Source organism: Dasypus novemcinctus, chromosome 10 (assembly GCF_030445035.2).
Source record: "Dasypus novemcinctus isolate mDasNov1 chromosome 10, mDasNov1.1.hap2, whole genome shotgun sequence".
NCBI classification, from domain to species: Eukaryota; Metazoa; Chordata; class Mammalia; order Cingulata; family Dasypodidae; genus Dasypus; species Dasypus novemcinctus.
The window spans coordinates 82,127,487-82,415,844 of NC_080682.1; the positions used below are offsets into that span (position 1 = coordinate 82,127,487).

Sequence of the window (288,358 nt, forward strand, 5' to 3'; positions counted from 1 at the left end):
AAAAAAAAAAATCGGTGCAGGAGAGCAGATGTAGCTCTGTGGTTAAGCACCTGCTTCCCATGTATGAGGTCCTAGGTTCAACCTCCAGTATCTCCTGAAAAAAAAAAATCGAGCATAATAGTCACTTACCTAGCCTGAGGGCCACATGTTCTAGATATCTGAGGTCTCCTTTTTTCAGAACTGTTTCCCTCCCTGGGTGGGGAAATGGGGTGACAGATAAGCCCTGACTACTGCCCAGAGACATTCCCAGCCCCAGCTCCTTGGACCGGTACCACCCACCCCACCCATGGCAGGAAGGCTCTTAGCCATTCAGGCAGAGAGAATGGCCTCTTGTGAAGAGAAAATGCCCCCCTCCCCCAAGCCTGGTAAGGGGGGCCACTGGGCCTTGGGCGGTTGGCATTTCTGTTGAGAACAGATCTAAGAAACTATGCTTGGCTACAAGATTATTTTTTCTTTTTGTTTTTTTTCCTTCCAATTTTATTCACAAAATGTTTAAAATATACCAAAATACCACAAACCCACTTAAAACTGTGGTAATTAAGCAGATGTTAATGTTTGTACACTTTTATTTCAGAGCTCCTCTATGCTGGTGCTTTTTCTTTCTTAAAGAAACATGTTATAACTAAAACTAAAGGAGGGAAGCAGATGTGGCTCAAGTGATAGAGCTTCCACCTACCATATGGGAGGACCTGGGTTCAATTCCTGAGGCCTCCTGGTGAAAAAGAAGAAGAGGAAGCATGCCTGCACAGCAAAGCCAGTGCCCACGTGAATGCCAGCACAAATGCCCGCGTGGTGACCCAGTGCCCCATGTGAGTGAAGCATGCAGCAAGATGATGACGCAACAAAAGAGAGACAAGGGGAGAGTAAAGGTGAAGCTCAGCAGAAACCAGAAACTGAGGTGGCACAATTGACAGGGAGCCTCTCTCCCCATCAAGCGGTCTCCAGTATCGAATCCCAGTGGATCCTAAAGGAGAGAAAATGAGAAGACAACACAGACAGCAAAAGCAGCAGGGTGGGAGGAGGAGAAGGGGGGAAAATAAATAAAACAAATCTTTAAAACCAAATAAAACAAAAAACCTAAAGGAGTTCATCTCTCCCCTGCCTCCTACTTTACAGGCAGCCCTGCACATTTCTGTATTTTTTTTACTAGATTTATAGCACTCATAAATGGTATATATATTGTTATCTTGTGTTTTTAAAATATACATAAATAGTATTCTGTATGTATTATTTTCGAAATTGCTTTTCCCATTCCACATTGTCTTTTGAGATTTATCCATGTCAATGCCTATGAAGTGACCATATTTATAAAGTTCACATTTATTCAAGTGTAAGTACTGTACAGTAGTCTGTTTTTTTGTATAAACCCCAGTTTGTACATTCTCCTGCTGAGGAACCCTGAGAAGTGGTTTCCACATTTTTGCTCTTATAAATATTACTCAAATAAATAACATGTCTCCTTAGGCACATAACCATGAGTTTCTCAAGGGTGAACAGCTACACATGGAATTGCTGTGTGGCCACTCACTTTCTAGGCAATTTTTAGCAAATTGCAACATCTCTGTTGCTGCTTCCTCAACCATGAATTGGGATCCCACTTTATAACTCCTTAGTCATAAATGAGAAAATATGAGAACATTTAAAAGTGATAATTCCAGAAAGTGCTCCCAATAAACCTAAAAGAAAAAAGCAAGTGTCCCCAGTGGATGCAGAACTTAAACCAGTGATACAACGGAAACTGTGAAAGTTTAGAATGTCCCTCACTCTAAAGACGATTGATCTGCACAGCTCAGCACACCTCTGCTTTGTGAGCCCCTGGGCCCTCACCTACAACGGCCCTCCAGACTGTGACCCTTTCTCCAAGTCAGGCTGGAAATTTATCAGGCGGGTTGTAGGACAGGAAGAAAGCTGAGGAGGGAGGACATTTAGAGCAGATGTCTGTCGATTTTCTTTCTCTTTCTTTCTTAGTTTCTGTTTTTACGTAACTATTGACACATTCCTACCTCTGGGAGTACAATGCCAAGACTGCTCCGACACCTGCCCGCCACATTACCACGGAGGAGTGTGGCAGTTAAGGGGGAAGGAGCCAGGATGGCTTCAAATCCCAGCTCAACCACTCACTAGCTGTGTGGCCTTGGGAATGTTTCCTCATTTGTAAAATGGAAATAAAAGTAGCAGTGCGAACCTCTGAAGGGTTGTTTGAGAGTTAAATGAGTTAGTAACTGCCTGGCAAACAGTGAATGCTCAGCAGGGAGACCTGTTGGTATAATAATCAGCACATCCATTCCAGGGAACAAGTGTGTACCATGGGTAGGGTCTGGTGACACCAAGGTGAGTCACTCAGTCCTGCCTCCCAGGAGCTCCTGTGCCACCAGTGGACAGGCAGACCGCGGCTAGCCATGGGGACGCACACCGTGCAGGAGGAGCCCCCAGAAGAGATGGAGGACATCAGGAGGGGTCTGAGTCTTGAAAGATGGGGAGAACTTTCCAGGCCAAAGGGTGGAGGGATAACTGTCCAGACAGAAAGAGAAATAAAGAAGAAATAGGAGGTTTGAGAAAATACTTGTTCATTCAAAAAGCGTGTGAGTAGCCCTATTTTAGGCAATGAGGGCACAGCTGTGAATCAAAATTTCTGCTCTCATTGTGACAACGAACACTAGGGCCTGCTGACCAATGCCTGCTCTCTGCCTGCACCGTGCGTGTTAACTACTACTGCAACTTCCATTTTACATGGGGGTTAACCGGGCCACAGTCAAACCCGGTAATTTGACTGTCAGGAAGGAGCAGGACTGGCGTCTAAACCCGTCGTCTGGCTGCAGACGTCTGTTGCTAAGCCCTCTGCCCTGCCGCGCCTTGAGGAGCTTGCTGGCACTCTCACGACCCCCTAGGGAGCCACAAGTGGGTTTTCTTGACTGGATGGAGTACAGACTCAGCCTTGGCTGACAGGTCAAGGCTGTGACGGGCCTTGGATGCCAGGCTGAGGAGTTCCGATTTTATCCTCAGAAAGACCCCCCCACTCCCCGTCCCCGAGGTCAGCGATGACAGCGGCCTGGAACGCCGCGGGGCGGTGGGATGCAGCGAAGGGGACGGCTTCGGCTTCGAGCAGCGCTCACCGCGAAGGCAGAGGCGCAGACCCGGGCGCGAGGGGGCTGTCGCGGCCCCCGGGCCAGCCAATGGCGGCGGCCTGGGCGGCGGCCCCTCCCGCGGGGCGGGGGCCCGGCGGGCGCGCGGGCGGCGCGCGGGGCTGCGGGCTCACTCGGGTACCAGCGCCGCCGCATCCCCGCCGCTCGCAGCTCCCGCCGCCGCGCCGCCCGCCAGGCCCTCGCTCCGGTCCCGCTCCGGCCCCCGCAGCTCGGCGGCAGCTCCCCGCCAGGCGCGCGCAGCTCCAACCCGCAGCGCAGCTCAGTCCAGTCGGGTGGGTGAGGGGCGGCGGCGGGGGCGGGGCGGCTCCGCGCAGTCTAGCCTGGGTGGGTGAGGGGCGGCACGCTGGACTCCGTCCAGACACCGAGGGGAGGGGAGACTGACCTGGGTCTGAGCACCCCGGGTGGCGGCTGGGATGGGGTTGGGGGGGAAGTGGGAGTCGGGACGCTGGAGCTGGGCTCCCTGGTCGGGGACGGGACAGGGCTCGAACCGGGCACGGAGCTGGGGTGCGCGGGGGCTGCTGGCGTAGGGGGGCTGCGCTCTGTGACGGGGCCGGCGTTGGGGGAGGGGAGCCGAGCTCAGCCCGTTCACAAGGATGGGGTGCGGGGCACCGGGACACAGGGCTGGGGCGGGCGGTGGACTGGGTGCTGGAGCTGCATCCGGGAGGTCCGGGGTAGTGCGTGGAGCGCGAGCGCAGGGCCCGCCGGGGCTCGGAGTGAGGGCGGCAGCGGGGCGGGCCGCCAGGGCTGGCCGGGCGGGTGGTCCCGCGCCTCTGATCGCGTTCGGGGACCCACAGGCGGCGGCGGCGGTGGGCGCAGAGCGAGATGCAGCGGCTCGGCGCCACCCTATTGTGCCTGCTGCTGGCGGCGGTGGCACCCACTGCTCCTGCGCCAGCTCCGACGGCCCCGGTTCCCGGCAAGCCCGGCCCGGCCCTCAGCTACCCGCAGGAGGAGGCCACCCTCAACGAGATGTTCCGTGAGGTGGAAGAGCTGATGGAGGACACGCAGCACAAACTGCGCAGCGCGGTGGAGGAGGTGGGTGCGCCCTGAGGGCACTGCGCTCCCGAAGCTCAAGGCTGGAGGGAGGGAACCTGGGGGAGAGAGTGCATGGAGCGCCGCGGGTCTCGGCGCTGGTCAGGGACCTCACGTCCTGCGAAGGGGCTGGGAAGGGCAGGTGCCAGATGAGGAGTGACTGAAGGCAGCGCTGGGTGCTGCCGTCTTCCACCCTCTTCTGCCTTCCTGCCAAAAGGCCTGAATTGGAGCCAGTCTGTGGAAAGGCTCCGTCTGGATCCTCCACAGGCAGGGGGAGTCACCACCTGCCTATAGACTGCCCACCACTACTACCCTGCAATTGTCTCAAACGAGTATGCAGTTGGCCTCCCCCTGTTGCAGTGGATGCTTGCAAGCCCCCCCCCCCCCCCCATCTTACAACTCTGGTTTCTGAGAGAGGCCTAGGAAGCTCCTGGCATTTTCAAGTTCTAGCTTGTGCCCTGGGCTTAGAGCTTATGCTATCATCCCAACATGCAGCTGGAATGATACTTGGAGACAAAGAGACAAAAAGCCCCAAGCTATGCAAGCAGTCTCCTGTCTGGGTGATCTTTCATCCTCCAAACTTCACATGGTGGGTAGAGAAGGAAAATTGAAATCCTAAATTCCAGCAGTGTAATGGGTCTCAGGGGTAGTGGATGAGAGGCGAGCAGCTAATGTCAGAGGCAAGCCCATCCTTCCCTAGGATGATTCGGAGTCAGACCTGGACTTCAGGTCCTTCGCTGACACTCACTAGATGTGTGGCATTGGACACACCCCATAATGTCCTGTACCCCAGTGAGAATTAAATGCCATGATATAAGTGTAGGCACATGGCGTACAATAGGTGTGCAATATACAGCAACTGTTATTATCAGATACCATGTGATTTATTTTCTCAGCTGCTTAAACAAACATGATACAATTGATTGGCTCAACAATAAGAATTCATTGGCTCGCAGTTTCAGAGGCTAACCAGTTTGCTTTCTCCTACAGTTCGCAGTCTTTGTTATGGGTTCCTTAGCTTTTCTGTCACATGGCAGTGCACGTGGAAGCATCTTTCCTTTCTCTTCCAGGTTCATTAACTTCCAGCTTCTTGCTTCTCCTGTGTCTTCCCTCTTTTGGATCTCAGCCATATTGGATGAAGGCCCTCCCTCATTCATTTGGGCACATCTTAACTAATAATGTCTTTAGAGGGCCTGTTTACAAATGGGTCCGTACCCACAGGATCAGGAGGACATGGTTCAGTCCCCAGTACCTTGGCAAAACTTTGCCTGGCTTCCTCCATTACCTCCCCGGTTCGAACAGAACAGAATCCTGTTCTGCCTCTTTGGTGGACACCCAGGCATCGCCAGGGCTGCCTGGGCAGGAGATGCCGCTCGCTTAGCTCTCTGAACCCTGGTGCGGGGAGCTGTGCCTGGTGCGGGTTGGGCTAGGCTCTGGCTGCAGCCTGTCTTTAGAGAGAATCCAGTCATCCCAGTGAAGGAGACCAGATTTCACGGCCTCTCCATGTCAATGTCTCCATTTCCTCCAACTTGGAGCCCAGTTTGGTCGAGAATGCCTTGAGCAAAGGCTTAAATGCTTGGCTTTTGTCTGCTGAGAGCGGTTGCTTTCTCCCGCCCTTCCCTGTGTAGTTTGGGGCTATTCCCCCTGTCTCCCCCTCATACCCACAAGAGTCAACCTGTTGGAGTATGCAGTGAAGCAGTCACTAGATTGGGAGGCAATGACATGAGCAGGACATCCACGGGAAGGCCCAGATTCCAAGACCCATGGGCTTTCTGCTTCCTGTGGTAGCAAAAGAATCATGACTTGGAACACATAAAGGGCAAGGGGTCAGATAGGCCCTCACCGTATCTTAACTCTGTAGCTTCAAATTAAATTGAGCTTGTGATCCCTCTGGTTCTAGGACAGATCATCTGCTTTCCTTGCCTGGGTTCCAGAACTTTCCTTCCTGCGCATGGAATCCCAATAAAATTATCTAGCATACCTTAGTGTTTTCCTTCAGTGCAAAAGTGACCCTCACTGTTCAGGAAACTTGCAGCCTGCTCCTCTGACATTGGCTCCTGATTGAGTGACATGAGGTGGTAGCCAGGGTCTTGGAGTTTGGGGCCAGTGGGACCTTAGAGATGGTGCCTTCCTTATGGGCGTTATGCACGATGGGCTTCACAAGGACCCCAGGTGTGGCTTTCCTTGTTGTGAAGGTCAGCAGGTTCAAGTTTGCTACCCTAGGAGGCCCTGCCTGCCGCATCCACCCCACTCAGGGGCCTTTTCCCAAACCTGTCCTCACTGGCGCAGGGACAGAGTGAGAGAAGGTAAACAGCTGTGAGGCAGGAGAACAGGTCATGGGGGCCAACCTTCCTTCATCCAATTACATTACAGCCCTGCACGTCCTAGCAGCGGGATCCCGATTTGAGAAAATGTCCTCCTCTTAGGGCAAAGGGGGAAATGAAGTGAGAGGATGCCAGGAAAGCAAGTTACCCGACTGTCTAAAGTGGGGCTCAGTCAAATAGGTATGGTACCCCCTCATTATTGGTTCTCAATAAATAATAGTTATCATTATATCAATAGTAGTAGGAATGAAAACTCGTACCTGATACATAGTAAATTCTCAATAGATTGTGGTTATTAATATTAATCTTTTTAGAGATTAACTCTTAGAAAGCCTCTTAAATTTTATGAACCCAGGGTAGTTGCTGTTTACTTGTTGTTCAGGGGACTATAAAGAACCCAAGAGGACCTGGGCCAGATGCATAACTTATTTACATAGTTGCATCATGAGTCTGCTTTCGAGTAACTTCTGAACATTTAAAATATTCCAACTGACTCAGGCTGTTGATTTTTTCTAAGGGGATAAACAAAGTAACTCTACTTGTAGGATCTTTATTGGAAGAAGCATACTTTTAAATGGCTTTAGTTCTTCTGTTACCGAAAAAATTATTTCAAGGATAAAACCACTGTTTCTCCCACCCTCACAGCCACATCTATAACTGGCATATTTCAGGATATTCTTATTGCCTTACCCATCCCTAGGAAGAACCCCACTGCCAAGCCAGGATTCTCTCTCCATTTTCTTTTCCGGTTTGCCCTTTTAACAAACACACAGATTCCACCAACTATAAATGCTATGTTTAATAATATTCACATTCCTCCTCTATAAAACAACTCATATTGCTTCAGGCTTAAGTTTCTCCTGCTAGTGGCAGTAATAGTTGTGGGTGAAATTTCCACTGCAGACTGTACTTTTAGTTTATGATGCCCACTGAAGAACTGTTAGCTCATTTGGTTGAAATAACCACTAGCTGAGAGAGGGGAAAGGTTTTATAAAAAAAACTATCTACTCAGCACAAAGCAAACTCTAGGTTTGGTCACTTGTGAATTATTTCAAAGCCTTACTGGAGGATTCAGATTCCAAGGGGAATTTTAAAAACATGAAAACGTTCCCTTCTCCTTCTGGGCATATCCTCTCTAGCATCTTTAGTCTCTTACTCATTTCCAGTTATATCTTTTCTATCACGAGACATGCCAGGAACTCTTGCCTTTAAAAATAAAAGCTCCCTTTTTTGTATACACCATTCTTGTCCAAGCTGCCATTTCTCTGTCCTGTTTGAAGTGTCTTCTAGACCCCTTTCTGTCCAGATCCTACCTAACCTTCAAGACCATCCCATTCATGCCTTCTCCTCCTGCACGCCTTCCTTCTCTCTTCTTTGAACCCCTCACTTCGGTCTAGAGACCACCGAAAAGGTAGCTTATAATCATCTTCAAAGCTGGTGTGTGTGGGGCTTTCTTAACTCTCCAGTAAAAGCATGAGCTCCTTTGGAAGAGGAGAATCATAAATGAGGAAAGGCATATAATCTGGAGCCAAGCTGACCTGAGTTCTAAGGTAAGCCACTTACTAACAATGTGATGACCTTAGGAAGATTCCCTTATTTTTCAAAGCGTTGTTTACTTCATCTGCAAAATGGGGGCAATAACACCTTCTTCAGAGCGTTACTATAAATGTTCAAGGAAGCACTGAAGGTGTCTGTTGCAATGGCTCAGACATAGCAGATGCTCCAAATGTGGGAGGTGCTATTATTATTATAAAGCCATGGGTCAAGTTTCCAACATCTCAGCAGTTATCTCAAAGTCACACATAGCACTGGGCACACAGTAGTCACTGACCAAGTTCTTGCTTGATCATTTGACTTTGTGCCTGTAACGGAGAGCTCCTGATGGCCAGACTTTTTTCACACTTCTAGTTCACTGCTTTCGTGCTGCATTGAGGCATAGGAATTCTTTTACCATTTCCACCCTGGCTTGGCAAATCTGGTTGGGGGAGGCAGGAAAAAAGGGTATGCATCTAGTATGTAAGGAGATAGAGTACAGATGATTTTTTTTTAAAGTAGGAAAATACTTCTAGGAAGATAAGTTTTAAGGAATAGCAATAGAACAGAGAGTTCCGCACCCATTAAGATAGTGGAGTGAGAAGGCACCGTCTTCCCACAGAAGTTTTGACCAACCAGCAAGAACTGGCAGAAACATCTTTCTCAAAGCTCCAGGAAGCAGTTCAAGGGCTGAAGTAACAGAACTAGGGCCAAATCAAGAAAAAGGCTACTCAAAAATGGTCTGAGCTCTTGGAGCCTTGGCTGGCTGCTCCTCTCATCTCAGCGCAGAGCTAGCTCCTGCTCCTCGTGTGGACCCTACATCCTGGTTCCAGAGGAAGGAGAGTATCCCTCGTGTATGTCCTGGGAGCTTGTATGTCTAGCCTGACCTGTCTGGTGGTGGCCTGAGGGACTTCCTGTCTCGGAACTTGCTCTCCATGTGGAAGGCAGCACACAGGGTTCTCTTACAGAACACTGTGGGTGAGCAGTCAAGCTGTGCTGCCTAGGGTGAGGGATTGCTGGCTGTAGGACATGCAGTGCAGTGCCCAGGACCATGAAGAAATTGTTTCTATGGGAGGAGGGGTCACTTGTATCCACTGAAACAGGGAAACTCTTAGGGCCACATGTGCATGCCCAAGACAAGATTGTGTGCAAAAAGGACCAGAGAGGCCCCTATGCTCTGCCCTGAAGCTGTTCTCTAAACTCATGGTATGTTTAAGCTCTGAAGGAGAGCACTTGCACAGGTCAATCTGCAAAAACTGGGAAAGGCACTTTCTTTTTCTTTTTTCTTTTTGTTAGCACCTGTCATTTAAGGAAAGCTCTGTCGTAATACTAGTGGGATACAAATTTAAAGAAGAGATGCATCAAAGTCTAAATTCCAGTGATATCACATTAAAATATCAAACTGTCCAAGTTTCAACAAAAGATTACAAGAAACAGGAAGTGATGGCTCCGGTAAAGGAGAATATTAAAGCATAAACCATTAATGAGGAGGTTCAGACCTGGGATATTCCAGACAGAAATTTTTTTATTATCAATTTTATTGAAACATATCCATAAACCATACAGTCTATCTAAAGTGTATAACTGTGCACTCATCATTTCAATCACTATTAAAGCATTTTCATTACTCCACAAAGAGAAAGGAAGAAAGAAAACAAAACAAATAAGTAAAAAAAACAAAAACAAACCCTACCCCCAAGTAGTCACCTCAATCTCTCTTTCTCCTGACATATGTAACTGCTGTGGCAGTTTGAGATTATTTTATGAATCCCGAAAAGAGAAATATTATGTTTGTAAACTAATTTATTCCTCTAGATGTGATTCCCTTTGATTGCATTCAATTAAGCCGATGGGCCTTTCATTAGATTATGTGTTAAGATTGCTATAGGGCTTTTTATTGGACTACGGCAGTGAGGCGGGACTCAGGCTGAGTCTGATATAATGGACACTCACTCAGACAGACAGAGGCAAGAACTCTGCCATTTTTTATCCTGCTATGTGATGAGACTCAAACAGCTGAGGCCCCAGGAAGAGATGAGCCATTTGCCCGATAGTTTACAGCTGAAATTTGGAAGAGACCAGACTAGCTGAGGCTGATATAGGAGGTCCAGAAAGAAACAAGCCCTATGCCAACTTGGCGCTGAAATCAGAAAGACAGCAGAGTAGCTGAGCCTGAGAGCGCAAACCCAGAAGGGAAGGCAGAGATAAGCAGAGATCGCCCACCATCTTGTTTCAACACATCGCAGCTGACTTTGGTGAGAAAGCACGTCATATGGTGCCTCAACTTGAGCTTTCCACAGCCTTGGAACTGTAAACTTTTACCCCAAATAAATACCCTTTATAAAGGCCAACAGATTTCTGGTACTTTGCATTGGCAGCCTTTTGGCAAACTAAGACAACTACTGATTTCTTTCCATCTGTATACTTAATTTGTATTTAACTTCGTTTAGATGGAGTAAAAAAATACGTAGTCCTTTCTGTCTACTTTGTTTCACTTAGCATACTTCCTTTTTTCTTTTTTGCCATTAATGGAAGATTATTAATATAGTTAAGTCCCTTTCTTTTTTTATTCCTCCCCATTATTGATCCTTGGCATTGATATAGTACCTTCTTTGCCATTGCTATAAAAATATTACAATATTACTGTTAACTATAGTTTATAATTTACATTATTTATATTTTTACCATGTATATTCATATTCTTAACACCTTGTAATAAAGGAACATCCTTGTATTTGTATTATTAACCACAGTCATTACCCACCCACCCAAATCACTGTTTTACAGTCCCTAGATTATCCTCTAGCTTTCTTTCAATTGACATTACCCTCCCTAGACTATCCCTTTCAGTCACAATCAGGATTATAAATCAGCAGTGTTGATTATACTCACTATAATGTGTTACCATCAACTTTAACCATTTCCCTACATTTACAATTTTACTATTAAACATTTTTACATAGAATCAGTATCAGCTCCCCGTTCTCAACCCACATTCTGTCTCCTAGTAACTTATATTCTATAGTTTAACCCCATGGATTTACTTGTGTTTAATTAATATTAATGAGACCATACAATATTTGTCCTTTTGTGTCCAGGCAGAAACTTTTTTAAAAAGTGGCCAAAGAGTTAAATATGTTCAAAGAGCTAAAGGAAAATATAGACAAAGAACTAAAGGAAATCAGGAAAAGGATAGATGAACAAAAGGGAGTATCAATAGAAAGAGGGAAATGATGAAAAAGAATCAAACAGAACTGAAAACCAGAGTGACAGAAATTGAAAACTCTAGAGGATTCGACAGCAGATGGAAGCTGGCAGAAGAAAGAATCAGTGAACTTGAAGATAAGACAATTGAAATCATGCAAAGGAGTAGTGTTTTAGTTTCTGAGGCTGCTCAAAGCAGATGCTGTGAAATGGGTTGACTTTAAACTACAGGAATTTATTAGCTTACAGTTTTGAAGCCAAGAAAAATATCCAAATCAAGCCATCATGAAAGTGATGCTTTCTTCCCAAAGGCCAACTGCTGGCAATCCTTGGCTCCACTGTTACATGGCAAGGCATATGTCAGTATCTGCTGGTCTCTGTTTCATTGCCTTCAGCTTCTTGCTTTCCATGGTTTTCTTTTTCTTTGTCTGAATTTCATTCCATTTATAAAGTACTCCATCCTTAACTGAAATAGTCTCATCAAAAGGTCCTACTTACAGTGGATTTACATTCACAGGAATGGATTTGATTTAAGAGAATGTTTTTCTGGGGTATATATGGGTTCAAACTACCACAAGCAGAACAAAGAAAGAATGAAGAAAAGGGAACAGCCTGAGGAACCTGTGGAACATCATCAAGTACCAGAAGGAGAAGAAAGGGGAAGCTAGAATATTCAAAGAAATAATGGCTGAAAACTTCCCAAATTTAACGAAAGGCATGAATATTCATATCTAAGACTCTCAATGAATTCCAAACAGGATAAACCCAAATAGACCCATACTGCAGTGTGTTATGATCAGATTGTCGAATGCCAGAGATAAAGAGGGAATTCTGAAAGATGCAAGAGAGAAGCAGCATATCACATACAAAGGAGCCTCACTAAGAGAGAAAGTACCAGTTTCTCATCAGAAACCATGGAGGCAAAAAGGCAGTGGGAGAACATAGTGAAAGTGCTGAAAGCAAAAAACTGCCAGCCAAGAATTCTGTATCTGGAAAAACTGTCTTTCAAAAATGAGGGAGGAATTAAGACCCAGATAAACAGAAGCTGAGGGATCCATCACCCCCAGACCAGCCCTATAAGAGATTCTAAAGTGACTTCTATAGGTTGTAAGGAAAGGACACTAGACAATTGGCTGAAGCTGCATGAAGAAATAAAAGGCTCTGGTAGTGATAATGACATCAGTAATTTCTCAAACTTGATAACTGTACATAAAGTGTTTACATAAGTGAATATGTACATGGAAGTATTATGTGTTCAAGGAGTATGATGTGTGCAACCTGCTCTCAAGTGTTCAGAAAAAATAGGTAGATAGATGGGGAGAGAAGAAGAGAAAGGTGATGGTGATATAGGTAGGTAGGTAGGTAAGCAGAGAGAGAGATAGATAGATGGATAGATAGATAGAGAGATACTACAAAGGTGGCATTTACATACCTAGACTACCATTTTCAGCCACATCTCCATTTATAAATTAGCTGTTACTATGTGTTACCATCCACTCTATACATTTCCACAGTTGTACAGTAAAACTAATTAGAACTGCTACATACATTAAACATCAGTAGTTCATCTCAGTCCTCCTCTTATCTTCTTTAAGAATCCACCACTCACCACCAGGTCTTGAAACTATTTTCCTACAATCTCTTCTAGAAGCTCCATGGTTATTGCTTTTATCCCTAAGTTCCTGATCCATTCTGAGCCAATTCTTGGATAAGGTGTGAGATAGGGGTCCTCCCTCCCTCCCCTGGGATGGATATCCAGTTCTCCCAGCACCACCCATTGAACAGGCCATCCTGCCTGAGCTGTGTGGGTCCAACAGGCTAGTCAAAAATCATTTGACCTTACAGGCAAGGGTCCATTTCTGAAACATCAACTCGGCTTCATTGGTCCATGTGTCCATCTCCATGCCAGCACCTTCACCACTATAGCCAGGCATCATAATCCAAAGTCTAGAGATAAGAGTTTGCTCTTCCTCTTCAAGATGCTTCTAGCTATTGAGGACCAACCACCCTTCCAAATAAACTGTACAACCGTGTCCTCAATTAAAAAAAAAAAAGTGCTGGTGGACCTCCCATTGGGATCTGCACATCAATTTAAGTAGAACTGACATCTTAACAACACCCACTCTTCCAGTCCATGAGCATGGAATGCCCCCCAGTTATTTAGGCCCTCTTCGATTTCTCCCAACACTGAGCTGCAGCCTTCTGAACACAAGTGCCCTACATTTTTGGTTAAGTTTATTCCTATTTGAGTTTTATCTGTCATATTTTATTTTCACCACTCTTTTGACAATTTTAATTACTTTTGATATAATCTTAATTTCTAGACTCTCTTCTAGGCTTCTCCTTTCTTTTCTTTTCAGGCTCTAGTACACCCTTTAAAGTTTCCTGAATATCTGGTCTCTTGATTAGAAATTCTCTTTGTTTCTGTTTATCTGAATATTCTGAACTTCCCATCATTTTTGAAAGACAGTCTTGCTGGATGTAAGATTCTTGGCTGGAAGTTTTTCTCTTGTAGTATCTTAAATATATCACACCACTGTCTTCTGGCCTCCATGGTTTCTGGTGAGAAATCAGCACTTAATCTTGTTGGGTATCCCTAATATGTTATGCATTGCTTTTCTCTTGCTGTTCTCAGAATTCCTTCTTTGTCTTTGGCATTTGGCATTCTGATTAGTATGTGTCTTGGAGTTGGTCTATTCAGATTTTTTCAAACAGGAGTATGTTGTGCTTCTTGGATGTGGATATCTGTGTCCTTCAAAAGGTTGGGAAATTTTCTACCACTATTTCTTCAAATATTCCTTCTGCTCCCTTTCCCTTCTGTTTTCCTTCTGGGACACCTATGACACATATGTTTGCATATCTTTTGCTGTCATTTAATTCCCTGAATTTCAATTTTTTTCAGTTCTTCATCTGTTCTATTGTATGTTCACTTTCAGAGGCCATTTCTTCAGGCTCACCAATCCTTTCTTCTGCCTCTTCAAATCTATTATATGATTCCAATGTTTTTTAAAATTTCATTTATTGTACTTTTCATTCCCATAAGATCTGCTATTTTTCTATGTATGCTTTCAAATTCTTCTTTGTGTTCATCCAGTGTCTCCTTAATATCCTTAATCTCTTTAACCATCTCATTGAATTTATTAAGGAGATTTGTTTGAACATCTGTGATTAGTTGTCTCAAATTCTTTATGTCATCTGGAGGCTCATGTTGTTCCTTTAACTGGGCCGTATCTTCCTATTTCTTGGTGTGGATTGTAATTTTTTGTTGGTATCTTGACATTTGGCTTACTAGAGTGTTTATTCTGGGTGCAGATTTTCTCTTTAGTTTAGGGCTTCCTGCCATTTCTTCCTTGCTGGTTGTGTAGTAGGAACCAAGGATGTAGTTGGTAGTGTAAGCTGTGGAGTCCCAAGCTGCCCTCATTACCCCAGAGATGGATGATGCTTCTCCCAACTTTCTCCTTTGCCAGGATTAGGGACTGAGTCACAGCTGTGCAGAATAATCCAAGTCGTGCAGGCCTAGACTCTAGTTGCCCAGGGAGACTGATGAAGTTTCACATCCCTTTCTCCCCTGCCTGGGGTGGGGATGGAACTGCAGGTGTGAGCAGCAATCTATGCAATAAGGGTCCAAGATGACCGTGGTTGCCCCCATAGACTTCCAATTATTCAGTCTGTGCCAGCCACATATACCTGCAGTTACCTGGATAGGCTGGTGCAGGGCCCATCAGCTGCTTCCCTGACAGAGGTGGGGCTAATGCCTAGACTGGGGTTGCAGGCTGATCTGGGTGAAAGAAACCAATTCCTACCTTCACTGTCATTTTTGGTCAGCCTGGCTTCCCCTCAGGCTGGGGGCAGAGTCAAAATGGCGGTTACCAGCCTCTTTCTGACCTGGACAGGTTCATATTTTAGCTGTTCTTAGGGTTATACTCTAGCCAGCTGAATCTACCTAGTAGCTGAAATTGGTGGCCAAATGTCTCTTCCTCCCCTGTTTTTGGAAAATGTAGCTTCAAATTCCAGCAACAGAATAGCTCCTGGGGCAGCTCATGCTGCTGATGTAGGATAATCACTGGCCTCTGCAGCCTCACCAGTAATTTCCTGGAGAGGCTGGTGCAGGTCCCCCCAGCTTTCTCCCTGCCACAGGTGGTGTTGGGGCTTAGACTGGAGCTGCAATCTGATCTGGATGGAAAGAATCCAGTCCCTGCCAGCACTGTGATTTTCAGTCACCCCACTTCCCCTTGTGCCAGGCGCAGAGTTAAAATGGCGGCTCCTAGCCTTGGCTTGGACAGGTTCAAACTTTAGCTGTTCTCAGGATTATACTTCAGCCTGTTGAATTTAGTCATCAGTAGCTGAAGTTGGTGCTCAACCATCTCTTCCCCATTTTGGGGAAGTGGAGCTTTCAATTCCCACTGCGGAGCAGCTCCTGAGGTGCCTTGTGCCTCCAGTGGAGAATAGGCACCGGCCTTCATGGTGTGGAGCCCTCTACTTATGAGTCTTCTCTGCAGACGGGCAGTCTCCTCCTTCTACTCCTTCAAGGAAGTTGCAGGATGCTCTTCTGGTCTCCTGGAGCCCCCAAACAGGTGCTTCAGCTAGCTCCAGGTAACTCTGGGTATTTTAACTGCCCTGTAGCAGGAGCTGACTCTAGGAGCTCCTTACTCCGCCCCCATCTTGCTGGGTTTTTAGTTTGTATTATTTTTGCTAGTATCCTGCATGTTTGAAGAAAAAAAAAAAATGAAAGAGAGCCAATGATACCAAAGATAGGAGTGATGGAAACTTGCCCACCACCAACCAGAATTTTTTTTTGTGGTTCTCCTTTTAAATTCCCAGAGAGTATCTGATTGGCTAAACTAGTCCATGACGTGGCCTCCCATTGTGTCTGGGCAGCTGTGAACAAGGGTGGGTCATGTTCCCTGCTGCCCAATCCTCAGGGCTGGGAGTGGGGCAAAACATCCGCAAGGTGAAGTTCAGTGGGGCAGGCACATTGATGGACATTTCAGTGCAGATGTCATGGAAGCTCACGAGACCAGAGGACTTGAGGACAGCAGCCTCAGAAACCTGACTTCAGAGAAGGACATGTGCCAGGAGAGCAAGAAGGGGTGTGACCCCGGGAACCAGTCAGCTGAGCCTTTGCAAGGGCCTCTCAGCTGGGTGAAGTTGGGGAGGATGGGTATGTGGCTCTAAGGCAGAGAAATGGGACTTTCTTTGTTTGGCCCACTCGTCTCTGACCAGACACTGAAATAAAGATTTGGTAGCAAATAGTTTATTTGGGAAGTGATCCCAGGAAACATGAGAAGCAAGTTGGGGACGTGAGACAGGGCAGGGAAGTAAAGCAATAAAGAGGGAAATAGTGAGCAGGTGACCACTGTGGGCAAATAGGGCTCAGTCGCACTGAGGCCTCGAGAGGACTGTAGATCCTACATGCCTCAGAAGTGGCCTGCTGGGGCGAGAGGAAGCCCTGGTATTGCCCTCCATAGCCCTCCCTCCTTGGTTGGAGATTGCTCCTACCCAGCATTGGAGGCCTGGGCAGACTAAGCACACTCCTGAGAATACCCTCCAAGAAGCAGAGTTAGCTGTTGGCACGGAAGGGACTTGAAGGCCAGTGGACCTGGATTGGGCTCCACTTGTAAAATGGGGCATTAACACCCACCTCCTTGGGAAGTTTGAGATTTAAGGGTTATAATATTTGTAAAACATTTAGAACAAGGTCGTGTACATAGCCAGCTCTCAATTAACAGGACTTACCCTTATCACCATTATTAGTCACTGCAGAAGAGAAAGAGAAAAGCATTTTGGTTTTTTTTTTTCCTAATGGACTCCGATTTGTAACGAGAGAGCAGTGTTGCTCATTAAACTCATTGATTTAATAGATGAAAGCAGAGGAAGCTGCTGCCAAAACATCAGCAGAACTGAACCTGGCAAACTTACCTCCCACCTACCACAATGAGACCAACACGGAGACCAAGATTGGAAATAGGACCATCCATGTGCACCGAGAAATTCACAAGGTAAGAGCGGTGTGGTCAGCACACCCTCCTTTCTGTAGCATCCGAGCCCATGATCTTGTTTGTATTTTTATACACAAGCCAAAATTACAAATGAGGATGGTAAAATATAGATTAAAAAACCAGAACGAGTGAGAGAGCTGTTTAAAGGGGGGAGATACATACCAGGAACTTAAATTGCTTTTGCATGTAAGCATTAAATTTAATGGTAGGCTTCCTGCCAGTCCAATTGCAAAGGAATATGCAGAGATTTTTTTTTTTAATCTTTTGAAAAAGTGAAGCAAGCAAGTGTCTGGAGAGCTCTTTTCCTAATATTGAGTTTGAAGAATGTATCTCATGGATTTTTTTTTTTTAAGATTTATTTATTGATTTATTTCCCCCCCTCCCCTGCCCTGGTTGTCTGTTTTCTGTGTCTATTTGCTGTATCTTCTTCTTTGTCTGCTTCTGTTGTTGTCAGCAGCACGGGAATCTGTTTCTTTTGGTTGCGTCATCTTGGTGTGTCAGCTCTCCATGTGTGCAGCGCCATTCCTGAGCAGGCTGCACTTTCTTTTGTGCTGGGCGGCTCTCCTTACAGGGCGCACTCCTTGCGCGTGGGGCTCCCCTACACGGGGGACACCCCTACGTGGCAGGGCACTCTTTGCACGCATCAGCACTGCACATGGGCCAGCTCCACACGGGTCAAGGAGGCCCGGGGTTTGAACTGTGGACCTCCCATGTGGTAGGCGGATGCCCTAACCACTGGGCCAAGTCCACTTCCCTCTCATGGATTTTTATAATATGTATGTTTCAACGGGGAATTGAAATAGAGACCACGTTGTGGTGAGTAGATCCTCATGGTCTTCTTAGGAGGGAATGTTCATCACTATGCGGTCTCTACGTGTGATATACCCTGTTTTCAGAGGGGAAGCCTCTACTGCTGCAAGATTAAATGTTGATTTATTTGCTGGTTGTCCATTCAAAATTCTATAGCAAACATAAAATAGAAAAAAGAAAAAAAATTCTACAGCAAATTCTTTTCCAACCTACTGCATGTCTTAGTGTCTTTTGGTCTAATATCTTGCACTAGGAACAGGCAGGTTCATTCCTGATCTGATGTGATAAAGACAACTTTGCAAATCCAGAGGAATATAGCATTAGCCTGCCTATCATGTGACATAAATACTAGGTGACTTTGGCAGGACTTGGAGAACAAATGTGTAAGTCTACTGTGTTCAGGGTCCTTGTTAGAGGCTGTAGAGTTGTTATTCTGTTGGGAATATCAAGGAGCTTGACCTCTAATCTCATCTCAGCTCCTTTATGCAAAGCCATGGGAGCTCTCACAAAAGAGACTTACATGTGTTCAAGTGCCCAGGTAGTTACTTGGTTGAAACAATAGTGTTTCTGTGCCATAGAGCATAGAGGAGTCAATTTATATAGGCCGTTGGCTTGACTATAAAGTAGCCTCTATGTGGCCCTTTTCCCGCTGCACTCTGAGGGACCCACCTGCATGAATCAGCTATAGAGTGAATCCTCCAGCCCTCCAGGTAAATGAATGAGTTCACCTGCTGAACAAAATTCTTTAGCATTGCTCACTTGACAACTGAAGAATGTTTCCAAAAGTGATTATTTCATTTTCATCAAAACCAATCGTATGTCATCTTTTTTCAAATTTTTTTAAAGATTTTATTTTTTAAATTTCTCTCCCCTTCCCTGCCCCCCGGTTGTCTGTTCTCTATTCCATTTGCTGTGTGTTCTTCTTTTTGTCCGCCTCTGTTGTGGTGTTGTCAGCGGAACAGGAATCTGTGCTTTTTTTGTTACATCATCTTGCTGTGTTAGCTCTCTGTGTGTACGTTGCCATTCCTGGGCAGGCTGCATTTTCTTTCATGCTGGGCGGCTCTCTTTACGGGGTGCACTCCTTGCGTGTGGGGCTCCCCTATGTGGGGGACACCCCTATGTGGCACGGCACTCCTTGCGCGCATCAGCACTGCGCATGGGCCAGCTCCACACGGGTCAAGGAGGACCCTGTGTCCTGTGTCCAAGGAGGACTCTGTGGACCTCCCATGTGGTAGATGGACGCCCTAACCACTGGCCCAAGTCCACTTCCCGGAATGTCATCTTTTCTGACAATAAAGTTGCCCCCTGTAGGTGTCAAAAGACCAGAGTTTGTATTCTACCAGTTACAAGTGTGATTTTGACAAAAAAAAATTTAAATTTCCTGATGCTCAAGAACTACAGCTATAAAATAGGAATATCAACATCTATATTCCAGTATTGTGAATATCAAATGACCTAAAGTATGTGAAAGTGCCTTTAAAGTGCTATGCAAAAGCAAATTATTACTACTATTGTTATAATAGTAAAGTTGTATTAGCAGCACAACACAGTAGTTCTCAAATGGGTTCCATAGAGCACCAGGCCTATGCAATTCTCATGAAAAGGGCTCAGTAGTGATGAAACGGATTTGGAAACCACTAAATATTCTCTTCCTGGTGATGTAAAAATTCACATTGGTATAATAAAGGCTCTTGGAAGTCCTCCAACCCATATATAGAGGGTCATATGGTGTTTTTAAAAAAGGTTTAACATCAGCCAAACTATAAAATGTTGGCATAGAGGAAGAAGATGTCCTTTCTTTGCTGGGAAGAGGAATTATTTATATGCAAATTTAAGAGCATGGTGAGAGAGATGTGGCCCTTACCTCTTCAGAACTGGAATTTGATCCACTACTGCAAACCAGGCTAAGAGTTTCCATTTGGCTTCTGGATGCAGACTGCCATGATATTAGAGCTGGCAGACAATTAAAGATAATCTAGGGAAGTGCTCAAGCAGTTGGGCACCTGCCTACCACACGGGAGGTCCTGGGTTCGGTTTCCGGTGCCTCCTAAAGAGGACAAGCAAGCTAGTGAGCTGACATGATGGGCTGGCATGGCAAGCTGGCATAATGAGATGATGCAACGAAGAGACACAATGAGGAAACACAATGACAGACTTAAGCAGGGAGTGGAGGTGGCTCAAGCCATTGGGGGCCCCCTCTTACATGGGAGGTCCCTGGTTTGGTCCCTGATGCCTCCTAAAAAGACAAGCATACAACGAACAGACAGAGAGTAGACAGTGGGTGCAAACAAGAAGGCGGGTGTGAGTGGAAAATAAATAAAAATAAATCTTTAAAAAAATATCTAGAAATGAGAAAAGTGTGAATCAGAGAAGAGAAATGACTTGTTCCAGTTTACATACAAGATGTTTATTAGTGGCTGTGCCAAGGCTCAAAGAATGCTGATCTCCTAACCCTGGGCTAGCGTCTTGTCTGCTCTTTCTCACTAACTCAGTCCTTTGACACAGCCCGGATGGGGCCCGGGTTCCACATCAGGATTCTAAGGCTTAGCTTTGAGATGCCTGCACCTGCTACAGAATCAGAGGCAGGTGAAGATAGAGGGATATTGGGACAAGTCTCCCAATGGACTTGAGCGCTGTCTTGATTAAATGAATCAGTCTCTCATAATGAGTAGTAGAATAGCTGAAACTAAAACCTGCTCGCGTCTCATGAAAGGTGTTTGACTGGACATCCAGACCAGTAGTTGTTGAAAGGAAAGTTGGCATTAAGTTCCAAGGGATGAGCCCTAAGAACGATAAAAATAGCGGGTGTTATTGAGTGTTTGCTAAGCCTCAGGCACTGTGCTGAGTGTTTACATGGGCCCCTCATTTCCTCCTCATAGCATCCCTATGAGGCAGACTCTGTTAATATCTCTTATCGCTGCCCTGAGAGGAAGCTGTTCAGCTGACAGCTGCTGGAGGAATTCAGAAAGGAAGGGGGCAGAGGCTTTCTCTCTACTTTGCCAGATGTCCTTGCTTCAGAAAATGGGGGAGTGGGGACATTATAAAAAACGTGTGGGTGTTTCCCAGAATTCCTTCTATCTCATCTTCACTGTATCTTTCGTGCTATAGATAACCAACAACCAGACTGGAGAAACGGTCTACTCAGAGACAGTTATTACATCCGTGGGAGGTGCAGAAGGCAAAAGGAACCACGTGAGTCGTCCTCTCCCCCACCACACCCCCAGGCATTTGCACTTTGGTTTAGTCTGACAAAGGTGACCCGGGCTTCAGACCTTGGGCAGGAGGGGGCTGCCCTTCAAGCACTGCCCCTGCCTCCTTTCTACCAACGTTTCCCAATTCCTGCGTTTCTGACCACACCACTGCAGGCTGGTACCAGGCTCTGCCTCCACCCACTTCTGCTTCAGAGGCAACAGAGAAATTCAGTTGTCCTTTGCATGGTCCCTTCCCAGCTTTGAAAAGGGAAGAAGGATATGCCAGGAATATTGAATGGGGACCTTGGTAACCAGACCTGGGGAGTCAGGCCGTGAAATCCTGAAAGCCTCTGGTATGGCCCATGCCTTTTGTAACCCAGCTGTGGTCAGGCTGGTTGGGAGCAAAAAAATGTGTAGTGGAACCCACTCTGGTCCCTTGTGTTTGCTCCTGCTACTCAGTTGCCTTAGTCCGAAGGTGGGATGGTTCTATAGAGTTCCAGAATCCTGACATTGGAGAGGGGCCTCATTTCACAGAAGGAACGAACCCCTGGAACCCAATCAGCTACTGCTCTCCTAGCTCCCAGACCAGCGGAGGCTCTTCCCACCTTGATGACTGGCTCCAGTCCTTCTATTGGGCAAGCTGGTGGTGATGCTCACAGGGTCAGCATTAAAAACGTGCCTCCTTTGTGGAGGCTGCGAGGACCCAGCCTGTACCCCCAGTCCTCTCACGTAGGTCGCTTCTGGTTGGTGTTCTTCCCTTGGAGGTGAAGAATGCACCCCTGGCCTTCCGGGGGGGCCAAGGGTTTGTCCTCAGCTCTATCAGCCTTATCCCAGAAAAGAACTAGCATACTGATACTGTTTAGGGAGGCAGTGTTGTCTTGGCTGGTCACTGATGGCTTTTTGTTTGTTTTGTGCCAAGTGCTCAGGCGGGAGCTGGCTAACGTTTTCTGCAGGCTGTGGGTCCAGTTTGCTCTGCGTGGTGGTGGGGACCCCATTCAGGGGGCCTGGGGGATGGCGGGGCGAGCTGTGTGTGAAATGGCAGTGGAGAGGGCCCTGGTAATGCAGGCTGGAAGCACGAGTTTGTCACCTGTCAGCCGGGTCATCTCGCTTTCCCCATCTTAGTGCGTGGTAATGATTTCCAGCCTCCCAGCTCTGAAGTTTCAGAAGCTTATAAAATACAGACAGGTATTAACTAAGGTCAGGGAGGAAGAGAGAGGGGAAAAACCAGCAAGTAGGCCAATGGCCGTGAGGATGCCAATTAAGCAAGAGGGAAAAGCTTTAGACTATTCCTGATCTAAGTGTCTGGGGCGGAAGCCATGGAATGGAAAGGGCAAGGGAAACGGAACTCACAGGGCTGTCAATTAGAGAAAAAGCCTTCGCCCTCAAGCTGTAAACAGTTAGCATATTTTTGTGACACTGTACAGCTCTGCTCCCGGGAGCTCCCTGGAGCCTGGAAGACAGCAGCCCTGGCCCTGCACCCCGGCGTCTGCCTGCCTCCCTAACTGAGGCAACTGGGTCAGGGCTTGAGCGTCTTGTGCTGGGGGGAGTCGAGGCTCTGACCGTGGTGGGCAGGTAAGAGACAGGAACGATCTCAAAGGTGCCGGGAGCCTGGCTGGGTCAGGTGACTGTCGCCCGCCCGTGTGCACTGCGTGCCCGCGTGTGCGGGCTGTGTCCTGAGTGCGCCTGCCTGCGGGGGGCATTCGGCGGCGTCTGACCCCCTGCAGGCCGTGGTCCTGATCAGGCAAGAGGATGACAGGGAGAGACAGAGCCATCGAACCCTGAAGGCAGAGACCCGTCAGCTCCTCCTGATCGCCGCTAGGCCCCTCTGCAAGTTCCTCGCTGAGAATGAATCCCAGGCTATCAGCTGGAAGGGAGACCCCGGGGCCTCTGATGCTTGACGGGCCACACGGGCTTCAGAGCGGGCTGGAGACTTCCAAGCCACCTGTGAATAGGTGGCTGTGGGCAGGGGTCGTGCCGTGTGTGCCTCTACAGACTCAGGTACCATGGGGACAGTTTCTCAAGAGTCAGGGAAGCAAGACCTAGCGTTTTTGTGTTTTAATTAGAGAAATTGCAGGATTTTGGAAAAATCGTGTGGAAAATAGAGTTCCCATCTATCTCCCCTCTTACTAACATGTTACATTAGTGTGGTACCTTTGTTCCAATTGATGGAAGACTATTACTAAAATTGTACTTTTAACTATAGTCCATAGTTTATGTTAGGGTTCGCTCTTTGTGTTGTACAATCCTGTTTTGTTTGGTTTTATTTTATTCTAGTAACATATATACAACATAACGTTTCTCTTTTTATCCACATTCAAATATATAATTCTGGAGTGTTAATTACATTCACAATGCTGTGCTGCCGTCACCACCATCCATTACCAAAACTTTTGCGTCACCCCAAACAGAAATTCTGTACCAATCAAGCATTAACTTCCATTCTCAGCCTCACCCTGGCCCCTGGTAACCTATATTCTAGTTTCTGGCTCTATGATCTGATTTTAAGTACCCACAGAATTCTTCCCTCCTTGGTCTTACCTTTGTCCCAGCACAATTGAGCCAGGACTATCTCTGCAAGATACGTGGAGCTTCTTTTTCAGAACAGGAAGCTAGAAAGCTAAATCACCTGCACAGAAATATGAAGGGTCAAACCTTGTCGTCACTGTCCCCATTCCATAGTTTTGTAATTTAATGATTTTTGCAGTTGAATCTGAAGTGTACTACATGCCACAGAAACTGCCTCTTGCAGGAAAAGGGGAGTTTTCCATTCAAAAAGACGAAATCATATGTTCTTCAAACATTAAAATACTGAAATCAGGGGCTAAGGCATCAGGATTTAAAATTCCCAGATGAATTCAATTAAAAATAATCACCAAGCACCCCATAATTTCCTTTCTTCAAATGCTGGGATATGTATTAACATGTATGGTAACCCGAGAAGGCTCACAGAGACTTACAGACAGTAATATTATAAGCCTGTCTAGAAAATTTAGCACAATGTGTGCAAGGTATTGGTCTGTTTTTACATTCAAACGGGGAAGGGGAAAAGAACACTGGGGCTTGTTATTCCATCTGAGTGCTCTGGCCGGTGGCGATGTGGTCTGACGTCTTTGTGGCCAGGCTTTTGTGCTGTGCACTCGGCCTGCCCCCCTTCACGGGCCAGTGGGCAGGCTGACTGATGGGTTACTTTTGTGTATGAAGAAAGTGGTGAGTTGGCAGTTAGTGAGGGAACAAGCCTTTATGCATGAGGGGAACGCTTTTATTTATAGAACTATGCCTCCAAATATGAGGAGTCTGGCCCAATTAGCCAAGGAAAAATGTTGAAGGGACAGGTCCTCTAATTAAAATACAGCTTGCCACAACAAAGCTTAGCCCATCTTGCATGTCTTGTCTTTCTGTTTTTGTATTGGAATAAGATAGGAAAGAAGGGGTCATTGTGTTTTCCCATCCGAAAATACGTAGTTTGCACCTATAGGCTCAATTACATACAACCAACTCCATGATACTGGTCAAAATTTCTGAGACCTTGGAGCGATGGAAAAGTTTCCGTAGTGGATGGTGGTGATGGTAGCACAATAGCGTGAATGGATTATTTAAACTGAACTGTATACCTGGAAGTGGTTAAAATGGGAAATGTTACATTGTACATAAAAATATTAAATTACTTAAAGAACTTCTGAGACCACAGATAGACAAATTTCACTCAGAGAACTATCCATCTAGGAGAGATTTGAGTAACCCAGTGACTTCTTTGTCCCAGAGAAATGTTCAGTGCGGACAGAGCTTTTTTGACCTGGAGATAGAGGAATTCTTTACAACAAATGGGACACCAAATGTCTTTTTTGTTGCAAGAATACTTTGTTATTTGTGTTGAAGCCTGGGGAAATGGGGTGTTAAACTGTGTCTGAATCTTTTTGTTTGTTTCTCATGAAGCATTAAGCATCTTATCACCTCAAGGCCAGAGAAACTTGAACGAGCAAGTGGGAGGAGAAAGTAGGTTGAATGCCCTCTTTCTCCATTAATCCTCATCCCCAGTGTATTCATTCATCACAGGGTAAAGGGATAAAGACAGGCGATGCCAGCTTTGTTTCCTCCCTCTGATTGCTGATGCTGGAGTCTGTGAATAGGATATATCAGAAAGTACCATGATGACTAAACATTGGGGGATTATTCTAAGGGAAATCCAGCCTGTAAGGTGCAGGCTCCTGGAGAGATCAAAGCACCTGCCTCTGCTGTGCCGAGATTAGCCAGGTGGCGGGGGCCTAGGAACTGCAGCCGTTCCCTTTCAGTCTTGAGACAGAATCAAGAAGTCTGAAAAAAGTGAGAGGCAGACTTGTATTCAAACCCTGCGCTGACTGTTATAAGCTCTGTCCTCTGGGACTCAGTTTCCTCATCTATTAAACAGGGCTAACGACCCCTATTTCTCAAGATTGAGTGAGAATCTAATAAGGCAAGGTGTATAAAAATACTCTGTGTGAGGTTCATTATTATTGAAAAGTAATTAAAGCTCATTCCTAATTGCCCTTTTCCCTCGTGCCCCACAGCCTACTGCAAAAAGAATGGAACTGGGCTGGAAGCTACCTGTAAGGCCTCTGCAGCCCTCTTTACCCTGACGTTTTTGTCGCCTTGGGCTAATTTTGTCTCTAGTGACCTACCTCACCCTGTGAGTAATACCCTTTGCCCGAAGCTCTGTACCCTTAGCCGCGAGGCTGACGCACCCAGCGCTGGTTCCTACCCTTGCGTGTCTTGTGTGTCTGGGTTGGGAGTTAGGGATAGCACAGAAGGAAGGATTGGGCCATAATGAATGACAAGGACAGTGGGTGAGAGTCAGGTGCTGACAGGTTCCAGGCTTCTAGTAAAACAAAAACAAAAAACAGATTCGTGGGTTCTAAGGGTAGAGAGACAGTTTTGTATGATTATACAGATCCTTAGTCCTATATCCAGACAAAAAGTTTGGGTACATTTGTGTTTCTGCATTTTATTTTGAGTTGACTTTGTGGTTTCTGGCTGTTAGACCCTCATGCCTTATTCCAGCAGGAAAAAAAAAAATTACAGGGAAAATTGAAGCACTCTGGATTATTTTTGGAAAGGGGTTAACAATCCTCAAATAAACATGGTTGATTTGGGTGAGCAATTTTAAGGGGAGAGCATTTCCTTTTGAATTATAACCTGACTGTATTATATTGTACTCTCTTTAACCTAAATATCCACCAAAAAGGAATTCATTAAATATAAAGGATACTACATCCAAAGTCAAAATTCTACGAATAAAGAGTTTCACCTTGGTATCATATAAGTTGATATAAAAGGATATCTTTGATAAAATGTTAAGTTGGAAAATTTTGTATAATATAACCTTATTTTTAGGAAAAGAAGTATGCATTTAAAAAGCTTGGCAAAATATTTACCAAATCATTACTAATGGATGTCTTGGGAGAGACTGAAATTTGGAGACTTTTACTTTATATTTGTATTTCTGTTTTCTGAATGTTTTAAAAAAAGGGCTTGTGAATTATTTACAGTTTTGGTATAAATATCTATATTTTTAACAGTTTTGCACATTTTTTCATTGTGTAAATCCAAGAAGTAAAATTGCTAAGCCATAGGGTGTGCATATCTAAAATTTTGGGAAACACTGCCAAATTTTTCTCCAGAAAAGTTGTAGTAATTTACACTCATAGGTGCAATTTCTAAGACTGTATTTCACCAGCCCTTACTAGAGTGGGTGTTACCATGGGTGTTTGTCTAGTTGGCAAGAGAAAAAAGAGATATCTTCTTTTTGTTTAAGTTTCTTTGATTGTTAGTAAGGTCAAGGGGAATGGCTGTTTCAGAACTGCAAGATGTAGCAAATATAGAGTCCTCCTCAAAGTTAGCTCATCCCGTCCTTCCTTTACGGAAGGAGAAAGGTCAATTTCCCGTACCAGGCTGTTCCCAAGAACAAATACCGTCAGCCCAAGCTGATTAGGAAGGTGTGACGTTCCAGCAGGAGCTGTCCTTGGCCACAGTGTGTCTGTGGGAGGCTTGAAGAGCTGTGAGTCATGCAGGGGAGGAGGTGGGGTGGCGTGGCTACTGCCTCACCTCTGTAAATACAAAAGGGACAGGCCCTCCCTCCTTTCCGCCTCCTCCCACCTCCACGAACACCCCAAATGCAGGTCTGGAGGCCTTCTGGTAAGAGAAGCCCTTCAGTGGGGTGCTTGTGGGGCTCAGGCTCAGGCAGATCCAGTTCAAATTGCAGCCCCTTGCTTATTAACTATGCAGCTTTGGGTTCAAACCTCCATTGCTCTAAGCCTTAGTTTCTCTATATGTAAGATTAATAAAATACCTTCCATATAGGGTTCTCATGAGGGTTAAATAAAATGAACCAGGCAAAGAATGCTGTACAGTGTCTAGTAAGTAACAGTAAGCAAGCAATAGATGTTAGCCACTTGTTATTATTTGCTTGCCCACATCTATGGCTATCACAAATCCCAGTATTAATTATTCATTTTCATTTGCATACTCATGGAGCATTTACTATGTGCCAGGTAGGCAAATGTAAAAGCCAGTCCTAACACCAAAGAGCTCCTAGGCTAGTGGTGGATCAAAAATAAATGGTAGATACAATATGGATTCATAATTCCTAAGACAACTATTGGGAACGTCATGCAGGTGCCAAACCAGGTCTCCAGGGAAGGCTTTTCTGAGAGACAGTTCTCCATAGGTCTCTAGTTTCTCTGCACATTTTTTTAAAGCAGAGGTAGGAACTTCCCTTCTGTTCCTATCTTTTCAAGGATGTTGGTCTAGCTAACAGCCGTGGAAGACGCAGATAGTATCTTCACCCTTGGCAGAGAGCAGGTTTGCTTGTAGTTCTCTAAGCTTGAGGCTCTGCAGCTGTGACACAAACCCACTGCACATACAGCATCCACCTGGGCCTCTCCTGCTGGAGAGCCCTGTTGAAGGGTAGGGGCAAGGGGAATGGACACAAAAATGAAGCACCTGCTGCTCCTGTGCTGTGAGTAGTATGCCTTTGACTCAGACCCAGGAGTCTCGTGTCTTCAGCTAGCATCCATGAAACTGTGAAGGCTAACTTGTTAGGGCTTGAAGGTATTTTGAATCATGTCTGGAATTCTCAGTTTGGAGGAGAAAGGGCATTCCTTGTTCAAAGTCAAGAAGGCATGAGGAAATAAGAATATGTTAAAGGAACACTAAATATTTTGGAATTCCAGAGCTGGGGGTGTGTTTGGGGGAACAGCAGATGAAGCTGGGAGAGGAGGAAGTTAGATCAGGGAAGTCTTTGAGTGCTACGCCAGGGAGTTAGGGACACATGCTGAATTAGTCATCTATCCTGCATCTGAACTGTTTCAACATGCCCTGTACTCCATATGTGTTGAAGCTCTGCTCATTCCCCAGGAGAAAGAACCAAGAACACATGGTTGGGACGGTAGAGGCGTTGGTAGGGCCAGGCGTCGGCTAAATCCTGCTCCAGCTTGAGGCCTGGGTCACCTTTGGGCTGCAAAGCCCAGGCCCTGCAAAAAGCCTGCCTTCAGGGCGTGAAATCTGGAAACCTTTACTTAGAAAGGGGACACTCTTTTTGCCTGGTGCCAGTAGCAGGACAGATAAATGACAGTGTTCGAACTTGAAATCTCTTTGAACTGATGGTGTGGGTTGCAGGACAAGCCGATTTCTGTGGTTTCTGAATAGCCTGAGCTTGTCAGGGGCTGCAGAGCAGCTCCGTGCTGTGGCAGGGCACAGCTGTCAGGGCCCCGAGGAGTCTTTCAGACCAGCCTGGACAGTAGTCACCACAGGGCCTTTGCGTCCTGATCGTGGGCTCGGTGCCCTGCCCTTCCTTGCCCTTTTGACATGGTTCTGGAAATGCCGCAAAGCCTGTGAACCCATTTGTTTCATTTGTTAAATAGCCTTAAGGGCCATAACGCATTCCCTGTTTCCTCAGTATGAAATCTGGTGACTGCTCAGACCCACTGGTAGGTTGAAGGGGTTGAGTGCTCAGTGATGATTAATTAGCATAATGACAGTGGGATGGTTAAGATGAGAGCAGGGAACCCTTGCTGTGTGCCTGTCCTGTCCTGGGGACCTGAGCAGCTCCAGCACCCCCGGAATCCACACGGCAACCTTGCAAGGCAAATGCTGTTATTAGCCCCATTCTTCAGATGAAGTAACTGAGGCTCAGAGAAGGTAGACAACAGAGCTAGCAGGTCACTGAGCCAGCCCTACCAGGGAGGAAAAGCATTCAGGCCTTACTGATGCCAAAACCCACGTTCTTAATTTAAAACACCTTTACCTCGGGGTTTTTAGGACGTATGCGCCACGGGACTCAAGGGCCCAATCTGAGTGGAAGGGCTGCCCAGAAATCCCTGGTCTCTGCTGCCCTTGGACAAGCCGTGCCCTCCCTGACACTGGTCCCAGGTGCTGCCTCTGCGATGTGGCAGCCAGAGTCTCTAGGGGCTGTTTTGAGGTGTAGTGACCCTTGTACAGAAGTTCCCGCAGGGCGTCCCGATCTCTAGAATGCGCTGAAAACTCCCTCCAGGCCCGGGTGCTCAGGCTCAGGCAGCATCTCAGAGATGTCGTCTCCAGAATCTAGAGGTGTGATTTTCGTGACGCTGAATCTACGCGCAGTACACACCCTCCTTTGAGAGGCACACACCCACCCACCTACACGTGGTCTCCTAAAAGAACTCCCAGGGGCTTCAGGGGCCCCCCAGGGCTCTGTTGGGGTCCCAGATTCCCGTGTGGCTCAGGTGGGGAGCTCTGGCCTCCCGGGAGAGGGTTTTGTGGCCTGGTGGTTTAGGAGGGCTTCCTCAGGGGTGGGCGGGACGACAGTGCCAGCCGGTGCTGAGTCAGAGGCAGGGGTGGGGAAAGGGTGGGGGTGGGGGTGATTTCCCGAATCAGGCAGGGACCTCTGCTGTTACCGCAGCCCCTGGGAACTGTCGGAGAAGGACGGATGGGAACTGAGTCATCATCTAGGGGTTTGCCCGGGTCTCCTTGTTCTGCTTAGACCGACGGTCAGCTTCATTTTCCACCTCTACCTCCTGAAAGAGAAGGAATGAAGACCTCTTTGGGGTATATTTTGGGGGAGCATAATGCAGTGGAAAGAGCACACAGGTTGGAATCCCTGCTCCTTGGGCATCTTCTCACCACTCTGAGACTGGTTCCTGTTCTCTGAAAGAACGATGTAGAGACTACCCAACGGGCGTTTGAGAAGTTAAGAGGCAATGAGTGTATTGTAGCCAGCACTTGAGAGATGCTCAACGAATGTCAATTCTCCTTTCTGGCCTAATTTCCTAGAACTTTTGGAGGCAGGAGGCAGTAATTTATTGTAAGTGTGATCAACCAGTATATTTTTATTTTGTCGTAAGGTTGCTGTCACTTTAAACTCTGTAGCTGAGAGTTTCTGAACCGCATTGGTGGCTAAGGCACTAGATTAAACAAATGAAAAAGTTGTTGTGTGTGTACACAGGCCTTGGGCCAAAGATAAAGCAATATTTCAGTGAGCCACAGAATTAAAAGTGGCAGAATTCACAGGGTCCTTTGTACTCTTCTTGGCAGGGATGAAAGCAGGTGGCACTTTTCTTGGCATTTCCCCTTTCTGTACCTGTGGCAGGCACTGCTAATCACCTGCAGAATAATTTCCTGATGAGCCCAGGTAAACCTCAAGATTTGAGGCACTACAATGAACGCATCAAGTAGCCACTGACAATCAATTGGAAAAGGACTATCCTTAAAACCCATTCCCCATCCCTGCTCCAGGCCAACCTCTCATTTACAGATGAGAAAACAGAGATTGGATTGGGGGGTGGGAGGAGGCTATACTTTTGTTCCAAATCATACAACTATCAGAGCTGAAACCTCATTTCCAGCTCAGTGTTTAATATACTGTGGACCTGGAGTTTCTTGTTTCAGGGTTAGCTGCTACCTTTTCTATGATATCTCAGAAGATTAGTGACAGAGAAGACGCACTACCAAATACTGTGAAGGTGGTAAAGATGGATGGGGGCGGGGATGTAGCTCCTGCTTCCCATGTATGAGGTTCTGGATTCAATTACTGGTACCTCCTAAAAAAGAAAAAAAGATGGATAGGCAAAGGATCTCCTCAGGCCCAAGGCAAATCAGGGGTTGATGAAGTGGTAGCAGGAGAGGTGTCTAGTAGACTGTGCCTCCACAGGGCAGGGACTTCATCTGTCGTGTTCACCTCTGCATCTCTAGGGCTTAGAATCATGCCTAATGTAAGTATATGCTTAGGAATCAGGTGTGGAATGAATGGATTTAATGGTTGAAAGCTGCATGAGCAAGGAGTAAATTGGCGAATATAGTGAGAAAAGTTCTTGATGATAAAACTCAGAGAGCTACAAGTATATAAATGAGGTTTATTTGCTTGACAAATAATCCTCTCCTTGGTTTTTCCCTTCTTTCGTTCATCTACATTATTGGTCGCCTTCTGTTTGTCAGGCTGTGTCCCAGGTGTTTTTGCATGTTTTCTTTGCTAATCCTTACTGTACCATGCAGTAGATAGTATTTTACAGATGGAGACACAGAAACTAAATTCCCAAAGTCATAAGGCTATTAAATGGTAGAACTAGAATATCAATCCAGATATAAATTTTGCTCATTCAATAAAATGATACATTTCTGATAGAAGAAATCATGAAATTAGGCAGCCACAATTCTGGGTGGTTTGGGAGAGGCCATGTCATACCTCCCACCCCACGGTGACAGCTTCTGTCATTTATATCGAGTTGCTGAGCCCTCCTCCCAAATGCCCCAAATGAAAAACCAAAACCACAAAAGGACAACTTAGTGACAGTAAACATAGCAGAGTCCCTTGGGAGCGCAGGAGAGGTTATCAGAGGAGGGTGTTCAGGGAAGGACGGAATCTCTCACCCACTTTCTTTTGCTCTCGCCATTGATTGGGTGTCAGCTCTGTGGCTGTTGAAGAGGAACATTCTAATTCAGAATGTTTTAAGTGGATGGTATGTACCCATGCCTGAAGGCGGCCCCCAACACATTTTAATGATGTGATATGAAAAATACAACTACAGGGAAAACAGCCTGCAATTTTCCATATTCTTGCCATCTTAAGTCCTCCCAGAAGAGGAAACGGGTACAAACAGCAGAGAGCCCCACTGCCACTGGAGTTGTGGTTAAGATGGCAAAGTACCCTGGGCTTGAAGATGGAGGAGGGCCTGCTCCCAAGGCTAGTGAGTGACCCGGGGGCTCGAGGTGGGCAGAGGCCAGCAGGCTCCATCCTACTCAAGCCCGGGGGCAGCAGGACTTAGGCTCACGCCCCACAGGCACAAGTTTCCTGTCCCAGCAGCCTTTTTGCTTCCTACATTGCTTCCAAGATCCTGATTTTCCTGGTATTTCTACAGGGCCCTCCCTCCCCAGAGAGAACATATATCCTGTAGCAAAAAGGCCAAATCATAGGTCAGTAGCCTCAGGCAGAGCTGCTTCCTCTGAAGCCCCCTGGCAGCTTTGCTGGGCCTTGGAGGGTGACAGAAAGGAAAGAGAACTAGCATTCACTGAGTACCTATTATGTGCCAGGTACTGTGTGACCTTTTCATACAAGCTGTTTTCTTTCATCTTTACCAAACCCTCCAAATTAGGGGGGCACTAGTCCCATTTTAAAGATAAGGAAGTTGAAGCACAGAGAGGGTGACTTGCCGAGATCACACAGCTGGTAAATGGCAGAGTTGGGATTTGGCAACAAGTATGTCTCATTCCAAAGCCTGAACTCCTGCGGTACAACACTACCCTGAAAAACGGTCAAACGATAAGGTCACTAATAGTTGCTGAACACCTGCAGCATGCCACGCTATGTGGACATACTTATCATCTTTGCTCTTCGTAACAACGTAATTGGTTAGGTGTTATTCCCATTTCACAGATGAGGAAAGTGAGGCCGAGCCAGGTTGAATGACTGGCTCAGTCTCTCACAGCAAGGAGAACTGAGGACAGAATCTGCTTTGGGGCGCTCACTGTGGAGGGAGGGGGTGGTCCTCCGTTTTTAGCCCGTGGCCTGAGTCACTGGCTGGGAGAGCTGGGGCAGCCCCTGTGTGGCCGGGCTCCTCTGTGCTGGCACCCACAGGAGTCCACGTGCCTCGGCAGGCAGCCTTGGGGCACCCGGAGGCTCCAGGGTGTCTGCGGCGGGGAACCTGGTGCTCCAGACCACGTCCTCTGCCCATGCCCTCGGAGCGGAAGCTCTCCGAGTTGCCTGCCACCCCACAGCCGCGAAGCAGAGTAAGACACGGCCTCTTGTGAGCAAAATGAAGTCAAAGCATATGTTTTTCCAAGACTGAAATATATCGAGGCTTTTTTCCAAGCTCATTAATGTAAGTGGTTCAACTTGGAAAGTTGAAAAATTCCACAAGCCCCTTTTTCTGTCCTCACTGCGGAAGAATTTTGTGGGTAGCACTGGGGGGAAGGAATAATTGCAAAGGGCGGGAAAGGGGCCAAGACTGAGGGGTCTGGAAGCTCACGAGAGGCCCGGAGTGAAGGCCCGGCTGGTGCCCCTGCCCTGCCCTGGCCGTGGGCTGGGAAAGTGACTTCCTCCTGCATGGGGGAGCACAACTTGGTTTTCATTTAGTGTTTTAAATTTTCTTCATTTTTCCCTCTTTCTTCAACAAGGAAATTCAAGGACTTCTTTGAGATGTGTTTTTAAAAAAGGGTGATAGCTTGGAGGCCGTAAAGCTGCGGCTCTTCACCTCGGATGGACGTTAGAGTCACCTCTCAAACTGGATCACGTTTGGGGCGTTCGTCAACTTCCTGGGGAGAAGAAACGCGTCTTTATTTTCACCAGCCTTTAAATTAAATTGAGCATGTCCTCCCTTCTGGAACAAAGCACAGTGTCACGAGCAGTGCCTTTGTTACCAATCTTCCGATTCTCTTTTTGCAGATATCTCAAAATAGAACGTACGCTCATTACTACTTAGAAATTAAGACCGCTGTCACACCCGCCACTCCGTCTTGCTCCTCAGTGGGGTAAAATGAAATACTCTATCTCACAGTACTTGGATAACTGTGTTTCAGTGCAGTTGTTTTCCTTTGTAATCTCGTGTATTTTACTCTATGCACCTACATGCATTATTCTGAGAAGGGATCCTCAGGTTTTACCTGACTGATAAAGGGGTCCATGGCACAGAAAAAAGATTAAGGCCCTTTGTTTTAAAGAAGGCCCCTGGCCCGTAACCACACTGGGGCTTCTTAGGTCTCTGTATATAGACTCATGGCCACAGGCAGGGGCGGGGTCATAGAAGGGGTTCTCTCTACTAGAGTGAAATCCCCACCACTGAAACAGTCCCTGGAGTGAACCCCCATCTCTGAAGACAGGCCTTAACCCCGGCTTCTGGAACAATTCCAGCTCCATTCAGGTGGTTTGAATCCTAAGATGGTGAAGAACCATTAGCAGGAAATGGAAGTTTGAGAAGATTCTGGCCAGCAGCATTGTGAGGGATCTTGAAAAGCTGGGGCTGGGGTGCCTCTCGCTGTGGGACTGCCCCCACGGTCCTGCGAGCCCGCCAGCTCTGCCGAGGGGCGCCGACGCAGCCCAGATGGGCAGCCCGTGTGGACTCCTGCTGCTCCTCACGCCAGCTTCCTCTGTGGAGAGCGAGGCCTTTGGCTGCAGCGTGGCCGCCTGAGCTACCTGCTGAGGCATCTTCTTGCCCTCCTTCTCCCTCTGAGGCCTGTTTTAACAACAGTTCAGCCTCAGTGGCGGAGTCCGATTTCCAGTTGGAGAGACTGTTGATGTGTCAGGAGGGTTCGTGTGCCACTATCTCTGGAGCCTTGTTCTTCCTCAGAGAAAAAACCTCACCTGCCCTGCTGAAGGCTCCAGCTCCAAGATGTTGGGATGGACAAAGAAGAGAAGAAAGATGATCTGGTCCTCATCATACTGCAGTTTTCTCTTGAGTACAGGTACCTCGGAACCGAGGCTCAGAATTACAATACTTTGGGAATGCAATGTTGTATGGGCACTGTCTCCAAATGCTCGAGTATGTGGTAACAGGACACATTTATTACTTTCTTCCAAAGGCAAAAGAAAAACAATTTTAAGGGATTGGGCTAGGCTGAGTCAGCTCACTGACTCACATGAAATAATAAACAAGAAACCAATTGAGTCAATATGGAGAAACTCCATCCATCCCCAGTGGTGTAGGCAGTGTCCTGCACATAACCCAAATGTAACCGAACAGTAAGCAAACTCTCAGAACCTGTTTGGCTTTCTGTAATTCCTGAAGAAAGATAAGCAGATGCTCTCACCCTTTCCCTGAAACGTACCCTGTTCCCAACCTTCATCTAACCCATTATTCTTTCCCTTGAATGAAGGAAGGAATCATGTAATCAATCATGCGGACAATACCAGGCTTAGCTGGGTGCAGGTAAGTAATGTGACTATGACTAAGTTTAATCCTGTTAATTGCTTTGTTGGAAAGGAAGGTGGTTTCATTAGGGCCTCTAGAAGGAGTTTCCTGAGGGTGGAGAACACAAAGCTGTGGCTGCCCCATGAGGCCCTAGTGGGACCCTGCCCATCGTCATCATGACCTGTGACCTGAGCATGGTCTCTTCCAGTCACAAAATATAAAGGCCCAGGACTCTGCCACCATGGCAACAGCTCTGCTGCCCTCCAGGACCAAGCATCTGAACATTATTTGTCTGAGGCCAATACCAGCACTGATGGGAACTCTGATTCTGGTTACATGTGTTACAAAAAGACACAAAAGGGCAACAGATGTGGCTCTAGCAATTGGAGGTCCAGGGTTTGATGGCCAGGGCGAGCTGGCCCATGTGGCGAGCTGGCCCACGCAGAGTGCTGGCCTGCATGGAGTGCTGCCCCACACAGGAATGCTGGGCCATGCAGAGAGCTGGCACAGCAAGATGATGCAACAAAAAGAGACACAGAGGAGAGACAATAAGAGATGCAACAGACCAGGGAGCTGAGGTGGCACAAGAGAATGATCGCCTCTCTCCCACTCTGGAAAGTCCTAGGATCGGTTCCCAGAGCCACCTAATGAGAATACAAGCAGACACAGAAGAGCACACAGTGAATGGACACAGAGAGCAGACAAGGTGGGGGGGAGACATAAATTAAAAAATCTTAAAAAAAAAAAAAAAGACACCGAAGCCTTGCAGGACTGGAGGCAAGGGGATGCAGAATATGATGATGACATGAACTGGACAGCTATTTCCACCCTGTGGCAGATTGAGTTGTGTACCCCAGTTTGGATGTGTTCTTGGTCTTGGTCTGCATTCTAATGGGCATGGACCCATTGTGAATAAGATCTCTTAGGATGTTACTTCAGCTATGGTTAGGCCTTAATCTGGATTACTGGAGTTCTTTATAAACAGGATGAAATTCAGACGTGGAGAGAGAAAGCCTTTGGAAGAAGCCAGAAGTCAACACAACCTGAGAAGAAAGAAGACAGTCACCATGTACATTGCCATGTGACAGAAAACCAAGGATGAGTGAAGGCCAGCAGTCAGCCTCACAATGCCACAATCTTCAGGGAGAAAGCATCACCTTGCTGATGCCTCGATTTTGGACTTTTAGCCTCAAAACCATGAACTAATAAATTACTCTTGTTTAAACCAGCCTATTGTTTGGTATTTGTTTTAGAAGCTAGGAAACTAAGACAAATCCCTAAACTGGAAAAGGGGGAAAAGGGAGTTGATGGGGATTTTCCTGAGGTGAATGAATTTATTGATAAGAGCCCAGATGAGGTGAAGCAGATGGACCTTCAGACCAAATGAAAGCTAGAGGGAATAAGAACGAAGATCTGTCTTCCCAAAGATTTTCCCATCATGACCTCCTGGATCCATCTCCAAGGAGATCTATCAAGACAGCTCAGATCCTTCTTTCCCTAGGAAGCCTGTCATCTCTCCCCAGGAAGACTTGTAACAATTCCATGGATGATGTTTCCTCCTAGGAGAGCACATCATTCCAGCAGGGCCTGCCCTCATGCATATCACAGCATGCCCTCATGCATATCACAGCATGCCCTCGGCATATCACAGCACAGGAGGGCCCACCATGACTCCCACATGTGGCTCTGATGTCCACCATTCACTGTCCATAATATTTATTTTAAAAGAGTAACAGCATAAAGCCTCACCATGGACTTCCAGCATCATGAGGGTTATGGGTGGGTTTGGGGGGATGGCCTCTTCCTGAAAGACCAACCAGGACCACACAGGGCACCTCTTGCAGCTGACTTTAGGGTCCTTGACATCATCCAGGATTCATATTTTATGAAAAACCACTTGGGTTCACAGGAATGCTTACTCTGCCTGACAGTGGTGGGAGGAGATGCCTGGTTAAGGAAAATAGCATCAGACCATTTTTCTCCTGGAGAGTAGCCAAGGAGGCCGTTGTCTAGCCAAGGGCAGAGAGGGTCAAAGTGGAAATGAAAAAGTTCAGGAAATCAGCTGCCTGAGCCATAAAGTGACCAAGTTGTTTAGTGCACATCTGCTCTCTAAACAACTGCTTGAGATTGCTGGAGGCATCACACCCCACCATGCTTCTTGGCAGCCTACCTGCAGGGGATGCAGCCCCCTGTAGAGGTCCTGGCAAAGCCTGCTGATAGCTGCTGAGCCACAAGACCATTGCCTTCAAGGTGCTGAGCAGGAAGATTGATAAGGTAAAAGGCAAGTTTTGGGTAGACTGTATTCTAGATATCATTACCCCAAAACTTAGTGGTGTAAAACAACCATGTACTGTGCTCATGGACTCTGAGTTAGGAATATGGACATGGTACAGTGGGGATGGTTTGTCTCTCCCTCTCAGTGCTTGGGGCCACAGGCACTAAGCTGGGAGAAGCTCAATATCTAAGGCTGGAATCTCTAAAGGCTCTTTCCATTCACGCTTCTAGCTGTCAACTGAGACTTCAGCTGGTGCAGGTGGCTGAAACACCTGCTCGTGGCCTCTTCATGAAGCTTGGGCTTCCTCACAAAATGATGGCTTGGTTTGAAGGGTGAACATCCCATGAGGAAGAAAGCCAGGTGGATGTTATATTGCCTTTTGTTTTTCTTTCTTTTTTTTCTTCTTTATTTTTATTTATATATTGCCTTTTAAGACCTAGTCTTGAAACTCATGCAGCATAATTTCTCCTATGTGTCATTCATTAGATGTCACTAAAAGCTGAGGGCCCTTCTGGGGTGGGTGTGGTGGTTGGGAGGGGGTGGGAGGGGCTGCTCTTCTAGTCTCCTCCTACTTCCTATTTCCAGAGCCAGTCTCTGGATTGAAAGATGCTGTAACTGTTCTGGGTGGAGAAGAGGCCGGTGATTCGAGGCCAGGTCTCAGGGCTTTAGGGATTGAGCAGGTGAGGGCATGGGAGAACACACTTTGGCTTTGAGGCATTTCCCACCTTGGCTCAGCTAGAAAGAAGCACTAGTAACCAGCCAGCCACGGTCACCACGGTTGATAGCTAGATGAGGTCATCCCTCAGAGAGAAAAGCCAATTGTGGGCACTTGCCACCCTCCCAACCTGAATCTTGGCTTTTCCAGTGTGAGTCTTGGCAAGCCTTGGCAAGCCTTGGCAATGCCTTTGGGTCCTTTGGGCCCAAACTTATTCCTCTCTTCTTTCTGTTTACTGGGGTGGATACCAAGGCCTGGGGCACCAGGAGAGAGGCCCTAGTTGCCCAGTGGGGAGAAAGTCTGGAAAGTTTCCATCGAGGAGGAGACATTGGAGCTGCACCTTAAAAATGAATAAGGGGCTGTGAGCAGACAAGGAAGGTCAGGATATCTGCAAGTAGGGATCAGAATTTGGTCTTGGGGTTCATGGGGAGGGAAGTCAGGAAATCAGGCTGGCAAGCAGGTTGGGAACTGACCCTTAAGGGCTCTGGATGCCACATGGTTTGGGTTCCAGGCCATGGTGGGTGAGGAAGGTAGAAAGAAATTCAGTTGCAGGGTCACACGTCCTCAGCGTGCAGGTCTCACAGAGGCTCATAACTTCGGTGAATTTTCTAGTGTCCAGGACACTGAGGCCCTGCAGATCTAGAAAGTGGACCTTCTTGCTTATTAAATTCAGAGCTCATAAGTGTGCAAGCCAAAGCCGGGGGGTTCATTTACAGGGGCGAGGAGCGTCCCCCTCTCGGCACCCTCATCCAGGACTTGTCCTTCCTGGGGTCAGGGTCCTGCCTGAAGTTTGCTGGGCAGGTGAGAATTAGAACAAAGGGAGGAAGGATTTGTTGAGGGGCATTTAGTGCACATCCAGGGGCTGTCTGGTGCAGCCAGAGCAGAGAGCTCCCCACGACAGCACCCCTGTCCCTGGAGGATGGACCTGCTTTGTTTTATTATGCCGGTATCACAGATGCACTGTGTCTGTTCCCAGGACCTGGAAGACAAACTGTCTCCTCCCATTGTGTTGATTGAATTAGTCCAGCCCCCGGTGTTCCAGAACAGTCAGCCTGCATCTGTGATATCCGCTGGAGCAGCTTTCAGAACAATTGCAATTAGGGGCATGCATAATCAGGTTTGCGTTTTAGGAAAATGGCTTGAGCTGCAGCGAGGAGCCTGGTAGTGAGGGGGAGAGGCTGGAGGCTGCAGGCCTGCCTCCTTGCTACCACACTGTGCACACGACCAGCAGGACCTCGGCAGGGGGCTGATGGCAGCCAGGCCCTCGTAGGCCTGGGAGGAAACCCTGCTCCAACGTCCAACTCTGAGTGTGAGCCCCAGACCACAGGGCTGGGACTAGTGTGATAGGTGTGCCTTCCCCCTCCCTCCCCCAGCTGGAGCTGGGCAGGAATAAATCCCTCCCCAGAGGTTGGGTTTGAAAGGAATGAAGCCAGCTTTGTTTCTTCCTGGCGCTCAGTGTTTTCTCCCGGGATCCGGATGCAGATTCAGTTCCTGGGAACCTGGTGAGAACTTGGCTCTCTGCCTGTTTCCGGAAGCATTTCTTCCCGATCACGTGTGGGCTCAGACCCACTGGGACATCGGCCTTCCGAGCTGCGGGCCAGACTGAACCTTGATGCCGCGGGGTGTTCCAGCCTGGAGCTTGCAGCAGGAGTCCCCCAGCGGGTCCTTAGGCGATACAGCAGCTGGAAAGGTGTTTGTTCCAGGCTCCACCCTCGGGGCATGAGGGGAGGGTGCTGGAGCTCTTTGGGGCTGGGAGAGCGGCAGAGGTGGGTGGAATCCCAGAGCGGATGGGCGAAAACTGGAGCGGCGGGGGCGGGGGGGGGGGGCAGTTTGGGGCTCTGACTTTTGTTCTGCAGGAAATGGAGCCTTTCCCTGCAGGGGAGTCCTGCTCCCCACTTCCTGTGGAGGCTCGTGCCCAGTCGAGAAAGGCTCATTGTCAGAGCCTGGCTGGGAAGGGGAGGCCGTGGCACTCGTAGCCTGGGCAGGCCGCCTGGGTCCTGGGTCCTCATTTCAGCCTAAGATGGGGTGGGGGCCAGCACGTCTGCGGTCACATCCCAGCTCCACTACTTGCTCACCGTGGGACTTTGGGCAGGGTACTTACCTTTCTGTGCCTCAGTTTCCTCATTTGTAAAACAAGGTATACTAATAGTACTTCTCTCAGTGGGTTTTTGGGAGGATTACATGAATACATAGGATATAGGGCAACTCTGGCACATAGGAAGCACGATATAAATATTAGTTTTGATTCCTGATTGCTGCATTATTGTAACCATCATTCTCAAACAGAATCCAGAGACCTTTCCCCACAGAAGCTGTCCCTTCTCACAGAGCCGTGGGTGGCCAGGCCAGAATCTGGGGTGGCAGAGGGGTGGGGTGGCAGTCCTTGGCCTCCTCCTGAGGAAGACGGCGTGGGGGCGTCTCTTCTGCTCCTGGCCAAGGTTCCCAAGGGCAGGCGCCGGCTCCCTGGTGTCCTTGTGGGCTTTTCTTCACGCACGTCTTTGGAGCCACTCCGGTTCCTGTGGCCGCTGGCTGTTCTGGCCCCTCCTCCTCCTCCTGCCCAAGGCCCACTCTTCCTCCAAAAGACACACCTGTAGACTCTCCCCCTATTGGTAGAGTTGCTAGGTCAAATACAGGGCACCCAGTGAAACTTGAACTTCGATGGTACTGTAAACAGTTTTTGGTATAAGTTGGTCTCATGTAATGTTCGGGACATACTATATGCTGGGGATTGAATCAAGCCTGCACAGAAGGCACGATCAGGTCCTAACCCTAGCGCTGTGGGTGCGAGCCATTAGTAAGTGGGACCTCTGAAGATGCTCTTAGTTAAGGTGCCCAAACGGACAGAGGGCGGCCTTAATCCAACGTGGCTGAAGTCCTCATATGCAAAGGAAATTGGACAAGAGAGAGAAGCTACAGGGAGCAGCCAGAGGCTGGAAGTCAACGGAACCCAGAAGAGAAAGAACGCGCTGCCATATACCTTGTGACGGAAAAGCCAAGGAACCCCAAAGATTGCCAGCCAGAAGATACCACAGCTTTCTGGCTCTGAAACCGGGAGCCAATAATCCCCTGTATGTATTTATTGTACAGACATACAGCCAGCCCATTGTATGGTATTTGTTTTAGCAGCCAGGAAATGAAACCACTATACTAAAATTATTTGTTGTTTATCCAAAATTCAGACTTCACTGGACATCCTGTATTTCTGTTTGCTGAATCTGGCAACTCTACTTTGAGGACCCCAAAACTAGGGTGTCACATATAACCGTGAACTAAAGGTGGGGGCAGAGCAGCTGTCCTCACAATGGGAGACCAGGAAGTGCTGCAGGACGTGGCTCTGTACTCTGCCGATGCTTGTGGACCTGGACAGACCCAGGTGAAGCCCAGGCACCCACCCTCATAGTCTGCCTGCGGATTGGGGGCTGGGGCCAGTGCAGACCCAAAGGTGCCAAAAAGTGTGTGGAGGAGGAGGAGAAGGAGAAGGAGAGAGGGCTCTCTCCTCTGCTTCTAACCCAGACTGGGTGACAAGCCCCCAACTGATTGGACACGACTCGGGAACATGGAGAAGAAATGTCCTTTGGAATGAAATCTGGCCTTAATCTCTCCAGAGGAAATGCCGCTCAGGCTAAAAGAATGTGTTGGGAAGTTCCATGACTGTGGGGTGGCTGCCTCGGGGCTGGCAGCAGGGGCTCCTGGAGGAGGGACGCTCTCCCTGGAATACCCCCTCACCATTCCTAAAGCTTGCGCCCTGAAGCGGATCTCCCGGAGAGGCTGCTGCAGAGAGCGGGCTGCAGGTGGCAGGGGGAAGAGGGCAGGAGAGGGCTTGGCACAATTTCCCGAATGATTGGACACTAAAGGGTTGGGGTGGGGGTCCTCCCTGCCTGGTGTGCTGAGCCCAGCTGGGGGATGCACTTTCCTCTTTCAGTGGTGTGCGATTTGGGGAAGAAAGAATTGGCAGCAGCAGCCCCAGGAGACACAAGCTGAGCCGGGCCTCCCTGCTGTGGAAGCAGCCCTTTTGCAGACGTGGGCACTAAAGGATAATAATAGCTGGCCTAGGAACCTGGGCTCCTGGCTCCCCCCTGATTTTTTCCCTAGAGGGGTGTCTGCAGCATGGGTCAGGCTGGAAGCCTTGGTGAGGTCTGGGGTCCCTCCCCTCCTTGAGCTGTGTCCAAGAAAGGCTGGGGTGCCCTGCTGTGATCCAGACAAAAGTACGTTTTACAGGCTCCTGTGATTGGTCCAGTTTATTCAAAGTTCAAAAGAGAACTCTGAGGAATGGGGAGAATCTGACCTGAAAATCCCACAGAATAAAGGGAAGACTGTTCTCCACTCTCAGGGTGCTTCCCTCGCCCTCCAGCCTACCAGGTACCTTGCCTGGGGGCCCAGCTGGTGGACCCTGCCCTCAGGCAGCAGCCCCCACTAGAGCTGCAGGGCCCCCTCCTGCTCACCCTGCGACCTCCCAGTCCCTGCCGTGGCCCCAGCCCAGCCCACTCGCTCCCCAGGGGCTGCCACTTTCCCCACAGAGCACCGAGCGGGGGTCAGGCAGAACTTGCCCTGAGTGCGGTCCCTGCCCCTTCCTGCGTGTGACCTTGGCAGGTGCCTATCTCCCTGCCTCAGTTTCCTGTGTAAAATGGGCTTCTCCTGCTCACCTGGGAAGGCGGTTGTGAGGCTGAAATGAGATCCTGGAGGCCAGGGTGCCTCCCGCTTTTCCTTGCCCCTGTGTGTCCTCTTGTCCTGCTTGGTCAGGAGCCTGTCCCAGGTCCTGCCAGGGTCTGTACAACTGTCCTCCTCCCTCTCTTCTGCTCCACAGCAGAGGGCTCCGGGTCAAGCAGGAACTCGTCTTGTGCTGATGGACTGAGCTCGTTATTCCGGCCTGAGCCTGATAATCGGGGCCTTTTCAGTCCAAGAAGATAATAGTAACAGGAGATCTGTTGGCCCACACTGAAGCTCAGGAGGTTGCTTGAGCCACCCCACATTGTCTTTTGAGCTGCTGCCATGAGCCAAGCACTGTGGATACAGAGAAGCACTTGGGGTTAAGTTTCTGGGTGCAGCCATGGTTCCAAGTGTCATATGCCTACAAACGGAAATCTTTCCAACAGTCTTAAGCGGTATCCCGTTTTACAAATAAGGAAACCAGGGCACAGAGAGGCTAAGTAATCTGCCCAGGTCACACAGCTTGTGAGTGAACCAGTATTGAACCCGGGCATGGGTTCCTGAGCCTGCATCTCATCCCAAAGCAGCATGGGGCACACCCCAAGTCATGCAATTTTCAGGGAGTGGAGGGGAAAAAAAGAGTAGCCAAAAACTGTGGAGGGGTCAGCCCTAGAGCCTCTGGGGGGAGGTGTGGGGGCAGAGTGAGCCAAGTGCGAGCCCTCCCGGCTTGTCCAGGACTTTCCTGGTGTTAGCCTTCAAAGGCCCACGTTGGGAACCCCTCAGCCCTGGACAAGTTGGGGAGGTTGGTCCCTCCAGCCCACAACCCCTTCTACTCTGAAGGACAGTCAGTCGCTTTTCATCCTCTGGACCGTTTCTGCTTAAGCGGGCACCTGGGGCAGAGCTGCCTCCCCTCCCAGCGCGGGCGTCACAGGTTGGGGCGATGTCTGTTTCTGTCATTCATGGTACCATCCCTCATCCTGGGCGCATTCAGGCCTGGCCCCACCGGCCCTCCCACTCGGGGCCAGGAGATGACCGTCCTCAGACGAGCTGCCAGACCCAAGCCTCCAGGAGCCAGAGGGTGGGGCTGGGGCTGCCGGAGCCCAGGTCACCCTTACGGTCCCTGCGGCTCAGCGTCCTTCACAGTGCGCCAGGCCCTCCCTGCCCCCAGCACTGGCCTGTCACCCCCCAGCAAGTAGATGCTGAGGGCTCAGGACCAGGGCCTCCAGCCGAAAGGAGACCTGGCCGCTGGCCTGTTTGGGGAGGGGGCCGGGCTTCCTGAGGAGCGTGGGAAACCAGGGCCCCAGGGAGAGAACCCCCAGAGAAGCCGCGGGAAGCCCCTCGGCCCTCCCTTGGCTTTTCCCTTCTCCCCACTGTTGGCTTCTGCGTGCTTAGAGCCTCTCTCCCCTGATAAACTCTGAACTGGAAAACCAAAGGCTTCCAACGGCTCCTTTGCCGTTTTCCACTCGGTGATGACAGCGGCTCAGCACCAGGGAGGTTTCCAGGCCCCGCCTCCCGCCGGGCCTGCTCTGTGCTCCGCGGCGGCCCCACCTCCTCCCCAGTGTCTGGGCACAAGCCTTGAGAGCAAATCCTGCCGGGTCCTCCCGCCAGAGCTTTCTAAATATAGCTCCCTCCCCGACAACAAAGCCGCGGGCATCTGATCCTCTGAATGGCTTCAGCCCCGACGCCAGCTTCTAGGCCGTTTGTCAGGCGTCGCCGCCAGGACGGGAGGGAAGAGCAGGGCAGACAGGGCGCGGCTGCGAGAGGAGCCAGGCAAGGCCGCGCAGCTGGCGTTGGTCATGGGGCCATGGGTGGCATTTAGGCCCAGACACCCAGGACCGCCGCCCGGACAGGGTCCTGCCTTTTGTCCCTGGGGACACACGGGCTTGGGGCCCTGAGGGAGAGGAGACTGATGGCGCTGAGGGGAGAGGAAAATGATTTCCCTGGAGGACGTGGAGAGGCCTTGACTTCAGAGTCAAACTGCTTGGCAGGTCCTTGGACTTTGGCAGGTCCTTTGCCTTATGTCTCGGCTTCCACGTCTGTGAAGTGGGGCAACTGATACTTTTGTTGAGGAGATTAAAGAGAATTTTTGCAGAGCAGCTGGCCCCGGGGGGCCCCGTGTGCCTCGCTGCGGTCAGGATGCGATGGGTTGCCGACTCAGCCTCTGGGGGGCGAGGTGCGTGGCTGGCTGCCCGTCCCACGGGCTCTGCAGTGCTGAGGCCAGGGCTGCATCCTGCCCCGGGCATGTCGTCAGTCTACCTTGGTGTAGAATGATGACAGGTTTTTTTTTAAAGATTTATTTTTTATTTCTCTCCCCATGCCCACCTCCCCCAGGTGTCTGCTCTCTGTGTCCATTCGCTGTGTGTTCTTCTGCATCCACTTGTATTCTTGTCAGCGGCACTGGGAACCTGTGTCTCTTTTTGTTGCGTCATCTTGCTGCATCAGCTCTGCGTGTGTGCGGTGCCACTCCTGGGCAGGCTGCACTTTTATTGCACAGGGCGGCTCTCCTTACAAGGCGCATTCCTTGTGCGTGGGGCTCCCTACGTGGGGGACACCCCTGCGTGGCAGGGCACTCCTTGCGCGCATCAGCACTGCGCATGGGCCAGCTCCACACGGGTCAGGGAGGCCCAGAGTTTGAACCGCGGACCTCCCATGTGGTAGGTGGATGCTCTGTATCAGTTGAACTAAATCCACTTCCCAATGATGATGACAGTTCTTAGGAGGCATTCCTAAGGACCCTGGGAATGGCAGTTGCAGATTCACAGAGGTAAGCTTGAAGGCTACTGAAACCAATAGATCCCTGAGCCCTGCCTCACACATAGTTGAGGAAATTTAAGCAACAAGCTTTCTCTAGGGGAAGTCATGCTGAATTAACCTACCCGAGCTCTTATAGGTAGCAAAAAACACATCAGCAAAGGAAAACAGTAGATTTAATGTATTTAGACTTTTCAAAAGTTTTGGGCAAGGATCCATGCCAATTTTTTTTTCTCTTACTTGGAGAAAAAAAATTCAGTGCTTCACTGTGCAGGGAGTGCTTTGCCATGTGTAGAACACAATGGAATGGAAGACAATCTTAAAGATAAATTTCTCTCGATGGATAAATGTAAACAGTAGGGTCTCTCAGCCTTTGGTGCTAGAAGGATCTTTGATCATATTTTTAAATTAAATATCTGGAAGAGGAAGTGCATAATGAAAATTCCAAGTCTCCAGGGACTTTTGGGTATTGAAAAGCAAAATTAATGGAATATACATGTTATTTGCTTTGGTTCCTAAATCAGTGCTAATGATCAGCATTTTTCTGGCCTCTTGCCACAGTAACCTCTAAGTGCCAGGTAAGTGTCAGCATGTATCTCTTGCACGTCCACTAAGTGCCAGGGGTGATGAAGGGCATGTACATGTATTAAACATATTGTTATTCTGCTTTACAAAAATGGGACCATAAGGTTTTTGCACTTGCTTGTTTTCTTTAATGATGCATTTTAGAAATCACTATGTAAAGAACCACCCTCAATCTTTTAATGCCTGCATAGCAGCATTTCTCTATGAAATGACTGTTTCCCCCTGTTGTTAGACATTTCAGTTATTTCTGGATGATAAATAATAATATAACAAGGCAGCTTTGAACACCCTGCATTCTTATATTTGTGCACGTGGACAAGTATTATTTCTGAGGAAAGCCACCTGAAAAGATTATTGGGTTAAGGAATATGTACATTTAAACTTTTGATATATGCTGATGAATTGCCCTCACACATTAAAAGAAATCTACTTCTATTTTAATTACCCCCAAAATGTATGGCGTCTATTTCCTCAAACCCCTACCAACATTGAATATTATATTAGTTTCCTGTTGCTGTTTTAACAAATTACCACAAATTTAGTGGCTTAAGACAAGTGTGTTATCTTCTAGTGCTGCAGGTCAGTGTCATGAGGCTGAAAAATCCAGGTGTCAGCAGGGCTGTGTTCCTTTCTGGAGGCTCTAGGAGAAATGGTTTTCCTTGCTTTTCCATCCCCTGTAGTTCACCCACACTCCTTGGCTGGTGGGGTCTTTCTCACATTGCATCCCGCTGACATTGACTCTTCTACTTGGAAGGACCCTGTGATTACACTGGGGCTGCTCAGATAATCGAGGACACACCCATCTTCACATCAGCTGATAGCAACCATAATTCCTTCAGGAGACTTAATTCCCCTGGCTGTGCAAGAGAACACACGCACAGATTCCGGGGAACAGGATGTGTACCTTTTGGGGGGAGGGCATTATTTTGCCCACCACAGATATTACCAACCTTAAAAATGCTTTCCATCTGAAGCCAAAAAATGGTATCCTGCTCTTTAAGCTGTCCTTGATCGCTGATGAGGCTGGAGCTCATTTTCTTTGTGGAAAGGCTACATTTCTGTTTCTGGGAAGTGCCTGTTCATATCCTTTACCTCCTTTTCCATTTGGTTACCTTTCCCTGCCAGTGAATTGTAAGAGTGTGAATTCCCTGAGGTCTCCTGTTCACCTTTGTGTCCCCAGGGCCTCGCATGTGCCCAGGTGCAGGGACGGGGTCGGTGACCTGGTCCCCTGCTCCCTCTCTGATGTCTTCCCTCTTCCCCCCATTCTCTCCCCACTCTGCTGTGGAAGAAACGTCAGAACCTTCTGTCTTTTTTTTTTGAATTTATCTTTATTTTTTTTTTCTTTTTTTTTTTTCTTTTTTTTTTTTATTGACTTTGTAATAATATTACATCAAAAATATATATGTGAGGTCCCATTCAACCCCGCTCCCCCACCCCCCCCTCTCCCCCCCCAACAACACTCGTTCCCATCATCATGACACATCCATTGGATTTGGTAAGTACATCTTTGGGCACCTCTGCACCTCATAGTCAATGGTCCACATCATGGCCCATACTCTCCTCCATTCCATCCAGTGGGCCCTGTGAGGATTTACAATGTCCGGTGATTGCCTCTGAAGCACCATCCAGGGCAGCTCCATGTCCCAAAGACACCTCCACCTCTCATCTCTTCCTGCCTTTCCCCATACCCATCGTCCACCATGTCCACTTTTCTCAATCCAATACCACCTCTTCTATGTGGACATTGGATTGGTTGTGTCCATTGCACCTCTATGTCAAGAGGAGGCTCAAATTCCACATGGATGCTGGATGCAATCCTCCCATTTTCAGTTGTAATCACTCTAGGCTCCATGGTGTGGTGATTGTCCTTCTTCAACTCCATCTTAGCTGAGTGTGGTAAGTCCAATAAATCAGATTGTAGGTGCTGGAGTCTGTTGAGGCTCAGGACCTGGCTATCACATTGTCAGTCCAGAGATTCAAATCCCCTAAATATATATTAAATCCCAACGTTAACTGCACCTCCAGCACATTAGCATGAAAGTCTTATGAAGGGAGATCCCATCTGAGTCCAGATTCATCACACATAAACACCATTTCCAAAGAGGGGCCATCTGCCCTGGTAGTTAACCCCATTGGCCATGACCATAACTCCCATGGGTCTCTTTAGCCTTCAAAGGAACCAATATCTGGGGGTTGTATCTGCTTTATCTGTCTCTCTGACTCTGCTCAGTTGTGCATGAGGGCAATCCTTCTGCCAGCCTCCAGACTCTTTTTTAGAAACTCGTAGCCATATAAACTCATTTCTCCTTTCCAGAACCTTCTGTCTTTAACTCCCTGCTGAGCTGCCTGCATAGTTTCTTGGTAGGAGGGCGTGGCGTGTCTTGAGAATTTCTTACAGCCTTGGAGACTTCATGCCATTTGGGCTCTGGGATCATCGAGACTGGGTGTCAAGTCTGTGGCTCAGCTCCTCATCTCGGACAGTCATTCCAGAGCCTTGGTTTTCTCATCTGTAAAGCAGTGATGGCAGGGCTGCTGAGAAAGGGACGGGAATACTCCTGCTCCGCCGTGAAGATGCCCCTGCAAAGCACAGGGCCTGGCGTATGGTGGTCACTTGTACATGCCAAGAAGCATAAACGCCCCCAAGTTGTTCTCCTCCCTGTCGTCCTTCACATGGTGCTCTGGGCAGACTGGTGCTCAGTGGACAGCTTGCCAACAGGCCTGAGGCGAGCCGGGCTGGGGCCAGAGCTGTTCCCAAAGGCAGGGAGTGGTGTCGGGCCTGGGGGTGCAGCAGCCTGAGCCAGCTGCACCTCCTCTCAGGCCCTGTAGCATCACTGGTCCGGGTCCGGGCGTCTTGGCTCTTTAGGTGCAGGCTACCCAGAGGCCTTTCTAGGCCGAGTGCCTCACCGGCTTTCCAGAGGGTGCATGCCCCTGCTCAGAGGGTGCGGCAGGTGCCTCCCTCCCCCAGGCCCTTCCAGAAGGCTTGCCCTCGATTGCCTCCCTCCAAAGAGCCTTCCTGCTCCACTCGGCTCTCACGGCTGCGGCTGGAGCCCTGAGCCTACTCGGCTCGTGGGCTGGTGGGGGAGTTGCTGTAGCGAACTGGCCGTGGAATCTCAGGGGAATCCCTTTGGTCTCTCTGACCCTCAGTTTAATGTTGGCAATGTAGGGAAGGTAATCCTTCTCTGACCCCTGAGTCGCAGGTGCCAAGTGCAGCCAGTGTCTGGCACCAGGAAGGAGCCTGATGAGTGGTTCTTGCATTGTTTCCCCTCCTCGCCTGTCCTCTTTTCCCTGCCTTCTGGCTGCTGCTTCCCAAGCCTGAGCCTGATAGCAGGTCCCAGGAAGGAAGCAGCTCTGCTCTGCCGGAGGCTCTGCAGGGCCAAAGTAGGTGGTAGGTGGCTTGCCTAGGCTCCTGGGGACTTGGCCTCAGTGGTGGACAGATTCCCTTCTCTCCCCCTCCAGCTCACCACCCGAGCAGAGCTGGCAGCCATGAGGAGAAGATCCCAACCCCACTTGGAGGCTGGCACCTGCCTTTGCCTCGGGCCACGTCCTGTTCCTGGTCTCCGCGGAGGGCTGCGCGGGGCAGGGCTGCAGCTGCGGGGCGCCGGCGGGGGATGGCGCAGCTGTGCGCCTCGTGCTTTCCATCACAGTCAACAGGGCCTCAGGCTGGAACGCATTAGCGCTGTTTATTAACTGCCCCTGCTCAGGGCTGACGACTCGCCCTTGAGCCTCGGTGCTCCCCGCCCTGGTGTGGGTGGGAGGACTGCACACAGATGGGGGATTGTGCGAACTGGGTGTGGGAGCTGTGAGGCTCCGGGGCAGGTTTGAGCGGGAAGGAGCCGGGGCCAGGCTCTGTGGGGGAGGCCCCTCTCAGGCTGGGTGGGAGTGAAGATGGCCAAGAGCAAGAAGTGGCTTTTGAGGCTGGCACCTTGTCAGGGTGCAGTCTGGAGGCCTTTCCTGAGCATCCTGAGCTTTGGGGTCAAGGCTGGGGGATAAAAGTAGGGCTTTGCCCTCCAGGGCACTGTGGGTCTGTCTGCTTGCATTCCACATGCCACCCACAGTCCTTGGGGTTCTGACTCCTGGGGACGGAAGCCAGTGAGACAGGCACAGATGCCGCTCCTCCTGTCCCCTTCAGGAGTGCATCATTGACGAGGACTGCGGGCCAGGCAGGTACTGCCAGTTTGCCAGCTTTGAGTACACCTGCCAGCCGTGCCAGGACCAGCGGACCGTGAGTATGCCCAGCCCCAGGCCCAGAGAAGGGACTTCGGGGCAAGCCTCCTTTGGGGTCCCTCAGGTCCACGCTTGAGAGTGCCTCTCAAGGATGGGGAGGGGGCTTTGTCTGGAGGGGCCCCAGTGGGGCTGACTCCTGGAGGGATGGGGAAGCCAGGCCAGGGTCTGAGATCTCAGGAAGCAACGGCAGACCTGCTGCTGCCCCACCCTGCCTGTGACCCCTCGCCTGCTGCCTGCCCCTCAGTGGCAGAGAAGAGGGGAGAGGAGCCCTACACGTGTCCCTTCCCCTCGGAAAGACACAGCCGGTGATACCTCTGCAGCCTGGGTAGAGTAAGGGGCAGCCCAACTCCTCCCCAGCCCACAGCCCACCCACTCGGAGGCCAGGCCTGGGAGAAAAATGCTTTGTTCCCTTGGGCTTGAGAAATCTAGCGAGGCTGCTGTTAGCCACATTCTCCCAGGGAGCCTCGCCGCACGCAGGCCTGCTCTGTAACACATGCCAGCTGTGTAGAAATGAGTAATAACTGCCTACAGCTGGTGCCGCCTGAGGGTTAGGCTCTGTGCTCTTCCCGGCGCTCACGTTTGCTATGACTGTGACGGAGGTGTTCACCTTAGCTCCACTGTCCAGGCGAGGCTCCTGAGGCTTAGCCTGTGGAACTTGACAAAGACAACTGGGAAGTGTTGGAGCCAGGAGTCACGTTCAGGGAGGCCTGACTCCAAGGTCATGACCTTGACCAGTCCACTGTGCTGCATCTTCCCCTGCCCCCTTTCCTATACATATGTGTGTATGCATATGCAAATACATATAGACATATATGCATATATACACATAGGTATTTGTATACAAGTATGCATTTTGAAGGTGGTAGATGAGGTCCCTTCTAATTCATCTTCAGGTGAATTCTAATGAAACCATCTTCTAATGTATCTTTTTGGGGCCTCAGGGGATCAATAAATAAGGTTCCTTTTCCCCGTCCAAGGAACTGTTGAAATTCGGTCACATGCACCAGGCTGATGGAGCTAAACGTGTCCCTTTTATGACTGACGGAGCTGTTGGAGAATGAGGGTGAGGAGTGTGGCGACAGTGAGTTTCCTAAAACTGCTCCAGCCCAGGCTGTGGTTCTTGCCCACCTCTTGCAGCTCTGCACCCGAGACAGTGAGTGCTGTGGAGACCAGCTGTGTGCCTGGGGTCACTGCACCCAAACGGCCACCAAAGGCAGCAACGGGACCATTTGCGACAACCAGAGGGACTGCCAGCCCGGGCTGTGCTGTGCCTTCCAAAGAGGTGGGTCCAGGGGAAGCCCTGTCCCAGGCTCTGCCATACTGGGCCTGTTGGGGCCACATCCATGCCAGCCTTTTGCTGGGCCCTGGGGTGGGAAGACCAACTTCCTTCCTTTCCCAGCTGATGCCTAGAAAATTCCTCTAGGATGCATGAGCCCAGAGTGGGAGGAACACCCGCTGAGGGGTGACGGGAAACTCCTGGGATTAGGGCAGCTCCTCTCCATCCCACTCCACCTCGTTTCCCAGGCCTCAGATTCAGACCCTTTTGCTCATGAATCATTCCCTTCCATTTCCATCTTCCATCCTCACTGCCCTTCCCAGGTGAGATCTGGTTGGCCTCTCTTTCCTTCCCATCAGAGTTTCTGAATAATTCTTCTTGGCACCTCCCCAGGGTCTGGCTCCCCCATGTCCCCAAGCCACCAGTACCTGCTGGTACAGTAATTTTCCTAAAGGGTGACTTTCTGCTCATTGCTCCCCTGGGGCCTGCAGTGGGTCCTGTTGTCTCTAACTTTAGTCAGACTCCTCAGTCTACCTTATAAGGCACCAAGCAGCTCCAGCTCAGCTGTCCTCTTTTTCCTTCTCATCCTCATCTGTGCAGGAATCTCACTGGTTCCTACTTGTTCTCTGAGCCCGAGCCCCAGGCCTTTGTTGGTACTGTGCTCCTGGCCTGGGTGCCTTTGCTCCACTCTTTAGTTTTTCCAGACTTCTTGGGCCCTCAAGACCCATCACAAGTCCCTTTGCCCCACTTCCAGGCGGTCCTCCCTGCCCTCTCCAGGCCTCCTGGATCATTCCCTCCTGAGCCCTCCTGCCACTCTTGTTTCCTCACATCCCACCTCTTGAGTCCTAACCTAGAGTGGGGGTTAAGGGTGAAAGGTGCTCCCTCCTCTGGGTGCCCGCCCACCTGGGACGGAGCACACAGGGCTGACTTCCAGCTGGTTCCAGGCCTGTTGTTCCCTGTGTGCACTCCTCTGCCTGTGGAGGGGGAGCTTTGTCATGACCCTGCCAGCCGGCTCCTGGACCTCATCACCTGGGAGCTGGAGCCTGACGGAGCGTTGGACCGATGCCCATGTACCAGTGGCCTCCTGTGCCAGCCCCACAGGTGAGCCTACCTGCCATCCCTGCCAGGGTGCTGAGAGGGATCAGGTGCCATCCAGCAGGATGGGGACTGGGGAGCCGAAGCAGGTTTTATCAGGGGGAGGGGTAAATTCAGTTTAGCATAGGTTTAATTTGAGATATCCCTGGGTCCTCCAGATAGAGGGGTCTGGTCAATGTCAGATGTGTAAGTCTGGGGCTCAGGAGAAGTTCTGGCCTAGAGGTACAGATTTGAGACTCATCTAGATGGTGGCTGAAGTGTAAGAGTAAGATGAGTGGATGACCCAGGGAGAGGATGTAGAGGTAGAAGAGCCGAGGACTGAGGATGGAGCCCTGGCCTGTCAACACTGAAGGACCGAGAAGGAGCTGGCAAAGGAGTCTGAGAAGGCACAGCCAGAGGAAGGAGGACATCCCGGAGCAGTGGCCACAGAGGCAGAGGGCATCATCCACAGTGTCCCTGGATAGCATCAAAGCTAGAAGGGTCCAGCCTTTCAGGGCACATTTTAGTGAACTCTCAGTGACCTCTATGCAGTCTTTCCTTCCAGCAGAATCCAGAGAGGCTGGGAAGACAGAAATACCTCTTCCTGCCCCCACAGAGGCCCAGGATTCCCAACATGTGCAGCCCACTGCAGTTGTCAGGGGCTGCCTCCTCCCTATAGGCCCAGATGGGCAGGAGGTCAGTCTTGTGGGGAAACTCTCAGACTCCAGAGTCTTCAGAGGGTTCCCCTGAGCTAGTGAGTTCGAGAGAGTCGATCCCTGGAAAATAGAGGTTGGGGGGAGCTGCTCCTTGAGTGCATTCTCCCAAAACAACCCTTTTGTGAAGGTGAGCTGTTGACAGGAAGTTAAGACTGTTGGAAAGATGTTAGATGAGGCAATGTAAAAGTGAGACTTGAGACTGTGAGGCCCACAGAGGCAATGGAAAAGGGTGGTTTTAGGCCTGAGTCTCACACCCCCAAGTTTAGAGCCTGGCTTTGCCTTGTGAGAAGACATGGCCCTCAGCTGAACCCCAGCCCTCTGTCTCTCCTCAGTCATAACCTGGTATACGTGTGCAAGCCGTCCTTCGGTGGGGGCCTTGAGGAGGACAGAGAGAGCCTGCTATCCAAAGAGGCCCTTGATAAGTACAGGGATGGTGGCTTCATGGAGGAAGTCCGCAAGGAGCTGAAGAGCCTGGAGAGAATCCTGTCTGAGGAGATGATACCCAAGGAGCTGGGCATGGTCTCCAAGCTGCTGGAAGGAGAAGAGATTTAGATCCAGACTTGTTCTGTGGGTAGATGTGCAATAGAAATAGCTAATTTATTTCCCCAGGTGTGTCCTCTAGGTGTGACCAAGCTTTTTCCCATTTTTTCTTCCCAGTAAATTTTCCCTCTGCTTTGAAACTTCTGCCTTGACAAAATGAGGTGCTGTGCATTGGTCCAGCTCCCCCAGACTGCCCACCACACATCACAGTTCTGATGCTTGGGAAAGACAGGAATGTGAAAGGAGGAGGTTCTAGAACAAAGGCAGAACTGGGCTTTGAAACTTGGTCCAATTATTGGCAGCCTTGCCTCTAATGCTTGGCAGATGGCACATTTTCTTCTCCATCACTATGAGAATTGTCTGAGGGAAGAGGATGGAAAGGGACGTGTAGTCTCCCTGTTAGAGGTTCTGGGGAAACCTTGACTCTTACACATGCAGAGAAGACTGCCCTGTTTTGCAAACATAAACCTGGCAGAATTGCAACACATGAACTTTTTGTGTCATTCTTTTCATGGGTAGAAACAAACTGCCCTCAGCTACTGCAGATAAAATGTTATGCTAACACTAACTCTGCTTTATATGCATTCGTCCATTCTGCAGCTTTACTAAACTCCTACCTCTGTGCCAGGGCGGCATTTTCATATCTGTGATCAATTTATGTTCTCACCATGGCTTGGTGAGGGAGGCGTTATTCTTCTCAGTTGTCAGGGATCATAGAGGCTCAGAGAATTCATGTGACTTATTCGAGTCACACAGCCGGTGAAGACCAGAAGCAGTGCTCTTTCCCCTACTCTATGCCAGCCTCCAGGCCACCAAAAGTACCCCCAAATGGAAGGAAGATGGGATTTTTCTTTGTCTTTTTTCCCCCAAGGCACATCTGGGATTAAGATCAAACTAGTTCAGGCATCTCTATATGATTAAACTTCTACTGTTAGAAATAGTGGTGTACTCACCTGTGTGAGGACAGCATCTTTCTAGTGAAGACAGATGGTTTTGACACTGTCCCCAGTGGCAGTTCCATTAGTAACTTTGAAGGTACATGATTGGAGCATAATGTTGACTTGCCAGAAACTGCACTTGGGTATAAAGGGCCAGGGTTATAAATAAAATGTGCAAAATGACTTAGCATTAACTGAAAACCATTATCAACCACTTGGAAAAAATCAAACCAAGCAAGGCTCTATGAAATATGGTTGTAATATCCAAACTGAGAACACTGAACTCTGTGCTGTTCAACAAAAGATATTTTCAGGTGCCATGAACTGTTTCCATCATGTATTCATCCAGAGTTATTAAATTTTAAAGCTGCACATGATTGTATAAGCATGCTTTCTTTAGGTTTTAAATTATGTATAAACACAAATGTTGCATTGAGAAATCAGACATAAATCACTTCAACTACTCTCCTATAATCCTTGGCCTTTTTTTTCCTTTTGACCTTGAATAAACATAAAACCTTTGCAGCTAGAATAAAATAATAGAAATGACCTGTATTGTCAAAAAAGAAAAAAAACCTCAATATAAGCAAGTTTTCCAGATAACTAAAGCACACGTTCTTTAGCACCAAAATATTTTCAAAACCTTAACTTTTGGATGGCAATTAATCTTAAGTATGTAAATGCATCACTATCGTCTAAAAGAGTGGAATATGTATGTCCTTTTCTTGGGAGCCGTCGTGAATGAAATTCAATTCTGGGCTATAACACAAAAAGAACTTCAGCGGCCATACTTATAAAGCTACTACTTATTAAGGGTCAGCTCATTTGGCACTCTACCTATATTAGCTCAATCTGCATTGAATCCCATGAGTATATTCTTCATTTAACAGATGAATCAATGGAGGCGCAAAGATTTAAGCAATAGAGCTAGAAGTCAAAATAAGCATAAGCCTAGGATGTACTGCTTTTAAGATGAAATATGAAACTTCTTCAAAAATTACCTGGACAGCCTTCCTCAACAGGTGTTTACTGATAGACTGCTTGGAACCAGGAGCTATGACAGGCTGTGGTTGTGCACAGCTGACCCTGACACGGTCCCTGCTCAGAGGCACTCATGCTCCAACGGGAGACAGCTAAACCAAGCAGACACAAAAGCAGTCAACCCAAAATGGGAGCTGAGGGCAGTTTGTTTCTACTCAAAGGAACTCTTAGCTTGGGAGAGCTGAAATGTGAACTGGTTCTTGAAAGATAGCAAGAGTTTATCAGGAGGCCAGAAGAAATAGGGAAGGGCATTCTGGGCTATGGGTAGAGACAGGGTGGCAAAAGAGAGCATGCTATCTAAGGGAAACCGCAAGCAATTCATAGTGGCAGGTGGATGAAGGAAATTTGGAAAAGTGTTTGGAGAAGAGGCTGAAAATTATTTCATTCAACAAAAATTTACTGAGCACCTGTTATGTGTCAGGCCTTGTATTAGGTTCCAAGGAGACAGTGGGGAATGACAAGCAGTTTTATTTTCCGGCCTCCATTCTGTCATCATAGCCACAAAAACATAAGACCATGAGAAGGTTTGCAAAATACTTTGCTGAAATCCAGATATACAGTAGCTGGTGTGTCCATTATGCTCATAATTTTAAATGTGTTAAGGGTTAGGTAGTGTTTGGTCCTCAAATCTTACTACTTGCCATTCTCCCACATACAGAGTTCCCTGTCAAGGAAGCCACATAGCAGACACTGTTGATTTCAGCTTTCCAACAGCTATTCCAACCTTTTTCTCTGCCCTTTTCCTACTACCACAGAGGCTGGATAAAAGAGACCCTTGTTTCCCCAGCCTCCCTTGCAGCTAGGGATGGTCACATGACACAGTTCTGGCTGAGAAGTAAGAAAACTGCCAAGGGCTTTCTAAGGACTCTTCCTGCCATATAAAAGGAGAGAGGCATGCAGGAAGAAAGCCCCCGCCCTGCACGCTTTCCCTTGTTTCTACCACTGCGTGTAGGTGTTTTGGGATGTGGTGTTTGGCACTGTGATAGCCCTCTTGTGATCATGTGGCCATAAAAGATGGCAGAATGAAGGTATATTAATTTCCTACTGCTCTCTTAGTTTTCCAGAACTGCTATCACAAATACCACACAAAAGGTTGGCTTAAACAATGGGCATTTTTTGCTTCAAGGTCGTGAGGCTAGGAGAAGTCCAAAAAAATCTAGATATTGTCAAGGCTTACTTTCTCCCTGAAGACTCTAGGGCTCTGGTGCTGGCTGCAGAAAATCCTTGGGGTTCACTGGCCCTTCTGTCACAGTGACATCTTCTCCTTTCTCTTCCAGTTCTGACTTCCTGCTTCTGCTTCTTTATAAGGCCTTCAATAATCTGGATTAAGACCCATCCTCATTCAGTTGGGCTATACTTTAGCTAAACATAATACCTTCAAGAGGTCCTATTTATAATGCGTTCACACCCACAGGAATAGATTAAGAACATGTCTTTTTTGGGGTACATAATTCAACTTACCATATAAGGTGAGGTCATTAACAGGAAGGAGAAGGTGAGCTGGTTAGAAACCTGTTTACCTGAGGCAGATTAAGGCAAGCAGAACAGGCCCAAGTCTGTAAAGTATGTATAGGTACTGAAGAGCAGCTTACTTTTATGAGCCAATGGGTGGGTAGAGTGGGCAGCCGATGGTTTTAACATGTCTAAATTGGAGAACATAACTCAATCTACCATGTTACTGTAACAAATGATCACAAACTTGGTGGCTTAAAAAATACAAATTTATTATAGTTCTTTGACATGGGTCTCACTGGGCTGAAGTGGAAGTGTTGGCAGGTCTGCATTCTGAAGGTTCTAAGGGAGAATGTTTCTTGCCTTTTTTAACTTCTGGAGGTCACTTGCATTCCCTGGCTGGTGGCCTCCTTCATACCTCTTCAAAGCCAGCAACAAAAGGTCACAGCTCAATCACTCTGCATGTAAGGTAAAATATTCATAGGAGTGTAGAGCATGGACATCGTTGGGGGTCATTATTCTGCCTACATAAATGACTGAGAGGGAAACCAATCCTGGTACCAGCTGTGTCTGGATTCCTTTTATTATAAGTAACCAATAATATTGTAGACAAAGCTGTTGATAGCCTTTCTGATTTTTAAGCTAACACACTCCTGTTTATGGAGCCAGTCACACAATGAATAATAGCAAAAGGATGGGGGGAGTGCAGCTTTTTAACTCAACCCACTCACTTTTCCATAACCCAATGCAGAACTTTGGAAATGACAGGATTTGAAAATGAAGAGTTTGGGTGTATGATGCAAGTTCTGAGTCTATTCCCCAGCCACTATGCAGATGAGAATGGCTGGCTGCCAACCCACACAGCCTCAACTGAACAGGAAGAGGAGTGTGATGCAACAAAACTGATTGCTGACCCTTCCCAGTTCCTCTCCTGCCTGTTGTTTCTTCCATTCCTCTCTCCTCAGTCCTGCCTCACTGGACTGGTTCTTTGGACTTTTGACAGAATCAAAAGAAAAGGATTCAGGGCAGAAGGATGACAGTTGAAGAGAGAAGCAAGAGGGGCTGATGTGGAGTAAGAAGAGAGGGTTGGATGAAAAAAAGAGGTAGTATTTCTATGGTTTGTGTATTCCCTTCTAGATAGTCAAGAAACACAACTAAATAATTACTTTTTCCTGTCTAGACCAGTTTTTAAGTTAAGACAGCTAACTGCCATGGAGGTAGGCACCTTCACACTAAGCTTGCTGAGGTGTCACTTCAGCAGCAGTGCTACAATTATCCTATATGAAGATGACGAGAGAAGGGGTGAGAAATCACCTTTAAGGGAGACTGAAATGTTTGGGGAATTGGTTATTTCCCTTCCTCATCTCCCATGAGGGAGGTTCCCTTAGCCGAAACCTACAAGGGGAACATTAACATTCATAAAACGTGTATGAAACTCATTATCTCAAACACGGGGTGGCCGTACACTGACTTGCTATTAATGTACCAAAAAAGAAACACTAGGGTGAGAGCGTTTGTTGGAACAGCCAGGCAGAAAGGGGGACAGAACCACACCTTTGAGTACCCAGAGGTATGACAGGCAAAGGTTGATTCTGATAGTAACCATATACCCAGAGATAGGGGCATGGAAGAAAGATAAAATTAGGGACTGAAAACTTGCTGGGGCCCAGTGCAGCACAGGACAAAGTGGTGCGTATTTCAGAAGAATGTGGTATGATTTTGCAAGAGGTTTAGTCAAGTTTCCTAAGGTACTGCAATGCCTAGGGCAGCTGTTTGGATCTGAGTCCTTTCCTGGCAGGACCAGAGTGTCACCATTGACCATGAGGTACAGCGGTGCTCAGGGATGTATTCACCAAGTGCAATGAATGTCTCATGATGATGGAGGAGGTTGTTGTGGGGGCAGGAGTGGGGTGGGGAGGGTGGGAGGTATAAGGGGACCTCATATTTTTTGAATGTAACATTAAAAAAATAAAGAAAAAAAAAAGTGAAGAGTGATCAAGCAAAAGGTGACGTAGCCTCACCACTACTAACAGGAGGCTGCTTACATAAACTGATGTCTTTTCCATATCTTCTCTCTTCCACTATTGGTTGAGCTGGTCCGGGAAGAGAGCGAGCACTGAGCATACCTTTCTTCCCACACCAAGCTGTGAGCTGCAAATCTAGCTAGGGGAGAGAGGGGAGCTATAAACCAAAGCCTGAATCTTTAACAAACCCAAATTAAAAAATTAATTTCCCTCCACCCCCTTGTTGTTTACGTTTGCTGCGTCTGTGTTATGTGCTGGTGTTTTTTTTAGGAGGCACAGGAAACAGAACCCAGGACTGCCCATATGGGAGGAAGGTACCTAATCACTTGAGCCACCTCTGCTCTCTTTATTGTGTCATTATGTCTTCCTCCTTGTGTCTCTTGTTGCATCATCATCTTGTATCAGCTCACCATGCCTGCTAATGGCATCAGCTCACTGTCTTGCATCAACTTCTTTGCTGTCTAGCTCATCTTTAGGAGGCACTGGAAACTGAACCCAGGGCCTCCCATTTGGTAGGTGGGAGCTCAATCGCTTGAGCCACATCCGCTTCCCCAGATAGTTTTTTTTTTTTTAAAGATTTATTTCTCTCCCTTCACCCTGCCCCCCACCCCGGTTGTCTGTTCTCTGTGTCTATTTGCTGCGTCATCTTCTTTGTCTGCTTCTGTTGTCGTCAGCGGCATGGGAATCTGTGTTTCTTTTTGTTGAGTCATCTTGTTGTGTCAGCTCTCCGTGTGTGCAGCACCATTCCTGGGCAGGCTGCACTTTCTTTCGTACTGGGCGGCTCTCCTTACAGGGTGCACTCCTTGTGCATGGGGCTCCCCTACACGGGGGACACCCCTGCGTGGCAGGGCACTCCTTGCATGCATCAGCACTGCACATGGGCCAGCTCCACACGGGTCAAGGAGGCCTGGGGTTTGAACCGCGGACCTCCCATGTGGTAGACGGACGCCCTAACCACTGGGCCAAGCCCACCACCCCCAGATAGTTTTAATAAAGCAAAGTGACTCAAAAGTTATGGGATTGCATTAAGTGCTTGCAGTGAGCCCACTTCCCTGCAGGAGCTTGGTTTCAGTGGAACAGTTTGTAGTTACTGTAAAAAAAAAATTCCCACTACATATTTAAACATTATAAATGAAGCTGAAAACTAAGTGTGCACTCATTGGGGGTGGTAGATAGGAACAAAGAAAGCAAAAGGAAGGATTAGCTTGGTCCCCACCTTTAAAAGGGCCACTGATCACTCCTGGCCCAGTGAATTCTCAGGTTCTGACCAATCAGACCACTACCTTTTCTTCTGTACAGATCAGCTGGTGAGGGGATGGACAGACAGTGCTGTCATAAGGACGGACCTGTGCATTTTTTCCTCAGTACTTTTTTAACCATCCTACCTTGGCCTCTAGTGATTGCGGCATCCTTTTCTTAAATGGTCATGAATGTTTTAACATGTTCTTGATTGTTTCTGAAAGCCAGACATTGAAAGTTAACACTATATCCAACCAAATAATATCCCCCCTTCCTCACATACTATACTGAGAAGTATCTTCCACTTCCATTTATGCTAAACCTAGGTGTCTACAAGCTTTATTTGGACCACAAACTCCTTTGAAAATCTGATGAAAAAACATTTTGTTAGCTCCCTAGAAAATTATACATACAATTTTGCATTTGGTTCAGGATTTATGGTCTTCTCCCAAGGCTTATGTCTTAGGACAGCTAGTAACCAAAATACTGGTTTGCTTCTCAAAAATTACACAGCATTGTTTAGATGGAATAGTTTTATTTAGCAAACAAAAAACTTGCTAATTCAAATAATATTCTATTCCATGTACTCTAGACTACAATTTGCAAGTAACAAATGCAAAAAAGTTGGTTAGGGCCTTGATGCTGAATAAAGGAACAACATTCAGAGGGAAAACTACAATGTCCAGTTGAAAAGGAGACATTTAAATACTAGCGAATGAACCAGAGAAAAAGATTTTATTGTATTCCATACATTCACAGGTCACTTCCAGGTTCAGTAACAACACTGCAATCCTATGATGCTGTGCACTCCTTTAGCTTAGACACGTAAGTCTGTAGCACTCTCCTCTCCTGGCCTAAAGATGTACCCCAATACCATTCCTAATAGGGAGGCCTGGCAACCAATAGCTATTTCATTTCATTTGAGTATTTTCTGGCTGGGGCATAGGTTCACCCGTTTTCTTACACTTTTAAAGTACTTTGCCAATTACATTACAAAAGATCACCAAACACTCTAGTGCAGGGTGTTCATGAGGTATTTTTCACTATGTTATTTCATCATGACTACTAGTCTCACACATGCTTCCTTAATTTGAGAACTAGTCAAATTTCTGTACTGACTGGCTAGACATGGCATGGTCTTAAAACCATAGCATTTGCTTCTTTGGCCAGTGTGCACCTCAGCCTTAACCAATTGCCTCCAAAAAGGAGGTACTTGGTTTTTAGAGTGTGCACAGTTGATATAAACATATTTGCCCCATAGTCGAAGCTCTTCAAACACTTGCATGATCCGTGGCAGCAGAGCCACAATTTAGTGCATGTTGCCTGCCTTAGCCTCAGCAGACACACAAAACAAGGGTCCCCTGCCCCAGTGCTCCAGGGCACTTGATCCACACACTGTCAGTGCTCTACCTTGTAGGTTAGAGATGCTCACTTGATTCTTTAAATCCCAGACATGCTGATACGCATAATTTCCCTCACATAAATTACTGTTCCCACCTCCACAAATTCACTTTAAAAAGCTCACCACCCTCTTTACGGAAACACATAAAGTGCAACATTGTGTTTTATTTATCAGGCACTGAAAAGGAAGAAGCTTCTAATTTTTCTTTTCTGTAGTGAAATACATTTTTTTGACTCTTGTTATTTTTAATATGCCTGCAGTTAGAAGCAGTGATTAAAAACAAAATGAAACAGGGCAGAAGGCACAGAATAAGCAGGTGTGAGAAGAACTTTACCATTTAGTCACACTAGAACACTAAACAAAATCAAAACAAAAAATCCCAAATTCCGTTTTGTTTATGAGTCTGCCTCCTCTGTTATGGAGTCAATCAGTCCTCAAAAGCAAAACCTCTACTTATTAATCCCTGTATTCCAGATAGGCAGACCTGTTTCAGAACCAAACAGCTGAAAATCCAAGTGATGTAAAAGACAATTCATCACAAATGCTAAGTTTTCTTCTGAGAACACTACCGGTTCCTGCAAATTCAGAACAGTACCTCAATCAAATTTAGCAGACTGCTACATATTTTACATGCAATAAAAAGTAGCCAGAAAAATACTTTAGAAAAGACTGTTTTCCCTACAGATTCCAAGAGGCTTTAAGACATCATGGGATTCTCCACCACTATATTCAAACTGCAAAATCAACATTTACAAATTTATTTTCTAGTTATCTCTTAAATGGAAAAAAAGGTAAAAATTCGACTTTGAAATTATCAACAGGATCCCCCAAAAGTTAAATATATTTTCATCTCTCTATGGAAACTTTACTGTAAATATCCCTTATCATAGAAATGAGATAATTATTTAATATGTTATAAAATGTTATAGTTAAAGAGAACAATCTATTCTTAATCCAGAATCTTTATCCACACAAGTTTAATGACTAAAATAACACAACAGAATGAACAAATTTTTATTGGCATGTTCATTGTTGTAAACAGCATCTGGCATGAAAAAATTTTACCAAAACCTTTTTATTGATTTTTATAAATTAGATGGCATTTCCAAAATTTATATAGAATTGTGTTCATTGAATAGTTTTATTTAGCAAAGCAAAAACTTGCTGATTCTAAAAGACTCTGCAATGAAATCACGTTGACTACATCAGTCTGTACCATGACCTGATCTTACTAGCAAGTTTATTCAGTATGATGTTAAGACGTTTCCCCAAAGTTAAGCTACATGTAACTACAAATCAACTCCAAAAATTAAAGTTGGACTTACAAGCATTCTAGAAGATTCAAACTTGAAGTAAATCTTCAAAAATGACTGTACAAAAAGAAAAAAAAGCCACTGAAAAGAAAAACCTCATTAACAAGGGCAAATACAATCCTACAGGACCCAGCACTGAGAAACCTCACTGCGAATTACACTGACATAGATTGCTATACTTCTCAATACACAAATATATGTAATGAATGATATGTGAAATGAATAACCATGGGCAATAGTTGAACTGCAATTATGATAACTCAATAGGATCAATTTTATTTACATGCTGAATGAACGTGTGAAATGTATTCTCTACATCCATAACTTAAGTACAATCAATTATAATTACAATACTGCAGCAAACTGAGCTGCCGTCTGCTGGGAGTGGTCTAAGGGAAACGTTCTGATGTTCCAGAACAATGTTCTTAATACTCTGAAAAAATGAAACAAAATAAAAATACAACTTCACAATTCTCTACTGGGTTAGGGCTGATTCTGAGAATTTCTTTCTTCAGCTCCTATTTTTGCTGCTTTCCAAAAGTCAACACACGTTGCATTTACTTCCGAATTGTCAATGAGGTAATGTGTGTATCAGTGAAATAAACAGAAAATTCATTCATTCACGGCCTTTGCACAGCTTTTATTATTAAGCTATGAGCATCCTGTTTGAGGCTAGTTTTACTAGCTGCTATGTGCACATTTGTCCGCAATAAAAGAAGTTTACTTATTCCCCTTTCCCCTTTGCTACTAGCAGGTTTTGCTTTTTTGTTTTTAATTTTTTTTTGCACACCCCTTTTCACTTTACAGTACATTTGACTATAGTGCACGACATGATTCCAAGTCAAAACAGTGGCCCACTGGGCACTGAGCTTCTGATTGGTGAAGAGCAGTCCAATCAGTGCTGGTGTCACTGGGTTACCCCTAACCATGTCCGGCCATAATGGCACTACACAGTAGTAGTGAACCATCTAATTAAAACCAAAAATCCCCCAGGGAAAATGCTACACTAGCAGAGTCAGTCTTGAGTCAGATCTTTATTTGGTGCTCCATCCAGATATATTTTTAGTGCTTTCTCTTTACGAGGGGAGTATGTTACACGATGGCCAGTCTTCTGGAGTCGACTGCTTTCTTTTTTCATCAGTTCATTTCTTTGCTCATCTGTCAACTCCATTAGTTCTTCGGTTTTATCCCTACATTAAAAATATTAATTACATATTAGAGCAACAGAGCCATCTGCCTCTATTAATTTGTGTTTGAATGCTAAAATGCTCCTCAAAAAGATGAAATCTGAATGTCACTGTTGAAGTTAAATAGTCTAATACACTAGGATGTCCTAGGTTTCTATTATGTTTATTATACTAACATAACACTGACATCTAAATGTGGAATAAAATAATTTCCCTGTTATTAGTAATAACTATCATTTACTGAACATCCATTGTATGATAGTTATTATACCAGTTATTTTAAATGTATTAGCTCTATCTCATGAAATTCTGCAAGACAGAGGTGAGAGAAATAACAAAGCTACATTTGAACCCATGTCTGACAGAGTCCAATGACTCTTCTTTACCCTCTATATAAACACTAGCCACATGTTGTGATAGAACCCTTGAGATGTGCCTGGTCCAAATTGAGACGCATACTTCGTAAATATAAAATATACAGTATATTTCTGAGACTTACTATAAGAAAAAAAAAAATCTCAATGATTTGTTATATTGATCACAGGCTGCAATGACAATATTTGGGATATACAGTGTTAAATAAAATATATTATTAAAATTAATTTCACCTGTGTCATTTTACTTTTTAAAATGTGGCTACCAGAAAATTCCAAATTACACACGACTCTCATTGTATGTCTATGGTCAGTGTTGCTCTATCTATATCATGTTAACAATAGTAAAGCTATTTATGAAAAACAAGGTATTTTATGCATACCAAAAATATTATATCTCTAGAAGCAACAAAAACATTGTGAATATTACCTATAAAATATGACTGCACCATCATCACAGATATAAAGAGGCCAGACATTCAGGGTAGAAACTTTAGGATTCCAGTCCAAATCCTGATGAATATCAAGGACAGAAATATCACAGGGAAAAGTTCCTCTACCCTAAGAAGAAAAGAATGAATAAGTCATGCCATTTGACATGCCCATCATGCACTAGTATGCAGATACAAACATTCTCAGAGCTTTACCTTGGCAAATTCAATATCTTCCAAAGGAATTCCACTGATTTCGTTAAGCTGTAAAAGAAAATATTATATATGAATTCATTTAAAAATAAAATTTCCTTAGAAAAGTCTTCATTTTCCCACAACCTAGAACAAGCATTTTTTCCTCCCAAAAAGTAACATATGCCTGATATAAAAAAATTGGGGAAAAAAGCAGAAAGTGGAATTCTCTCCTACCTATCCACATTGTAAATACCATGTCCCAGAAATATCAACTTTGTATCTTCTTTCCAGACCTTTCCCTATACATATACAAACTACATACACACATTTCTAAGACACATAATCAATTTAAACAGTTATCAACCTGCTTGTTTCCCCTGAAACTTTTTTAAAATTTAATTTTCTAAATCTTCATCAATTTAAGAGAAGAAAATAATATAACATTATTGTTTTAACTTGTATTTCTTCTTCTATGAAATGCTTTTCATGTTCTTTACCCATTTTAAAATTAGATTGTTCACCTTTTTCTTATTATGTGTAGCTCCTTATAAATTACAGACCTTTTTTTCATATGTTTCAAATACTTCCCCCCAGTTTCTTAACTTTTAATTTTGTTTATAGGTTGTTTTTCAAATACATATTTTTGGCTGTGCAGAAGATTTCAACTTTCATGTGGCCTATCTTTTCCTTTTGGCTTCTGGTGTTGTGAAATGTCTTTTCCTCTCCAGACTTATGAAAATATTTTTGATATTTGTATCTTTAATATTTTTAGTTTTTATATAAATTTAATCCATTTATAATTTATTTTTGTGTTTGGCATGAAAAAAAGAAATATATCTTTTTCCAAAAGAGAAATCAATTCTACTACTATTACTGATTGAATAATTCACTCTTTCCCCCAAATATTTAGAATTCCCACCTTTAAATACAAAATCCTATATTCACAGACCTTTGTCTGTATTCTCCATTCAATTCTATTTTATTGTTTTTTTTAGACATACAGTAATTTACTCTTGTAACTATTAACTCTTCCTAACTGCTTAGCACAAAGTTGATCCAACTAAAAGAAGGTGAGTATCCACTTCTGGATGGCCAGGCGTCAAAATAATTTTTCAAAGCATACCAGCAGTTCTAAGAAAAAACTAGCATGGCAGAGACAAATAAAGGCTGCCACATCAGTGTTTGGCTCTTACTTCCTAGGTTCTTTAATGCAACCCTACCCTAGCTCATTTTTTCTAAAATGAACTTACCTTCTCTCGCAATTCATCAACACTACTGCTTTCCAACACAACTTCCTGGAAGGAATCCAACCTCATTTCTGAAGGCCTCCACCGTCTTGACAAAACTGCAAGCTGTGACATGGACTTCATCTTCTCTACCCCTAAGAATATATAAGATTAGGTCATCATACTGTTTTCTTTGAAGGTTCTTAATTTTAGCTTTTCTGTAGTGCCTGACTAAAAAAGATTTACCTCAAGTATTATTCTTCAAAAGTAGGCAAGGAAGAGAGCAATTATCCCAAGGAGTTTTTGAGAATGAGATATTTATTCTCATTCCTCCAGTCTCAGAAGGTAATCCCAGCTCTTTTGCAGGCTATCCTTCAACTGATTAATTTTGATTCCACTGCCTTCTGACTCCTACTGGACAGTGCATTACACTCTCTTCTCTACATCTCCAGTCTTTGCTTCTCTGCTAGCTACAACCCCCACAGTCTACAAACATAAATCATCACTTTATCCTTTATTCACTCGAACTTATAAAAATTCTTTTTCTTTACCCCCATACTTACTGATTCTTCAAAACCTCACTCCGTGGTAACCCCAGAGCTACTTGTATGGATTCCGTAGTCTTAGTACCTATCACTTTAGAATCACAGGTTTGCAGGTCTGTTTCTTCCATGAGACTGTATGCATTTGGAGGACAATTACTGGTTCTTATTTGTTTTTGTAGCACTAGGGATTAGCCGTGTCTGTCAAATTATAGGTCACTTGACATTTCTTATTCAATTATTTTTGCTGATAAATTTTATACCGACGTAGGCACCCACCATCCAGTAACATTTTCTAGATAATCCATCTCTACTAATACTTACTCAGTCCTTCCTCACAAGTGTGACTAATATGTCTTTCATGATATATTCCTGATCTGATTATTCTTGGAGGGTCCTAGACACTCAGAGAAGAAATCACAATCTGGAGTATTTGCCTACATACTATGGTTGATGATGTTCCAGTTGTTCTTTGCCTGTCCAGTTAACTTGTCAATTAATCGGAATTTCAAGCATTTAAATTTAAACTAAGTTAGACCTGAAATAGCCATGGATAAGGTGTGATATTACTGAACCCTGTGAAAATTATCATCTTACATAAAAATATCCAGAATTTATAATACTTTAATTAATTTCTATAGAGGGAAATAAAGGAAAAACAGGAAACTAAAATCTTCCCAAGCAATAGCAAAGGCACAAAAGAATACAGAATTAGTTGTTTACCCTGATGCCATTTCCCAAAAGCCAACTACCCCCCCCAACCTCCTCCAAAAAGCAGTATTTTAAATGTAGCACTATTAATAATTATAACTGTCAAATGCGACAAATTTAAGTCTTCTTCTAAATCAATGTTCTCAAAATATTTAATAAATTATCAATACAATATCCTCAAAACAAAATAAGCCATAAAGAAAAAAAACAAACAAACATGGTTTAGAAAATATTAGCAGAGTATTAAAAATCCAATTTTTAAAAAATTTATTTTCTCTCCCCTCCCCCCGCCCCCTAGTTGTCTGCTCTCTGTGTCCATTCACTGTGTGTTCATCTGTGACCGCCTCTATCCTTATCGGCGGCACTGGGAATCTGCGTTTCTTTTTTTGTTGTTGTTGTGTCATCTTGTTGTGTCAGCTCTCCGTGTGTAGGGTGCCATTCCTGGGCAGGCTGCATTTTATTTTGCGCTGGGTGGCTCTCCTTACAGGGCGCACTCCTTGTGCGTGGGGCTCCCCTACGCAGGTGACACCCCTGCGTGGCACAGCACTCCTTGTGCGCATCAGCACTGCGCATGGGCCAGCTCCACATGGGTCATGGAGGCCTGGGGTTTGAACTGTGGACCTCCCATGTGGTAGGCGGATGCCCTAGCCATTAGGCCAAGTCTGCTTCCCCGTAAAATCCAATTTTGAAGTTGCAATTTCCAGTTAAGGGGGATTTACTATTCTTAAAATTAGAGAAAAGAAGCAAAAATTTAAAGGAAATAAAAAAAAGGAAAAATAGGAGAAAACTGAAGGACAATAGATGTACTCTAAAAGATAACACTCAGGAAGAGGACAGAGTTAGAAATCATACAATGTTTAAGAATGACTTCTTTAGGCTTAATGAAACCCAAATATACTACATTGTACATTAGATTCTTGGTAATTCATTATTTGATGAAGAACTCTATCCTTCTATTAGTTCTAAAGGATTTTCAACTGAAATTTCCCCATAAAAATATTGATAATACCATCAAGAACTTCAAGGAAAACCTCCCAGTTGCTGGAAATATTAATATCTTCCTCATAAATATGATAATCCAAAAAGACCGTGCCAGGATTCTTCCATGTTTTTTTCCTTAGACGAAACCTACAAACATGATAAGACATTTAAAAATCGTATAATTTGAAATTCTTAATTTGGAAAATTGATATTGATATGACATCAAGAAAAAATGAACTATGTTCAAATACAAGCCAAATAAGTATTCTTTAAAATTTGGAGAAAATGGAATGAAATTCTACCAACAGTTCAAATTTAGTATCCTCAAGAAGAATTTCAAGTACGTTACCTGTCAATACTGAGCTCTAAACCACATTGCTCCCTGAGTTGAGGAATTAATTCCTCTTTTGATTGCCGTACAGTCATTCCTTTGGCAAACACAGCATCTAGCAGAAATTTGCATGGCTAGGAATAGGAACATAATAAATGCTTGAATTACACCTTAAAATAAGAATTAACAAGACATTTTTCTTTGCACATTATGACTGTGAAGGGCCCCAGTTTAGGAGGCTGTCTTCCTAGGTTCAAAACCTGGCTCCACTATTTAATAGCTGTGCTATCTTGGGAAAGTTTTCCTAACATCTCTGTATTTCAGTTTTTTCATCTGTAAACTGGAGACAGTATCTTCCTCATAGGGTTATTGTGAAGATTAAATAATGTGCTCATATTGCCTTTCTTGCAATAAAATAACTACAATTCTGAAAGTAAAGAAGAACCATTTTTATGAACTAAATTGAGAGAAATGTATATTAATTCTCTAAGTTCATTAATTGTCTCGAGAGACTTAGTATCTACAAATGTAAGTAAAATGACTGTAATGGGTGAGATATTATGGGTGACAGATAAAATACTTGTTGAATGAATAAAGGGCATGTAATGAAAATTTAACCCCTTGTCTATTTGGCAATGTTGAGTGTTGCAACAGAGACTATATGGCCCACAAAGTGAAAATATTTCCTAGAAAAAGTATACCTTCCCCTGCTTTAAAGAAATTAAAAACTACTAGTAATAAAATCTCTGCATTGTATGCTTTTGAAAACTACAGACTATAACCTTATATTGCCCTTAAATATATTACTTACCTCTTGTTCATTGACTAAAAGCTGGTACACTTTAACTCTGTATTCTCCTTTTTTAAGTGCTCTCCCCAGTCTAATTGTAATCTATAAATTAAAAACATTTTATTTTTTAGATTTTTAGATGTACTTCCTCACACAATAAACAACCTACTCTCACCCCATTGTTTAGTTTTGTTTACCAAGTTTCTCTATTTTGGGCTCTTTGAGAACAGATATATCTTTTATCCCTAAATCCCCAGTACCTAGAACAGTAATGGACATATAGTCAATATTTAACACATGTTTGTTAGGTGAATAAAGTAAAGCAAAACAAACACAAAACCCCAAAATAGCCACTAAATGTCAAAGGAAAATTATTTTAGGGTATCCATTTCACCTTACTTGAAAATAGTGCAAGATGCTCTCAAATTTATCATTTAAAACAGACTCTAATTTTTCAAAGATTATTTTAATCAACCTTATTGTCATCTGAAAATGATGTAAGTGTCTCATTTAGGCGGACGCTCTCAAACTCTTGATTGCTGGCATAAACTCGAAAGACCTTGAAGTGAGAGGATAAAACTCCAACAAAGGGCTCTAAATGTTGTTTGAAAGCAGCCAGAGTAATTCTTTTATCAACATGTACCATCAACCCTAAGCAAGAAAAAAAACAAAAACAAAAAACAAAATAGAAAGAACAATTAAAAAGAATACTTTTAAAGTATAAATAAAACAGTTCATATACTTTTTATTACTCTACAAACAGGAAAAGGTGCCCCCTTTCAGGTATTTTACTTTTAGTTAGTATACTACATTGAAATGAACAAAAAAACATAGACACTGAGTTTATTAGTAGGTATAATCTGACAGTTTTAAATCTTGAGATATGTAGGTACCTTACAGGAGAACGTACACTGTATATACATTCCTAGTTCTACATGGTAATAGTGTAGGCTCTCGCTGAGTTTAAACCCTGACTTCTCTGCTTACTTACTAGCTATGTGTAAATCAGCAACCTCTGCACCATCATTTCCTCATATGAAAACTGGAGATGATTAACAGTACCTACACCTCAGTGTTGCAGTGTATAGTCAATGAGGTAATATATTTATCATACTTTTAAACACAGTGTTAGACACACAGTAATTGCCTGTGTTTACTGTTAGTAAATCTAGACTGGTACTTCTACGAGGAAAAATGTCCAAGATTGACATATTGTTTGTTTAGTCATGTGGCTGGACAGTACCAGGAATAGCATTTAAATGTATCAACTACTTCCTCCCTTCACATCCCCCATGCTTAAACTGTAATGGTTTTGTCATTGTACAAGGATATTTGATGATTTTTTTCCCTAATGCTTATTATTTTGGGGGGGTAGGTACCGGGGATTGAACCCAGGATTTCATATATGCAAAGCAGGCTTCATATATGCAAAGCTACACCCACTCCACTAATACTTATTATTTTAATATTCTGTCTCTTTATTTTATAGCCCACTCAAGAGGATATTTCTGGAATGTTCTATTTACAGTTCTGGTCTTCATATTCTAACAGAGTAAAAATTTAATTGTCCCTTTCTCTGTAATATGGCAGCACATAATATATAAGAACTACCACTCTGGTGGAACATGGTCCATTTATAGCCCTAAGACTGCCTCTCCAATAGGCCTCTTTTTCAATGTGAAATCTATACCAAAGGTAAAGGATGAAACCCTAAATCATTCCTGATTTACATTTTCAGGCCATCTCTACTCTTGGATAGAAATTTTCTGAGTGGATATTTCAAATAACTTGATGTTGATAGACTGTTCACCTTGTTCACTGTAGAAAATGTGGTAAAAGTGAATGAGCAGAAAATACAAACAAGGTGATTAACTTGGTTTATTATATACCATTTGAGGCAGCATTTCTTTTCAATTTGCTTAAAATATCAATTTCTAAGCTTTAAGGGATGCTCAGTTTTAATAATCCAATTTTTGGCAAGCACAAGCTTCTATGCTATCCAAGCAGGGTACTAAATATCTTAAGATATTTCTTGAGAGACAGTTATAATGGAAAAACTCCTTGGCTAGAAATCAGAAGCCTAGGCTGGACTTCAGTTTTGCCACTTTGATAAATGGCTACAGGTAGGTCATCTAATGTCCGAGTCACAGTTTTCTCATGGAATCAAAACACCAGTCTGAGATTATTACAACAAATATGGTAGATTCTAAAAATGCTTAGCATAGCCATGGCAAAGAGTATTAGTTTAATTTATTGGCTAGAATTATTTTAGTTTTAGAGATTATCACTGTACCACTTCTGCTATCGACCTCTTTAGACTGAAGTCAGTCTGTCTGTGAGGTTTTTCTTTTCCTTTCTTTTCTTTTACACGTTTCCTGAATGAAGTAGTAACCAAAATTGCACAAAGAAATTTCAGTGTAAATGTACTACTGTTTATATTGTATTTCTTTGACCTTTTTGCTTATATTGAAGTGTCTGCAAATTACAGTATTTTCAGAGAAATGTTTACAATTATTCCCTGAAATAATTACTGGACTATAACAGAAGTCTAAGTATCTCCACAGAATTCTTTCTAAGGTTGAGACTATCATCCAACCAAATTACAGAAAATCATTCTAAAATCAGTTAAAAGACATCTCCAACTTTTTCCTGAAGAAGAGCTATTTTAATTTCTCCAATGCCTCTTGAAGGGTTGAGGATGATAAGAAAGCAAAGTTACTGGTTATTTTTGTCTTACTTAGTTGTGGACCCTAATAAAGTAAGCAGCAGTGGTAGCACTATGGGGGTGGTAGAATGTGTATTAGGCTTATAATAAAAATATCTGAGTCTGATCCTAACAGCAGGGCCTACTAGGTGTGGGCCTCAGGCAACACTGAGCCACAGTTTCTTCATCAGTGGATAGTACAACAGTAAATTTACATAGCACTTAAGAGAACTAAATGAGATAATGTAACTTAATGAGCCTTATGAGATGCAAGATCTGTACAAATTTAAAGCATTATAATAGGGTTTCTCTGTTTCCATTCTGGTCCACTAATCCACATTTTTGCACTTGAGTTTCTGTAGTATAAGGTTCTGGTGTTAGCCACACCTAATTAGTTAAAAACACAAATCATTGCATTTTTACTATGAATTTCTTAATTTCTACCACCTAATTTTCTTAATGCCTTTTAAAAGACAGAATTTTGAGACTATAAGTATCATAGCACTTAACTTTTATAGTGGTTGTTTATATGCCTTCTCCCTACCAGATAAACCATAAAGGTGCACCTCTGTCATCTCTACTTTCACTGATTAGACAGGGCCTGGCATCTAGTATGGATTCAGGACATATTAATTGGGTGGGTGGATAAATGGATGAAGAGTGGGGCTCTCTTCTGGAGGTAACAGGAACAAGTACATTCAATTAACAGCCTTAAATCCTAATAATGGTTCCACTGCTAACTGGCTATACAGACACTTTTGGGCAAAGTCATTCATTCAGCTTCTGTTTCAGTCAATATTAATAGCTTCCTTGTTAAAGACTAATGTATTTAGTTGTTCAGTTATTTCCCTTTTATACCTGAGGAAAGATTTTGTATCTTGAACTTGGTTGTCCTGCTAATTATTTGGCTGGGTTTAGTCGGAGGTTTTATAAAAGTTCTTTTATTTTTTAAGTTTCACACTAACGTTTTTTAAAGGAGGTAATGGGGATTAAACCTGGGACCTCATACATGGGAAGCGGCAATCAACCACTAAGCTACATCAGCTCCCCAATGAGTGTCAGAGTTGTTATTTTTTGTTTGTGTGGTTTTTTAGGAGGTACTGGGGATCGAACCTGGGACCACGTATGCGGGAAGCAAGTGCTCACACACTAGAGCTACATCTGCTCCCCTCACAAGATATTGATGAGGGTTTTCTTTGGTGGTGGTGTGGCTTGTTTATTAAGCACAAATGACCTTTAAGATCTCTTCCATGTTTTTGAGATTATGAAATTTGTAATTTCTAGTTTGTATCTTGCCTGGCACTTAGTTCAAAGAATCAAAAAAATTTTTTTTAAAAAAGCTCCTTGCCGTTCTCTGACTTTCCCAGTTAATTATGAACTTTTCTGGGGATGGGAAAGTGAAGTTGATATTTGTATTAGAGAATGGAGGGAAGTAGATGTACAAATAAATTTTCCTGGGAACTGAATGTTAAGATTTCTAAAGGATCCGGGCTTTTTTTGTTGTTTTTGGTATAGTATTTACTTTTCAAACTACCCCCAATTTTTTACTTAGTGCTTTTATATAATTCTTTCCTAATACTGAGTTTTTTGTTTTTTTTTTTTGTAAGTACTGGGTATAGAACCCAGGACCTCATATGTGGGAAACAGGAGCTCAACCAATGAGCTACATCTGCTCCCCAATCAGAGTTGGGTTTTTTCCCTTTGTTTGTTTTTTCAGGAGGTACCAGGACCAAACCCAGGACCTCATACGTGGGAAGAAGGCACGCAACCACTTGAGCTAATACTTTTTTTCCCCTATCTTATTTTGATCTCACCAGAGTTCTGGCATAATACTGTCATAAAGGTCCATACCTGGGTCTAAGGACATTCTCCACTACAACTAAATTGAAAATGAAAGAAGAGGCAATAGAGAAAAATCCTATAATCCAGGAGGTTATAGGTGGTTTCAGAATAAAGTACCTAACTTTTAGCTGACTCTTAGCTAAAAATTTAAATAAACTGAGAGAAAAAACTGATGTCGTTTCAAATAGCCCTTTCCTTTTTAAGTACATACATTTATGTCCTTCCCCAGAACCTTCATCTGCTGCATAGGGTTCTGCTTTGAAATACATGTATTGTATTTCTCCCCTACTCTTGCCACTCTCGTCATATTCACTGTCGGTTCCAGAGTCTTCTTCTGCTGTATCCCATGTCTCTTTTTTCCCTTCATTTGCTTTAGTTCTTCTACTACTTGTGATACTATGAGAATCAAGTCCATTAGCCAAAGGGATCTGAGCATTATCCGCATTGCACAAAGTATCACTGCTATGACTGGAGCTAAGAATATCACTGTCCACTGAACTTGTACTCCTGTCATTATTTACATCTGAGTCTGATCGTTCCTCAGACTGAAAATTTTCTGGATCAGAAGTCTGAATATGCTGTTCAAGCTCTCTATTGTCCACTGATGCTGAAGAGTCCCTTTCATTGAGAGGTGATTCAATGTTTTCAAAGTCACTTGTCTCAGTACTCTTGCTGCTGTCCCCATTATCTCCATCCTGCTGCTGCTGTAATGACAAGCTTTTGAGTTTTTCAGTGCTTTCTTCTAAAATAGCTTCCACAGACTTTAGGCTCCCTACAGGTCCTTTAACTCTTCCACAATCATCATCTCCATTACCAGAATCTCCCCCAGCTTTCTGGTATGCTGTCCTTTTGGAAAAAGATCCTGGGGCTTGTTCAGGTAACAAAACAAATAATCTGATTGTATTTGCATGCCGATCCAGGAGTCTCCATAAATGAGAGTCTGTAAAAGCCATCTGGTAATCCAAAGTCTCAGAACTTTCAACAAATACCTAAATAGTAAGTCAAAGAGTTATATTACACCACTAATTTTAGTGATATTTTCATTCATCATAAGAATACTATCACACAATAGAACACATTACATAGTAAGTTAGTAAGTTTTGGGATAATAAAGAGTAAGCAAGTAAAGTTTCTAAAAAAAATGTACATTTTGGGGGACCTAACATTAGGTTGATATGTCTTTTGTAACTTGCCCATAAAACTGTGCTAAGATAGAGTGGACGTATACATACACCTTCTTTATGGGTTGTCCATTTTCACAAAGATCTTGTATTCAACATCCTGTTCCTCAGGAAATCAAAGTTTAGCATGAATATAGGTAGAAGAACATGTATAAAGACACCTAAGGAATACAATCACCAAAATCCAGATTGTAGAAAAATCTAATAGACAAGAGACCTAGTTTTTCACAAATAAATCGTAAACAAACAAAAAAGACAAAGGGGAATTTATAAATTAAAGTAGACTAACAGATATATAATAAAGATTTTATTTAAATTCTAATTTGGCCCAACAAATCCTACTAGAAAAAATAAATTTTACAAGATAATCAAGGAAATCTGAATACTAACTGGATGATGATTATAATAAGGAACTTTTATTAATTTTTAGTTGTAATGTATTGCTATGTTTTTAAAATGAGATCACATCTTTTAGAGATATACATTGATATTATTTTTACATAAAATGATATGCTGGGGATGTGTTTCAAATAATCTGGGGGGGTAGTGGGTGGATAAATATAGATTAAATAAGAGTTGACAATTGTAGAAGCTGAATAAATGGGTACACGGGGGTTAACTATTCTATTTTTGTATATGCTTTAAAATTTCAATAAAAAAGTATTTTTTTAAACAAGATTCTTATACATTAATTTGGCAATATCAATAGCATATTGAGTTTTGCATGAAGAGATATCCCTATTAATATTCAGTAAATGCTACAAATTGGGACTACTAGCTAACCATTCAGGAAAAAAATAAAGATAGATCCCCACTGCATTCATTGCTCTAATAAAACAGCAGTAAGGTAGATTAGAGATTTAAACTTTATACATACACACACCATAAAAGTATTACAAAAAAATACAGGTAGATAAAAAATACAGATTAGCATTAATAAAACTATATTAAGAAAGGTTAAATGAGCCAAAAGACTAGACCGCATTAAGGTAAATGAGACTGGAAGAGGAAATAAAAGATGCCAAACAAGAAAAAGTTTGGATGTCAATTTATCTAATGACATTAGGAACCACAGACTTATGAAAAATGACAAGCAATGAAACACACAATATCAAGAGATAAAACAAGAAGAACAATATGAATGCTCTCCTCTCCAACAGAGATGAATGAATAATTAAAGGGACCAAAGTTGGATGAAGCCAACATTATTATTTTCTCTATCCTAGGCATGCCTCTGACTTTTACCATCAAGTACTGCCTTATGGGAGAAGCTCAAGAATGACCAAAATTCAGAGGATGTTGTGGTTAGAAATGGCCAGAAGGCTTTACCAAAGGAGTAGGAATAATCTTGGGCTTGAAAAAAAATGCAGGGAGAGGGGGAAGAACACTCTAGGTGGATGATAGCACATGAACAAAGGCAAAGAAGAGGAGAACCAGCAAGACTCACTTAGAGAAAAGAAAACAGACTGATGTGACCTTATTACAATGGAAGATATTTAGAAGATGTGAGAATTTAAATGGTAAGTTGGAGACAGACAGAGGATGACTGTAGAGGCTAAGGCTTTAAAATCTGAACTTAATTTCATTTACTATTACACCAGCACAGAAAATAGTAATTAAAAAACAAAAGACGTACCTTGTTACTTCTAAAAAAACCTTCAGCTTTTAGGGTTTTACTAGGTACACTGAGAAGACGCAAATCATTATAGCAGCGTTCCAGCACTATTCTCATTGTTTCAGCAGGTAATTGGGAGGCCTGTAATGAAGGTAATTAAAAAAAATACTCTTTCAAAAATAATTGTTTGACTTGGGAAAACAAGATATTGCTAAGTTCTCCTTAAAAATAAAACAAAAAATTAACTGAGAAGTAATTTTAGAAGTTTTCCAATTTTTTAAGAATCTAAAGGAAAAAAATATTACTTCCATTAATTATGCAGCAAATCAGGAGAACAAAGTATTGATTATAAATGTATGCTCTGGAACTATTTTAAAGGTAGGGAATTTTCACTAAAAATTCAATTCCTCTCAAACTTGCCAAGTAAATAAGATGATTTAATTAAAAAATCTGAGTGCTGAAGCCAAATCAACAGTTAATTTAACTTCTATGCTTTTCATGAGCTCTTCTATATCCTATGAATAGTTGTTAACACTTTTATTAAATCAATTTTCTTTTGTTTAAAATGAGATTAAATCAATAGGTAAAATTTATTCTAAAGTTTCACAGCCTTAATTTTTTTTGTCACTTTATGATGTTCTCATGAAATGAGTAGATACAAATGATTTGCTTTATTATATTATTACAATTTTTTGAGGTACTGGGGCCAGGGTCGAACCTAGGACCTTGTATATGGGAAGATGGCGCTCAACCACTGAGCCACTTCAACTCCCCTGAGTTGGTTTTTTCATTTGTTTGCTTGTTGTTTGTTTTTTTCTGTTTTTAGGAGGCACTGGAACTGAACCTTTGACCTCCGATGTGGGAAGCAGGCACTCAACCACTTGAGCCACATCCACTCCCCAATTTACATTTAAAAATCATAATTTCTTCTCAATACAACTAATACTATCATATATGAATATCTAATTTTTATGAAGTCTAGTTATACTTTAAAAGTTTGCATTTGTTGACAAAATGCTTTGTAAACGCCTTTATTTTCTATAGACATATTTTTACCCAAGAAAGTTATTTGCTCTTTCAGGGAAGAGACTGTCCTGTGTTTCTTTTGTATTCTACCTTGATTCTTTAAATCTAAATTAAACTGAATTGTTTTTATATTTTTAAAATGAAATGAGGAGCAATTACACTAACGTGGCTTTTATTTATGAGTGATTTAATTACAAAATATGACTTCACAGCATGAGTTATCTCCTGGCTATTATTACTTTGGTAAAAAATATTAGAAGTCATTGCTTTTTTAAATACAATAATGAGAATAACAATAATAACCATGAATTTTTATAGAGTGCTTTTCTTGTTCCACATAAAGAACATTTATGTTTTTCTATTAACAGTCACAACAATACTGTTAAAACAGATAATTAGAAAACTCAGATAAAAGGAGACCAAAGACTAGACTGCTGTCAGTGAATGCGACTGGAAACTGGACTCAACTTCCTGACTTGTACCTACTGAATAAATTTCTACTACACCAAGGATTTTTAACCTGGAGTTCAGGGATCCACGTTTTTGTGGTGAAGTACATTTATAGCATCTACAAGGTTCTACAGAATATACAACTCCTGACAGGATAATAATCATTTCTCTGGAGTAGATTAGTCATATTGTATGAGAAATTCTAACACTTTTCATCATTATATTTTTCCAGCTCAAAAATAACAAATGAGTCTGGTTTTTCTTTGATCACTAAACCAAGTAATAAGGCCAACATTTAATTCATCACCTTCTTAGTCAAATCTCCTTTCCCATCATACTCCTGTATTTCTGTTAATATATCACTACTTTTCTGGCTATCCATGTTTGAAATGCTTCAGGTCACCTGTGCTTTTCTGCTTTACCCTGGCATTTACCAATCACAACTCATACATTCTGTTTGTATAATCTTTCTCACAATCAATGCCTTCTCTTATTTATAGTTATATGCTTTCACCTGAATTGTTTCAAAAGTCTCATCTATTTCCTAACTCCTCCCTGAATCCATTTGGAACACTAATCTTAGATTAAGCATTGCTAAATCTACCATTGTACAGTAGAGTTCTGATCACACCACTGCCATATACTTAAAAACAAAGAAAATGAAAAAAAAAAAACCCCACAAAAAAACAACAAAAAAAACACCCTACCTCCTGATGCCAACACCAAATACAGCCCAAATTTTGTGTTTACTGTTTAAAGCTCCCTATGAAATAAACTGAACTTACATTTCCAGGCTTATATTTTACAAAAGTCCAGCCAAGATAGAGAAGTCATTGTTATGTCCACTGGCCTCACACTTTTCTTACCTCCATACTTTGCTCAATCTGTTTCTTCTGAAGTGTCGTTCTTTCCTAACTAAATACTGGCTTCTTAAGGTAGCATATATCTTATCATAACTAATAGAGTGCCTTACACATAGTAGGCACGAAAAAAAAAAAACTTCAATGACCAATTGCAAAACTTACCTTTGAAATAAGTTGTTTGAATTCTGTAACTGTCTGATTTAAGTAAGCTCGCACAGTTACAGGAGCAGCTACAGACTCTGCCTTTAGATCAACAACATGAACTTTCACCATCACTTCTGTCACATTTGAAGGCATAAAAATAGAATTCGAGGTTATTTTTTAAAATGAATTTCATATAAGTAATGCATTCTTAATGTGTTTCTAATAAGTGGCAAAGAGCACTTTTCTAAATAACAAGAAGGTATATCTATGATATGTTAACAACTTTTGCAATTTTTCAAGATAAACACATAAAAAGAAATGGAAATGAGGGTAATAAAGTCCTAAATTTTTAAAGAAAATGCTAAATAATAATCTTCATTAGGAAGTATTATTTTTTGACCTATACACTATAAATTACTTATAAAAGTCAAAATGAGATTTTAAAAAATAATTTGCTTTGTTTCTTTGTAAAAGGTAACACCACTGTCAGGTTTATCAAGCATATTAAAAAAACATAAATCCAAAGTTTCAAAATACAGACATAAATTATAATACTAAATAAATACAACTATTTATTTAGACTAAAAAACAAATCCTGTAGGAAAAATAGCAGTCATCTCATACCCCACACTTGCCTTTAAACATACTTAAACCATTCAAGATCTTGTTCATAATTAAAAGACTTTTTCTCCTCAAAATAATATTCTCCATATCCCATGGAAAATTATACTACACAAAAACTGTTCTGGATTACATGTTTGTTCTTTCACTTAAATCCTTCATATTACAATTTAATCTCATTTTTTCCTCTTTTGTTTTCAGGAGATCTTGTATAACTAAATTTTTAATCTCCAGAAAAATAATCTTAACATACTACATTTAATAAGGCATTCAGGGAAGCGGACTTGGCCCAGTGGTTAGGGCGTCCGTCTACCACATGGGAGGTCTGCGGTTCAAACTCTGGGCCTCCTTGACTCTTGTGGAGCTGGCCCACGTGCAGTGCTGATGTGCACAAGGAGTGCTGTGCCACGCAGAGGTGTCCCCCGCGTAGGGGAGCCCCATGCGCAAGGAGTGTGCCCCATAAGGAGAGCCGCCCAGTGTGAAAGAAAAGTGCAGCCTGCCCAGGAATGGCACTGCACACACAGAGAGCTGACACAAGATGACGCAACAAAAAGAAACACAGATTCCCATGCCGCTGACGACAACAGTAGCGGACAAAGAAGAACACGCAGCAAATAGACACAGAGAACAGACAACTGGGGTGGGGGGAGGCAGGGAAGGGGAGAGAAATAAATAAATAAGTCTTAAAAAAAAATAAGGCATTCATCTCAAATACAGTTATCCTCTGGCTTAAATGTTTTAACCTTTTGTATGTCTTATATGTCAATCCTCAGTTTTTTCCCCATGTTGCTTATCTAAATCTGACAAAATTCTTTAAGATCGATATTAATGAATAAAGGAGATTATTTTATGTATAAGTCTTCACAACCCATACTCACACTGAGTTCTCTTTAAAAAGTGGTGTGTTAAGTCATGTCCTAATTTAATCATTTTCGTCTCCCCCCCCACATCTAGCTTAAAAACAACCTGCAAGGAAATGACTCTATATAAATACAGCAGAGTTTGACTGAAATGGGCATTACCAAATTTTCGGAAATGTAATTCTCCTACTAAAAATACTATCTTTTCCTACTAAAGACAAGTACTCTTCAAAGAACACTGTACTTAACCTATTTTAGAGAAAAGGGTCTTCACAGAAAAAGAAAGTCTGGTATTTGACAGGGTAGAAGAAAGTTTCATAATATTTATAGTGATCACTTGAAAACCTTGGTCATGAGAAAGCCCATGTACTGTCTTTTAGATACTATGTGGAATGAAATTAGGGGCATGGTGTTTTGTTTTCAATCAATCTCAAGTAAGGAAAAATTCAAAGGTACTGAGTGGATGTGATTTAATGAAGAAAGTAGGAGCTGAAGTCCCTGGAACCTGTAGAAATGGATAGGATGGGAGAAAATGAAAAATATTATCAATGATGGGTCCAAAGAGATCCTGAAAAAAAGACTCTACTTCTTAGACTTTATGGGAACACACCTTTTTAGACCAGTGGTTTCTCTATAAGAGAGAGGGGTGGAGGTGGTTCTATGGGATCAGCTGATAACTTCAGGGAATCACAGCCTTCAAAATGATTCAGTACTGAATAATCCAGTATAGTGTGTTAGTAATTTGCAAGTAATCTAGAACTTAATTTCAAGCCTATTGCTATTTCCCAACCTGCCAAAATTATTCTACACTATAAGAACATATAAAAAATTTACAATGAAATTCACTTCTATAAACAAGTTTAAAAAAAAAAACCTTTCTCATGAACAATTTTAAGTCCAATACAACCCAAAAAATTACGTAAAACTCCTTACCTCCAGGTTTATAAGATTGGAAAACTTGATCAGGTTTTCTTGTCTCCAAAAGCAGATCAAACATATATGTTGACTTGACTCCACCTAGCAGAAGACCCATCGGTGTATCTTCTTCTCCTTCATATGATCGTTCTAGATAATCATGAAACTCATCATATTTAACAAGGCGACAGCAATCCAAGGGAATGATCTCTTCTAAATCCATCATCTAAAAGAAAACAACCCCCCAGCAAAAAACAAAACAAAACAACACATTAGTCTGGTACATAATTCCAACTACCTATAGGTTCTAACAAACAATAAAATCCACATATTTAAATATTTATCTGTTTTTACAGTGGATTGAAAGTTCCATGAGGACAGTAACTATGTCTTATACACTCTTTTATCTCTAATGCCTAATGAAGTAGGCACTCAATAAATATCTGCTAAATGAATGGAAAGAAATAAACAAAGATTGTGTCCCTATTCTAATTCTGGGTTCTAGAAAGTTTAAATGGCTTTTAGAGTGAGAAAGTTCTCAAAAACAATTGAGTATATTCTAAAGGAGAGTTATAAACTATAATCTTTAAGAAATATATTCATTAAATAAGCTATCAAACTTTCTCCAAGTGATTATATTACTATTGACTATAATAATTAGAAAATACATTAATCCTGTTATCAAAGATATCAATAATTAAATGCCAACCATGCAATTAAAACATACCTTATAAGCCATTTCTACTGCTTCCTTTAATGTCTTATCTTTATGAACCTCCAATTTATTTTCCATCATTACTTGTTTTACAGGATGCAAGCAGAACAATTTTATCTGGAAAATGTAAAACATGATCAATTCTGCAGGCCAAGAATTGAAGCTTAATTCTTTTATAGACAGCATTTTAAAAAAATCTCCTTATAAAAAAATATCAGATTATTTTAAAAAGTCATAACTGGAATCATTATCTTCTGTGTATTTTCTCACTTAATAATTTATAGTCCATATTCTCATATAAAAAAGCTAAAAAATCCTGATTTTAACAACTACATGTTTCTTTATAAGCATGTATTATAATTTATGTAATCATTCTCTTACAGTGCACATTCAGGTTGTTTCCAATTTTCCCCTAGTTTGGAAAAAACTTGTGAATATCCTTGTGGTGCAAATTTTTATAGCATAAGTGATTATTTTACTAGTATAATAGCTCCAGAAGAGAAATAACGTAATACATAAAAGAATATGAATTTGTTTAAGGCTCTTGATACATACTACCCAATTTCTACCCAAAAAGGTTTTACCAATTTACTCATCCAGTAGTGGAATATGAGACTGTCCATTTCATTGCACCTCACCAGCACTGATATAATGCATAAAATAAAAAGAAAATCTTTCCTTAGTAATATAGTTGTTATTGTGATTAATGATTATGATGGCATAACCGTCTATAGCATCAACCCAATGAGTTAGTTATAAGAATTACAGTTAAGTACTTCAATAGCAACTTTTTAATAAAAAGCAAAATTAAGGAATACCTTGCATGTATTGCGCTCTATTTCTCGTTGCCTCTTTTCTTGCTCTTCCAGCTCTCTCTCTCTCTGCACCAAATTTTTAATATGTTCTGGGTACTCATCCACTTCCAGAAATTCTAAAAATAAAAACAGAGCAAGACAGTGTGACTAAAAACTGAGTTCCCTTTATTCATTATGGTCTATGTTCCCATAGTATATACTTGTACTACAGTACTTACCAATATATACCTCAATTACATTAATCTTTCAACTTGGAACAACAACTTCTTCCAGGCAAGGGTGAGGAGGTAGATGATAATGAGACCTAGTTAGGTCTGACATTTAAAAAAATTCATATATTTATCTAAAATGGCTCTTAGAGCTCCAGGAAAAAAGCTAACATGAATATTAAAATTTTTAGAATGAAAAGGCCCCTTTAAAATTGGAAAATAAAATCATTTTTATTTCAAACTGCTATCACAATCTAATCAGGTGACCTTGAGACAATTATTTAGCTTCTCTAGACATTTCTTCATCTGAAACAAGCATATTAATAACATCTTCCCCAAAGAATTATTAATTACCTGGGATATAATAAAAGTTCAATAAATGCTGCTGCTGTAACCACTACTATAAATGCTATTTATTTATTTGGTTATTATTTTTCACTATTATTTTTTTATTTTATTTTCTGCTTTTTATTCACTAATATAATCTTTCCTTTGTTCTCAAAGCAGTCTTAGTTTTATATAGTTTATGTAATATCAAGATTCATTTGAATAAAGAAAAAGTGATTATCATTTATGAGGTTACTTTTAAACATCCAGTGAAATCAAAATAACGTATGCAAAAAAAAAATTACTAGACTCACATATATTTCTACTAAAACTTAATGACCATAACTTCATATATAACTCAAAGAATTAAAACTGATAATATAAGATTAAAACTCTGTTTAATAAAGCCAATGATTATTAGATCTGAAATAGGGAAACAATTTATATCAAAAACACCATGCTTCTATAGAAGGTATAATTACTGTGTCTAGAAATAAGCTCTAATTAAAGACTATTCCCTATCATGTCATACAGCGCCCTCTGGTGCTTCATCACAAATTTCCAGTGGAGATAGGAAAACGTATAAAGGAAGGCAGAGTTACTGCACTGTTGGAAATACCTGGAAGGCTGTGTCAAATAGGAAACATGATCTACAGTTTTTACTCTGCCTGTTATGGCCTTGGACAAGTTACTCTTTTAGGGTACACATTTTTTATATGTGAAGAAATAATGATTATTTCTGTTCTGAAATGACTCGTTATAATTTTCATTTAATTTTTCATTAACTCCACAGTAAATTACTGAATTACTATTATTTGCCAGACCCTGGATTATAAATTTGGTGAAAAGATAAAGACTTAATTCTTGCATTAATTGCATTCAGTTTAATGAGTGTTTATGAAATGTAAATAAAAACATTATAATGCTTAAAGTAGATTTATTCATAGAATGGTAATTTCTAAACATAGGAATATGCTGAAAACAAGGGCAGTGATATTATTTTAACACAAATTATGAAAAGACTATGAATAATGTCTCAACCTTTGTAAATATGTACATGTGTACACATATTAATGCATGCACAAACATCCCTACCTACTTGCAATATTGCTTAGGTCAGAGTTTACCAAGAAAAAGGAACTGTAACTTCTTTTAAAGCAATACCAACAAAACAAAACAAAAACAAAGCAAACCCACAAGCTTTGTATAAAGGATTATTTCTGGAATTCTTAAAATTACAATGTAATAAAGAAAGCACATTGGACTCATAAAAGTTTGTTTTTTGAGAAAATAAACAGATATTGAACTCTAGTTCATAAAAAAGTTTCTATTAGAGTGGTAAGTTAGACCAATTCAACTAGTGTTCCCACCCAAAGCATTTAGTTACTAAAACACCAAAAAGTTTGTAGTTAAAATTAAAAAAAGTGATAATAGCTAATTATGAGTTTTTTACCACACGATACCAAATGCTTAAAAGATATCTCGTTTAATTTTTATAATCTATGAAGTAGTAATATTATTCCTATTTTACAGATAAGGACAGGTAAGACTTTAAAAAATTGATTAAAAAGTTAATGAGCTATATGATTGCTTACATGGGTCTGGATTCATCATCACTGCACCAAACTGCATATAATCATACTGCAAATAAAAATCTAGTTTATTTAATGTAGAGTAAATTTTGTTTCTCTCGGTGGATTAAAAACAATAAAGCTTTTTTCCAAATTTTTTTTTTTTACTACTTGACAAGAACTATTCATAAGTTTTTATAATTAGTTATTTCAGGCATCAAAAACTTTAATTGCTCTATCATTAGAAAGTTGTTGAAACATGATAAAGAAATTTGTTTATCATACAGATTATAGTCAAATAACTGGTAACATACTTGCATTTCTTGCTGGATCCTTCAGTCTATATATCAGCATATATGCATTTGTAGAGCTAGCAGAAATATAAAATATAAAATTTTGTTTATAGGAACAATAAGTAGATTGTAAAGTTTCCATTTTCTAGAATCAAATATTTATTTGAACTAGTATTCATCATGCCACTCTTCTCAGACAGGTCTACATTTAAAACATTCTAGACAAAAAGGAAAATTTCTTTTATTTTAATCAGACATTTATAAGAAGATTCCACATCTGTTGGTAATATTAAAGTATTCAACAAACCTCTATCTTTGAATGATTACTACAGTTAAAATTAAGGGTCAATATTATTATTATTTTCTCTGTAGAGGACCAGAGAGTAAGTATCTAAGGCTTTGTGGGCCATTTGGTCTGTCTAAGCTACTCAACTCTGTAGGTAAAGCACATAAGGATCCATAGACAACAAATAAAAATAAGTTCCAATAGAACTTAATTTACAAAAACAGGTGATGGGCCAGAATTGCAGAGCCCTGGTTAAATCTTTAATGGTAAAATCTGTTGCAAAGCTATAATTAATTCTAACTAATAAACTCTAACAATTAGGAAAGTTACTTACCTTGCAAAAGCACTGGAATAATACCCTCTGCTCCCTGAAGATCCACCATGTGTTTTCTTAATGTCCTCTTGTGTTATCTAAAAAATTGTTATATTTTCTTTTTTCAACATCTATAATACCATTACATTAATATTAAAAATGTAACCCAATCTTTTAACCTAGACTTAAATGCTACATAATATCTTCAAGATGGATCTCAACATGGGTATCAAATTATCAAATTTAATCATAATCAGGACTGCTACCTGCCAATGAGTTTTAGTGCTCCTAATCAGATAGCACACAGAAAGGCCCACAATAAGAGGAACCCTGGTAGCTAGTTTCTGGAAACATTTAGTTAGCCTCAAACAAAAGAAAACAAAACAAGACAAATAAACAACAATAAACAAAAGCAAGAAATCTACTGAAAGCAAAAATTAAAGACTGATTTAGTATGGGTCATAAAATGCTTTACTGGACACATATAATTTCTGTTTTTAATGGACCCTGCCATTGGTTATAAACATCTTTACTTGGGGTCACAGCAATCTTAAAAAATCTCTCTTTATTGCGGTTAGTAGTATAAGAATGTTCTTCTTGTACAAAGTGTTAAAAATATGGTGAAGCATAGGAAAATTATAATTAATGTTATTTATGGATATAGTTAACAGTAACACTGTAATATTTTTGCAGCAATGGCAAAGAAGATAAATCAATTCTAAGGGACAAAAATAGGGAGGTATGGGATTTTTCCTTTTGGAGTAATGAAAATGTTCTAAAATTGACTGAAGTGATGACAGCAGAATTCCGTGACGAAAATGAGAGCCACAGAGTGTACACTTTGAATGGACTGTACAAAGCATAAGGCTGTAAAACACAGTGAATTCTGTGGTGGAAAATGGACTGTGGTTAACAGAAGAAATATGAGTAACATTTTGTGTGATCTATGTATCCTTAAAAAAAAAAAGATAAAAAAAGTATCTGGCAAAAAGTAGGCAGTGAATAATTACAATTTAATTTAAAAAATATGAGAACATTCTCTCATGAACTATAATAAATATATAACACTAATACAGGGTGTTGTGAATAGTGTGGATTGGGGGCAAATTACACCAAATATAAGATATGGGCTATAGTTAGGGGTAATATTTCAACAATGCTCTTTCACAGTTTGCAACAATTGTTTCACAACAATGCAAAGTGTTGGTGGTGGGGTTGATGTATGGGACCCTGTATGATGATATGTATGTTTGTTTTGTAAGTTCACAACTTTTATTATACATTTGTTTACATATGTTCATGTATGAAAGATATACTTCAATAAAATTTTTTTAATGAAAAAAAAAATCTTCTTACCCTGCTGACATGTTGATCATTGAAGCTATACCATTGCTCATCACTGAATGACTTTATACAAGCATAATAATGACCACCAGCAGCACTCCCCGAATGAACCATAACAGAGAAGAGCTCATAGATCAAGGAATTCTAAAGGAAAAAAAAGTAACTCAGAGAAGAGGAAAAACATTGTATTGAAACACTTGCTTGTGCACTCCCTATTCTCTATCAACACATAAGGAAGTAACATGATAGTTGTCCTATGTATTACAGGCCAAACCCCCTAAAATAAAGTTAAAATGACAAGTCATCAAATAATGTTAAATACCACAAGCTAAGAGTTTCACAAATTTCATTCAGTGCATTCCATGTTCTAAATATGCAATAACTTTGAGAACTGTGCATATCTATTATTATGAACATATTTTTCGATGTAAAAATTAAATAATTGAAGCAGCTGCAGAATACAAAGCTGTTTGGATATATATAAATAAGACCAAGAAATCCCAAATAACATACAGTTTTTCATTCAAATAAGATTGCTTGTACTTCCTTTACTACAGGGCTGAGGGATATAATTATTTAGAGTATCTTCTAATGTATTCAAGTACTATCTGTACTACACAATGATTTATCGATTAGATATCTCTCACTAACATAAAGAATGCATCCAGAATTATACCTGTAATTAAATTAAAATTATTTAATAGTATCGTGTTCTAAGAAGAATTCTTCAGTTCTTTAGAACTTCAAGTAATTGTGGAAGAAAGTAGGAATAAAGAGGTGATGTATAAAAGAGAGGTGATTTACAAATGATCACTCACAGCTCCTAAGAGTGAGACGTTGGGGATCTCACAGAAATAAAAGAGAAGGTAAGAGAGTTAAAAATGCAGTGCAACATGAGCAAATTCAGTCGTTGGTGAGAAACGAGTTTTCTTTTATTTACTTTTTTCAAGATGAACTAGAGTTTTTCTTCATCCTTTACTAAAAAATCCTGAGAAATGCTACCTAAAACTCTCAAAGACATTCCAGTTTATTTAGGAAATCACTTTAAACTGACAATTACTAATTAAGTAGTGAAATTTCTAGAACAAATTCTGAATACTGATAATGTCACTATTTCTAAAACTACAATAACTACCGAGGTGATGGAGAGCTTTCGGAATTCACCTGCAATACAGAATTTGTGTTTAGGGCATTGACGAACCTATTTTCACAGGGTTAGGTAACTCAATGCTTTTAAATTAAAACGCTTTGAATGTAAAAAGTAAATGGTTGGTTATCATTGGTGTTGACGTATAAAATCTTTAAAACACCTTCTGGAAGTGTGGACATAGACTAAAACATCCTTAAAAGAATTTGGAGACACTGGCCAAAATCTTGTCATGACTGAATGATATGAGCAGTATCTTATGAAATAAGCAGATCCCCCTAATTTAAAAAAGTCCGCCCTTCTACAGCTATACTATTTTTAAAGAATTATCAAAGCCAAAAGGAAACTTTTTTTTTTTCCCTGAAAACTGATGGTAGCGACTTCTAGACCACAGTAATGATGGTAGATTCACAAGACTCAGTCATACCTTGAGGTTTTGGAAATTAGAATTGCATATATCATATTAATAAAAGATAAGACAGCCTATTTAAGAGTAAGGATTCTCAAATATGATAACCTTAGTTTCATATCACAAATAGATTGCTGAGAGGTAGAAAGATAGTAAGAAGAGTGACTTGCTCCAAATCTAAAATGATAGTTTATAAATAAAATCATGTAAAAACATATTCTAACATTCTCTCCTCTTTTAATACTGTTAAAAAACAATGTATTACTCTGAATTAAAACATTTATAAATCTTTAAATGTGAAACTTCCAAATAGAATTACAAGTTTTTAGAGGTGGGTAGAATAAGAGAAAGTTTTATCTTGTCAAATTCCTCTCAAATGCAGCAACTGAAAGACACAGAGATTAAATGATTGGCCCAAATTAATATAGCTTATTAATGGCAAAATCAGAACTAAAACCTAACTCATTTGACCCTCTAATACAGAGGTCTGTAAAAGGACCAGATACCTTGTGGATCAGATGGTCTTTGTCGCAACTATTCAATTCTGCCATTATAGCATGAAACTAGCCATAGACGATATGTAAACAAATGAGAGTAATTATGTGCGATAAAACTTTATTTATAAAAACAGGCAACACGAAACAAACAATCTCAAGAACACCAAGCAGGAAAAACACCCCTCCCCTGCCAAAGAAAAAACGCAAACAAAACATTTAGGTATAACATAGTTAAACTGAACCAGACCAAAGACAAAAAGAAAATCCTGAAAGAAACCAAAGGGCAAAAATACTTCAACCTATTGAGGAACACAGATAAGAATTACAGATTGTTTTCATTAGAAACCATATGAGCAAGAAGAGAGAGTAGTGAACTACTCAAAGTGTTGAAAGAAAAAACCCCCACCAATTTAAAACTCTATATTCAGTGAAACAATCCTTCAAAATGAAGAAGAAATAAAGACTTTCTCAGATAAACAAAAACAGATAATTCATTGTCACCAAATCTGCCCTGCTAGAAATGTTAAAAGAAGTTCTTCAGGAGAAGCAGATGTGGCTCAAGTGATAGGGCTTTCGCCTACCACATGGGAGAGTCTGGGTTCAATCCCTGGGGCCTCCTGGTGAAAAAGAAGAGAAAGTGTGCCTACACGGTGAGCCAGTGCCCATGTGGTAAGCCAGTACCATTGTAGTGAGCTGAGTGCCTGCGCAGCAAGCCAATGCTCACGTGGCAAGGTGAATGCCCACATGGAGAGCCAAGTACCCACTCAGCGAGCCAGGTGCCTGCGCGGTGAACCAGTGTCCACATAAGTGAGTCACACAGCAAGATGATGCAACAAAAGAGAGAAGAAAGGGAGAGTCAAGGTGAAGAACAGCAGAAACCAGGAACTGAAGTGATACAATTAACAGGGAACCTCTTTCCACATCAGAGTCCCCAGGATTGAATCCTGATGAAACCTAGAGGAGAAAAAATGAGAAAAGAAGACCAAAAGAGAAACAGATACAGATGATCGCAAAGCGAATGGACATAGCAAAAACAGCAGGGTGTGGGAAAGGGAGGGGAGGGGGGAAATAAATAATAAAATAAATCTTTAAAAAAAAAAAGTTCTTCAGGCAGAAGGGAAATGATATAGGTCAGAAACCTGGATCTACATAAATAAAGGAAGAGTATCATAGAAGGAATATTGAAGGTAAAATATCTTATTTTTCATTTAAAAGATAGGTTTAAGGCAGAAATAATTGTATTGGGTTGGATTTTAGCACATGAACAGGTAATATGATTGACAGCAAGGTCACAAGCGATAGGGGGAAGGAATTAGAAATATATTATAAGGTACCTACACTAGGTGTGAAACACTACAGTATTGTTTGAAAGTAAACTCTAGGGCAACTGCTAAAACTTTTTAAAAAAGTATAATTGATATGCTGAGAAAGGAGATAAAATATAATAATACAAAATACTCAATTATAAGGCCCAGAAGGCAGAAAGGGGTGGTAGTGGAAAGAAACCAAGAACAAATTCAGTAAATAAAAAAAAAAGTTTCAAATATGATATTAATCAAATTACGTCAATAATCTTTTAAAATGAGGAATGGTCTAAATATACCAATTAAAAGACAGAGACTCAGAGTGGATTAAAAAAACAAGACACTATTATATGTTGTTTACAAGAAATCCACTTCATATACAAATAAATACATTAAAAGTAAAGCATTGAAAAAAAGACATACTTGCATAGACAAAACCACTAATATAGTTAAGAGACTTAGAGAGCCCTCTGTCAGTAACTGATAGATCAGGCAGAAAATCACAACAGCAGAATATACATTTTTCTCAAATTCAAAAGGAACATTTACAAAGATAAATTATATTCTGAGCCATAAAACATACCTTAAAATATTTAAAAGAATGGAAATCGTACAAAGTGTCTTCTGAGATCAAGATGGAACTAAACTAGAAATCAATACCAGAAAGGCAGCTGGCCAATCCCCATATATTTGGAAATTAAACAATGTACTTCTGAATAATCCAAGGGTCAAAGAAGAAATCTCAAGAGAAATTTTAGAATATTCTGAATTAAATGAAAATGAAAATACGATCAGTGGTATTTTGAAGCTGTATGCATCCCAGAAAAACATGTTCTTAAATTTAATTCATTATAAGTAGGTCCTTTTTATGAGGTTACTTCAGTTAAGGTGTGGTGGCCTACCTAGTCCAATCAGGATGGGTTTTATAAATAATTCAATTTTTATTAAAAAAAAAAATACATACATCACAAAAAAATGTTATATTAAAAAATGTAAGAGTTCCCACATACCCCACATCCCACCCCCTGACTCTTTCCATATCAACAACCTCTTTCATCAGTGTGACACTCATTGCATTTGGTGAATACATTTTGGAGCACTACTGCAGCACATGGATTATAGTTTACATTGTAGTTTACACTCTCTCCCAGTACATTCAGTGGGTTATGGCAGGTTATATAATGTCCAGCATCTGTCCCTACAGTATCATTTAGGACAACTCCAAGTCCCCAGAATGTCCCCACATCGTATCTGTTCTTCCATCTCCCTGCCGTCAGCAACTTCCATGGCCATTTTCTCCACATCAATACTACAGTCTCTTCCGTTAGTAAGTCTCAATAAGGTCTATAGTAGAATACCAGTAAATTCACTCTAATCCATATTTTATTCCTCCATCCTGTGGACCCTGGGTTGGTGATGTCCACTCTACATCTACATCGAGAAGGGGCTTAGATCCCACATGGTTGATGGATGCAATTCTCCTACTTGGAGTTGTAGGCACTCTCAGTTCCCTGGTGTGGAGCAAGGTTATGAGCTGGCACCTACATGGGTGAAATCTATGATAAAGTGGAGGTAAATATTTGTACAGGGAAGGGATAAGATGGGGGCATATGGATACCTTTGGGTGGGGCTTTGCAGGCTTCAGAAGGGCTAGGGTTGGGAGGGTGGGTCAGATGACCCAAGGAATTGGGGGGAGGTCTGGAGGGAACAGTTGAACATGGGAGATTGTGGGGTATGTGGTTGAAACTATAATGTTGAGAAAACTCTTTAGAAAATATAATAAGGAAGGATTACCTGTTCAAGGTGCTTAAGGGGGGCATCTGGCATAAGGCAGGCTTCTAGGGAGTGTGTGAGTGCTCATCTTGTCACTGTGTGTTATATCATTCAGTAGAGACCCATACAACAAGTGGGAAGGTGTACCCACATCCTGGGGAGGCCTGATGTTCTAAAACAGAGGGAATTGTGTCTCTTGAGAGAATTGGTGGCTCCCAATGGGGAAGGTCAGTCTAGTATGTCAAGCCCTCAGCATTGTTGCAAGTATTTCTGAATCTGGTCCTTTGAGCAGTGAAGGATGGGTTTTAATCCTATTACTGGATTACTTTATAAGCAGAATGAATTTCGGACATAGAATGAGAAAGCCACAGAGAAGAGCCAGAGCTGAAATTCAACAGAACCTGGAAGAGAAGCGAGAAACCAGGAGATGCCACCATGTGCCTTGCCATTTGATAAGCTAAGGACCAAGCCCCAGAACACTACAATCTTGGGGAAGAAAGCATCATCCTGATGACACTTTGATTTGGACTTTTGTCTCAGCCTAAAACCATGAGTGAAAAAATTCTCATTATGCAAACTGACCCATTTCACGATATTTGCTTAGGCAGCCAAGGAAACTAAACACAACTTCCCAAAATTTGTGGAATGCAGTGAAAACAGTGCTTAGAAAGAAATTTGTAGAATTAAATGCATATATTAGAAAAGAAAGACCAAAAAGTAATAACCTAAGCTCTCATCCTAGAAGAGTAGAGAAAGAAAAACAATTTAAGTCTAAAGCAAGCCAAAGAAAATATACATACAAATTAATGCAGGAAAATCAATGAAATTGAAACCAGGAAACAATAAAGTCAATACCAACACAAAATAGCCCTTTGAAAAGATCAATAAAATGAATAAACCTCTAGTCAGGATAACCAAGGAAAAAAGAGAGAACAAATTGTCAAAACCAGAAATCAAAGAGGGTTCACCACTACTGAACCCATGGACTTTATAAAGACAATAAAGAAATCTTATAACAATTCTATGTCCATCAATTTGGTAATTTATTAAAATGGACCAATTTCTTGAAAGACACATTACCAAAACTTACCCAGGAGAAATAGCCTGAATAGCCTTATATCTATTAAAGAAATTGAATCAATAAATAATAACTTTTGCAAAATGAAGCACCAGGCCAAGAAGGCTTCACCTGTGCATTCTACCAAATGTTAAGGAACAAATAATACCAATTCTCCTAATCTCTTTCAGAGATTACTGGAGTCCGTTATAAGGAGAATGAATTTCAGAGAGAAAGAGAGAAAGCCAAAGGGTACAGTCTCCTCTCATCACTCCTATTCAGCATCATGGTACAAGTCCTAGCTAGTGCAATAAAATAAGAAAAAGAAATAAAAGGTATACAGATTGGAAAGTAAGATATAGAAGTGTCTTTATTCCAAGATGACATGATAGTCTATGTAGAAGAGGCAAGGAGCTGGATTTGGTGAGTCATGATTCACCATCTCCTGCTCTAAATGCAATGTTCCTTATACTAAATTATAATGCCTCTCTTACATTATTTATTAGAGAGCAATTGCCACCCATCTTTCTGCCCTCAAAAAGATAAAAGGTAGTGATGATAATAGTGAGAATAATGGTCTTGTTTAAAAACAATTTTATGCAAATGAAACACTAGTCTTAAATGAACTTAAAAAATTTCTATTTTTAATGTGACAGTAAGACTTGAGCTAGTGATCAGTCTTCAGGTTGGTGATTTGTTTTTCACACCATGTTCAAGATATTTTCTCTCTAATCCTCCCCTCAGTGAGGCAGAATATATGTATAAGAAAATAAGTTTGAGAAAACCTTAAAATCATAGAGACAGAGACAAAATAGGTCCTACCGCAGAGACTACCTAATCTCATGGTTTTCAAACTTTGATCCATTAAACTATATTATTTTTTGAAGTGTCATGGGAAGAGGTGGGAGGCTGAGGGCTTTGGCTTTACCTCAAAAAAGACCAGTTCTTTCATTAAGTGTTTCATGGCCAGAAATTTAAAAATCAACAGATCTAGTCCAATGCTTTCACATTCCTATACGAGAAAACTCCAATGTTTTATAAGATTTAGAGATTTTCTGCAACTTTATAGGCAGAAATAGTACAAATCTTGGTTTCCTTACCAACAGACATCCTTTTCACACCACTATCTGGGATTTGCTAACATAGATTCATTTCAGGTTCCCAGAAATTAATGTCCCTACCTAAAGGGAGGAGTTTTTCCTGAAGTTTAATTATGATCATATACATAAGTAAAAACATGTCTTAAAAAAAAAAGTCTGAACTTTCAAAAATTATGTATCTTAAAAAGAAGTTCATTGTATAAATGATCATAGTTATAGCTACCATACAGCAGTTCAGAGATTAGTTTATTAACTCTGGCAACTAAAAAACACAAATTAAAAAAGGTACCTTTTCAAGTCCTGGTTTTGAAATCTTTTCAGTTCCACTATTGCTTTCCAGGCAAATTCCTTCATCAACACCATCATCATTGGAGAAATCATTGCTCATCTGATCACTATGACAACTGCCTTCATTTTCTGCTCCACTGTCAGTACAACTTTCAGTCTGAGGAGATTTCTTAATAAAACATAATTATGTTAAAATTATGCACTAAATAAAAAGAAAATATATTTGGGAAAACTTTTTATCTACTTTGGTGCTAACTTTTCCCACATCATACTAAGAAATTCTTATTAAAAATATTTAGTTTTCTTTAAGTAAATTTATATTATCTCTTAAAAATGAAACATTCAGTAAAATTTTAAAAAACCACAATGTATTTTAAAAGCATCTGTGTCCTTAAAATTCTAATACAACAAATTAGTGAATCAAAATCTATCAAATCTCATTTATGTTTATAGTTGCAAAGTGACAATATAAACTATTTCTTTCAACAAAACACATAAAAGTAAGCATCTGAGCTACAAAATGAGCTTCTCTGGCCCTCAAATCCCAAATTAATATCATCTACTTTCTTGAACAAAACATTCAATTCAGTCTATCAATGTGCTAGGTATTAAAGACAATTAGAAAACTATAAGACATTTTATCTTTGTCTTAAGAATTTCAAACTCTAGTGTACAGGTGGTAGAAATGTAACACTGAGAAATCATATTTTTTCAATGAGAAGTTGCTGTTATATCACTTCCACACAAATTTAAGTTGGAGAATTCTGCTTCTTAAAAATCCCCAAAAAACCATTTGTTTCCTTTTCTTTAACACTTTATATATATGTACCTAAAACTGTTTTTGCCAAGACAAATGTAAGTCAATGTAGGGTATGTATCAAAGATACAGTCCCCATCCCTCAAGCTTGTGGTTCATGGAAAACTAGAGATAAAAAACAACTTAATAACTCCAGAATAAGTCCAAAGAAATAATTCTTCAAATTTCATCAAGTAAGCCAAAGTATCTTTACCCTTCTCTCAAGAATGGACATAGAATTTCCTAAAAAGATATTGTCATACTTTATTATATCTAGGTTTTCCTCCTGTGGAAAAGATTTCCCTTTATAAAAAATATATTAGAAATATACAGCAGACTGATCCAAGACTTCTCTCTGTTTGATTAGGAATCCTCCAAGGATTAGGTCTCCTTAAGGTAATTTCCAAACTAAGCAGAAGTATATATTATTTTAAATTTAATCATTCAAAATATTATCTGGTCAGAGATACCATTCAATTAACATCTTCATCGAAGGTACTCTTTCTTACAAAAGTTATTAAAAGTATGTAGTATCCTTACTTTATAGACAAGGAAAACTGAGGGGCAGAAAGTTTACATGAATTATCCAAACACATGATGCTAGTACATAGCAAGACAACGAACGAACCCATATACAGTGGGCCCAAAATATGTGTTCTTCAATACCATATCGTTCTTTAATATTTCAGAGTACTAAATAAAACCTGATGAATGTTTCAAATTATTTTTGAGCTCCTGGGTAAAAGGCATTTTAATAACTATAAAATAATCACTTATACTCAGAAAAAATGCTTCAAGATAATTTTGAGAAAAATAAACATTACTCCATAACAAATATGCTAATTGGTTGCAAATATTCCCCATTATGAAATTTAGAAGAGTTTCCAAAAGAACAGAGTGGCACATTATTGATCTTTTATTGGATAGTGCTAGAAAAACCGAGAATTATGAAAGGCCAATGAGTAGAAGAAAGAGAGCATTACTCTGTGTTCTTCAAAGTACTAGTCTCAAAGTATTTTGTTTGTTTGTTTGTTTTTATTTCTCTTCTCTTCCCCTCACCCCCGCCCCAGTTGTCTGTTCTCTGTGTCCATTTGCTGCGTGTTCTTCTTTTGTTCGCTTCTGTTGTCAGCGGCATGGGAATCTGTGTCTCTTTTTGTTGCGTCATCTTGCTGTGTCAGCTCTCCATGTGTGCAGCGCCATTCCTGGGCAGGCTGCACTTTCTTTTGCTTTGGGCGGCACTCCTTACGGGGTGCACTCCTTGCGCGTCGGGCCCCCCTACATGGGGGGCACCCCTGTGTGGTACGGCACTCCTTGTGTGCATCAGCACTGTGCATGGGCCAGCTCCACACAGGTCAAGGAGGCCCAGGGTTTGAACCACGGACCTCCCATGTGGTAGACGGACTCCCTATCCATTAGGCGAAGTCCGCTTCCCTCAAAGCATTTAAAGAAAAAGAAAAAGACAGAAAAATCTTTATCTTCTAGTTTTCCAACCTAACCAATTTAAGAGCTAACACACGTTAAGGGGAAACACCCTAGAGACCTTAATCCTTAAAAAAGAGACTAAGAAAAATACAAGAAATTAAATCCATGTTCTCCAGTTTGTTCTTTTATTCACTTATTCATTTATATTTTTTCTGGGTTTATAATATACCAGAAACACAAGAATAGTCTACCTATATATATAATGGTTAGTTTTGATAATTAAGAAAGTTATGGCACATGAGATTACCATTCAGCTCCAAGAAAGAATTCTTAAAATTGAGATCCTTATTGTTTTTTCTAAGAGTATCATAAGTTACTCTGACCAAAGAAGGTTTAAAATATAATTTATGGTGGTTGGGAATATTTGGACAAAGTTAGATCTTTTTATAGAACTTGACATTACATAATAAGAAGACAAAAGCTTCCATCAAGATGACAACCTAGCAAGAGGTCAAAAAAATCCTGAAAATGAAATAATACAAAGTTAGAAGACTCACACTTCCCGAAACTAAAACTTCCTAAAAAGCTAAAGTAATCAAAACAGTGTGGTACTAGCTTAAGGACAGCTACATGGAGCAAAAGAATAGAATTGAGAGGCTAGAAATAAATGCATGCATGTATGATCAACTGATTTTCAACAAGGGTGCCAAGTTTACTCAAGGGGGAAAGAACAGTCTAACAAATGGTGATGGGATAACTGATTTACATGTGCAAAAAATATGAAGTTGAACTTCTATCCTACAAAATATACAAAAACCTCAAAATCTAAAATATAAGGGCTAGACTCATAAAACTCTTTTGAGAGAAAATAGAGGTAAACCTTCATGACCGTGAATTTGGCAACAGATATTAGATTTTACACGAAAATTACAAAACAATATCAAAAAGATAAACTTCATCAAAATTAAAACTTTTGTGCATAAAAGGACATTATCAAGAAAATAAAAAGACAGACCACAGAATGAGAGAAAATATTTGCCCATTTGGTTAAGCATCTTGTATCTGGACTATAGTATATAAAGAAAGAAGGACAAACTAAAACACAAATAACCCACTTAGAACATGAGCAAAGGTCTTCTCAAAAGAAGATATACAAATGGCCAATAAGCACATAAAAAGATGCTCAACATCTTTTAGTTATTAGGAAAATACAAGTCAAAACTACAATAAGATGACAGTTCATACCCACCAAGCGCACTCTTATCAAAACAACAAAAGCAAAAACAAAAACAAAAACAAAAAATTAGAGCCCTTGCACATCGCTGGTGTGAATGTAAAATGATGCAGGTTCTGTGGAAAAAACAGTTCAGAGTTTCTCAAAAGGTTAAACATAGAAATATTTTATGATCCAGATTTCCAGGAAGATGGTGGACTAGAAAGACATGGGACTCTCTTCTTTCCCAGAAAAATAGCTAGAGGACAGGCAGAAGTGGCCTGAAAAAAATCTTCTATGGTTTACAACACCAGGGGAAGGCGACAATGCCCAGAAGAGAAAGGGGCAAAGGAAACAAATCATGATGGCAAAACTGCGAATTAAAAGCTGTAGCTACAACTGCCAGGATCCTCCCCTACCTTATAGATACTTTTGAATTTTCAGACCTTGGGGCCACCCACCTACACAGGAAAGGGGGAAATGAGGGACACAGTCTAAGGCTGATTCAGCTTTTGACCCACAAATTTGGTCTGCTGTGTTCCACCACAAGCCCTTCCAGGCTGGATGGGGCCACACCATCGTTTGCCTTGGGATTCAGCAAGGGACTAAAGAGAACCGATCCTCTCAATTTCCCTCTCTACTGACTGAGACTGGTTGTTGAAGATGCAAGGAATTACTTCCTACCTGGGAAAAGGGAGACAGGTTGCCAGGAAAGGTTGCAGAACTATATCTGAGAAAGTCTGAATTATAAGGTTTTCAGCCTTCAAGCAGGCTCCTCTATCACACTGATGTGGTCCATACTGTAGCACACACAATCCAACCAGGTTAACAGAGAAGGACGCTAAAGAGCACCATCTGCTGGCTGATCAAGAAAGTGCACGAGGAAATTAAAAGTAAATAAGAGGTTTTGTCCGGTCTTTACATCCTCCTGCCCCAAGGCCCTTGGAAGTGAGTCTGTAAAACGTAACTGGGTAGAGGGTCCAGATTTGCACAACTAACAGGGACAATCCTAAAGACCCAGAACAGGTTGAAACAAGTATCAAAGAACAACAGTAACACACAACCTTCCTCTGCTAAATCCCTACAAAAGGGAGAAATTGAGTACCAGAGTAAGCTCACCATTATAATCAGATTCCTAGACATCAGCAAAAAATTACAAGCAAAGAAAATGGAAGAAATGGCTTGAGAAAAGGAATATACAAAGCCCCATATGAGGCACAGGATTTGAGACAACTAATCAAGATGCATGCAGATTTCCAAAATCAAATTAATGAGTTGAAAGACAATATTAATTAAAAAAAAAATAAAGGAAATCAAGAAGATACTGAATGCGCACAAAGAAGAATTTGAAAATCTGAAAAGAAAAGTAACAGCTCACAGAAATCAAAGACATGATAGGTGAGATTAAGAAAACATTTAGAGGGAAGTGGCTGTGGTTCAAGCAATTGAGCTCCCGTTTACCACATGGAGGACCTGGATTTGATTTTTGGGACCTCCTGGTAAAAAAGAAAAAAAAAAGGCATCCCAAACCTGTGCGGTGTGTAGAGGCGCAGGCCCCCACATGGTGAAGCGACGCACCAACAAAAACGATAATGCAACCAGATAGGAAAAAAGAAAAAAGAAAGTATTAGGGAAGTAGATGTGGCTCAAGCAATTGGGCTCCCATCTACCATATAGGAAGTCCAGGGTTCGATGCCCAGGGCCTCCTGGTGAAGGCAAGCTGGCCCGTGTGGTGAGCTGGCCCACGTGGAGTGCTGGCCCATGCGGAGTACTGCCCCACACAGGAGTCTTCCCCATGTAGGAGTGCTGGCCCATGCAGAGAGCTGGTGCAGCAAGATGAGCAACAAAAAGAGACACAAAGGAGAGATAATAAGAGACATGGCAGATCAGGGAGCTGAGGTGGCGCAAGAGAATGATCACCTCTCTCCCATCCCAGAAGGTCCCAGAATTGGTTCCCAGAGCCACATAATGAGAATATAAGCAGACACAGAAGAACACACAGTGAATGGACACAGAGAGCAGACAATGGGGGGGGGGGGGAATAAATAAATCATCTTAAAAAAAAAAAAAAGAAAAAGAAAACATTGGAGGCATACAACAGCAGACTCAAAATGACAGAAAACAGAATAAGTGATACAGAAGACAGAACAGCCAAAATTTAAAAGAGAAAAGGAGAAAGAGAAAAAGAATGGGAAAAATTGAGCATTTACTCACGGAGTTGAATAATATCATGAAACAGAACAATATATGTGCCATGGGAGTTCCAGAAGAAGAGAAGGGAAAAGGGGCAGAACGAGAAAGAGTATTTGAGGAAATAATGGCAGAAAATTTCCCAACTCTCATGAAAGAAATGAATTTAAACGTCCAAGGAGTACAGCCTACCCCAATCAATAAATGCAAACAGATCTACTCCAAGACATATACTACTCATAAGGTCAAATGTCAAAGATGGAGAGAAAATTCTGAGAGCAGGGAGAAAGAAGCAAACCATTACATATCAGGAAGGCCCAGTAAGACTTAGTGTGGATTTCTCCTCAGAAACCATGAGGGTGAGAAGACAGTAGTTCAATACATTTAGGATACTAAAAGAGAAAACCTGTCAGCTGAGACTTCTTTATCCAGCAAAACAGTCCTTCAAATATGAAGGTGAGTTTAAAATATTCACAAATAAAAAGAAACTAAGAGAGTTCATAAAAAGAATCCACTTTTGCAGGAAATATTAAAGGGAACCTTACAATCTGAAAAAGAAAGGAGAGAGAGGCTTGGAAGACAGTATAGATGACAGGAATAGCAGAAAGGATAACCATAAGAATAAAAAGACAAAAATAAGACATGACATATGAAAACCAAAGAAAATTGTGAAAATAAGTAATGCACTTATAGTAATATCATTGAATGTGAATAGATTAAACTCCCCAATAAAAAGATATAGTCTGATACAATGGATTAAAAAAAAATGAGCCATCCATATCTGCCTGCAAGAGACTCATCCTAGACCCAGGGATATAAACTGGCTAAAAGTGAAAGGTTGGAAAAAGATACTCCACGCAAATAGTAACCAAAAAAGATCAGGGGCAACTATACTAATATAGGATAAAACAGACTTTAAATGCAAAAAAGTTATAAGAGATACAGAAGACCATTATATTAATAAAAGGGACAATCCACCAGGAAGAAGTAACAGTCATAAGTATCTATGTACCTAACCAGGATGCTCCAAAATAAATGAGGCAAACTCTGGCAAAACTTAGGGGAAAAACAGACATCTCTAGAGTAACAGTTGGGAGACTTCAAGTCACCATCCACATCAGATAGAATAACTAGACAGAAGATCAACAAGGAATCAGAGAACATGAGCAATATGATAAATGAACTGGACCTAACGGACATATACAGAATGTTGCACCCAAACTCGGTGGGTTATACATTCTTCTTAAGTGCTCACAAATCGTTCTCTAGGATAGACCGCATGTTAGGCCACAAGGCAGGTCTCAATAAATATAAAAAGACTGGAATTATACAAAGCATCTTCTCAGATCATAATGGAATGAAACTAGAAATCAATAATAAACAGCAAAGAAGTAAAATCACAATGTATGGAGGCTCAAAAACACACTCCTAAATAATCAGTGTGTCGAAGAAGAAATTTTAAGTGAAATCAGTAAATACATTGAGGCAAATGAAAAGGAGAACATGACTTATCAAAACTTATGGGGGAAGTGGACGTGGCTCAGCTGATAGAGCATCTGCCTACCATACGGGAGGGTCCAGGGTTCGATCTCCAGGCCCTCCTGACGCATGTGGTGAGCTGGCGCATGTGCAGAGTTGCCATGCACAAAGAGTGCTGTGCCACGCAGGGGCGCTTCCACGTGGGGGTGCCCCTGACACAAGGAGAGAGCCCTGCAAGGAGAACCGCCCTGTGGGAAAAAAGTGCAGCCTGTCCAGGAGTGGTGCTCACACACGGAGAGCTGATTCAGCAAGATGACGTAACAAAAAAGAGACGTAGTTTCCTGGTGCCACCAAGGGTGCAAGCGGGCCAAAAGAACACACAGTGAGTTGACACAGAAAGCAGACAATGGGGGGTAGGGAGGGGAGAGAAATAAATAGATCTTTAAAAAAAAACAAACCGAAAAAAACTTAAGGGATACAACAAATGCAGTGCTAAGAAGGAAATTTATAGCCTTAAATGCCTATATTAAAAAAAGGAGCTAAAACCAAAGCTCTAACTGAACAACTGGAGAAACCAGAAAATGAACAGCAATCCACTCCCAAAGCAAGGAAAAGGAAAAAAATAATAAAAGATTAGAGAAGAAATAAATGAAACTGAGAACAAAAAAGCAAGAGAGAAAATCAACAAAACCAAAGTGGCTCTCTGAGAAAATTAATAAAATTGACAAACCCTTACCTAAACTAAAGAAGAGAAAAAGATAGAAGATGCAAATAAATGAGAAATAAAAGCAGTGAAGTTATAACTGACCCCAAAGAAATAAAAAGGATCATAAGAGGACATTATGAGAAACTGTATGTCAATAAACTAGACAACCTATTTCTAGGACAAATTCCTAGAAATGCACAATTTATACTGACACTACAAGAAAAAATTTAACAAACAAATCATATATAAAGAAATTGAATCAACTATCAAAAATCTCCCAACAAAGAAAAGTCCACAACCAGATGGCTTCACAGGTGAATTATACCAAGCACTTCAAGAAGAATAAATACCAATCCTGTTTAAATTCTTCCAAAAAATTGAAGAGGAGGGGAAAATTACCGAATACATTTTACGAAGCTAATAACAAATACAGATAAAGATGCTACAAGAAAGAAAAATTACACACCAATCTCTCTAATGAACAAAGATGCAAAAGTTCTAAACAAAACACTGCTGATAGAATCCAAAAGATAGCAAGAATTATACACTACGACGAAGTTGGATTTATTCCTGGTATGCAATATACCACATTAACAAAATGAAAGGGGGAAAAAAACCACAGGTCATCTTGATAATACAGAAAAGGCATTGAACAAAATCCAGCATCCTTTCTTGATAACACTTCAAAAGATAGGAATAGAAGGAAAATTCCTCAATTAAGGGCTTATATGAAAAACCCACAACCAACATTGTACTCAATGAGGAAAGGCTGAAAGGATCCCTTCTAACATTGGCAACAAGACAAGGATACCCACAATCACCATGGTTATTTAACATTGTGCTAGAAGCAATTAGACAAGGGAAAAAAAAAGCCATCCAAATTGGAAAAGAAGAAGTATAACTATTTATAGATGACATGATCTTACATAGAAAATTCAGAAATGTCTACAACAAACCTACTTGAGCTAAAAAATGAGTTCAATAAATTGGCAGGATAAAAAATCAATATGCAAAAATCTTTAATGTTTCCGTACACTAGTAATGAACAATCTGAAGAGGAAATCGGGAAAATTCCATTTACAGTAGCAACAAAAAGACTCAAATACCTAGGAATCAATTTAACCTAATTAGTACTGGACCTATATGCAGAAAGAAATCAAGTAGGACTTAAACAATAGAAAGACATTCTGTGTTCATGAATTAGAAGACTAAATAATGTGAAAACATCAATCTTAGCTAAATTGATTTGTAGATTCAATACAACCGCAATCAAAATTCCAGCTGCCTACTTTACAGAAATAGAAATGGCAATTACCAAAATTCATTTGGAAGGTAAAAGGCACCTGAATAGCCAAAAACATCCTAAAAAAGAAGAATGAGGGAAGCGGATGAGGCTCAGCCAGTTGGGCATCCCCCAACCACATGGGAGGTCCTGGGTTTGGGTCCCAGTGCCTCCTAAAAGAAGACAAGCAGATGCCCACATCCGCCACAGCGAGAGCTAGACACTTGCACCCTTCTGCAACAAGAGCTGAGGCCAACCGCCCTTCCCCAATGAGAGCTAGATGCCACACTATGTCGCAATGACAGCTAGACACCTGCACCCACCGCAACGAGAACTAGATGATGCACTCCATCACAATGGGCAGATGCCTAAATGAGCAGATGGCACAGGCCAGCAGACACCGCAAGCTGCGGAGAGTGGGTATGGCTGAGGCCTTTGGGTACTCACCTCCCATGTGGGAGGTACTGAGTTCAGTTCCAAGTACCTCCTGGAGAAGGCAAGCAAACAATAAGCAGACAAAGAGAACCATCTGAGGAGGGGGGGATAAATTAAAAATAAAATAAAGTAAAAAATAAATAAATCTTTAAGAAAAAAAAAAGTTGAGTAAGGTGGGAAAACTCTCACTGACTGACCTTGAAACATATTACAAAGCTACAGTGGTCAAAACAGCACAGTACTGGCATAAAGACAGACACACTAATCAGTGGAATAGAGCTGAGAGTACAGAAATTAACCCTCACTCTATGGCCAACTGTTTTTTTTTTAAACAAATCAATTTTATTGATATATGTTAATAAACATACAGTTCATCCAAAGTGTAAAATCAATGGCATTTGCTATAATCACAGTTCTGCATTCATCACTTCAATCATTATTAAAGCGTTTTCATTATTTCAATAATAATAATAATAAACAAAAAACACAAATAAGAAAATTCCTCACCTCTTGATCTCTCTATGCTTCCCCCACTTTACACAGCTGCCATTTCTGGCTATTCATTCCAAAGTATATTATCAATTTCTTTTAGTATAACCACAATATTGTACATTCACCATCTCAAAAATTTTAGAACAATTTCATTATTCCAAAAAGAAAGATGCCACAACCCTTGGTATTCCTTCCTCAGATCTACATAACCACTAATCTCCTTTCATTTTTATAAATTGATTTGTATTTACATTTTATACAAATGGAATCAGACAATATGTAGTACTCTGTGTCTCGTCTCCTTCCCTTAGCATAAATTTATTTTTTGTCTGATATTAACATTATGTACTATTAACTTACATTTGTTCAGTTTCAAAGAAAAAAGGTCTTATATATGCAATTCTACTCATATTCGTGTTTCACATAATGTATTTATCTTTCACATAATACATTTCATTCATACTGAGGCAATAATATAGTATTTGTCCTCCATTTATCAAGACTGTGATAAATGCCACTGAATTGTATACTTAAATGTGGTTAAAATGGCAATTTTATATATATATAAACATAATTTTTTAAAAAAAGGCAGCCTACTGACAGTTACGTCAGTAAGTTAAAAGATAGCTTTTAAAAACACGACTGACCAAATAGATGAATGAAAAATATTTTATAACAAGAAATATAATAAATATTTACCTCATCTTCAATATCAATAAATGTACTCATATCGAGCTCCTCCGGAAAGGTCATCCGATCATTCAATTTAATCCTATGCATAGTTGTATAATCAAAATCAAACCTTTTCAACTGTAAGGTCAGCAGATAAGGGAAATGCAAAAACCGAAGGCCCTAAAAAAGGAAAAAAGTACCCTAATGATTACTGAATATTTATCATATAATTAAGTGCTTTTAATTCCTACATGGCATCTACCTTTCGTGCATCACATTTCTTCTTACAACGTTCACAAAAGTACTGATTTGGGCCATCGAGGATCTCTGGCTGAATAAATGCATGCAATGCTTCTTCCTAGGAAAAAAAGTTTAATAATTAACTTAAAAATATGTTAATGACAAAGCCTTGAATATAAAACATTGCAATTACCTAAACACTCATGGTCAGTAGAATGGCTAGAAAATTAGGAACTTAAAAGTCACCAACAATAAAAATTATCAACAGCAAAATAATGTTATCACTACAAAAACTGACCAAAAATATTTTTTCATTCTGCATGACATCTGCGTGTTCTATGTATTATTTTAAAACATGTGATTTTAGTACATTAATGTTAGTTATTGCTACCTTTTTTTATCATATTTGACTTTATACTGGAGAATTTGTATAAATAATATAACAAGACTCTTAAATTACAAATATCTTCAACTTCTGAAGAATTCACACTATTCATACACTTAAAAAATCTAAATATCACCCTTCATTACTAAATTAAAGGTCAGTAGTCTACCACTATGACTAATTTATAAATATTGAAAAACTGTCCAAACTTCTCACTGCGTGACAGATGCTGCCCCATTTAAAAACGTATAAAAAGAGTTATTGGATGGTTTACCTAGCAAAACCGTATGGTTGTTTTCTCTGTGCCTTAAGACAGAAGTAAGAAACTCAGTGTGCATACAGTTGAAGACTCAAGTGGGCATAAAATTCATTTTAATTCTAAATCACTAACTTTTCATAATTTAAAAATTATATATTTTATTAAAAACTAATATGTAGGATTATACATATATTACCATTTTCATCTGATATCATCTCTTTTTTTCATATAGTATTTCTGGTCTAAGCCAGATATTACATATTACTAGTAATATGTAAAGGGAAAGAAATAGCATTAAGACAAAATATCTTCAATATTTTTCTTCTAATAAAGAACAAATTGTGACTCAAAAAATAAAGGGAGCTTTATCTGGCAAATGGACTTCATTACAAAACGGTTGCCAAAGCTTATAAAACTATCCACATATTATTCAATATAGCTCACTTTGGAACAAGATTAAAAAAACATGAAAAGATATTTAACAGATTTCTAAACTCATCCTCTATCCTATATTGTTCTCAGAACTCAATGAAGCATTAAGGGAGAGAGGAGGGGATGAATTAGCTGGATTGTGGTTGTCTTTTACAGGACCAAGCATTTTACTGAAAGGGCACTTTTGGAAAATGATTTTATTTTGTCTAAAGCAAATTTTAAGAATGAAAAAGACAAATTCTGTAAAAACACAAGAAAAGAAAGAAGATTAAAAAAAATCAGACCTATGGCTTAACACAGATGGACTGATATCATTAGGCTTTCCAACAGAAGTCATTTGAAATGGTAAGTACTGAATATAAAAAATGGGGGGAGGGGAGGGGAACAAGGATGGTGGTGAGAAAACTGTGTAATTCAAATTCTACTTTACACCCTAAACTAAGATATGTGTATTAGTCTCTGGCTTATAGTTCACAGCTAGAAATATTTTCTTTTAAAACAGAAAAGTAACAAAAACAGAGTATTCTGATATACCCTTTACTCAGACTCACCAGCTTTAAACATTTGATACCTTTGTATTATTATTCTCTCTCACACACGTGTATTTTTTTTCTGAACCCTTTGAGAGCAGGTTTACACACCACGTTTTACCTTTTAATACTTTAATGTGATTTTTAAAACGATAAGGATATTCTTACAAAAACAATATCAAACTTAAAAAATTTAATCATTTCAAAGTATTTTCGTCAGCCCATATTCTGATTGTCATTTATCCTAATATAATGTCCTTTATAGCATTTCCCCACTTACAGTAGAGTATCTGTTCCAGGATAATAGACTGCATTTAGACACTTTTCTCACTAGAGTCCTTTAACCAAGAACAGTTCCTTAGTCTGTCTGATGACAGTGTCAATTTTTGAAGAATAAAGGGCAGTTATTTTATAGAGTAATCCACAATTTGGGTTTGTTTACTATCCTTCATGATTTGGTTGAGGTTATACTTTTTTGCCTGACTGCTTCTAGCTACTTGCTAGATAAACTTTTAAGGGTATCACAGTTGCAGGTCATTATGTCTATAACCTCTTCATTAGTGATATTAACTTTAATCACTTTGTGTAGGTGATGTCCAGTTTCTTCACTATATAATTTTTCCCCTTGTAATTATATAAGCAATCTGCAAGAAGACACTTGGAAGCCACATAAAATTCTTGAGCTTTATCAAGCTTTCTATCCTAGATTTAGCATCCACTAACAGATTCTTGAATGAACCAAATTTTAATAATGATGTTTGTTTTATGAACCAACTTGAAAATCTCTTTTAAATCAGCAAATTAAGGCCATTTGTATTTATTGATAGAACTGATTATGTTTGGCATGATCTCTCATTATTATAATCACTGTCTGTATTATGCCATCTTTACTGTCTTTCACTACCTGGCATGTGTTCTTTGCTATTTTAAAATTTTTCTTTTGGTATTTAGGAAGATTAACAATTTTGTTCTAGTAGTTAGTTTTGCATTTACACTACTTTTAGAGTCCTTAATCCCCTCTATTCTTACTTAACTTTTTAGTGTATAGGCTGCCAGTTTTAAATGGTATCCTTTGTCTCCACCTATACTACTGTCAGTGTAGTTTAGTTCTTCATTCTCATCCCCTTTTCCTCCCTATTTTAAAAGTTGTATTCATTGAACATTGTCCATCATATAAACTTTCATACTATTCTTCTACCCATGCCCAACCTTGCTTTTATTTAGTTCTTAATTCTATAATTTGATATATTAAATTTCACAGTCCTTTTGCAGAAGCTTCCCTAGCAATCTATTGGTTGGATGAAGCTCATCCACAAACTCTTCAAGCAAGGCTCATGGGTACAATATTCACTGAATCCTTGATATGGTTCGAAATTGCTTTTTGAAGGAAGCTTGGATGGCTATTGAAGAGAAGCCTGACCTGTACTTTCTTTCCTTGAGTTTCTTAAAAAAGTTACTCTAAGGCTGTATTTCACATGTTGCTCTTCAGAAGTGTGATGCCAGCCCAATCTATCTTTAAAATCTACTAGCTTACTAAAGCATGCCTCAGAATTGATGGCTCCAAGCCAATTCTTTCATATGGCAAGTCCTTCAAACGGTAAATTTAATGTTCCCCTTATTTACAGAAAGTGTTCTTAGACTAATAGTTAACTATCAGTTCTCTAATCCATTGTTCTTTACAGACTGCAGTCATGTTGGCTCTCTCCCAGTCTTCCTTTTCAACCATTTTTCTGAGATCCTTCTTACTTCTATATTTATTTGCATTGAATATCCCTCATTAGATTTTCTTTTTTTTTTTTTTTTAAAGATTTATTTATTGATTTAATTTCCCCCCCTCCCTGGTTGTCTGCTCTTGGTGTCTATTTGCTGTGTCTTGTTTCTTTGTCCGATTCTGCTGTCTCAGCGGTAGGGGAAGTGTGGGCGGCGCCATTCCTGGGCAGGCTGCACTTTCTTTTCACGCTAGGCGGCTTTCCTCACGGGCGCACTCTTTGCGCATGGGGCTCTCCCACGCGGGGGACACCCTTGCGTGGCACGGCACTCCTTGAGGGCATCAGCGCTGCGCATGGCCAGCTCCACATGGGTCAAGGAGGCCCCGGGTTTGAACCGCGGACCTCCCATGTGGTAGACGGACGCCCTAACCACTGGGCCAAAGTCCGTTTCCCTAGATTTTCTTTTGATTCTATTCTCTCTTGAGCATTTTCTCAATTATTCTTCCTTGCTGAGATAGTTTTATCTCTTCTTAAATTTCTTCTCTGAGTTTGATCAAGTCTTATTTCATTTCTTCCTAGTTTTTTTCTTCGTTTATTTTCTTAACACATCTCTCCACAAGTTGCTGGATTAGCAAAACCAAGTTTTGTTCGTTTTTTGGCTTTTTAACTTTATGTTGTTTTTTTTCCTCCGTTAAGGAATATAATTCAGTCTAAAGTAGTTTGCTGCGGTATCCTTGTACTTTGTAGCTATTTTCCTATAGCTGTTTTTTTTGAGGGGGGGGGATGCCAGGGGGCCTCATCAGCTGAAATATGCTTTATTTTTTTGTTTTTGTTTAATAGCAGTGCTATGTAAACTGGATTTTCACATTGGTCTCAGTTTGTGCAGAGCATTCGTAGTTTGAGAGCACCTTCTGACAATTTAGTGAAGTGCTCTTTCTAGAGTGGGTAAGGGGAGGGGTGTCTTATTTATTTCATTTTTGCAGGACCCTTAACTATCCTTTTCTACTTCTTGGTTTCCCTTCGCTGATAAGACTCTGAGGGACATCACTCCTTCACTATCTCCTTCATCCCCAGAAGCAAAATTTCTCTACTAATTCTGACGCTACTAATTCTGCTCACTCTAAAGCCTGTTCCCTGTAGGTGGTACTATAAACTACCAAGTCCCAGAATGTGCACATTATTTCTCACTTATTGTTGTACTTTCCCTTTTTGAGGGTGAGTTCTTTGTTTCATTTAAGGCCTTTAATAGCTTCTTCTCTTTTTCATAGAATTTCTTAAGCTCCCCACGCCATCACTCTCCAGATATACAGACTTGCAGTAGAAGCTCTATAATAGGTGATTATTTTGTTACCTACAAGTAATTTGAAGTTCATGGTATTCTATCTCCTAGAAATACAGAAGATATTGGCTAGGTGGGTTTCATTTGCATTCTTTTTTAGACTTATAGTTTTGAAGGGGGATTCAGACAGGCAGTACCATTATGCTCCAGACCCAGAAATCAGTTAAAGCTATCCTAATAGATATTATTGCTTCTTTCTTCTACCTTTTAACAAGTGGTTTACAGGATAATTTTTTAAAGTAGCCAATTATAAAAGTTAGTTTAAATTCATCCATTCAATCAACAAGTTATGTAAATGAGTTAAATCAATTATATACATTTATCTGCACTTAATACAATCTACAAGTAAAAATGACAAGGTATATGTTAGGTATGAAAAATAGGTTGGGAAGCAGATTTGGCTCAACTGATAAAGCATCTGCCTACCATATGGGAAGTCCAGGGTTCAAACCCAGGGCCTCCTGACCCATGCATGTGAGCTGGCCCACGTGCAGTGCTGATGCCATGCTACACAGGGGTGTCCCCTGTGTAGGGGAGTCCACGTGCAAAGAGGGCGCCCCACATGGAGAGCTGCCCTGCACAAAAGAAGCGCAGTCTGACCAGGAGTGGCACTGCACACACAGAGAGCTGACACAGCAAGATGATGCAACAAAAAGAGACACAGATTTTCAGTGCCACTGACAAGAATGCAAGCGGAAACATAGAAGAACACACAGTGAATGGACACAGAAGGCAGACAATGGGGGGTGGGGTGGGGGCAGAAATAAATAATAAAATCTTTAAAAAAAAAGGTTATAAACCATAAAAATGGAACAAAGTATTATAAACTCTGAACTATTATTAAGACAAATAAATGTACTGCGTCCCATGAGTGTCCTTCTAGGGTATGTAAAATTATTCCTGTACCAGGCTTTCAAACTAGCTCTGAGTTGACAATGATAGTTTTGGTCATTCCAAAGTGAGGATAACAGTTTTATTATCTAGAGTTTTGCTCCCCCTCAAAAATTATACAAAATATAATTTTGCACATTTTTTAAACTCTGTAATTTTCAGAATTTAGGACAGAAAATAAATAATTCATATATCATTATTCCTCCAAACAAAAAATACTGATTGGCAGCTCCTCCAAAAGGTAAACATACAATTAATGTATGATCCAGCAATTCTACTCTTAGGTATACACCCAAAAGAACTGAAAACAGGGGCAAAATAAAAAAAATACGTACATACATATGCATGTTCATAATAGCACTATTCAATAGCCAAAAGGAGGACAGCCCACATATCCCGCCAGTAATGAATGGATAAACAGATGGTGGCGTGTATACACACACATACACACACTGGAATATTTTTTAGTCATAAAAAGAAATAAATTCCTGGATCTTGAAAATATTATGCTAAGTGAAAGAAGTCATACACAAAAGATCACATATTGTATTCTTCCATTTATGTGAAATATTCGGAAATGATAAATCCACAGAATGCCCCTGACAGTTGCCAGAGACTGGGATGAGGAGAGAGGAAAGATGATACCTGTTTAATGATTATGGGATTTACTTTTACACGAAGAAAATGTTTTGAAACTAGATAGAGGTGGTGGGTGAACAACACCGTGAATTTACTAAATGCTACAAAACTGTTCACCTTAAAATGATATATTTTATATTATGTGAATTTCAACTCAATTAAAAAAATATTAATAGTTTAATACAACTTTATAGGTAATGCAGATTATCCAGGAAAAGCACAATAAAAAGAAACAGCCAAGGTTTCCAGAAAGATGGCGGATTAGGGAGTTGCAGGGTTCATGCCTCACCCCCCAAAAACAGCCAGTGGACAGACAGAAACTGTACAGAAGAACAACTGTTCTGGAGTTCCAAAGACCAAGGAAGTACTGTGCAGCATCCAGAAAAGAGCAGCAAAAAGAGATGGAAAAAGTGCTGTGCAGACTAAATGGATCCAGCTCTTGGCACCAATTCCCTACTCTCAGGGCAAGTAGCTTCACATCAGGCTGGTCCATGCCCAATGGGTGGTTATGGGCTGCGAGGGTCATGAAAGTCCAGTTCCCTCAAAGCAGGGAGGTACACAGCCCAGTACAACCCAGCTTTTGGCCAGGGGACTTAGACTGCTGGGTCCAATGGTTTCAGCCTGACCAGGTCAGGTGCTGCCATGCCATGATTCCACCTGTGTGAGGAAAGGTAGCAGGCAGAGAACTAAAAATACCCTTTCTGAGGGCTGCTGAGAATTGGACAGGCCAGGAAAGAACAGCCTTGGGGAGCTGAAGTAAACATTTTTTGGTCTTTCCTGACCTTTCCCCCAGGGCCCTCTGGAACTGGTCTGCATCCCCTTCATGGGTCCCTGGCCCTGTTTTGGGTGGGAAATAACAGTGAACCAAATGTCAGAGAAGAGCCTTAACACAAAACTGATCGATAAAAAACATCTTAGACAATAGAGAGAAACCAACCTTCAGAGTAAACTCAACAAGATAATCAGATGCCAAGGCCTCAGCAAAAAATTACAAGTCATACTAAGAAAGAGGAAGATATGGTCCAGTCAAAGCAGCAAATTAAATAGTTAGAGAAGATACAGAACTTGAAACAATTAATCAAAGGTGAAATTCAAAAAAATCTCCTAAATTAATGCAAGGAGATATAGGAAAATATGGCTAAAGAGATAAATGCTACTAAGACACTGGGGAAGCAGATATGGCTCAAGCAACTGGGCTCCTGTCTACCATGAGAGGTTCAGAGTTAATTCCCAGGTCCTCCTGGTGAAGACAAGTTGGCCCATGTAGCAGGCTGGCCTGAGCAGAGAGCTGGCCCAGCCAGATGAGGCAACAAAAAGCGACAGAGAGGAGAGACAGTAAGAGACGCAGCAGACCAGGGAGATGAGGAGGCTCAAGAGAGTGAGCACCTCTCTCACACTGGAAGGTCCCAGGATCAGTTCCTGGTGCCACCCAAAGAGAGGACAAGCAGACACAGAAGAACGCACAGTGAATGGACACAGAGAGCAGACAACCGGGGGGGGGGGTAGATAAATAATAAATATTTATTTTAAAAAGACGATGATGACACTAGGTGACAAAAAAGAAGAATTTGAGAGCATGGAAAAAACAGAACTTATGGGAATGAAAAGTACAATAGTTGAAATTAAAAATACACTAGAGGCATACAACAAATTTGAAGAGGCAGATAGAAAGGATAGGCAACTTGCAATTCAGGACATCCAAAACCTAAATGGCAGAAAAACAGATAGAGAAAAGAATGGAAAAAATTAAGAAGGGTCTAATGGAGCCGAATGACAGCATGGAGCATACAAACATTTGTATCATGGATGTCCCAGAAGGAGAAGAAAAGGGAAGAGGGGCAGAAAAAACATTTGATTAAATAATGGCTGAAAATTCCCAATTCTTATGAAAGACATTAAATACAAGCCCAAGAACTACAATGTACACCAACTCCAAGACACATACTAATCAGAATGTCAAATGCCAAAGATAAAGAGAAAATTATGAAAGCAACAAGAGAAAAGTGTTTCATCACATACAAGAGATACCCAATGAAAATAAGTCCTGATTTCTGATCAGAAACCATGGAGGTGAAAAGGCAGTGATATATATTTAAGAAACTGAAAGGCAAACACTGACAGCCCAAAATTCTTTATTTGGCAAAACTGTCCTTCAAAATGAGGGAAAACTTAAGATATTCATAGATAAACAGAAACTGAGGGAGTCATTAACAAGAGACCTGCCCCTTCAAGAAATATTAAAGTCAACCACCACACCAGGTAGCCAAGAGTGCCTACAACTGAAAGAAGAATAATTCCATCTATCACCCACGTGGAATCTAAGCCCCCTCTCGATATAGATGTAGAGTGGAAATAACCATTCCAGGGTCCACAGGATGGAGGAACAGAGTATGGATTAGAGTGGACTTACTGATATTCTATTCATGAACTATTTTGATTAGTAATCAAAGAAAGTGTGGCATTGATGTGGAGAGAGTGGCCATGGTCGCTTCTGGGGTTAGGGAGTGGGAGATGTGATGTGGGGGCATTTTTAGGACTTGGAGTTGTTCTGGGTGGTACTGCAGGGGCAGTTGCTGGACATTTTGTGTCCTCCCATGGCCCACTGGGTGGACTGGGGGAGAGTGTGGACTATAGTGTGGACCACTGACCATGTGGTGCAGCAGTGCTCAGAGATGTATTCACCGACTGCAATGAATGTCCTATGATGATGTGGGAGGTGGTTGTTGTGGAAGGAGTGAGGTGAGGGGGGTGGGGAGTGTATGGGGACCTCAAATTTTTAAAATTTAACATTAAAAAAAAAGACAAAAAAATATTAAAGGATTTCAACAGGCTAAAAGGAAAAGACAGGACAGAAGGGCTTGAAGGAGATAATAGAAATGAGGACTATCTGTCCTAAAAAGGTAAAAAGAGAGACAAAAATAAGACATGACATATAAAAGCCAAAGGATAAAATGGTTGAAGTAAGTAATGTCTTTATAGCAATAACTCTGAATGTTAACAGATTAAACTCCCCAGTCAAAAGACAGAGATTGGCAGAATGGATTAAAAAAATATATGACCCATCTATATGCTATCTACAAGAGACTCACTTAGACTCAGACACAAACAGGTTAAAAGTAGAAGGCTGGAAAAAGATATACCACATAAATGATAACCAAAAGAAAGCTAGGGAAGCTATACTTGTATCAGACAAAGCAGAATGTAAGTGCAAAGCTGTTATAAGAGACAAAGGAAATTACATATTAATAAAAGGGGCAATCCACCAAGAAGAAACAACAATATTTATGCACCTAACCACAGTACCTCAAAACGCACAAGGCAAACAGTAGCAAAAACAAAACAAAACAAAAAAAAAAACTGAAGGGAGTAATAGAGACCTCTACAATTATAGGTGGAGACTCAATATACTTCTCACATGGATAGGGAGCATATCTAGACAGATGATGAATAAGGAAACAGAGAAATGAATAATTTGATAAATGAACTAGGATGGAACACATATATGGAAGTTAAATTACCTCTATTCAGAGATGACATGATGTTATATCTAGAAAACCCTAAAGTATTCACCAAAAAACTCAGAGGTAAAAGATGAACATGCAAAAACCAGTTGTTTCTACACACTAACAATGAAAAATCAAAAATGAAATTAAGAAAACAATCTCATTTATGACAGCATTAAAAACTGTTATGGATACATTTTAACAAAGGAGGAATAAGACAATGAAAACTACAAAACGCTGTTGTGGAAAACAGTTCAGGATTCCTCAAAAGGTTAAATGCAAAATACCAAATGATCAGGAAGCGGACTTGGTCCAATGGATAGAGCATCCGCCTACCACATGGGAGGTCCGCAGTTCAAACTCCGGGCCTCCTTGACCCGTGTGGAGCTGGCCCATGCACAGTGCTGATGTACACAAGGAGTGCCCTGCCACACAGGGGTGTCCCCCGCATAGGGGAGGCCCCATGCGCAAGGAGTGCGCCCCATAAGGAGAGCTGCCCAGTGCGAAAGAAAAGTGCAGCCTGCCCAAGAATGGCACCACACATACGGAGAGCTGACACAACAAGATAACGCAACAAAAAGAAACACAGATTCCCGGGGCTGCTGGTAAGGATAGAAGCAGTCACAGAAGAACACACAGCGAATGGACACACACAGCAGACAACGGGGGGGGGGGGGGGGGGGGGCGGGGAAGGGGACAGAAATAAAAAAATAAATCTTAAAAAAAAACAAAACACCAAATAACCCAGCAATCCCAATACTAGGTACATGCAAAAAATAATTGAAAACAGGGACTCAAACAGAAACATGTGCACCAATGTTTATCGCAACCTTATTCACAAAGACAGAAGATGGAAAAAACCCAAGTGTCCATTAACAGATGAATGGATAAGCAAAAGGTAGTATACAAACAATGGAATTTTATTCATTTACAAAAAGGGATGAAGTTGATACATTCTATAACATGGATGAACACTGGAAACATTATGCTGAGTGAAAATAGACAGAAAAGGATAAATATAATATCATTCCACTTATGTAAAATATCTAGATTAGTCAAATTCACAGAGACAGAAAGAATAGAGGTTACTAGAAGCTGGAGTCAGAGGGGATTGGGGAGTTACTGCCTAATGGATACAGAATTCCTATTTAGTGTGATGAAAATATTTTAGAAATATATGGTGTGATAGTTACACAACACTGTGAATGCAATTAATTCCACTGAATCATATACATAAAAATGGTAAAAAAATTAGTAACTTTTATGTTATGTGTGTGTGTATATAATAGCACAATGAAATTAGAAATTAGAGATTTTTAATACACTTTATGTTTCTGCCAATGGTAACATTTTGGAAAACTATTGTATAATATCACATTCAGGTGTTAACAATGATACAACCACTGATATCATTCATCACTTAGTGTATTCATTTGTGTATGTATTAAATTCTATACAATTTTATCACGTGTATTGGTTCATGTATCAAGGATGCTCATGTTATCCCTTTATTACCACAACAAACACTTCCCCAGCTCCCTTATCCCACAAATTTATAAGCTCTGACAATGACTAGTCTCTTTCCCATTTCTAAAAGTCTGACATTCCAAAAGTGGAATCAAATAGTAACCTTCTAGGATTGGCTTTCTTCACTCAGCATAATCTCCTGGAGAGTCATCTAAATGGACAGATTCATTTCATTTTATTGCTAAGTAGTATTTCATGGTATGTATATACCAGTTTCTCAAACCATTTGCTTTTTGAAGGGCATGTGGGCTAATTTCAGGTTTTGGATATTACAAATAAAGTTAATTGATAACATTCATGTATAGGCATTTGTGTGAGCATAAGTTTTTACTTTTCTGGGATAAATGACAGAGTGCCACTGACGGGTTACATGTTAATTGCATTTTTAGTTTTATAAGAAACTGCCTGTACCATTTTACAATCCCACCAGCAATGTGCGATATAAGTTTTTCCACATTATCACCAACATTTATTGCAGCCACTATTTATTATTTTAGCCATTCTACTAAATAGAAAACTTCATTGTGGTTTGAATTTGCATTTTTCTAACAGCTAATAATGTTGAACATCTTTTCCTATGTTTACATGACATCAGTACATATTCTTTGATGAAATGCTGTTCCTATCTTTTGTCCATTTTCTAACTGGATTGTTTGGGTTTATTTACTGTTTTTTTTTTTTTTTAGAGTTTTTATATATTCTAGATAGTACTAATTTTGTTAGATAGGGGTTTGCAAATATTTTCTCCCAGTGTGTAGATCATCTTTTCATCATCTTCAAATGGGCTTTCAGAGTAAATATTTTTTATTTTGATGAGCTCCAAATGATTAATTTTCCCTTTTATGGACTGTGCTTTTCATGTTACATCTCAGAACTTTAGTTTTTCATTTTACACTTTGATTCATTTTGAGTTCATTTTTGTATAAGGTTTAAGGTATAAGTTGATGCTCATTTTTGTGCATATCAATGACTAATTGCTCCAGCATCATCTGCTTACTCCACTGAGTTACTTCTGTGTCCCTCAGAAATCAGTTGGGCATATTGTATGAGTCTATTTCTGTGTTCTCTATTTTGTTTCACTGATCTTTGTGTCTAACCATCCACCAACATGACACTGCAAGTATTATGTAGCTATATAATACCTTGAAATCAGGTAGACTGATTCCTCTCATTTTATTCTTCTATTTCAAAATAGCTTTGGCTAATCTAGTACCTTTGTCTCCCTACATAAATTTTAGAATGAGGAATGAGTTTTTGAGTATATCCTCAAAATTGTTGCTGGATCTTGATAGAAATTATGCTAAACCTATGCATAATTTTGGGAAGAAATGGTAACTGTACTATGTTAAATCATATAATCAGTGTGCACAGAATGTCTCTCCATTTATTCCATTTATTTAAATCTTTGTTTCCAGTTATATATGTTTTAGCACATAGATCCAGTACTCTTTTAATTGGATTTACAATGAAGTATTTTTTTTTTGTACAATTGTAAATGGTATTATACTTTTAGCGTCAATTTCTACATGTCCATTAGTAGTAGTATTTAGAAATGCAATTGATTTTAATTAATGTTTTCCTTGGATCCTGCTGCTACTTTGTTGAATTAACTTCTTAGTTTTAGGAGTTTTTTTGCAGATGCCTTGGGATTTTTTACATAGACAATCATGTCATCTAAAATTAGGGACAATTTTATTTTTTCCTCTCCAATTGGTATGCTTTTTACTTCCATTCTTGTCTTACTGTTCTGGCTAGGACTTACAGTACTATGTACGTGGTGAGAGTAGAAATCCTTGTCTTGACAGTCTCGACATCCTCAGTGAAATCAGCCTTGAACCCCTGGAAGCACCCCAGTTGATCATGGTGCATAATCATATTCGGATGTTGTTTAATTTTATCTGTATGTATTTTTTTAAGGATTTTCCCCTCTAGGTCCATATGGGATATTGGTCATAGTGTTCTCTTTTATTCTACTGTCTTTGATTTAGTACCAAGATATAAATAGCTTGGGTTCCCTCCTCTGCTAATAATTTTGGAAGAGATTGTTTAAAAATTGGTGTTAATTCTTTTTATTTTTTAACTTATTTTTAAAGAAGCTTTAGATTACACAAATGTTATATAAAAAATATAGGGGATTCCCATACGCCACCCCCCCCATTCCCTCCCCTCCCACACTTTTCCACATTAACAACAATCTTTCATTAGTGTGGGACATTTGTTACAATTGATGAACACATATTGAATGAAGCATTGCTATTATCCATGGGCTATAGTTTATGGTTTACACTTTGCCCCACACAATTTTATAAGTTATGACAAAATGTTAATGGCCTGTATTTGTTATAGGGGTATTCAAATTATCTAATTCATATTGGGTGAGTTGTAGTAGACTGTGCTTTTCAAGGATTGGTCAATTTCATCTAAGTTGTCAAATTGATGCTTACAGAATCCTTCATTGTATTCTTATTATCCTTTTGATATGTGGAGGTCTGTAATGTGATCCCTTATTTCATTCCTGATATTAGAAATTTGTGTCTTCTTATCTTTGTCAGTATTGCTAAGGTTTTTCAATTTTATTGATCTTTTAAAAGTATCAGCTCTTTCTTTTATTTGATTCTCTCTATTGTACTTGTTTTCAATTTTACTGATTTCTGCTCTTGACTACCTCCTGCTTGCTTTGCATTTATTTTGCTCTTCTTTTTCTAGGTTAGGTGGTAGCTTAGTTTATCAATTTTTAACCTTTCCTTTTCAAAAATATAACCATTCAGTGCTATAAGTTTCCCTCTCAGCACTGCTATCGCTGTATTTCATTAATTTTTATTTTATATTCTCATTTTCAAAGCTTTTTAAAAAATTTTTCTCTTCAGACTTGCTCTTTGACCCATTGATTATTAAGAGGTATATTGTTTAGTTTCCAAGTATTTGGAGATTTTCCTGTAATCTTTCTGTTACTGATTTCTTAACTGTTTCCACTGTGATTAGAGAACATACTCTCTTGTGATTTTAAGTCTTTATATTTGTTGAAGCTTATTTTATAGCCATGATATGGCTGTTTTTGGTATCCATGTGAACCTAAGAAGACCATCTATTCTGTTGTTGTTGGGTAGAGTGCTTTGTAAATGTTGATTAGATCCTGTTGGTTGATGGTGGTGTGTTCTACATCTTGCTGATATTTCTTATACTTGTTCTATCATTTGTTGAGAGAGGCATATTTAAATTTCCAACTATAATTGTGGATATGTCTATTTCTCCTTTCATTTTTATCAGTTTTTGCTTCATATATTTTACACCTGTTATTTGGTGCACACATGTTTAGGACTGCTATGTCTTCTTAGTAGATTGACCCTTTATCATTATATAATGTTCCTCCCTGTGTCTAGTAATACCATTTGTTCTAAAACATACTTGATATTAATATAGCCACTGCTCCTGATTTATTGTGATTCATGTTTGCATGATAAGTTGTCTTGTATCTTTTTACTTTCATCCTACCTATATCAATATACTTGAAGTGAGTTTTTTTGTAGAACAGCATAAAGTTGGGTCGTTTATTTTGTTTCCACTCTACAATACCTGCCATTTTATTTCTGTTTGTTCTCTTGATTTTTTATTTGTTCTCTTTTTCTTGCCTTCCTGTGGTTATTTGAATTCTTTTTAAACATTTATATATAGTGTTTTGCATATACTTCTTTTGTAGTGGTTGGTCCAGGTATTACACAGGTATATACATGTAACATCAGTCTACTGGTATCATCATTTTACCATTTTGAATGAAACGCAGAAATCTTAACCGCTCCCCCATTTACATCATTTTATCCTCCCATTTATAACTGTCTAAAATATTTCCTCTACATATATTTAGAACCACAGACACTGTTATAATTTTGGTTCAAAAATCAATTATTTAGAAACCAGGGAAGAAAATTCTAGGGTAGCCATATTTTTGCTTGCCCAGTGTTCTTCCTTCTTGCTGAACAGAAGCTTGATGCATTTTTAAAATCATTTCCTTTCTGTTTAGAGAATTTCTTTACACCATTTTTTTTGGGGGCTAGGTTTGCTGGTGAAATATTTTCTAAGCATTCCTTCATCTGAGAATGTCTTGATTTTTCCTTCATTCCTGAAGGACATTTTCATTGGATACAGAACTCTGGGTTGACAGTTATTTTTTTCAGCACTTGGAAAAATGTGTCCCAACTCCTCCGGCCTTCATAATTTCTGTTGAGAATTCCATTAATAGTAAATAAAAAGTTTTTCTCCTATATATAAGGTTTTTTTTACTCTTGTTTTCAAGATACTTTCTGTCTTGAGTTTTCAGAAATTTGATTATAATTGGACTTGTAGAATTCTTTGGGCTTTTCCTATCTGGGGTTCACTTTCAGATTTATGAGTTCATGCTTTTTACAAAATTTAGGAAGTTTTCAGCAATTGTTTCTTTGAGTACTTTTTCAGCCCAGCTTCTTTCTCTTCTCCTTTCAGGACTCTGACGACACAACTATTAGATCTTTTATTATATTCCTATAGGTCTCTGACGACCTTTTTTAAAAAAACTATTTTTTTCTCCTGTTTAGATTAATCTATCTATAGAAGATAGAATATTCTATCTTCAAGATCACTGATTCTTTTTGATGTTGCCTTCATTCTGCTACTGAGCATAACCACGGATTTTTTTTTTTTAATTTCAGTTATTATGTTTTTTAGTTCTAATATTTCCATTTGGTTCTTCTTTTTATCTGCTATTTCTTTGCTGAGATTATCGTTTCATTTTTGTAAAATGGTTTTGGATTTACTAAATAAAGTATTTTTATGATTGTTGGTTTAAAATATTTAGCAAATTTTAACATCTGTCATTTTGGTGTTTGTGTCTAATATTTGTCTTTTTTCATTCATATCAGATTTTCCTGGTTCTTAGTATAATAAGTGACTTTTTATTGAAATCTAAACCTTTTGGGTATTATGAGACTCTGGATCCTATGTGTATCTTCTGTTTTAGATGACTTCCTTTGTTACTCCTCAAGCTGGGGAAGGGACTGCTGCTTTGTTACAATCAGGTGGGGATAGAAATCCAGGTTTCTCAACTGACATCTGTTGACATCTGATTGGGGGAAGGCCTCCTGATTTCTGCTGGTTTAGGGTAGGAATTCCAGCCCTTGAATGGGTCTCTGCTGATCCCACCTGGCTGTCAGGAGCAGGAGTGCCTCGTTTCTGCTCCCTTCATGACCTCTACTGATACCAAGAGGGGAGGAGACTCATCATTGCCAGGAAGTGGTTAAAGTCCTCAGTCTCTACTATGCCTTCTTTGACATAACCCCGATGAGAAGGGAAAGAGGCTTCTTGGTTGGAGCATAAGGTCAGGATTTCCATGTGATCTCTACTGACAAAGACCCAGGGGGATAGAAAGATTCATTAGAGCCAATCCTGGATTAAAATCCTGGTTCCTTTCTCAGCTTTCTCTGAAACCACCCCAGTGGAGGGGTTGGAATGCCTTGTTACAACTTCATGAAGGTAGACACCTAAGCTCCCCATTTAGCATTTGCTGGCATGGTTTGGAGTGGGATCACGGTTTTTTCTGTGGTGTTTGGCTGGAGCACAGTGGTTATTGTCTAAAACTTTTGTGACTTGCTAGGCTGCCCCTTTGCTTGGTCTTTGGCAGAGAGTACAGGCTTTTTAAAAAGCGTTTTAGTCTGTGCTTGTTGCTGGTTCCAGACTGCCAGCTTCTTCAGCTCCAGCTTTGGAGTATAATATTCAAAAAGCAAATCCAAGGCACTCATTACCATGCCATCCCTTGGGTCCCAAAGTTCCTAATCTGTACGCCTCCTTCTCTCCACCCTTCAGAATTTTATATTTATTTTATAAAAAATGTTCAGGATTTTCAGTTGTTCTAGTGGAAGGAATAAAGCAATGTACATCTATCCCACCTTCCTGGAATCAGAAATCCCTACTTTTAAACTGATTCCCAATAAGTCCAAACAAAAATTCCTAAAAAATGAGGGTAGAGTCCCTGGAACAGATTTTTCTTAATGTGATGCTTATATATTTGGACAAATCTAGGCCACTCCTCCAATCAAATGAGCTAGATGGCTAAGCCAGTCTAAGCCAGTCATATAAGAATATCCAAATCACCTGTTAAATCAAGGTAAGACTTATATATTAAATTGAGTATATTAAACTCTTTTGATTTCATAAACTCACTAACTTAAGAATTTTCCATTCAAAATGTTAAAATACTCAAACTATGTTTACTTCAGGGAAGTAAGGGCTTGCTATTACATAATCTTCTCTTTCCAAAGGCATTATATGGAAGTATGCAACCAAACCCAATTTCAAACTTTTGAGCAACGCATTTTGTCATAATAAACAGTTTTTAAATGTACTTATCCAGTAAAAGAATTAAAATATCCTGTTAAATAATGACAATAATGGATGGTGGTGATGGTTGTATAACATTGTGAATGTAATAAATGCCACTGAACTGTGCACACAAAATGGTTAAAAGAGCAATTATAAGTTATATATAAGTTATATATATATAACACACATATATATGTATATATGTGTGTTATCACAATAATATCAGAGGGAAAAAAGCCTAGCAGTGTGTGCAACAGAGCAGGCACTTAATAAATATGCTGTGTGACCAAAGATAACCATAAAAATAGTTAACTAAAATTTTACTCAAATAGAAAAGAACTTTAATTTTCCTAGATAATTAAACCTAAGAGACTGTTATTTTTCTTTAATTTATGAAACACTGGCTACATAACCAACATAAAATTTAATTTCCAATTTCTATGTATCACTTGAATGTATTTAGGACTATTCCCTTATACTAGCACATTCTCAAATTTTTTGGCAATAAACAGATTCAAGGTTACTTTAATTCTGACATTCAGAGATAATGGTTTTATATTGATAGGTCTAATCAAGGAATACAGAAAATTATAATTACCTAATAAATCATTAAGAATAAAAATGTTTTAAAGGACTAATACAAGTAATTCTTCTTCAGCTGATATTAATTTTTACCTACAAAATAGGTAAAACAAGAGGAAGTTATAACATGTATTTTAGTATTCTCACTCCCCATCAGTATCCCAAGGACATAACTATTACCTTATCAGAGCAAGATGTTCCCTACATCTCTTTCATCTAATGCAGAGGTTCCCAAAATGTATTTCTCAGATTCCTAGTGTCCCTTGAGATATTAACAGATATTTCATAGAGAAAGACAATTCTAGGTTAAATAGTGTAAAACAGATTTCTCTACAGGAATCATTAGGGCATTTAAAATAAAATATTTACTATGAACTTCCTGAAGAGGATTACAGTTACAGAATTTTCCATATGTATTTAATAAAAGAAGCATCCTCTAGAACATCTATTAAATCTTTTGGGAAACTAGTGTTCAAGAAAACTTAATCTGAGAGACAGAGAATGGCAGAAGAGCCCTTAAATATAGATTCCCTATGTGGCAAGGGAGAATGAAGGCTAGAAACTTGAATAAATATCATACATTAATATCTAAAAACTAATTCAACAAAGATAATATTATGATGAAACCTTTTTTTTTTTTTTAAATTATAGGAGACTCCTGGCACTCATTATAGAAAATAGTTTGCTGTCAATCATGCAGAAATAAGATCCTGAAAATCTTGTTATAGATGTTATAGTGATCAATTAGGTGGGGGATAATTTCATTTATATTTTAATCATAAATATATTACTGTCAAATTGATTTACTTAAGCGTGGAAACAAAACTACAGAACTGGATGAAAAATTTTCAGATGAAGGTTAAAAACAAAACAAAACACACTGATTTTTAACAAAACCTCACACTTAATTGTCTGAAATTAAAACAACAGGTTACTCTTACTGATACATATATCCATAATACTGTGACTCATTGAACAGAACATATAATAAACAGAACATATAACCATCAAAGTTGCATCTGTGTGTTTACGTATTTGTGTTTATGTATGCATATAATCCAGTAAAACAGAAAAACCAGAGTCTACTAATAAAGGTAGGACAATGCACTTAAAGATAGTCTATTTCAAATTAAGACCAATTACATATATATATATGATAAATATATATATTCTGAATGAAATATTTTATAATGCTGCTTTTAACTAGATTTTTACAATCCACATTTATACCAAACTATTTTTAAAACACATTGCATTAACAAAATACACAATGGCAAGCAGTGATATAAGGCTATTGAAGTGCTGTATGATGATTTCTGTGGACCAAGATGTATAAAGTTATAGGTTTCAATTATAAAAATAATGGAAATCACTTACCTCTAACTAAAGTTCTCTAATGGTAGTAAGTATCCTCCTAGAACCACTATCTTGGGTAGTTTTACCTGCTGTAATTTCCCTCAGGAGATCCCAGCAAAGTCTAAGAAGTTTTAGGTTCCCTTTTGCAAGCCCTATTAGCGCATGTGTATTATAAACCTGCTTAAATACTGCTTCATAGTTCTAACTGCCACTTCTCACTGAACCACCACTACCAACACATCTGTGGAAAATGAAGGATACTAACTTTGGAAAATTTCATTTAGAAATATAGCTTTTTGCACTTCTCCAAATCTATCCTCCCTGTCACTCCACTGATGATATGTCCACTATACTCAAGGGAGTGGTGGCAAATCAGCAGATGAATAAACAATGACATTAAGATTTAGGTAAGCAATTTTTTCTGCTCAGTAACAACAGAAATAAAACTAGCTTCCTAAGCATTTAATTAATATGTAAAAAAACTAAATTGAAAGTATATATAAAAAACATCTTTCATAAAAAGTATTGTTTAGTAGACAGAACAATACCTCAAAAAATACTTGGGAACTACCAAAATTTTCCCTAGTATATTTTGCCAAAGAAACGCTATATTTAAAAATTAGTAAGGAAATAAGTCTTTGAAAGACAAATGTTAATAATTTATTCCATGATTTTTTATTTATCATTTCTACCCCACAGAGCAGGAAAAATAAGAAATAAAAAAAAGCAAACAAAAAATTACATTCAAACCAAGGTCAACTTAATATGCCTAGAATGGCAGTTTATAAAAGGTACTATCAAGTATTTAACAAGTTTTTTAAAATATATGCAGAAAGTCCACTGTTTATGAAAAAGGGTGGAGAAAAGGAAGTTTCATCTTTGACTATTTACGGGAGGCCTTTCACTACATGCATGCTTTGAATTCCCACAATCCTATAACTTCTTGCTAAATATTTCTTGATAGTCATAGAAGAACAGGAAAAAAAGCAAATGGAATCAATTGCCCAAGAGGCCAGAAGATTAAACCATACTTTAAGCACCTTTTTTAGAGGATAAAGTATGAAATAGCTTTAAAGACACAGATTTTAGCTAAGAGCCATGATCAGCTCAAAAACAACATAAATAAAACCCAAACAACATGATGAAATTCTACTTCCTTCAGCTGTTTAATTCAGTGCTCTTCTCTTGGCACATAATAGGTTCAAATTAATGTTTCTAAATACTCTAATTTTAAAAATAACCTAATTTTTTCCATGACTCTCCTTCTGTATATGTAAATAGATATATATATGACATATATATATATATAAGCAATAAGAAAATTATCAAAAAGCAATTAAAGGATGGATGATAAGAGGAGGAATGAAGAGTTCTTAGATAATCCCCCAATTATATACTTGGTATATGGATAATTAAGCTCATTATATAAAGTTTTGATTCTTCAAATTACCTGTGCTTTTACAATGTATGATTTTTAAATTATATACTTAGAATTGAGACATCACTTTAAAAAATGTGGATTTTATCATAAAAACAAGAGGCTCTTCTTCCAAATATAAAAGTATAGGGAACAAAACAACCCCCCAAAAATAAAAAATACTTTTCAATTTAAAAAAAACTCACACAAAAAAAGCATATATAAAAAATTTTAAATCATCTAATCACCTATCAGAAAGAATAAAATACTGAACCATGAGGCAGTACATTTGTATTCATTTTTCCTCAGACATGCACTATTAGGACTCACTGAGGGGCCAAAAATCTTCTAGATCTTACTAGTTAAAATGCAGGAATGAAACAACCCAAGAAGGCGTATCTAGGATGATACTTACCTTAAAACAGATTATACCACTGTGCTATTATGTATTCTGTGTATGGTTACACAAGCAGTCAGCTGAAAGGTACACACCACACTAGCAAATGCTTGGCTGGACCCATAAGGTCGGATGACCAATGGAATATCAAGATATGTGTCGATTCTCCAGCCCTCATAACCACATTCCAGACATCTCACGTAGTCCTTCAGTTTGCCTTGATATAGTTCATTTATAAGATCAGCCTAAAAATAAGAATATTTATATTTTTAAAGTGTTTGAAAACATAATTCATGTTTTTTTAGAATGAGTTTCAAAAGAATAATAACATTTACTGTTACAGCTTTAGAATGACTTACTATTAGATTTCTCTAAAACTCTACAGAAAAAAAATGGATGGAACTTATTTTTTTTAAATCCATAAAATTAGACTAATACTAATTTTGGAGTCATTGTGCAAAACTTTACTATTTCAATTGTCACATCACTAAAAAACCTAACTATTAAAATAGGTTTTTACGAAGTCACTTACCAATTTATGGCACTATTATCTCTGTATTCTCATCCTAATCCATTACTTTAGGAATGTTGATTATTATACATCTAAGTAAATGACTTTTATAGCTTTACATATGCATATCACTACTCTCACAATTATATATTTATAAAATCATAACCTTTAGCTCAAGGTGCAACTCAGACTTTTAAATTTAAAATAATACACATAAAACCATTTTAAGAAAAATATACTACAATTTTTAAAATGTAAATTCAAAAAATGTTAAAATCCATCTCCCTCAAAATACCCTCATCTGAAAGAATAGATCTCTCACCTAGTCCCCAAATTTAGCCAAATGGGACTCTTCTAGCTCAAAGAAGGCAGATAATTCCCTAAGTAAGGACCCTCCATGTGAATGTCTTGCCTCAAGATTCTTGTACCAAAACTTGGGAACTCAGTAGGAATGCCCCAGGTGATCTTAATGGAAGTGTCGACCCACAGAGAGGGATGTAACAAGGAGGAAGGGTAACTTCAGACCTATGAAGAAGAAACAGCCCCTAATACCATCTATTTAACATTACTAAAATACAGTCCCAAAAGACTATGTAGAGAAACTAAGATCGCTAGATGAACTTAAAACTTTTTTCCAATTATCTCTTAAGAACAAATATAAGGGAAAGTATACCACAATTTACCTCTTTCAACAGTTTATGTCTCTTTTAATGCTAGGACTTATAAGCCTTCAAACTAGGATCCATTTTCTCTGTCTATTCTAACAAAAGTCTTCTTCCATCACCTACCCCAATCATATATGATTATGTCTTCTGTACCTGGGAGGGCATTTCAAAGTGCTTCAAACCAATGTTTTCCAAACATTTTTGATAGCAACCCATTTATATCACAACCCAGTACATATAACTGTAACAAAAGTTTCATAAAATACTACCCTTACTTATGACATGCTCTCTTATACTTTTTAATTCTATTCCATGTTTTTTAAGTGACCCACTAGTAAATGATTTCGTAATGTATCACGATCTGCAGTTTGAAAATCTGTGGTCCAAGCTATCACAATAGTTCCAATCAGAGAGAAGATCCTCCAAGTTACCTTCTATACTCTTCCTCTTTTATTCCTGTGATTCTCTATCCTCTATCACTACACCCAGTATAAACCCTCCCAGTACTGAGCCCCATCCAATTCAGCCTGAATTTCTCATCCCAATGATTTGTCTAACTTTCTATCCAACCCCCAATTTTTCCTCCTTCCATTAGATAAGAATAGGGCTGTATTAATGAGGATTCTAAATGTGAAAAGCATTTCACTAGATCTCCTTGGTCAGAATGAGGAAAATGAGTGAAGAATATATTTTCTAATGTGTTACAGATTATAAGACATAAAATTAACAGTTTCTGAAAATATTGTCCAAGTAACATCAACAAAAACCCCAAATTTGAATTAGAGTTAAAAGATCTGCTAGAGCACATGGCCCAACTTCCTTATTTTAAAGATAAGGAAACTAGGGTCAACAGTGGTTTACTGAGCATCTTTATGACTTGATTAATGACTAAGCAAGAAACTATCTAGTACTTTATTTCACCAATTCAGTACTCTAACCACTGGGCTCCTGCCCAAGCTTTAAAAGATTCCAATGGAACAAAAGTCAGTTTAAGGTAATGAATGACTTATTAAAAAGCACTTACAGCCCTTGCTTCAGCTTTAGAGATAGGGATTTACCTGTTCTGTTTGCTTCCATTTCTGCTCCAAGGCATCAAACATGACTCTGCACAGTTCTTGTACATCATGTTGCTGCCAAGCTATTTTAAGATAAAATTTAATTGAAATTTAATGTAATGAAATATTTGCTGCTTAAAAGTAAAGTGGCAGAAACAAGGAAAATTCTACACAAAATAATGATCCAAGTTAAAAAAATATACAAAATATATATTAGAACTATGAAAAGCTAACCACAAGGAAAAAAATCAAGAGATCTCAGCATTTTACAAATAGCATATGCTTTATGGTACTACCATATTTATTTCTATTATTTTTCACTGCAGAATTAAACAAAGAAAACAAACTTTTAAATATTTAGTTCAACCACATAAAAATACGGTATAGTCAAACATTTTATAAGAAAATTTTAATTGATGAAAAATTTAAAGTAAATTTTTAAAAGATACTTTTAAACACTAGAAAAAAAGCAATAAAAAGGTCTAAGGTAATGATAATGAAACTGGTTAATATATTTTTTGTGTTTGTAAATTATCTCCCAGAATTCCTTCAAACAGCAGAAACATTTATTACAAGAGAATTAGTACCCTCGCTACTATCCCATCCAAAGCTCCTGGTAACATCTGTGGTTTCAATTGCTCTCTTTTTGCTCGTTTGTAATAAAACAAAAAGCCTTTGAAGTTGGTATGGGATACTTGTCACTGGATCTTCTTCAGATTCTTCAAATTCCCACCTATTAAAATGAAGTGTTTGAAAATTATTAATAAAATATTTTTTATTTTTTAAAGCATAGTTAACATCAAAATCATAATAATGTAAGGTCTAATTCTGGTAGCTATAGAGTTTGAATATGAATTGAAACTATTAGTAATTAATTAAAACAGTCTTTCTCTAATTTATAAATTCAGAAGAAATTTAAAATTTAACAAAAGGCATATGAAGGCAACAATTCTCAAGAATGAAAGGCAAAGCTCATTTAAAGGTAATCACTGAACCCAAATCTGATCAAGATTCTTGTTCTAATTATTAATTGGCAAAAAAAATACAGGGAACAGGAGCACAATATTAAATGACACTATGGACATGCAACCATCAAAACCCAAACTGTGAAAAACTACTGCACAAATCAGTTTGCAACATGTATTTTCAGGGAATAAATTTCAAGGGGGCAAAAGATGGAAAAGGACCAAAAAAAAAAAAAAAAAAAGATGAAACAGATTAAAAGAATCTTATCAACCAACTGCAATCTTGTTTGGATTTTGACTTGAAAAAATTGTTAAATATGACCTTGCTCTTCTTTTTAAATAGTGAGCTCCCTCTGCTTTGCAGATGTCAATGTAAAGCATTGCATTTTTTTCTTTTCAAGGCTTGCTTCCCTATAAACATCTCTACTCATCTGACATCTGCTTTAACCCTCTCCTCTTCCATATTCAATCCTTCCTTTTCTTATTATCCTTTACAGAAGAGATTTATAATCAACACTTACGGGATATAAAATTCTCTTAGTAGCTGTGAGGGAATACTGAAGTTAAAATAGAGTATGCTCAAATTTCTTGCAAAGGAAATTCACCAGTGGGGAGAAATTACTGTAATAGAAAACTGAATTCTCACCTATCTTTCAGTCCTGTGTTTACAAATACCTCAAAAGGTTTTAAATCTTGCTGGTATATGCTGTTCGCCTAAGTTAGAAACTTTGGTGCCATATTTGATTCTTCCTTTTTGTTTATTGATAAATAAAATTTGACACTAAATTCTACCAGCTGTCAAACTTAAGTATAATAACCACTGCAACCATCACTATTCTTATCTATGCCTGATATAATAAGAGATTCTTCCAGGGCTTCCTATCTTTCAAATCAATCCTGCACACTGGACTATATAAGCTATCCTAAAACAATGTATTGAACTGGTTGCTTATCTGCCTCCAAATCTAAAGTGGTGAAATTCTGTCTTGGCTACTAATACAAGTGAAGGAAACAAACAAATAAAATCCTATTTTTTCATGTGAGTACCCACTTCACTTCTTGTCTTCAGGCCAGTAGGTTCCAGCCTTATAAGGAGCCAACCCTTCCTTAGTTCTACATTAAAGAACATCAGTGCTCTCAGGCTTTGTTTCCCATCTGCTACACTTCAGTACAATCTCCAAGGCATGTGGCCTTCCTCTTCGACCTATTACTCCTCTCCTTATTAACTGAGCCCCAGTCACAATGGTTTCTTTTGTTCCTCGAATGATTTTTGCATTTGCTGGTTTTCTCCCCCTTGAATGTTCTTCCCCCAGATCTTCCTTCACAGAGCTGCTTCCTGTGAAATCTATTCACCTGGTATTTCCTGAGAGAGGCCCTCCCTGACCATTTACCTGAATCTGTTACCCCACCCTGCCTCTTGACAGTTTATCTTTCCACATTACCTTGCTTTATTTTCTTCATAGTATACATGACTATATGAAATGAGCCTATTTATTTAAGCTTACCTAAGAAAGTTCTAAGTACGGACCTTGTCTTATTCACTACTGTAAGCCCTAGGCCTAGAAAAGTGCTTGACATATAGTAAGTGTCCAATATATGTTTGTTGAATATATAGCCCTGGCTATGCTCTTGCTCTTCTCCACAGTGCTATAAATTTACAGACCGTTTTCAGGGTATTAGAACCCATGGTTCTTGATATACCCATTCTTATGTAATACTCCCAGAAGCAGGTACATCAACCTGACTATTCAGCTTTGAGGACAGGTTCTAGACTGTGTTACCTAACCATAATTCTCAGTAATCTGATAAAAACTCCATTTATGCTGATATTCTGGAGGTTCCTGTAATATATCATAATTTTTAGCATAAGATAGAGTACAGGTAAAGTACTAGTGGATTCTGGCATCTACTATTAATAGGTGCGCCAATTCTAACAGTGTAGCCTTGTAAAAGTACTTAATGTCTCTAAACCTTCCATTACCTCCTTTGTAAAATGAGGACAACGGTAGTACTTAATTCATCTGGTTACTGTGAGAATTAAATGAGTCAATACATAAAGTACTAGAAACAGCACCTAATACTTACTAAAACATCTAGTAATACTATTATTTGATTTTGTTTTAAAGTCTTCTTGTCTGCAAAGCTTTCTTTTCAACCTGTCCAAATCATACCTAGCTTCATGACCTACACCTTAAGTTCTACTTCCTTCCTTCACTACATCACTTCTCCAAGTTTCATTAATATCCCTTTTATTTAACTCTCATGGCATTTAGCTATGCTTAAATATTATTTAAACTATTTCATGCATACACATATTGCCATTGTGGAAAGATCTGTAAACTACTAAAGAACAAAGACTTTATTTCAAACTCCCTCCCTATCTACCACGTAACTGAAATATAAACACTAGTGGGTAACAAAACAGTAGGGCTGAATGAAAAACATGTCAACTTTTACAAGTAAATTCAAATAATAAACCTGTAGATAAATGTAAAGGTAATACATGTTGTTTGAGCAATATAACCAATAATATTTAAAGTTCCCAAAGCACTTGTAATATGTATTATAGTAATTTCAAGAATTACTTGAAAGCAACACAAAAAAAAGGAAAAATGAGTTTACTCATACTTTATCTTTAAAATATAGGAGTTACATATGTTAAAGAAAGCACTTAACATTTATTTCTTCATAAAGTTGCTAAAGCTATAAATGAGGGAAACAATAATATTTTCACTCTAAATGTAAATCTTTTCAATTTTATCCTTTTGTCATCTATATACTTCTAATTCTCTGCTCAAATTTTTAATAACTGGGTATTTACAAGATCCTGGTTCTCATAAAACACATTCAAGGTGTGTCTGATGAAGAAATTCCCCATACATTACAAAAATGTGCAAGAAGGTAAAATTAAAATTAGTGGAAAAAAAAATTAACATTTTTGAATCAATTTTATTTATAGTTGTTTTGAATACTCACTTATATAATGCATTCCTAAATTCAGGAGTCATAAAAAGTGTTTGCAAAAGGCTATTCAAATAGCAAGTCATTGCTTGATTTACTAATCCCACATATCCTTTGAAAGAAAACACAAATATACATACATCAGTGTTTCGATTGAAAAATAACCAAAAGGAAACCTCAGTAAGATACATAATAACAATTTGGAGGTTAAGGCTACTTTATTAGTAATTATTTCAATTTTTTTCAACAGTACCTAAGACAAACTCTTTTTCTAACATATGCACTAGGTAAACCTTGTTTTTCAGAAATTTTATCTCTTCAAGTCAGGTAAGATATCCTGTTACAGCTATGTCAGAAGTACACATGGATATTATATGGCATTTCATAAAATTTTAAGAATGTTTAAAATAATATAGTTTATAGTATAAAAATAATCTTTCTTCCCTAAGTTGAAAAATTGTAAAACAAAATGAAAAATAAAAACATATTCACTTTAAATATCATATACACCTAAAGTAGGAAGACTGTAATGAATTATTTATCTTTACCATCAAGCCCTAGAGTCATTTTCTACTAAAAAGTTATAACATAAGAAAAATCCATTATATGAAACTCCCCAAAGCCAAGATTCTAAGTAACTCAAAGTAACTTCTTCTATTTTAACAAGCTCCTAACTCTGTAATTCTAAATATCTGCATGCTATGCAATGCATGACTAGGAAGTAAGAAGATAACCTAAGAATAAATGAAGGGAGGATGGGAAGAGGGAAAGAGTGTGAAACTTAAAAACTTAAAATTCAAAACTTAAAATTACTATTAATATTAAGAATAGTTAACTTTTATTCCTCACTGGATGTGACTGCCATTACTAACAACATTTTTGGAATTTCTCTTTTGGAGAAGACTTCAGCTACACTTTATGAGAGACATATAATATAAAAAAATAATCAGTTTCATTTCAATTATACCTTATTATTTAAGCAAAATGTAGTAAACACCATGCTTAATAATTATACTGATTTATTCCCATTTAATATCGAATGACTTTGACCAAGAAAACTTAATTCTCTCAATAGATGCTTCTCATTTGAAACTCATCCAAATATCTTTCCAATTTCCAGGAAATTATCAAAAATGTCTTCAGTAATGATAAGCTCTGTGGATAACTTCACTGCCAAAGGAGGTGCAATAGCCATGGTGAAACATGGTCAGTTGTGGAAAAGGAGAATAGATTCCACACTACCTGCAACTGGACAATTCCAAGAAAAGCCCAATACTTTGCCTCCCTTTCACTTCGGACTAAGTTTCAAGCTTTGATTTCTAATTCTTTTCATCATTTCTTTAGGAATACTGTGTATATGTATTTATGTATTTTATTCTACATTGGTACATATTTAATTATAGATATCAATTACTGACCAATGCCTGATTTGTTGTCATAGCAACTTGTACTTATTCCATATTAGAACCTATATCTCACTGTGTTGTAATTATCTATTTATTTCTTGTCTTCTCTACTGTATTGTGAGGATAAGGACTGAACTAATTTCTCTCTAAATAAATCCTACTACCCAGCAGAGCAGCCGATACACAATGAGGGGAAAGAGTACATGACTTTCAAATAAAATTAATTTGCATGGCATCTGGCCTTATTATAATCCTCCATCCAATTTCTCAATAGAGAGAATCACTTTACCTATAGCTTTAAAAGGTAAATGAATACTACTATTGCCCCTTGGGTACCTAAAGACAAAATTATCATTTATTTTTGTCTCTGTTTCCTTTCCTTGGGCTTAAAAAAAAAGTTTTCGGGGGGAAGTTGTTATAGGAAGAATGGAGAAACAGCAATTAACGTTCCTATCACTTTTTATTTTGCCCCTAACAATAAAAATCACATTGAAAACCTATGTCTTTCATACTTGCTTTAGTACCATACTGAAACAGAAGGGACAGTGTCTTACAAAATATACTACTGAATTAACAGAAATCTTGTCATTATGCAATGATTAAAACAAACAACTTTAAATGACAGCTATTATCAAGTGGGTCCTATATATGAAATATTTGGGGCTCATTGTTTTAAGGATAAGACAGTAAGGGAATAAATATGAGAACATAAGCAATTTTAAAACAAACTGGCCAAGGACAGCAATGAGGGATTTAAATTATAAAACACCCCAGTCTTAGTTTTTAATCATTTTTAAGTCCACATCATTTATAAACACCTTATCCTTTATCTATGCCTTATCCCTCTAAATTCGTTTCTCCATCTCCATTCTCTTATCTTAATGGCTGAGTACTAGAAGTAGTTAGTGGGCAAGGGATACAGGAAAGAGTATGTTAAGTACCCAAACTCACTGCATTATGGAGAAATGTGTTTCTAGACCCTCAAGGAGAAATCATGAAAGCATGTTCCAACGAAAATATTTTGTGCATGGTGTACAATAACTTCTTCAGGAAAATGCAAACCCAATAGTTCCTAACAAAACAATTTTTGAACCTCAAACCCTTTGGAGGCTTACAGACTATTTTAATTTAGCAAGGCCCCCAGAAGACTTGAGAAAAATATATAGGTAGGTAAAGCAGAAGTGTGTGAGGGACAGTAACTGGGAATGAAGATTACAGAAGAAAGGTAAGACAAAACTAAACCAAAACAGTAAAAGTATTGCCTTCTAGCAGTACTGTCAATGATTTTCAGTTTATTTTTCAGGACTACAACGAACATGCATTACATTTTTATACTCAGTGAAACTTTTTTAAAAGAAGGTCGTATACTTCAGGAATTTACAGGCATGAGAAAGTCATAGGAAGTTGAAATTAGCTACAGAAAATCTAGTACACAGCACAAAATGGGAGTTTGTAAATACTTGGTGAATAAAGGGCTGAATTGAGAGTTCATAGTTAATATTTCAAGAATCTTGATTTGTTAAATCTGGAACTTTCTCAAAATATTCCAACTATTTCAGAATAATCTAGGTTGCTTATTTAAAACAAAAATGCAATTTCCTATAGTCTACTTTAGAGTAACTAAATCAGCCTATTGGGGAGGAATGGCTTAGAATCTCCATTTTTAACAAGTACCCCCAAAAGATTTTTAATGAAATAAAAATTTGAGAATCACTAGTTCAGACAGTGTAATGGGAAATAACTTTATTATCTCCTCTTAGCTGAAAACAAGATAATTTTGCATTCTTATTTTCTTGATAGTTTACAGTTAGAAATTCTTTTGATATAAATGATCCTAAATATCAAACAGGACTGGCTTTTACTGTTATTTTTCTAACAAATAAACCATTAAGCCTATACAAATGTTTAGATATGAGGATATTCTAAGTTCTTTTAAAAGATAACATCACATTAAAAGAAAATCTGCAATGTAACTCCATACTTTTCTTTTTAGCCTGGATATATGTAATGTTTAAAGTCCCCTTTGTTGTAAAGTTCTATGAGCAAAGGCTCTTTATCCATACTTAGCAGGAAATACTATTAACTAGTTGTACAATCAAAGGCTTCTCTGAATTCCAGTTTCCACTTCTTTCTACATGAAAGAAGGTTTATTAAAAGATTACATGACATAACATATGTTTAGATTACCTTCATTAGGCTATTACCAATCTTACCTACAAAAGATTAAGCTCCTGAATAAAGACAAGCAATTTCACTAGCTCAATAAATGGAAAAAAATCCAAAAATCTAGGTGGAATCGTATTTAGAAAAACGTTAAAGAATTTATTATGATTGGATTTAACAAAAAGATAACACAATAGGTTCAATAAAATAAACCCAGTCCATCTACTTCAAAATGGAAGTATCCCCATGGTCCTTCTAATCCAAAGAGATAAAAGAGATATCCTTTTTCTAAGGAATGTCAAATTCAAACATTAAGATTATATTCAAAATAGAAAATTATCAAAAAAGAAGAGTCTTCCTTCAAAATACAATATTCAATATTACTTACTTTATTAACTAATTTATTAAGAAATTGTGGCACTAACAAAACCATAAAAACAAACAAAAAAAACAATGGAGTAAGGGAAAGGGAAACCACATTCTTGTTTCAATTCTGCTGTTGCTAGCTTGGCAGAGTGAGGTTGCTTAGGGGTCTCAGTTTTTTTGGCCATAAAATGAGGGGATGATGCCCAAGGAAGCTAAGATCACTTGGGGTCTAAGACACTATGACTCTGTGAAAATACAACAACAACAAATCTTACCAGTTTCTGATTTATTCAAAATAGATGAATAGGAGTAGCTCTGGCTGACATAATCACTGGTAGAGCCCACAGAAACTTCTCTTGGAAGTGGACCAATAAACCTGTCATGAACATTGTCATCCATGGCATTGGAATCCTCCTAAAACATAACAGCCAATATTTACTGAATAGTGAATGTGGCTGAAATAATGGAAAAATAAAGACATTAATTGCTAAGGCAATGAAAGCCATTACTATTACTGTTACTACCAAGGTATTCAAAGGAATGTACACCATCACCATTTCCTGTAGGAAAGTTTGAAAGACGCTGATATAAAACACTTTGGAGAGGTGCTCATGTCTGATTCCAAAGTTCTTACTTTCTCAATTCTCTTCCAAATGTTCTGATTACACAAAAGAAGGAGATATGTAGTTCTAATAAATCCAAAGTACCACTATGAACTCCTTGATGACAAACTCTATCATTCATTTATATACCATCTTTGCCAAGCTGGCTAGACAGGTAGGGGATACACAACAACTGCTGAATGAGATGGATAGTTTCTTACTATCTCTAACCAAGAAACTGCCTATTAAAGAAAAAGAAGAGGAAAAAGACAAAAGATCTGTAAAAGTCATTAATACACCTCACCACATACCAGGGATCCTCAGTACATGAGATTCAAGGGATCATAGTCAATTTCTCAACAGAAACCCTGGAGGCCAGAAGGCAAAGGTATGATATATTTAAAGTACTGAAGGGGAAAAAATCTATATGCTAAGAAAGCTGTATCTAGCAATACTTCTGATTTTACATGAAGGAAAAATAAAGACATTCCCAAATAAACAAATGCTGACAGAATTTGTTCCTAATGACCTGCCCTACAAAAAATGTTAAAGGGAGTTCTTCAAGCTGTAAGGTTCTTAATAGACAGTAACTTGGTCCTGGATAGTGCTTCACGGACAATTACGGGACACTGTAGATCCCCCCAGGGCCCACTGGATGGAACGTGAGAGAGTCTGGGCTATGATGTGGACCATTGACTATGGGGTGCAGTGATGCTCAGAGATGAACTTACCAGGTGCAATGGATGTATCACGATGATGGGAGAGAGTGTTGCTGTGGGGGGAGTGGGGGGCGGGGGCGGTGGGGTTGAATGGGACCTCATATATTTTTTTTAATGTAATTTAAAAAAATAATAATAAATAAATATTTAAAAAAAAAAAAAATAGACAGTAACTTGAAGCCATATAAAGAAACAAAGAACACTGGTAAAGATAACTACATAGGTAAATATAAATGCCAATATTTTGAATTTCGGTTTATAACTCCTCTTTTATTCAAATATAACTTCATGAAATAATAATTATAATTCTATATTAAAGGGCAAACAATGTATAAAGATGTAACCTGTGGGAAGCAGACTTGGCCCAATGGATAGGGCGTCTGCCTACCACATGGGAGGTCTGTAGTTCAAATTCTGGGCCTCCTTGACCCATGTGGAGCTGGCCTATGTGCACTGCTAATGAGCACAGGGAGTGCCGTGCAGCGCAGGGGTGTCCCCCGCGTAGGGGAGCCCCACATACAAGGAGTGCTTCCTGTAAGGAGAGCCGCCCAGCACAAAGGAAGGTGCAGCCTGCCTGGGAATGGCACCACACACACAAAGACCTGACACAGCAAGATGATGTAATAAAAAGAAACACAGATTCCCGGTGTCACTGATAAGGATAGAAATGGTCACAGAAGAACAGACAGCAAATGGACACAGAGAGCAGACAATGGGGGGGAGGCGGTGGGAAGAAATAAATAAAAAAAAATACATATATATATATATATATAAAAAGATGTAACCTGTAACACAAAGAACATAAAGGGGGGTAAGGAGCTATACAGAAGCAGAGTCTTTATATGCTACGGAAGGAAACAAGGTTATCAGTTCAAACTAGATTGTTATGAATTTAGGATAACTGTAATCCCTATGGTAACCATGAAGGAAAGAAAAAATTACACAGAAACGTATAAAGAAGATAAAAATGGTACACTACCAAAAAATCATTTGAACACAAAACAAGGCAGTAATAGAGGGAAGAAGAACAAAAGACAAATAGCAAGAAGTTCTTCCTTATCAGATATTTACTGTAAATGTAAATGGATTAAACTCTTCAATAAAAAGAGAGAAATTGGCAGAATAGATTAAAAAACATGATCTGACAATATGCTGTCCATGAAAGACTCAGGCAAGATCCAAAGACACAAACAGGTTGACAGTAAAAAGACAGAATACTAGATTCCAAGCAAATAATAACTTAAGAGTGACATGGGCAGCTTATCAAACAAATTTAAACTTTAAGTCAAAAACTGTTATAAGAATAAAAAACCCATTATATATTTATGAAAGGATTAATCTACCAAAAAGATATAACAATTATAAACATATACACAACCTAACAATAGAGCCTCAAAATACATGAAGCAAAAATTGACAGAAATGAAGGGAGAAATAAGGTAGTTCTTCAAAAATAGTTTGAGACTTTAATAACCCACTTTAAAAAACAGATGGAACAACAGTTCTAGGAAAATGGCATTGAAGTTGATCAGGCAATACACAGTGCTCTTACAAAACAGGGAGAAAGGGCAAACACTGTCTGAGGGAGCTGTTTTGGTATCTGCAGACCAGAAGAGTAATGCACACATAATCCAGGAGGGTTGTGGACAGAGAGAAAAAGATGTTGAAAGGAAAACAGTGAGTTAACTCGACCCCATGGCTGAAATGGCAACCATTTCCTACCCTCAAAGCAAACAGCCTCAGTGAAACCTACAGCTGATGGCAGACAAATGTGAGGGCAACAGACATATTCCTTCCTGGAAAGAGGGGGGATGAGGAGGGCTGAATGTGGTTTCTCTTCTGCAACTCTTCTGCAACTTTAAACAGAAGGGCCCTTCTTTGAATTCCACCTCCAGCCAGCTCAGAAATTCCAGCCAGAGAAGCTGAAAGATCTATCTCCATGAAAAGGTTGGCTGAAGGGAGCCATCTGCTGGCAGGCCAGGAAAGTGAAGGAAGACAAGGCTTGACCCACTTGTCTCTACTCCCAGGCCCCCATGGATCTGGTTGGTGGACATTAGTGGGTCCCTGACTCTGTTTTAATAACTTGAACAGAGTAATCTTAAAGCTTATAGAACCAACTATATCCTTGGTTTCTACTGCACAACCAGCAAGGGAAAAAGAGCAGGAAGCCCAAAACTAAAGAGGAAAACTGCACCAGAATAAATATTCTAGTAAGCCAGATGCCTGGACATCAACAAAAAATTACAATCCACACTAAGAAACAGGAAGATGTGGTACAGTTAAAAGAATAAGAGAAGCCTCCAGATGACATAAAGGAGTTGAGACAACTAATCACAGATGTTCAAACAAATACCATTAATAAATTCAACGAGATGGCTAAGAGATTAAAGATATTAAGAAGATATTGGATGAGTACAAAGAAGAATTTAAACACACAGAAAAATAGCAGATCTTATGGGAATGAAAGGCGTAATAAGTGAAATTTTAAAAACAGTGGAATCACATGATAGCAGATTTGAGGAGGCAGATGAAAGGATTGGTGAGCTTGAAGAAATGGCCTCTGGAAGTGAACATACAAAAGAACAGATGAAGAAAAGAATGGAAAAAATTGAACAAGATCTCAGGGAACCAAATGACAGCAAAAGACGTGCAAACATACATGTCATGGGTATCCCATAAGGAGAAGAGAAGGGAAAAGGGGCAGAAGGAATATTTGAAGAAATAATGGAAGAAAATTTCCCAACCCTATTGAAGGACACAGATATCCATGCCCAAGAAGCTCAACATACTCCCATCAGAAAAATCTGAATAGACCAACTCCGAGACACATACTAATCAGAATGTCAACTGTCAAAGACAAAGAGAATTATGAGAACAGCAAGAGAAAAGCAATGCATAACATATAAGGGATATCCTAAAAGATTAAGTGCCGATTTCTTACCAGAAATCATGGAAGTAAGAAGACAGTGGTATGATATATTTAAGATACTACAAGACAAAAACTTCCAGGCAAGAATCTTACATCTGGCAAGATTGTCTTTCAAAAGTGAGGGGGAGTTTAGAATATTCACAGATAAACAGAAACTGAGAGAATTTCTAACCAAAAGACTAGATTTTCAGGAACTACTAAAGGGTGTGCTAGAGCCTAAAAAGAAAAGACAGGAGAGAGGGGCCTAGAAGAGAGTCTAGAAATGAAGATTATATCAATAAAAGTAACTGAAAGTGTCAAAAGAGCGGTGAAAATAAAATGACAGATAAAACTCAAATAGTCAAGAACAAACTTAACCAACGATATAAAGTACTAGTATTCAGAAAACTGCAACTCAATGTTAAAATAAATCAAAAAGGCCTGAATAACTCAAAGAACATTCCATGTGCACAGACTAGAAGACTAAATATCATTAAGATGTCAGTTCTACTCAACTTGATATACAGATTCAATGCAATCCCGATAAAAAAGTCCATCAGCATTTTATTTTAATTTGAAAACACAATTATAAAATTTATTTGGAAGGGTAAGGGGTCCTGAATAGCCAGAAATATCTTTAAAAGGAAAAGCAAACTCTCATCTCCAAACTTTAAATCATATTACTGAGCTATATGGTAAAAAAACAGCATGGTACTGGCATAAAGACAGACACATAGGCGGCAGACTTGGCCCAGTGGTTAGGGCGTCCGTCTACCACATGGGAGGTCCATGGTTCAAACCCCAGGCCTCCTTGACCCGTGTGGAGCTGGCCCATGCACAATGCTGATGCGCGCAAGGAGTGTCCTGCCACGCAGGGGTGTCCCCCACATAAGGGAGCCCCACGTGCAAGGAGTGCACCCCGTAAGGAGAGCCACCCAGCGCAAAAGAAAGTGCAGCCTGCCCAGGAATGGCGCCACACACACGGAGAAGTGACACAACAAGATGATGCAACAAAAAGAAACACAGATTCCCATGCCGCTGACAATAACAGAAGTGGACAAAGAAGACACAGCAAATAGACACAGAGAACAGACAACTGGGGTGGGCGGGGAAGGGCGAGAAATAAATAAATAAATCGTAAAAAAAAAAAAAAAAAAGACAGACACATAGACCAATGGAACCAAATTGATGGATCAGAAACAGACCCTCACATCTATGGTCAAGTGACTTTTGACTCACAAGTTAAAACTAAAAATCTCGGGCAGAACAGTCCATTCAACAAATGGTGCTAAGAGAACTGGATATCCATAGCCAAAAGAAGGAAGGAGGACTCCTGTGTCACACCTTATCCAAAAATTAACTCAAAATGGATCAAAACTCTAAATATGAAAGCAAGAACCATAAAGCTTCTAGGAGAAATTATAAGAAAATATCTTTAAGACCTGGTGATAGGTAGTAGATTCTTAAAGGAGATAAAAGGAGGACTAAGATGGACTACTGATGTTTAATGTATGTAGAAGTTTAATAATTAGCTTTATTGTAAAAGTGTGAAAATTATATATAGTGGATGGTAACATATAATGAGTAACAGCTAGTTTATAAATGGGTATGTGGCTGAAAATGGTAGTCTAGGTGTATAAATGCCAATTGACAGAATGCTAGAGAATAATCTAGGAACTGAATAGTACAATAAACCAAGAGGTAGATGAGAATTGTGGTTGACGGTACAGATGCAAGAGTGCCCTTTGTTAGCTAAAGCAAATGTACATCACTATTGCAGGGTGGAGGGAATGTGGAGAAGCATAGGAAAAATACAACTGGAATGACCTATGGACTGTGGTTAACAGTAATAATACAATATTCTTACATCTATGCCAAAGATGTGCTGTGTTAATAATGGGGCAGTATGGAAAATGTGAGCCAAAGTACACTATGGATAAGGTAACAATCAGATGATATTATCTTATCTGTAATAAATGTTTCACCACAGTGTGGTGTGTTGATAGAGGGGTACTGTTTGGGAATTATGCACATGTGCATGATTGTTTTATAAGTTTACAACTTCTGTCATAAAAAATATATTTAAAAATAATAATAATAGGGTGGGTTGGGGGGAAAATCCACCAAATATAAGATAATTTAGTAGTAAGATTTTGACAATACTCTTTCATAATTTGTAACAAACATTTCGTGACAATCAAGGTGTTAGTGGAGGGTTGAGGTATGGGTCCCCTGTATGATGTTATGCATGTTTGCTTTGTAAGGTCACAACTTTTACTATATACTTATTTTTTATGTATGTTCATTTTTTTTTTAAAAAGCGGCAAAAGACTATATATTCAAATAATGGTGCTAAGGCTATCCTATGTAGCTGTTTTAAGACAGGTACTTAAAGCAAACAAAAATAAAATAGAAAAATAATATTCTATTACTTGTTGTAATATTCCATATTACAAAATATACCTCCCTTCTTTCAGAAAACATAAAATTGCATTCACAAGTAGTAAAGTGAGAGTGCAAAAAACTATGATTATATAGGGCTTTTTACGTAGCTCACCAGAAGTATTTGAGGCTGTTCACCATCTTTATCTGTTAAATGCAGAAAGTTCTTCTTTCCTGGCTCAAAATTAGCATCAAGAAGTGACTTGTCACTCGAATGATCCAGTGGAGTCTGTGGGTATAAAACAAAATATTGTGGATTATGAGACACTATTAACTATACAAAAAGAATAAAACAGGTAACATAAATGTTCACATTTCTACACTAATTGGACTCAAACAATGTTTTTTTTTCCAAGCAATAATTCTGTTAAAATTGTATTTATCTAGGCTTACAATTTATCTACTCATGAACTGGGATGGCTAAGCCCCAGTGACAGTGAGTTCACTGGCAGGTAAGCCAGATGCTAACATCTCCCAACATCTAAAGACTGAGGAGAGAAAAGATAAGAGGTAATGTTAAGTACTATACAGGAAAATAATTCATAAATATTTGTATTTCCATGTTCTCTAAAATGTATTTAATATAGTATTTAAGAGATTTTCATGAAAATTAACTGAAGACAATTTTACTTAACTATAAAAAACCTAAGTTTTGATATATGAGTATAAAATGAATTCTCAGATAATCAACACACTCAGGAACTCAACCTAAATAAATGTACAAAATAACAAAATGGGCACCTTCAGAAAAATCCCTTAAGGAAGAGCCTGTCTTAGCAAATACCATTTCAATTCTACTGCCAGGATCCATAGGACTCCAGGGGGATGGAAGTGATCACTATTTTGAAAATTAAACATCTAAGTTTAAATAGCCTTTTTTTTTTTTTAATGTCAACCCTAACTGTTGTTCTGCTATCCTCAAATTGGTAGATGGGAGATGGAGCTCTGTATGTCCCATACCCTACCTACCCACACTCCCAACCATTATTGAGAAAAATAAGGGATTTAGGGGTGAACAACCAATTCTGCTGTTTTAAAGGTATTTTGCTATATTAAGAAAAAACTGTAGTGTTTCAAAGACATAGGGATGTCTCCTTAGAAGGTCTTACTTTATGCAAATGCTTTTATTTCTCAGGCAATTAAAATGATGTATAAAAATGATGATGATGGACAATGCCCATCTCAAAAAACAGAGTATATACAACTGCAAGCAAGACAGTTCCTTCCATCTGCCCAATAAGATCTAAGCCCCCTCTCAATCTGAAGCAGAATGAGCATCACAATCCCAAAGTCATCAAGAATGAGGAATGAATAAACATAATTGTGGCCCAAAGTAGAATTATGATTACTGTAGTAACAGAAGAACTTGCAATATTGAGATAAAGATAGTAGTTACCAGAAGTTCTGATGGGAGAGGGAGGAAAAGAATAGGTGGACCTTTGGACATTTTGGGGACACTGCAATATTTCTGGATAATATTGCAAATGATGGATACAGACCATTATAAATTTTATTAAAACCTATAAAATTTCATGGTGCAAGGTGTAATCCATAATGTAAAACTAGAGACCACAGTAACGATGCTTCAATATTTGTTCATCAATCATAACAAAACCACACCAATATGTTATTAATAGGGGAAAATGTGAGAGGAGGAGGGGGTGGCAAATACAGAAGTCCCCTATATTTCCAATGTAACTTTTCTAAAACTTCCTTAAAAATAAAGTTTTTGAAAAGTGATGTAAAAGTACAGGAAAAAGGTTAAAAAAAATTAACTCTAAAGGATTCTGCCAGTTACAGTCTATGTGATCTGAGGCAACTTCACTTACACATGATTCAGTTTCCTCTCCTGTAAAATAAACTTATAACAGCACTTACCTCAGAGAATAGTTATAAGGATTAAATGAAGTATATTTGTACATTGCTTAGAACAATATCTGGCACACAATAAACTCAAAATAAGTGTTTTTTTAAATAAATAAAATAGCGAACTTATATGCTGTATCTATCTCCTTACTTTGGCTCACATCTATGAATCCATAAGAAAAAGAGGACACAAAAAACCTGAAGTTAAGAGAAGCCTCATGGAGGATAAGGATTTTGGGTTGGATCCTTATAATCTCTGGTATGACATAAAATATCAGGTGATATAGCTAGAATACGTAGGATACTCAATAAATGTGCCTGTGTTTACAAGCTAAATAGGCGTGGTTTTCAGAGGAGCACAAATGCAGCATTGTAGAAGCAGGTGAATCAAGATATACTTTTAGAAATGTACAAAGGTAAATAAAAACAAATGGAATTCAGAAGAAGAGTCAAAGATGAACAGAGAAAGATGTAATCCTGACATAGAGCTACTTGAAGCTATTGTAGACAACAATTTAACAGATGCTTTTTTTAGTGCCTAGGGAATGTCTATGGGAGATATAAAATGAATACCTTAAGATCCCTGCCATTCAAATACCTACCTTCTACCAAATGGAAAGACACAAATAACCATAATAAAAGGTGAATATAACAGCAAAGCAGAACAAAAAGTGCAATAGAAGATGGAGAAGAGGAAGAGATTACTTTTAAAGTGGCAAGAAGAAATACAAGGTAAGGCTTCTTACATGTCAAAGATAAACAGGACTTAGACAGACGGAATAGTACAGAAAGAACTATGCCTTTAAGCTGAAAAAGAGGTAATATCAGAAGTCACATAGTGACTTCAAGGTTTCAGATTAAATACTATGTACCTTTGTATGTCTTACTGAACTATCAATTTTACGGACAGATTTGAGATGGAATAAGTTTAATATAGAGCATTAGTTCTAGATTAAAAACAAAGCACAAATAGGAATAGAAAGGAAAACATCATGAATTGTAGAGGCAAATTAGGTAACATAAAAAACACATGGGGAAGCGTATTTGGCCCAACGGACAGGGCACCCGCTACCACATGGGAGGTCCAAGGTTCAAACTCAGGGCTTCCTGACACATGTGATAAGCTGGCCCACGGGCAATGCTGCCATGTGCAAGGAGTGCCGTGCCACGCAGGGGTATTCCCCGCGTAGGGAAGCGCCACACGCAAGGAGTGCGCCCCATAAGGAGAACCGCCCAGCGCGAAAGAAAGTGCAGCCTGCCCAGGAATGGCACCACACACACGGAGAGCTGACGTAGCAAGATGACTCAACAAAAACGAGGCACAGATTCCAGGCGCCGCTGACAAGAATACAGGCAGACACAGAAGACACACAGCAAATGGACAGAGAGAGCAGACAACTGGGGGGAGGGGTGGGGAAGGGGAGAGAAATAAATAAAAAATAAATCTTTAAAAACAAAAACACATGATTCTTCTATGGAGCCAGTTAAAACTATGCCTTCCAAACAGTATAGGGATACATACCCAATTTCATTTGCTGTTACTGGTGTTAACCTGGAAAATCAGAGCAGCAATGGCATTGAACAGAAAGAGGTATTATAAGCAGAAAGAGATGGAAAAGCATGCAAATCTGTGTGGAGAAAATAAATTAGGCCAATATCTGAGAATTAAAATGACAAAGACTAAGAGGACCAAATGTAGCTTGTCTTGAATGTTAACTTAGGGAATATGACTTTTCATCAGTGGGCACTGAGGAATCACTGAAGTTTCTATATTAGAAGGTGACATGAGTTCTATGATTTAAGATGACAAAGATAATTCTAGCAATACCATTTAGAGTGAATTTGGACTAAGAGATGGGAAGCTAAAGGACCATTTAGGAGAATATTAGTGCAAATGAGATCCAGCTCAACAGTCTCCTTTGCCAATCACCCATCCAAAATTACCAATGCCTTCTCACCCAAATTGGTGAGGCTCAGGGTACTAAGGAGTAAAATAAATAGGGAGAAATGGTCAAAGTACTACAAGTCACGAAAAAGGTAAAGACCAAAACATGGCTGAAGGAAAGGAAAAATGAAATAAAATATAAAGACATTTCTTCTTTATCATTCATGTATTATAGATGAGTGGTTACCAAATTGAGTGGAACTGAGAAGATTTCTCCAGGATACTTCTGGAATCAAGGCTCTTACATTATCTGATAAGCTATTATGAAATCCTATTATGATAGAAATATCATAAAAGCTTATACTTTATTTTTACTAAGAATTTATTTTGTAATTACATCATGGCTTACTACTAGAGGCTAATTATTAGGGATATTCACTATGCAGTCAACACAGGATCCATGGTAGGGGAGGCTTATGAGATCCTAAGAACTTTTAAAATAATTGTTATGTTTATTTCCATAGTACAAAATTAAAATAGGATTGGGGGACATGGTGTCCCAAGCACATATTTATCAATAATCCTTTCCAAAACTCTATGAACTGTCAGAAAATATTTTTTTAAGAAAGAAAAGATCTTACAACAATGTAGAAAAATTAAGAGTTTCCTTGAAAACCAGAAATTTTGAAAAATTTAAAAAACAGAAAGCACACAAAATCAGATCTTTGGAAAAACAAAACTAGAAGAAATCATTGCTCAAATCATCTACAGAAGACTGATATGGAGATTAAAGAGCTGGGGAAAGTGGATGTAGCTCAGAGGTTGAGTGCCTGCTTCCCATGTACAAGGTCCTAGGTTTGATCCCCAATACCTCCTAAAAAAAAACAAACTTAACTAAAAAACCAACTCTCACTGGCAAGCAGATGTAGCTATGTGGTGGCAGCACCTGCTTTCCATGTATGAAGTCCCTGCTTCAATCCCCAGTATCCCCTAAAAAAAAAAAAAAAAAAAAAGAGGTAGGGAGCTCCAGACTAAGGCCAAGGAGTAGAGGTAAGGGAATATTAGGTTAAACAAATGGAAAAAAGCCATTCTGGCAATCTGGCCTCTCCCTTCTTTTCCTACTTGGACTAATAAGCAGCAGACAGCAGTCATATTTTCTACTAGAATAAAGCATGGAAGCTGAGCCAGAGCGAAGAGCAGGTACTGACCACTTCTCACCCCAAAACAGGTCAGAAACTAGGTGACTCCAGGACAAATTATAAACACATCACACCCAGCAGCATGCCCCACCCCTTCCCCACAGCCACCAGAAATTAAATATGATAAGCATAAACAACAGCCACAGAAGTTAATAGGGATTCTCAAATATAAAGAGGATTAGGAAATAGGAATCATAAAATATTTGAGGAAATGCTATACCATGAAAGAGATAAACTAAACACAATAAAGACAGAAGGATAAATAATTAAAGATATAACAGAGCAAAACAAAGACTGTGAAATAAGGAAACATACTCTTGAAGAGATAAGAAGAGATTGCAGCCATTAAAGAATGTTTTTTTGAGCTTGAGAGTTAAAGTCAAATGTAATACAAGTCATTGGGGGGGGGGGTGTTACTTAAATAAAAAGAAATTAGTCACAGAAACACACACACAAAGATACAAAAGTCACCGAGAGATAATAATATCCTTTAACATTGGGGTATATATCCTTCTACTCTTTTCTCTTTCTCTATATATTTTTGTTCTTTTCCAAAACTAGATCACAGAATACATATGATTTTATTTACTACTTTTCCATTGAAAACTGTCAGAGGGACATCATTCCATTCAGTTAATATTGAAAAATTTTCTTTAGTTGGTATACTATATAATTGTCACCTTAAATGAATGATAATGCAACATTTTTAAAACTATAGAATAAGCAAATATTTAATCCAGAATGGAGGAAAAGGGAAGATTTAATTATTGTGTTTCACAAAGGCTCTTACTAGAATTGTTACACTTTTCTTTATGATATTAAAAAAACCTTCCAGAATGCTGAAACATACGTTCAACTTAGTGAGGATGTAGCCTCTGGAGGCACCTGGCCTTTCTCACTCCCATTTGTCATAAATGGCCCTCTTTTAGGGACACTTATCACCATCTTCTTTATCCTTCAGTAGGACCAAATATGTTCAAATTTTAACTAAATTTACTTCTTCCCATAATCAACAACTTCCAGAACAAGATATCAGTCAGGGAGGGATTTCATCCAACTCCAACCATGGTGCTGGACCTGTCTTCCCTCAACCTCAACAGAATAGGCAGAAGGTTTTACACACTGTCAGGCAAAGACTACACTCCTTAACCAGCAGGAAGTACCTACAGAAGAATTACCATCGCATTTCAGCTCCCCCTTAAGAATAAGGATGTAAACTCTCTGAGGGAAGGTGTTGAGGCAGGTTAGTAAAGAGAAGGAGGGAAGACAGCTGGGACCTGGAAGAGAACATGGCTGAGACCCCACCCAGTAATCCCCTGAGGGAAAGCTGCTACTAAGTACAAAGGCAGAAAAACCCTGCAGGAGACCCTGGCCACCAGGTCCCATTTGGGCTTAATGGATCAAAGGGAAGCCCTGGATAACTCCAAAGAGACCTCTCCACTGGTTCCTGATAAATCCAAACAAAAGGCCTCACTGGTCCCCTAAGAGTTAAGAGGTGGAGCAACCAATCAGAACAGGAAGCAGCTGAGTCCCCTCCCCAACATTAGGAAAGGGGAGAAGGAAAGGTCTTAAAAAGGATTATCCTGGGTCCCCACATACACTTTTCACCCTATAGCACAACAAGCATCCATGTCTCAGGTGTATACTTAACTCTTTTCTCATTTCTTAATAAACTCTTTACTCTCTTGCCTACCCTAAAACAAACATACAAAACAAAAAAACCCTCCAGGATTTAATATAAACATAACAACAACAATAATAATGGATTTAATGATATCACTAGCAGCTTAAGAAAAGATACTTAAATGCAGGTTTTTACCATATCAGCAGTATTGATTCCATTTCCCCACACCAAATCAAAGGTTCCATTTATGTAGCCTACTTTGTTGGCCACATCTTCAAAGAGCTTTCTGAGTGGAGTAGAAGCTGGTAAATTTAAAGTGATCCGTTCATTCACTGTCTTTGAATTAGTAGTATCTTGTATTATACATAAGACTCTAGGTTCTTCAGCAGCATTTTCTATCTGAAATTGAAAAAAAGAAAGGAATATTTAAATAACTTCATTTAGTCATAAAATATTATGATTAAATGTAAAAGAACCAACAAAATATTATTTTCTCTTTGCCAATACTACAGTTTTATTATGCATGAAACACATTTGAATGTGTCATATGTATAAAGCATCATACATGTTTGTTTTGGAAAACCTGGGGTGTATTTCAGAATCAACAGCCATTCTTGTGGCTGTGTATTTACTTCAGTTAACAATCAACAAGCCAGGAAGACAGTTTACTTGAGCAATTTCACATTAAAAATAGCAAAATCTGATCCTTAAAACATATCACGAACATGCTGACACAAAGTAAGCATTTGTGGAATTCTTATGTGGAAATGCAGCAAAGATTGTTTAAAGACTGCAAAATCTATAACTAAGGAACACAGGCAACCAGGTCTCCTCACTTTTACTATGCTGTACCCACAGCCCAGATGACCAAAAGCCCTATATATCAATGTGTAGGGAACTGACAAGCTTGTTTAAATATGTCAGTCAGTAGGAGAGTAAGGGAAAAGCAAGGAAAAAGACTTTCTCTTCATCTACAAACCACGAAGGAAGTTAGGGTCATAAATTCTCCTTTCTTCTTTTTACGTAGTAACTATCAAGACCAAAGAAGCTATACCCACCCTCGACCTGTTGAAGGACACAAAGACTGTTTTTCTTTAAAACTTTCCACGAGAGTAGTAGATGGTGTCAGATAATTTAGAAGCAGACTCGCCCTACACTCCTGCTGTAATGCCCAACTCAATGAATGGCACGATCATCTACCCAGCTGCAGAAACCTGAGAGTCGACCATCTTCTTTCATCTCCTCCCTCTTCTTCACTTCACAGGATCTTCACCAAATTCTATCAATTCCACTGTCTGGATATCTCTTGAATTATCCACTTTTTTTTTTTTATCCCTTCTGCAATCAAGATCTTTCATCATATGTATAGCAATATCTTCTTGAGTAGTTTTCCTTCCTCCAATCCTATCTTGCTTCAATTTAACATATTTCTAAAATGCAAATCTGTTTATATATAACAACCTCTTCCTTCCTTCCTTTCCTTTCTCTTCTCTTATTTTCTACTCTGGCTCTCTCTTTCTCTTTTTACAACAGTATCAATCCCAACTTTCTACTGCTTCTATATGATCCATTTTTAAATGAGAATAATTATCATTGAGTAGTACTGAAGTCAGGAGAGATACAAAGATTTTTGTTTGTTTGCTGGGAGTAATACAATTATAATTTGTTTCTGCCATATACAATTTTGGATTTGTAAGACGATTTAAACTAAGGTTAATGCAATTAATTTAAAACAGAAAAAAGTTGCTATAAAAACGTTTAAAACAGATTGACAAGCACTATGCTTCAGACAAATGAAATTTTTAATTACTAACAATAACCCATTTAAAAAAATGAAAATGTAAATACATTTCTGCAAAATAAACTAGATAATGCAAAAAAGGATTAGTTACTAATATATTTCTCAATCAGACAGAAAAAAAGCCTTCGGCTATAAATTTAAGGTGTTACATTTAACATGTAAAATGGATTCTTTTATTCATTTTAATCCCAAACTGACAAATAAAAAGTGCATCTTTGTTTAAAACTCTGATTTACAATAAAAGAGTGGTGAATGACTCAAAATAATGTTCAACTATAAAAGACTCACTTTTAGAGTGTAAAAAGTACCCTTCAGAGGTGAGTTAAGTCTGAATGATTCAAGTTTTCCAAGTATAAAGTAGAATAATTGCCAATTTTTAAAGCTTTGGATAAAGTGGGGTTGATAGCCAAAGGAAGACAATCTTAGCTAAGAATTCAGAAATCGGAAGATACATATGTATATCAGAAAGTATACACATACTGATTATACAGATATAATACTGTAATATAAGTATGGTGATATGACAGCATCATATAACCATACATTAGTACTTCCTGGTTATTTTACTACTGTTTGAAAAAACGTGAACACAAGGTGCATGCACCCAGACTTCTCTTCTTCCACCTAAAAATGTGGGAAATTATCCCCAAATGAAATCTTATCTGAAGATTAAATATACCAAACACAAAATTTAGTTTCATGTGTACCTTTTACTCTTTCTAATGACAACAGCTTTCTTTTCTATACTGTTTGAAAAAACATACATGATGGGTATAAAGGAAAAAAAAAACAGAAATTATCTGTAATCCCAGAGCCCTAGGACAACAGTTAACATTTTGGTGTATATATATATATACCCAAATATTTTTCCTGTGTAGGCACACATACATGTCTGTGCACACACAAATATACAAAACACATGTTCACTTTCCCAAAAACAACATTGGACTACAATATACATGCTGTTTTGCAGGTTCTTTTTTCCCTTCTAAATATATTGGATAATCTTTCCCTGTTATTTTTCTATTTCATCATTTTAACAGCTAAATGTTTTATTGCATGGATTTGTAAGTAATTAATTTATTAATTATATAATTATTTTATCAATTATATAGACTTTATTATACTGGAGACATAATTCTGTTATTTCTTAAAATTCCTATTAGTAGGTTTGCTGGGTCAATCACGTTACGATTTAAACAAACAAACAAAAATGCTTTGCCCTTCTTTAAAGTTCCACGCTAACTACTTACAAACTCAATTAGTTTATCCCCAAGCTCCTGGACCACTCTTTATTCTACCTATAACTTAATCTAATATATGACTATCATTCATGGACCACATTTAAATTTAGGAATCACTATTGTCTTGCCAACACTAACCACAATGAAGTGAAATGTCTTTCTCCCTTTCCCTCCAATTTGTAAACTGATACAATAAAAAAAAAATTCAATTATAAGATTTCATCATTACATAAGATTTGCCAATCACGTTAAAACAACTTTTCAGGGGGAGGGGGAACTCTACCATATTAAATTAAACATGCAGCTTTCCCAAATATTTTGATGTAAAACCGTGTTTCTTAAAATTCAGAAACAGGTTTGTATCTTTTTTCTTAATTTCTTTGGCGCTCTATACAAAGTGATCCTACTTATGCCCGAAGGAAAAAAGCATTATCACTTTGAGGTTGATCAATGATAAAAATTCTTTGCCACTCTATTCCATTTTTTTTTTTTTTTAAATCCCTTCCCTTGAATCTGGTCTGGCTTGTACCAAAAAGAATGTGATAGAATTGATACTGTGTAACTTAAGGCAGGGGCCTTAAGAAATTAGCACTTTATGTTTTTGCTTGTCTTGAACTGCTCTTAGAAGCCACTCACCATGTAAGAAGTACAATTACCCTGAGACCACCATGCTGTGAGGAAGCACTAGCAATACTTAGCACAGCAGTGAAGGGCTTGATAATGTTAGAAAACCCTTCTTGGATATGCCATTCAAATCTAGTCACCAGCTCAATAGAGCCAAACAATGATGCCAAGGGAATAAGAACTGTCCAACTGTATCCTGCTCAAATTCCCATCCTACAAAATTATGAGTAAACAAACAAGTTTTTCTAAGCCACTAAGGTTTGCAGTGGTCTGTTATATCCCAATATATAACCAAAACATATCTCCATACATTTAATAAGCACAAACAAGGTCGAGTTGGGAAGGATGTGGTGATGGTGGTAATGGTAGTGGATAGAGGATATCCATTTAATTACTAACCCAAATTTAAGAAAAGGCTCTGAGAATACATCATAATTTAGGGAAAGGAACAAATTTTACAGTTAAAAGAATTATATAGTGAATTCAAGGTAAAGAAAACAAGTGGAAAGTTTCAGAAAAGTCTAAAGCATGTTCCATTTAGGAAAACATTTACTGTATCTTAGATAAGCTATTAAAGAGTCACAAAGTTTTCCACACAGAAAATCTGGTCAAGTACAAAAAAGTCATAAAGCATAAAATTAAAGCTACTATTTTACAAACTCATAGCAATTTCATTTGTGAAAATAAGAAGTGAACAGTAATTATATTTAACACTGTATGTGCTAATAGTGTTCTGTCTGCATTTGCCTAAGCTCAACGAATAACAAAGATTTCCTAGCAAAGTCAGAAAAAAGTAAAAAAAGAATAAAACTACAGTTTTATTTACAAAAGATATATTAGGATAAGAACATGCAAATATATTTTTCTTCCAAAGACAAAAGTGTCTGCTAGAAACATCTAGGTGGTTGACATAGATAGTTGTTCTGTACAATAAATCTTTGACCCTACTGAAGGCATGCTTGCCTCTTCCCCACACCTCACCTCACCCCTGCCAATGGTTCCCTTGTCTGTTTGCTCACTGTCTGCTCATTGTTTTGTTTTGCTTTGTTTCCTTGTTGCTTGTTGTGTGTTTGTTTCTTCGTTAGGAGGCACCAGGAACCAAACCTGGGACTACCATGTGGGAGGCGGGAGCCCAACTACTTGAGCCACATCTGCTCCCTGCTCATTTTGTTTTGCTCACTGTCTGTTTAATATTTTGTTCATTGTTTTTGTTCGTTGTCTGCTCATTGTTTTTGCTCATTGTATGCTTGCTGTTTGTCTTCTTTAGAAGGCACCAGGAGCCAAACCCAAGACCTCCCATGTGGGAGGTGGGAGCTCACCCACTTAAGCCACATCCATGCCTATATTTGCCTCTTAAACCATTTTCTTTTCTTGGCATTCCTAATAGCTTTACATTCAAATATGAGTTCTCTAAAGTTAACATCATTATTTGTGTTTCATAAAAAAATACTTCATGGGTGTTTTTCATTAAAAAAGCAAAACAAGGTATATATTAAGGTTAAAGTTTTTTATGAGAGAAAAAATTTCAGGTAAAGTATACAAACATTACGAAGGGATGTCTTTATCTCTAATTTTAATGGCCAACCCATTTTCTCTCAAAACTCTCTTCCATAATAAGATTATGGTTACAAACTTAAAAAACAAAACAAAACACAAAACACAAAAAACATATACAAGTCTTTATTATATACTTCTTGGTACAAGAGCTGTCATGGGCTAAGAAAAGAATCCTTAGAGCATTACCCTTCTGGGTATCCACAGTTCACGGTAAATACACTGCCATAGATTTAAAAAGATTATAAAATTTATCAGCTTCAGTTTCAATAATGTTTTTGCTTTAACAAGAGACAAATCCTGGGGTAGAGAAGTGGATCTTGACTTACACGGAAAAAAAAGAAGAGTGTTCATTTTTAAGATCCCACCTAGCTCTGATATTGTACAATTCTTATCTAAGTGGTCTCTTGCCTCAGATCAATTTGGGAAGACAGAATAAACTGAAGAAAATGCTTGGGAGAAAAAACCTGAGAGCTAAAAGGTCTTGAGGAAAATGAGGTATTAAGTAAAGTTTAGAATGGGATACAATGCTACCTCACACAGAAGTATAGGTTTGTATGTACCCAGGCTGACTGTCAGAAAGGTAATAGTTTTGTTTAATTCTACAAACAAGATTTCTGGATTTTGAATCTGTAAATTATTAAAAGATTTAATTTCCAGCACTATTAATATTTCAGAAAATGAATGTATCTGAAAAGTAGCAAAAAAACCCCAGGCAATTATCATATCTCACAGTTAAAACAAAGTGGTCTGAGATTTTTATCAGTTTTCTCCTAACTTGTTAAAATCAAGGGGCTATCAGACATAAATTACTTACGATTTTGTTATTAGTATTAAAATAGGGTAGAAACAAAATAGTCAAAAAGCATTAAACTGAAGACATGCCTTGTTATTAAATAAAAATACTAACATGCTATTACTTGCTCTGCTGATTATCAAACTAAAGCAATTACATCAGCAGTCTACCTGTAAAAATTTCTTCTTCATTTCATCAAAGATATTTTGTCTGCATCTCCAAAACACATCCTATGGTATATAAGAACAAAATGAATTACAAATTATTTCTTTAAAATAAAGAGGGAAAACATAGAAATAAGAATAATTAACTTAAAGACATTTTTGGAATAAAATAAAGTATTAGTGTACCACCTAGGATTTTATTCATAAATTACAGTTGTAATTTTTACATTATGCTTCAGTTACTCTTAGAAAGTTACGGAAAACTCTGCTATAATGATAAAGAATAATTAATATTAACAATGAAAACAGCTACATTTTAATGAAGAGTGGTAGCTTAAGAACTGCGTAAATCAAATGTTCTATGTCAAAATAGTATTTTAAGTCCATTAAAAGAACTATTCAGGAAAACAAAGAAATTCCTAATTTTGCTAGTTTATAAATTTGAATGTTTCATAGGACAGATATTCTTAAAGCAAGGCTGCTTAACATTATTCCTACAATTATCTTCTTTTACTATAAACCCCTTTTTTATTATATGGTGACAAACTTATTTTAACAAAAATTAAGGAAATACAGAAAAAATACAAAAAGAATAAAAACAATCTATAGCCAAGAGATAATCTCTTGAAAAAAATCTTGGTTTTATCATTCCATACTTTTTCTGTACATATTCCCATTCACCCCCAATTTGGCTAGTAAAGACAGACCAACTTATATTGTTTTCAAAGCTTCATGTTATCATTAATAGTAGCTTAAGCACTGGTCTATGGCAATAAAAAGATATATCTTGCTTTTACAAAGAAATACATTTATTTTCATAACTATACATCATCTTTTGAAAAACAATTCTAAAATAATCCCTATACCAATTGTTAACAATTTGATACACATCCTACCAGAGCCTTCTCCACTCTACACATATTATTTATCATGTATAAACTGTCCATTTTAACCAACTAAGATCATTTTATATACCATTATTTGAAATCTGCTTCTTGTCCAATATATATCTTTCCTTGCCAAAGCATTTTGTTTAAAAATTAGTGTTCCATTATATAGACAAAACCATAATTTATTTAAATAACCTATTAATGGGCATTTAGGCACTTTCAAATTTTCATTACAGTTTTGTGTGTTTGTATAATTTTACCCTGAAATAATTTCAAAAAGAATTATTAGATCAAAGGGTATCATTATTAGGATTTTTGATCTATGGTACCAAAAGGCTATCTTCTCTTTTATAAGTAAGTATTGAACTGCAACTATGTAGAAAACATTGTTCTAAATGCTTGGAATGCAGCAGTGAACGCAGCCCTAGCCCTCAAGGAGCTAACATTCTTCAAAGGGAAGTAAGCAATCAAAAAATCTAAACTATCAGACATCCATCAGCCTCAGGATCTTTGCTGTACCTGGAATGCTCTTCCCTTGGATATCCTCACTTTACCACAACTTTTGCTCAGATGTCAACATTGTGGCTTTAAAACATGTCCATAAATTCTCTAACATGTCTCCCTACAGAAGCAGAAGTCTAATTCTAGTCCCCTTTAATATGGACAAGACTCAGTGCTCCCTGTGATATACAACATGACTACCAAGGCTGGATCTCCAGAAATACGGCTTCCTCCTGACTCTCATTCATGCTCAGAATCTGGCCATTATGCTGTGAGGAAGCCAGGCAGCCACATGGAAAGGCCACATGTAGATATTCCAGCCACAGCCCAATGAGATGCTAGCTGACAATTTAGCATCAGTCATCATACATGTGAGGAAGTCATCAGATGAGTAAGTCTATGGGCTGCCCCAGCTCATACCTAGCAGAGCAGAAACAAGCCATCACAGCCTAGCCTTGCCCAAATTACACACCTGTGGCCAAAATTAATGTTTTGTTGTGTAAAGTCACTAAGTTTTGGAATGGACTGTTACAGCAAAAAGAAAATCAGAACAGATTTCTCAATGAAGTCCTTCTCTCACTATCCTATATAAAATTAAAATCCTCCACAAATTCCTTTCAATATTTTCATCCCCCTTTTTGTTTCAGTTTTATGCATAGAACTTAGACCCATCTGCTATATTAGTTTATATTTTACCTGTTTACTATCTCCAAAAAATTTCCACTCTGAATTAAGATGGAGTAGAGGACTGGATTTACTTTTCAACTTAAAGAAACTGGCTAAAATATATGAAACAATGGTTTTCAAACAATGGAAATAGGCAGGGCAGGAAAGTGATTACTATGATAGGGAAACAAACAAGGTGAGTCCCTATGGCTGACCCATTTTACTGCCCAGAGAGACTTTCCAGGCAGCAGTGCAAAGAAGGGGGAATCCCAGATAGAGTCTAACAATCTTCCTGAGTTGAAAGGATTAGGTTGGGAGTTCAAGGGGGCCTGTCTGGCAAGATTTCACAGGGCAAAATACTAGAAAGGAGAGAAGTACACAGAGAGTAAGTCCAAAAATCGGTAGAGGGGTTCCTCTTCAGTCTTCAATTAAGTAGTGATCAGTATATGCATGTGAAGAGGCTAGCTTAGGAAGGAGAAAGAATCATGGGAAAGAATCCATGAAGATCTCTTAGGTTGCCACCAGCCAGAGTGAAAAAAATCTCCTAATACACGGGGCATCGGAAAGGTATTATCTCAATAGTGGGGCCAAATTACTCTAGTTTAAAGGCTACTCTAGTACAACCTTTTCATAAAGCTTAAAAATAAACCCAATAGTACCAAACTACTTACAAGTAAATTAATCACATCCAGGAGCAAAGCTCAAAAATAATTATGGGCATGAAAAATACCCGACAATATAAAATCCACAATGTCTGGAATCCAAAAATAAAAAGGTATGCAAAGAAGTGAGGAAACTATGGGCTAACATGAAGACAGAACTCATTAAATGAAAACAAATTCTGAAATGACATGAAAGAATTAGTAGACAAGGACATTAAAAGAATTTACAACAACAAAAAAGAATTTACAACTGCATTCTATATTTCAAGAAGGTAGAGGAAAATATGTTAAAGGTAAACATGGAAGATTTTTTAGAAAGACCTAAATTGTATAAAAATACAATGTCTGAGATAAAAAAATATGATAGGAGGGAAGAGGCTGTGGCTCAATCAGCTGGGCTCCTGTCTACCATATGGGAGGCCCTGGGTTCACGTTCCAGGGCCTCCTTGTGAAGGCAGGCTCGTCCATATGCTGCGGAGTGCCACCAGCCCACTGCCAGCCCACCACTGGCCCACAAGCTCTGCGGAAAGCTGACTCAGCAAAGTGACACAACCAAAAAAAGGGAGACAAGCAAAAACGCAGAAGAATGCACAGCAAATGGACACAGAGAGCAGAAGAGCACACAAGCCACAAGTGGGGGGATTAAAAAAAAAAAACTACTATAGGATTAACAGAAAAAGAGACTCTCCTGAAGAGAAGATTAGTGAATATGAAGACAGCCAATAGAAACTATAAAAAATGAGAAATGCAGAGAAAAAAGGAAAAGAACAGAGCAACATAAAGTCTACTGCCATCTATCTATACTCTCAGGGATTTTGTCTCTTTTGTTCATCACTGTATCCCCAATATGTAGAAAAGCTCATAGCACTTACTAGATGCTAAATAAATATTTGGTAAAGAATACTGAAATAAATGATACTATGCAACCACACACATAGTGTGAACATGTATGAAAAGTGCTATGAGGAAAAATAAAGCAGGGTGAGAAAGAGAATGATGGAGAGAAAGAACATAAGGTGGGGTTGCTATTTTTAAATATAACTGCCAAGAAAGGCCACTCTAAGGAGCTGACATATCCAAAGAGCCCTGAAGGAAAATGATAGAACTGTAGAGATGTCTGGAAAAGGAACAAAGCCAAATTTTTATTTCAACTGGTAGAGAAACAGTGTCTTTTAGTAAATAAATGTGCAAAGCTGTTGTGAAAATTTCTAAGATTAAAATCCTCACCAACAGGAAAAAATGCTAGCCTACTCAATATTTAACAATGTAATAGATTGTTTTCTAGAAAAGTAACCTTAAAATTGTTAGCAATTAAAATTTTCTTATCCTTTTTTTTTCTTTCTTTTCTTCCCTAAATCCCAACTCCCTCAAAGGCTTCTTATATGATTAGTCTTGGGAAAGTAGCTGTTGTGTGATGTACCACCTCCTCCCCAGGCCAGCCCAATTAAAGTTCAGGGTCTAGTACATTCCCTTACTTGGAGGTTCAACTGACCCTGTGGCTTGACCTAGATTTCTTCTTCCATATTTGGAAACACTTTACCTGTTCTGGGTATACAGTAAAACTCTATGTATCACTTAAGCCTGTGTGTCACGTGGCACCTGGCCAATACCACCAATATATCTGTCCCCATGCAGGGAGGGAAAGGGGTCTCCCCCATTGCAATACAACAGAGGTGGGCACAAGTCATCACCCTGTGTCAGCTGTCAGGAGGTTCCTGCTGGCCTTGGGATACTGAAGTCCACTACTGAAGCTGCTTTTGCTCTGTTTCTTCTCTATGTAGGCAAATAAAGCATTACTCTAACCAGTGCTTGTGTGTGTTGTGTCTTCTTGGCAAGTGTAATACTGAAGTACCATGGAGTGAACAAGTGTTCTGGACTCCTGTTTTTGGTAACCAGCATATATTTGGTGGCCAGCAAATCTCTGCCATTATCCATGTGGTAGTCCTTCTCGCCTTGTGGTAGCAGGAACCATGGCTTGACAAGGCTCCAGCCAAATACAACAGGGGGAAAAATTCAGGCCACACAGCACAGGCTGAGTTAGTAATCCACCTTCAGGAGGTAGTAATGAGGCACCCCAACAGCTCCCCTTGGGTGTGTCAAAAAAAAAAAAAAAAAAAAAAGGCCAACTATGGAGTTAGTTCATCAGTTCATCATTGCTGCTGACAAATTGTCAGCTCCAACTCTGTAGCATCAATGGAGACCACATGGAGGCCTGAATTTCCATACCTAGCAAGCAGTAATGAGGCAGTGATGTCAGAGGAGGCCTAGTCCATGGGAGTGTCAGGACTTTCACCAATGACTAATGATAAAGGGGTCACCCCTCAACCATGGTATTAGTGGCTACCATGTAAGGAGTCAATGAGACAATGGAGGCTAAGTGGCAAATCCAACTTCTGTCTCTACCTGGCAGTAACAAGTTGTACCTGCCACCTAATCAGTGGAGTAGAGCCAAAATAAAAAAGCAGGCCAAAGTATGAAATTGAATTAAAATCCAACATCACAGAATGTAATATAAAAATGTCCAGGTTTCTTTTGAAAACTATATGTCATGAAAAGAATCAGATCTCAAATTGATTAAAAAGATGCCAAACCAAGAAGACAGAGAGGTTAGTATTATTTCAAAAGTTATTTAAAGCATCCATGATAAAAATGCTTAAACAAGCATGAGCATGCATATGGAAAACACAAAAAATCAAAAGAAAAAATTTTAAATGTTAATTTTTGAACTGAAAATACAGTAACTGAAATATAGAACACTGAGGACGAGGTCAACAGCAGGAAGGAGTGGGCAGAGGAAACAATTGTGACTGTGAACTAGAAGCTAGAACAATGAAAAGTATCCAATCTGAACAAAAAAAGCGAAAATAGCAATGAACAACAACAAAAAGAACAGAATCTTAAGAATCTGTGGAACCATAAGAAAGTATCTAAATTCTAAGCCACTGGAGTCCTGATACAAAGGAAAAAGGCAGGGCTGAAAGTTTCCCAAATTTGGCAAAAGACATAAACCTTCAGATTCATAAACCTGAGTGAACTCCAAACAGGATAAACCAAATGAAATCCAAAGCAAGATACATTATAATTAAACTACTGGAAATAAAAGACAGAAAAAAAGTCTTGAAAACAGCCAGAGAAAAAATGACACACTGTCTACAGAGAACTGACAATTCAAACAACATTAGCTATCATATTAGAAATGAGGGGAACCAAAAGGAAGTGGCACAGATACTTGGAGAAAATAGCTCTCAACCAGAATCCTATGCCCAGTAAAATACTCTTCAGGAATAGCTTTAGAAATGAAGGGGAATTCAGAATGAAATCTAAAAGAATTTGTCTCCAGTAAATCAATCAAAACAAATGGCTACAGGAAGATCTCTAAGCAAAAAAGGATAAAAAGAAACTTGAAACATCTCTAAGCAAAAAAGGATAAAAAGAAACTTGAAACACAGTGTGTTCTACAATCACAATAGAATAAAAGAATATCTAAATAAATGGAGAGACATACTATGTTCATACATTAGAAGATTCAAAATAATAAAGATGTCGATTCTTCTCAAATTGATATATATTTGGCTTTAGAGGGTTGGTATATTCTACCAAAGGTTAGAAAGTTGAAGTTGTACTATTTTTAGCCAAATTATTTTGTTTTATAACATCTAGACTATGTAGAATATGTACCTTATTAAAGTTTCAACATTCCTTGAGCTACTTGTGTGTTACACCATGAATCCAGGGATACATGCTACATTGATTGTCCACTCACATAATCCCCAACTCTTTCAAAGGATGCTACTCCTTTCCTGGGCTGTTATTGCTTTTAATTTGAAAGATGCTGTGGATTTGAATCTCATCAAAATGATTAAAAAATAAATAAATGTAAGATAAAATGATGGAAATGCTGTATAAAGAAGCTATCAAATAAAATGAATGGGTTTTATAAACTATTAGACAAATCAGACTTCAGAACAATGACTATGAGAGAAATAGAGGCATATTTCAGTGCAATAATGTGGACAGTATTCAAGAAGACAAAACATTACCAATTGCGTAGTACTCCAAGAATGCAACTTTAAAATACATTATAGGAAAAACTAACAATGTTAAAAAGAGTAAAATCTACAATCAGAATTAGAATTTTTCTTATTAATTAGAGAAAATCAATAGCAAAATAGAAGTCATGAACATTTTCAACAGATGTGTCCTCACTGGCATTGTGGAAATAAAGATAATCAGCAAATGATAACAATCATAGGCCATTTATCATGTCTTGGCACCTGTAGTCAGTCATGATTACTTGTATTTGGTGAGTGTTTTTTCTACTTTGGTTTAGATTTACATTTTTATGGTATCCCTCACATTTATCAAAATGATAAATGCTTGATTAAATACTTAGTTGTTATTTTACTAACTTCTTGTGGATGCTATAAGATTTACTATAATCATATTTAAATAAAATCATTCTACCCTTAAAAAAATTAATATATAGGCTTATTACGAGTCCTATTATCCCAGCATGATTTTTGAAGATATACACAAGATTATTCAAACATTTAAATGGAAAGGAGAATGAATTATAACAGCCAAAACAATCTAAAAAAGAAGAATAAAGTGGGAGGAATCAGTCTACTGGGTTACAAAAAACACACATAAATAAATCCACACAAGGGAGCAGAACTGATTTTTGACAAAGGTGTGAAAGCAAGTCAATGGAGAAAGGAGAGTCTGGAACAAATGGTGTTGAAGCAACGAGACAACCATATGCACAAAAATGAACCTTATACAAATATTAACTGAAAATGAATCATGGACTAAAATGTAAAACAAAAATTTATAAAACTTTTAGAAATAAACATAGAAGAAAATCTTCCAGCTCTAGGGATAGGCAAAGAATTCTTAGACTAACAAACACAAAAAGAAAAAGAAAAATTCATAATTTAAAATGTTTAGTCTGGAAAGACCCAGTTAAGAGGATGAAAGGACAAGGAAAAGTTTGGGTGAAAACATTTGCAAAATCATAGATTCAACAAAGAACTGAAATCTAGATTATATAAAGAACTCTCAAAACTCAACGATTAAAAGCCAAGCAATCCGGGAAGCGGACTTGGCCCGGTGGTTAGGGCGTCCGTCTACCACATGGGAGGTCCGTGGTTCAAACCCTGGGCCTCCTTGACACGTGTGGAGCTGGCCCACGTGCAGTGCTGATGTGTGCAAGGAGTGTCATGCCATGCAGGGGTGTCCCTGCGCAGGGGAGCCCTACGCGCAAGGGGGGAGCCCCACGTGCAAGGGGGGAGCCCCACACGCAAGGAGTGCACCCCGTAAGGAGAGCCGCCCAGAGTGAAAGAAAGTGCAGCCTGCCCAGGAATGGTGCCACCCACATGGAGAGCTGACACAACAAGATGACACAACAAAAAGAGAGACACAGATTCTCGTGCCGCTGACAACAACAGAAGTGGACAAAGAAGAACACACAGCAAAACAGACAACTGAGGTGGGGGTGGGGGAGGAGGGGAGAGAACTAAATTAATCTTTATTAAAAAAAAAAAAAACCAAGCAATCCAATTAAAACATAGGCAAAACAAATGAAGAGGCATTTCACTAAGAGCATAAATAGATGACAAATAAGAACATGTAAATATTTTCAATATTAGAAAAAACAAAAAACCACAAGATATCACCACACACCAATTAGAATGGCTAATATAAGAAGAGTGACAGCACCAAATTCTGGCAAGGTTGCAGGAAAACTTAATCTCTCATACATTGCTGGTAAGAATGTAAAAAGGTACAGTTATCTGGAAAACAGTTTGGGAGTTTCTTTAAAAACACCCAGACTTCCTGGAAGATGGCAGACTAGAAAGACACAGGACTCTCATCTCTCCGAGAGAAATAAAGGACAGGCAGAAATGGCCTCGAAAAAAGTCTTCTAGGGTTAGAACACCAGGGGAAGGCTAGACACTGCCCAGAAGAGAGAGGGGCACAGGAAAAGAATCCCACTGCAAAAACAGTGAGTTAAAAGCTGAAGCTGCAAATGCTGGTAACCTCCTCTAACCAACAGGCACTTTTAAATTCTCAGGACTCAGGGCTGGCAGCTACAGACAAAGAGATACCCAGGGATCTACCTCCCCAGAAAAGGGGAGTGAGAGGCACACAGCCTAAGGTTGACTCAGCTTTTGATCCACAAATTTGGTCTGCTGTGCCCACTAACCCTTCCAGGGTGGGGCCATGTCATGGTTTGCCTTGGGAGCCAGCAAGGGACTAAGAGACCCAATCCCCTCAATCTCCCTCTCTACTGACCAGGACAGGTTGTTGAGAACAAGGAGGAGAGTGGAATTACTTCCTACCGGGAAAAGGCAGGGGGCTGACAGCAAAGGTTGGAGAACTGCATGTGAGAAAGTTTGAATTAAGAGGGTCTTAGCCTCCAAGCAGGATCCTCTGCCACAAAGATTCAGTCCATGTTGAAGCAAACACACTCCAACCAGACTTTGAACTTAGAAGACTGTCAAAGAGTGCCATCTGCTGGCAAAACAAGGAAGTGCATGTGAGGAAATTAAAAGTAGGAGAGGGAAGCGGATTTGGCTCAATGGATAGGGTGTCCGTCTACCACATGGGAGGTCTGCGGTTCAAACCCAGGGTCTCCTGACACGTGTGGAGCTGGCCTATGTGCAGTGCTGATGCGCACAAGGAGTGCCGTGCCATGCAGGGCTGTCCCCTAAGTAGTAGGGGAGCCCCATGCACAAGGAGTGCGCCCCGTAAGGAGAGCCACCCAGCGGGAAATAAAGTGCAGCCTGCCCAGGAATGGTGCTGCACACACGGAGAGCTGACACAGCAAGATGACATAACAAAAAGAAACCCAGATTCCCGTGCTGCTGACAACAACAGAAGCAGACAAATAAGAACACGCAGCAAATGGACACAGAGAACAGAAAAGGGGGGGGGGGTTGGAGGAGGGGGAGGAGAGAGAAATAAATAAATCTTAAAAAAAAAAAAAAAAAAAAGATGACGCAACAAAAAGGAGACACAGATTCCTGGCACTGCTGACAAGAATATAAGCCGACACAGAAGAACACACAGTGAATGGACACAAAGGGCAGACAACTGAGGGGGGGAGGGGGGGAGCGGAGGGACAGGAAGGGGAGAGAAATAAATTTTAAAAAATAAATCTTTTTTTAAAAAAAGTAAGTAAGAGGTTTTTTGTAGCCTTTACAGTCTCCCTCCCTAAGGTACTAGGAAGACTGTCTGCAACGCATTGCTGGGTTCAGGGTCAAAATTTGAGCAACTAATAGGGACAATTCTAAAGACCCAGCTCAACTTGAACCAAGAATCAAACAACAGCAATAACACACAGCCTCCTTCCACTAAAACCCTATGAAAGACAGAGAAATTGAGCATCTGAGTAAACTCACCACCCTAATTATATGCATAGATGTCAGTAAAAATTACAAACCATACTAATAAAATAGAAAAAATGGTCCAAGAAAAGGAATATATCAAAGCCCCAGAACAGATGCAAGATTTGAGACAATCAACGAGATGCACACAAATTTAGCTGAAAGACAATATGGCTAAACAGATAAAGGACATCAAGAAAACACTGAGCAAACACAAAGAATAATTTGAAAACCTGAATAAAAAAATAATGGAACTCATGGGAATGAAAGATACAATAAGTGAGATGAAAAACATTATAGGCATACAATAACAACTCAAAATGATAGAAGAAAAAACAAGTCAGACAGAAAACTGAACAGCTGAAATTGAAGAGAAAAAAGAACAGAAAAAAATTGAGCAGGGGCTCAGGGAGTTCAATGATAACACAAAAACAGAACAAGATACATGTCATGGGAGTTCCAGGAGAAGAGAAGGGAAAACGGACAAAGAGAATATCTGAGGAAATAATGGCTGAAAATTTCCCAACTCTCATGAAAGCAATGACTTTACATGTCCAAGAACCACATATTATTCCAATCAGAATAAATGCAAACAGACCTACTCCAAGATACATACTAGCAATTAGGGAAATGCATGTCAAAACTACAATGAGATATTGCACACCTATCAGAATGGTGACCACAAGTGTTGGAGAGGATGTGGAGAGACAGATACACTTATTCACTGTTGGTGAGAATGGAGAATGGTACAGCCATTGTGGAGGACTGTTGGCAGTTCCTAAAGAAGTTGAATATAGATTTGCTATATGACCCAGCAATACCACTAGTGGGTATATACCCAGAAAAACTGAGATCAATGATACAAACAGACATCTACATACCAATGTTCACTGAGGTATTATTCATGATTGCCAAAAGATGGAAACAACCCAATGAATGGATAAACCAATGAATGGATAAACAAACTGTGGTATATATACATGATAGAATATTATGCAACTGTAACAAGAAATGAAGTTGTAAAGCATATGAAAACAAGGATGACCCTAGAGATCATCATGTAGAGTGAAGCATGCCAGATACAGAAGGACAAATACTGTATGATTGCTCTACTATGAACCAAATATATTGTGTAATCTCATGGAGTACTAACTTGAATATGGGTGACCAGATAATAGAATGAGGTTAGAGAATGGAAAACTGAGGGTTAACATGGGCAGAATTGGTAAAAATGATGTGTGTTAATCTTTGGAAATGAAGAGAAAAGGTGAAAGCACAGCATAATGTTTGTAATTAGCAGTACTATTAAGTGTACGAAAGTGGTTCAAAGGGAAAGTCTAAGGTCATGTATATTACCAAAAGAAAAGCTAAAAAATGTAACATGGAACTGTGTAGCACAGTAAAACCACATGTGAAATATGAATATGGGTAAAATTGCCTATGTAAGACTGTTTTTCTTTGAAGATGAACAAATGAATGTTAATACTATAAAATGTTAAGAGCAGACAAAAAAAACAAAAACAAAAACAAAAAACCCCAAAACATTATGCTAAGTGAAAGAAATCAGACACAAAAGTACTACATATTGTAAATATAAATATAAATTTATAAAATGAATTCAAATTAGTGATTATGTAGGGCTGGGTAAAGAATGCTAGGGATGTGGAGTTTTTCTTTTTGCAGTAATGAAATTGTTCTGAAATTTTCTGTGGTGATAATACACAGCATTTTGATTATACTAAAAGCCACTGATTATAGACTCTGCATAGATCATAGGGCATGTGAATATATCAATAAAACTGCTTAATACATAAATAATTGTGCAAGAATACCCAAAAATAGTAACTATGTACAGCAGGGGAAGAGAGAGAGATTGAGAGGTGAAGAATTTTCTTGCTTGTCTGTTTTTTTGTTTTTTTTATTATTGAAATAATAAAAATGTTCTAATAATGACTGAAGCCGTGAATGCACAACTATGTGATTATATCAAATACGCTGATTGTACACCTTGGATGAATTGTATCCTTTAATATATATATCAATACATGGATTTATTTTTAAAAATGCAACTGCCGTATAATCCAGCAATTACACTTTTTAACATTTATCATAAAGAAATGATGAATTATGATCAAATAAAATGTCTACAGCAGCTTTATTCACAATAGCCAAAACCCAGGTGTCCTTCAACAGCTAAATGGTTAAACTGTGGTACGTTCATCCCATGGAATAATAGCAATAAAAAGAAATGGACTATTTTACAAACAATGAACCTAGATGAATCTCCAGAGAATTATGCTATGTAAAAAGGTACCAACCCCAAAAGGTTTTATGATGTATAATTTCATTTTTATAACACTTTTGAAACAACGAAAATACAGAAATAGAAAACAGATTAATGGCTGCCAGAGATTAAAGAAGGAATAAGAGTAGGAGAGAAGCAATTATGGCTAAAAAGGGCATAATGAGGGATTCTTGTGGTGATGAAAATGTTCTTTACCTTGATTGTATCATTGTCAATATGCTGGTTTTGATACTGTACTATAGTTTTGCAAGATGTTACCATTGGGGGAAACTGGGTAAAAATACACAAGACCTCTCTGCATTGTATGTCACAATTACATATTAAGTTATAGAAAGAAAGCTCAAAATGCCAGTACTTAAATGTAAATATCTGATCCAATTAGACTAAAGACTGCATTTTTAAAAATACACAGAAAGATACTGTTTAATATTAGAGACTAAAAACAAAAGAGATAAAAATACCTAAAGTTAGAGGATGAAAAGAGAATATAAACATGGGGTTGGAGCAAGATGGCCAGTGAGTAAGGAGCTCCAAGAGTCAGTTCATCCTACCAGCTTAGTTAGTAATCTAAACTAAGCTATCCAAAGCACCTATTTGGAAGGCCTAGGAGACCAGAAGGGGGCATCCTGAAACATCCTTGAAAGAAAGGAAGGAGAAGACTGACCATTTGCAGTGAAGATTCATGAGCAGAGCATTCTAGGCTAAGAGGCTGGCGGCACAGGCCGCCTCAGGTGCTATTTTGTGGCTGGAGTGGGAAACTCCATTTCCCAAAAACAGAGGAGGATGAGACACTTGGGCACCTATTTCAACTACTCATTAATAAATTTGGCTGGCTAATGTATAATCCTAAAAACAGTTAAAGTTTGAACCTGTCCAAGTCGGAAAGAGGCCAGTAGCCACCACTCCCCTCTGTCCCTGGCAGAGGGGAAGCAGGGCTGACTGAAAATGATAGTAGGGACTGGCTTCTTTCTTCCCACCCAGATCAGATTGCATCTCTAGCCCAGGCCCCAGCCCCATCTCCTACAGGGAATAAACTGGAGTAGCCTCTGCAGGTGCTTTTGGTCTGCACAGACTGAATTATCGGATACCTGTATCTCCTCTCCACTCCCAAGAAGAATTAGAAGGGCAGCTGTGTTTCCTCAGACTTTCTGGGAAAAGGCAGGCACTTTCAGCCTAGACTGTTGGGTACCAGTGGATCCACCCCCAACACCCAATAGGATATGAGGGGACTGCTGTTTCCTCAACCTTTCCAGGCAAAGGCAGGTACTTTTACCCTGCACAGACTAAATGGTTGGGGGCTGTGGATCCAACCTCACCACCCAATAGGATAAGAAGGGGCTGTTGCTTTCTCAGCCTCTCTGGGAAACAGCTAACACCATAGGCTTACAGGGACTGAACTGCTGGCTGCCTGTAGATCCACCCTCACCCCCTAAAGAGCAGAAGGGACAATACTCCTTCAGCCTATCAGGACAACTGCACGAGCAGTTGGCCCACATGGATTAGATTGTTGGGAACTCTGGAAGGTCCATCCCCACCCCTGGCAGAGGAGAGGTGGGGCAGTGCTAAGTCAGTCTCCCTGGGAAACTGCCATCATTTTGGACCTGCAAGCATGGATTGCTGCCCACACCTGCAGCTCCATCCCCACCCCAAACAGGGGAGGAAGGGGCCGTGAAGCTTCATTAGTGTCTCTGGGTAACTACAGATGGTCTTGGCCTGCAGGACTTGGATTATTATACACAGCTGTGGCTCTGTCCCTACCCCAAGCAGAAGAGAAATGTGGGCAAGCTTCATAAGTTCCTGGGGTGATGTGGGCAGTTTCAGTCTCTACAGCTTACGGTATCAACTACAGCTTTGGCTCCTACTACACAATCAGTAGGGGAGAAAGGACAAGAAAGCCCTAAACTAAAGAGAGAAACTGCAATCAGAATAAATACATCAAATAAGCCAGATGCCAAAAAATAAGGAAGATATGGCCCAGTCAAAGGAATAAGATAAGTCTCCAGATGACATAAAAGAGTTGAGAAAACTAATCCTAGATGTTCAAAGAAATCTCCTTATTAAATTCAATGAGATGGCTAAAGAGACTGATGATATTAAGAAGACACTGGATGAGCACAAGTAACAGTTTAAAAGCATACATACATCTCAGGAAGCAGATGTGGCTCGAACAGCTGGGCACCTGCTGACCACATGGGAAGTCCTGGGTTCAGTTCCCAGTACCTCCTAAAGAAGACAAGCTGATGCAACAACAAGATGACACAGCAAGATGATGCAATGAAGAGATACAGCGAGGAAAACAATGAGAGACATCAGAAGCGGGGAGCAGAGGTAGTTCAAGTGACTGCGTGCCTCCCTGCCACATGAGAGGTACCAGGTTCGGTTCCTGGAGCCTCCTAAAAAGAAGACAACAGAGAGCAGATAGCAAGTGTGAACGAGGGAGAAGGGAGAAATGAATAAACAAAAATATTAAAAATAAATAAATAAATGAAAGCATACATAGAAAAACAGCAGATCTTATGGGAATGAAAGGCACATAAATAAAATAAAAAATACAATGGAAGCATATAAGAGCATACTTGAGGAAACAGAAGAAAAGATCACTGAGCTTGAAGACATGGCCTCCAAAAGTGAATATACAAAAGAACAGATAAAGAATGGGAAAAATTGAACAGGGTCTCAGGGAACTAAATGATGGCAAGAGATGTGCAAACATACATGTCACGGGTGTCTCAGAAGACGAGAAGGGTAAGGGGGCAGAAGGAATATCTGAGGAAATAATGGTAGAAAATTTCCCAACCCTACTGAAGGGCATAGATACCCATATCCAAGATGCACAACCTACTCCCACCCAAATAACTCCAAATAAACCAATTCTGAGGCACATACTAATCAGAATGTCAAATGCTAAAGACAAAGAGAGAATTCTGAGGTCAGCAAGAGAAAAGCAATGCATAACATACAAGGAATACCCAATAAGATTAGGAGTCAAATGCTCATCAGAAAACATGGAGGCAAGAATGCAGTGGCATGATATATTTAAGATACTCCAAGAGAAAAACTGCAAATCAAATCTTATATGCAGCAAGATCATCTTTCAAAAAATGAAGGCAACTTCAGAATATACACAGATAAACAGAAACTGAGAGAGTTTGTAACCAAGAGACTGACTTTTCAGGACATACTAAAGGAAGTGCTATGGCCAGAAAAGAAAAGATAGGAGAGGCTTGGAAGAGAAACTAGAAATGAAGATTTTATCAGTAGGTAATTGAAGTATAAAAAGAGTGGTAAAAATAAAATTTGACAGATAAAACCCAAAAGTCAAAGTGGGTGAAATAAGAATTGCCTCTAAGTAAAAACACTGAATGTTAATGGATTAAATCCCCAATCAAAAGACACAGACTGGAGGAATGGATAAGAAAATACAAGCTATCTGTATACTGTCTACAAGAGACTTACCTTATATACCCAAGGCTACCAACAGATGGAAAGTGAAAGACTGGAAAAAGATATTCTGTGCATGCAGTAACAAAAACAAAAAAATCTGTAGTAGCTATACGTATATCAGACAAAATAGACTTTAAAAGCAAAACTGTTATTAGAAACAAGGAAGAATATTACATATCAATAAGAAGGGCAAATAATCAGGAAGAAATAACTATCATAAATGTAACCAGGATGCCCCAAATTAAATGAGGCAAACACTGGCAAAACTGAAGGGAGAAACAGATGTCTCTATGATAGGGGTTGGAGATTTCAATACACCACTCAGCACTGGATAGAACATCAAGGCAGAAGATCAATAACAGAGAGCTTGAAAAGTGTAATAAATGTGTATATGTCTATTAGATATATACACATTTATAAAAGTGTATATGTCTATTAGATAGACATATACAGAATAGACATATACAGAATACTGCACCCCAAAACAGCTGGATATACATTCTTCTCAAGTGCTCAAGGATCTTTCTCCAAGATAGACTCTATGTTGGGGCATAAAGCATATATCAATAAATTCAACAAGACAGAAATTTTACAAAGCACTTTTCCTGATTATAACGGAATCAAGTTGGACCTCAACAAGAGGCAGAAAAAGGAAAAATTCACAAATACATGGAGATTAAACAACATACTCTTTAATAATCAGTGGGTCAAAGAACAAATTGTGAGATACATCAATAAATACCATGAAATGAACGAAAATGAGAAAACAACACATCAGAAATTATGAGCTGCAGCGAAAGCAGTGCTCAGAGGGCAATTTATAGTCCTCAATGCTTACATTAAAAAAGAGTTAAAATCAATGACCTAACTACACAGATGGAGGAACTAGAAAAAGAAGAGCAAACTATTCCCAAAGCAAGTAGATGGAATGAAATAACAAAGGTCAGAGTTAAACAAATGAAACTGAGAACAACAACAACAAAAAATACAATAGAGAGAATTAATGAAACCAAAAGTTGGCTGTTAAGAGAATTTAAAAACCCTTAGCTAGACTGACAAAGAAAAAAGTAGAGAAGATGCAAATAAATAAAATAAAAAATGAAAACAGGAACATTACTACTGACCCCACAGAAATAAAAGAGATAGGATGATACTATGAACAACTGTACAACAACAAACTAGACAGAGCAGATAAAATGGGAAAAGTCCTAGGAACATACCAACAACCTACACTGACCCTAGAAGAAACAGAAGACCTCAACAAATCAATCACAAGTAGATTGAAACAGTCATCAAACAACTCCCCAAAATGAAAAGTCCAGAACCAGATGGTTTCACAGGTGAATTCTACCAAGGATTCAAAGATTTAATATCAATCTTACTCAAGCTCTTTCAAAAAAGTGAACAAGAAGGAATGCTATCAAATTCATTCTATGAAGCCAATATCACCCTAATACCAAAGCCAGATACAGATATTATGAAAAAAGAAAACGACAGACCCATTTCTCTATTGAATACGAATGCAAAAAATCCTAAACAAAATACCTGCTAATTGAATCCAACAACACATTGAAAGAATTCTTCATCATGATCATGTGGGGTTTATATCAGGCATGCAAGGGTGGTTCAACACAAGGAAATCAATCAGCATGATAAACCACATTAATAAATCAAAGAAAAAAAATAACATGATTCTATTGATGGATGCAGAAAAGGCATTTGACAAAATATAGCATCCTTTCTTGATAAAAAATACTCCAAAAGACAGGAATGGAAGGAAACTTTCTCAACATGATAAAGGGCATATATGAAAAATCCATGGCTAACATTGTACTTAGTGGTGAAAACTGAACGCTTTCCTGTTAAGATCAGGAACAAGACAAGATGCCCACTGTCACCACTTTCGTTCAATATAGTGCTAGAGGTTCTAGCTAGAGCAATCAGGCAAAAAAAAAAAAAAAAAAAAAGAAATAAAAGGCATCCAAATTGGAAAGAAGTAAAACTTTTGCTATTCATAGATGGTATGATCCTGTATCTAGAAGTTCCAAAAAATCTACAACAAAGCTACTTGAGCTAATAAATGATTATGACTCAGATACAAGATCAATACACAAAAATCAGTGTGTTTCTATACAATAACGTGCAATATGAAGAGGAAGTCAAGAAAAAATTCCATTTATAATCGTGACCAAAAGAACCAAATATTTAAGAATAAACCTAATCAAGGATGTAAAGCACTTGTATTCAGAAAACTACAATGCACTGCTAAAAGAAATCAAGAAACACCTAAAAAACTGCAAGAACATTCCATGTTTATGTATTGAAAGACTATCATTAAGATGTCAATTCTAGCCAAAATGATATACAAATTCAATGCAATCCTGAAAAAATTTTCATGCATTTTTAAAAAAAGATTTATTTCTCTCCCCCTTCCCCCCCCCCCCCCCCGTCTGTTCTCTGTGTCTATTTGCTGCATCTTCTTTGTCCACTTCTGTTGTTGTCAGCGGCATGGGAATCTGTGTTTCTTTTTGTTGTGTCATCTTGTGTCAGCTCTCCGTGTGTGCGGCACCACTCCTGGGCAGGCTGCACTTTCTTTCGCGTTGGGTGGCTCTCCTTACGTGTGGGGCTTCCCTATGCGGGGGACACCCCTGGATGGCACAACACTCCTTGCACGCATCAGCACTGTGCATAGGCCAGCTCCACATGGGTCAAGGAGGCCCGGGGTTTGAACCGCGGACCTCCCATGTGGTAGACGGACGCCCTAACCACTGGGCCAACTCTGCCGCCACATGAGCTTTTTTAATCAAAATGAAAAACACAATTACCAAATTTATTTGGAAGGGTAAGGGGCTCCAAATAGCCAGAAACATCTTAAAAAGGAAAAGCAAAGTTGGAGGACTCTCACTTCCAGACTTTAAATCATATTACCTCATTAAAGAGGTAAAAAGAGCATGGTACTGGCATAAAGACAGAAACATAGACCAATGGAACCGAACTGATGGTTCAGAAACAAACCCTCATGTCTATGTTCAAGTAACTTTTGTCAAGGCTGTCAAGCCCACCCAGCTGGGGCAGAACAGTCTATTCAACAACTGGTGATGAGGGAACAGATAGCCATAACCAAAAGAAAGGAGGAGGACCCCTATCTCACAACTTATACAAAAATTAACTCAAAATGGATTAAAGACCTAAATATAAAAGCTAATAACGGAACCATAAAACTCCCAGAAGAAATAAAAGAAGAAAAAAAAACAACTCCTAGAAGAAAATATAGGAAAACTTCTTCAAGACTTGGCAGTAGGTGGTGGAGTCTTAACCTTACACTAAAAGCATGGTCCATGAAAGAAAATGGATAAATGGGACCTCCTCAAACTTAAACACTTTTTTGATTCAAAGGACTTCGTCAAGAAGGTGAAAAGGCAGCCTACTCAATAGGAGAAAATTTTTGGAAACCACATATTCGATTAGGGTTTGATTTCCTTTCTACATAAAGAGATCACACAACTCAACAATAAAAAAGCAAGTAAAATCCAATTTAAAAATGCGCATATGACTTAAATAGCCATTTCTCCAAAGAAAATATACAAATGGCAAAAAAAGCATATGAAAAAATGTTCAATATCACTATTAGGGAAATGCAAATCAAAATGACAATGAGATATCACCTCACACCACATAGAATGGCCATTATTTAAAAAACAGAAAACATTAAGTGCTGGAAGAGTGGAAACAGGAACACTCTTGGAAACATTGAAAAATGGCCTGGCCTCTGTGGAAGACAGTTTGGTAGTTCCTTAGGAAGCTAAATATAGAACTGCCATACCATCCAGCAATTCCTCTATTAGGGATATATCCAGAAGAACTGAAAACTCTGACACAAACAGACATTTGCACACCAATGTTCATAGCAGTGTTACTCATAATCACCAAAAGATGGAAATAACCCAAGTGTTCAGCAACCAATGAACGGATAAATAAAATGTGGTATATGCAAATGATGGAATCTATGCTGCAGTAAGAAGCAATGAAATTGGGACATATATGATAACATGGATGAATCTTGAAGACATTACACTAAGAGAAATAAGCCAGACACAAAAGGACAAATACTGCATGGTCTCACTCATATGAACTAAAGATGAAGAATAAACATACGGAGTTAAAATCTAGAGTACAGGTTATTAGGAGATAAGAGAAGGGCTGCAAAGGAGTACTGATGCTTATAATGAAATGTACAAGTTTTGATTAACTTTACTATAAAAGTGTGGAAATGGATGGAGTTCATGATTATAGTAGTAGTGGCTGGTTTATAAATGAGATTGTGACTGAAAAGGGTAGTCTAAGGATTTAAATGTCAGTTAAAAGAAAGCTAGAGAATAATATAGGGAATGCATAACACAGTGAACCCAGAGATGAATGAGAATTGTGGTTAATAGTACAAATGCAAGAATGTCCTTCTGTGAACTAGAATGTATATACATCACTATTGGAGGGTGTTGGGAATACGGAGAAACATAGGAAAAATACAATTAATGTAACCTATGGACTATAGTTAACAGCAATACTGCAATATCCTTGCATCAATGTCAAAGATGAACTTAATTAATAATAGGGTAGTATGGAAAACAATATGCCAAATACATGCTATGGTCATAATTAGTAGTAGTAGTCTGATGATACTATGTCAGAATCTGTAACAAATGTTCCACAACAATGTGGTGTGTGCTGGTGAAGGGGTGTTGTATGGGAATTCCACACATGTGCATGATTGTTTTCTAAGTTCACACTTTCTGTAATAAAAATATATTTTAAAAAATGAATGAAATGAAATGAAAAGAAAGATGGTATAGCGTCTGGAACAAATTAAAATTGTAATGCAAAAACATACATTAATAGAAAGAGGTTCATAATATAAAGATAAGAGTCAATTTTCCAGAAATATATTAGCAATTTTAAGCCAGTATGTATCAAATAAGACAGCTTCAAAATATGCAAGGCAAAAATGATAGTAAAATGAAATGATACATCCACTATCACATTGTGAGGTTTTAATATGCATCTCTGTTATTATTGATATGGCAGACCAAAAAAATCAATAAAGGTAAAAAAGAAACTTACATAATTAACAAGCTTTATCTAATGGATAGCTAAAAAGACTATTTTTAACAGCTGCAAAATATATATTCTTTTCAAGAACACATGGAACATTTATAAAACTCAACCCTATACTGGCCTAAAACACATTCCAATGTATTTCAAAGGACTAGTATCATACAGAACATTTTCTCACACTATGCTGGAAATGAATTAAATATCAACAGCAAAAAGGTAAGTAGGAAAAAACCATAAGTAATAAGAAGAAACACCCTAAATAAATCATAGGCCAGAGAAGATATCATAAAAGAAATCAGAAATTACTTTGCAAAGAATGATAATGAAAAACCACATAACAAAACTTTCACAGAATAGTAGAGGTAGAGTGGAAGGAGAAGAATATTTCTGTTAGAATAACAAGTCTGTGTGGAACTAGACTGAGGCGAGGTGAGGAGTGACCACTGCAAGAAAGAACACCGAACAACTACAACTGAAAAGAACAGCTGTTCCAAGCTACTAATGGGGCATCGGGCTGTGGTTGATCCCCAAAAGCCAGAAAACCAAATCAAACAACCACCAAATCTGTGCCATATAACTAAAGCAGCACTTAGAGAGAAATTATGGTTTTAAATTCTTACGGTAGACGAGAAGAAAGTCTGAAAATTAATAACATGGCATGAATATTAAGAAATTACATAAAAGAAGAGTAAAATAAACCCAAAGAACAAAGAAGGAAAGTAAAACAAAGGCCTACTGGATTGAATACTGTCCTCCAAAATTCATGTCAACCCAAACTTCAGAATGTGACCTTATTCAGAAATAAAGTCTTTGCAAATGAAATTAGTTAAGAAAAGATAAAGCTATACTGGATTATGGTGGCGAATAACCCACTGACTGGTGTACAACAATTATTATTTTTTAAACTGTACTTGATATATTCACACTCACTGTTTTGTACATATTCTATATTTAACAATGAAAACAAAATAAGAACACAGCATAGATGTGTAAGAGTCATCTTTAAATTCGTAAGCTTATTTTTTTCCTAGTATTGGATCAGCACATCAACAAATATGAAAGACAGAGTAAATTTTTATTTACAAAAGCACATCTGACAAAATCACCCATACCACTTATATACATAAAATGATAAAACTTGTCTAGAAGAACTATTATAACTTTTAGTTGGAATCACAACTAAAAATAGTATGCCAAAAGATTATTTATTCTTAGCCTTATTTAACATTTTAAATAATTATTTAAAGTCATGAAAAAAAGATTACCAAATTTAAAGAACCTAAGGAAAAATTAATAAAATAAAAATTATCAATTTCAAAACTAACTCCGTCACTAGGCCAAAACAAGATTTTAAAAAATAGGAATAAAGCCAATTATTTTTGTTCAAAAAATAAAATGCAGATGGATGATACACTAATTCTATCTTCAAAAATTTATCCAAAGACATTCTCAATGAAATATTCAAATAAGAATGTAAAAGGATATGCAGCAGAATATATGTAATAAAAATATACTGGCAGCTGTTTAATTAGCCAAAGAAAGGAACAATTGATAAGAAAATTATGATAAATGTATGCAGGGGAATAGCAGGCAACCTTTAAAAATAATGCTACAAGGTATTTACTGACAAGGAAAAATATTCAATATATTTTCCTAATAAATAATGCTAGCCTCATAATATGCAATGGATAGCATTTTTTAAACTCTATACTGGAGAGAGAAGACAGAAGAAACATACAGAAAAAAGAACTACAACAAAATGTTATTAGTATTATCCTTTCGAGATAGAATCTGAGGTAACTAAATTTTTCCTTAAGGATTTTCTGGGATTTCCAAATGTTTGGCAATGCACATGTATTTGTTTTTATTGCCTTGTTTACTTTTAAAAATAATGTGACAAAATATAAAAATAATTTAAACCATTATAAGTGGATAATTCTTTGACATTAAGTACATTGACAATAGTGTATAACTTTCACCATTATGTATTTCCTAGACTATTTTCATAACTCATACTCATTAAGTAGGAACTCCCCATTGTCCCCTCCCCAACTCCTGGTAACTACTATTTAGTCCTCTGTGTCTATGAATGTCCTTATTCTAAGTATTTCATATAAGAGAAATCATACAATACTTGTCTTTTTATGTTTGGTTAATTTCACTCAACATGATGTCTTCAAGGTTCATTCATGTGGTAACGTGTACCAGCACTTCACTTTTTTTTTTTTACAGTTGAATATATTCTATCATACAGATAAAACACATTTTGTTTATCCATTCATCTCTTGATGGACACTTGGATTGCTTCCACCCTTTGGCAATTGGAAATAACTCTGAAATGAACATTGGTATGCAAATATATGTCCAAATCTGCTTCTGATTCTTTTAAGTATTCACATAAGAGTAGGACTGCCAGGTCATACAGTAATTCTTTAACTTTCTGAGGACCTATCAAACTGTTTCCAACAGAGGCTGTACCATTTTACACAGCCACAACAAGTATGAGGGTTCCTATTTCTCTGCATCCTCACCAACACTTGTTATTTTCATTTTGTTGTTTTAATAATAGCCATCCTAGTGGGTGTGAAGTAGTATCTCACTGTAGGTTTAAAATGCACTTCTTTAGTGCTTAATGATGTTGAGTATGTTTTCTTATAAATATTAGACACATGAATATCTTCTTTGGCAAAGGGCCTACTCAAATCCTTGGTCCATTGTTTAACTGGATTGTCTTTTTGTTGTTGAATTGCAGGAATTCTTTGTTTTCTGGATATTAAATCTTTATCAGATATATGGTTTCTAAATATTTTCTCCCACTCTGTAGGATGCCTTTTCACTGTCTTGATAATTCTTTGATGCACAAGTTTTAAACTCTGATAAAGTCCATTTGATCTATTTTTTCCTTTTGCACACTTGATGCAAAATATAAAAAATCCACTGCCTACTAAGAGGTCCTAAAGGTATTTCCCCTGTGTTTTCTTGTAAATATTATAGAATTAGTTGACCCATTTTGAATGAACTTTTAAACATGTTAATTTGCATGTGGGTTTCCACTTATATCAGCACCATTTGTTGAACAGACTATTCTTTCCCCATTTAATGGACATGGCATTCTTGATGAAAATCAACTCACTATAGATATGTGGATTTAACTCTGAAACCTGAATTCTATTCCAATGGTCTATAGATCTATCCTTACGTGAGTACCAAATGTTTAAATTACAGTAGTTTTGTAGTAAGTTTTGAAATCAGAAGTTTGAATTCTCCATCCTTGTTCTACTTTTTCAAGATTAAATTTTGGTTATTCAAGGTCAATTTGTAATTTCATATAAATGTGAAGATCCAAGTTTTCCATTTATATAAAAAGGGCATCTGAAATTTTGATCGGGACAGCACTGAATTTGTAGATTGCTTTAGGCAGTACTGATATCTTAACAATAGTAAGTCCTCCAGTCCACAAACACGGGGTGATTCCATTTATTTACACCTTGAATTTTTTCAGCAATGTTTTCTAGTTTTTAGCATACAAGTCTATAGCAGTTTGGCATTATTTATGAATTCCAAAAATAGATAACTGGATTATGTTTGTAAATTGTTGTGTTCTAGTGTATTCAATTGTATTAAATTCAGAAGTTTCACTTTTACTTGATTAAATAATGATGAAGGCTTTAATTGGGCCACAGTGGTAGGATGTTGAGTCCAAGGGGGTGGGGACTCACAGAGAAAACTACACCAAAGAGGAGAGAGTTGGAGTTTTTGATGCTGGAACCCTGGGAAGTAAACACACAGAGAAGCAGATATGTGAGGAAAGAAAGAAGCACCCATTATACATGGCAGAGGCCCCAGGAAGAGAGATGAGCCACTCACCTAATAGTTTACAGCTGGCCTTGTGGAGGAAATGAGCAGCTGAGTAGAGAGAGAGACTTATCCCAGCCTACAGGCGATACTGGAAGATATTGGGACCACAGAGCCTTAAGAGGAAGAGGAAGGCTAAATCCTTGCAGACATGGGCAGTCATCTTGCTCCAACACAGGACAAAAGACTTTGGTGAGGGAAGTAACATATGCTTTACGGCCTTGTGACTGTAAGCTTCTACCCCAAATAAATACCCTTTATAAAAGCCAACAGATTTCTGGTATTTTACATTAGCACCCCTTTGGCCAAATAATACAATGTCTTTTACCTCTTTGATTAAATTTATTGCTAGGTACTTTATTCTTTTAGATGCTATTTTAAATGGAACTGCTTTCTTGCTTTCCTTTTCAGAGTATTCCTTACTGGCATATAGAAATCCAACAGAGTTCTGCATATTTATCTTACGTGTTGCAACTTTACGTAATTTGTTTATTAGTTCTAGCATCTTTCTTGTGAATTCTTTGGGCTTTTCTATATATAGGATCATACCACCAACGAATAGGGATAGTTTGACTTCTTTTCAAACTGGATGCCTTTTATTTCTTTCACTTGTTTGATTACTCTGGCTAGAACCTTTAATACCATGTTGAATGAATAACTGGTGAAAGTGGGTATCCATGACTTGTTCCCAATAATAGGAGGAAAGCTTTCAGTTTTTCACCATTGCATATGACATTTGTTGTGGGTTTTTCATAAATTCCCTTTACCATGCTGAGAAAGTTCCCTCATCCTAGTTTTGAGTGTATTCTATCAAGAAAGGATGTTGGATTTTGTCAAATCGCTTTTCTACATGAATCAAGATGCTCATATGTATTTTTTTCCCCTTTATCTTATGAATGTGGTATATTACATTGATTTGATTTTTATTTTAAACCATCCTAGCATACATCTCATATGGTCATGTTGTGTAATCCATTTAATATACTATTGGATTTAGTTAGCTATTGAGGTATTGAGATATTGCATCTACAATTATAAGGGATGTTGGTCTATAATTTTCACCTCTTATGGTGTCTATCTGGTTTTGGTATCATAGACTGGCTTAGGAAATAATCCCATCTCTTCTTTTTTGGGGACAGTTTGAGAAGGATTGGTGTTAAATCTTTAAACATTTGGTAGAATTCAGCACTGAAACCATTTAGTCCTGGACATTTTTTTTGTTGGGAGGTTTTTAATTACTGCTTCAATCTCTTTACTTGTCATAGGTTGCTGAAATTTTCTATTTCTTCTTGAGTCAAATACAGTAATTTATATGTTTCTAAGAATTTGTTCATTTCATCAGGATTTCTAATTTGTTGTCATTAGAATGCTGGCATTACTAACAGAACCCTCTTATAATCCCTTTTATTTCTATAAGGTTGGTAGTAATGTGCTCACTGTCATTCTTCGTTCTAGTTATTATTGTCCTGTCTCTTTTTTGCCAGTCTTGATTTAGTTTGCTTAGGTGTGAAGTTAGATTATTCATTTGTGATCTTTCTTCGTTTTTTAATGTAGGCAATTAGAGCTATAAATTTCCCTCTGAATATTGCCTTTGCTGTATCCCATAAGTTTTAGTATGTTGTGTTTTCATTTTCATTCATCTCAAGATATTTCCTAATTTCCCCTGTGATTTCTTCTTTGAATCAATCATTGTTTAATAGTGTATTTTTAAATCTCTATATATTTGTAAATTTTCCAGTTTTTCTTCTGTTACTGATTCCCAGCATTATTCCATTGTGGTCTGAGGAGATGACTTGTATGATTTCAATATTTTTTAATTTACAAAGATTTTATCTGTAACCTAACATAGTATCCAACCTGGAAAATGTTCTATGTGCACTTAAGAAGAAAATATACTCTGTTTTGGTTTGCTGGAGTGTTCTGTCTGTTAGGTCTAACTGGTTAATACTGTTGTTCAAGTCCTCTACTTCCTTTATGACCTTCTGTTTAGATGGTCTAACAATTATTGAAAGTGGTGTACTTAAAAGTCTCAAACTATGACTGCAGCACTCTATTTTCTCCTTTCAATTCTGCTGATTTTTACTTCATATATTTTGGGGCTCTGTTGTGAGGTGCATATATGTTTATAATCATTCTATCATCTTGCTGGATTTAACTTTTTATCAATATACAATACCCTTTGTCTCTTGTTATCTTTTTGGACTTAAAGTCCATTTTGTCTGGCAGTAATATACTCACTCTGGCTCTATAGCAGTTTGATATGGTTCATGAATTCCAAATATAGATACTGGATTATGTTTGTAAACTGGTCTGTACCTGGTTGTGATTACATTATGATTAGGGCTTTGGTTGGGGCACTAGTAGGGTGTTGAGCCCCTGCCCCTTGGTGGGTGGGGACTCACAGATAAAATACATGGCAAAGGGTTGGAGTTTTGATGCTGGAGTATTGAGCTGGAGCCCAGGAAGTGAACACACAGGAGAAGAACATAGGGGAATAAGATGGCTCCTTAGACACGGCAGAAGCCCCAGGCAGAGAGACAGAGCTGGTCCCTAGATAGTCTACAGATGGCCTTGTGGAGAAAACAGAGGACCTGAGTCTGTAGAGAAATGAACCCCAGGAAAAGAGGAACCCAAGAAGCCTGAACCCTGGAAGACATCAGCAGCCATCATGTGCTCCAACACATGGCTAAAGACTTTGGAGGCAATAGACTTTGGTGAGGGAAGTAAATTACAGTTTATGGCGTGGTAACTGTAAGCTTCTATCCCAAATAAATATTCTTTATAAAAACCAACCAATTTCTGGTATTTTGCATCAATACCCCTTTGGCTGACTAATACAGGCTCTCTTCTGATTATTGTTTGCATGGGATACCTTTTCCCAATCTTTCACTTTCAACCTCTTTGCCTCTGAACCTAATGAGTCTCTTGTACACAGCATACAGATGGATCATGCTTTTTTATCCAATCTGCCAAATGACTCCTTACAATAGGTGAGTTTAATCTATTAATATTTTCATTTAACATATTAACTGAGAAGAATTTGCTGCTGCCATTTAGCTATTTGTTTTCTATATATATTGCATGGTTTTTGTTTCTCATTATTTTTTTTTGTACTGTACCATTTTTATTCCCTTCTTTTCTTTTCACAATGTTTTTCAGTTATTTTCTTAGTGGTTAACCTTTGTAACTACAATGAACATCTTAAAATGATAACCTAGATCTACTAGTTATCAACCTTGATATTGTTATGGCCTCATATTACATCTTTATACATTGTATGCCTATTAACATAGATTTTAAATGCCATTTGACATAATTACCTGTTAAATTACATAGGCTAGAAAAAATTACAAACCGAAAGTACAACATAGGATTTTATATTTACCTATGCAGTTACTTTTATCAATGTTCTATATTTCTTCTATGACTTTATGTTAATGTTTAGTGTTATTTCAGGCTGAAGGACTTCCTTTAGCATATCTTGTAGCACACTGTCTTCTCGTAATGAATTTTTTCAACTTTTGTTTATCTGTAAATGTCTTAATTTTGCCTTCATTTTTAAAAGACAACTTTGAATGATACAGAATTATTGATTGGTAGTGTTTTTTTAAAAGGAATTTAATTATACCATCCCACTGTCTTCTGGCCTCAGTGGTTTTTGGTGAGAAATATGCTGATAAACATATTGGGGATTCCTTGTATGTGATGAATCACTTCTCTCTTATTGCTTTCAAAATCCTCTTTGTGTTTGGATTTTTAGCAATTTCACTATAATGTATCTTAGTGAAGATCTCCTTGAGTCTATCCTGCTTGGCGTTTGTTGAGATTCCTGGATGTGTACATTCACAACTTTCATCAGGCTGGAGAAGTTATCAGCCATTATTTTTTCAAATCCTTTTTCTGCCCTCTCTCTTGTCCTTCTGAGACTCAGTGATGCTTTATGTTTGGACACTTGATGGTGCCCTACAGGTCCCTCAGGCTCTATTCATTTGCCTTATTTTTTTCATTCTGTTCCTCACACTACATAATTTAAATTATTTTGTCTTCAAGTTTGTTGATCCTTTCTTTGCCTGTTCAAACCTGCTGTTTAATTCACCTAATTTTCTTACTTCAATTACTGTACTTTGCAGCTCCAAAATGGTTCCTTTTTATAATTTCCATCTCTTTATTTTGTTCAGGCAAAATTTTCATAATTTCCTTTAATTTTTTTCTATATGGATTCCTTTAGCTCATTGAGCATATATAAGATGACGGATTAAAATATTTGACTAATAGTTCCTGTGACTGTTTGATGTGGGGTTCTTTTGCGAATCCCAGGAAAGATCATGTTCTTAAACTAATCCATTCCTGTGGGTATGGGGCCCTTTGATTGTATAAGGGAGCTTTTGATTAGATCACTTGATTAGATCCCTTTAGGGCCTTTGATTGGACTATATCAGTGAGACATGACCTAGGCTGGGTCTCTGCCTTCTTGCAATGGTCTTACATAAACTGAGAACTGGAAGCAGAAACAAAGACAGAGAAAGAGAGCCACTATTTTGACCCTACCATGTGAGAGGATCACCTGCACTTGCAAAAAGACAAAGAAGCCCTGAGAGGCTGAGGGAGGTCGCAGAGGCCAGAGAATGTGTTTGCTCTAAGTCAGAAGAGCACAGAGGTATGGAAAGAGGCCCCTGAAAGTTTAGGTCCATGGAGCAGCTTAAAGATGAAGAGACAAGCCCTGTCATGTGATTGATTACCCACAGCAATTTCAAGCACCTGTTGGACTGTAACAAAAGATCCAACAACTGTGTAGTTAAAATCCTAGAAGAAAAGGAAGAAGGTGGGACTGAAGAAGTACTTGAAGAAATGGCTGAAAACTTTCTGAATCTGACAAAAGGCATAGACCTACAATATTCAGAAGCTGAGCAAATCCCAAACAGTTTCGTGAAACCCAAAGAAATACACTTCAAGATACATCATAATCAAACTCCTTCAAATATGAAGACAAAAATTAGGAAAGCAATGAGACAGAAGGACACATTATAAGGGAAAACAATTCACAAGGCAGGAGAATTCTCATCAGAAACCACAGTGGCAGAAAGAAGTGGTACAAGATTCTTCAAGTGCTTAAAGAACTATAAAACCAGAAATCTATATTGAATGAAAATAACCTTCAGGAATAGAGGGGAAATCAAGATAGTCCCAGATAAAGGAAAACCAAGAGATTTTTCCCAGCAAGCCAACCTAAAAGAATGGCTAAAGGAAATTCTCTAAACAGAAAGGAAATGATTAAAAAAAAAAAAAAAAAGGAATCCTGGAACATTAAGAAGGAAGAATACAAGCAAAAATACTTCAGGAGGAGTAGCTGTAGTTCAAGTGGTTGAGCACCTGCTTTCCATGTACAAGGTCCTAGGTTTAATCCCTGGTACTTCCTTTGAAAAAAAAACTTCAGAAAATCATAAAGATATAGTATATACATCAATAAAGATCAAAACAAGAATATAGGCAGAAACATAAGCAGATTCTTACACATGATTATGCTAAACAAAAAACTAAAATGATTATTTGATCATCTTTATACAAATCACAGAGTAATCTAAGTCCTTTAAGGAATTTTCTAAAGAAAACCTATTCATTCAGGATGTGTTACAGCTGATGCTTTTGATACTTAAAAGGTGCTCTTAAAACTTTTACATGAACAAATTTTTTAAAATTCTGAAAGCTGATTTTAACTTTTGGAAGTTTTTTGATGCAATAGGGCTTTTACTATTTAAAGAAAGTTTAACAATAATCACTCACTGCTTTAATCTGCTTTCTAAATTCAAGTCTTCATGTAAAGAATTTTCTAAAGGAAGACTGTGTACCTGTTCCAAAAGCCTAGTTCAAGGTGTGCATGCAAACACATGTGCATATACATACACTGCACTCATTTAATTAAAATTAAAATTTTAAATTTAAAAAAAACTGATAATGGCAGCGAAACTCTGTGATGAAAATGAAAGCTACTGAGCATACACTTTGAATAGACTGTACGAAGCATGGGCTGCATAACACAGGGAACCTAGTAGTGGAAGATGGATTGTGGGTTAACAGTACAAATATGAGAGTGCTGTCTCATGAATGACAGCAATATATAATACTAATACAGGGTGTTAATAATCAGGTGGGGGAAGTGGACTTGGCCCAGTGGTTAGGGCGTTCGTCTACCACATGGGAGGTCCGCGGTTCAAACCCCAGGCCTCCCTGACCCGTATGGAGCTGGTCCATGCACAGTGCTGATGCGCACAAGGAGTGCCCTGCCACGCAGGGGTGTTCCCTGCGTAGGAGAGCCCAATGGCGCAAAGAGTGCGCCCCATAAGGAGAGCTGCCCAGCGCGAAAGAAAGTGCAGCCTGCCTAAGAATGGCACTGCCCACACAGAGAGCTGACACAAGATGATGCAACAAAAAGAAACATAGATTCCCGTGCAGCTGATAACAACAGAAGTGGACAAAGAAGAACACGCAGCAAATAGACACAGAGAACAGACAACTGAGGGGTGGAGGGGAAAGGGAGAGAAATAAATAAAAATAAATCTTTAAAAAAAAAACTGCATGGGCCTTTGGGTATGAGATCAAACTCATTTTATAAATGATGAAAAAGAAATTCAGAAATCAAAGTCACAATTTGCCCAAGGTCCTATCAGAACCTTGGTTTCCTACATAATTCAGGCCTTCTGCGACTTTATAAATAACAATAATGAAATTATTTTTCCTCTCACTTCTATCCTAATGCTTTTCCCACTTTTGCCTGACTACTTTTAATAGTTGTTCTACCATTAGTAGTGGAAAACCCACCAATAATACACTATGGGTTCTAAAGAAACTCTAATCAAACTACTCTCAGGAGGGGAAATCATATGTGTATTAGTCAGCCAAGAGGGTGCTGATGCAAAACACCAGAAATTGGTTGGTTTTTATAAAGGGTATTTATTTGGGGTAGGAGCGTACAGATACCAGGCCATCAAGCATAAGTTACTTCGCTTACCAAAGTCTATTATCACGTGTTGGAGCAAGATGGCTGCCAACAGGTGTGAGGGTTCAGGCTTCTTTTTCCTGGGCTCAGGGTTTCTCTCTGCCTGGGGCTTGCTTCTGTTTCCTCAGTGAGCTTACTCCCCAGAGCTCCAGCTTAAGGCTTCAGCATCAAACTCCAACATCAAAAGCCCTCAACTCTGTCCTTTGCCATGCATTTTATCTGTGAGTCCCCACTCACTAAAACATGGGGACTCAATGCCCTACTGGCATAAGAGGTTTACATAATTACTTAATCAAGTAAATCTATGAATCCAATATAATCTAATATGCCCAGAGGAAAAGATCAGTTTACAAACATAATTCAATATTTCTTTTTGGAATTCATCAATAATATCAAACTGCTACAATATGTAATTTAATATTCCTGTTATCTTTGTTTTTGATTACAGATAAGATTGTGGTTAGGCTGTTGTTGACAAACAGTGACTCAGCTTGTGATATAACTGATTTGTTTATGTCTTGAATTACTACTAAACCAAAGGAGATTGTTTACATTCTCTGTTACCATACACTCTATTTAGAAACATGGGTAATAATTTTAAAGTAAGAAATATTACACTTTATAATACTTTATAAACAATAAATTACACAATTGAAAATTTTTTAAGGTTATTTAAAACTATTTAAAGATGCTTATTTTTGATTGGAGTGACCTATAGTGCAAAGAGCAATGTACTGTAGTCAGGAGACCTAAATTAGAATTCCCAGATTAAGGCAGTCACTTAATTTATCTCTGATTCTCAGGATATAAAAGTGAAGATATTCTCTTCACTGAGTTTTTCTGAAGATCAAAAGAGAGAATTTCTTTAAAATGTTCTATACATAATAAAACACCTGACAAATAAGGTATTTTAGAATTATAACTTATGTTATATTCTTATAACTGACTTAAGAATTATGTAACTCTTATTAATAAAATTTATATTATAATTTACAATAATCAAAATTTCAAAAGAATATCTTTTTGTGGGGTAAGAGGAGTTTCATCAGAAGGGGACATATACAAAGATCTTTTGTTTAATCTCTAAATAGTCATACAAAGTTAAAAAAAAAAAACCTAATGGAGAAAAAGTCTATGCAGATTCATTATTTAGAGAAAAACATTACAAGTGATCTGATCCAATGTTCCTTACTTGACAGATGAAAACAATAACAACAAGAAGGCTGGAATATAAAGTGGTACAGCCACTGCGGAAAGCAGTACCACGGTTCTAAAATGTTAAATCTAGAGTTACTATATGACGCAGCAATTCCACTCCTAGGTATTTAATCAAAGAAATTGAAAGCAGGTGCTCAAAGAGACACTTGTACACCAGAGCAGCATTATTCACAATAGCCGGAAGGTTAAAACACCCCAAACGCCCGCCACAGATGAAAGGACAAACAAAATGTGATACCTATACACAATGGAATATTATTAAGCCCTAAGAAGGAATAAATTTCTAAAACATGCTACAATATGGAAAAACCTTGAAACAGTATACTGAGTGAATAGCCAAAGCACATAAGGACAAATATATACTTTTACTTATACAAAGTATCAATAAAGAGCAAATTCATAAAGATAGTATATTAGAAGTTTTACCAGGAAGGGAAGAAGGGACAAAGAGGAGTTGTTGCTTGGTGGGGATACAGTACTTGTAAATTTTGGGAAAAAAAAAAAAAGAATAACCTCACTTTACTGCTTGGACTCCCTTTCACTTGACTTTCTTTGTTTGGGGTGACTGTGGAGCTCACCAGGAACATAGCAGGCCAGTAACTTAACTGCCATCTTCTTATCTACCTATTGGCAAAGATCAGAAGATACAGTAAAGTGATGTAAATGGAGTTTAAAGTTGATTGGAATTACTTCTCAAATGAAGTAGTAAAAAAGGCAGCAAGTGAGATTTAGATTTTTACTGGAGAAAAACAGTAATAATCATGAGGCAATTGATAAAGGAGGCAGCTAATATTTACTGAGCATTTAATAAAGAGCCTGCTTGAGGGATAGGAAGATGAAAAAGACTAAGTGACTAAGGCACCCATCCCCCACTCTTGTGGCAGGATGGCCTTGGGATTCTGCCTAGCTGCTGCTATAAGAAAAGGACATAACCCTCGCATAGGGGAGCCCCACGTGCAAGGAGTGCGCCCCCTAAGGAGAGCCGTCCAGTGCAAAAGGAAGCGCACCCTGCCCAGGAATGGTGCCGCCCACACGGAGAGCTGACACAACAAGATAACAGCAACAAAAAGAAACACAGATTCCCCTGCCCCTGACCACAACAGAAGCGGACAAAAAAGATGTAGCAAATAGATACAGAGAACAGACAACCAGGGTGGGGGTGGGGGGTAAGGGGAGAGAGATAAATAAATAAATAAATAAACAAACAAACAAACAAATAAATAAATAAATAAATCTTTGGGGGAAAAAAAAAGGACATAAAAATCTTCTTCTTCAAGAACAGGGGTGGACGTGGTTGAGCACTGATCACAGCTTTGGATTAGAGAATTCAGATACCTAGGTCCTGGCTCTGCACTCTATTTTAATCCACCCTGGATGACAGTGGTGATAGCAGTCACTCTTTCACTCTGCCCCCAAGAGGGGCAAGAGAAAGTGGTAATTGAAGGACACAGTGACTCCTTAGGGCTGTGGAGAACAGTCTGCTGAAGAACGACTCTTCCCCAAGAATGGGGGGGGGTGGTGGGGTGGGGAAATGGGCATGGCCGAGCACTGATCATGGATTTTGATTAGTGAACTGAATTGCTGGGTCCCAGCTCTGTGCTACTGTTTCAACCTACCGGAGGAAAAGGGAGAGGCAGCAGCCAGTTTCAACTCTGCCCCCAACAGGAGGGAAGACAATGGAGACTTAGTACAGTGCTTCCCTCAGGGCTATGGGGAACTGTTTGCTGAAAAGCACTTTCTGTTGCACAGGCCAAGAAAGCACAGCTTTGGGGAGCCTTGAAAGGGAGAGTTGGCATACTTTCTGATCCTCTCCCCATGGCACTTTGAAACTAGGTTCCCCACCCCCCTCCTCTTTGTGGGTCTCCGGCCCTGGCTGGACTGGGAAACAATGGCATGGGGAAGTCCTCTCTGGGGAGACTCTCCTGCCAGAATTTGCCCTCCAGGCAAAGCAGACAGAGGCAATGAAAGGAGTGGTGTGTGTAACTACAGAGGCAAAACAAAAACAAACAGAACAGTTCAAGATTCTCAGAGAAAGTACAGAGGAAAGAGAGCTTTCTCCTTGGAGTGAAACAATTGCACAAATAGTGCAATCTTAATAATTTACTGCATACTAAAGACAAGAATCAGATGAAGAAGGACTGAAAAAGTTTGATCAGTTAAAAATGGGCTATTCTAAAGATCTAGAAGAAGTTAAGCTAAGTGTCAAAGAAGAGCCTTAACACAAAGCCAATTACTACAAAACAAGATAGAGAAACTGATATTCAGAATGAACTCATCAAGATAATCAGATGCCTAGACCTCAGCAAGAAATTAGAAGTATACTAAGAAACAGGAAGAAATGGCCCAGTCAATGGAACAAATTAAAACTTCATAGAAGGTGCAAAATTTCAAACTAATCAAAGATGTTTCAAACAAATTTCCCAAGCCAATACAAGGATATAAAGGAAAACAGAGCTAAAGAGGTAAAGGATATTAAGACACTGCATGAGCATAAAGAAGAATTTGAAAGTATAAAGACACAAAACAGAAATTATGGGAATGAAAGGCACAATAATGGAGATTAAAAATGCACTAGAGTCATACAACAGCATATTTGAACAAGCAGAAGAAAGAATATGTGAACTAGAAGATAGAGCAATCAAAATCTTACAGAAAAGAGAAAAGAATGGAAAAAATTGACCAGGTTCTAAGAGATTTCAATGACAGCATGAAGTACACAAACATGTGTCATGGGTGTCATAGAAGGAGAAGAGAAGGGAAAAGGGGAAGAATATATGAGGAAATAATGGCCAAAAATTTCCCAACTCTTATGAAAGACATAATTTATATGTTCAAGAAGCACAATAATTGAAACAGAATAAATCCCAATAGACCTACTCTGAGACACATCATAATCAGAATGTCAAATGCCAAATATAAAGAGAATCCTGAAAGCAACAAGAAAAAAGTGACTCACTACATATAAGGAACTGCAATAAGACTAAGTGCCAATTTCTCATCAGAAACCATGAAGAACAGAAAGCAGTAGTAAATTTAAGATACTGAAAGAGAAAAGCTGCCAGGAAAAATGTTTATCCAGCAAAACTGTCCTTCAAAAAAAGAGGGAGAAGGGAGTGAATGTAGCTCAAGTGGTTGAGCACCTACTTCCCATGTACAAGGTCCCAGGTTCAATCCCCAGTACCTCCTAAAAACAAAACAAAACAAAACAAAAAAACAACTCTCATTGGGGTGCAGTTTTAGTTCAGCAGTTGAGCACCTGCTTCCCATGTATGAGGTCCCAGCTTCAATCCCTGGTACCTCCTAAAAAAAAGTAATAAAAATAAATTTAAAAAGAGGGAGAGTTTAAAATATTCACAGATAAACAGAAACTGAGAGAATTTATCAACCGAATACCTGCTGTATGAGAAACGCTAAAGGGTTTTCTTCAGGCTGAAAAGAAAAGAAAGGCTAGAGAGGTTTGGTGTAGAGTATAGAAATGAAGACAATCAGTAAGGATAACTAAAAGGATAAAAAGAGAGAGAAAAAATACATATAAAAACCAAAGGACAAAATGGCTGAAGAGCCTTTACAATAATAACATTGAATGTTAATAGATTAAACTTTCCAATCAAAGACACAGATTGGCAGAAGGGTAAAGAATATGATCCAACAATATAATGATAACAAGAAACTCATCTTAGACCCAAAGAGAAGATCTGGCAGTAGGCAGTGATTTCTTGAGACTTAACGCACAAAGCACAAACAACAAAAGAAAAAATTGATAAATGGGACCTCCTCAAAATAAAAAAACTTTTGTGCATCAAAGGCCTTTTTTTCCCTGAGGCACCAGGATCAGGGATTGAACCTGGGACCTCATAAGCAGGAAGATGGCGCTCAACCAATGTGCCACATTGGCTCCCCTGAGTTGGTTTTTGTTTGTTTGCTTGTTGTGAGGTTTGTTTTGTTGTTTTTAGGAGGCACGGCACCAGAAGTGAACCTGAGACCTCCACTTGAGCCACATCCACTCCCCGCATCAAAGAACTTTGTCAGTAGAGTGAAAAGACAAACTACTCAATGGGAGATAATATTTGGGAACCACATATCTGATAAGAGTTTAATATCCAGAATATATTAAGAAATTCTACAACTCAACAATGAAGACAAAAAAAAAAAAACAATTAAAAAATGGGCAAAAGACTTGAATAGACATTTCTCCAAAGAGGAAGCACAAATGGCTAAAAAAATCACATGAAAAGATGCTCAGTATCACCTAGTTATTAGGGTAATGCAACTCAAAACCACAGTGAGATATCATTTCATACCTACTAGAATGGCCACTATTTATAAAACAGAATACTAAAATGTTGGAGAGGACGTGGGGAAATAGAAACATTCATTCACTGTTGGTGAGAATGTAAAATAGTACAGCCGCTGTGGAAGACATTTTGACAGTTCCTCAGAAAACTGAGTATAGAATTACCACATGATCTAGTAATTCCGTTACTAGACATATACCTAGAAGAATTGTAAGCAGGGACTCAAACAGATATTTGTACCCTGATGTTCAAAGCATTATTCACAACTGCCAAATGATAGCAGCAAACCAAGGGTCCATCAATCAACGAATGAATAAACAAAAGGTGGTATATAAGTGAGACAGATTATTCAGCTGTAAAAAGCCATCAAGTTCTGATGAATGCGATCTCATGGATGAATCTTGAGACTATTTTGTTCAGTGAAATAAGTCAGATACAAAAGGATAACTATTATATGACTTCACTGCTATGAACGAATTATAATAAGCAAATGCACAGACTTGTAATCAAGAATACGGACTATTAGGAGATAGATCAGGGTTAGAGAATGGGACGTTAATGCTTATCGTGTACAGATTTTCCATTGAGGCTGATGGTAAAGGTTTGGAAATGGATGGTATAGATGGTATCACATTATTTTGAGAGTAATCAACCGCACTGAATTGTATAGTGAATGTGGTTAAAAGAGGTAACTTTAGGATATATATTAATAGAATAAAAATTAAAAGCTAAAACAGGACTGTATAAAACAGTGAACTCTATTGCAGACAATGGACTATAGCCAATAGTACAAGCATAAGAATGTTCTTTCATGAATTATAACAAATGGATGACACTAATACAGGTGGTAATAATAGGGTGGCATATGGGAAAATATATACACCTAATGTAAATAATGGGCGAATCATAGAACTATTTTAATAATCTTTCATCAGTTTTAACAAAGATAACTACTGCTAAAATATACATAGTACCATTATTCTAAAAGTACTATCATCAGTTGTAACAAATGTCCCATACCAATGCAAGGAGTTGATGGTGGGGTGATGTAAGAGAATCCTGTATTTTATGCATGATTGTTTTGTAAAGTCATAACTTTTCTAAATAAATAATGTGGGAAACAGAATCACTATTAGAATACAACAATAATAATTGTTGTAGGCAAGATCTGTGCAGATGAATGCTAAAATTAGTGGGTAGAGTTTAAGCAGAAAGAGAAATAAGATTTGCATGGTCTCAAAGTATTTAATAATTATCAAAGGGAAAACAGTAACTTTACAGTAGAGAAACCAGGTAGACACTACATTACTATGTGATCAAAGATAACATGACCAGTATGATCTATGGATACCATGTACTCCCCGATAGGATGTGATGAGAAAGGCCTATCACCTCTGAGGTATCCTCTTTAATTCCTAACCTCATCATAAGAAAATATCAGAACAATCGAAACTGAGGGTCATTCTACAGAATAACTGACCTGGTACTGTTCAAGTACCAAGGTCTTGACTGAGGAATTAAGATAAGATGAGACTAAGTAGACATGACAACTAGATGTAATGTGGGATTCTAGATTGGCTCCTGGAACCAAAACAGGACATTAGTGAAAAAACTGGTGAAATCAGAATAAATTCTACTGTTAGTTAATGGCATTATGCTAAGATTAATTAATTTCTTAGTTTTGATAACTGGTCTATGGCTTTAATATAAGGAAAGGCTAGGTCAAGGATATAAAGGAATTCTCTGTACACTTTTTGCAACTCTTATGAAAATAAACAAAAAGTTAAAACAAACCAAAAAACTCTAAGAGTGGAGTCCAAGCTAGGAAAACTGATTGAAGTTCCTTGGAGAAGCAGTTAGAACCCCAGAGGTCCTCTTCTACTCATCCCCTTCCTGGCAAAAGACTAAATGATCTCTGAAGAGTATAAAACAGAGTATATCTTTCCCTTTTCCTACTCTACTCCCAAGTTTACTCCCTCCAGGCAAAAGATAGAGTCCTGTCTGGGAAATCAATCCAGTACAAGAGAAAAAACTAGAAGTCTCCAAGTAAATTACCCAGATCACCCTACTAGAATAACCATTAACACCCACTGGCAAAAAGCTTCCATTCAGCTTTTTAAGGCACCTCTCTTAAATACGCATAGTCTACCAAGTATCACCACACAGCTAAGGAAAGCATCTATGAAAGACAAAGCCCAAAGCCAACCAACAAAAAAGGAAATTTGGAGGGAAAAGTATATGCAGAGAAGAAAACTATCAATAATTTCCTAAGAGAGATAAGAGACAATATTGCACCCATAAAACAAAAACAAGACTTTTTTTTTTCCAGGGAAAGAAAAAGAACTACAGAAATAATAAACATGATAGCAGAAATAAAACCTTAACAGAAGGCTTGGGAGATTAACTTGAGAAAAATCTCCCAGAAAGCAGGATAAAAAGTGAAATAAATGAAAAACAGGAGAGAACAGATAAAAAAAATTAGAGAAACCAGTCAAGAAGTCCAACATCTAAGCAAAACAAATGCAAGAAAGAGGAAACAAAAGGAAGGGGAGGAAATCAAATACAATTTTTAAAGAAATTTCTTAGAACTGATAAGATAAAACTCCAGATTTAACAGGTCTACTCTGAACCTAGAGGAATGGATTATAAATAGACCTGTAACAAAATAATCGCAGTAAACTACATGGCTAAGTTATGCTTAGATCATAGCCACAGGGATATAAACTTTTTGAAATATTGACCTAGTTAAACAATTTACAATATGACAATATTGGGAGGATTGTGCAGGAATGAGAAGTGTGTCTGTATGTGGTTGGGGGTTGGGGGAAATTCTCAGTTTCCATAATGGGAAATCAAGAGATAATCCCTTAAACTGAAAAATCAAGGAGGAGGACCATAGGCATGCAATTCTGAGATATGGAGATAAATATCAAAAGAATGAGTTCAAAGTAGATGCCTATGGGGTGTTCAAAATGAAGGGCAGTGTGAGTTTGCAGAGGACTGTTGTTTTCATGAATAGCCCTGCAGAACTATTTAAACTCTTTAAAATAAATACACATATAAAACTTTGAAAATATTAAATTTAAGATCAATTGAGGGAAGAGGATTTGGTTCAACAGATAGAACATCTGCCAACCACATGGGAGGTCCAAGGTTCAAACCCAGGGCCTCCTGACCTGTGTGATGAGCTGGTCACGCGCAGTGCTGATGCGCTCAAGGAGTGCCATGCCACGCAGGGGTGTTCCCCGCTTAGGGAGTGCACCCCGTAAGGAGAGCCGCCCAGTGCAAAAGTGCGGCCTGCGCAGGAGTGGCGGCGTACACACAGAGAGCTGACACAGCAAGACGACGCAACAAGAGAAACAGATTCCCCGTGCCACTGACAAGAATATAAGCGGACACAGAAGAAGACACAGTGAATGGACAAAGAGAGCAGACAACTGGAGGGGGTGGGGGAAAGAAGAAAAAAAAAGAACAACTGAGGCCAGATTATGAAGGATTGAGAATGATGACCATGATTTAGAGTCAAACTTTGACCAAGTTACTTTAACTTCTTTGAGCCTTACTTTCTTCATCTGCAAAATGGATAATGAAAACAGTGGTCTTAAAAGGTTGTTACAGAGTTTAAAGAAGATAATGTATGTAAACTGTTTAGCTTAGCTTCCAGGACATAGTGTTTATAAAAAGTACCTATTATTCAGTGGGTAAATGCAAACTTAAAAGTAGGTAAGTCATAATTCTATCTGTATTAGAAAGTTACTTTGGCACTTGTGAGGAGGATGGCTAGGAAAGGGAAGAACCTGGACCAGGAAGAACATTTAGAAATCATCAGAGAAAAAAAATAATCAGACAGAGGCAGAGCCATGAAAGACAGGTAAGGGTACAAAAGACATTTTCCAAGGAGAGCAACGGGATTTGGTGATGAACTATATGTGAGAAAAAGGAAAAGGGAGGAGTCGAAAAGTGTTCTTACTTAAGCAAATAAAGGGTGGTGTCAGTAAGTGAAACAGAGAAAAAAATTAAGTTGAAAGAGAAGTTAGAAAAGGGAGACAGGGGAAATGAGCTCGATATTACCATATTTAATTTGTGGATCCTATAATACAATTAAGTAGAAATATCCAGTATGCAGTAAAAAATCTAACCTAGAAGAGTGATCAGGGCTGGAGAGATAAACATGTAAATTACAGTCAAATGGTGCAGTCATAGGGATAGATTCAATTACTCAAGGCAAATGTACAGAGCAAAAGGGTGGAGGGGAATGGGGGGGGTGATAAAAATTATGAATAAAAATTATGAATAACTACAATCAGATAATCTCAATTTCTTTGTTAAAAAAAAAGGAAACACTCATTGTGATATATAAAGAAAATCTAAATAGAGTCCAATAATCCAGCTACCCAGAAATAGCAATTGTCAACTTTTCAGTGTATTCCTTTAATCTTTCAATGACTATAACCCTAAATTATTTGTTTATCCTTTGACAAAATTAGATACTCTATATTAGTATTATATACTTATTATAGGTCATGAGAGAACATTTTCATATTTGTTCTATTAATATCTAAGCAGAAGATAATTGGTTAGAATTTTAAGGTTACATATAATCTTGCAACCAAATCAACAAGTATGTACTGAACACCTGCTCCAAGAAGGGCACTGTCATACATCTATGATATAGACAGTAATAAAAACAAAAAGAGGGAACACAAAGATCTCTCCTGTCATATACAGTCAACTGATATTTGACAAAGCCACCAAGCCCTCTCAACTGGGAGAGAATGGCCTCTTCAACAAACTTGGAGAACTGGGCCTAACATCTAGCATATATAAAGAAATCCTACACCTTGAAAATAAAAAGACAAAACAACCCATTTAAAAAATGGGCAAGTGATTTGAATAGACTCTTCTCCAAAGAAGAAATAGAAATGGCTAAAAAGCACATGAAAAGATGCTCAACATCACTAGCTATTAGGGAAATGCAAATCAAAACTACAAATAAGATATCATCTTACACCCATTAGACTAGCAGCTATTAAAAAAACAACTACAAGTGTTGAAGAGGATGTAGAAGAATGAGACCCTTATCCACTACTGGTAGGAATGCAGAATGGTGCAACCATTGTGGAAGACAGTCTGGTGGTTCCTCAGTAAAATAACTATAGAACTGCCTATGATCCAGCAATCCCACTACTGTATATATACCCAGAAGAACTGAAAGCAGGGACATGAACAGATATATGCACACCAATGTTCACAGCGGCATTATTCACTATTTCCAAAAGCTGGAAACAACCCAAATGTACATCAACAGATGAAGAGATAGGCAAACTCTGGTATATACATACAATGGAATGTTACTCAACTGTAAGAAGGAACGCAGTATTAACACATGGCTTAACATGGATGAAGTCTGATGATCTTATGTTGAGAGAAGTGCCTTCGGCCAGGCACTGAAGGACAAATATTACATGACCTCACTGATATGAATTAAGCAAATTAAGCATTCTCACAGAGCTAGAGACTGGAAGATAGGTTTACAAGAGACAGGGAGTATAGGGTTGTAAGCAAATGCCCACATAGGCAAAATCTATAAGGTGGGAGGGTGTGGTTGTGCACTGGATGGGCATGACAGTGATGCAGTTGATGTTACTGGGTTGGGTGGTGATGGTCTGTGATGGGGGTAGGGTGAGGGGTGGGTTGTACTGTCCATGGACCTGGGGGAGGGTCCAGGGAGGGAGCAGATGAACTCTGGGGATTTGTAGATATGTAGCTGAAACTACAACGCTGGGAATGTTCTTTTGGTAAATACAGCAGAGAAGGGTTACTGGTTTAGGGTGTTGGATATGGGGGGCATGCGGGGCAGGGTGCACCTGGGGCAGCCTTCTAGGGAGTATGTGAGTGTTCATCCTGTCATAGTGCATTGTATCAGTGGGTGGAGACCCACACAATAAACAGGAAGGTATTGGACTCCCACCCTGGGGAGTCCTACTATGTTCTCAAAGAGAGGGGCGGGAGTCTCTCGAGAGCATAAGCAGATCCTAATAGGGGAGGACAGGCTAGTATGTCAAGCCCTCAATGTTGTTGCAATCTTGTTCTTCAAGGAGTGAAGTTCGGTGGTTGCCATGGTTCCTGAGGGGGAGGGAGGGAGGGAGGAATAGAATAGATGGAACATGGGGCATTTTGGGGGCTTTGCAATTGTTCTATATGATCTTGTAATGATGGATACAGGCCATGTTAAATTTCACCAAAATTTATAAGTGTATGGTCCAAAATGTAAACCATAATGTAAATCACTGACCATGGTTTAGTAGCAATGCTTCAATGTTTGTGCATCAATTGAAAACAAATGAGCTATCCACGTGTAAAATGTTATTAATAAGGGAAAGGGAAAAGGGGGGAGGATGCTGGGTATATGTGAATCCCCTACATTCAGTACATGACTTTTCTGTAACCTAAAACTTCCTTGAAAATAATTGAAAAATTAAGATAAGATAAGAAAAATAAGACAAATGGAAATGTCACTGTACATACGTCAACAGATCTTACAGTGATGAAGGACATAATGCAAATTTTCTTTAATATAATTTTTTAATATTATTTTGAATTTAAAAAAATTTTCTATTTTATCTGTTATTTTTAAAACTATCATTATTATTTTACCTTCTTATTAATTTTATTCCATTATTTTGTTGGCTTCATTTTTGAAGAAGTTTTGGATCATAAAAGGGTTACAGTTGCAGCAGGGGAGGAACATTGATGCAGGGTGTCAGTGATGGGGGATACATGGGAGGAGGTTCACCTGGGGCATACCTGTAAGGCATTTGAATAAGTTCAAGTTTTCATGGAGCATTGTCACAGTGGGTGGAGATCCACACAATAACCGAAAGAAAATCAAATTCCCATTCTGGGGAGCTCTGCCACATTCTCTAATGAGACAGCAAGAATCTCCAGAGTACAGGGGCAGTGAGTAGTGAAGGAGGATGAACCATGATGGGCTGGGTCTTGATAGTAATAACTGTGCTTACGGACCTTTTCTTTTGAAATTGAAACTTAGACTAGTATTACAGGTTGCCTAAGAGTTTCCTCCTGAGAACATCCTTGTTACTCAAATGTGGCCTTTCTCTAAACCAAGCTCACCATATAAATGCATTACCGTCTCCCCAGCATGGGACATGACTCCCAGGGATGAGCCTCCCTGACACTGAGGCATCACTACCAAGCACCAACTAGCTATGCAACTGGAAAAAGACCTTGACCAAAAGGAGGAACGGATACAGACAAATGAGTTTATATGGCCAAGAAACTTCAAAGTGAGTCGGGAGGTCATTCCAGAAGTTACACTTATGCGTGTCTCAGCAGGATCTCATTGACTGCCACAGTAAATATGGCCGCCCATAGCAGGGCTCCTGAGGGCTCTGGAGATACCCAGACACTACAGGCAGAGTTGACAGCTCAGGAGTTTGGCACCCTGCCAGTGGGCCCTACTTTAGAATATTTCCTCCTCAGTGTGACAGGGTTAGACTCAGCTGCAGTTTTCCTACACATGGTTCCTCTGCCCCTTCTATTTGAACCTATAATTAGTACTAGAACTGATAGGTTTATGTCAAAGAGACTTAAATCTTTGGGCTTTACATGTGCCAGTCGGGCCCTGAATTTCAACAGAGTTGTAACACCTACTCTCCAGTTCATTGGACTCACCCATGACAACTAACAAGGAGATGATGATGGACAAAGACCATCCTAAGGAACAGAGTCTACAAGCAAGCAAGACAGTCCCATCCATCTGCCCATAAGATCTAAGCCCCCTTTCAATTAGAGGCAGAGTGGGCATTACCATCCCAGAATCCTCAGGACTGGGGAACGAATGATGGACTAGAGTATACTTACTGTTACTCTACTATAGAATTATTGTTATTCTAGCAATGAAAGAACTTTTATCATTGATGTGGAGGCAGTGGCCACCGGAGGTTCTGAAGGGAAGAGGAGGGAAAAATAGGTGTAATATGGGGGTATTTTTGGGACATTGGAATTGTCCTGAATGACACTGCAATGACAGATACAGGCCATTATATATCTTGTCATAACTTAAAAAATTGTGCGGGAGAGAGTTTAAACTATAATGAAAATTATAATCCATACTAAGTGGCCATGCTCCAATATGTGTTTATCAATTTTAACAAATGTACCACACTAAGAAGGATGTTATTAATATGGGAAAGAGTGGGAGGAATAGAGAGTTGGGTATATGGGAATACCGTACATTTTTTATGTAACATTTATGTAATGTAAATATCTTTAAAAAATATTTTAAAGTATATTTAAAAAAAAGATCTGTGCTGTCAAGGAATTCATAACAAATAATATATAAAACATATATTATAGTTTGAGACAATAATAGATGTAGCAAAGCACTATTTAATTGTCAAATGAATTCTATTTGTTTATAAAGGCATTCTAGAGAGAGAAATCCCTATAGTTAAAATGATCAGAAAAGACTTTTTAGAATAAAAGAGATATGAGTACTTATGGAAAAAACGGGTAAGAAGGTTCTGAACAGGTTGAAAGAAATAGGAAGAAGAGATAGCACACACAGAAGTATAAAGGAAGTCTAAGAAAAACCTGTTTGGCTACATTAAAAAAACTTGTTTCATAGAAGAAGTGGGAGATAAGCTGGAAGGGCAGAGTGTGGCCAGAATTCATTATAGTGGGTCTTGTATATCAAGCTAAGTAGTAAATAGACCATTTCTGAAAAAGGAATAACATGGTAAAGCAGTATTTCCGGATGATGAACTAGAAGGAGAGGCTACATACAGGTCAGTTCTATACCATGATCAACTAAAGGGGGGAAAAAAAGAGAAAAGCGTATGAGAGAAATGGTGGCAAAAATTTAGAAAACAGAAAGCAAAAAAAAGATAGAGTAGATAAACACAAATATGAAAGGAGAAAGAAAGATCCAGGAGATTCTAAGAGCAAAACAAATTCAACGCTCACAAAACAATAAAAATATCTGAAATGCTAATGAACTGGCTAACCACTATTAATGCTTTTTAAAGAAGGAAGTAAACTAAAATTTATTGAGAAGTCACCAAGTGCAGGATATTTTATTTAATCCTCCTGACTTAAGAGCAAAAATGAGATATATTATTATTTCATGTTTACCAAATAGAATACAGGTATAGAAGTGCAGAGAGGCTGAGGAATTTGTAAGGAATTCATATTGCTAATAAACAGTAAGAGAGATTCAAATGCAGATCTGATTCCAAAGCCTTTGCTTTTTCTACCATATTGCTCTATAATCCTCTATAATATACTGAAGGAAAAAAAGAGAGGAGATAGTATTTATTGTACCAGTCGAAATACCACATTCTTTTTACATATATTCTCCCATTTATTCCTCACAACTCTACCAGTTAGGCATTACTACATTATTTCACAAATGAAGAAACTGAAGCTTAGAGACATTAGGTATCTAGTCAAGGCCAGGCAAAAAAAGCCCAAATAGGAACTCAGGTCAGAAGGGTCTACAAATTTTCTGTAGAGTTAGTAATTATTTTAGGCTTTGTGGACCATACTGGTTTCTATATCAACTACTTAACTCTACAGTTGTAGAAAAGTAATCATAGACAATAGTAAACAAAAGGGCATAGCTGTGTTCCTACAAAAGTTTATTTATGAAAACTGAAATCTGAGTTTCATATAATTTTCATGTATCTCAAAATATTAAAATATTATTTTGATTTTTCCCAACCAAAGTATATTTTTAACAACCAAAAACATATATTCCATATATATTTTTATACATGAAAAAATATATAAAACCATTCTTAGCTCACAGGTCATCTAAAAACAAACAGTAGGCTAGATTTGGCCCACAGGCCACAGTTTTCCAACCCCTGCATTATACTTAATTGCCTTCTTCAGCAGTCTCCTGAGTTTCATTTGTCCTCGTGTTTCAGGAATCAGAATAATACATTATTCACTCAACAATTACACATACACACACATGCACACACATGCACACACTGAACCAAGACCTAAATCTAATAAGGGTTAGAGGTTCCCTATACAAAGGTCCTCCCAAAACTCTAGATTGTTGACAATGTGGCATTAGAACTGGTGCAAGAAACTTTATTTAGAGAGTTACAAACTATTCTCACAGAGCTATTGGTTATGTGGAGGGACCTGTAAAATAGAGTATAATCAAGGAATAGTAGCAGGGATCTGAGTTCTGGGGCTAGGTCTTTTATTTGTTATGTGACCCTGAACAAGTCACTCACAATATTGTGGCCCTAATTTCATCATCTGTAAAGTGAATGGTTTAATTTATTAGATGTTCATTTACACCCTGTCTGAGCATTCTTCAGCACTGTGTGATTTTACTACCACTTAAAAAGTCCAGTCAGGGCATAAAAAAGACCAGTATAAGGTGATTATTTTAAAAGACCAGTAAGGCCATTACTAAATGAGAGGGCAGATAGGACAAACAGATAGGAAAAGACCAGAAAAATGCAGTATTACTAAAATCAAGGCATGATTTTAAAAGCATACGAAGTGCTACAGAAAACTTAAGGAAGAGAGCAGCAAAGGAAAAAAAACAATTCGTTCACTTAAGGTATCACTGTTGACTTATATGAATATAGATTCCAATAATCCAGAAGCAAAAATGATGGGACAAGGCACTTGGGCAATTTCTTTGAGAAGTATGGTCATCAAAAAAGAAGGAAATAATTTGAGGGAAGGACCTTAAGTAACAGTGTTAAGATACAGGAGTACTGTGTTCCAGAAATCATGAAAGGAAGCAGGGAAAAAGAATAGACTAAAGATTAGAGATGAGTCTAAGGAGTAGAAAATAAAGGAATATGGTCCAGAAAAAGAAAAGGAAAAAAAAAAAAGTTGTGATGTGCCTTAGGTAAAGGAGTTGGTGTTAATCTTTAAGCTCCCAAAGCAACAATGCACTATCACTTTTTACACAACAGATATGTTCCTGCAAAGGCATATATAAATCATTAGGGAAATGACTCTAATTTCTTAAAACATAGTTCCACCCATATTATATTTTCTAGTGGTCAAAATATTAAGAAAGGACTAACTGCTTTTTGTACTAATGAAAACAAGCAATAGCACAACTCTAAAAGAAAAGTACCTAACTCCTATTTGGAGCACAGCAAATACTAGCTTTACATTTCCTAGTAGTCTAAAAAGCTCCAGGGGAAGTATTCTAATTCACCTGTTTATCTGCTTTGCACAGTAGGTGATGCTTGAGAAAATAGATAATGATACACGGTAACTCCGTCTTTTTACAAAGCCGTCCTTGCAAACAACTATCACTGTTCATTTGACAAAGATGGAAAAATATTTATATCATAAGCACCTAACTCCAATATTTTTGCACGGTGTCAGAGCTTGCTAAAGTAGTAAAGAACACAAAGCAACTAAAAATTTAAAAATTTAAGAATTTTTAATGGGCATTACTCAAAAATATCAAGAACCTACATAGCTAATTTCAACCTGACACTTGCCTCTATTTAAGGTATATGAGAACAAAAATCCAAAGCATTAGCCTAATGATCAGCCAGTTATAAATACACATTTGAATACGCTGAAGATATTTCTAAAGCCAACAGAGATACTATTAATATATTGAAATTCACGGGCCAGCGCTGGATTCTACAAGTAACCTCCTATTATTCAAGAGAAACTAAGGAGTCAAGATTTCTCATATCACTTGCTTTTAAAATTTTAAGAAGCCACCCACCCATATTGGGATACACAACCCAACTGCTAAAAGTAGTTCAGCTTTCCATATGCTAATGTTCAGAATCTTTTACCTTTACAGGAAAGTCACATTTACTACTTTTCAGCGATTTTCAGTAGGTCCCATTTAAGCTAGCCAATAGTACTACCAAGTAACAGGACTTCAAAAAAGTCCTAACAGTTAACTCTGCCCTCCCACAGATCTCAAGTTGGGTGTAGATTTCACAAGCCCAGAAAGCCAGACAGTGCCACTGTCAAAACCAGAAGAAGCACCGTCACCCTGTCCTGCCCATCAGCAATTGTTCCAGAATTTTTTCTTTAATATTACTTATTTTTGCTCCACATGTTAAATAAATATTTAAAAGGCCACCTTCTCGCCCAAAACAGGACCTAATTCCTTCCAATCCGCTCTTTTATTTGTCCATTCCCACAAATCCAAGGGGTGAGGTTTCCGCTTCTCTGGCTCCGCAGATCCAGTCAGGTCTCCAATTGGTGTAAGCACCCACTAGACACCCCGTTTCCCACCGCCACAGCCGAGCCTGTATACGAGCCGGGCCCGGAGCCCTTCGCTCTGGCCTGTGCCGCCTCGAGCGACTGCAGGCCTCGGGCCTAACCTCCTCCGACGGCACCTCACCTCTTTCGGGACCAGTTGGTTCTCCTCGCCGGGCACCATCGCTCAGACTCCGGCCGCTCCTCTCCGCCCTGCCGGAGGGAGGGTGGAGGGTGGCAGCGGCTCGCTACCTCAGGAGAATATAGCAGCGGCAATCATCCTCTCCGCCGCCAGCTCTCCGACAACCACGGAGGCCTCAGCCTGGGCCTTAGACACCAGCGCGCAGACACCGACCCACGGCTCCAAGGCCGCCGTCGCCTCCGTCGTCAGCCCCTCCCCCAGCCCGCGGCAATCAATGGAAAAATGGCGGCGGCCGCTCTCGCGAGAGTTCGGGCCACTGGGCTCAGAGCCCAGGCTCTGGCGCCCGAGGTGCCGAGGCGGCTGTCGGTTACCTCTAATTACTTCAGCTTTTAGCCCTGGGGTGTATAAACTTGATTTAGTGGCCTTGCAAATTCTTTCGTTAGAGGAAAACTGGACGTTCCATCTCGGGGCTCCCTCTGTCGGCTGGAAAAGGACCAGGCCTCAGCGTCCTCCATATCTTGTCGGACTCCCGGCCCCTCAAGGAAACACCGGAGCCTTCTGCCACTTCTCTGACTCACCAATATACTTGCTACCTCCCCGTTAAAAAAAAAAAAAAAAACCCTCTTCAAATACTTCTGACAGCTTCCTGGAAGAGAAAGCACCTCCGACTACCTCCGGGCCTCCTCCCTCAGGTGGGGCTCTGACATTTGCAGTCAAAAAGGACTGCGTTTTATTGACCCCCTCACTCTTCAGTCTTTCTTTGCCCTCCTCCCCATTTCCGTTCTGACAGCCCCAGCTGGAGGGACCTCTGGGGCGGTCGCATGCAGAGGAGGTCACAATCCATGCCCGGAGAAATAGTGTACCTCCCAATCCCTTTAGAGAGGTGCTTCCCTGCAGACTTGAAGGGAACTTCCTTCCCACCGGGGTCAAATCTGGACTGAGATAGTCTCTGAGAGTAGGAATGCAGTGTGCTTGAACCTATGATCTTTAAAAATATTTTAAACTACTTCAGTTTCCTCTGGCAGCAAGCATTGTTCAATGTTTAGTACTAACTAAATTTTGCAATCATTATTTTTCCAAATCCTATTAATTCCTCGAAACTTCCTTTTTTGAAGCCTCAGTGGAGTGTCTTTCCTATAGACCTTCGTGGATACAGTGATTTTTTTTACAGCAAGATTAGTAATATGATCCTTCCATATTCCTAATACCCACAGCATTAACTACCTGTACCTGAGCTCTCCAAACTTGTATTGATGGTGCTCTCCTATTACCAAAAATTATGTATGCATGTTTCAGTTATATACATGTCCAACTGTTATGGCATTATAAAACATTTTTAAAATGTAAAAAGGACTGACAGCCTACCTCGTCCTGATCTAGATGGCCAGATGAGAGGCTTCAGGGAGCCCTCAACTAAACCCCTACCCTCCAGGCTTTGAACAACCAGTGAGAACTGAAACACCTTTCTCAAAACTGCAAAAAACATTTAAAGGATTGCATAACAGGGCAAGCTCCAAATCAAGAAAAAGGTACTTATAAGTGGTAGGTCCTCCTGGCTCCTTGGCTCGCCCCTCCCTGATCCCATCACCAGCTCAGAGCCAGCCCACGTGCCCAGTGGATCCCTGGTGCCAGCTCTGGAGGGAGCTAAGTAACCCTCCTGCACTTACTGGGAGCATGTATGTCTGACCCAGTCTGTCTGGTGGTTGGCCTGAGGGACTTGCTGCCCCAGAACTTGCCCTGCATGTAGAAGGAGGCTCACTGGGCTCTCCTACAGCACTCTGTGTGAGAGCATCCAAGTCCTGCTGCCTGAGGCAAGGGATTGCTATTTGTAGGACATACAGGACATACAGTGCAATACCTGGACCATGAAAAAACTGTTTCCTAGGGAAAATAAGACATTCAGAACCCTATAAACAGGGGAATTTCTAGGGCCACACACTAATGATCAAGATAAAAGATATGTGCAGAAAGAATCATGGAAACCCCTGTTCTTTGGCCTGGAGTGATTCTCCAAACTCTTTGTATGAACAAGGCATGAAGGAGCGAATTGGCACAGGTCAGTCTGCAAAAAAAGGAAAAAGTGTTTTCTTTTTTCCTTTTTTTTTTGCCCAGGCATTCAAGGAAAGCTCTGTCGTAACATTAGCTGGATACTAGCTTACGGAACAGATGTTTTAGAGTCTAAATTCCAGTGATAACACTAAAATATCAAAATATCCAGGTTTCAACAAAAGATGACAAAACATGTAAAGAAAGGAAGGATGGCCCAGGCAAAGGAAAAGTTTAAAGCATTAGAAACCATCACTGAGGCAGATTGCACACAGGACATCCAGGCAAAGACTTAAAAAAAAAAAAGAGGTCCTAAATAGAGAGCTAACGGAAAACATTGCAAAAAAAAAAAAGTGGTGGGGAGGACTGAGGATCTGGGAAATGATAGATGAACACGAAGAGAATATCAGAGATGAAGGTTATGAAAAAGAACCAAACAGCTGAAGAACACAGTAACAGTTTGGAGCTGTTTCACTGGTAGACTGGAACTGACAGAGGAGATAATTGGTGACCTTGAGGTTCAGACAATTGTAATTGTTCTGTCTGAGGAACAGGGGAAGGAAAGAGTGAAGAGAATTGAATGGGGCCTGGGGAATCTGTGGAACACCATCAAGCGTGCCAATATGCACACTGTGGGAATCCCAGAAGGAGAGGATGGAGATAAAGAGGCTAAGAGAATATTCAAGGAAATAATGGCTGAAAACTTACCAGATTTAACAAGTCATGAATATACACATCCAGGATGCTCAGGAAAACTCCAAACAGGATAAACACAAATGGACCTACACTGTGACATGTTATGATCAGACTGTTGAATGCCGAAGATAAAGAGAGAATTTTGGAGGCTACAGAAGAGAGGCCACATGTCACATACAGGGGAGCCTCACTCAGATTGTCAATTTTCTCATGGGAAGCCTTGGAGGCAGAAGGGTAGTGGAAGGACATGTTCAAAGTGCTGAAAGCAAAAAAAATTGCTATCCAGAGTTTTGTATCTGGCAGGGTTGTCTTTCAGGGGTGAGGAAGGAATTGAGACATTCCCAGATGGACGGGAGCTGAGGGACTTTGTCACTACTAGACTGGCTCTACAAGAAATGCTTAAAGAGAGTTCTGTAGGTTGAAAGGAAGGGATGTTAGACAATTGGCTGAGGTCACATGAAGAAATAATGAACTCTGGCAAAGATAATGACAGGTAAATATAAGTACCAGTTCTATCGTATTTTTTTATTTGAAACTCCACTTTTTACTTCCTACAGGATCTAAAAGGCAAATGCATAAAATGAAATGATAAATCAATGGTCTTGGACTCATAATACAGAAATATGAAATTTGTGACAAGAGCTTCATAAAAGTGGGGGAAAAGAGGGGTATAGGAACATAGTTTAAATATACTATTGAAGTTATATTAAGTTGGTATCAAAGCAGATGAGACTGTTATAGATTTAGGATGTTAAAACTAAAGTATAGGTTACTGGAGGTGGGGAACAGGGGAAATAGGGAATTAACGTAAAATGGGTCAAGGGAAAGTTCTAGTAATGGATAGTGGGGAGGGTACTGCAACATTGTAAATGTCATTCCCTCTGACTATATGCTTGGGAGGGGTTAGAATGTGAAGATTTATGTGGGATATATTTTCCACAATTTAAAAAAAAGAACGAAACTAAAAAGATAATGACAAATTCATGACATATTTGGTTAGGCTAATGTGTCAACTCAGCCAGGTAATTGTGCCCAGTTGTTTGATCAAGCAAGCACTGGGTTGATTGTAATATAAGGATATTTATGTGCTTTAGTCATCAGTGAGTTTACTGCGTAGATGGCTGGTTACATCTACATCAACCAGGAAGATTGCCTTCAGCAATGAATGATGCTTTATTCAATCAGTAGAATACCTTAAGAAGGAAAGTGACTTCAGCATTCAGAGAGCACTTCCCAGCTCATCTTTGGACAGCCAACGTCTCCCAAAAATTCATCAGGGATCTTCGTTGGACTTTCACTGGAGCCCTAGTTTGCAGCTGCTTGTGGAATCTGGACTTGTGCATCCCCAGTCATGTGAGAGACTCCTCTAAAATCTCACAATATTTGCAATTATCTCCTGTTGATTCTGTTTCTCTAGAGAACCCTCTGACTAATACAGCTTGGTACCAGGAGTGCGGTTGACATTTTAGCTCCTTTTTAACTCTGCTACTTGTACAATGAGAGTCTGAGGTTGATTCTCAGATATCTCAAGCCCGTGGCTGGAGAAGACAAGATTTTCTTTCAGAGCACACATAGAAACTTTATCTTTCATGGGGCATTTAAGTTGCAAATTTGAAGCCTTTAGCTCATCTCTTTCTTTTATAACTGTATCCAGAATATCTAGGAGGAATCAGCCAATCTCTTATAACTTGTGACCCACAAAACTCTGTTAAGGTGGTGAAAACACTCACCCAGACCCTTACTTCTTATGAGCATGGAAGTAGAAGAATCCAGTGATGATATTTTGTGAATCTCCATTGCCAACTCATGCCATGGACTGTTAGTGGCCTCTTCATTATTGGAAAGGGAGTCGTTAGTAAACTTGATTCCAATTAGAGTAGAGAACCAATTGCAAAACTCCCAGAACCACCTTAGATATCCCATGTTTAAGATTCTATTCCTCAAGAACTACTCTCAGGACTTGGCTACAGCCACTGCTGAGTGCCCAATCTGCCAGCAGCAGAGACCCACACTCAGTCCCTGATATGGCACCATTCCTTGAGGTGACTAGCCTGCTACCTGGTAGGCAGGTTGACTACATTAGACCATTCCCACCATGGAAGGGGCAGTGATTTGTTTTAACTGGAATAAACATATACTCCAGATATGGGTTTGCATTTTCTGCACACAATGCTTCTTCTAAAACTACCATCTGTGGACTTACCAAATGTCTTATCTACTACCATTGCTTCTGATCAAGGAAGCCATTTTACAGCAAATGATGTGCAGGAATGGGCACATACCTGTGGAATTCACTGGTCTTAACATGTTCTCCATCACCCCAAAGCAGCTGGATTGATAGAACAGTGGAATGGCCTTTTGAAGACTCAATTACAGTGCCAACTAGGTGGCAATACATTGCAGGGCTGGAGCAATGTTCTCCAGGAAGCTGTTTATGCTCTAATCAGTGTCCACTCTATGGTGCTGTTTCTCCCATAAACAGGATTTATGGGTCCAGGAAACAATGGGTGGAAATGGGAATAGCACCACTCACTATTACCCCTAGTGACCCATTAGGAAAATTTTTGCTTCCTGTTCCTGCAAACTTAAGCTCTGCTGGTCTACAGGTTTAAGTCCCAAAAGGAGGAGTGCTGCCACCAGGGAACACAACAATGATTCCATCAAACTGGAAGTTAAGACTTCCACCTGGCCACTTTGGGCTTCTCTTACCTCTGAATCAACAGGCAAAGAAGGGCATTACTGTACCAACTAGGGTGATTGATCCTGACTGTCAAGGGGAAATAGGATTACATCTACATAATGAGGGTAAAGTAAAGTTTGCCTGGAATACAGATATCCTCTAGGGCTTCTCCTAGTACTGCCATGCCCTATGCTTAAAGTCAATGGAGGGAAGCAGATTTGGCTCAATGGATAGAGCATCCACCTACCACATGGAGGGTCCAAGGTTCAAACCCAGGGCCTCCTGACCCGTGCGATAAGCTGGCCCACGTGAAGTGCTGATGCGGGCAAGGAGTGCCCTGCCACAGGGGGTGTCCCTCACATAAGGGAGCCCCACATGCAAGGAGTGCACCCTGTAAGGAGAGCTGGCCAGTGTGAAAAAAGTGCAGCCTGCCCAGGAGTGGCACCACATACACACAGAGCTGACGCAGCAGAATGACACAACAAAAAGAGACACAGATTCCGGGTGCTGCTGACAAGAATACAAACGGACACAGAAGAACACACAATAGTGGACACAGAGAGCAGACGGGGGGTGGGGGGGTGGGGAGGGGGAGTTGGGAAAGGGGAGAGAAAGAAAGAAATAAAATTTTTAAAATAAATAAATAAAGTCAATGGAAAATTGCAACAACACAATCTAATCAGGACTAACAATGGCCCAGAATCTTCAGGAATGAAAGTTTAGGTCACCCCACCAGGCAAAGAACAATGGCCAGCTGAAGTGCTTGCTGAGGGTAATAGGAACATGGAATGGGTAGTGGAAGAAGGTAGTGATAAATATGAACTTCAACCACATGACCAGTTACAGAAATGAGGTCTGTAATGGTCATGAATGTTCCTTCCTTTTTTCATATAAGTATGATTGTATATGTACACAAAACCAATTTCTTTGTTTTCTTCCCCAACCTTTTCTCTTAAATTACAAATTGTATTAGTTTCATGTCATACTATTTAAGGATGTCAAGTTTAAGAATGAATATTACCCAAGGACTTGCACTATTCTGTAGGGAATTAATGAGTTTCCAGTTGTACACAGGAGAGTTGAACATTGTTAGGCTGAAATACATATATATGCATGTTTGTTATTGTTTTTACTTAGAGACTAAGTATGGTTTAAGGTAATGTGTATGGTTGCTGAGTTGACAAGGGGTGGACTGTGATGGTTAGACTAATGTGTCAACTTGGCCAGGTAATTGTGCCCAGTTGTTAGGTCAAGCAAGCAATGGGCTAATTGTTATACAAGGACATTTATGGGCTTTAGTCATCAGTGAGTTTACTGCATAGATGACTGATTACCTCTATATCAACTAGGGAGATTGCCATAAGCAATGAGTGACGCTTTATCCATTCAGCTGAATGCCTTAGAAAGGGAAGAAATTTCAGCATTCAGAGAGAATTTCCCAGCTCATCTTTGTACAGTCAATGTCTCCTGGAAACTCATCAAGTACCTACATTAAACTTGGTTTGCAGCCTGCCTGAGGAACCTGGACTTGTGCATCCCCGTGGTCACGTGAGAGACTTATAAAATCTCATACTATTTACAGATACTTCCTGTTGATTCTGTTTGCCTAGATAATCCTGACTAATACAACTTAATATTGGATGGAATCTAAGAATGGAGGAGAAAAAGCTCAGAAGGACATAGGAAAAAATTAGAATATAGAATGTAAGCTTTATATAAACATTAAATTTCTTGGACTTGATAACTGCACTTAAGGTTATTTCATAAGTGAATATCCTTCTTTGTAAGAAATGTACATGGAAGTACTATGTCTTCAAGAAGTATGATGTGGTGGCCTTGGCCCAGTGGATAGGGCGTCCGTCTACCACGTGGGAGGTCCACGGTTCAAACCCCGGACCTCCTTGACCCATGTGAAGCTGGCCCATGCGCAGTGCTGATGCGCTCAAGGAGTGCCCTGCCACGCAGGGGTGTTCCCCGCGTAGGGGAGCCGCATGCTCAAGGAGTGCACCCTGTAAGGAGAGCCACCCACTGTGAAAGAAAGTGCAGCTTGCCCAGGAATGGCGCTGCGCGCACACACGGAGAGCTGACACAACAAAAAGAAACACAGATTCCCGTGCCGCTGACAACAGAAGCAGACAAAGAAGACGCAGCAAAATGGACACAGAGAACAGAAAACCAGGATGGGGGGTGGGGGGAGAGGAGGGGAGAGAAATAAGTAAATAAATCTTTAAAAAAAAAGTAGTATGATGTATTCAACACCCTCTCAAATGTTCAGAAGACAGATAGATAGATAGATAGATAGATAGATAGATAGATAGATAGATAGATAGATAGATAGATGGATAAAAAGAAAGGGAGAGAGGAAGGAAAAGAAAGGAAGGGAAGGGAAGGGAAGAGAAGGGGAGGGATGGGACGAAAGGAAAGGGAAAAAGAAAGAAACAGCAAAGGTGGGAAAATGTTAAAATTGGTGGATCTGGGAATCTGGAGGTATGGGGATATGCTGGAGTTCTCTATATGGGGCTTGTATTACTCTTGAAACTTTCCTGTAAATTTGAAATTATTTAAAAATAAAAATTTAAAAAAACACGAGGGAGTGGACGTGACTCAAGCAGTTGAGTACCTACCTTCCACATGGGAGGTCCTGGATTTGGTTCCCAGTGCCTCCTGAAAAAAAACAAAAACAAACAAGCAAAACAAATGAAAAAAATCAATTCAGGGAAGCTGATGTGGCTCAGTGTTTGAACATCGGCTTCCCACATTCGAGGTCCTGAGTTCAATCCCTGGCCCCTGTCACCTCAAAAACCATTGGATTGGGAAAAGTGGACATGGTGGCTGATGGGTATGGGGAAAGGCAGGAAGAGATGAGAGGTGGAGGCGTCTTTGGGACATGGAGCTGCCCTGGATGGTGCTTCAGAGGCAATCACTGGACATTGTAAATCCTCACAGGGCCCACTGGATGGAATGGGGGAGAGTATGGGCCATGATGTGGACCATTGACTATGAGGTGCAGAGGTGCCCAAAGATGTACTTACCAAATCCAATGGATGTGTCATGATGATGGGAATGAGTGTTGCTGGGGGGGGGGGGGGGAGAGGTGGGGTGGGGGGGTGGGGTTGAATGGGACCTCACATATATATTTTTAATGTAATATTATTACAAAGTCAATAAAATAAATAAATTTTAAAAAAAACCAAACAAACAAAAAACAAAAAAACCCTACAAATAACAAACAAACAAACAAAAAACCCGAGCAGGATAAGATAAAGATGAAATAAATACTTAAGTAATTTTGAGTTCTTTATATAGTAATGGTATTTTTTTAAAAAGAACCTAAATGTTGAATCAGTCATTTTAGTAACTTTCAAAAAGTTTAAAGATTTTTAAAACTAATGAATCCTAATCAATCATGTTGCTTTCACTATATTTTTTAGTGGGAGTAATAAAAAAAATTTTAATACCAAAGATTTTTAAAGATTATTTCATTTATTTATTTCTCCCCCCACCTCATTGTTTGCACTTGCTGTCTGTTCTCTGTCCATTCGTTGTGTGCTTTTCTTCTTTTTAAAAGACGTCAGGAATCAAACCCAGAACCTCCCATGTGGGAGGAGGTGCCCATTGGTTTGAGCCACCTCTGCTTTCCCATTCAGGTTATTTCTGCACTTGAATTTAATGGTTGTCATAAGCTGAAAAAGGTCACTCACAAAGATGTGGAAGAAGTACCTCTTTGGCTGCCCTTACTAATCCAAGTACCCAGTTGTATCAGTTTTATCCACGTGCCATGCAAAAATTTTAATTGAAATTCAACTAGTAATTTTCCATCTTCCATGATATCAACCAGAAGATGTTGCATTTTTATATTTTAAGCAATTTTATTGAGATATATTCATATACCACACAATTCATCTAAAGTGTACATTCAGTGGCTTTTGGTATAACCAGAGTTGTACATTCATCACTGCAGACAATATTAGAGCATTTTCTATACGTCAAAATGAAGAACTCCCACCCTCTTAGTGATTACTTCCTCCTTCCTCTATCTTTTCCCTGTCATACATATCTGCAAATCTAATTCCATCTCTATAAATTTATTTATACTTACATTTATATAGATAGAGTCAAACAATATGCAATACTCTGTGTCTGGTTTCTGTCACTTAGGATATTTGCCTTTACCTATAGCCAATGAAAATATTAATATATTACTATTCACTGCAGTCCCTAGTTTGCTTTAGATTTATTTTTGGCTAAATATCACCTTATTATTAACATCTTGTAATATGTAATATTAATGTATATTTGTTTCAATTCATGGAAGAACATTCATTTATTTGTACTATTAACCACACTCATCATTTGCAACAGGGTTCACTGTGCTCACTATGTTCACTATATAATCCCCTGTTTCAAACTTTGTCTTTACTTCTACTGACATATATTACCCTAAATTTTTCCCTTTCAACCAGTCATACCCCCCAAATGGTGCTGCTAATTTTGTTCACTCTATGAACTAACATAACCTTTATCCAATTCCAAACTCCTACAATCACCCATATTACAAAATCTGCACAAATTAAGCCTATGCTCCCTATTCACTATCTTCATTCTATTTTCTGGTGGCCCAATGTTCTAGCTACTAATTCCATGACGTTGCTCATTGTATTTACTTAATATTGGTAAGATAATACAATATTTTTCTTTTGTGTCTGGCTTGTTTCACTCGACTTAATGTCTTCCAATTGCATCCATGTTGTCATATGCATCACAACTTCATTTTTTCTTACAGCTGGATAGTATTCCATCACATGCATATACCACATTTAGTTTATCCATTCGTCTGTTAATGGCCACCTGGGTTGTTTCCATCTTTTGGCAATTATGAATAATGCCACTATGAACATTGGTGTGCAAATGTCTATTCGTGTCTCTGCTTTTGTTCTTCTGAGAATATGCCTAGAAGTGAGATTGCCAGATCGTATGGCAGATCTATATATATATATTTTTTTTTTTAAAGATTTATTTATTTATTTATTTAATTCTCCCCCACTCCCCCGGTTGTCTGTTCTCTGTGTCTGTTTGCTGCATCTTGTTTCTTTGTCCGCTTCTGTTGTCGTCAGCAGCACGGGAAGTGTGGGCAGCACCATTCCTGGGCAGGCTGCACTTTCTTTCGCGCTGGGCGGCTCTCCTTACGGGTGCACTCTTTGCGCGTGGGGCTCCCCTACGCGGGGGACACCCCTGCGTGGCAGGGCACTCGTTGCGCGCATCAGCACTGCGCATGGGCCAGCTCCACACGGGTCAAGGAGGCCCAGGGTTTGAACCGCGGACCTCCCATGTGGTAGACGGACGCCCTAACCACTGGGCCAAGTCCGTTTCCCCAGATCTATATTTAACTTCCTGAGGAACCATCAAATAGCCTTCCACAGTGGCTGCACCATTCTACATTCCTTCCAAAAGTGAATAAGCATTCCTATATCTCTATATCTTCTCCAACACTTCTAGTTTTCTGTTTTATTAATAGTGGACATTCTGATAGGGTGAAATGATATCTCCTTATAGTTTTGATTTGCATTTTCCTAATAGCTAGTGACATGAACATCTTTTCAAGTTCTTTTTACCATTTGTATTTCTTTTTTGGAAGAATGTCTATTCAAGTCTTTTGCCCATTTTTTAAAAGTACTTTTATTGAGATATATTCACATACCATACAATCTATCCTAAGCATATAATCAATGGCTTTTAGTATAATCAGAATGTTGTACATTCATCACCATGAAAAATTTTAGAACAATTTCATTACTCAAAAAAGAAAACCTCCCTACCCCTTAGCAGATACCTCTCAATCCCTCTATTCTTTCCTAGCCTTACATAACCAATAAATTAATTTCATCTTTATAAATTGATTTATATCTACATTTTATATAATGGAGTCATAAAACATGTAGTACTTTGTGTCTGATTTCTTTTACTTAGCATGTTTTTATTGTCTCATGTTAACATCTTTAACATTAATATACACTTGTTCAATTTCAAAGAAAGCCTTATATATGCAATATTACCCATATTCATATTTCATATGAAGTTTTACTATGCTGTACAGTCCCATGTTACTTTTTTAAACTTTCCTTTTAGTAATATACTTGACCTTAGATTTTCCCTTTCAACCACTGTCATACCAATATAATAATAGCACTGCTAATTGAAATATGTTGTGCTTTCAATTTTTCTATTCATTTCCAAAAATTAACACATATCTTTTTCCAATTCTGCACAAGTTAGTTCTTGGTTTTCCATTCTCTAACCTCATTTTATTTTCTGGTGACCCATATTCAAGTTATTAACTCCATGAGATCACACAATATATTTAGTCATAATAGCACAATCATACAGTATTTGTCCTTTTGTGCCTGGCTTGCTTCACTCAACATAATGTCCTCCTGTTTCATCCATACTGTTAGATGCTTTATGACTTCATTTCTTGTAACAACTGCATAATATTCCTTCTTGTGTATATACCATAGTTTGCTTATTCATTCATCACTTGATGGCCATCACTTGATGGCTTATTCATTCATCACTTGATGGCTTATTCATTCATCACTTGATGGCCATCACTTGATGGCTTATTCATTCATCACTTGATGGCTTATTCATTCATCACTTGATGCATCCCAACTTCATTTTTCCTTATAGCTGGAAAGTATTCCATTATCTGCATATACCACATTTTGTTTATCCATTCATGCGTTAATGGATACCTGGTTTATGATGAGAAATCTGCACTAAGGGACTGGGCATTCCTTATATGAGATAGTTTGCTTCTCCCTTGCTGCTCTCAGAATTTTCTCTTTATCTTTGATGTTTGACTTTCTGAGAAGTATGTTTCTTAGAGTAAGTCTATTCAGATTTGTTCTGATTGGTGTACACTGTGTTTCTTGGACGTGTAAGTTCATTACTTTCATGATGGTTGGGAAATTTTCAGCCATTATTTCTTTAAATACTCTTTCTATTCCTTTTTCTTTCTCTTTTTCTTCTGAAACTTCCAAGACACATATGTTGCTGTGTTTTGTGTTATCATTCAACTCCGAGTCCCTGCTCAATTTTTTTCATGCTTTCCACTCTCTTTTCTTCTCTTTCTACAATTTCAGCTAATCTGTCTTTTTTACATGTATCGCTTAATCTTTTTCTTCTATCATTTTGGTCTAATGTTGTAAGCCTCTTACATATATATACATATATATTTTAAGGTACCAGGGTTGGGGATTGAACCTGGGACCTCATTTGTGGGAAGCTGGCACTCAACCACTAAGGTACATCAGCTCCCCTCTAATGTGTGTGTGTGGTTTTTAAAAGAGATTTATTTATTTACCTGCCCCCCCCCCCATTGTTTGTTCTCACTGTTTGCTCTCTGTGTCTGCTCGTTGTCTTTTTAGGAGGTGCTGGGAACTGAACCTGGGAACTCCCACATGGGAGGGAGGCACCCAATGCCTTGAGTCACCTCCGCTCCTGCTTTTTGTGTCTCTTTGTTGCGTTGTCTTGTTGCAGCAGCTCACCATGTCAGCTCACTGTCTTGCTGTCTTCTTTAGGAGGCACCGAAAAACAAACCCAATACCTCCCATGTGGTAGGTGGGCACCCAACTGCTTAAGCCACATCCACTTTCCTCTAATGTATGTTTCATCTCTCCTATTGTGTCTTTCATTCCCATAAGCTCTGTTATTTTTTTATTGAGGTTTACAAATTCTTCTTTGTGCTCACTCAGTGTCTTCTTGAGGTCCTTTATCTCTTTCACCATATTGTTTTTCAACTCATTAAATCGATATTGGAAATTTGTGTGAATCTTATTGATTAGTTGTCTCAAATCCTATGTCTCATCTAGGGTTTTGATACATTCCTTTTCTTGGACCATTTCTTCCATTTTATTAGTATGGCTTGTAATTTTTTGCTGATGTCTAGGCATCTGATCATGACAGTGAGTTTACTCTGATGCTCAATTTTTCTGTCTTTCAAAGGGGTTTAGTGGCATTACTACAGTTCTTTTTTATTTTATTCTTTTAAAAGATTTATTTTATTTATTTATCCCCACCCCATTGTCTCATTTGTTTTGCATTCACTGTCTGCTTGTCTTCTCTTTAGGAGGCACTAGGAACCAAACCTGGGACCTCCCATGTGGGAGGAAGGTGCTCAATCGCTTGAGCCACCTCAGCCATCTGGTTTGTTGTGTCTCTTTTTTCAGTCATCTTGTTGCATCAGTTCATTGCGACTGCCTGTCGTGCCAGCTCACCTTCTTCAGGAGATCCCGGGAACTGAACTGGGGACCTCCCACGTGGTAGGCAGGAGCTCAATCACTTGAGCCACATCTGCTTCCCTGATGTTCTTTGATTCTTGGTTCAACCTGTACTGGGTCTTTAGGATTGTCCCTGTTAGTTGCTCAAATCTGGGCCCTGGACCCAGTAATGTGTTTCAGACCCACTTCCAAGGACTTTTCAGAGGAAGGCTGTAGAGGCTGGAAAATGCCTCTTCTGCTTATTTACTTATTTCCTCACATGCACTTCCTTGGTTGGCCAGCAGAGGGTGTGCTTTTCAGCAGCCCTCTCAGTTCAAAGCCTGGTTAGAATGCAGTTTGCTGCAATAGGGACCACATTTATGTGATAGAGGATCCTGCCTGGAAGATATCCTCCAAATAATTGACTTTTCCATTTACAAAACAGGCTGTTAGAATTTTGGTTGGGATGGCATTGAATCTGTAAATCATTTTAGGTAGCATTGGCATGTTAATGGTATTTAGTCTTCCAGTCCATGAACATGGAATGTCCTCCATTTGATTAGGTCATCTTTAATTTCTTTTAACAGTGTTTTGTAATTTTCTGAGTACAAGTCCTTTACATTCTTGGTTAAATTTATTCCTAGATTTCTGATTCTTTTAGTTGCTATTATAAATGGAATTTCTTACCTGATCTCCTCCTCAGATTGTACATTTCTAGTGTAAAGGATCATTGATTCTTTAGAATCAGTATCAGATAGCTTTGGAGCCAGACTGACACTTTTAAGGGTCCAGGCTCTGTCACTTTCTCTGTGTAAGACCTCTCTTAATTTCAGTTTTCTCAGCTAGAATATGGGGATAATACATTTAATATTTATAGTCTGAGCCAATAAAGTTCATAGCATGTAGTACTCTGTAATTGTGCTAGAGAGGAAATATGTATTTCAAACATTAGTTGGTATGACAGAGAACAGGAAACTGTATAGCTAAGTGGTTAAAAATATAAACAGACAATAGTCTACTTGAATTTGAACCTACTTTTTAACTATTAATTTTTTATGTAATGTTTTAACTATTTTTAACTAACTGTATGCCTGTCTTACTTTGCTAAAGGCTGCCAAGCTAATACACCATAAATTGGTTGGCTTTTACATTGGGTATTTATTAACTTATAAGTTTACTCTTCTGAGGCTGTGAAAGTGTTCAAATCAAGACATCACCAGGAGATGTTTCTTCTCAAGCTGCACCTATGGGTGATATCAGGCACCTGGCGGCATCTGCCTGTCTCTCCCCTCTCCTCAAGGCCTTGTTGCTTTTACCTTCTGGTGTCAGTGGCCTCCTCTCAGCTTCTGTGTTTTGTTAATTTCAGCTTCTGGCTCCTGGAGCCTTCTCCTTCAACTTCTAGGAATTTTTCTGTATCTCGGCAGCTTTCTTCCGTATCTGCAGCTTATTATTCCTGTGTTTATAAAGGACTCCAATAAAAGGACTAAGACCCACCCTGGGTTATGCAATCTAATAAAAGACCCTTAACTGAAGTAATTTAATCAAAAGGTCCCACCTATAATAGGTTTAAACATACAGGAATGGATTAGCTCTAAGGACACGATTTTCTGGGGTCCCCAAAAGTCTCAAACCACCACAGTGCCCTTCGTTGGATAGCTCTCTGAAATTCTCTAAACTTTAGTGGGTTTTTTTGTTTTGTTTTTTTTTTTTTGGATTTACATTGTGGTTTATATTTTAGAGTAAACAATTTTCTAAAGCTTTAGTTTTCTTATCTATAAAATGAGCTTAACAATAGCTCCACTCATAATAAAGAAAATAAAAATAATATTCACAAAACTACAACCACTAAGATTGGTTAAAATTAGTTGAATGTTTTTTTTTTATATACCAGACCACCACTGTAAAAACTTGGTCATAATTTGACTAGAAAACATTGTGAGAATTCAAAAGATTACAAACTTTTGGTGTAAAGAAAAGAACAGAAACACAATGGTCAAGAAAACGTAATCCAGAAGAAATTTAGGTATAAGTACAAATATTTTCATAAAGTAATAAAGACATTAATGGGACTCTAGCCTAGTGTGTGGGTGTGTTAATGAATTGTAGTAGTCATTGTTGAAAAAAACAACTATCAAAAATAAACTATATGAAAATATGGAGAGAACAATAGCTCTATTTATTGCATATTCATTTTATAGCAGACATTAAGCTAAGGAATTTTGAGTGAACATCTTATTAAGTTCTTCTAGTGACCTTGCAAGAAGGTGCCATTATTACCCCTTTTATAGGTAAGGGAACTGAGATTAGAGATGTGACACAAGGTCACATAGCTGGGAGGAGGAAGGACCAGGATTTAAACCCAAGGCTTCTCAACTGCATTGTCTAATCCTTCACGCTATGAGCCATGCTTCTATGTGAACTCTCTTTACAAAACACGTGAATCCAAGACTAGAGACTAGCCCTAACCAGGATCTGTTAGTTACAGAGTGAGGGTTTCTTGGCAAATAATCAAAGTCATAAAATCCACTTCCTTCTTGCCAACTAATCCAGGTTGTGGACAAGGGAAAATGTGTAAATCCAAGAAGTACTGACAGAGGACACCTAGCAATGTCCAAAGCCCACCAAACTCTCATTTGGTGCCAATAACCACTTTTGCTACTCTCTCTCTAAAACAGTATTTCTCAGCATGTTATATAATTCTACCATTCTAACCCTGCTTTGAACTCAAAGAAAGATTAATTCAAAGGCCTATAGGAGCATTTTTAAATTGACATAAAATCAAGGTAAAAATTATTGCCACTTGCCTTTCTGAATTGAAGTTCATAAAAGAAAAGGTTCATAGGTCAATGTTCAACAGTTTTTTTTTCCTTTTTAAAAGGACACAACAACAGAAAATTCCTTGGCAAGCATATCCACAAATATCAGAGCTTAAGGTGACTGCATTAATCCACCAAAGGGATCCCAGTGCAAAGTATCAGAAATCTTTTGACTTTTATCATGGGGATTTATTTGAGGTAAACATTCAAGTTCTAAGGCCAAATCAAGGCATCAGCATAGATGCTTTCTTACCAAAGTCACCTACTCTTGATCCCAGTGTGTTGCCATGTGATGAAGCAAGATGGCCTCCAATCTCTGCGAGGTATCATCCTTCCCCTTGGGCTTCCTTTCTCAGGCTCAGCTGCTCTGCTTTCTCCCCAATTTCAGCTGCAAGCTGGCATAGGGCTTTTCTCTTAAGGCTTCCTCTCTCCTGGCATAGGGCATTCTTCTTTCCAGGCCTTCTAAATCTGTCTTGGCCATTCTGCTATCTTCCTAATTTCAGTTGTAAACTGTCAGGCAAAACGGCTCATCTCTCTCTGGGGCCTCAGATGTTTGAGCCACCTTCTTTCTGTCCCATGGCAGGAGCAAAAATGACAGAGCTCTCTCTTCCTATGTGTTTATCTCTGTAAATGTCCGTTTATATCAGGCCCAGCAAGGGGGTGGGGACTCAACCTGAATCATGCCCACTGACCTAGTCAAATAAAAAACCCTAGTCTTTACATGCAATCAAATCAAAGACACCTCAGCTGAATTTAATGTAATCAAAGGGTATTACATCCAGAGGAATAGATTAGTTTGTAAACATAATCTTTCACCTTTTGGGATTCAAAAAAATAATCTCAAACAGCCACAACAACCAACGACAAATTGACCATGACTCATCTTGCCTTTCTCTGGGGTTCTGCAGACACCAGAATTTTAAGGTGGGAGAATGAGGAAGAATCTAATAATTTAAGTTGGTGTTATGATGTTAATCTTTTTGAAAAGATTTAGTAAGATCATCTTTGCAATAGTGTGATGTTTGTAAATATGTGGGATTTGAAGGTGTCCCAAGAAATATTCCTTGAGAATGTCAAAGGTCATATACAGTAATTACTTTATAGAATTGTGAGGATTAGAAATAAGATATACAAAGGTATTTATTTTAAAATAAAACTGTCAACAGATCATAAACAAAACCCAGAAGTATAAAGGTAAAAGTGGCAATTAAAAAATTTTAACTTTTGTGTAGCAAAATATTAATATAAATTAAGTCAAGGGATAACATATCAGCTGGAAAAATATCTGCAACAAATATGACAAATGGTTACTTTCCTTAATATAAAAGAACGCTTATAAATCAATAAGGAAAAGATGAACAGCCCAGTAGAAGAATGCTTAAGGGAGATTAAAGGCAACTTCATTAAAAAAAAAAATAAATTATCATTAAATATATGAAAAGATGCTCAATCTTACTCATCATTACAGAACTACAAATGAGAAAAACAAATTACCATTTTTTTAAACTCTCAGATTAGCAAAGTTTGTGGGGGAAATAACTCTTATTTTAATTTGATGGAATATGAATTAATATAAACTTTTTGAAGGCAATTTGACAATATACATCCAAATTCCAAATGTTCTCTTACTTTGATCCAGGAATTCTATTTCTAAGATTATCTTACAGTAGAAGTATGCGATGATATATATGAGTAATGACATCTATTATACCATTGCTTGTAAGAATTCAAAACTGAAACCCATCTTAATATTTGTCAATAGGACCACATATATTATGTTACATTCATACTTTGTAATAAAATAAAATGAGATGGAAAAATAAAAACTAATATGGACTAAATGCAATGTGGAGTACAGGATTGAAAGAAAAATGTTATCAGTGGGGAAACTGGTGAAATCAGAGTAAAGTCTGGAGTTAGGTAACATTAGTGTACAAATGCTAATTTAATGGTTATGTAAGATGTTAACATGAAACTTTTTTGTAAATCCAAGATTATTAAAAAATGATGTTTATTTGAAAAACTGATCTCAAAAGAAGACCAAGATATAATAAATGTAAAAAAGCAAGTTAGAGAACAGTATGCATAATATTTGTGTACTAAAACATGGGGTTTATATATGTGTATCCTAGTATAGGCATAGAAATCTCCAGCAGGATATGCCTTCCCTTCTCTCCCACAGAAAGTTTATAGGGGTTATTTCCAAGTCATTGGAATGGAGATTGTCAATGTCAAAGGAAGCAGAGGGTTGGCTGGGATCTTTTATTTTTCACTTTCACATTAAATCATGTTGTGCTCCTTTGAATCTTTTACCAGGGAGCATATTTTTCTTACATAATTTAAAAACAGCTAATTTTAAAAAATAAGGTATGAAAGCTGTATATCATGGTGACTGACAAATTATAGTTGCCCAGTATTTGAAAACTTTTATGGTCTTTTACTGCCTGCTTTGGTTCATAAGCTCTTTATTATATCTCTAATAACAATCACAAATGTTTATTATGTACATACTATGGTCCAGGCCTTGTGTTAAATATTTTATACATAGTATCTCATTATTTTCCACAGTAACATTCTGAATTCTGTACAGTTATTATCCTCATTTTATATACAAGGAAACAAGCATAGAGAATTAACTTTGCCAAGGTCACATGGCTAATAAGTTGTAGACCTAAGATTTGAAACCAAGAATTCTAGTTCTAAAGCCTTTCATCATAGGCAAAGACTTGTTTGCTTCTGTGGATACTTTTTTCCTTTTTTTTAACTTCTGGAAGGTTATGTGGGAAGTATAATCTATCATAAGTGGAAAAAAACAATGCCATCACTTTTTTTCTTTAAATGAGTTGGGCAATTCAAAGTTCCTGTACTTTTCTTTAAAAATTTCAGCAAATGGAATCTCTGGACTGACCATGTGATAGCCAGTCCCTGAACCTCAACAGACTTGCAACTCCTACACTCTGGTTTATTGGACTTACCCCACTCAGCTATCGTGGAGGTGAAGAAGGTCAACCACCACACCAGGGAGCCAAGAGTGCCTACAACTGAAAGCAGGAGAATTGCATCCAGCATCCATCTGGAATCTAAGCCCCCTCTTGATATAGATTTGGAGTGGACACAACCATTCCAGGGTCCACAGGAGGGAGAAATAGAATATGGATTAGAGTGGACTTAACTGATATTCTATTCATGAACTATTGTGATTAGTAATCGAAGAAAATGTGGCATTGGTGTGGAGAAAGTGGCCATGGTGGCTGCTGGGGGTAGGGAGTGGGAGGAAGAGATGTGATGTGGGGGCATTTTCGGGACTTGAAGTTGTCCTGGGTGGTGCTGCAGGGACAGTTACCGGACATTGTATGTCCTCCTATGGCCCACTGGGTGGACTGTGGGAGAGTGTGGGCTATGATGTGGACCATTGACCATGAGGTGCAGCGGTGCTCAGAGATGTATTCACCAAGTGCAATGAATGTCTCATGATGATGGAGGAGGTTGTTGTTATGGCGGGAGGAGTGGGGTGAGGGGGTGGGGGTATATGGGGACCTCATATATTTTTAATGTAACATTAAAAAAATAAAGTGAAGGCAAAAAATAAAAAAATAAAAAATTTCAGCAAATGAACTTTACTGCTTGATCCTTTACTTTTTAAATATTCAAACTGGTCTTTCAATCATTTGGTGGTTTTTACTAGATGAAATGGTCCGACTTCTGCATTTTTTAGAGGTTTAGTTGCTCAATCTTTGTAGTTGATCTTTTCTGTAAGATTATCAATCTCTTGGTTCAAGTACCTTAAAACTAAACTTTTTTTTTCAAAGATAAATTCAGGTGTTATCCCTTATCCTTTTCCTCTTCCTTTTTCTTTATTTTATAAAGCTGGCAGTTTTTAAGCACAATACCAGGTATACTTGTTAATCAAGGTTTTTCACAGGCTACTGCATGTCAGTAAAAGACTACCTACTCATTTGTTTACATAAATCCTCTGATATAGAAACTTGAAACTGACACTTAAATATTACCTGTTGACAGAATTTTCTATATGCACAGATAATTAGGTCTTTTTTTAAAAAACTACAAAAAGTGTTTCAGAAACCTGAATTATTATCTGATTTACTTAACTGTAGGCAGGATATAGGGTTTTAACTCTATCATCACCATTTTTGCCAATAATCAACATTTATTGGATTTCTGCTGTGTATAAGGTATGATTGTTTATGAGGAATCATAAAATTTTTAGCCAGAGTCAATGTCTCATTTGATTTAATTAAGAAAACTACAAAATTTATTATGTGTGTGAGCACTGCAATCATACAAGGTTCTTTGGAAAATAAAATACAATAAATAACACTTAAAAAGTAGATCGTGAAAATAGATGAGAAAATGTGATGAAAAGAACAGAAAATTAGCAAGGACCATTTGTCATAATAAAGTAACCTCTATTAAATATTCCTAAAATTGTTTGACATTGTGATATATGCTTAAGCAAGCATAAAATCAGTGTGTTGACTGATTTCCTGCATAATGGAAAAAAGGTTTTAAAGCGATAGAACATGGAAGAGTTTTATGTCTGAAAATGTTCTCTGAAATGCAATTTAACAAATACCTATTGAAAGTATGTTGCCAGGAACTGTGTCAAATAGATGAATAAGAACATTCTCTACTCTGAGGTTGCAAACAATCTAATTAGAACATCAATGTCCGGTGTGTGAATTGGGAAAGGTAACTTGTTGAACCAAGCTTGAACTAGACTTCAGCTTCTATTCACAATTAGCTAGACATTCATGTACATTATATAATTTGCACAACAATTACACATGGTGACACTATCCACAACCTAAAACAAATAGAGTAAAATGATATAATAGAGGGGGGCAGATGTAGCTTAAGTGGTTGAGGGCCTGCTTCCCATGTGCAAGGTCCTGATTTCAATCCTCAGTATCTATTAAAAAAAAAAAAGATATAACAGGAATATATATATACAAAATCCTAGGTTTGGAGGAAACTGGTTCTGTCAGGACATGGCATTTGAGCCTGAGATGATAGGTAGACTGTTTCACAGTGAGATAAAGGGCCCCTTTACTTATGTTTCTCCCAGTCCAGGTCTCATGCCCTACTCAGTGGCTAAAGAATGCTGCGAATGACAACCCCAATAAAATCACAAGTGAAAGAGATTCCTGGCAGGCAAAAATAACAGAGGGGATTGTGAAAGCTTGAAAGTGGATTACAAACAAGATCATACAAGACCTTATATGCCATGCTAAATTTAGGCACATATTAATTTTTAGTAGAGAAACATAGATGTAAATTTTGTTCTTTTAATTGTCCTTATAAAACTCTTGTTATGAATTGAATCGTGTCCCCCCACAAAGACAAGTTCAAGGTCTACCCCCAAATCCAGTGAACTCATTTGCAAACAGGATCTTTGAAGATCCTATTAGTTAAGATAAAGTCAAACTGAATCATGGTGAGCCCTAATCCAATATGACTAGGGTCTTTATAAGCAAAGGAGTTTGGACAGAGTAGGAGTTAGGAGGAGACAGAAGGAGGCAGACGGCCACGTGACAGAGGTAGAGATTGAGAGGCACATTCTCAACAAGCCACAACCATAACATTACAGACTTCAGAGAAAGCATGAGCCTGCTGACAACTTGTCTTTGGATTTCTAGCTTCAAAATTTGAGACAAAAAGATTCCTGTTGCTTAAGGACACTAGTTGGTGGTACTTTGTTATAGCAACCCTGGAAAACTAAGACAATTTTGGGAAATTCTAACAATATTTAAGCATATATGTAAAAAGCAGAAATTTCATTTTAGAACTGTTTCCCACCTACAATCTCCTTCCCCAGAAAGAAACCACAATCAATATTTTGGAATGTCAGTTTCTGGACCCTCATTGAAAGTTGTTTAGCTATCAATTAATATCTAGGGCAGTAATTTACATTTTTTCATATATACCCTTTATCATGTTGAAGAAGTTTCCTCTTATTCCTATTCTCTGCAGTGTTTTTATCAGGGAAGCTTGCTGTATTTTGTTGAATGCTTTATAGTGGGGCTCCTGAGGGCTCTGGAGACATCCAGGTCCTACGGTCATGACGGATAGCTCTGGAGTTTGGCGTCTTGCCAGTGAGCCCTATTTTGGTGCTTATGCTCCCAAGTGTGATAGAATTTGACTCAGATATGACTTTTCTACATGTACCTCTTCTGTCCCTTCTATTTGAACCTATAGTTGGTGCTGGATTTGGTAGGCGTACATCCAAGAGACTTGAATCTCTGGGCTGCCCATTTGCCAACAGAGCCCTGAGCCTCAGAAGAGTTGCAACATCTACTCTCCAGTTCACTGAACTCACCCAGGACAACTAACAAGGAGGTGAAGATAGACAACCACTATACAAAGGAACCAAGAGAATCGACAACTGCAAGCAAGAGAGTTCCATCCAGCAGCCAAATGGTATTGAGGGTAACTCTCAATTAAAGGCAGAGTGAGCATCACCATCTCAGAATCCTCAGAATTAGGGAATAAAATATGGACTAGAGTGGACTTACTGGTATTCTACTATAACTTATTGTGATTCTAGAAATAGAAGAAATTATACCATTGATGTGGAGGCAGTGGCCACTGGAGGTGCTGAAGGTAGGGAGAGGGAAAAGGAGGTGTAATATGGGGGCATTTTCGGGACTTGGAATTGTCCTGAATGATACAAGCCATTATATATCCTGCCATAACCTACAGAATTGAGTTGGAGAGAGTGTAAACTACAATGTAAACTATAATCCATGCTTAGTGGCAATGCTCCAAATGTGTTCATCAATTGCAATATATGTACCACACTAATGAAAGAAGTTAATGTGGGGAAAGTGGGCGGTATGGGGAGTGGGCCATGGGAATCCTTCATATTTTTTTGTGTAATCTATCTTTTTAAAAAATAAAAAATATATTTACAAAAAAAAATGGGAATAAGAACAATACCTTCCTCACAGGGTATTTGTGAGGGTTAAATGATTTAATAGAGATGAAGCACTTTGGACGGTGCTTGGTACATAATAAATGCCACATAAGTATTGTTATTGCTGGCATTATGTTCAAACTGTACTTTCTTTGTAGGAATCCCTTAAAGCCACTTTTCTATTTTGTGAAGACAAATTACATAAAACCAGACAATGTGATCTGTAAATCTACCTCACTGGATCCACTGTGACCCTCCCTTCCCCTTCCCTTCAGGTTACCTGAGTATAGTATGTGTCAAGACACATCTGTCATGCAGGACAAGCAGGATTGCTGATGTCAATGCATACACAAAATGTTATTAAATATTGATTTTTCTTTTCTTGATAAGCAGTAAATATGCATATGTATATATCTCTATATCTCTATATCTATATTTTACCATTTTCTTTCCAAACACTCTGGGAGGCACCGCCCTACTTTGGAGGCCCCTATGCTGGGGGATCCACTGCTCAGAATTAATCCATAGCCTGCCATAGAGGGCTGACAGCTGTGGAAGAAGCACCTAGGTGAGGCTGAGACTTGGAATAGAAGGAATATGCAGAGGCAGGAAAGGGCAGGTAGAATAAAGGAAAACAGGAAAGAGGCCAAGAGTCAAATTTTAGCCTTGGGCATAATTTTCTGTAAAGACTCTTCCAATTCAAGTCATAAAAGCTTTGGGGTTTCAGATAAAACATACTCTCCAACAGTTCAGATTCCTTCATCAAGTATGGACTGAGCACCTACTCTAACCCAAAACTGTGCTAAGGGTACTGGGGATAAGTGGTCACTTATTCAAGGAGCTTATAGTCTGATAGAGATGACTAACACCAACATACAATTTCAGGATGAATTATTTGTTTACATCTTTTAATACATAAATACAGTGTACACTTAAAAATAATTTATGAATAAATTGCATAGCACAAAGTGTTATAAAGATAGAAGCAAAAACCACTTAGCCCTATTAAATCTTCAGAGGAAAGGATTTCTGGAGGAAGGAGTTAGTGCCTAGGAAAAGTCTTGAAAGATCTGTTTCCTTTAATGGATGCTTAAGAACAAAAAAACCAAAAGATCTTTTTTTAAATCTGTTTATTAAAGATGCTATTCCTAATGACCCAGGATTTATACTAGGACATAAACTCCACAAGGATGTTTGTCTGGTTTTGTTCACTGCTGTGTGTCTGATGCCTATAATATGCCAATAGAGCTTGGCACATTAATTCGTTTGGTTGATGAATTAATGAATGATTAGAGAAAATGCACATGCAAAATTTTAGGGAGCATAATGTTCTCTCTTTGAATTCTCAAATGACTGTTGTGTGAACCTCAGAGATAATTTGCTACGAATTCTATAGATGAAAAACCAAAGGTCCAGACAGAGGCCAAGGAAACCACTAAGGCAATCCAGGAAGCTAGGTATAGAACTGGGATTAGAACTCACATTACCTAACTCCTAGCCCAGGACTTTCTTCATGGTCCAATGGTACCTCCCATGAAGTAGCAGATGGCCACACCTCATCTTTCACTATTCAGACCTTGTCAAGAGCCAGGAGTGCCTCTGATTCCAGATGATTGAAGGAAACTAAGGCAGCTGAAGAACTTTCTCTCCAGCTGCTGTATCTGTGTTTGGCTTAGCTAGAAGCCAATGGCTTCAGTTGCTAGGAATGAGGCAGCAGAAACCAAGTAGCATTATATCTGTAGGTACAATTTAAACTATACAACACAAACACATTGTCTAACTACTTCATTATTTTCCAAGCAAAACAACCAGACTAAGTAGCCTAATATGTGTAGCCCTATATTCAACAGAACCTAACCTGAACAGCTCAGAGCTTTTCATTTTTAATGGAATATTTTAACTATGCACATGTATTCATGTTATACATATGAAATTAATATGTAATATATAAAATATTGTGCTCTCTCTGTCTCTCTCTCTATATATATATCACCAATAACAAGAATTTTAGGTTTTAGGCCTAAAATTTTACTCTGCCATATCACCCTTTAATTTCTGCATAAATATCATATCCTCAAAGAAGTTTCTGCCACCCTGTTACCTAAATGGGGACTTCCCTTTAAAATTGTTTTCCTTTTTATTTTTTAACTTAAATTCATATCTTTTTTTATTATTTTGTCTTTTTTAAAAAAGATAAATAGATCACACAAAACGTTACACTAAAAAACATAAGAGGTTCCCATATACCCCACTTCTCACCCACCCCCACCCCTGCTTTTCCCACATCAACATACCCTTTCACAGTAAGGCACGTTCATTGTATTTGGTGAATATACCGTGGAGCACAGCCACCCCACATGGACCATAGTTTATATTGTAATTCATACTCTCCCCCAGTTCATCAAGAGGGTTATGACAGGATATATAATGTCCTGCATCTGCCCCTGCAATATCATTCAGGACAGCTCCAAGTCCCCCAAATGCCCAATATCACACCTTTTCCTCCCTCTCCCTGCCCTCAGCAACTCCCGTGGCCACCATCTCCACATCAACGATACAATCACTTCCATTGCTAGAGTCACAACAGATCTATAGTAGAATACCAGCAAGTCCACGCCAATCCATATTATATTCCTCCATCCTGTGGACTCTGGAATGGTGATGTCCACTCCACCTCTAAACTGAGAGAGGGCTTAGATCCCACATGGCTGATCGATGCAATTCTCCTGCTTGCAGTTGTAGACACTTTCAGTTCCCTAGTGTGGTGGTTGACCATTCTCACCTCCCCATCAGCTGACCTGGGTAAGTCCAACGAACCAGAGAGTAGGTGTTGCAACTCTGCGAGGTTCAGGACCCAGCTGGCATATGGACAGTGCAGAGATTGAAGTCTCCTGAGCATACACAAACCCCAGCACCAATCACAGGTCCAGCAAAAGTGGCAGAAGAGGCATGTATAGAGAGGTCACATCTGAGTCTAACTCCATCACATTCAGTAGCACAAATTCCAAAGTAGGGCCAACTGGCAAGGCACTGAACTCCAGAGCCATCTGTCATGACTGTAGAATCTGTGTGTCTCTATAGCCCTCAGGAGCACCAGTACCTGGGGTTGTATCTACTTTGGCTGTCTCTGGGGTCCTGCTGAGACATGCGTAAGCACGACCCCTCTGATGAACTCCCAACTCATTTTGAAGTCTCTTAGCCATATAAATTCATTTGTCTTTGCCATTTCCCCCCTTTTATTCAAGGTCTTTTTCTAGTTGCATCACCAGCTGGTGATGGTAGTAATCCCTTGGTGCCAGGGAGGAACATCCCCAGGAGTTGTGTCCCATGGTGGGGGAAAGATAATGCATTAACATGCTGAATTTGGCCTAAAGAGTGGCCACACTTGAGCAATATGGAGCTCAGGAGGTAACTCTTAGGCATCCTGCAGTTCTAGGCTTAGTTGAAATTTCAAGCACACAGGCTCATAAGCATAGTAAAGGGCACATCATTGAGCCATCCTTCTTCACTGGTCTTTGTCCTTGCACTTGGGGATTGTTGCTGTTCCATTGGGGAATATGACATAGTTCCCCAGGATGGGAACTCAGCATTCCCTTAGTTGTCATGTGTAACTCTATCCACTATGACAATACTCAACAAACATCTGAACATATCAATATCTATTTACCCTATATGCATGTCCTGGAAAACTCCCTCCCACCCACACATCCTCCGTCAATGACACCCCACACCAGTGCTTATCCCCTGCCATAGTTGATCCAAAACTTCTTAAAAAATGAAGCCTAATATTTTGCCAAATTCAATTAGTAGGGAAATGAAATAGTATTGACAGGTTTAAAGATTAGAAGTAGAATACATAATAATTTAGAAAAACTAAAATAAAGTAAAAAATAAGTTGTGGTATTAAAAAATAAAAAATATCATAAAACTTTGTTTTTAATGGTTTGCCTTTCATCACAGTAATAGGTATTGCCCTGCATGTACAGTAGCAAGGCAATCTCCTCCATTCCTTCCTCAGTGTCTACATCATTTTTTAAAAAATTTTGTCTTCTAAAAAATTATAGATCACAGTAAAGTCACATATACAAATAGGGGACTCCCATATACCCAACAATAAACCCTTTTCCCACTTCCCGAGCAATGATCTTTTTACATGTGGATGTTATATTTGTTACAGCTGATGTACACACACTGAAACATAGCTACCAACCATGGTTCCATTATGGCTTATATTATGGTTTATACTTTAGACTGTACATTTTTCTGAATTTTTGGTTACATTATGGTTTACATTATGGTTTACATTTTAGACTATACACTTTCATAAATTTTTGGTGAAATTTAACATGGCTTATATCCATCATTGCATGATCTTGTAGAACACTTCCATTGCCTCCTAATTATCCCCTCTTCTATCTATTCTATTCCTCTCTTTCCCTCCCCTCAGGGCCCACAGTGACAACCAAGCTTCACTGTTTGAAGGACAAGATTCATAGATACTTACGACAATGCTGATAGCTTGACATTCTAGTCTGCCCTCCCCCTAAATTCATATCTAATAGTTTGAATTTACAGAACTTAAGTTGTTTGTCTCAAATAGATCTCAAGACTGCCCACTTTTGTCCATCTCCACTGTCATAAGCCTAGACATAATTACAATCATCTCTCAGGTCAGACTAATGAAATACCTTCTTAACTCATCTCCTCCAGGTCTTTTCCCACATAACAGAAGATTTTTTTTAAAAAAAGAATCATATGGTTTTTTTTTTAGCTAAAACCTTTTAATACTTTCCATAGCTCATAAGATAAAGAATAGTTTTTAACATGGCCAAAGATGCCCCACATGATCTTGCCTCTACATACCTTGCCAGCTTCCTCTCGGATACAGTCCGCCTTGATCTTTGCATTTCAGTCACATTTTCCCTAAGAGATGTCAGTTTTTCCCTTTCCCAGGGCCTTTGTACATGCTTCAGCTTCCTGGTATGCTCTTTCCTATGCCATTTTCCCCAATTCCACACACTTTCTTTGTGCAGTTATTTTCTACTAAACCCTCAGAGTGCAGCTCAAACAGGATGCTCTCAAGGAGCCTTCCTTGACTCTTTGGATGAAGTCAGGTGATTTCCTATATTCTCTTTTAGCAAACTGTTTTCCATCCTTTTTAGCACTTACCACAACTGTAATTAAATAATTACAGTCAATCCTCATTATTTACAGGTTCCGTGTTTGCAAATTCACCTACTCACTAAAATTCCCTGGTAACTGCAAAAATCAATACTCATGGTCCTTTTGCAGTCACTCTTGGCCATATGCAGAGTGGCGAAAATTTTGAGTTATCTGATGTGTGTGTTCTTCTCTGAGGTGGAACAAGGAAACGATCTCATACTGAAAACAACTGTCATTTTTACAGTATATTTAGTGCCATGTGTTTTGCATTTTTGTGCTTTTTGTTAGTATTATCTAGTTAGTATTATCTAGTGTCCATAAGTGCAAGAAGGCTGTGATGTGTTAGATATGCTTTGTTCAGGCATAAGTTACACTGCCATTGACCATCAATTCAAAGTTAACGAATTGATAACATATATTAATGTGTCTTTAAACACACAAATATCTTTTTAAAAAAGGTTATGTATTGACCAGCTAATGAAATGTTATGACTTGAGGCTTAGAGGAGCCTAACCCTGAATTTCCTCTGGGAACAATGCCTCAGTAATTGCTTATTTAGATTTGCAGCAACTTTAAAGACTATGTCTACCACAAATAACAAGGAAGAACTGTTGTTATTCGTTGTTCAGTGTTTATCTACCCTAAGAAACCTTACATTCTATGACAGCTGTTGTCTTATCATCACTGTCACAGATTGGCAGGGATAGATATCTTTGAGTGAATAAGTAAAAAAATGGATAATTATTTTAAAATCAAAGGTTCTTTGTGACAAAAGGGAAAATTTAATCATGAAAGTGAGTCTTTTAAAAGAATGAACATACTATAAATATGTTCTGAGAAACAGGAGAAGACACTGCCCTAAATTATTTTTTTTCCAAATTCTACTCAATTTATTCATTTTTTTTAAAAGGTATTACATTAAAAAATATGAGGTCCCCATTCACCCCCACCATCCCCACCCCACTACTCTCCCCACAGTAACACTCTCCTCCATCATCATGTCACATCCATTGCATCTGGTGGGTACATCTCGGGGCATTGCTGCACCCCATGTCCCGTGTTCCACACCATAGCCCACACTTTCCCACATTCCATCCAGTGGGCCATGGGAGGACATACAACATCCGGCAATTGTCCCTGGGGCACCACCCAGGACAACTCCAAGTCCCGAGAATGCCTCCACATCTCTTCTCTTCCTCCCATTCCCCGCAACCAGCAGCCACCATGGCCACTTTTTCCACATCAATGCCCCATTTTCTCAATTATTAACCACAATAGTTCATGAATAGAATATCATTAAGTCCACTCTGATCCTTACTGTATTCCTCCTTCCTGTGGACCTTGACTTGGTTGAGTCCATTCGACATCTATGTCAAGAGGGGGTTTAGATTCCACGTGGATATTGGATGCAATCCTCCTGCTTTCAGTTGTAGGCACTCTAGGCTCCATGGTGTGGTGGTTGACATTCTTCAACTCCATGTTAGCTGAGTGGAGTAAGTCCAATAAATCAGAGTGTAGGAGCTGAAGTCTGTTGAGGCTCAGGGCCTGGCTATCATATTGTCAGTCCAGAGATTCAAATCCCCTAGATATATCCTAAGCCCCAGCACCAGCTACAATTCCAGTAAAGTAGCATGAAAGTCTTGTGAAAAGAGATCCCATCTGAGTCCAGCTCCATCATGCAGAAACACCAGCTCCAAATACTTTCAGGGATCATTTCTATAGTTGTTGCCCTAAATTAAAACACACACACTGACATACACATTAACACACACAATCAGTTTCTCTCCAAAAAGTGTAAAGGGACAAAATAGGAATCTTGCTAGGGCAGGGAGGAAGCAGAGATTGCCTTAAATCAATTGACTGGATAGTTGAGGAGCCTGGTTACCAGGAACCCTCATCTTAGCAAGGTACATTGGTGCCCACTTCCTCCGTGGTGTCCTTCATGCTGCCTGGAGGGAGAGAAGAGAGAGAGAGAGAGAGAGAGTGACAATAGACTTGGCTGAAGCAGGAAGAGCAGAGAGGTAGATAAGTCTTCCTGGGACATACCAATTTCTGGGAGGTGGGGACAGGTAGAAAGGCTGAGATTCTTTCTATAACACATATGGTTGAGGAAGGGGTGACTTAAGCAGATGAGTCTCCACAAAAGGCCTAGGATTCTTCCCCAGAGCAGCGTTGTGCCATGCAAGAGGAGGCCATGGCTCCAGGCAAAAGCAAAATATGGGCTTTCTGGTAGATGTCAGTGCCTGGGAGTACTGCAAAGGACTTGTGTGAATAATCCTCCTTCATCAGTTAGTAATTTACCAAGAAGCTGAATGGACCTGAGAGGAACAACATTTTGGCTCAAGCTCCTCTTTGTTTCTTGGTTTTCATAGTGGTACACTAGATGGGTGGCTTTGGAAGCTTGATCTATTTTTATTGAAAACATTTCAATAAGGTTAACTGTTGCTAATTTATACCTGTATTGTAAGCTATCACTATATGTTTATTGATTGTCCATAGGGTTTTAGGGATTATACAATAGAAAAGTGCATGGATCATTATTTATTAGGAACTCTGCATTAAAGGAAAATTCAAACTGTCTTTCATTTTATAGAATTGGAAGTCATTTTTTAAAAACCTGTCATAGAAGTGGGGCCATCTGTGAGCTTTGAAAATTAACTTCAGTTGACAGTGAATACTTTGTGCTAATACCTACACAACTAACCACATACAATGAAAGATTTATTATAGCTAAGATTCTCAACCAAAGACAAATATAGGACTTGAGAATTGTTTGCAAATTAAAAATTAATTAAGGAATGTTCAGGACAGCTGATTTACAGCAGAGCTTGCCATCTTCCCCTGGACCTTCTTATTAGTGTCTTTGAGTAGCAGAGGCTGTGCTTTCCTGGACCATGGTGCTGGTGGAAACTGGAGAGTTCATTCTAATGGCTCAGTGCAGGAAGAAGCAAGGAGAAGAAACAATGAAGGAAAGAATATTAGTTCATGGAGATCATATGAGATGACCTTTGGGGACTTGCAAAATGACTGGGAAGAATCTTGATGGGGCTAGATTTTGGACAGAGTATGTGCAGGAAGAGGGAGAAGGCTAGATCAAGAAATATTTTGCTCTGAACCATCTTCTTTCTTCTCTTCTCTCTCTTTCCTCCAAAAGTGTTCCTTTTTCCAAGAATCTCATTTTCATCTTGAAGCACTGGATACTCTTGCTATTTCTAGCAAGAGGAATATATCTAATCATCACAGCATTCATTTTTAAACAATCTTTTAAAGATATTTGGATAAATTAGAGCATTTAGATCTCAATGAAATTGGAATATTTGGTTGTGCTTTTTAGCCTTTTGTATATTGTCTTTGGAGAAATGTCTTATTCATGTCTTTTGCCCATTTTTAAATTGGGTTGTTTATCTTTTTGTTGTTGACTTGTAGACTTTAAACTCTGGATATTAAACCCTTATCAGCTATGTGGTTTCCAAATATTTTCTCCTATTGTGTAATTTGTCTTTTCACTTTGTGAAAGTGCACAAAAGTCTTTAATTTTTATGAGGTCTCATATCTATTTTTTATTTTGTTGCTTGTGCTTTGGGTATACAGTTTATGAAACCATTGCCTAACTAAAAAACCTGAAGATACTTCCCTACGTTTCCTTTTATGAGTTTTATAGTCCTGGTTCTTACTGTTGAGTTACATAATCTCTTTATATAACATGGAAATCAAGCCCTTATTGAATTTTTGCTTTCCAATTATTTTCTCCCATTGAGGGGGCTCCCTTTTCACCTTCTTGACAAAATCCTTTGAATCACAAAACTGTTTAAGTTTGAGAAGATACTATTTATTTATTTTTTTCGTTGCTTGTGCTTTGGGTGTAAAGTCTAAGAAACGACCTTCTACTATAGTATCTTGAAGATGCTTTCCTACAATTTTTCTTAATAGTTTTATGCTCCTGTCTTTTATATTTAAGTCTTTGATTTATTTTGAGTTAATTTTCATATATGGTGTGAGATTGTAGTCCTCCTTCATTCTTTTGCATATGGATATCCAGTTCTTCCAACACCATTTGTTGAAGAGACTATTCTTCCCCAAATAAGTGGACTTGGCAGCCTCGTTAAAAACCAACTGGCCATAGATGTAAGGGTCTATTTCTAAACTCCCAATTCAATTCCATTGGTCGGTCTGTCTATCTATCTATCTATCTATCTATCTATCTATCTATCTATCTATCTATCTATCTATCTACCTACCTACCTACCTACCTATCTATGCTCTTTGGACCAGTGTAGCTTTGAAGTAAAATCTAAAGTCAGGAAGTATGTGTACTCCAACTTCATTCTTCTTTTTCAAGATGTTTTTGGCTATTTGGAGCCCCTTACCCTTCCAAATAAATTTGATAATTGGCTTTTTTTTTAAAGATTTATTTTATTTATTTATTTCCCCCATCCCCTCCTCATTGTTTGTGCACTCACTATCTGCTCATCTTTATTTTTTTTAGGAGGCACTGGGAGCCGAACCTGGGATCTCTCATGTGGGAAGGAGGCGCCCAATCATCTGAACCATCTCTGCTCCCTACTTGTGTCTCTCATTGTGTTTCCGTGTTGCATTGTTATCTTGTTGCATCATCATCATCTTGTTGTGTTGTCATCTTATCGTATCAGCTTGCTGCGCCAGCTCCTCATGTCAGTTCGCATTCTTCTTCGTCTTCTTTAGGAAGCCAGGGAACCAAATTCGGGACCTCCCATGTGGTAGGCAGATGCCCAAGGGCTTGAGCCACATTCATTTCCCAGATGATTGGCTTTTCCATTTCTGCAAAGAAGGCTGTTGGAATATTAACTGGGATTGCATTTAATCTGTAAATCATTTTGGGTAGAATTGCCATCTTAACAGTATTTAATTTTCCAATCCATGAACTCTGAATCTGCTTCCATTTATTTATATCTTCTTTATTTTATTTTAGCAAAGTTTTTTTTTTTTTTTTTACTTTTCCCTGTAGAAATTCTTTACATACTTGGTTAAATTTATTCCTATGCCTGGGCTCTGTAAAATGCCTTTTCTGAGTGAATTGAGATGATCATGTGTTTCTTTCCCCCTTTATTTATTTATTCATTTTTTAATTTTATTTTTTTATATTGCCCCTGCCTTTGTGGCTTTTTTGCTTGCTGTCTGCTCTCTGTGTCCATTTGCTGTGCATTCTTCTGTGTCTGTATTTATTTATTTATTTTTTATTTATTCCCCCCATCCCCCGCAGCTTGCTTGTTGTCTGCTCTCCATGTCCATTCATTGTGTGCTCTTCTGTTTTTGTTTTTTTTTTCCCTTATCTCCCTTTTTGTTGTGTCACCTTGCTGAGTCGGCTCTCTGCGGTACCTGCGGGCCAGCAGGCACTCCGCAGTGCCTGTGGGTAAGCCTGCCTTCACAAGGAGGCCCTGGGACGCTAACCCAGGGCCACCTATATGGTAGATTGGAGCCCAACTGATTGAGCCACAGCTGCGCTCATCCCCCTTTATTTTGTCGATGTGATTTGATTTATTATATTGATTTTCCTATGTTACACCACCTTTGCATAACTGGAATAAAACTCACTTGATTGTGGTGTATAACTCTTTTGATGTGCTATTGAATTTGATTTGCTACTGTTTTGTTGAGGATTTTTGCATCAATATTCATAAGATAAATTGATCTGTAATTTTCTTTTTCTTGTAGTATCTTTATTTGGCTTTGATATTATAATGATGTTGGCCTCAGAATGAGCTAGATAGTGTTCCCTTCTCTCCAATTTTTTTTTTTTTTTGGAAAAGTTTGAGCAAAATTGATGTTAATTCTTCTTGGAAAGTTGTAAGAATTCATCTGTGAAGCCATCTGTTCCTGGACTTTTATTTGTTGGGAGGTTTTTGATGTCTGATTCAATCTCTTTACATGTAATTTGTCTTTTGAGATCTCGTACAACCTTCTATAGGGTTGGGGACTTTTCTACCATTGTTTCCTCAAATATTCCTTCTGTCCCCTTTCCCATCTCTTCTCCTTCTGGGATACCCATGACATGTATGTTTGCATGTGTCTTGTTGTCATTTAGTTCCTGAGACCCTGTTCATTTTTTTCCATTCTTTTCTTTTATATGTTTGCTTTCAGAGGCCTTATCTTTAAGCTCAGTGATCCTTTCTTCTATTTCTTCAAATCTGCTGTTATATGCCTCCTGCATATTTTTAATTTCATTTATTGTGCCTTTCATTTTCAAAAGATCTGCTGTTTTTCCATGTATGCTTTTATTTATTTATTTTAAAGATTTTAAAAAATTTATTCCCCCCCCCCGCATTGTCTGCTCTCTGTGTCCATTCACTGTGTGTTCTTCTGTGTGTTCTTCTGTGTCCCCTTCATTCTTGTCAGTGGCACCAGGAATCTGTGTCTCTTTTTGTTGCATCATCTTGCTGCATCAGCTCTGTGTGTGTTTGGCACTACTCGTGGGCAGCCTGTACTTTTTTTGCATGGCATAGCTCTCCTGGCAGGGTGCACTCCTTGTGCGTGGGGCTCCCCTATGGGGGGACACCCCTGTGTGGCATGGCATTCCTTGCACGCATCAGCTCTGCACACAGGCCAGCTCACCACATGGATCAGGAGGCCCTGGGTTTGAACCCTGAACCTCCCATGTGGTAGGTGGATGCTCTATCCATTGAGCCAAATTCGCTTCCCCATGTATGCTTTGAAATTGTTCTTTGTGCTCACCTGGTGTCTTCTTAATATCCTTACTCTCTTTAGCCATCTCATTGAATTTATAAAGGAAATTTGTTTGAATATCTATGCTTAGTTGTCTCAACTCCTTTATGTTATCCAGAAGTGAAATTTGTTCCTTTGACTGGGCCATATCTTCCTGTTTCTTGGTATGAATTGTAATTTTTGTTGGTGTCTCAGCATCTGATTTACTAGATGTATTTATTCTGGGCTCAGTTTCTCTCTTTAGTCTAGGGCTTTCTATTTGATTGACTTTGTGTTACAGCCCCTCTTTGATACTTGTTTCAACTTAATTTAGAACTTTATAGTGGCTTATGGTTAGCCAACCTGAAAATTTTCAGGTCTTTTCCATCTGTTTCTTTCCCTTTCTCCCTTGCTGGTTGCAGAGTAGGAGTTGAAGATGCAGTTGGTACTGTAAGCTGTGGAGGCTGAAACTTCCTTCATTGCCCCAGGAACTGTTAAGCTTTCCCACTTTCTCCCTTGCCAGAGGTAGGGACAGAGCCACAGCCATGTGCAGTAATCCAAGACATCCAGGCCAAGACCATCTGTAGTTGCCCAGAGAGACTGAGGAAGCTCCATGCCTCTTCCTCCCCTGCCTGTGGTGGGGATAGAGCCACAACTATGGGCAGCAAACTAAGTTGTGTGGTCCAAAACTGGCCTCAGTTGCCCAGATAAACTGACAAATACTGGCCACCCTCATTCCCTGCCAGAGGCAGGGATGGAACCACAACTATGTGTAATAATCTAGTCTTTGAAGGCTGAAAGCAACAACAGTTTCTTGGAGGCTGAGGGAGCACTGTCCCTCCTCCTCCCTGTCAGGGGCAGGAATGGAGTCAGAGATATGTCCAACAGTCTAGTCAAAGTGGGCTGAAAGTACCTGCAGTTGCCCAGAAAAGCTGAGGAAACCTGCCTCCCCATCCTATTGGGAGGTGCAGATACAGCCACAAATGACCAACAATCTAGTCCGTGGGGGTCAAAAGTTACTACAGTCGCCTGGAAGGGTTGGTACAGATCCTCCCAGTTTCCTCCCTGCTGGAGGGAGAGCTGGTGCCTAGGCTATGGCAGCAATCCAACCTGGGTGGAAAGAAGCCAGTCCCTATGAGCACTTTGATTTTCAATCAGTCCCGCTTCCCCTCATGCTGGAGGTGGAGTTAAAATGGCAGCTACCAGCCTCTTTCTGACTTGGACAGATTCAAACTTTAATTGTTCTTAGGATTAGACTTTAGCTGCCTGAATTTACTAATCAGTAGGTGAAGTTGGTGCCTGGCCATCCCTTCCTCCCATTTTTGGAAATGGAGCTTGCAACCCCAACCAGGGAATAGCTCCCAAAGCTCTTGCCATAAGCATTGGATGGGCACCAGCCTCCATGGCATGGAGTACTGTAGTCATGAATTTTCATTGCAGATGGATACTCTCCTCTTTCTGTTCTTCCAAGGATGATATGCAATGTTTTGTGGTCTCCTGGACCCCCCAGACAGGTGATTTAGATAGTTCTGGATGATTACTAACTGCTCTTTAGGATGAGCTGAGTCTTGGAGGGCTTTATTCTGCCACCATCTTACTCCTCCTCCTCCTCCTTGCTTCCATGGTTCTGATGCACAAATGACACTTAGTCTTATCAAGGATCCCTTATAGGTGACGAATTTTTCTCTTGCTGCTTTCAAAATTCTCTTTATCTTTGGTATTTGACATTCTGATTAGTATGTGTCTAGGACTAGGTCTATTAGGGTTTATTCTGTTTGGACTATTTTGCTTTTATTATACATGTATGTATATTTATGTTATTCATAAGAACTTTTTAAGCTATTATTTCCTCAAATATTCTTTCTGCCTCCTTTCCCTCCTCTTCTCCTTCTGGGGCAGCCATGATGTATATGCTTGCATACTTCATGTTGTCATTCAAGACCCTGAGACACTGCTCAATTTTTTCTTTTCTTTCCTCTATCTGTTCTTCTGACATATGGTTTTGATTGTCCTGTTTTCTAGTTTGCTGGTTCTTTCTTCTGCCTAATCAAATCTGCTCTTATATGCCTCTAGTGTATTTTTAATCTCCATTATTGTGCCTTTCACCCCTAATTTCTGTTTATTTAAACTTTCAAATTCATCTTTATGCTCATACATTGTCTTCTTCTTAATCTTTAGCTCTATATCCACCATTAGTTTACTTTTTCTTTTTTAAATCATTTTTATTGATACATATTCATAAAGCATACAATACATCAAATGGGTACAATCAATGGTATTTGGTATAATCACGTAGTTGTGCATTCATCGTTTCAATAATTATTACAACCTTTTCATTATTCCACTAAATAATAATAATAAAGAATAGGCAAACAAAAAACTCTACAACTTTATAATCACCTCTCAATCCCTCTATCCTTCCACTGCTGTATATGGTTGCTATTATGTTTATGTTACTTTAATTTATTTGTGTTTATATTTTCAATAGATGGAGTAAAATAATATGTAGTACCATTTGTCTAGTTTCTTTCACTTAGTATGTTTATACTACTGTCCATAGTTTGCTTTGGTTGTATTTGGCTGTATTTTTGCCTGATTTTAATATCTTATATCATTAATGTGCATTTGTTCAGTTTCAAAGAAAAGCAGTCTTATAAGTGTAATATTACCCCAACTCATATTTCACATGTTATACCATCGTATGTTTCATGTTTTAGCTTTCTAGTAATATACATTACCTTAGACTTTCCTTTTCAACCACTGTCCTACCCATATATTAGCACTGCTAGTTACAAACAGTATAATGTGCTTTCCCCTTCTGCACAGATTAACCCTCAGCTTTCCATTCTCTAACCTCACTCTATTTTCCGGTGACCTATATTCTAGTTATTAATGTCAGGAGCTTACACAATATATTTAGTTCATAATAGCGCAATCATACTGTATTTGTCCTTTAGTGTCTGATTTGCTTCACTCAACATAATGTCCTCAAGTTTCATCCATGTTGTCATATGCTTCATGACTTCATTTCTTCTCTGTGTAATATCCCATCATGTGTAGAAAGCACCATTTGTTCATCCATTCATTGGTTGATTGTCACCTGGGTTGTTACAATCTTTTTTTTTTGTCTTTATTTATTTTTTTAATGTTACAATCTTTTAACAGTTGTGAATAATGCTGCTATGAACATTGGTGTGCAGATATCTGTTCATGTCACTGTTCACAGTTCTTCTAGGTATATACCCAGTAGGCATATTGCTGGGTCACATGGAAAATCTAAATTCAACTTCCTTAGGTTTGTCAAACAGTGTTCCACAATGGCTGTGCCATTCTATATTCCTACTGACAGTGAATAAGCATTCATATCTCTCCACAACCTTTCCAACATTTGTAGTTTTCTGACTTTTTAGCAGTGGCCATTCTAATAGGTGTGAAATGATATCTCATTGTAGCTTTTACTTGCATTTCCCTAATCACCAGTGATATTGAATATTTTTTTCATGTGTCTTTTCACCATTTGTATCTCTTCTTTGGAAAAATGTCTATTCAAATCACTTAAAAAATCATGCCATTTATCTTTTTATTGTTGTATTGTAGCATCTCTTTATATATCATGGATATTAAATCCTTATCAGATACGTGATTTCCAAATATTTTCTCTCTTTGAGTCAGCTGCTTTCTCACCCTTTTGACAAAGTCTTTGAGGTGCAAAATTATTGAATTTTGAGGAAGTTCCATTTATTTATATTTTTTATTTTGTCACTTGTGTTTTAGGTGGAAGATCCAATAAACCACCATCTACCACAAGATCTTGAAGATGTTTCCATACATTTTCTTCTAGTAGTTTTATGGGCCTCGCTTTTATATTTAGGACCTTGATCCATTTTGAGTTGATTCTTGCATAGGGAGTGAGATGGGGATGGTTGGAGAAAAATGGCACTCATTGGAATGCGAAGACTGATGATTACAAGCAGAAAGTTTATTGGGAAGCTCTCCCAATGGAGAGGGTCTAAAGAATAAACTTCAGCCCACCCCTGGAGGGTCGTGAATATGACTTTATACAGTATACATCAATATGTGGGGAAACTGAATACAGCCTGGGGCCAAATGGCCAGAAGGAAGTGGGATAGGAGGTAGGGTATTCTTGGAATGTGGGAGGGGTTGGTGGTGTCTGGACCCAGAGGGTGTGAAGGCCCTTATCTGCTCCATTTTGTTCATTCTTGGTTGGGGATGGACTGCCTCCTACCTGGAGATTATGGAAGTTATTGCTGGAGGCTGTGTTTCTTCAATTCTATGTCACAGAGGAATTGAGTTATGGTCTTATTACCTGTTAATTATTGCAAATCTTGTAAGGGGGAACCTGTAACAGGAGTCCTCTTTCATTATTTTGGTTATGGCTATCCAGTTTCCTAGCACCATTTGTTTTGTCCTGGTTAATGTGGACTTTCACGTTTCAAAAACCAGTTGGCTATAGAGGTAAAGGTTAATTTCTAGGCTCTCAATTCTATTTCAGTGATAATTGTGTCTATCTTTATGCCAATGCCATGCTACTTTGACCACTGTAGCTCTGTAATATGTTTTAAAGTCAGGCAGTAAGAGTCCTCCCACATCATTCTTTTTTTTTTTTTTTAGGGTGTTTTTGGCTATTGAGATGCACTTACCTTTCCAAATAAATTTGGTAATTGTATTTTGTATTTCTGTAAAGTAGGCTGTTAGAGTTTTGATTGGGATTGCATTGAATCTATAAATCAGTTTGGGTACGATTGACATCTTCAAGATATTTAGTCTTCTGCAATGGTTAGGCTAACATGTCAACTTGGCCAGGTAATGGTTCCAGTTGTTTTGTCAAGCAAGCACTGGGCTAATTGTAATACAAGGGTGTTTTGTGTACTTTAATCATCAGTAAGTTGACTGCATAGAGAACTGGCTATATCTATAATCAACTGAGGAGATTGCCATTAGCAATGAAATGATGTCTCACCCAATCAGTTGAAGGGCTTAAAAGAAGTGATTTCAGCATTGAGAGAGAGAATCTCCATCTCTACTTAAGATAGCCAACATCTCCTGGGGAATTCAACAAGGGCTTTTATCTGAGTCCCTGGCCTGCAGCCTGCCCTACAGAATTTGAACTTTAGCATCCTCATGGTCATGTGAGACAATTTTATAAAATCTTATACTATTTACAGATATCTCTTATTGGTTCTCTTTTTTTAAGATTTATTTATTTTTATTTATTTCTTTCCCCTTACCCCCCATTGTCTGCTCTGTGTCAATTCACTGTGTGTTCTTCTGCATCCGCTTGCATTATCAGGTGGCACTGGGAAACTATGTCTCATTTTGTTGTGTCATCTTGTGTGTAGCGTCACTCCTGGGTGGGCTGCAGTTTTTTTCACATGGGCAGCTCTCCTTGTAGGTCACACTCCTTGCATGTGGGTCACCCCTATGTGGGGGCACCCCTGCATGGCATGGCACTCCTTGTGCAGCAGCACTGCATATGGGCCAGCTTATCACATGGGTTAGGAGGCCCTGGGGATTAAATCCTGGACCCTCCATATAGTAGGTGGATGCTCTATCAGCTGAGCCACATCTGCCTCCCTGTTATTGGTTCTGTTTCCCTAGAGAACCCTGATTAATACAGCTTGGTATCAGGAATGGTTCTTGAAAAAGAGACTATTAAGTGTGGGATTTCTGAATTGTTTCTGAGATTTTGAAATTGGCTCTCTACTCTGATTAGATTGAAGGGCACTCGTGACTCTGTTTCCAATAATCAAAAGGCAATGGTATGAGCTGGTAATAGAGATACACAAAATATCACCACTGGATATGACTACTTACATGCTTATGAGGCAAGAATCTGGGTGAGAGTGTTTTAACACTCAGAATTTTGTGAAGATAAAAGTACAGTGATGTTGGCCGGCTATTCCTAAATATACTGGATACAGTTACAAAAGTAGAGGATGAACTGAAGGCTCCAAATTTGCAAATTACATACCACATATTGATGTTAAAGTTTCTATGTGTGCTCTGAAAGATAATCTTGTTTCATGCAACCACAGACTTGAGATCTCTGAAAACCAGACCAGAGTCTCATTGTACAATCAACAGAATTATAACAGGAACTAAAATCTCAACCTTGCAGGGTGAGGGCATTGACTGGAAAGGGGTGGAATCCTGAAGATTGGGAAGGAGATATATGGGTTGATGATGATGGTAGTGGGGATATTGAAACCCTAAATTCTGCTGAGACTTTGCCAGGGAAACCTGTGATGATCTGTCCTCAGGAGACCACTTAATGGCAAGCTTGCACCACCCAGCGTCTAGCCTGCCAAGGAATCCCTACCTCCTCCCCATCCTGAGGAGTGTACCACCCAACCTTAACCCTACACTACCCCAATCTTCAGCCTGCCCGAATGAGTCTCGACCTCCTCCCTGCCTTGAGGGAACCATCATCCAAACTCCACCCTAAGTAGTCTTCCATCTAACACCTACCTGAAGAGATTAATTCTCTCATCAGCTGAAACTGCAAGGGAATGCCCTGAGGCAATTGGCTTGCAAGACACTTCTAATGCTTCTTCTTCCCCACTCCCACCACCTCTCTTCTCTTCCAGATCTATTACTAGACTAAAGTCACAACAAGCACCCAAAGGTGAATTACAAAGTGTGGCCCATGTGGACGTAGACTATACTCTAAAAGAACTGATTGATTTTACAATATATATAGATAGAAATCAGGGGAATATGTGTGGGAATGGATATTAAGAGTATGGAAAAATGGTGGAAGGAATATAAAATTGGATCAAGCTGAATTTATTGCTATGGAACCACTAAGCAGAGTTTCTGGATCCAGTGTTGTAGCTTGAAGGTTTAGAAAGGGCTCTAACAGTTTGTTTGGGTGGCTGGCTGAAGCATGGACCAAAAGATGGCCTACAATTCCTGAGGTCAAGATGCTTGATTTACCCTGGTGTACTGTAGATAAGGGCATCCAAAGACTTAGAGAGATTGGATACTAGAATGGGTTTACCATTTACCACCCACCCTAGGAATGTCCAGAGGACACAACTTTCACCAGGTCTGTGAGGAATAAATTTGTGAGACTAACTCCATCTTTCTTGAAGAGCTCTGTGTTTGCTCTTCTCTGTATTACTTTGGGAACTGCTGTCACAGAACTAGAATCCTTAAACACTGTGGCGATGACTGGCAGAAACCAAGTATCAGCACTTCATTGCTAAAGACAAGGTTTGAATGGCCACCACAGTGAAAGGCAGACTCAAAGCAGCAATCAAAAGAGTCTGAGTTGCATAGACTTATGGCATTGGCTAATTGATCATGTGTATATAGAAATAAAATAGATGGGCAGTCTACTAAATTCCTACTTGATCTGTATAAGCAGAAGAGTTCTCAGTGGAGTGAACAAAACCCTAACTTGAATTATAGAAATAGAGACTCATGGCCTCTTAATCAATTCCTAGACTTGAGACAGTTTACAGACCCTGAGCCCCTTGAATGAGGGGAAACCCAGGTCCCCTTGGGGAAGGATTCTGTTACATTGCCAAAGATTTATACTGTTAATACTTCCTCCCAGCTTTCCCCAAAGTGACCTATGACATTTTATCAAGGTAACTGTGCACTGGGGAAAAGGAAATGATCAGACATTTGGGGGATTATTAGACATTGGCTCAGAAGTGACATTAATTCCAGGAGACCCAAAATGTCACTTTGGTCCATTAGTCAGAGTAGGGGCTTATGAAGGTGTAGCAGTTTGATATTATTGAGGAATTCCAAAAAGAAATATTGGATTATGTTTGTAAACTGATCTTTTCCTCTGAGCATATTAGATTATATTGGATTCATAGGTTTACTTAATTAATTATGTAGACCTTTTGTGCCAGTAGGGCACCAAAGGGTGGGGACTCACAGAAAAAACATATGGTAAAGGACAGAGTTATGGATTTTTGATGTTGGAGTTTTGAAGTTGGAGTTTGATTCTGAAGCCTTAAGCTGGAGCCCCAGAAAGTAAGCTCACAGAGGAGCAAGCCCCAGGAAGAGAGGAAGCTTGAGCTCAGGAAGATCCAAGCCCTGGAAAGAGAGGAACCCTGAACCCAGAGAGAAGCAAGACCCTGGAAGAGAGGAACCTAGGAAGCCTGAACTCTCACAGCCATCTTGCTCCAACACATGAAAATAGACTTTGGTGAGGGAAGTAATGTATGCTTATGGCCTGCTTTCTGTAAGCTCCTACCCCAAATAAACACCCTTTATAAAACCAACCAATTTCTGGTATTTTGCATCAGCACCCTTTTGGCTGACTAATATAGGAGGGCAGGTGATTGATAGAGTTTTAGTTCAGGTCCATCTCACAGTGGGTCCAGTGGGTCCAGTGGGTCCCTGAACTCATTCTGTGGTTATTTCCCCAGTTCCAGAATGTATAACTGGAATAGACATACTCAGGAATTGGCAGAATTCCCATATTGTATCTCTGACTTTTGGATAGAGGGCTATTATGGTAGGAAAGGCCAAGTGGAAGCCACTAGAACTTTCCTTACCTAGGAAAATATCAAAAGAAAAGTAATACCAGATCCCTTGAGGGACTGCAGAGATCAGCGCCACCATTAAGGATTTGAAGGATGCAGGGGTGGTGATTCCCACAACATCCCTATTCAACTCTCCTATTTGACCTACACAGAAAACAGACGTATCTTGGAGAATGACAGAGGATTATCATAAACTTAACCGGGTAGCGACTCCAATTGCAGCTGCTGTTCCAGATGTAGTATCATGCTTGAGCAAATCAACACATCCCCTGGTACCTAGTATGAAGCTACTCATCTGGCAAATGCTTTTTTTCTCAATTGCCGTTAGTAAGGACCAAAAGAAACAGTTTGTTTTTAGCTGACAAAGCCATCAATATACCTTTACTGTCCCACCTCGGGGGTATATCAACTTTCCAGCCCTATATTATAATATTGTCCACAGAGAACTTGATCATTTCTTCCTCTCACAAGATATCACACTGGTCCACTATATTGATGATTTTATGTTGATTGTATTTAGTGAGCAAGAAATAGCAATTACTCTAGATTTACTGGTAAGACATTTATGTGACAGAGGCTGGAACATAAATCAAACAAAAACACAGGGGCCTTCCACCTCAGTGAAATATCTAGGTGTCCAGTGGTGTGGGGCATGTCAAAACCTCTCTTCTAAAGTGAAAGATAAACTGCTGCATCTGGCCCCTCCTATGACCAAAAATGAAGCACAACACTTAGTTAGCCTCTTCAGATTTTGGAGACAACATATTCCTCATTTAGATGTGCTGCTCTGGCCCATTGACCAAATGACCAGAAAAGCTGCTAGTTTTGAGTGGGGATCAGAGCAAAAGGAGACTCTGTGACAGGTCCAGGCTGCTGGGAAAGCTGCACTGCCACTTGGACCATATGATCCAGCAGATCAAATGGTGCTGGAGATGTCAGTGCCAAATAGAGATGTTGTTTGGAGAGTTTTGCAGGCCTCTATAGGAGAATCACAATGCAGACCCTTAGGATTTTGGTGCAAAGCCCTGCCATCCCCTACAGATAACTACTCTTCTTTTGAGAAACAGTTTTTGACCTGCTAATGGGCTTTAGTAGAGAGTGAACATGAGACCTGAGTTGCCTATCATGAGATGGATATTGTCTGACCCTCCAAACCATAAAGTTGGGCATGGAGAGCAGCACTCCATTGTAAAGTGGAAGTAGTATATACAATATAGGACTTGAGTGGGTCCTCAAGGCACAAGTAGGTTACATGAGGAAGTGGTCCAAATGTCCATTGTCATCACACCTGCCACATTACCTTCTCATTCCCAGCCCACAGCTATGGCCTCTTGGGGTGTTCCTTACAATCAGTTGACTGAGGAAGAGAAAGCAGGCCTGGTGTACAGATGGTTCTGCATGATATGCAGGTACCACCTGAGAGTAGACATCTGTAGAACTGCAGCCCCTTTCTGGGATGTCCCTGAAGGACTGTGGTGTGGGTAAATCCTCCCAGTGAGCAGAAGTTTGAGGAGTGCACCTCATTGTTCATTTTGCTTATTGACAGTTTTGCTGGTTGATCAGTTAGTTGGAAGGAACATGACTGGAAAATTGGTGACAAAGAGGTCTGGGGAAGAAGTATGTGGATAGACCTTTCTGAGTGGGACAAAAAACCATGAAAATATTTGGCTCCACATGAATGCTCACCAGAGGGTGATTTCAGCAGAGGAAGATTTTTTTTTTTTTAATTTTTTTATTTTTTATTGACTTTGTAATAATATTACATTAAAAATATATATGTGAGGTCCCATTCAACCCCACCCCCCCACCCCCCCTCTCCCCCCCCCCAACAACACTCGTTCCCATCATCATGACACATCCATTGGATTTGGTAAATTTTAATAATTAAGTGGATAAGATGACCCATTCTGTGACTAGCACTCAACCTCTTTCTGGAGCCCCTCCTGTCATTGCTCAATGGGCTCATGGATAAACTGGGCTTGGTGGTAGGGATCGAGGTTTTGCATGGTGTATTAGTCAACCAAAGGGGTGCTGATGCAAAGTACCAGAAATCTCTTGGTTTTTATAAAATGTATTTATTTGGGGTAAAATCTTACAATTACAAGGCCCTAAAGAGTCCAACTCAAGGTTGCTTTGTCACCAAAGTCAGTTGCCATGTGTTGAAGCAAGATGATGGGCAGACTCTTCCTAGTCTTTCTTTCTTCTTCTTAAAGTTCTGTGGGCCCAGCTTCTTCTGATCTTGACTGTAGGGCTGCAGGATCAAAGTTCTCTCCTCTTTTATAACATGACAAAGTTCTCTCCTCTGGCATCTATGAAGCTGTTTTTCTTTTCTTGTGTATCTTCTTCTGGATCTTCTTGAGTGACTGCCCATTTATAATAGCCCACCAAGGAGGTGAGTATTAAATCTGAGTTACACCCTACTGATATGGCTGAATCAAAGCACTAATCTTAACATCATTTAATCAAAGACATCCCAGCTGAATCTAATACAATCAAAGAGGATCATGCCCAGAGGAATAGACCTGTTTATAAACATAATCTTTCTTTTTTGGAATTCATAAATAATACAAACTGCTACACATGGGTTTAGCAACATGGATTTCTTCTCACTAAGGCTGACTTGGTTACAGCCACCGCTGAATGCCTAATCTGCCAGCAGCAGAGACCCACACATAGCTCCTGATATGGGACCATTTCCATGGACTTGTGTATGTCCGTGGTTGTGTGAGACAATTTTATAAATCTCATATTATTACCATTGTCTCTTTTTTTATTTATTGAAGTATATCACTCATACATAAATATACATAAACAGTAAGTATGTAATAATAGTTGTGAACTTACAAAACAAACATATATAATATCATACAAGACTCTCATAACTCACCCTACCACCAATAACTTGCATTGTTGTTAAACCTTTTTAATTAATGATTAAAGAGCATTGTCAAAATATTACTACTAAAGTATTCCCCCCCAACCAATCCTATTATTATTATCTTTATATCATTGATATATGAAAATACATAAACAATTAAGTGAATAGTAAAAGTTGTGAACTTACAAAGCAAACATACATAACATCATACAGGGGTCCCATACATCAACTGTCCACCAACACATTGCATTGTCATGAGACATTTGTTACAAATTATGAAAGAATATTGTCAAAATCTTACTACTAATCATAGTCCTTATCTTACATTTAGTGTGTTTTCCCCCCAATCCACCCTATTATTATTTTTTAAATATATTTTTAATGACAGAAGTTGTAAACTTATAAAACAATCATGCAAATGTGCAGAATTCCCAAACAACACCCCTCCATCAACACACCACAATGTGGTGGGTCATTTGCTACAGATAAAATAATATCATCTGATTGTTACCATGTCCATAGTGTACATTTGGCTCACATTTTCCATACTGCCTCAGTATCAACACAGTACATCTTTTGCATAGATGCAAGAATATTATATTATCACTACTAACCACAGTCCATAGGTCACTCCAGCTGTATTTTTCCCATGCTTCTCCACATTCCCAACACCCTGCAGTAGTGAGATATATTTCCTCTAGTTAACAAAGGACACTCTTGCATCTGTACCATCAACCACAATTCTCATCCACTCCTTGGTTTACTGTTTATCCAGTTCCTAGATTATTGTCTAGCATTCTGTCAGTTGGCATTTATATACCTAAACTACCATTTTCAGCCACATCCCCATTTATAAAGTAGCTACTACTCACCATGTGCTGCCATCCACTCCACACATTTCCAAACTTTTCTAGTAAAGCTAATTAAAATTTCTACATACATTAAACATCAGTAGTCCACTCAGTCCTCCTTTTTTCTCCTTTAAGAATCCACCACCTACCACCAGGTCTTGAAGATATTTTCCAATAATTTCTTCTAGAAGTTTTATGGTTCTTGCTTTTATTTTTAGTTTTTTTAAAAAATTCATTTTGAGTTAATTTTTGAATAACATGTGAGATAGGGGTACTCTTTCCTTCTTTCACCTATGGATATGGATATCCAATTCTTTCAGTACCATTTGTTGAATGGATTGTTCTGCCCTAGTTGTGTGAGCTTGACAGGCTAGTCAAAAATCACTTGACCATACCTGTGAGGGTCTGTTTCTGAGTTATAAATTTGGTTCCATTGGTCTATTGTGTTTGTCTTTAGGCCAGTACCATGCTGTTTTTACCACTATAGGTAGGTATTATGATTTAAAGTCTAGAGATGAGGGTTCAATTTTCCTTTTTATGATGTTTCTGGCTCCTTACCCTCCAAATAAATTTAATGATCATGTTTTCAATTTTTTTCTTTAATGCTGGTGGAATTTTTTATCAGGATTGCATTAAATCTGTATATCAATTTGAGTAGAATTGACAACTTAATGATATTTAGTCTTCCAATCCATGAGCATGGAATGTTTTTCCAGTTATTTAGGGTTTTTTTTGATTTGTTTTAACATTGAGTTGCAGTTTTCTAAATACAAGTGCTTTACATCGTTGGTGCAGTTTATTCCTAATTATTTGAGTTTTATCTGTCATATTTTATTTTCACCACTCATTTGACACTTTTGGTTACTTTTATTGATATAATCTTCATTTCTAGACTCTCTTCCAGGCCCCTCTCTCCTGTCTTTTCTTTTCACACCCTTTAGTATTTCCTGAAAATCTGGTCTCTTGCTTAGAAATTCTCTCAGTTTCTGTTTATCTGTGAATATTCTAATTTCACTCTTATTTTTGAAAGACAGTCTTGCTGGATATAAGATTGTTGGCTGGATGTTTTTCTCTTATAGTATCTTAAATATAACAGACCACTGTCTTCTTGCCTCCATGGTTTCTGGTGAGAAATCAGCACTTAGTCTTATTAGATAACCGTTAAATATTATGCATTGCTTTTCTCTTGCTGTTCTCAGAATTCTCTCTTTGTCTTCGGCATTTGACATTCTGATGAATATGTGTCTAGGAGTTTATCTATTTGGATTTTTCAGAGGGGAGTACGTTGTGCTTCTTGGACATGGATATCTATGTCCTTTAATAGGGTTGGAAAATTTTCTACCATTATTTCTTCAGGTATTCCTTCTGCTCCTTTTCCCTTTTCTCCTTCTGGGACACCCATGACACATATGTTTGCATGCCTCTTGCTGTCATTTAGTTCCCTGAGACCTTGTTCAATTTTTTCCATTCTTTTCTTCATCTGTTCTTTTACATGTTCACTTTCAGAGTCCATTTCTTCAAGTGCATCAGTCCTTTCTTCTGCCTCCTCAAATCTGTTTTTATATGATTCCAATGTTTTTTAAATTTCATTTTTGCACCTTTCATTCCCATAAGATCTGCTATTTTTCTATGTATGCTTTCAAATTCTTCTTCATGCTCATCCAATGTCTTCTTAATATCCTTAATCTCTTTAGCCATCTCATTGAGTTTATTAAGGAGATTTGTTTGAACATCTATGATTAGTTGTCTCAACTCCTTTATGTCATCTGGAGGCTTTTCCTGTTCCTTTAACTAGGCCATAGCTTCCTGTTTCTTGATGTGGCTTGTAATTTTTTGTTGGTGCATCTGGCTTACTAGAGTATTTATTCTGGGTGCAGTTTTTCTCTTTAGTTTAGGGCTTCCTATCATTTCCCCCTTGCTTGTTGTGCAGTAGGAGCCAAGTATGTAGTTGGTGCTGCAAGCTGTGGAGGCTCAAGCTGCCCTCATTGTGCAAGGGACCAATGAAGCTTCTTCCAACTTTCTCCTTTGGCAGGGGTAGGGACAGAGTCACAGTTGTGTGGAATAATCCAAGTGCAGGCCTAGACTGTAGTTGCCCAGAGAGACTGATGATGCTTCACATCCCTTTCTCCCCTGCCTGGGGCAGGGATGGAGCTGCAGGTGTGGGCAGCAATCTATGCAGTGTGGGTCCAAGATGACCGCAGTTGCCCTGGTAGACTTCTGATTTTCAGTCTATGCCAGCCAAAGTTACCTGCAGTTACCTGTAAAGTCTGGTGCAGAGCTCCTCAGCCTCCTTCCTGCTAGGCTGAAGCCTAGGCTAGGGCTGCAGACTGATGTGTATGAAAGAAACTGGTTCCTACCAACACTGAGAGTTTCAGTCAGCCCGGCTTCCCCTCAGGCTGGGGGCAGAGTAAAAATGGTGGCCATTGGCCTCTTTCTCACTTGGGCTCATTCGCACCCCAGTTGTTCCCAGGGTTATCTCTTAGTCAGCCAAGTCTCCCAATCAGTAGCTGAAATTGGCAGCCAACCAGCTCCTCCCCCACCCCCACCCCCTGTTTTTGGGAAATGGAGCTTCCAATTCCAGCCACAGAATAGCTCCTGGGGCAGCTTGTGCCACCAGTTAGGATAATCACTGGCCTCCATGGCTTGGCCAGTAATTTACCAGAGAGGCTGGTGCAGGTTCCCACAGCTTCTTCCCCACTGGAGGTGGCACTGGGGCCTAGGCTAGAGCTGTAATCTGACCTGGATGGAAAGAAGCCAGTCCTCACCAGCACTGTGATTCTCAGTCCGCCCCACTTCCTGTTGTGCCAGGCGCTAAGTTAAGATGGCGGCTCCCAGCCTCTTTCTGACTTGGACAGGCTCAAACTTTAGCTGTTCTCAGGATTGTACTTGAGCCTGCTAAATTTACTCATCAGTAGCTGTAATTGGTGCCCAAACGTCTCTTCCTCCCCTATATTGGGGAAGTGGAGCTTTCAATTCCAGTCACAGAAAAGCTCTTGAGGCGGCTTGTGCCTCCAGTGGAGGATGGGCACTAACCTCCATGGTGTGAAGTGCTCTACTTACGAGTCTTCTCTGCAGATGGGCAGTCTCCTCCTTCCACTCCTTCAAGGATGTTGCAGGATGCTCTTCTGGTCTCCTGGAGCCCCCAAACAGGTGCTTCAGCTAGCTCCAGAGAGCTCTGGGGTTTCCTAACTGCCCTGTAGCAGGAGCTGACTCTAGGAGCTCCTTACTCTGTCACCATCTTGCTCAGTTCTGCAGTTATCTCTTATTGGTTCTGTTTCCCTAGAGAATTCTGACTCTGACTAATACAGTTTTCCAATTCATGAACACAGAATCTCTTTCCATTTGTTTAGGCCTTCTTTGATTTCTTTTAGCAGTGTTTTGTAGTTTTCTGCATATAAGTCCTATACATCTTTGATGAAATTGATTCTTAAGTATTTGAGTATTTTTGTTGCTGTTGATAATGGATTCTTTTTCATGGTTTCCTCCTCAAATTGTTCAGTGCTAGTGTGCAGAAACATTACTGATTTTTGCATATTGATCTTGTTTTCTTTCATTTTGCTGAACTCATTTATTAGCTTAAGTAGGTTTGTCATAGACATTTCAGAATTTTCTAAATATAGGATCATGTCATCTGCAAATAGTGAGAGTTTTACTTCATCTTTTCTTATTTGGATGCCTTTTATTTATTCTTTTCTTGTCTAATTGCTTTAGCTAGAACTTCTAGCACAATGTTGAATACCAGTGGTGACAGTGGGCATCCTTGTCTTGTTTCCAATTTTAGAGCAAATGTTTTCAACCTTTCCCCACTGAGTATGATTTTGGCTGTGATTTTTTCCATGTATGCCCTTTATCCTATTGAGTTACTTTCCTTCTATTCCTGTCTTTTGAAGTATTTTTATCATGAAAGGTTGCTGGGTTTTGTTCAATGCCTTTTCTGCACTGATTGAGATGATTATGTGGTTTTCTCTTTCAGTTTGTTAATGTGATATATTACAGTTAATTGATTTTCTTGTTTTGAACCACTCTTGTATACCAGGTTTAAATCCCACTTGATCATGGTGTATAATTCTTTTAATATGCTGATGGATTCTATTTGCAAGTATTTTTTCTCGAGAATTTATGTGTCTATGTTCATTAGAGAGATTGGTCTGTAATTTTCTTTTCTTGTAGTATCTTTATCTGCCTTGGGTATTAGGGTGATGTTGGCTTCATAAAACATGTTGGGTAATTTTCATTCCTCTTCAATTCAAATTTTTGGAAGAGTTTAAACAGAACTGGTGTTAATTCTTCTTGAATTCCTTGGTAGAATTCACCTCTGAAGCCATTTGTTCCTGGACTTTACTTTGCTGGGAGGTTTTTGATGACTATTTCAATCTCTTTAAATGTGATTGGTTTGTTGAGTTCTTGTATTTCTTGTAGTATCAGTGCAGGTTGTTCATGCATTTCTAGGAATTTGTCCATTTTATCTAGGTTTTCTAGTTTTTTTGGCATACTTTTTCTTATAATATCCTCTTATGACCCTTTTTATTTTTGTGGAACAGTTATAACTTCCTTTAATTTCTGATTGTAATTATTTGTATCCTCTCTTTTTTCTTTGTTAGTCTAGCTAAGGGTTTGTCAATTTTATTGATCTTTTGAAAAAAATAGCTTTTGGTTTTGTTGATTTTCTCAATTTTTGGTCTTAATTTATTTATTTCTTTTCTAATCTTAATTGTTTCTTTTCTTCTGATGTTTTGGAAATGGTTTGCTGTTCTTTTTCTAGCTTCTCCTGTTGTTTAGGGAGATCTTTGGTGTTAGCTCTTTCTTCTTTTTCACATAAGCATTTAGAGCTATAAATTTCCCTCTCGGCACTGCCTTTGCTGTATTCCACAAGTTTTGATAAGGTGTGTTCTTGTTTTCATTTACCTTGAGATATTTACCAATTTCTCTTAAATTTCTTCTTTGACTCACTAATGGTTAGGAGTGTGTTGTTTAGCCTCTACACATTTGTGAACTTTCCCATTTCCTGTCTATTACTGATTTCCAGTTTCATTCCATTATAACCTGAAAAGATTCTTTGTATAATTTCAATTTTTTTAGACCTATTGAGGCCTGCCTTGTGACATAACATGTGGTCTGTCCTTGGGGAAGATCCATCAGCACTTGAGAAGAATGTGTAACCTGCTGATTTGGGATGGAACTTTCTTTATATGTCTGTTAGGTCTAGCTTGTTTATCATATTGTTCAAGTTCCCCATTTCCTTGTTGATCTTGCTTAGTTGTTCTAGCTAATGATGTGAGCAGTATCTTGAAGTCTCCAACTATTATTGTAGAGTTGTCTATTTCTCCCATCAGTTTTGCCAGGGTTTGCCTCATGTATTTTGGGGTACCTTGGTTAGGTGTATAGATAATTTTGATGTTATATTTTCCTGGTAGATTGTCCCTTTTATTAATATATAATAGTCTTTTGTATCTCTTATAACTTTTTGCATTTAACATCTGTTTTGTCCAATATTAATATAGCTACCCCTGCTCTTTTTCAGCTACTATTTGTTTGGAGTATCTTTTTCCAACCTTTCAGTTTTGGCTGATTTGTATCCCTGGATCTAAGGTGAGTCACTTGTAGGGAGCGTATGGATAGGTCATGTTTTTTCATCCATTCTTTCAGCCTATATGTTTTGATTGGATAGTTTAATCCATTCACATTCAATGATATTACTGCAAACACATTGTTTACTGTCACCATTTTAATCTTTGGCTTTCATATGTCATATCTTATTTTCATCTGTCTTTTTACTCTTTTAGTTATCCTTTCTGATAGTCTTCCCTTCTACACCCTCCTCCAAACTTCTCACTTCTTTGCAGCACTTCCTGCAAAGCCTGATTTTTAAAAAATGAACTCCCTTAGTTTCTGTTTATTTGTGAATATTTTAAACTCATCTTCATATTTGAAGGACAATTTTGTTGGATAAAGAATTGTTGGCTGGCAGTCTTCTCTTTCATCATCTTAATCATACCATGTCTTCTGACCTTCATGGTTTCTGATGAGAAATCTGCACTAAGGCTTATGGGGCTTCCCTAGTATATGATTTCCTTCTCCCTTGCTGCTTTCAGAATTTTCCCTTCATCTTAGGCATTTGGCATATTGAGTTATGTGTCTTGGAGTAGTCATTTGCATTTATTCTGATTGGAGTACTCTGTGGTCCTAGGACATATAAACTCATTTCTTTCATGAGAGATGGGAAATTTTCAGTCATTATTTACTCAAATACTCTATCTGTCCCCTTTCTTTCTTCTGTCATTTGAAGTCTACTGCTGTATGCCTCTACTATGTTATTGATCTCACCTATTGTGTGTTGTATTCCCATAAGCGCTGTTATTTTTCTGTTCAGGTTTTCAAATTCTTCTTTGTGCTTTTCCACTGTCTTCTTGATGTCCTTTATCACTTTATCAATATAGTTTTTTCAACTAACTGATTTGATTTGGGAGATTTGTGTGAACCTTGTTGAAATGAAAGCCTCTCATTTATTAATTTTTAGTTTCCTTGAATGTCCTTCCTTGGTCTGCCAACAGATGGCGGCCTTCAACAGACGTCTCAGTTCAGTGTAACCCTGACCAGAACAATGTGACAGAGGGTCCTACCTTGAGGCTATTCAGAATTTTGGAAAGAAAACTTTCTCAGAAGCTGTTCTCCAACCTTTGTTGGCAGCCCCCTCCCTTTTCCCATGTAGGAAATAATTCCGCTCCCCTCTGTGTCCTCAACAACCAGTCCCAGTCAGTAGGGAGTGTGTCTGAGAAGGTTGTATCTCTTCAGTCCTGTGCTGCTCCTAGAGAAGAGAGTGGCATGGACCCACCCAGTGTGCATGGGCTCACGTACAAAGCAGACAGGATCTGCTGACCAAAAGCTGAATCAGCCTTAGGCTGTACCCCTTTCTCTCCCCTTTCCTGGGGAGGTGGCCCCTGCAGCCCCCTTGGTCCGTATCTGCCAGCCAGAGGCCAGAGGGCTCAATGCTGTCTGTTCTGAAGGTGGTGGATTAGGCATCAGTAGTTGCAGCTGTAGCTGCAGATTTACTCACAGAGTTTTCTCATTGAGATTCTTTTCCTTTGCCTCTCTCTCTTCTGGGTGGTATTCAGCCTTCCCCTGGTGTTCTAAGCCCTTGAACATTTTTTCCAGACTGTTTCTGCCTGTCCTTTAGGTATTTTTCTGGGAGAGAAGTGAGTCGTGTGTCTCTCTAACCTCCATCTTCGTGGAAGTCCATTCCACTGATTCTTACTGTCACACTCTATCAGATAGGCCAGCTTCTGTCTTGGTCTATTGAGTCATGTCCTCTCCAAGTGCTCCTTCTAATGATCTTCTCTCCTGGAAACCAGCAGTCACTCGAGTCAAGATAATCCTAGCTGAGGTTGGTTTCGAGTCATCCCAGCCCAGGTGCCAGACATGCTGAAGCTACTGCTTCACTAACCCCTAGCAGAAATAAACTTTTCTACTGATTTATTAAAGTTTTTATTTCCTTGGTTTCAAAACTCCATCCCATTTATGTAAATTAATAGGAAATGTATCTCACCTTATGCCTCATAATGTGTCTATTAGATGCTCTAATCCCAGGATCCAGGTTATATCCTGTTTTTGTCTTTCACTTTAGAACTAGAATAGTGGTTCTGGCTACTAGGATATGTACAATTAAGAGAACCACCATTAGTTTATTTCTGTGAATATTTTCCTTCATCTCCTTGAATTTATTTAGATTTGTTGGAACATCTTTTATTAGTTGCTCCAATTTCTGAGTCTCCTCTGAAGTTTTGGTTTGTTCCCATGACTAAGCCATATCTTCTTCTTTCTTAGTATGCTGATTTCTGGGCATCTGATTAGTTTGATTGTATTAACTCTGAAGGTCATTTTCTCTTTCTTGCCTAGGATTTTATTGTTGATTGGATTTGTGTTAAGGCTCTTCTTTGCCACTTGATCCAACTTATTCTGGACCTTTAGTGTAGCCTATGTTTAACTCTTCAGATTTTCTCAGTTCTTCTGCACCTGATTTTTGACCTGGATATGTGGTACAATTTTTAAGACTGTAGAATTATTTCACCTCCAGTAGAAAGCTTCCTTTTCTCTGTTCCATTTCAGCCATCTTTTTATCAGTTCTGTACGTTTTTGTGTAGAATTTCCTCCCCAGTTCTTTTGAGTTGTTTAAATTCTCTCCCTCACTTAGTGTCCCATTTTCATTATACTTTCAGTTCTGGGACCCATCCTGTCTTACAGTAGTACAGTCCCCATCCCCCTTTTTTCCTTTGGGTTTTCTGCTTTCAGTTTCTTCCCTTTCTTTGGAACCAGATGGGATTAATCCAGAAAGGTCCATTTTGCTTTTAGGTTCTCCAGCAAACAAAGACTGACCTAAATATATGTACCTGTTGCCAACAGTTTTGCCAGAATCTCTTTCTTCTCTGGGGGCACTGTTGCATGTTGCACTCCTCAGCTGCTTATGTTGTGCCCTGGGTCTCTGTGAACTTGGGTCCCTGTGCCTGGATATGCATGAGGTTCTAACCTGCTGCTGTAAGTTGCTCTGCGGTCTGCATCCATGGCAGAAGGGACCCAGGCTGTACTGCCTCTGTGTGACTCGCCAGCTGCGAAGCACCGTGTGAGGGGGAGGGATCTGAACTGGCAACGCCAGGATGTAACCCTCCTACCTGATTTTGCTGTTTTTTTTTTTTTCTCTTGCTTCAATTCAACATTTGTTGAGTCCTTCTCCAGTCTCTATAGTACTCCAGAATGCTGTGTGTAGATGTAGATGTGCAGATGATAGGACAGGTAAAAATAACTAATAAGATGCTCTTGTCGTCTACATTCATAAGCCATGGGAAGGAGACATGGAGCCAGGATCAGATCCCGTTTTCCAGATGCCTGATCATTTATTCTTTTCTCCTGTCTTGAGGATGACCACAGGGGTTGTGTCAAGCATCACAAGGAGCTGCAGTCCAATGTCCAAAGAGAATGGAACATGATTAAAGTTTAACAGGTTTCTAAAATGTAATAGTTTGTTTTCTTGAAAGATTGCACACATTTTCTCCTTTCTGATGACAATTCTGTCAGGTTATTAAGTTTCCTCCTGGGCCTGAACAATCAGGGAGCTCAGATCTTGGTTCCATACCAGTAACTAAAGTGGCCTTTAGTATTGAGATAGTTGCAGTCTTCCCTTTTTCCTCATTTGTTTTACCTATAATTGTATTTGTCTCTTTTTGTTAGTCAATTCATTTTTTTTCCAGGAAGAGGTAAAGTAGAAGTTAAAGAAATAAACAAATAGACAACAGCTCCAGTAAATACCAGATTTTGGTTTCTTTTTACATACTACAGGTTTATAGTGGCATTTTATATATTTTTTCTTTGGAACTTATAAGTATCAACACAGAAATGGTGGCTGAACAATGCTTCCTTCCTAAAGGGGCTTAATATTTTCCCCACATAATAGACATTACTCTGTGTCTGAGGAATTTTATCATTTCTTACACTTAAATAAACTTAAGGACTTACTAAATTTTATCAAACCTAAAACATTCATATGCCTGTGTAAGGAATCAATATGAAAATAATCAATTCACCAAAAGAGACTGTTGAAATAAGTTAAGTTGCAAGGTCCTGAAAATACTGGATTATAATGAAAATATCTCCTTAACCATGACTTCAACAGTTAAAATTTAATGGAACATTAACAGTGAAGTATGGCTATTCTAATCCTCTCTGCTCTTGCTTTTCTGAAAGCTAAAAAAGATTTATACTACAAATAGGACTCTGTATTCATGGAAATATGCAGCTTAGTTTTTAAACATTCCCAGCACATAAAAAGGAGGCCATTTGCCCTGCTTCAGGCCATTCACGTATTTGTTAGTTTGTGATAATAGCCATGACCTATAGCTGCTGCACTTTCGCTGGGAGCTAAAATCTGTCAGGTTTAGAGGCCCAAAGCTTCATGCTGACATCATTAATCAGCCCACCAGTCCTTAACTTATAGGCAACACTGTCTTCTATCAGTCTTTGAGAGTCTGGACCTCCAGGCCAGAGCCTGAGCTTTGGAATTCCTCCACTGTGGACTCTGCTTCGATGAAAACCACAGCACTCTTCTAATTATACCCTTGTAAACCAGTGTCAGAAACTTCAAGCCTTAGAGGATATACCTTTTATGATTGTCACTCTTCTAAGAACTTGAGCTTGTATCTCAAGATCTAAAAGATCAGACTCTGGGACAAAACATCATTAACTCCTCTTTTTAAGCCATTGGTCAAACAGTATTAGAACTCTTGCAAAATATTTTTATAAAAATGAACCCTATTAAACGAGCTTTTTAAATAATTTAAAAACTATGATGGCATTTGTAAACATGAAAATCACAAATAAGCTCACTATTCTGTTATTTGTTTACAACTGTATTTTGATTAACTGAACTCTAGGGCAGGTTATCCGTTGATAGCCCACTATACTCCTTGGTCTCTCTTGCTGGAAGGTATCCACTCTGACACTAAGGCTGAGAAAAGTGGACCTTTCCTTGTGAGGTTGCTGTGCTGATTCCCACCCAGGCCTCTTTAGAGCTCTCAGATTCCAAGACCTCTCTGTGGCATGGTGACCAATTCCTTCCTTTGGAAATGCTTGTCCATTTATTCAGTAAGATTTTTTTCCTACCTACAATGCACCAGGCACTGGATGCTGCACCTGGTCTCTGTGCCATCTTTCTGATGACTCCTCCTCTTTCCTCCCTTCTATTCATTCTTGGTGTTACTAAAGGCTTTCTTTTTTTTTCTTTTCCCTCCCCCTCCCCTTCTCTTCCTCCTTCTAGCAGTACATCGAAGCATACTTTACATACCACAAAATTCACCCATCTTAAGTGTACAGTTTATGAGCTTGGGTAAATGTACACAGTCATGCAAGCACAATCACAATTACAATCTTTTGGAACACTTTCATTACTTCCAAAGTGCCTTTTTGTCTCAGGCAACACTGATCTGTTTTCTGTATGGTTTTCCTAGAATTTCCTTTAAATGGAAGTATTCAGTAAGTTCTCCTTGATGTCTTGCTTCTTTCACTAAGCACATATTTTTGAGATTTTCCATGCTCCTGACCGTATTGGTAGGTTGTTCCTTTTTACTGCTGAGTAGTATTCTATTCTATGGCTATATCACGTTTTGTTTATCCATCCTTCCTAAACTTTTTAATCACTCTGCCTCTGTTTCCCAATTTGTAAATGGGCACAATTCTGGTAACTTGCACTTATATGTAAAACATCTGAAACAGAGCCTGGCACGTAGCAGGTGCTCTGTGTTAGCTGGTATTGTTATTTTTTAATTGTCCACTCTCTATTAGGGAGGTCAAATCAAGCACTTCTAGGGTGGGAATTAACTGCCCGTCTGCCAGTCCGCTTCTCCGGGGCACGGAGGTGGGCCTCCCCGCGCTGACCAACCGGTGCCGCTGGCTGGAGGTGGGTGTGCGGAGGGCGCCGGGCTGTGCCCGGCACGGGAGGCAGGGGCGGGGGGCGAGGGCGCGGCAGCGCGGACAGGGGGCGCCGCCGCGGAGGGGGGCGGTGGCAGGAAGAGCCGCGCGGGGGAGAGCAGAGCGCGGGCAGCACGCGGGCGGCGGCGCGCAGGGCTCCCCTTGCCCGCGCCCTCGCGGCGGCTCCTCAAACTCCTCTGGTTCCTGGGTCTCCGCGGAGGTCTGTGGTCGACTCCCAGGGGAACGCTGGGGGGTCTTTTCCCGGGGCCCTGAGGCCGAGGCCGCGGCGCCGAGCAGAGGCAGCTTATCCCGGCGGCCTGGAGAGTCCGGGGGGCCAGGAAGCGCGGGCCGGTTAGCGGGAGAGGCCTGGTTCCCACACGCAGGCCGCCCAGGGTCCGACCCCCAGCCCTGACCCTCAGCCCATCCCTCTTGTTCTAGGGCTGGCGAGCCCCAGGTCCTCGGACGGTCCCCATGAGCAGAAAATCAGAGAAAACCAGCGTCTCCCCTGCGCTTCGTCCCCTTCTGCCGGAAGGGCATGTGGCAGGCCTTTTGCTACGCAATTTAGCATTTAAGGGGTGTATCTTCTTCACTGAGTGCGGTGGGCATTTGGCTTTTAGGAACCTTCTTTATTGAAATACGAAGTGGGACGAGATGGAGTCCAATCCATTTCCAGGCCACTTCCTCAAACACCCAGAAAGTATTTATATCGTAAAATGTCCTTCTGTGTAAGGAGTCCTGTACTGGGAATCAGACTATGCCTGGAGTTCCTGTGTGACCACAAATGGGTCCCTCAGCTTTCTGGGCTCCCCTCCTCTCGTCACCTGTGAAATGAATAATCTCAAGACTTTTCAGCTCTGCGATGCTGGAAAAGGCAGTCGGGTGTAGAAACAGCCTATGTGCTAGTGGTTTCCAGTATCGTAGGATGTGGACGCAAACCTGAGTGATTAGCCTGTGGGCTGTTGCCATAATTTAATTATTTGTGTTTCCCCAAAAATACCTAGTGGAGAGCGGACCCTCACTTGTGTTTTAAAAATCTAATTCCTGAATCACAGAACCCGTGCTCTCCCCTCACCCCCTCAAAAAAATGTCCCGGTAACAACAAAACTCCTTTCTTGCTCTTATCATCCCTTCTGCCTTCAGTTTCTTCGACAGTAGACAAAGGCTTTCATTCCATGTTTAGGCCATTCCTGGGATATTGTGTTTCTTCTGGGTGGCACTTTTGAAAAGCGACTTTGTTGAACTGCAGCATGTCCGAGGGAAGATGACCAAGAAGGTTAGGAGCCTATAAATCATGTCATATGAGAAGCGGTTGGACATATTTAAACTGCAGGGGCACAGTACACAGTGGGGAGGTGACAGCTGCCTCCCAAGTGAAAGGCTGCCAGGAGAAGAAGGGCTTGTTTTATATTTCTCAAGTGAGGAGAAACTGCAGGGGGCTAATTCTGGCTGGCATGACTGAGGACGTTTTAATGATTAGAACAGTCCAGAAATGGAATGGCCTGCCCCAGGAGTTCTTGATTTACTATCAGGGAGGTGTTTACTCAGAGGCTGGGCAGTGTATGGGGATTATTATAGGAGAATTGCTGCAGAGCGGGGAGAATTAGGGGGAAAAAAGACTTCTAAGGTCACTTCCAGGAATCTGATTCAGTGGCTAAAATTCTGGGTAAGAATATCAGACCTCAGTTAATTCATATTGGAGATCTTTTTGTTTATCCCAGGCAGGGGCCGGGGAGTGAATGGCTTGGGTATGGGTGGGAGAGGAGGGAAATAGGAGGGAAGTAGAGAGGGTGAGAAAGAGCCCCAAAACTGTGACACTCCTAAAGGAGGGCAAGGAAGGCGGCCTTAGTCAACTTCACAGTTTTTGGGTTTTTTTTCTGGAATCAGTTCTATTTACCTTTGTGTGGATAGGTGCCCTATTGCTTAGTGAGTATCTTGGTTCATAGATTTTCACTCTCTCCATCCTACTAGCTCCTTTCTGAGCATTACCATTTACCTATTGCCAACCCTGATGAGGGAGAATGACAGATTTAAAGATGAAATGAGGGAGCAGATGTGGCTCAAGCAGTTGAGTGCCTGCAGCTTCCTACATATGAGGTCCCAGGTTCAATTCCCAGCCCCCATACCTCAAAAAAAAAAAAGAAAAAAAGAGTTGATGATAAACACTTTAAATTAACAAGTAGAAACAAGACTTGTATTCTTTTTATTCCTTCTTTGTTATTGTGTAGGCCAGTGGGTAGACGTTTGATTCAAATATCTGATGTTCTTCTATTGCCTTGTCAGTATTATTGGATTTTGTTTTGGTTGAAGCCCAGCTCACAGTCTGGGTGTCCCCCGGTCCCGTGTCCTCCCCCTTCTCCTCCCCCCCCCCATGAGTGTGCTAAAGACGGAGCTATCATTCCTGCCACACTATCTAATGGTCCAGACCTGTTTCCTTTAGTTTACATTATGGCTATATCTGGCACACTGCATTACATCCTTTTTCATTTATTGTGTGGAATAGGAAAGCATTATGAAAGCAGAAACACACTATACAGATGTAATTACTATCATGGGTAATATGCAATTCTTGAGGGAACTATATGTGGATATTTGCTGGTACCTTACAGCAGAACATGGTTTGTTGGTTTTATGATATGTTATTAAAGGTATACAACTGTTTTTGTGAAGTGGCACACCTTTATTGTTTTGTTATTTGATATGTTTATAAACTAGACACAAGGTCCTCAGCTGAAGTTTCATCATTGATCCACTACTTTCTTACTTAAAACATTGCATTCCACTTTGATATACTTTGTCAAATGGAAACATTCTCTTTTTTGAACTTCACCAAGTTGGCAAGTTGGGAACAGTTTTTGTTTTCCTTTCTGTTTAAAAATCAAATCACAGCCTGCACTTAGTTTGGGGAACACATGCCTAGGAAAGTAAACATTTGTAAGTGCCTCACTTCACTACCAATTACAGCTGAATCTTCTTACAGTGTTACTAGATATATCCAGTTTAACTGATATTGCAATCAGATTACTATACTCTGTATATTATTATTAGAAGTAATATTACAAATTTACTTTTAGATAGGACCATCTTTTAGTATGACCATCGATTATGTACTTGCTCATATAGTTGCTTGATATTTGTTTCTTTTCAAGGACGCTTATCTCCTCACTGCCAGCTAAACTCCTGCAGGTATGACCACCGCTAGCGTCTTGTATAGGTCTGTGCATGCAGTACCACTTAAATATTTGTTATGTGGATGTATTGAACTTGCTGTTTCCCATATAATTTTAGTATCCAGTTGCAACCAGATGAGTACCCATTTGAAAACTCTGATATAAAGGAAAACTCAGAAAAAGCCATTATCAATTAAAAGATAAAGTGTAGGAAATCTAAGAAAAAAAATGGAAAGCTCTCATGGATGATAAAAATATGCCTCAGCTGTGTAAGGAAAATGAAGACATGATATTATATTCAGAAAACCTAAATTTATTAAATAATGTCTCAAACATTTCTAATACCTTGTCTTGTAAAAAGAAACTCCTTAAAAAACATTCTAAATATGACAAGAAGGTTCTAGGCAATATCGAAGCCATCAAAGATACCATTTATTAGGATCAAGCCTTTTCTTTTATATCTTCATTCTTGTCAATTGATAAGAAGGAAAAGAAGGAAAAAAGCATGTAAAAAAGTCTTGGTCAAGTCTCTTCCCCAGATATAACTTAGAAGAGGGTTTGCACAAACCCCATCTCTCCTCAGAAACATAAAGTCAAGACAAGGCCAATGAGGTGTGAAAGTATTTATACATATAGTTGCCTCTCAGGATCTGTGTTTAGATGAAGAGAGTAAACACCAGGTAGCCAGCTTTTCCAAAGATGATAATTGCTTCTGAAGAACTTAACATTGCTTCTTACTGTTTTGATGATGAGATCCTAGCAAATTCCACAGAGCTGAAAAGGCACACAAGGAAGTCATTGTTGGTCCTGTATTAGGAGTTGCCGTCCCTGAAATAAACAGCTGTCCTATTATCATAGAGCCTCCTTTGTCATCCAGTCCATCTGTGCTGGAAGTGAAAACATGCAACTCAGAAGATGAATTTTGGGTGGGGAGTCTGAGAGATCAGAGGGCTTCTGAAAAAGGCATATAGAATTCTGAAAAAATAGGCAGCAGTTTTGCCCACGGTCAAGAGAATTTTTTTTAACTCAGAAGACTTTTTTTAAAAATCAGAACTTGTCCCCAGAAGTCAGAATAGTCCCTGAAGTTATTTGTCCTTTGCAACTCCCAAATACATTGGGGATGGAATTGGAGAAGGGAATCATTATTTCAGTGATTATGCAGAAGTTGGGAAGAGATTTTCCAGAGAAACTGTTCAAGATGCTCCAAGCATCTTCATATCCTTTAAGATGATCAGAAGCCATGTGGGCACAAAAGAGAAGCCCAGTCAGACAGATTTCTTTATTCTATAGCCACAACTACCTCCTCATTCTTTGTTTTTTTTTAAAGATCTATTATTTATTTATTTATTTCTACCCCACTCCTCGTTGTTTGCGCTTGCTTTGCTTGTTTTTCGTGTACTCATCTTCCTTTTGGAGGCACTGGGAACTGAACTTGGAACCTCCCATGTGGGAGGAAGGCGCCTAATTGCTTGAGCCACCTCTGCTCCCTGCTTTGTGGTATCTCTCATTGTTTTCCTCCTTGTGTCTCTTTGCTGCATCATCTTGTATCAGCTCCCCATGCCAACCTGTCATGTCAGCTCGTTGTCTTGCTGGTCTTCTTTAGGAAACACCGGGAACTGAACCAGGACCTCCCGTGTGGTAGGCGGGAGCGCAATTGCTTGAGCCACATCTGCTTCCCCTCCTTGTTCTTTAGAAAGAGAGAAGTGGATTTGGTTGAACAGCCTCTGAATTTGAGTTTGCATTGAAGAAGCCAGTCATGGCTACAAGGGGCTGAGAGTGTTGAGAGTGTATTTGGTAACATGCTGGATGCTGTTGATGGAGCTCATAGGATTCCGAAAAATGTTTTGGAGATTATGAGCTTTAGAGATGACAATAATGAAGATTCGGGGATAATGACTGCCATCCTTAGTGCCAGAAGGAAAAATTTATGCACATCAAGTTGCAAAAAACAGATGAGATAAGCATTCAGACAAAATGGAATTCATCCTTTTTCTTTAAAATGAAAGGTGAACTGGTGCTAATATTCTTAAGAATACTTAAGTGACAATAAAAATCTAGACAAAGAAAAGAGAAGTGTTTGAACCTAGAAACTGACCAGGAATACAAGCTAATCAAAATTTCGACAGAGTGTATTAATAAAGTAAAAAAATATTATAGCATGATTCACATATACAATGTGTATAATATTGAATGTTAGCATGTCTTTTGTTGTTGTAAACTAGAAGAAAATAGGCTGGGGATATGGGGAAACAGCAACTTCTTGGGATGTTAACATTGAATTATCAGCAAATATAGCTTAAGCAAATGTCAATTGATCTCTATTTTAAGTAAGAAAATCATAATGTTAGTTTTTCATATTTCCAAAAAGAATTCTTAAAAATGTAATAATCCTCAATTACATTGTGTTTATTTCTATGAAACAGTTAAGTGAATAGTAAAAATTATTCATCATCAATGGTTTACAAAGAAGGATTATTGACAAATATAAAAATGACCAAGTTTAATATTTTTCTGAAAAGTTTTGTGTCCTGTAGACAGTCTGTGTTCAGTTTTCCTTAACACCTGAGAAATATTTATTCGAATGAAATTTAGAGTTTGATCTTTTGCTATTGGATTATATACTGTGCTTATTCTAAAATATTATTAGCATTATAGAAATAGGAGCATTTTTAGACGAAGAGATGATTGCTTTAATTAATGGTTACATTTGCCTGAGCTCCTTTGCTATTGTTTATGTAGTAAAATTTGTGTAACTCCAAAATTTTTTTTAAGGCTCAAGCCTCAGGTGTTTGGGAATTTAGTATCTTAACTGTTACTTCTCCATTGTCCATATGTTATAATGAAATCATGCTACACTGTTTTAGAGCTACCTTGAATACAAGAATAGATATGATATTCATAGTATATAGTGTAACTATTGGAAAATTATTTATTGTTTTTAAAATGTTGATTTTATTCTGCTCATAATATTTTTCTCAGTTTGCATTCAGAAATGCTAAACCAATTTAGAGGTATGTACCAATGTTCCTTGTCTAAGCTTGCTGGAAAATTGATTAAAATATCTTCAATTTGGGGAAATGGACTTGGCCCAGTGGTTAGGGCATCCGTCTACCATATGGGAGGTCCGCGGTTCAAACCTCGGGGCCTCCTTGACCCGTGTGGAGCTGGCCATGTGCAGTGCTGATGCGCGCAAGGAGTGCTGTGCCATGCAGGGGTGTCCCCCGCATAGGGGAGCCCCACGCGCAAGGAGTGCACCCGTAAGGAGAGCCACCCAGCGTGAAAGAAAGTGCAGTCTGCCCAGGAATGGCGTCGCCCACACTTCCCGTGCAGCTGACGACAACAGAAACGAACAAAGAAACAAGACAACAAGATGCAGCAAATAGACACAGAAAACAGACAACGGGGGGCGGGGGGGATTAAATAAATAAATAAATCTTTAAAAAAAAATCTTCAATTTGTAGAGTATATTGCTTGACAGATGTTTTTGGTCCTTCACACAATTTAGAAGCATCTCTCCAATTATGCTAAACATTAATATTAAAAAATATGATAATGGCTTTAGATATCATACCCATTTCAAATAATGCTTATGAAGGAAATAAAGTTGTAGGTCTTTCCTTTCCTCCATGGTCATGCTGATATAGAAATGCTTAATGTGTCTGGATTTTCACTTATACATATGACCATTCATTCTTTTGGTATATGTAAAAAGTAAAAGCCTAAGATCAGTAAAGAATATTTTAGGCAGGATACTTGGTTATGTGTGTATGTGCCATAAACACAGAACAGTGGTACTGAGGCACACTTTTTCTGTGCTGCATGATTGGCCAACCAGTGTGTCATCCACAAGAGAGATTAATGTTATACCCTCAGAAGCCCTTCCTTCCTGTGTCAGACAATTCGCTTCTCATCCCTCCCAGTTATTTTGCTGGCAGAAACTTGCTAAATAGTATTTGGGGAGCAGGATGTCTTATCTTGCTGAGAAAGCCATATCATCTCTCACAAATTGCTCCATAGATTGGCATTGTCAAGTGGAACCACAGTAGAAAAAATTAGAAAAGGATGGGGCCAAAACCGGTGTGAAGTGAAGTGAATAGGAAAAATGGAAGAAATGTACCCAAGTATTTGAATAAAATAAGCCTCCCTCCACATACCAGGGATCACCTTTTTTTAAAAAAATTTTTGTTTATGTTTTTCTTTAAGAAGAAAGTTAATTCCTAGGAAGTGGCCTCACTTTTATTCAGTCTGGGTAAAGAGACATTTCAGTGCAGAATGGTCTGCAGTTCATCATCTTTGGTGGTAAGAGTCAGTTTAGGAAGTTCATATACTGTTGATGCTTGGTAGTCTAGGAATATTTGGGGAAGGGACAGAGAGGGCACAGGGGGCTGGTGGAACTATGGAGAGAGGACATGGGCACGAGGAGAGAGACAGCCTCCTGCCCATCCCTGTGGTGCCAGGATTGCCCTCCCCTATGCTATGGTGACCAAGGTCAGCCAGGAGCCTTCACTTGTTTGACCTTTTAGCAGAGCATTTCCTTGGCTCTAACTTAGTGGAAGTCATGCATATGCATAATAAAAATTCAAATGATATAAAAGGATGTACAGTGAAAGTAATTCTTTTTCACCTTCCTATCCTCCAGTTCCTCGGTGTCCTTCCTAAGTCAATCTCAGTTGTTAATTTCTTGTGTTTTCAATCAGATGCATTCTGTGAAATGAATATATTTTACAGAGATGGTTCTATAGTATTCACACTATTTTGCTCCTTAATTTTTCTCATTTAAAATGTATCTTAGAAGACTTTGTTCTTAAATACAGCTTAATATGTTTGCATTGTAAGAAAATCCGTATTTACCTTGGAATATTTGAAAAACAGAAGAGTAGGGAGAATGATCAGTCAGTCTTTTTGTTTAAAAATGTAGTACTTTGGGGACATTTACTTCCAATCTTTTCTTTTTTTTGTAGCAGACTAGCTATATAATTTTGTTTCTTGCTTTTTTTTTTTTTCACTTGGCAGTAAAATGCTGACATTTTTATTCTTAGTAAAATTGTTTAGTAAAAACCATAGGGCTAGAATTTTAACTGCTCCTGAAATTTCACTTTTAACTTGATCTACACTGAGAGGTTATATCCTAATAGGTACAAGGTTTTCAAGTAGCAAGTGAGCCTATTTTGGATTCTTCCAACCCTGTAAGCTGCTTCTTTCCTGATTTTTAATTGCCTTAGGAAGCTTGGCATGTATTCACAGAGGTTTCCCTGACCACTCTTTCTAAAAGAGCCTAAACCCTATCATATCACCTTATTTTAATTGTCTATATAACATTATCTCTATGGGATATTTTCTTATTTGCTTTGGTGTTGTCTGCCCTTCTTAACTAGAAGGTGATCAGAAACCTTGTTATGTCACACCCATATTCTCTGCACAAGTTGTATAATACCGGTACATGGACCATCCATAAGACAATTGGATATGTGGGTTTGAGTCACAGAAGAATAGGCTAGAGAGGTAATCAACTGAAACCTTAGGCAATACTTTGCCAAGACTTGCTAATTTTATCTTTGAAGTGTTTCTCTATTCCAGTGCTTTCCTTCCATCATCAAAGAGACAAAGAAGGCACAAAGCTGTCATCTTCTCCCTCCAGTATTTCCTAACTGGCCTCCCTGCCATTTTACCCTCCAATTCAGCCTCCATCACAATTTGTAAAACACAAGTCTGGCTGTATCATTTCCCTGCTTAAAATTCTTCAAAGGCTCCTGATCATCTCTGTAAGATAAAATCATTTGATAGCATGGCATTCAAGGGCATTCACTCTCCCTAGTCTTCATGCTTTATTCTCCAGAAATACCCAAGTATTTGTGGTTTCCTGTAAATATCTTGCTTTTCCTCCTCTCCGTATCTTTGCTCTTCTTTCCTCTCTGCCTTGGAATGTCAGTCACTTAGAAGCTGTGTGGCCTTGGGACATTACTTATCTTTGTGAACCTTAGTTTCCTAATAATTATAATTCTTCACAGGGACATATATTAGTCTGCTAGGCTGCCAAAACACAATATACCAGAAATGGGTTGGCTTTTACAATGAGGATTTATTAGGTTGCAAGCTTACAGTTTCATGGCTGAGAAAAATGTCCAAATCGAGGCTCCATCAGCTGATGCTTTCTTCCTGAAGACTGGTTGCTGGTGATCCCGGACTCCCTGTCTCATGGCAAGGCAAAGGGCAGCATCTGCTGGTCTCTCCCTTTTCTTCTGGGTTTTGTTGCTTTCAGCTTCTGACTTCCTCTGGCTTTCTCTCTGTTCCTGTGGCTTTCTCTCTTAGCTCTGTTGATTTCTGTCCCTCTCTCCTCATATTCATCCTGTTTATAAATAACTCAGTAAGACCCACCCTGGGATTGAACAAAAGGACCTTAACTGAAGTAACCCCATCAAAAGTTCCCATCTACAGTAGGTTTCTACCCATAATAATAGTTAGCTCTGGGGTCCATAAAAGCCTCAAACCACCACAGGAAGGCATGAGAATCAAATGATACTGTATAAGCAGAGAATGCAGTACAATGCCTGGTATGTAGTAGGTGCTCAGCAAATTGTGCCTATTTTTATCAGCAATGCTAATATTAACAATAACATTAAATAACATAGTGGAGCTAATGTTGGATTTCTGTAGATTCTTTTTATTCCCTTCAATTTTAAAGAAGTTATAGATTACAGAAAAGTTATATTGACAATATAGGGGATTCCCATGTAACCCCCCCCCCAACACACACACATTTTCCCCTATTAGTATCATCTTTCATTAGTGTGGTACATTTGTTTCAACTGATTAACAAATATTGAAGCATTGCTGCTAACCATGTCTATAGTGTACATTATTGTTTATGCTTTGCACTGTAAAATTTTATAGGCCTTGAAAAAATATATAATGGCCTGTATCCATCACTGCAATATCATGCAGAACAATTCCAATCTCCCCAAAATGCCTCATGTTACACCTATTTTTCTCTCTCCCTCCCTCAAAACCTCTGATGACCACTGTCTTTATATCAATGCTACATCTGGTAGATTCTTGATCTGCTTGCCTTGGGAGAAAGTAACCAGATCTGGTTAAATATAGAAACTTCCAGGCTGATTCTCTGTTGCTGATATTCTCAGGGATGAGGTAGCTGCAGCCCCCCTTCCCATCCTGCCCGAAAACCTTGAGATTCATATAACTCCCACCCAGATCTCAAATCTGCAGGGACAAGATAAACACTTGTTCATCACTAGACCCTTAGACCTCTCCCTGCTGTGTACTTAGGTGAAGAAGAGGATTGCCTAGAATTCCATATCTTGGGACTGGAAATAAAAACTTTAGATTTTCCCTCAATCTTTCCCATGGATTTGCTGAAAATTGAGGCCTCAAGAACATGCTGGAGCCTCCTGGTGATGGCCTCTGAGCATGGGAATATGTCTAACAACAGGGTAAATGGAATCTGCTAAGTTCAAAGTATGTGGGTATCAATTACCTTGTTATCACCGTACCTGAGGTTGAGCATCTACCTAGCTCTTGTAGACTGAGATAAGAAGAGGAAAATGGCATGTTCTGACTTTCCAAGGTGTGGTGGGAATGTTGAGAAAAGGGCTTTGGTGCCAGTGGGGCTGTTTAGCTTGGAGTGCTTCCCAGGAACAAAAAGCAGGATTGCTATGCACAACCACCACCTCTGACTGAAATCAGAATGCGACAGGGTGAGGTGCGTCTCCTGGAGGATCTAGTGATTTGAATCTACTTTCAGAGTTTACTGGCTCTGAGCTCTGTGAATTTCCAATAGTCTAATGGTCAGTTTGGCTAATAAATAAATTTACTTGGAGACATTAAAATTAAGCCAATACATATTTATTGAACACTGTCATATGCTAGATGTTGTGTTAGCTGCTATGGCAGATTCCAAGATGACTAGCCATGGATTCTGCCCTCTATGAATTCACAGTCTAATGGGGGATATGACACATTGATGAACAACTGAAATAGTGGGTGGAAAGTGATAACAATTCAGGACAAATATGAAAGCATGCAAAGGAAATTCAGAGGAGGGAGAGGTGTCCAACAGCTGGTTAAAGATCTGGAGTAAAGTTTTAAAGCAAGACACATTTGAACTAAAAGGATTAGAGATGCAGAAGACATACCAGGTGCAACAGTGGTAAGAAAGTCTATGAACTGCCAGAAGTTTTGTTTGGTGCACAAAGGAGATTTAAAAGATAGATTGGGAATAGATCATAGGGGGTCCTAAACATCTTTGTAAGGAGTTTGGATTTTATTCTTTAGGCAATGAGTAATGCAGCAAGAGTGCAATGTGGTGAGATGAATGTTTTAGAAGGAGTGGCAATAGGATATAGGATGGATGGGAGGAAGGAAAGGATGGATTTTGGAGGGACCTTAGGAGACTATGGCAATAGTGCAGGCTGGTGGAGTGGAGAGGAGAGTGCAATCTAGGTAGGTATTTTGGAGCAAAATTAACATAACTTGGCAACTGATTTATAAAAAGTGGCAAGGGACAGAGGTGAGTCAAAAATGCCATGAGGAAGTGGAGTTGGCCCAATGGATAGGGTGTCCGCCTACCACATAGGGAGGTCTGCGGTTCAAACCCTGGGCCTCCTTGACCCGTGTGGAGCTGGCCCATGCGCAGTGCTGATGCATACAAGGAGTGCCCTGCCATGCAGGGGTGTCCCCCGCGAAGGGGAGCCCCACGCGCAAGGAGTGCACCCCCTAAGGAGAGCTGCCTGGCGCAAAAGTGCAGCCTGCCCAAGAATGGTGCCGCACACATGGAGAGCTGACACAGCAAGATGACGCAAAAAAAAAAGAAACACAGATTCCTGGTGCTGCTGATAAGTATAGAAGTGGTCACAGAAGAACACACAGCAATTGGACAGAGAGAACAGACAATTGGGGGGGGGGGAGGGGAGAGAAATAAATTAAAAAATCTTTAAAAAAATGCCATGAAATTTCCAACCTTGTGTGATCAGGGAGATTTCAAAACAAATAGGGGTACAAAAGACAATTGGAAGGAAATGGAAGGGATTCAGTTTTGGGAATGTGGAGTGTGAGGAATCTTTGGGACATCCAGGTAGAAATTTAGGCTTGGTGGATGAGAGGGAAATGGCTCTAGAAGTACAGAATACAGGATCATCTGCATCTAGAAGAAAACGAAGCAGTGGAATTTGGTAATATTTCAGGGAGAAACAGAGGAAGATCTGTTCTTATGGAGAAAGAGTAGGAGGTAGTATGCAAAGTGGCTAAGTGTTCTGAGACCCTAGCTTGAATTCTAGCTCTGCCACATACTCTGTGTGTGACCTTGGGCAAGTTACTTAACCTCTCTAAGCCTTAGTTTCCTCATCTATAAAATGGGGAATAAAAGAGCATTTTCCTTAGAGGAATTGCGAGGAGTAATAAGGTAATATGTATAAATATACAGCACTTAGAATGATGCCTGGATTATAAATGCTCAATAAAAGCTAGTGATTTTAAAATAAAACTATTACCATTGATAATGGAAATGATTGTGGACAGAATTTTGGGAGCCACCAACATTTTGGGAGGCGGAGGAAGAGAAGTCAGAGAAGATACAGGGAGAACCCACAGAAGAGGATCAATGGTGTAGTTTTGCAGCATTAGGAGAGTGTTTCAGGGTCTTGGGGGCCACTGAAATGAGATGAGAAGTTGCTGTCATTGAATATAGAGAAAATATTGTTCGGTTTGGAAGAAGAAGGTGACTTCTGGAAGAATAGTTTCAGCAGAAGTCAGAGTATACACAGGACAAGGGAAGTAAGAAAGTGGAATTTTGAGATGGAAGGAAAAGAGAAGAGCACAGGAAAGATTAAAGTATGCTGACAGTGACAGCAGAGTTGAGGACAAAGCAAAGTGGATGAATGAGTTGTAACATGTGTACATGCCCAGACTGTAGCAGGGGGACTTTTATGCACCCTCATGCCAGGCCCTACACTCTTTTGTTTTTGCCTGAATTATATGGAGAATTGATTTAATGCTCTAGTTTGCTTATGAAAAAGAATTTTTAAAAAATTGTCAGAGAGGAGAGAGAGAGTGGGCACATTCAAGTGATCAGTGCTTTATATTATTATATAGAACTATAATGGGAGAGAGAGGAAAGGAGTCTCCCTTTGGACACGGTCAGAGTGTATATACTTGCAGAATTTCAGAATTTCTTTTAAAAGAAAAATTTTCCTGAGAAGATGTGTAGCTTAGAATGAAGAACATTTCCTTTGAGAAAAAGCTTTAGTGATAGTAATAATCTTAATTAAATAGTCTTTCATATTCAGAAGAGAACAAAATTATAAATGTACATACAACTTACAACCATTTGTTCTCTTTAATAATATTAATATATCTCTAGAGAGAATAGTAAAGCTTCCTCCTAATTAGGTAGCGTTTTATTAAACAGAACAAAATCTCATGTTAGTTTGAATACCATTTTCAAGAATTAAATAACATTCATAGTCATAGATAAAGAAGGTTTTTGCTTTCTTCCATGGAAATTATGGTCAAAAACTAGTTTTAGGATGAAGAAAACAATGAGTCTGCTTGTTAAATGAAATCAATTCAAATTCCTCAGGATTAAAATAATTTAAACTTTATAAAATCCTATTTCTTTGGTTGACTTATCTTTTCAATCAATTCAATTAAATTGATTTAGAATTTCAGATTCAGACTTGATTTGCCTACTGAATGAAGCAGTGGAATGAGAACTACTGCTGGAAGCAGAAAGATCAGCATTAGAATCCTGGTTCTATGATTAAAAAAAAAAAAGACAGAGCAATAGTATGTAAGATTAGACATGATAGAGATTAAAAGAATTGTAAGGAACCCTTCATGCACCTCTATAGCAATATATTTGAAAACATAAAATAGTTGGTTCCAGCAACATATCAATTCTTCGAGTGGAATAAGCTGAAGTGGAAAATGTGACTACCAATTACCATAAAGATATTAGAAAGGTGATTTAAAAACTATGATTAAAGAAGACACCAGTAAAAGACAAATTCAGTTGAATTTTATCTAACTTTTAAAAATTACGATAATTCAAGTGTTTTATAAACTATTCTAGGTCATAGATAATGGTCACATATAAACATGACACAAAATTTCTGACTAAAATATTAGCAGATAGATTCTAACGATGTATCTAAGGACTAGTAAAACAAGTATAGGTTATTCCAAGAATGCAAATATAGCTCAATATTAGGAAATCTATCAACACAATCCATTAATCAGCAAACTGAAAGCAAAAAACACAAAGCCAGTGTATCAACTGAAAAGACATTTGATTAAATTTAGCAACTATTCCTAATAAACCTCTTAATTTAAAAAAATATGCATAAAAAATCAACAGCAAATATCCTAAATGGTAAAACAGTAAAGTCAACTCACTTAAAATCAGGAACTAGACAGGAATGCCTATTCTTCTCATTATTGTTTAACTTTGTCTTGTGTTCTTGCAAATACAATAAATAAGTAAAATAAATGGTAAAAACACTGGGAAAGAGGAGAAAAATAATGTCTTTTTGTCTGACCATACACATAGAAAATCCAGGAAGCTGTAGAAAAAGCCTCCTAGAATTAATAAAAGAATTTGGCTAGGTGTTTAAATCCAAGTTAAATATAAAAAAAATAAGTAATGCTATCTATTATAAAAATAAACATCTGAAAATGGAAATATTAACAAGTATTCAAGAAATAACAAAGGTATGAAATAGGAAGAAATTAAACAAGAAAGGCATAGGCGTTATGTGAATCAAATAATAAAATCTTACACAACATAAAATAAGATATTGAATAGAAATAGCATGTTTTTAGATGGGAAGACCTAATATTAAAAATTATCAATTCTCTCATCAAGATTAATATATAAATTTAATACAATTTTTATTAGAATCTGCATGGCTTTGGAGGGGGATCTGATAAAATGATCTTGAAGTTTATATTGTAAGTGCCCAAAATGGCCCAGGAAAGTGTGAGAAAAGACTGGTGAGAGGCAATTTACATTACAAGATATTAGAACATATTATACAGTGACAGATAAAGGCCATTTTATATCGTGTCATAACTTACACAAATGTGTGGGAGAGAGTTTAAACGATAATGTAAACTATAATCCACACTTAGTGGCAATGCACCAATATGTGCTCATCAATTTTAACAAATGTACCATACTGAGGGATGTTGCTAATGTGGGAAAGTGTGGGAGGGGTAGGGAGTGGGGCATATGGGAATCCCTACATTTTTTATGTAACATTTATATAAACTAAGTATCTTTAAGAAAAAACATACTATAAATTAAATATTATATTTGTATAAGATTAGGTAACTATATCAAAGGAACAGAATAAAGATTCCAGAAATAGACGCTGAAATACAGAAGCATCTTATATATTACAAGGTTGGTATTCAGTTTAATGGGTAAAGGATACATTCTATAATATGTGATCCTGGTGCGATTGGTCATCCATCTGGAAGAAAAATTTGGCCCTTATCTTATGCATATTCAAAAATAAATTAGAGTTGGATTAAAAAATCAAAGATAAAAAATAAACAGTAATATCTTGCAAGAAAATTTGGGAGACTACAGACCTAGATTTTCTAAGAATGGGGGATGATAAAGGGTAGAAGCTTTATAATGAAATATATGAAGAACTTTTTACAAATGCCAAGCAAAAGAAAAACTACCAAATATAAATGGCTATATCATATAAATGGGCATTTCGGGCGGCGGACTTGGCCCAGTGGTTAGGGCGTCCGTCTACCACATGGGAGGTCCGTGGTTCAAACCCCGGGCCTCCTTGACCCGTGTGGAGCTGGCCCATGTGCAGTGCTGATGTGTGCAAGGAGTGCCCTGCCACTCAGGGGTGTCCCCCGCATAGGGGAGCCCCACGTGCAAGGAGTGTGCCCCGTAAGGAGAGCCGCCCAGCACGAAAGAAAAGTGCAGCCTGCCCAGGAATGGTGCTGCACATACGGAGAGCAGATACAACAAGATGACACAATGAAAAGTAACACAGATTCCCATGCCGCTGGCGACAACAGAAGCGGACAAAGAAGACACAGCAAATAGACACAGAGAACAGACAACCGGGGTGGGGTGGGGAAGAGAAGGGAAGGGGGGAAGGGGGGGGGAAGGGGGGAAGGAGGGGGAAGGGGAGAGAAAGAAATGAATAAACAAATCTTTAAAAATAAATAAATAAATAGGTATTTTGTGGAAGAGCAAATCCAGTTGCCAGCAAACAAATGAAAAGATACTCAAATTCATTAGAAGTTAGAGAGAGGCAAATTAATTTAACAATGAGATTAACCATTACTGATATTAGTCAGCAGTAATGCCAGGGGCTGGTGGGTATGCAGGGGAAAGATACTTGCACACTTTGCCAAAGGATGTATGAATTATTTCCATTCTTTTGGAAGATAATCTGGCATTATCTCCCCCCCCCAATGGCATCATGTTTTAAAACTAAAAATACATCTTGCTTCTGCCCAACCTTCCTTTATAAAATGGACCCAGAAGAATGCATTCTGATTTGAAGAAATTTCTATATGGTATGATTCAGTAAGAAAAACAAGATGCTGGAAAATATATATAATGTGATTCAATTTTATATAAAAAAATATGAAAACCTTCCCCCTCTACAAATATGAATATATGAGATTATATAAATAAGAGAAATACATGGGAGAATGCAAACTAAATGAATGACATGAGTTTTTATTTTACTTTGTTTTTTAAATTTTATTTTTATTTCTCCCCCTCCCCCTCGTCCACCCCATTGTCTGCTCTCTCTGTGTCCATTTATTGTGTGTTGTTCTGTGTCTGCTTGTATTCTCGTTAGGTGGCTCCAGGAACCAATCCTGGGACTTTCTGAAGTGGGAGAGAGGCGATTACTCTCTTGTGCTATCTCAGCTCTGTGTTCTGCTACGTTGTCTTCTTTTCTCTCCTCTGTGTCTCTTGTTGCGTCATCTTGCTGCACCAGGTCTCAGTGTTGGCCGGCACTCCTGTGTGGGACAACTTTCCTGCACTATGCAGCATTCCCACACAGGGGCACTCCTGCTTGGGGTGGCATTCCAGCATGGGCTGGCACTCCATGTGGCCAGCTTGCTGTGTGGGCCAGTTAGTCCTCACCAGGGGGCCCTGGGAATCAAACTCTGGACCTCCTATATGGTAGAGGGGAACCCAATTGGTTGAGCCATATCTGTTTCCCTACTTTGTTTTTTAAATTTATTTTTATTTTTATTTTAAGGGGCACTGGAGATTGAACCCAGGCCCTTGTATGTGGGAAGCAGGCACTCAGCCACTGAGCTTCATCTGCTCCCATTGACAAGGGTTTTTGGTGGTATTGGGAGGGGGATTGGCAAAACCAATAGAATGTTTTGAGCAATTTTCTATACAATATATGTGACTTCTAACTTTCTATTTAAAGTTTTATTTTACTGAGATTGTTTTTATTGAGATCAACTCTTTTCACATACATTTTTTTTTGACAGAGTCAAGTAATTTGCATTTTTTATGTCTAGTTTAAAACACTGGACTTTTTCTTTTTGGCCATTACTTTTAGCAAGCCCAATTCTCCTGGATCAAATGATCAGACCAGAATTTTGTAAAGAAGATTCTATTCTTTTAACCAAATATTTTTCAGTTTTTTTGCTGCTTTCACAATTACCAAACAGATTCTTTTTGTCAATAAAATGTTTACTGTTTGAAGTTTTTGCCATTGCTAGTTTTACTTTATAGATATTGTTTGCAAATAATATTTATAAATAATAGTTATGAATTGGATGAGTTAGTGAGCTTATATTTCTCGGCACAGACCAAAGGAAATGAGAAAGTAAAAATATAAGATTTTAATGCATAATGGGCTGAAAATATCTTTGAGATAAAAAAGTTATGGTCAAATGTTTTTCTTTGGGCCTAGCACAGACTGGATGCTGGTAATTATTTCTGACTGCTATGGCTATTGGTACTATTTGAAGGTGTAAATCATTTCTTTATTCACTTGTTCTTCTCTACAGCTCCACTCTGTACAAGGCTATAAGGTTCCTTGGATGAACCCCAGGATCAGATAAATCTAGATCTGAAGAATGGAAATGAAGGGGTATATGCAGGGGAGGGATTTGCCTAGCTTCTAAAACCATGAGCCAATATATTCCTATTGTTAGGCCAACTCATTGTATAGTATTTGTTTTAGTGGCCAGGAAGCTAAAACAGTTTTTGGTATTGGAAAGTGGGGTGTTGTTATTGCTGATAGAAGACAATGATGGCTGTATCATTAGACATTGGAAGAAAGGTGCTCCTTAACATAAAGTGGCAAGAACTTGATGAAACAGTTCTGATGTTAGTTGGAAGAACTTAAAAGTGATGATGTTTAGCTGAGGAGAATTCCAAACTAAGTGTAAAAGGTGCAGCCTGGTTTCTCCTTGCAACTTATAGTGAAATGAGAGAGGGAAAAGATAAACTGAAGATTGAACTGTTAAGCACAAGGAAACCAGCAGTTAATCTGAAAGTTCCTTGGCTTTTCCAGATTGCATGATCTGAGACTAGGACCAGAAGCAGTTCTATCAGAGACCTTCCTGAGCTTCTGGGAAGTGAGTCTCCATAGAACAGTGTTCTGTGTGAGAGTTTAACTGAACAATCCTTACCTAAAGAAGGTGTGGCTGAATATGGATCCACAGTCAGCCATTTCAGTGGAAGTCAGGAGAGAAAGTGCAGTTATCGAAGAAGGATCTATGGAAAGTTCGATTGTCTGATGGGTTTGGATTCACTTGAACTGCATGTAATGCCAACAAGTGTTTTGCAAAATTTGTATAAACAGAACCATTGTCAGTCTGGACTAAAAGGAACAGAGAAGGGATGAATTGAATGAAGGATGACCTCAAGAGTAGAACCATGGAAGCAGACATCTGGACTGAAAAGATCTGCTTGGCTCAAGAGAAGAGGTTCATCCACATGTTAGAGCTGGGCCACCATTCTGATACTTGCAGAGGGTGGGGCCTGCACCCCAGTATTTGTGCTGGGAAATGCTTGGAGGTAGCGAGGCTGCTGCTCCATTAGGCCTGTAGAACAACAGAGTTTACCTGGCTGGGTTTTGGCCTTCTTTGGGACCTGTGATGCCTATGTTCTTCTGATTTCTCTCTTCTCTACTAGGAATGCTTATTCTATGCCTGTATCACCTTTTATATTGGTAGCAGATAACTTGTTTTCTAGGTTTTACAGGTCCACAGATGGAGAGGAGTTTTGCTCCAGGATGGACCACCACGACTAATATTGATGAGACTTTGGACTTTGCATGGTTTTAAAATATTTGGCTTAAGGTTTTCGGGATGTTAGGATGGAATGAATATATTTAGCATATGGGAGGAGCATGTCTTTTTGGTTTCAGAGGGTGAGCTGTGGTGGCTTGGAGTTATGTACCCGGGAAAAACAGTCTCTTATTCTTAATCCTTTCCTGTGGGTGTGAGCCCATTGTAAATATGACCTTTTGATAAAGTTACTTCAGTTAAGGTGTGGTCCAACTGAGTCAGAATGGGTCTTAATCTTATTGCCGGAGGCCTTATAGAAGGTCACAAAGAGAGAAGCCATGGGCAACAGCTAGAAACTGGATGTCGGGGGGGGGGGGGGGGGGGGGGGACGGGACTCAGAAGAGAAAGAAGACTCTCTCCTGTGCATTGCTATGTGATGGAAAAGCCAAGGAACCCCAAAGATTTGCTGGCTAGCCAGAAGATACTGACCTGAAAGAAACAAACCCTCCAGGCTCTGAAACCATGAACCAATTAGTTAATGTTTTAAGCCAACCAATTGTATGGTATTTGGTTTAGTAGCTGGGAAACTGTAACACCTAGATTTGCCTTATAGTCCCCCATGTATTTTAGTTCATTAAATAGCAGAGTGGGATGTTAGCTGTCCAGCAGATGGCAGCATGAGAACAGAGAATGGTTGTGTTAGGGCCTAGAATAATCTCAATTCCTTCCCGTCTTATTTGCATAATAATAAGGTAAGCAACAGATTAGCTTTAGAGGGAAGAAAAACATTGCCATTCTTTTTTTTGTTTTTACAATTCAGTGGTTATTAGTTTATTCACAGATTTGTGCAACCATCACCACAATCAACACAATCAATTTTTGAACATTTTTATCATCCCAAAGGAAACCCCATACTCACTAGCAACACTTGACATTTTCCCCTAATTTCCTCCAAACCCTAGACAACTATAATCTACTTTCTGTCTCTGTAGACTGGTCTATTCTGGACCTTTCATATAAATTGAATCATAATATGTGGTTGTTTTAATTTCCTAGGCTGCTCAAGCAGATAATCTTGAAATGGGTTGGTCTAAACAATGGGGATTTGTTAGCTTATGGTTTTGAGGGTAAAAGAATGTCCAAATCGAGGTATCACCAAGGTGCTGCTTTCTGCCCCAAGATTGTGGCATTCTGGGGCTGGCTGCTGGCAATTCTTGGTGCTTGGCTTCCCATCACATGGCAACTCATATGGTGGCCTTTCCTGGCCCCTCCATTCTCTTCCCGGTTCTATTGAATTTCAGCTTCTTCCTTCCTGTGGCTTTCTCTCTCTGTCTGAAGTGCTATTCATTTTCAATAAAATGTGCCTAGCCACTGTGCTGTGCTTTTTCTCAACCATCTTCTTGTTTAGTCCTCACAATCTGTGTTTTAGGCAATCATTTCTTCCGTTTTAAAGATGAAGAAATTGAGTTCCAGAAGTTGAAGGACTCTCTGCAAGGCTGTACAGTTCATAAGAAGCAGAGCTGAGTCTGAACTGAGGCCTTTGGCTCTTCACGGAATCACACTGGTCACTGCCGGCCTTGCGGTCACAGTACTGTCTCAGTTCTGTTAATACTTGACTTGATTCTGAGAAATGTGGATTGGATTCTGAAACAGAGAAAGCCAGCATGGCAGGGAACATTTAACCAGATACCCAGCAAGGTGGTTGTGCCCCAGGGCTGGTAATTGAGGACAAATGGATGCTATGCTGGAGGAACACTATGTTTGCAGTCTGGAGGGCGACTGTGGAAATGCAACGTGATTTTCCTTTTCAGGTAACAATTCCCGTGACAAGAACAGATTTCCTTATTTCTTGTTGTTCACAGCATTGGCCTAGAAAATAAGTTATCTGAGAAGTTTAATGCTTCTTGTGATGAATGTGGGGGCTGACCGCCATCTCAGCCATTGGGTAATTAAAGTTGCAGGATGCTGTTTCATACTGTGTCAGATGGTATTTGATTAAAAATGATTAATCTCATGATTTTGTGTAAATAGTTTTAAATCTGTTAAACCTTTTTCCAAATGAATTATATCGATCAGCAAGTTTAGAATTTCTTCCAGCCAAGACAATTCTGGCTAGAGAGCAGATGCAGGATTATACCCCTCTTCCCGTGTGATTGCCTACGAGAAATTCAAGCCTTCAGGGCCTTTGTTTTCTCATCTGTAAAACAGAGGGAGACTTGTTATCGGAGGTTCCTTTCTGCTCTAACAGCCTA

The 288,358-nt window shown here is 39.3% G+C and overlaps 2 protein-coding genes across 5 annotated transcripts; one reads left to right on the forward strand and one right to left on the reverse strand.

The window, feature by feature from the left end:
• The first annotated feature begins 3,023 nt into the window (after nucleotides 1-3,023).
• Nucleotides 3,024-55,796, forward strand: DKK3 (dickkopf WNT signaling pathway inhibitor 3). Its single transcript, XM_058305728.1, has 8 exons — nucleotides 3,024-3,415; nucleotides 3,938-4,175; nucleotides 17,095-17,232; nucleotides 21,151-21,234; nucleotides 50,684-50,776; nucleotides 51,916-52,060; nucleotides 52,999-53,155; nucleotides 54,177-55,796. The coding sequence occupies exons 1-8, from the start codon at nucleotides 3,039-3,041 to the stop codon at nucleotides 54,394-54,396; spliced, it is 1,452 nt and encodes a 483-aa protein (XP_058161711.1). The 5' UTR covers nucleotides 3,024-3,038; the 3' UTR covers nucleotides 54,397-55,796.
• A 6,883-nt stretch (nucleotides 55,797-62,679) lies between these two features.
• On the reverse strand, nucleotides 62,680-208,642 carry USP47 (ubiquitin specific peptidase 47). Of its 4 annotated transcripts, none has more exons than XM_058305726.2 (29): nucleotides 207,707-207,967; nucleotides 157,998-158,057; nucleotides 152,004-152,207; nucleotides 145,350-145,463; nucleotides 138,839-138,977; nucleotides 134,644-134,740; nucleotides 131,290-131,435; nucleotides 130,706-130,785; nucleotides 128,567-128,716; nucleotides 107,180-107,275; nucleotides 106,945-107,097; nucleotides 96,232-96,399; nucleotides 88,668-88,799; nucleotides 87,333-87,409; nucleotides 86,734-86,789; nucleotides 84,316-84,428; nucleotides 83,510-83,614; nucleotides 82,801-83,008; nucleotides 80,405-80,520; nucleotides 77,925-78,044; nucleotides 75,319-76,096; nucleotides 71,037-71,212; nucleotides 70,583-70,663; nucleotides 69,790-69,905; nucleotides 69,469-69,587; nucleotides 67,231-67,361; nucleotides 66,002-66,049; nucleotides 65,785-65,915; nucleotides 62,680-64,983 (listed from the first exon to the last, which is right to left on the reverse strand). In XM_058305726.2, exons 1-29 carry the CDS (start codon nucleotides 207,743-207,745, stop codon nucleotides 64,809-64,811), a joined length of 4,128 nt encoding a protein of 1,375 aa, XP_058161709.1. In that variant the 5' UTR covers nucleotides 207,746-207,967; the 3' UTR covers nucleotides 62,680-64,808. The 4 variants fall into 4 exon arrangements, with proteins under 4 accessions (XP_058161709.1, XP_071074312.1, XP_058161710.1 ...); XM_071218211.1 differs by having other exon boundaries at nucleotides 80,405-80,517; nucleotides 207,707-207,944; XM_058305727.2 differs by lacking the exon at nucleotides 157,998-158,057 and having other exon boundaries at nucleotides 207,707-208,642.
• Nucleotides 208,643-288,358: the final 79,716 nt, after the last annotated feature.

What these genes read in the sequence shown, in the direction of transcription:
- USP47 (XM_058305726.2), bottom strand. Translation starts at nt 207,745, where the DNA reads ATGGTGCCCGGCGAGGAGAACCAACTGGTCCCGAAAGAG. An exon ending in TCAAACAACTTATTTCAAAG is followed by an intron (nt 78,045 to 80,404) that starts GTAAGTTTTGCA and finishes CCTTCATTACAG; the next exon opens with GCCTCCCAATTACCTGCTGA. An exon ending in GTTTTTTTAGAAGTAACAAG is followed by an intron (nt 76,097 to 77,924) that starts GTACGTCTTTTG and finishes CTTACTATTTAG; the next exon opens with GTATTTGTTGAAAGTTCTGA.
- DKK3 (XM_058305728.1), top strand. Translation starts at nt 3,039, where the DNA reads ATGACAGCGGCCTGGAACGCCGCGGGGCGGTGGGATGCAGCGAAGGGG. An exon ending in TGCGCAGCGCGGTGGAGGAG is followed by an intron (nt 4,176 to 17,094) that starts GTGGGTGCGCCC and finishes TTGATTTAATAG; the next exon opens with ATGAAAGCAGAGGAAGCTGC. An exon ending in CTCCTGTGCCAGCCCCACAG is followed by an intron (nt 53,156 to 54,176) that starts GTGAGCCTACCT and finishes GTCTCTCCTCAG; the next exon opens with TCATAACCTGGTATACGTGT.